We start from the raw sequence: 288,358 nt of genomic DNA, 5'->3' as shown, positions 1-288,358 counted from the left end.
CGGCGGCGGACCTCAAGAAGCTTCCTGACGGTGTACGTGGGGACGCCGTCCACCAACCGAGGAGGAGGGGGGGTGGGTCGGGAACTGGCCGGATTGAGGTGGGAGACAATGACAGGTTTGACCCTGGATACATGAAATACAGGGTGAACTCGACCAAGACTAGGAGGAAGCTTGAGCCGTACGGCTACCGGGTTAACCACCTTGGCGATCCGGAATGGCCCAATGAACCTCGGTGCCAGCTTACGAGAAGGCGTCCGGAGAGGTAGGTCCTTGGTAGAGAGCCATACCCGTTGACCGCACACATAGGCAGGGGGAGAGCTCCGGTGGCGGTCAGCCGCTGACTTGGTCCTCAGGTTGGTTCGGACCAGAACCTCTCTGGCCCTCGTCCAGGTCCGGTGGCATCGCCGGACGAACGCTAGAGCTGAGGGAACCGCAGCATCGAGTTCCTGGGAGGGAAACAGAGGTGGTTGATAACCAAGAGCACACTCGAAAGGGGACATACCTGTGGCTGAGGCGGGAAGGGAGTTGTGGGCGTATTCTACCCAAGAGAGTTGTTGGCTCCAGGAACCGGGGTTGTTAGATGTCAGACAGCGGAGTCTCTGACCGAGATCCTGGTTGGCTCGCTCACATTGTCCATTAGTCTGAGGGTGAAAACCTGAAGACAGACTCGTAGAGGCCCCGATCTGTCGACAGAACTCTTTCCAAAACCGAGAGGTAAACTGTGGACCCCTATCGGACACCACGTCGACCGGTAAACCGTGTAAACGGAAGACGTGATCCACCATCAGTTGAGCCATCTCTCGGGCGGAGGGAAGCTTAGGAAGGGGGATAAAATGGGCCGCCTTAGAGAAACGGTCCACCACTGTAAGGATCACAGTATATCCTCTGGACGGGGGAAGGCCAGTGACAAAGTCCAAGGCTATGTGTGACCATGGCCGGGAGGGAATGGGGAGGGGACGCAGCAGACCTGAGGATGGACGACGGGTGGCTTTGCTTTGAGCACAGATTGGGCAAGCCAACACGAACTGTCTGACATCATTGGTGAACGACGGCCACCAAAACCGCTGGTGTAAAGAGGCCAGGGTCCCCTTGATCCCTGGATGGCCGACCAGCTTAGATGAGTGACACCACTGAAGGACTTCCGAACGTAGCGGAGTGGGCACGAACAACCGACCCACTGGGCACTTCTCTGGCACTTGTGCCCTGCGACCGGCCTCTTCTACTCGCCTTTCGATGTCCCAGGTGAGAGCCCCGACGACCGCCACCCGGGGAAGAATAGAGTCGACGGGAACCTCCCTGCCTGGCTCCTCGAACAGACGGGAGAGAGCGTCAGGCTTGATATTTTTGGAGCCAGGTCGGTACGACAGGGTGAAGTGAAATCTGCCAAAAAATAGTGCCCAGCGGGCCTGCCGTGAATTCAACCGCTTGGCTGAACGGACATACTCCAAATTCTTGTGGTCCGTCCAGACCAAGAAAGGTTGCGTAGCTCCTTCCAGCCAGTGGCGCCACTCCCCCAACGCTAGCCGAACCGCCAGCAACTCTCTATTACCGATATCGTAGTTCCGTTCGGCAGGGCTGAGGCGGTGGGAGAAGAAGGCACAGGGATGCACCTTCTCATCATGACTGGTACGCTGGGACAAGACTGCGCCTACCCCGACGTCGGATGCGTCGACCTCAACAATGAATTGTCGATCCGGGTCTGGAAAACAAAGCACAGGAGCAGAGATAAAACGGGACTTGAGTTTATCAAAGGCTACCTGAGCTAGGGGATTCCAGGCAAACGGGATCTTAGTGGAGGTCAATGCAGTGAGCGGAGCGGCCACTTGACCAAAACCCCGAATGAAACGCCTGTAGAAATTGGCGAATCCAAGGAACCGCTGCAACGCCTTACGAGAGTCGGGAACGGGCCATGTGGCGACAGCCTTGACCTTAGCACCGTCCGGTCCAATGCCCAGAGGAGAAATCACATGGCCAAGGAACGAAACCGTATCGGAGTGGAATTCGCACTTCTCCGTCTTGACAAACAATTGGTTCTCGAGAAGACGCCGGAGAACCTCTCGCACATGCTGGGTGTGTTCCTGGAGAGAGGGGGAAAAAATAAGGATATCGTCCAGGTACACAAATACAAACCGATTAATCATGTCACCCAGCACGTCATTAATGAGGTTCTGGAAGACGGTAGGGGCATTGGTCAACCCAAAAGGAAGAACCAAATACTCGAAGTGTCCCGATGGAGTGTTAAATGCCGTCTTCCACTCGTCCCCCTCACGGATACGAACCAGGTGATACGCGTTGCGGAGGTCTAGTTTAGTAAAGACCCGAGCTCCCTGTAATAGTTCAAAGGCAGACGACATTAATGGTAAGGGGAATTTGTTCTTTACCGTAATCTCGTTCAAACCTCGATAGTCAATACAGGGACGTAGGGAGCCGTCCTTCTTCTGAACGAAGAAGAAACCCGCACCGGCTGGCGAGGAGGAGGGGCGAATGAGCCCGGCATTCAAAGATGCTCGGATGTATTTCTCCATGGCCTCTCTTTCAGGAGCGGACAGGGAAAATAACCGGCCTCTGGGCGGAGAAGTGCCTGGGAGTAAGCTAATGGCGCAGTCGTAGGGTCGGTGTGGAGGAAGAGACATGGCCCGAGACTTGCAGAACACGGTGCGGAGATCATGGTATTCCTCCGGAACCCCGGTGAGGTCGGCGGCATCTACCTGCGACACAGGACAAACAGAAACAGGAGAAGGAGCAGGACCAAGACAGGACACATGACAAGCAGGGCTCCCCGCTAAGATAGAAGTGTTTACCCAATCAATGTGAGGATTATGCTGTGACAACCACGGATGCCCTAATACAAGTGGGGTTGTGGGGGAATCGAGGATGTACAGCTTAATCTTCTCGCAATGATTTCCCGACAGAAAAAGACTTACGTGAGGTGTAGTGTGGGTGACTGTGAAAAGTGGTCCTCCTGTCAGTGTCACGGCAGAAACGGGTGGGTGGAGAGGAATGGATGGAATACCCCACTTTCGAGCGGTAGTCGAATCTAGGAAGTTTCCCTCGGCCCCGGAGTCGATAAGCGCCCTTCCTACGTGGGTGGTGTGTCCGAAGGTGAGGCGATATGGCAGCAGAGTGCGGAGGGAAGGAGAGGATCTTTTGATGACGCCCACCCGGACTCTCCGTTCTACGAGTGGGCGTTGGCTTTTACTGGGCAGTGCGTGGCAATGTGCCCAGTCTTCCCGCAATAGAGACAGAGCCCCTCCACCAGTCTCTGTTGTTTCTGGGCGGGCGAAAGATGGAAACGACCGATCTGCATGGGCTCTGGAACCGTCGGCGAACGTTGTAAAGCGCTGGAATCCCGGCTAGAATCCCGTCCGGCTTCTACATCAGTCTCCTGGTTGGCATCACGGCGTCGCCAGGCGGGTGGTGAAAGGCGTCTTCGGCGACGTGCGTTGATCCGACCTTCGATCTTTAAGCATAGACTGATGAGGTCCTCTAGGTCTCTGGGTGGGTCCAGGGTTGCGATCTCGTCGGCTATGGAATGGTTGAGCCCATCGAGAAAGCGAGCTCGAAGAGCACCCGGGTTCCACTCACATGCCGCCGCCAGGGTCTTGAATTTAATAGCAAAGTCAGTGATGGAGCTCTTTCCCTGGATGATCCGGGAAAGTTGTGCAGCCGCTTCATCGCCACGCGCCGACCTGTCGAATAACCTGGTCATCTCTTCACGGAATTCGATGAAGGAACGACAGCAGGGGTCCTGAGATTCCCAGACAGCCACTCCCCACTGGCGAGCCTTTCCTGTGAGTAAGGTGAGGATATAAGCGATCCGAACCTCCTCAGAATCGTACCGGCGCGGTTGAAGAGCGAAGACCAGGGCGCACTGAGAGAGGAATGCCCGACAGGAATTAGGATCCCCGTCGTAAAGCGGTGGAGTGTTGGCGTGTGGCTCAGGTTCACTCCTGGATGCGTGTGATGACGCGTTTTGACTAACGCCGGCTCGCACGGTGCCATGCAGGAGATCAGCGACTTGGCGGTGTAAAGCTGCCATCTGCACCTGCATGGAATCCATCTCCTGAGTTGCTGCTGTAAGGCGAGAAGCCTGTTGTCCCAGCAGAATTCCCTGCTGTTGTAGCGCAGCTCGCAGATGATCCTGTCCCGCTGGGTCGAGAGATTGGTCTGACCGTTCTGTCATGGTCAAACAAGGAATGACCCAATTGCGGGGTTGAATCTTTTATTAAGGTGAAACAGTCAAGAATGTCTGTAAACTCCCGAATCCGATCGCCTCCGTCCGCGACGGCAGAAATAAGGAAAGCCAGGCGTCGTTGGTAATGGAAGTTCCCCTCACCAGAGAAGGCAGGCAGCCGCGAACAGAGAGGAATATCTCCACAATAACTGGATCGTGACACCCGAGGATTACCAACACGGAAGAGGAATGACAGGTATTGCTTTTCCAGAATCGAGATGAGTTGCTATGTGAGAATCCTGAGAAACTGGTGAATAATGAACGTGCCTAGACAGACTAGACAAGATACAAAATAGCTTCATTAAGTGAGCCGCAGCAACACTTAGGGCAGTCTAAGCAGACACAAGGTACGGTCAGACAAAGACGAGAAACACTGAGGGAAATAAATAGGAAGAATGTAATGAGGGGAGATGACTAGCAGGTGCAGGATAATTACGGGGCGAGCTAGATTAGAATATTGTAAACAGGTGTGTGAGTGTGGAGTGGAAAATAACCCGTGTAGGGAGATCCTAGGGAAACACTGGGTGGGGAAAATGACGCAGACACTGATCACGTGGTTAGCGGAAAGCTAACCCCGTACTCAACAATAACAAAGACACCCATGTGCAGAGAAATGCCCCAACCAGACCGAGATCATGACAGAAACGTTATGTGAAAGGACAGATAAAATGAGAGAGGAGGACGGAAAGATGGATGGCATGACAACTAGGACAAAAGAGACAAGTGTGAATTATTGAGGGTGGCGCTAAATCAACAACCCACGCTAAGAAAAGTAAAGCCACTTTCGTCAGTGCAACCCGGTGATTTTTTTTTTTTTTTTTGCTGATGGATTTTGGTCTAATGCACAGCAGTGTAGAGATCAAAGAATATCTTCCCATTTCAGTGTAATTCTCTGTATCTTTTTACACCTGATGTTAAGATCCATCTGGTGGATCCTGTTACAAGAGGTCAGGCGGGACAGCATTTACATTTATGCATTTGGCAGGCGCTTCTATCTAAAGTGCATTTGTTTTGATCAGTTTGTCTGTTCCCAGAGACTCAAAGACCTTTGCTAATTCAAGGCTCTACAAGTTAAGTTTATACCTCGCGTATAAAGAATGCCCTAAGCACCTCACAAGGACATCCTAGCAACATATAGTAAAAGCCAAGGCATTTCAAACGAGTCTCTTATATACACATTCATCTTGTCCTGTATAAATATGCTTTTCACAGAATTTTCAGACTGCTCACACATAAAGATGTTTGCTGTAGCATGTCGCAGTGTGCCTTCAATCGACAGTCACCTCATTTCTGTATTTGGGTAATTGACAGATATACTGTACATGTGTCTTGTATGGTGTGACGGCACAAATTTAGAAAACACGAACAATGACGATAGATCTCTCTTATGCTATTTTATATTGTAATAATAAATATTTATAATATAAAATAAAATAATATAACAGTTTGTCACACCATAGGACACATGTACGGTATATTTGTCAACTACCCATTTCCAGAACAATATAATAATAATAATTAGAGCAAATAAGTTAATTTTATATCAATATTTTTTCATTGGTTATTCACCCCACCGGTCCCTTGTCGTGCAGACACGGTGTTAACTCCGACAGCTCTGGCAGACACCCCCAGGAATCTCATGAATAAACAGCTAGGTATTAATTCATTTATGCCGCATATATTCTAATCGTCGCTATGCAAATGAGGCAGATGTGTGTGAAAGGCAAAATCATGAATGGGGAAACGAAGGTTGGATGGGGGAGATTAAAGGAAACATGAGAAGAGCATCTATCAGGTCTGTTCTGTATGTAATGCATAGTCCTCTCCATCCCCAGCTATCTGATCTCCTTATATGCTCAGTCAGGCCTCAAGGAAAAAGTGTCATTGTATTAGGAAACTGAATTTAATTCAAAGTCCAGGGACGAGCCTGATAAGAACGTGATGTGTCACCGTGATTACACTTTTCCTTATCTGTATTTGCCAATATACTTGTTGGGAATAACTAGCCCTTCATGGACACCTAATGTCCCACTCTAGACATAAGCACTGTATTCATCCCCCCGTCCTCCGTTTACGGTACCTGACATGGCAGCTGAATTTTAAATGCCATAAGATGGATGTCTTGTTATAGCAGGATTAGACCGCACACTCCTTGTTTTATTGCAGCCTCTTCTTTTTGTAATATCCGTGTAATGGCTTTTTCAAACTGCGGGGCCACGATTTCAGCCATCGCTATTTTCTCATCTCGATTCGGTTCGGCTCCTGCAGCTCAGCTTCTTCTTTCCGTTCAATTCCATCCAATCTCAGTGTAATAAAATTCCTGTGCGCTGCCGGAGAGGCGTTAGACACAGACTGTGTTGTTTCTTATCCCTGTTCATGTAGGATGTAAAACATACAAATGACCTTCTTACAGGATGTTTATAAACAGGTGAGACTCGTGGATTAAGGTGAAGTTCAAGTGTTTTGCAATGCATGACTTTACAGAGTCTGAATTCAGTAATACATGTGACATGAATACATTTACTTGTATATTGCATTACACATGCAGAGAGGAAAATCTTGTTTTTCAGAGGATTCTTTTAGGAATCATTTTTTAGGTTTTGTATTGATAAAACTTCACATTGATTTTGATTTTAGCTGAAAATTATTGTCATGTGATTGGTTGCTGCTCCATAGGTGTCATATGGTGCACTTGAAAAACATTTGCTGGCCAAAAGACTGAAGAAAATGACAGACACCTTTTTCACCTATTCCGACTTTGCAGGACTGATTATAGAGGTGAGAATATTTTTATTAATGAAAATAAGACTTTTTAGATGGTCCTCACCAATTAAGGTGTGAGAGGGGTAGGGGATACAGATGTCCTTTGGTTCTCCTATGGTAAATAAACTCTTTTCACTAGATGTTTTAACCAAACTCTAAAACAAACCTGTGTGTGTGAGAGATAGAGAGAGAGTGTGTATGTGTGTGTAAAAGAGAACGAAAGAGATTAAATGATTGAGGTGATATGTTCTGCCACTCTGTGTAAAGAGCTTACAGCTTCACCTACTGTGATGTTTTCAATTTCCAGAGCTTACTGACCCAATGAGGTCACACTGATGACACGTCTGGGGTGATGACCCATTAAACTCTATCTTTCTTACCTTGTGACCGGGGTGGCAGAAATATACTGGTAAAATAACAGGTTTTCCCAATGTTATTAATTTAACATTGTGACCCTGGACAACAAAACCAGTCTCAACATTTTTAGCAATCGCCAAAAACACATTGTGAGGGGAAAAATTACAGATTTTTCCTTTTGCCTAAAATCATTAGGATATTAAGTAAAGATCATGTTCTATGAAGACATTTCCTACCGTAAATGTATACAAACTTTATTTTTGTGAGTGGACGGCCTGCTACAGTGCCTCAGATTAACAACTTCAAAGGTGATTTTCTCAATATTTAGCTTTTTGGCACCCTCAGATTCCAGTTTTGAAAACAGTTGTTGTTCCGCCAGATAGTGTCCTATCCAAACAGACCATATATCAATAGAAAGCTTATTTCTTTAGCGTTCAGACGATGTAAAAATCTCAATTTCAAAAAATTGACTCTTAAGACTGGTTTTCTCATCCAGGGTCACATTGTAGTATTTTCTGTAAAAAATTCTGTAAAATTAAGATAAAAAAATAGGTTTAAATAGGTGTTTGTAAACAGGTGTTTGTAAACGGGTCAAATTCCCTACATTTTATAATTTTGTATTGTTTTTTTTCTTTTTGCAGCTTGACAACCCCTTCCCATACACTTTCATTTGGAGAGAGCTTAGACTCGGTATGAGGGTGAGTAATTCATGACAGAATCTCTTTAAATGTTTTGCAGCATGCACATGATCTAAAGACAAAACTGGTTTCCCCTAAAATGGACAAAATAAAACGGAGGTCATCATTCATAGTGTCACACAACACAGGCTTAAATTCTCAGAGGTGACAATGTGAATCATGCACGCCCCTTGTGTACACTGCTCTGTAGCTCTTGTGTACACGGGCTCGACTTTACTCGCACACCTGCAAACATCCCGGAGATGAAAGCACAGCGGAAAAAGCCTGACAAAAGAGAGAGAAACAGAGGATAAATAAGCCAGCTACACTTTCAAACCGTGCAAAGCAAAAATGACTTAGACGGTGGAAAACCCTGTTGCCCATGTTAGACAAATACAGCAAGTTCCATGGGTGGCCTTCAGATAACATGGGACTCTTTCATGTGTGTTTACAGTAGACGTTATAAATTTTGTCCTGCCAAACAGACTCTTCAGCTTTAGGTTGAGTGTTGAGGTCATACTGGACATCAAAGCCCTAAAAGTAGTGAGAGAAGACTGATGTGTGCACTTGGGCTTTTCAAGTTTGAGTTAATGTGTCCTGAGGACTGACTGCTATTGTTGCCTGTTGTTATGTGTTATTTCAGCACAGTTAGCAACCTACATTTCATACTTATGTTTATCAAAGAGATACTCCGGGAAAAATAACAAAATTCTAATTAAAGGAACCGCCTCACCAATGTTACAGTACAATACATGAACAAGAAATTACCCGGGTCTTTCTATTATCTGCAGTAGCGTTGGCAATTTAAAATGACAGGCAAACAGAATTAGTCAAATCTAGCTTGTGGATTCACTTCTCATTCCCATAAGAGTGTTTATGGTTCCGTCCACAGCAAGTAAAACAGATAATGATCCATGCTGCCAATAGAAAACCCTGCTTTATGTATGACCAAAACATTTAAATAGGAGTGCAGGCTTGTAAGTAAATTAAACAAGTGGGTTAACTTGTGTTGAACGAATCTCCCATAATTTAATTTACTTAATATTCGCAGCCAGCATGTATTTATTTCATGCCTACTGGCTGCGATATTTCCTGCGCCGACTGTGATTTGTGTAACTGGTGAAATGTGATCAGAGGAGCTCTCTGGAAGCTCTTCATAATAAGAGGCATCCCAGGCTGTTCCTCGATGATGTGAAGGGCCGTCTCCGGTACACACGCCAGCTTCCCCCGGAATGATCCACACTCATGGGTATTAAATCATCCAGCTACTCCTCTCATAGCAACAGCACAACCTCAAATACCCCAGCAGTCCACTCATGATGATGAAAAGAAGACACTCAATTCAACACTCACTTGATATGTAGTCTTTTAAGATTATAAGAACGTTATGGCAGATCTGTCTTGTCTCCTTGCCAATCTATTGTATAATACATTTGAAAGTGTTCAAAATCTAATTTAAACCAACCAATTTTAAAACAAGCGAAAATGTGCTGATCTCAATATTAATTTGCCGTACGTTTGAGTAATGAACCATATGACATTGTGATGTTTTTATGAAGTCTCGTACATGAATCACTGCTATCACCGGCTGCCCTTCCTTGACTAATATAGGTCACTAATTAAATTTGATCCCTTTAGTTCTGTGCAAATGAAAACGCTCTTTTTTAATGGAGCCCATTATTTTACGGCAATATATGCTGATTTGCACGACCAAATCCTGTTTTTTCATTCATTGTTTCTTTTGAAGATTGATTTATATGATTATGAGTTAAAGGGCAGTTCTTTAGAAAAAAAGGGCCTGTAGATAATGAGAAGCAGATCTCATTGTGTTTCGCTCAGAAGTTATAATCTAGACACGATACTATTCACAAGGGATTTGACAGGCATTCAGAACGACATCATACTTTTATGTTACCCATAGGTTCTAATGTTTCTATGGAATAGGATCATTAACAAATGGAAAATCGTTGTATCCGGGTCGAAGTTTAAATTGAATTTTAAAGGGGTCATATGGCAAAATATGTGTTTTTCTGTGTATTTGGTGTGTTATAAGTTGCCTATGCATGTTTTAGATGAAAATTCTGTCTTTTTTTACACGCCCTCCAGTCATTTCAATCCTGCATGACTTTCTTTCTTCTACAGAACACAAAAAAAGATATTTTGAAAAATGTCCAATGATCCCCATTGACTTGCATTGATTTTGTGTCCATACAATAGAAGTTTTTGGTGACCAACATCTTTCAAAATATCTTCTTTTGTGTTTTGCAGACGAAAGAGAATGACAACAGGGTGAGTATATGTTGACAGAATGTTCATATTGAAGGTGAACTATTCCTTCAACTTCCAAACTATCTTCTTTACATGAAAAGTAATTTATGACATCAATGCAAAGAAAGCCATGTCTTAAAAACACAGTCTCTCTCTCTCACTCTCCTACTTTCTGTGTGTATGTTTGTGTCTCATGCAAACCTTAAGGCACACTCATTTCCTGCCTGTATGTTATCTCTTAATTGCTTTTACTTTCTCAGAGTGCATCTCTGAAGTGTTTTACTCGTCATGTCAGGACGGTTGATATTCACTCCGTGCATCTCCATCCACCAGCCTTTGCTCTGTCTTCTATTTTCAATTTTCATTAATCTTCATGTTTCTTCCTCCTCATCCATAGCATATAAATGAATGGTAAAATCCATTACAGGAAAGCATTATTGCACTCTTAAATAAGAAAAACGAGCAGGAAATAGAGCACATAGACGGTTTAATTAATTCGTGGCTCTCAATATTGTCAGTTCTTTTCAAAAAACTTTAATTCATTTTCGACTGAAATTGATTAAACTTCTTAACTTTTTGTGGAAGCTCAGAATTTGACAGTTTCTGAAACTTAGCCTATATTTGCTGTTGGTGGGAAGTATATTGTTGCCATTGTTGCTTTATACTACGAGGCATGTCACAAAACATTACTATGTGTTAAAAGAACAATGACAGGACATTGAGTTTATATTTATTTTACAATCAATACTTTATGATAGGCCTACTTGGCTTAAAAAAAAAATCTCAACACAAAAAGGTTCCTCCAGCCCTGTTATGTAAGTGAATAAGGGGACATCTGAAAAGGCCTCCACCTTATCATGTTCTTATTATATACATTGGTCTCTCTTTAGTGGACACCATCAGAGAACGGTCCACTCCTGTATTATCAATTTGCTCATCTAGTCTGGTGCTGCCGAGGTCATTCTGCGCCGTTTGATGTGGGTCAGACACTGATGGAGTTCTTGCATGAAAATCTCTGATTATTGTGACACTGCCATTGAGATTTGTAGACATTCAAACGTCCGCTCGAGAGCAGGAAGGAGGGCATGAGGACGAGCGAGAAAGAGATAGAGAGAGAGAAGCCCCTAGGTCTAAGCCTATATCATGCACCAGTCAAATTCTTATCATCCTCACTGCCTTTGATGTGGGTGAAGGTCATCTTTGAAAGCTTGCCAGGTACTTCACAACAGTTTAACCCAAGGTTAACCAGCAAACTAGCTTCCTCGTACCTGAAGCCAAGCGCTGAAACAGCCATCAGAGTAAAACGAAAAATAAGACCACTGTTTTGGCAAATTCTATATATGCACAAAATGTACTGCAGTGGTATCAGATGGTCATACTGTGGTACTGAAATGTATGTATAATGGCGTTTAGTACTCTAAGGTACTTCCAAGAAAAACACGATACTCTTATGTTGTGTAAGGATGGTTTCTTTCCCATTGGCACCAGAAAGCACCACAACTGAATCAATCCGTCTATTTATATGGCACCACAATTCCTTATCCTCCTATTTAATGGACTGCCCAAATTAAATTCTTTCATATGTGGTACATCTAGGCATGAGACTTTACATTTTCCTTGTTACACTAATTCTTGGGACTTTTATCAAAATGGATGCGATTAAAACGCTATTTATAAAACCTGTGTTGCTCTCTTAAGGTTAACAATATACATTTTTTATTATATTCATAAAACAGTAAAAGCACTGTTTCAAACAGATTAAAAGCAAAATAACTGTATAGAACAGTAATAAAGAAACTGAATATATTCCAGATAATATCATATAACATAATATTTGAAAATATCCTATAGTGACCGTAATTTGCAAAATGGAGTCCATGCTTTTATTATGCTTTAGTTATACTCATTTCCATTATCCTGTTGCTGGGGGCATTTACATTCAGACCCTAATACAAAGCACACATACAGTGTTGTTAAATTGAAAATAAATGTCTGTGCTTAATAAAGTGCTTTGGATTATTAGCTGTATTTTTCATGTCCGTGATTTTTAATTCTGTTTTGCAAGATTGAGTAATAATTTGTAAATCTGTAAATTGTGAAGACTCAGCTGGTATCTGGATAGTACATTTACACACAGTTTTTTGACCATCAAAGAATGAATATAAAACTGGATATACAATATCATGGTTGAGATTGGGTATTACCAGCAACTGAGGAATTTGGCAAATTCTTGCTGTTTTTGTGAACCGTTTGTTGGTAGTTTGTTTGAGCTTTGAACTCATTTACCTAATCTTCTTCCATGTTTGATAATGTGTAAAAATAAGCACAGAAGAATATACTTTCAATTACACACATTCATAAACATTTTTTTTAAAGGTTTTATCAAATCATGTTGTTACCATGATGGGGGCATGAAAAGGAAATCATGTCCCTTTGTTCTGAAGTAAAACCTTCCAGAAGAAAACCATTAAGATGATTCATTACATCTCAACCAAGAGCGATGATGATGAAAACAGATAATATATCTCGCACATCAGACAGTAAATTGGCCCTTTTACGTATAGAGCACATTGCTCATTAGCGTTCTATAGCTGTGATCTTCATTTGAGACCTGATATAGCTTCCATTATTATTCTCTTTGAATCTTTTCTGTATCACTGCACTTAAATATTTAAATTCAATATTCTCTTAATGAAGGGAAACACATATATTTGCATATGCAGCACTGGGGGTTTAAATGGGTCATCAATGTGACACATTTTTTGTTCTGTGCATACAACAAGTGCCTTTAACATGCATTTTCTTTTAGATGTTTTGTTGTTGTGCTTGGTTTGCTTCAGTTTATTAATAGGCCAGTTCTGGTCCTTGATTCTGATTGGCTGAGCCGAGTTATAAGCTGTTATAAAATACCCTGATTTATAACGGCTGACCGCATTACATAGCCTAAATATAATTTATTTACTTTATTTTATGAAACGTTGCTACACGTATTGATAAACCATTTTATAAAACTAATATGCCCCGCGTAGCAGTGAGTAACAGTGCAGTTAAGAACACCTAAAGGGTTTTAGGCACTCCAACGCCCTTAGCTGTTTAAAAGGACTGTAACCCAGTGCTTCGCAGGGCTTCTTGCTTAAGTAACTGTCCGTAGATTATTAAAAGAGTTTAAAGAGAAATTTTGGGTTAAGTGGTTCTTTGGAAATTATTTATTTATAAGTAATAAGTCAAATAAATGTATTTAAAAATATATATTTTGGAAAAAATCAATGTAGTGTAACAGACATGCAATACGCCATTTGTCATAGGACAAGAAAACCTCAACAGGACATTTGCAGTGAGAAGCCCCATACACCCTTGTCCTTGAGCCATTTTTAAAACTTATGTATTTTGACATTTTAGTATGATTTTTTTTCTATGTTTTAATCCTGGATATTCACATATTTTAACTTTGACTAATTGTTATGTTAATGACCTTAAGATCACAAAACACATTTCACAATTCTGTCACAAATATCACTATGCATATTCTTACTGATAAGATATCGGTATGCTGCATCTATTTATATTGGTTAATTCCTTATCAGTTTCTGGGCAACAAAAGCAGCAGTGTTTTCATTTGTTTGCACATACTGGTATAAAACAAGATAGGTTTCTGTGTTTTTTACCGGACATAAATAATCAAGTAGTGCCAACTGGGACGTAGCCTTATCAAACATGTCCGTATTTACTCCATATTAACTTATTTGGTTATCACTGTTTTTGAATGTAATAGTTTGACATGCTGTGATACATCATGTCTGATAACATTACAAACTAAATTCTGTCCGTCACAATAGCAATAACTGCTAAAAATTCTGTTAATTCTGGTCACTTAAATAACAGTTTCTCAAACAGATGCAAGTATTCCCCAGGGGTTGTATTTGGAACGATTTCAATTTTGCAGTTTAAAGTTGTTGATTTAGAGTTTTTCTGCTGGATATCTGTGTAAATAGTGCAAACCAGTCTGAATTAATTGTGTTTTCTCCATGTTGTTTTCAAATTTACATTGTTTGTAAGTTGCATATCTATGCTGAAAGCCATAGTCAGTTGTTATTGATCCTAAGCACTATTTTATGCTAATAGCAGGGTTTTATGCATCCAGATGGTCTCAGATATATTACAATAACATCTTCCGCGAACTTGTGCGCACATAAAAGTAGATAAAAGTGATGCCCTCTGTTCTGAAATGAATCATTATTGCAAATGATACTCTCAGCTTAATCAACCGATTCAGAATAAATAAGTGTTTGTGGAATTTCAACTCGCAGCTCTCGTTTCAAGTGCAACCGCCTCCCTCATTTGACTGTACAATGCTGCTCTCTTCCACACCAGTGAAATCACATGAATATTTCTCCCTTTAACTTCTTTTTCATCCCTCTCTTTCTTTCTGTGTCTATCTGTCTCTCAACCTGATTGAGAATACTGTTTTAAAGCTGTGAATTGATTTTTTGGAGCGCGTGTTGATAAACTGGATTAGAGTTTGAGAAGAGTTAGCTGTAACTTGACAGGATTAACATATTTTAAATCGATATTTTTTACTCAAAAAGTGTGGTATTTGGAATTTGACCATGGAATCGATGAAGGCCGGGCAATAGATTACCGCAGGATGCCGTATTTTTTTATGCAAACCCCAGGAGCGGTTCCATCGGCCAATGGGTTTTTGGTCAATTGCGTGAAATAAGGACTGTGGTTAACAAAACCTTAATATTTTCATCTTTTAATCATAAAAACATACCCTTTTTATACAGCTCAAGCTTTTTTTAAAGCTTTATTGTGTTTTAAAAACAGCGTTAGGTTACAAGTTGCTAAAACTGACTACATTGGTGACATTAGACGTCATCGTGCATATGGTATATAACTAACAAATAATACAACATGGGCATAATCCACAGAGAACTTACTAGGAAATATGTTTTTAATAACGTTTGAAAGAATGGCTTGGTGTTGGTGACATTGATATTGAGTGTCCATGGCGTAGTCTGTTTATAGCCTCATGTTTGTTTTTCACTTCTGTGTGTAGTTATGCTTCAAAAATAATAAATGTTGTGTTCACTTGTAAGGATTATCTTGATTGTTAAAAAAAATTTTTTACGATCTTCAGAGTCTATGGGAACAAACCTTAGGCTTTTGGTCGAGAGAACCAGTGCGACTTAAACTTCCAGGGTTGGCCTACAAAAATACGTCAACCATACACCTTTTTCACAGGCCTGTGATGACGCGTTCAAAGATCATCAGCGTCAATTTTCAAAAAAATGTATGTAACACTTTACTTTATATTACATTACATTTGCATCAAGTTACACAAAAAATTGTCAAGGCTAATGCAGAGCTGTTTCTTATAAAGCGTCTATAGAAGTCACATTAAAGTTGACATCGTTCTCTCTTTTGATTGCCGTCATCAGACTCTATTATTTTATTTTTTTGTGAAAGTATGGAAAAAAAACTTTCGTTGAGTTTTTCTTTTGCTATATAAGCAAATGAGAATGCAAAAAATATATTTTTGGTATTCTCCCTTTCACCGCTATAGAAGTTTACCCCAAAGTTCTCTCATTGGGTAATTGAATATCTTCTGAAGCAAAAAAATTTGAAAGGAAATTATTACAAGATTGAGATTATTTAGCAAACTTGAAACATAAACATATTTGAGCACTAAATTCAAATCTGGTGGGACGTTGATAACCTGAGAGTAAATTCATCGAATTTTCATTTTGGGGTGAACTAATCCATATATCTACTGTAGTCTTTTTAAAAAGAACTGGGAGTAAAATCCATACACTCAAACACAAATCAAACATATAGATGGAAGGCAGAGGAAATGCAAAAAAATGTACAATGAGGTCACACAGCAGTGGAAAGCAGATAATTTACTCACACACAGATTTATCTATAAAATCCACACATTCACATATGCAAAACTGGCAGGGACATGTACAATAGAACAATGCAATTCAAATCGCTTACACAAAAACTTTTTCTTTATAGTAGCCTTTCTATAGGGACACATGCACACAATAGACTGCATTTATTATAGATGAATATTTTCTGTACAGCACAACAGCGAGGATATAAAAGATAAAAAGACTTCTCTGTGGAATGCCTATGGGTTTATTGAAAGCAGCATGCGGTTTACGGCAAGAATCTGTTTTAAAGAAAGTTTGCTTGGTAAAGATAAAGCTTTACACAATGATTTGTAGTTTCAGATTTTTTGGCCTCAAAAGGTCTTTTGGACCATATTTTAACAATCACACTTGAGTATTTTCTTTAAAGGGGTCATTTGAGGCGGCTAAAACGAATATTATGGTTTGTTTAAGTTGTAAAACAATGTGTATACACAATTTAAGGATAAAAAACGCAGTATTTTACACATACCGTTCATGTTTGTATCTCCTTTTTGCTCCGCCTCTCTGAAACGCGCCGATATTTTACAAAGCTCATCGCTCTGCAAAGCGAGGTGTGATTTGATTGGCCAGTTCACTAGTGCGTAGTGATTGGTCGAATACTGCACGGAAATGTAACGCCTCTTAACATATTCGGAACATCTGGCAGCGACGGTAAAATGAGATTTACAAGACCGCCCACCTTACTTGCGTTTAGTTTTGTGCGGTCTTATTCAAATCGTGTTATGAACTGACGTAGATTCGCCGGTCGAGCATTCGCTTCTAGCTAAAATACATCTTTTGTTCCGACGCTTACATTTTTGCAATTTTACGTGTCTTATACATGCATGGGCAACTTATAACACGCCAAAGGCAAAGAAAAACACGTATTTCCGGCAAATCACCCCTTTAACTGTAATCCACTCGGTCTGCATTTTTTATTTTAATTCAAAGTCATAGGAGCCAAAACAGGACTCATATTAGAGAGCGAAGGCAGAATTTTTTTAATCTTTATCAGATGGGATAACTATATTGGTGCTTCGATTCCATCCACGAAATGCACGTCCCGAAAACAGCCCCATTAGATTAAAATCTTGCAAAACAAGGTGATAAATGTGTCATGTTTTGACACTCAAGATGTAAATGGGCAGTTATAGAAAATGATTTTTCAAAATGGCTCTCTTACTTCCATCCTTTAGTGGAGATTGTTGTCGAGCAATTTCAGTCCACTGAGAGGTGTTTCATGTCATTTGTTTGATGTTCCGTTGAGAAGGACGAAGGGCCTGTTAATGTGACAGCTGTGTGTTTGTGTGCGAGTACAAAAGAGAAAAGTAAAGCCTCATTAGAGCTGTCCACAGCCTTTTGAAAGGAATGGAATAAAACTGAAAGCGAGTGAGAATTTTTTTTAGAGAAGGGGCGGAGAAGAGGCAGAGGGTTTTTAATCCTTCAGCACCACTGTTGGTTCTTGAGATGTAACTCTACGACATGTGATGTTGCAGGATGATGGACACCTCCTTTTCTCTCAGACATGTTTACTGTTTAGACCTAGTATCTGGAGCCTAGTGTCAAAAACAAAACATTGTTTTTCAGCAATTTAGTTTGACACCCCTGTCGTGAAACTACTGTGATATCGGCCATAGACATTCAAAGGATTTTACACTAGATGAATATGTCAATATATTGCAAAAGATTGAGCAAATTATACATTCAATATGTTAGCTATCATGTATATAAATAGCACAGCTTGGAATCATAGTATCCAGTGAGATCTCCTTATGCAATTCTTCATGATAGATGGAGGCTAAGGGAGAAATGAAATGAAGGAGGTATGAAACACCACAAGCCGCAGATAAAGTGATAAATGACAAATTGAACTCTAAATGATGTGTGGGGGAGTGGCCTGACGTTGATAGATGGATTGGTTGAGCTTGTGATTGATGGATGCGGCGATTGGTGGCAAGTGTTGAAGGTGGGCTGTACGTCACACTGGAGCACTTAGTGGTGTCATATCTCAGATTTATATTGTCAGAGATGAATCTGGTGTTCTGGGAGATGAACACATCTGATGAGAGACATTTCACTGGATTTTTAAACTGGAGTCTGAATAGGGCAAGAACAACGATATTGTTATTTCTAGACTTGGTCTTTTAAAAATCTAGTTTAGGTTCCAAACTTTGTGTGGATGCAAAAATGTATTCATTGCAAAAAAATTGCTTCTCTTTATTGTCTTGGTTGTTTCTCCGAGCCAGCAGTGAGACTAAATGTAAAGCAAAGACGTTTAAGTCCTGCATTTCAGATGTTTTGCTAGCCTAAAAATCTCTCAAATGTCTCCATTTCAAAGTTTCAGAAGAGATCATGCTGAGATTCGCCAAATGGGCTATTAAAAGTCATTGTTAAAGACTTCAATACGAACTGAAACATTACACAGCAATTGTGTCCGAAACTAGATCTTAAAAATGTTCTTTAGTGTAAACCTTTTAGTCTTAATATTTCAAAAATTGTCTCATTTGTAATTTTCTATTCGTACCGAGCAGTTGTAGGAAAAAGATATGATGCGGTCAGACTTGACTTTTCGCATGCTCAAACTCCGGTCGGACCGCGGCATGAGGCTGATACTTTAAACCAGGGGTATTCAAATAAAGTTCCAAGAATGTTCCTAATATTTTCTTCCAAATGGAGGTCCGGACAATATGTTTTTTGAAAATAAATAAATATTAATTAAATTTAGCAAAGTTGGATATACTGTATATTAAAAGATAGATATGCCATTTATATTTTATATTTATATCCGCAGTAAGTATGAAGGCTTGAAATTAATCTTTGATGGTTCTTATCAAATAATCAATTGGAAACTTTAGCCTGGGTTTTCAAAGGGTTACAAATGTTTACATGCTGATCGATAATGTTAATGCTAAATGTAGATTAAAACTAGTGGTGGGCATAGATTAATTTTTTTAATCTAGATTAATCTAGATTAATTCCAAAATTAATCTAGATTAAAATGGCTCATTTGAATTCTGCCGAAGGCATTCAGAATATGTGTGCTACCCAAATAATGACTAAAAGTAAGTCTTTGAGAACGGGTTTCTCAAGCCAGGTGGCGCATTAGACCAGGGGCTCATCTCCTGTTTCCAAAATGCATCACAAACTGCTTGAGAAAGCTGTTCTAATTAGTGATGAAAATTAAATTATGTTCAATAAGATGAACTTGTGTTTACTTCTGCATTAGCTAAGGGATGATTTGCGTTTAGGTGGTACTTGAGACTGGAAGAGCTCCTACAGTACATTTACATTTAGTCATTTAGCAGACGCTTTTATCCAAAGCGATTTACAAAGAGTGAGGGAGCAACAAGCGATATGTCATACAGGAGCCATAATACATTAGATCTCAATACAAAGTTACTTGTTTCAACTAAAGCTAGACCACTACCTGTTGAGAGAAAGTGTTTTTTTAAACCAATTCCGCATTGCACAAGGTGCAAACAACCTTAGTCTTGTCGATGTTTCTATTGGGAAGCTTCTTAAAAATTAATATTCCCTGAAGCAAACCCGGCGGCTTCATAGCTGCATCCATGTTAGCACGTCACATTTGATGCGGTAATTTCACAGTAACGTTATGTTGTGTTCAGACCAAACGCGAATGGCGCCTCAAGCGCGAGTGATTTATATGTTAATGAAAAGAGCCAATAGACCTACTTGCTGCGCGAATCGCGCGAATGAAGCCCTGGTTATGAGATGATGAGGCGGCTTCTGCTTCCGCGAATGACGCGAATCACGCGAGTTAAAAAATCTCGTTCTCGCCCCGTACAGTGCAGTTAAGATGGTATACATCTGCGCTAAAATATCAAGGTGAAAGTCATCATAGCTTGCGTAGTATAGACCCAGCTGCCAACCCAACTTTGAGAATAGATTAACGGCGTTTTTTTAACGCGCGATAATAGTCTCACTGCGTTAACGGCGTTAACGGCGTTAACGGCCCACCACTAATTAAAACATTATGGTTAATAACATATCACTGGTTGAAAGGTTTGAGACATATAGCAAACAGTAATTAGATGGATAGAAATGCTTAAATTTGCTGCATTTAGTTAACTATTGTGTGTACATTTAGCTTCTCTGCGTGTCTGTAGAATTTGTATTCTAATTTTTATAGAAGCAGCGCGTGTGGAGCGGAAAGGGTTAAAATGAAGCCTGTTTGGCGCTAGATAAAGATATTAGAGGATATAGCGAATTATCAATTACATAAATGTTTCTGAGAGCGCGTGTGATGCAGCTCAATTTAGGCTAAACAACTTTAATAGTCAAAGGTTTTAAATGGTTTATTAGGCCATGTTGCCTTGATGCCCGATGACTCCTGAGATAGGCGCAGACTCCCCGTGACCCGAGGTAGTTCGGATAAGCGGTAGAAAATGGAATGGAATGGAATGGAATTAGGCCATGTCTCGGGGTTGGGACGGAACGAAGCAAAGGTCCGCCAATTGACGATGACTGCTTTAAACGAATGAAGAATTTTAAACCCTACGTCTTATTTATATGTTTAAATAGGGAAAATTATGAACAAACGTTTTTATTGAGAATAATACAAAAATAAAGTTTGGTATGCCATGTTTTAGCTTGCTTTATTATGCCATCCAAAAATAGAGGAAATATCTCGCTTTGCTGCTTTGTGCAGGTCTGAGACTCCAACAGTGGTCATACCTGCAGTAAGACCAATCACTGTCCCTTCATCTTACTTACTCTCTGCATGCTTTGATAGAGATTACAGACATTATCTCTTTAATAGATGCCTTTATTTCCGTCTTGTCCGGAGAGCGCCAAGCTATATTCTAACCAAATCACACTTATTGCCAAGCTTAAACGCTCTGCACAAATTGGACAAAAATATGTACTGATTGTACTCGCTTCATAGTGAGAGGTCAAGCAGACCTTATTAAACCAGTACAGCATTGTTTTTTAACACAACAGTTTGTAGAGTATCAAGCTAAGAAAATTTGTCTTAAATTGGGTTCATTCAAAAATGAAAATACTGTCATAATTTACTCACCCTTTTGTCATTTTAAACATGAATGACTTTCTTTCTTCAGCAGAACACAAAAGAAGATATTTTAAAGAATGTTGTTAACCGGCAGCCATTCATTTGCATTGGTTTTCTGTCCATACAATAGAAGTGAATGGTTGCCAGCGCTGTTCAGTTACAAGCTTTCTTCAAATTATCTTCTTTTGTGTTCTGCGAAAGAAAAAAAGTCAAACACGTTTGATAGACAAGAGGGTGAATAGATGAGGACAGAATTTTCATTTTTGGGCACTATCTCTTTAAGAAGAATATTTTTTTGGTTGCATGGTCCTTTAATTTTATTCAAATTAAAGATTCTGTAATGATAAATATTAACAGATTCATTTTGCAAAACTATGCTAATCTATTGATTAAAATCTAAATGTTAAAATAATCAGAAACAGATCTCAGAAAAAAGCAGACTTTATTTTGGACTACAAAAACAATCAACTGACAATCCTTTATATGCATATTCTGAGGTAGCAGTTGGTTGTTAGCCGTTAGCGCAACTGACTAACGTTAGCTACATGACACATTTGCAGTCACCCAAAACACAATGCATGGACATGAATGTGTTTAGTAACCAACGCAAATCATTTTCTGTAACGTTAGTTATATTTTTGGAAACACACTCGCGACCAGGTGTTGTGCTTTGTGTATAGGGTACAATCAATAATTTACACTCAACTCGCTATGGGATTAGTGCCTAGCACAGTAACTATAGATACCGGTAACATTAGTCTACTATACTGTAAAAAAAATCCTGTAAAATTTACAGTAAACTACTGGCAGCAGGGTTGCCAGCCAGTTACTGTAAATTGTACAGCCACAATACTCTTATTTAATTTACAGCCATTTACTGTAATTGCAGAATACTGGAAAAACTGTAATTTTGAATATCAACAGTATAATGCTGTATTTTTTACAGCAAATTGCTTGATTTTAATTTACTTTATTTAGAAGAAATACATAAATCACTGTATATCCAGTACGTTTTGCATACTGGATATACAGTGTTTAATTTTTCTTAATTGATACAAAAAAACATTACAGACGAATTGTGTACGTTGTTGTACATGAAATAATTTTATTCAGTTACAACTTCATAGTATCCAACATGGCTCTTTAAACATTCATGTTTAAACAACACGTTAACCAACATTACCATCATGAAACAACTTGCAAAACAAGGCCCAAGTGAGTCTTGTAAAACGGTCCACATCTTGATCCATCAGAGCACAACAAGTAGCTGGAACTATGGAAACGAAACAAGAGAATAATGTTAGATATTCAATTTATAGTCAGAGAAAAACAGAGGACAACATCTACAGTCAGAGAATAATAAAATGATGTAATTCAATGATGAGATCTGTGTGTGTGTGTGTGTGTGTGTGTGTTTGCTTCTTACTTTTCATCGATTTCACTGAAAATTCATCATTGTGTTTAGAAGAGCGGCAACATGTGGGTTCACTGCAACCTGTTTCTTCTGTATCCTGGCATTTTAGATGACGCTTCTTCTTGTTACACTCTCTGGATTAATATCTACAAAGAGTCAGGAAAAACTAAATGTTATATTAAATGTACAAAATATATTATATTAAAACACATGAATTAAATCATCAGCTTGCTAGTGTTAAATAGGGGAGACTTCTAAATAATTTGCCCTAAAAAAATCCATCTCTCGTTGAGAAATATTGTTTAAAAGGTCTTAATAGTTATATAACATTAACATATCTATAAAATGCAGGAAAGGAAGTTGTTCAACTAATACCTTTCAGTGGACTCCAAGATACACGCTGCCCCATCCTGGTACTCAAAATTGAATATGTAACATGCTATGAACAGAGTGGCAAGGCCAGACATGAAATTGTGCTGAGCACCATCACACACAACCTAACCTTCAGTAGTCAGCATCCAGTGGACTGCATGGCAAAGTGTGTCCTAAAACATACAATTAAATGTGACAATAGTAATAGTTAATAGTGACTATACACTTTTATCTCTAAGAATTTTACATTTAAACTACATTTTAGTTAAATTGATTCTACAAACAAACTCTAAGCAAATTACACAGAGTAACTTACACTTAAAACCGTACTTAAACAAAAATGTAATCCAACTAACGTTAGGGATGTCAAGGTGAAGAGATTGTCACACTGGTATTTGTAACACGGTCCTATCTGGGAGACAGTTCTTCTCTAACGATGAGGGTGTCGGTAACGTCTTTTGGTTACGTACATGAATCACTTTAACTGGCTATCCTCCATAAACATCGACTTACCGGAAGCTTTGGTGACTCGTTTTAATTAGGTCTCTCGATTTAACGGATAACTGCATTTGCAAATTTGAATTATACCACAAAATAATCACGACCAAGTGTGGTATCCCAACTGTCGAAGCACGTAACTTTTACCGAGTCTACGGCGGGCACGATGTTCAACATTAAAAAAACAACCGTCAACTTACTAATACAATGAACTGTAGCTTCTCACATACCGCCTTCGCTCTTGGTGTGAACAAAAACTCTAAATAACATGAACAACTTCTGTCCTCAGGTGCTAAAGCGACGGAGAATGTTTGAAATCTTATCGCGACGGCGCTGCTGAAACCACACAAGACTCCTTCGGTCCCCGCGGATGGAGGTTGAATCCGGGGTTACCAATATGAAACGTGAATGTAGAAACCTCTATATAACGTTACCAGTATGATAGTTACCAAATATGGAAAAAAATACTTAATAAGTCACTTACCACAGGTGTGAATCACTCATTTTGCGCACTACCCCAATCTCGACTGTTGAAGGTCATCCCGCCATTGTAGATTTGAAATTTACAGCAATATTCTGTACATTTGAGTTAATCCGTCATGTGACCCCAGAATGCATTGCACTTAACAGCAATATTATGTATTATTTAAAAAACAGTCAGCTTCTGTAAAATAACGCTGTAGTTTTTACAGCAATTCGTTACAGTGTAGCACAAACTAAGTAATCAGCTACTTTTGACCCCAAATCATTTATTGTGGTTTGCATCATTTACAAGCATAACACTAAATTTGTGTTGAGGCACGATCATACGTAAGCTATTGAGACCCGGCAATATTACATTATCTCTAGTCTACCTTACGGTTATAAATTGTTAACCAGTAACGTTAGTGTGCCAATAAACAACCTGAGCACAGCCAAATTACTTACTAGCTCAAAAGTACAGGACAGTAAGAAAAAAATCTGTTGCCTCTTGCAGCTCGCGTCGCTGAGTGTAAATCTGTCAGATATTGATTTGTGTCCGATCACTCTCTCTCTTTTCCTCTTTGTTTTATTTGCTGGCTCTGCCATGTTGATGGTTTGGAGACATTCGTTGAACTAGATCGTTTTGTCTTATTGTTAGCTGTTGGCTAACTTCTCGCAGGCTACGAGTAAAATATGACGTATGCCGTAAAGCAGGGGATAAGTGGGGCTTGTACCGGCCCGAACACCAACGGTACAAGTGCAATTTCAGCCGATAGGTGGTTGCTTAGGTAGCAACAGCAGTAAAATTCGTCCAGTTAAAAGTTGTCCTACCACTAAAATTTATTTAGAGACATTAATTTAAGGTCGAAAAGTTGCTCATTGTTGCTTTAAGGTTAAAACGCTCTATTTTCCACAAACCGTGTATGTTTTTATCTCTTCTTTGCCCCGCCTCTCTGAAACGTGCAGATTATTTACAAAGCTCATCACTCTGAAAAGCGAGGTGTGCTATGATTGGCCAGGTAACCAGTGTGTAGTGATTGGTCGAATACTGCAAGCGTGTGACGGATATGTAACGCCTCTTACCATATTTGGAACATCATGTTCCAAAGCAATTGTTCTGGCAGGTACGTCCACCTTACTTAAGTTAACAGTACATTTGGGCAGTCTTGGTCAACCACGAACTGAAGTAGATATGTGGGGTGTGGTTACACAAGGCATTTCAGGCAGGTCTGGGTGAGCATTCGCTTTTAGATAGGATGCATCTTTTGTTCAGACACATTCATTTTTGCAGTTTTACGTGGGAAACTTATAACACACCAAAGACACTGAAAAACTGCATTATTATGGTAACTTGATTAACAAATAATTATCAAATGTAATTTGAGAGAACTGCATTCATTGTGTGACAAATGAGTTGCCAAAGTATCTTTAAACTGAAGTGTCAGATGGATTAAATGGAACGTTGAGACATTTAAAAGAATTCAATAAACATCCTTAAACATTTCATTCTTTGGTTAACACCAGATGGTGAACAAATGTGGCCAGTAAACAGACTATCAGATAAACATTTTGAGTCATTATTTGCTGCCATGTCAAAAGTAAAAGATTCAAATTTAAAGTATTTAAAAGTAAGCGCCCGCCAGATAATATACTGAACATAGGTGGTGCTACAATATATACTTTGTCAGGACTGAACTAAAGGTTTAAAATGTCTTTAGTGGTTGTCAGCCAGTAATCCATTAACATAATGACGGTATTGAGCTACAGCACAAATATACCCATTGTAAAACCAAACTGTGCTTATATCAGCTGTCAGTCAATCTCAACACAAACACACACACATACACCTACTCACTCTCCACAAGAGATAAGCCGAAGGAAATGTTATTATGACTATGGAATTGGATCGTAGGGAAAATCCACTTCACCTACAAGTCTTTTTCACACCTTTGCGCTACTGTGTACACAGCTGAAATGCCAGCAACACCATGAGTATATTTACCAGGGTATTTAAGTATAATGTGTGATCTCTTTGTGTTATGTAACAAGCAGACAAAAAACAGCAAATCTGCATCTGTTGTTTAACACGGTATTAAAGAATATCTGTTTGAATTATTTGCACTGTACGCATTTATTTGATTTAAGATGGAGAGTGGGCTTTATATAGAATGTTTGAAGAAGAGTGCATGTGTCTGCTTGTCAAGTGACTGTTTACATATACACTATATGGAGAAAAGAATTGGGACACTCCCTTCTAATAAACTTTTTTAACTATTTCAGTAATTCCAATCAGAACCACGATTTATGCTATATCATACAAGACCATACTAAAGAATTTTGTTTCCATCTTTGTTACAATAGTTTTGGAAGTGCCTTTTTTTTGTTTGTGAATGACTGAAGCCCATGTGCACAAGTCATATTGATGGGTTTGGGTGTTTGGCTCAAAGGTGTTCAGCTGGTTTCAGATCTGGACTTTATACAGACCAGTCAAGTTCTTCCAGACTAGACTGAATAAATCAATAATATGAATATATTTTTGAAACCTGCCCAAGCCTACATATAACATTATAAGGGCTGCTCCAACAAAATGAGCAGCCAGACAATTGATATAGAAGTTGCTAAGAGACCAACTCCAACACTAATAGAGTTGCAAAGCTATTTGGCTCAAATGGCAAAAGCAGTCCAGACATCAGAAATCTTTGCAATCCTTTACAGATTTGCCTCTGGGATAGTGGCTATAAAAAAATCTTGCCTACGGTTTGGAAGTCATGTGTCAAAAGTCGAAAACTTTGGGAAAAGGTGTTGTGATGTGATGGGCAAAACTTGCAGCTTCGGTCTGAAAGCACACCAAACACTGCCCAGAGCCCGTAATTCCCGTCCTTTTTCATAGGTGCTGAATAGCACCATTATGCTTTGGCATTTCTTTTCAAAAACGGGAAATAGAAATCTTATTGGCGTGGATGGAGCCCTTTACGAGTAAATCCTTGAAGATAACATGTTTCAATCAATCAGGTTGAAATGAAATTCTTCTCTCACTCCATTCATTCTAGACATGTTTTGTTTTGTTATGGAGGTAAAATGCTATTTCATCACGTTACAATTCTGAGATTAAACTGCAGCAAAATATAAAGAACGGCAGGAGGTTGAATAGCTGCTTTCAAAAGGCACTGAACAGCGTATTTACACCATAACTCTGATTATGAGACTAAGCTGCGGTGATTTTCAGAGTTTGAAAACACATTTATTCACACACACCTCATTGTTTGGTAAGAAACACTCATTGTTCTGCCACAGAGAGATGGCTTTGTCACCTAAATGGAGCTTTTCTGCCGGAGCTCTGAGGGGACTGACAGGATAATTGTTTTACAAAACAGCTTAAATACCAAATGATCCAATGGTCTTATGTTGGCAGTCTTGCAAACATCAACACTGTTTTATTTAAGTGCTGGTGGAAAAATGTCTTGTCTCTGCAAATCTCAATGATTTACCACAATGGTTAAATCACTATAGATGGTTTCAGCAGACGCACGCCCATGGCCCGAAGTTAATCTCGGTCAGTGTTTGTTTATTGGTCTATATGGTATAACAATTTATAATAATATTTAATTTATCTCAATATTTTATGTTTAAATTGATTGTAATAAAATAATGTAATCTACAGGGACACTGTTATTATTGATTCTTTGCAGAGGCCTATAGGAAGTCAACTTTGGGCCACATAACGTTTGTATATGTTGTTGCCACTGAAACGTCTATTATTATATAACTTTACTGGACCTGAAAAAAATTATTGTGAAACAGAAATTAATTTGTGAGCATTTATTCATCATTCATCACCAAATCAATAAGTTAAAATCTTTTATTTAGCAAATACATAAGGGGACAGTTTTGAACACTGATTTTTCTTTCCTTATGCCGATTTGCAAGACTTCATTTGATAAAAAGTTAATAATAATAATAATAATGATTTATCATGTGAGCTGTTGGTTACAGATTGGCAAGAAATGTCAGTTTGATGAAATCTAACGTAAAGATAAATACAGAAAGTAACCTGTTATTTTTTGTTTCAAACAGAGATGGCGACAGAGATGGAAAGTTACAGATTGCAGTGGAAATAATGTTTTCAATCTGTCCTCCAGCATATCTTTACAAATCTCTCCGCCATTGTATAAGGTAGAGTCACAGGTTGTAATGCTGCTACATGGTGGCGACTTTACAACAAAAGCTATAAAAAACATCTTTCTTTTAAATGGCTACAATTATTGTGTATGTTATAAAATGATATACTATAGAAAATCCATTTACTAAATACTAACTTGACTGATTCATTTAAAATGTTTAGTCACATTTTTAAAACAGATTTTAAATACAACCATATTTTGCCATAAATTGCCTATTTTCTTTTATATTTTGTTAGCTTGTTAATCATATATGAAGATGTTGTAGGATTTACGTAACAGAAGACATGATTTACATGCAAAAAACAGATTCAGATGGATTGCCACCCCCTACCTGAGACACACTGACATCACTCACACCTCCAACAGAGTTCTTCCACCCCGAACCTCCCCGCTGATCATGTGACATACCACCTGTTGGCATGCTGAGCAAATAACCAGTGTGACAATGTGTTAAAGTCTCTATAGGTGTTATACTGTAAATTTAATCCAAACCACTTTAGTTCAGCTATATCTGTTTGTTGTGGTGCATAATGGCATTTCTTTAATCAAGTGATGTAACCAAATGTTTGATAGGGTTAAGAGATTAATTCAGGTGAAAGGTAGCGTAACTAGCCTCATTTCACGGCGTTATTCATCTCTGTCGTGTGTAAACAGCTACTCAGTTTTTAAGCGTCCTGAAGATCCGTATTTAATGTCACTAGTAATTTTTCAAAGGCATCCGGTGACTGTTTCTCTTCAGGAGTGATAAACCGTGTTGCAGGTTTTTCATTAAAGATTAAGTGATTCATTAAGGACAACGCTGGAGCTTGCAATTAAAATAGGCTTTAAAAATCTAACAGTAAAGTACATTCATTACTGGAAGGAACACACACGCAAACGTTTGTTTTAATCATGGCACACCTGACACTTTGTATTATTTCAAGAGCTAATGATATTTTATATCCCTGTCCCTAACCCTCACACAAAGCTTTTTGCATTTCGGATTTCATTAATAATGTTGGATATTAGAATTTTGTTTATAAAGCTGTTTTCGTCCTGGAGACTGTTGGCTGATTCCTATGGTGCTGGGGATTTTACACTTCTCTTAATGTAATCGCACGATGAACAAGAAAAGATTTTTGGAGCCCCAGGTGTTGCTCACATATTGCATCATAGACTAGGACCTATGGCATCTAGATTTTTAAAAGCCAGTACGACGTATTTCTGAAGGTCCGCACTAGTGAGTTGTTTCAATGCACTGAAACAACATCAAAAATATCTTTATTTTGTCAGATTTAGTTTGAAATGACATCACACCCAGTTTAGCTTGATTAGTGCAAGTCTAGTTTATGGACTGAAATTATGTCATCATTTACTCAACCTCAAGTTGTTCCGACAATGTATACATTTCTTTGTTCTGTTGAACAGAAGATGTTGTGAAGAATGTAGAACGCAAACAGGTCTGGGGGACTATCATTGTCATTTTTCCTACTATGGTAGTCAGTGGTGGCCAAGAACTTTTTGGTTACCAGCATTCTTCCAAATTTCTCTGTGTTCATCAGAACAAAGTAATTCATACAGATTTGCAACAACTTGAGGGTGAGTAAATGTTGACAGAATTTTTATTTTTGGGTGGGCTGTTCCTCTAAACCCACCCGATGATAAGTACGAAAAGTAATCTGCAATTGTATGTTTTAGTCAGAGATGGCGATATAGAGGCAAAAGTTACAGATTGCAGATTTCAGATCTATTGAAATATCAAAATAATACACATTTTCAAGAGGTCTGTTATTTAGAAATGTTCAAATACACATCTAAGTGTGAATTGAAACCCATAGTATACTGCATACCATTCAGCATTGCGTTAATTTGATTACCATTGGCATTCCTTCAATAATTTACGCTTAAACAAAAACAATCGAAACATTTAATGAGAAACCAGAGCTTGAAGAAAGTTTTTTTCAGAAACAGCCCAAAACAAATTGATTTATTAATGAAATCCAATTTAATCTTGATTTTTATTTTATAGGATTAACAAAGTAATGAGAGTACCTTTTTCTAGTACCCCCTGCAGCCTACTTAAAGTACCCCCCAGGGTAAGCACAGCCCCTGGGCAGAAACACTGGTTTAAAGCATGTGTATGCGAAAAGCTATTTTAAACTGTAATTGCAGCGAAACACAAAGTGTTGCAAATGTTTTCAAGGGTCTCTTCGTGAACTCTTGACCCTCTCACCCTGTGTTGTTTGCCGTCCTGTGGTCAGCTGTGAGATGAGGTAAGGTCACAACAGCGGTCAGTGAACTAGGGCAGGAAGTGAGGTCAAATTGTGCCTGTTCATGCATAAATCTTGACCATTTTCACGAAGCTGAGTGTGTTGTGCAGAGAAGTGGAGAATGTCCTTTCGAAAAGACTTATTAATGTATTTCAGTTATCACATCAGCGCCCAAACCGAACAATGACACAAACACCTGATAATATGCAGCTGGGAGGAAATGGCATTTAAATTTAGAAACAGCAACATTCTACCACCCAAAAATTAGAAACAGCTGGATATCAGATATTAATGGAAACACCCTTAAAAAGGGGTTTAAAATGTGCCATTTTTAATGTTTACAATAATTTTCTTGTATGAGAGCCATTGTGTTTTTGCTTTATTTTATAAACTTCAGGAATAGAAACTTTCTTCCTGTTTGATTTAATAAGTCGTGTTTGCTGTGTTAAAACATGCAACATACTGGATGAAAAGGATATTAATATATGCATATTAATATTTTTTTTTCTCTTACATTCCTCTTTTCTAACAACATTATTTACTCCCATCTTTGCTCAGGATTCTCTGTTATCATCAGAACATCTGCTTATACTTTCTAAAGTTCCTTATGTTTTTTACATGCTGTATATACAACCTTTTGTCTTTAATATACTACATCTATATTAATCCAAATACATTTGAAAATGTTCGTTTTCCTTAAAAAAATGTTTGTTTTCCTCCGTTTTTCTTTCTGTGCCAGAGTTTGCGTAGTAGTGAGAACAAAGCGGATCGCGTTATCAAGGTCTCGCCCATATTCGCTGATGACTCAATCGTAAACGAAGAAATCATGTTACCACACCCCTTTTTATAACATCTTATAACATAATAACACCAAACTTTTATAAAAAGCAAACACTTAGACATACATCAATGTAGTATAGTATAATAACAGAAAACATCTTTGGAAAAAAATACTTGAATTGTAATTGGTTTCTAATAGTTTGGCTCCTGTCCCATTTGGTCAGGTGGAGTGGGTGGGGTTTATGACCTGTACTGCAGGCAGCCACTAGGGGACGATCAAAGAGACCACAGCTTCACTTTTTAGGACGTGTGAGGCACCCCTGATCCACACTAAAAAGTATGAAAGTGCTTACATTAGTTTCCTATAAATGAGTAAAATGCTTGTCATATGTCATTTCTATCAGGCATGTATTTGATCTACGCTTCTTTCAAACCGTTGCAGCGATGTTGCAGATGAAAGGCACAGAGATTTCTGAATTGACAGACAATGAGGTGTGATACAAGAAGTTGCAAAAGCGAGTAAAAATGTCTTCGCGTTCCCAGGCTGAACAACAACTGCGAGTGAACATCTTGCTACAAAAAATCCTGTGAAAATGTGTCAATTATGTAAAATAAAACTAAAGAAGTTTTTGTAGACAATAAAAAAACCCAATCTAAAGTATGTATGAAATGCTGTTTTTGAGGCTTTGATTATGTTTTTGGGGTGTTTAATAATGGATGTTCATGTTTCTCATTTAAAAAAAACTCTTTATATTTTACATAATTTAAGTCTATTGGTCACCGCTGTCTCTCTTCTCACTAAACGACTGGATTTCTTCCGGTCTACAAAAAGTCTCTCCTTACGAAATGCTCTGATTGGTAAAGTCTGTCGTGATTGGTTCCCCGCTTAGAGTGTGCGAAGATGTCCCACCCTCTCCAAGTTCAGCCTCTTAGTGCACGTGTATTCATAAACTTTGGCTTTGAGCAATAAACCGTAACAATGGCGTCAACTTCACTTTATCCGTTTAAAACATGCGGATCGGTCAAAGTGTAACGGAGGTCTGCTAGTGCATGTGCAAACGTCAATCTTTGTTAGAGAAGAGCAAATTTTTTCCTATGGTGAGAGAAACTACACCGGACAGAAAAGCGTCATACCGGTTGTATTAATTAACACTAATAACAGAAGCGTTAGTTTTGGCTTTTTATATTGGGCCAGAGTTGAATAATAAAACAAGCAGATTGACCAGGAGACATTTGCAAGCAGGACTTCAGAGGACGTTTCATAGAAGTGTTTTTAGTGTTTTGTATTACACAGAACAGCTTTAACAGCCGATGGTGTTTAGCGGAATTCCCTGCTGTAGGACTGTGAGGAAAGTGAAAGTAGTTAAGGGCATAGCTCAGTCAAATGTTTGCAATCTTTGATAACCGAACACTAACTCCTCCTCTGCGGAGGTTATTAAATGCCCTCGGAATAGTGACATCATGTACCCAGGAAGTAGAGGGCTGTAGTCTGATCCAGCCGTTCTCTGTAGTCCTTGAAAGGCGGAATTGTTAAAGACTATATCTCGTTTGGCATTGAACTTTGAGCTTTATCATTTTGCATTTATTATTTATGTTCTAACAGCAACATTACACACTAACAAAAGGTTGAAAAATGGGATCGCAGAGAACGTGCTCTTTAAATTGCAGAGCAAGCAAATCTACTGCATCACATAAAGCATTTCCTAAAGCCTCCGTTTCATAGCCCACACTGCAATATGAAACTGCGTCATATTTTGGGGAATTTATGCCTTTCATGATATAGAGTACAGTGGAGAGTAGACAGAAAGGCATTAGTAGGAGACAGGGGAGCAAGGCCAGCAAAAGACCGCAGAGAACAGGAAAAGAACGCAGGTCGCCGTGATCACACGGGTGCAATGTGTGGACTAACCACAAGGCTGTCAACGACCGAATCTGCGTCGTAAAATTGATCCACTTTGAAGAGTGTCAGTGTGGAGTGATTAGCATTGTTTACGTTTTCCACAATGGTCTTCAGTATATTATACTTAAAAAAAAAACATGCAAATTCACATAAACCATTGAACAGTTTTTTACACACTGTCTCCATGCAATAACCTGAATCTTGTTCATTCACGACCTACCGTCCCCCCGCAAAGTATTTAAATATATGTATAAAATTTTTTTTAGCTCAAACATGCAACCTCTATATGTAAATTGGACTCATTATAGATTGAGTTTTCTTACAACACTTTATTTGCCAGGTGCAATTAACATTGTGATATTACCGCCCACTGAAAGCTTGGGGTAAACAGACTTTCATGACAAAGAGACGATTGTGTACATTTAGCATTTAGTGCATGGCAGTAGTAATCTATTAGATGATGTGAACGAGTATTATAATTAGACATTTATCAAGACACGCCGTGTAAGCGAGTCGATAGGTGTTTAGATCACAGTGGCAGAGCGATGCCAACTCAGTCCTGCAAGATCCGAAATCATGTTCAAAAGTTTTTCTTATGTTTCCAGATTTATAAAACTTTAGCAATTAAGGTGATGAAACAATGTGAAGGGTGCAAAAAACCTTTTAGCTGAAAAAATTCATTCATAGTGAATTCACCCCCTCTGTATTCTGGACAGTAGTCAGGCTCATAGCTCAGTCCACCACATGCAATGTTTTTCTTATCAGTCTAGGGAGGTTGTGTGAGCACTCGGGCATGTTGTAGCTATGTGTTAGTCCTCATCCCCTGGACATTTGTTGTTGAATTGTCTTCACCCAGCATGCAATGAAAAAAATCAAGCCCTGTATCTCCATCCCCCTACCTATCGTTTGACTGGTAAATGCTCAGGGCACTTGAGGATGACCTTCTGACCCAGCACCCCAATGCTTCAGCCAATCAGAGCGCAGATTACAGTCTTATCTGTAATTGGATAAAGGTGCTACCAATACTGGCAAGATTTCTTCATGAGAAAAGACGACAACATTTTCGTCTTTATTTTAGCATACGATTGCAATGTTTTGATTAGATTAGCCCTGTGTGATATTTTTATCTAGATTTCATGGAAGAGAATCCAAATTGCAGCGCATTGCACCTGCACCCCATGTAACACGCTGAGGATATAAAATAAAACCCCAAAATTATATAATACATACCACTAACCAAATGCTCCAATTGTGTGAATGTAAATCAGTTATGCACCTAAATTCAGCTGTTGGCCCCAATAAACTTGTGTAACCATAGTAACACTCTATAGTGTATTGAATGATGCTCCATTGTTGTTCTGCAGTACCATAAAGCCTTTTATGCTGGGGTTTGAAATATCCTTATCATCCTGGCATTCCCTTTTCATCCATGTTGGCTCTTTTCTACTACCTGTGACATCATTCTTTTAGCTTTGTTTTGATTGTGACAAATACCTGCCCATAACAGAATGCAATTCTTTATGACGGACTTTATTCAGAAAGTATTTTTAGTTCAGTTTTATAGTGCTTTCTCAAGTGTACATTCTTTCATAGCGCCTAACAATTTTATTCAACTACACTCTTAAAACTGCTTCACCAAAAGGTTCTTTGTGATGAAAAAAGCGAAATAAGACCAGATGTTAGCTACATTCATTTTTCATCATGGATTCCTCAAATTCATCGATTCAACAAAATTCTTCTGTCCAAACTTCTAAGAAAATGGTGAGTTCACCCAAAAATTTTAATTCTCTCTAGTTGTTCCAAAACTGCATACATTTCTATGTTTGGTTGAATGCAAAGGAAGATAGTTGGAAGAATGTTGGCAACTGACAATTCTGGGACAACACTGACTACCATAGTTATAGTACCATGGTGGTCAAATGTGCCCCAGAACTGATTTCTTTCCCAAATTCCTCAAAATGTCTTCTTTCATGTTGAATTGAACAAAAAATTACAATAATTATTCCTATGGTAGACATTCTTCCAAATATCTTTCCTTGTGTTTCTTTGAATGTATACAGATTTGGAACAACCTGTGAGAGAGTAAATTAGGATGGAAATTGTATTTTTAGGTTAACTATCCCTTTAATTGGACAATAAACTACTTAGGATTACAAACTAATGTTTAAAAATACAGATTTTGTTTTTCAGTCATAGTCTTAAACTATAACACAATATAAATCGAAGTGTTAAAAACATTTTCTTTTTAGAGGAACTTCCTACTCAATATATTTTTCTGCTGTAGATCATTTCAGCACCAACTGGAATTGCAAGATTAATGACTATAATGCATAATGACATTTTTGTTTGTTTTGCTGTTTCCAAAGCCTAAAGCCGTCCCAGAAATAAGCATGATTTTTCTGATCAAGCATCTGAACTATTTCAGTGAAATCTTTTAAATCTGCTTTAAAAGATGTTTTGTTTTGAAAAATCCCAGATATGCATTTTGGAGAAAATCATTGCACTGTCGTGGCACTAGTGGATTGTGGGTTCATGTGAAGGGACTTGATTGAACACTGTACTGGTTGGATTTTAATGCTGAAAACAGAACTGTTCCTTAGAGACAGCCTATGAGATTACTACCCTGCAACTGTGGAGCTATCAAATCACCTACACACACAAACACACACACACACACACAGCAGCAGCATTTATGACAGTTACTTCTGACCTCTGTGCCGTCTTCTCTCTGCCCGAGGTGACGGAAGTGTCACACTTATTTACCCAGAGACAGATCACTTACTCTCATTGATGAAGCATTCAGTGTGTGTGTGTTGTGTGTGTTTGTGTATGGGCTCCAGAGAGACTTTTAAAGGAAGAGAGAGGAAGACAAACCGGGTGGTCTGGCACATCAATCTGACAGCATCACATTTAACCTCCTCTACATTTAAACACAGACTAACAAATGAGAGCCATGACGGTTGCATCTTGCTTCGGCTCTCACTCTGTTTCTTTTTCTAAATCTCCCTCTCTCTCTTTCTCTCTCTCTCTTAATCTCTCTCTCTCCTCAGAATTTGATCAAATGGTCTGGTGTCTCTAGACATCCCATGCTGATTCAGTTGCATGGAGGACAAAGTGGCTCAGACTCAGAATACAAAATATTTACAAAGGAGGAAGGTCAGGTCAAGTGCGGATTCAAAAGCGAATCTGTCCTGCTAAACAATGGAAACAGATATTTGACCCAAAAATGAAAATGTTAATTCACCCTCATGCCATTCTAAGCATGTATGACTTTCTTTCTGAAGATAACAAAAAAATATATTTTGAAGAATGTCGATAACCAAGCAACATTGTCATTTAATTGTATGGACGTTTCTCAAAATATCTCCTTTTTTTTATTCATTTATGCAGAGGTAATACTCACATACAGGTTTTGAAACATGTAAGAGTGATTTTTCATTAATTTAAATTTAAATCCCAATTTAAATCTAGATTAAAAACACATTATTTCAGCCAAGCATTCACTTAATGCATAATATGCAAAATAAATAAAAAATTTATGAACAGAAGCTACGTCAGGCCCAGATGAACGTCAAATGCCATCCTCCTGCATGAGCCTGTGAACTGACTGTCCATCCCAGCTCCAGTTCAGGAAATTCCATCAACAACCAAGAGCAAAGTGACCATTTGACCATCCCAGCTCAGGCAATTCCATCCTGAACCCACCCAAAAATAAAATTATTACTTTGTTTTTGCGTTTTTCTCCTGTAAAGCTGCTTTGGAACAATGCACATTGTGGAAAGGGCTATAGAAATAAAATTGTATTGAATTATTTTCGTGTGAATGTGTAAAATAAAAAGTGTAATATCAGTTGTGTCACAAAATTGTAAAAGTGTATCATTTCAAACAGGTTTCCTGATTGTTAAAATATTAAAATTAATACAAATAGTGTACTAGACTGTCAAAAAATTGCAACTTTGTATGATTTTAGTTGATTAATAATTTAATGTTAGAGGCGTTGGAGATGAGCCGGGTAACTTTCTATCTTTCTGCTTATTTTACCTTAAAGGTTTAAAAAGTGATTAGATTAGATGTGTCAGTAATGCTTCTCGCCCATTGGTTGCTTGTCAACTTGAAACATTATAGTCATAAGTATTGATCCCTAATCTTTAGATAAACAAATCTTTCATTTAAATTAAAAAGGTGCATGTGGCAGACAGAGAGTACAAGGCAGTTTTAGACTTACACCGCACACTTCCTCCATTAACTCGGCACTGGTTAATACCAGGCAAAGTCAGTGCATACGTCTCTCTGACAGTGTAATTGTTTGGAGGCGCTAGCGGCCAATTTCAATTGAGTGCAAACAAGAGTAATCTGTGATGGTGGACAGTAAAGAAAGGTGTGTATTGAAGTGTATTGACGAGTTGTGGAGAGAGAGAGAGGTTTTAATTTCAGATTGTTATCAGTTTTGTTGGAACCGCGATCATAATTGCCTGTTTTCTCCAAAGCACAGAAGACAAAGTGGTCGAAACGTTTAGGAGCAGTAATCTCGATTGACCTTGCCCTTTAAATGGATGACCGGCAACCGCGGCAAATGAAGTTGTTTGTTGGCGCAGGGCCGGCGACGACTGCTCCGTTTGGAACAAAGCTTCATATCTATGTTTGATTTATTCGCCCCTTCGTTCGTGTCCACGAGGTCAGGAGCAATTATTAAAGAGAGGAGAACGGAGAAGTTTAATCATCTCCTGTCCCCAATATGTTCCACACAATGTTTGTCAGTGATCGACTCATTTTGACCCGTGGGTAAACTGATACGGCGGCAGGAAAACATCCATTTACTGTCTGGTGCTCTATCTTTAGCACAGTGAAATCTCTGTTAAAAATTTGATGTCCAGGCAGCACAAAGTATACTTAGGTTTCATGGCAAAGTTTTAATCAACGTTTTTATTCATATTTTTCAGTATTGCTTTTTTACATTAAAGTTGCAATCCATAACTTTTGCCTCTATATAGCCACCCCTGTTGAACCAAAAATAATAGATAGTAACAAGATGCACCACTGCCGTCACTATGGGGAGGGAATGCAATGATCAATATGGCTGCGCCAGTGAAAGACCCAATCCTCATTTGATAAAAATGGTTCTTTTGGGCGGGGCTTTACCCAGAGTCTATTGAGGCGATTGCCAACATGTCCGCATACCCAGTAGCAATTTTTTGGGCAATTAAACCTTAGGAAGCAAAAGTTTTAGCAATGCATGTCTTCCCCAATTCAAGTAAATAGGACTGTGGTCTTGCTATGACTGAAAACTGCCCAGTGACGTTGCAAATAGTGCCGCAGAATGGCACACATTTTGTAAAAATACTTTTTGAGGTCAAATGAACTCAGACTGACTTTAATATTAACTTAATATTTAAGCTTTAATATTGATGCTTTAAGTTATTATAAGGTTCATTTATATGCTTTGATACATGCAGCACTGCCTCAAAATTTAGCAGCTGTTATAGCAGACAACATAATAACCACTTTATTGATTAAAAGTAAAAAGGTGCTTAAAACGGCAGACATTTTGTTGAATTCTGTTTTGATATAAGTGGTTCGTAATTTTTTTGGATGAAGGAGAGTCTTTTGATGGTATATGTAAGAATTCTATTCTATTTCTAACATCCCTGCATGGCATCATGGGGAAAAGGCTCTTTACCCAATACTGATCTCAGACACACACCAGCAGTCCGAGTGACAGGAACACGGAGAAGAGGAGAGCAGAGAGACTACTGACCTGCAGTCCGAGGTCACTGAATCCTATTACTATCACACAGAGCTTCTGCCAGTATCGGAGCAATACTGCAGTAAAAGCACGTCGCTCAAATCCACAAAGTATTGAGTCGCCTACGCACAGTGCTAACAAAAGCATGTGTATGTGTGCTGTTTAAAGGTGGAGTGGTTGATTTTGGAAAGGTGTTAATTTTAACCTGCTGGCACAAAAATTATATTTCCCACCCGCTTTTCGATTCGCCGTCCAAAGCCACGCCTCCTCCAAACACAGGAATGTATTTCGTAAATCCACGTATTACAAACTAAATCCATAATATTAATCTCAAAGCATGTACATACCTGTCCAAAAGAAAGAGAACAACCATGGTATCGTCTTTCGCACCCTTTTCCTGCCGGAGCCTGAACCGATGTTTATTCAAATTTTTCCTCTTTCATGATCCAGACTTTTTTTCGTCACTGCTTTTTTAAAAACTAACTTGGCTGAAAATGTAACATGACCAGTCACAGCGTTCAGCTAGAACGTTTTGATTGGGCGAATGTTCTTTTGTCCTACACTTTTCACAGACGATATATAATTATAAGAATATAATTTGACCATTACATTTCTTGATTGCTATCAGGATGTAAAGAGATTTTAAACCAGCATTACAAAAATAAATTCTGGACAGGATCACCTATTCTGCCTTTAACTGCTCTTTTGTAATGGTTCAGCTAGAAATAAAGATGCCGTCATCATTACTTTACCCTGAACATGCCCATTGTTACCATCTGAAACTGTAAAATTACATTTGCTCATCCTGTATATTATATATCAAATATCTTCTGTCTGGATAGAGTCAAGAATAGATTTATTTGTGAGCGGAGGATCATAAGGCTGCATCATAAGAAAAACATCTCTCCTTTAAAGTGTTTAAAAGTTATTGACTACATAAAAATACAACTATAACCTGCCTCCTGTCAACCGCGCTAATAAGTAGGAAGAAAGGTTCCTGTAAAGAGTGACAGGACCCATGATTACCGGGGTATACTTTAAATCCAGAAAACAGTAACATCAGCAGAGATTCTGCTGAGACACCGTATCTCCCTTTGTCTGCTTTGCTGGGCTATTTACAACTGCACTGTTACTTTTTACTTTCTCGCTTTCTTTTGTAAATAAATACGGTGCTCTTTGCTTCTTTGGTCTGGGTTTTATGTCCCTCCGTTGATATTCCCTTTCTGTTATTTGGAAGTTACACCTGATTTTATTTTATTACGAAGTTACACCTGAGAGAAGAGGGCAGAGTGGAGATTCATCATTGTTATCTGCTGTTGCCTTGTGGCGAAAACAGACAGAAAAACTGATGTTTTCTCAGGAAGACTAAAGAATATATGCATCATGAGTCTCAGAGCATCTTAATGTGCATCTTAATGTGTAAAGCTGTATAGCGAGCACTCCTAAGAGAAGGATTCATTTCCTCCCAAAGCCGGAGATTTGATGCAAATGTTATGCAAAGGTGAGGATGTGAAAGTAAAAAGCCTGCATTTGCTAAACTGTGATAGTTACAGGTAAGAAATCATGTGAATTTGCCTTTTTTAGTTTATGACATGCTGCAAGCTATGTTTTGAAATAGCACGCACAAAACTATACACTAAATACTCTTATCTTCACAAACAGGGAAGTTTCAAGCTGCATCTGTTTAGGCTTTTTTTCTATTATTACAAAAGCTCGTCTACACTTCTCTGCTATTTAAAGTCATAAATACTTCACATGCATCACCTTCATCTCTCAATTACCATAATGGTTGTAGTTGTTTTGCTGTTTTTCGACCATCGGTAAAGCTTGAAGGAATTTTGTGTTTTACGGACATGTTTGAACTCAATCCTGTGCAAGATCATGGGTTTGAACTTCTGTTTGTTTAAAGTGAAGGTGAGGCTACACCGGGCTACACAGTTTATGTACATTTGACATTTGGTCTTTAAAAAAATGGGCTTATGAAACTTAATTGAAATGTAAAGCTAACACTGTTGTAACCATACAAAATGCATCTAGTTTACATCAATTTAAAATGTGTCTTTTCATACTAAACTAAAAACCATTTTACACCAATAGCCAGTAAGACAATATGTGAAGTGCACAGGATGAGCAGGATTTTGGACGAATGAGATTTCACTGTGGGCGGGACTATTCAGAGCAAATGTTGTTTTATTGTTGATTTGGGTGAACTGCATTAAATAAAGACCCAATGAAGTGCCCTGAAATGCACAACTTTGTTCGATGTATTGATTTTTTTCAATCAAACCCAAAAATAAAAATTCACCTTCTTGTCACTTTAACCTGTATGACTTTTTTCCACAGAGCACAAAAGAAGATATTTTGCAGAATGTTGTTAACTGGCAACCATTCACTTTCATTGGTTTTGTGTCCATACAATAGAAGTGAATGGGTGCCAGCTCTGTTGGGTTATTAACATTCTTCAAAATATCTTCTTTTCTGTTCTGCAGAAGAAAGAAAGTCATACAGGTTTGAAGTGACAATAGGGCGAGTAAATGATGAAACACATTTTCATTTTTGGGTGAACTGTCCCTTTAAGGTCCCATTGACTTCTATTGTATGAACACAAAACCACTGAGACATTACTCAAAATATCTTCTTTTGTGTGCCACAGACACAGCTTTTGACATGAGAGTGATTAAATGTTGACAATATTTTAATGTTAATGGTACTGGCTGTATAGGCGAAATACTGTGGCATACTTTTATCTTCTAAATGTCAATTTAGTCTATGTTTTGAAGCACACTTTAAAGTGTATAGCTTTCCCTATAGATATCCTATGGCTAACATTCTCATACTTAATAAAAAAATGATTTGACTTTAAAGTTAATTTTTATTTGGTCTCACCCTGTGACATAGCCGTGCATGAAGATACCAAGAATAGAAGATTCATCATGACAGTTATATTGATTCTCATTTTTAATATCAACGCATCCTTTTGAACTCATCCTCCTGTGACTTTTGTGTGCAGTCTGAATGACCTTTTAAAATGGGTAAGCGCCGTTATATCAGGAAGCAGACTGCGGTTTGTTACGTCTTTGTGATGGAGCGGTATTGACTGAACTCATTTGACAAGGGCACGGTTCTGTGAGACTGGGCACACTCTAAAACTACTGAAGAGGATATGGTAAGGTATTTCAATTTAGTTCTATCATTCCCTCTCTTTCTTGCACTCACACATTTTCTCAGTCACTCTTTTCGTATTGGTGCCTTGCAACCAATTTGCAGACAATCATTTGACACACTTGCTGCTGCTTTCTGTCGGCAGCTTCTAAAGTAAAAAATGCTCAAAAATGTTGTTTTTGTTGAAGGATACATGTCAACTTCTCATGCTGTCATAGTAAATCGTTGAATCGTCACGCTGCAGGACTTCTTGACACCAAAAAAAACACAAAGCGATTGAAATGTAAAAGTAATGCTGATTGATGACAGCATCTCAAACATATATACATGGTTTGAGGTTTAAAAGAAATGGTCATCCTCTATCTTGCTATTCTTGAGCCTTGCTCACAGCTCAGTGTCAAAAATAACAGACCTCCCAACGCTCTGTGTTTGTCCTTTATTCAAGCAAATAGCTTTTCTCTTAAGCTGTCAGTCAAACTGTCATGATGATCCTGAGAGGACACAACATATAAGTGTATCAGAATAGACACAGATATAGAAAGAGAGAAAAATACAGATAAATAGACAGACATGCCTTTTCTGTTTGGGTATTTTTTTCTTCCTTTATGCCTCGAGACAGGTTGATATAATCTCATACAATATTAGTTCTGTTTGAAATAAAAACCTGGTCTACACATGTTTGCTCTTGTTTTTATTCATTTGGTTCTCGTTTGTGCGTTCAGTAGTTCAAACTGATCGATATAATCTATTTAAATGATTTGTAATGGTTTAACGCGATGGTAAACTTCCATATAGACGTGTATAGACCTTACATAATGAAGCACTATGTATTTATTACCTTAGAATGAGCTGTTTCTATCTACGTACACAGTGAGTCCCCTTGCATGGAATTCGCCATGTTGTTTTTACAGTATCCCTAAATGGACAAAACATTTTCATAATACATAATACGAAAATGCAACGACGTGTTTGTCCGATGTCAGCTGCCTTAGTGCTTCGAAAGGGAGGGATGCCACTAAAATCTCCACAATGCTCCTTTAACATACCATCTCAATTAAAAAAAGATTAACAAAATAATAAATAGTTCATTTTTAATAGATAACGATTTTATATACGTTCCAACAGTCATATTCTAGAAAAACAGCTATACGTCCTATTGTTATAGGGATGATTTTTATTGTGATCAGGGCTATTCATTTTGTTCATATACAGAGCCAATAATCATTTCTTCCTTCAACAAAATCCCAGTTACTTGTTGATAGCGTAAAATAAATGGTGTTTATATATGCCTTAAACCTAAAACCTAAAGAATTTTTTGAAAAAGAAATGATCTAAAGTAACTCCCACATGCCGCTGACACAAACACACATTGAAATAATCATTGAGTGACGCTAAGTGTGTGCGTCAGAAGGACAGAAGCTGAGTTCTGTTGAAGGACTTAAGGCCCATGTGGACACTGTTAGAATAGCTGAGAAGCATTTTGTCTAAATAGATAAAGACTTTGGTCTCTTAAGTGTCCCTGTGCTTGTGCCCCTGAAGGCTGGAGGAAAGATTGCAGAGTGAAGAAGAAAAGCAATAGTAAGAAAGAGGGAGACAAGCACACAGAGAGTGTGAAAAAGAGAGATTCAGACTAATAAAATGAGAATTTTAAAGAGTTCATAACTCTGATTTTAAGGTCCTACTTAGGTTTATGGACTGTCCAACAACATGTTTATGTACATAGAAGGTGTTAAAACACTTTTATTTCGGAATAACAGGGAGTTGTTCTTACCTTACTTCTTTACTGACTCTCAAATGATTTGTTTCGTGATTCCCCCTCCTTTCCGCTGGTTTAGTCTGATGAGATTGGTCAGATGGTCTTGTCTACTGTGATTGGTCTACCGTGAATGTGGCTCACGAGCTAAAGTGTTTGGGGGAGAAAAGTGACGTTTTTGTGGGCAATCCTAACAAATTGTAGGTGGAGACTATATATAATGACGTAAACCTGCGGCGATTTGCAATCGAACTAGTGACGACTCGTTTGCGTGATTCAGAGTCGAAATTAACCTCGAAATTAAGTCCAGGCCAATAACTTTGTTATTCATTCACCTTCGGATTTGCAACTTGGCAGACTGCTTACTTTCAAACACGGCAACATTACCCAATGCATGAAATGTTCAAGTTCTCATGTACTCTTTAACACGTGTCTAAATACAATTTTACTGGTGGCTTCTTTTGTAACAATCTGAATGAAAAGGACGATCCTCTATCGGCTGTCACAACAGTACAATTAGTTCAGCAGAATTCAAAAGAGATGATTGTCAAGGTGTATATTCATGAGACTCTCAACTCAATGTCAAACACTGTGAAAAGTTTCTTCATGTTGCTCCTCCTCAGGGATGTTGAGTCATCTTTCACTTGCCTTTGATCTTAGTGACAGCACATCCACGCAGCTCAATTACTAACAAGATTTTATGATTCGAAATTGCACATTTCAAAACGGCGTTTGTTCCTTTTTCAGGTATCTGTTCTGATTTATATTTTTTTGGATCAATACATGCATGATGGATACCAACAACTGCAGCTATTAGCAATTGTGTAGTTGTTGCTTCAATTTAAAATCTGAGACATTCATTGAGCTCAAAATTCGAGTAAACTGTGTCCTTTATACAGTGTATATTGATAATTCACTTACAATTCTCAGCTACCACATTTTCCCCTCAAAATCTGTTTGATTTTCTTTTCTCTGTAACCTACTATCGACTAAAATGTCTAAAAAGCAGCTATTTTCACACAATGTAATTTGATGACCAGGGGCTCTAAAACAAATATTTGAGTGTTGGAATATTCAGTGCACAAATTGTCCTTTCACTTAAGGTGAAGTTTTTTATTAAAATTTGATATAGATCATTTGCGCTTTGTGCTGAGTCTTTTGATTGATTGAAGGGCTCATATTCTTTTCAAAGGAGAGAGAGGGCAAGTGAGAGAAAGCGAAAGAATGAGTAGACTCTTAAGGGTTGTATGCAACAGACTATAGTTAGGATGCAAATATCTGGAATGTACTGTACTAACTCTGTGAACATGTCTTAGTAATGTTCTACATTACCATAGATTGGATTGGAACGTTTCAGATTTTATTGTTGTCTAATTAGTGTTGAGTAGAATAGCGTGTAGACGTGTTGAGTGTGGAGCTTTTTTCAGTCAAAAGGTGGTTTCACTTTTCAGAGGTGGAGGATTAGAAACATGTAGCCCAGGGCATTCTGTAAACCTGATAAATCTCATAGAATATATGATCTTCTTACAAAGGGAAAGGTGCAAACTTGTGTTTTATTTTATGTTTGTGTGTGCTTGTGTGTGCACATGCGTATATCCGTACAATTTTCTGGACAAAATGTATTGGGAAAAAGTACAATCTTAAAAAATAAATTCAAATGAGGAAAACTTATAGTACACAAATATTAAAAAAATATATGCTTCTAATATGCCTTGTACAAACTTTTCTTGTTTTGATTTGTTTATAAAATTGTTGCTATTTCATGTAGGATCATGCATTACCGAAAGAGCCATCACATCACCTTCAGTGCACAAGACTGAAATGAAACGCAAATGGTACAACAGTCATTTGCAATATTTATGCCACAGTGCATGCTGGGAATTGAATATCCCATTTGCATGTGCACAAAAAGGGTTTCCAAGACAAATTTGAAATGTGACAAAATGTTTAAAATGGCTATTTTAATGAATTAAAGGGATAGTTCACCCAAAAATTTAATTCTGTCATCATTTACTTACCTTTGTGTTGTAACAAATCTGTATACATTTATTTGTTCTTATGAACACAAAGAAAGATATTTGGAAGAATGCTTATAACCAAACAGTTCTTCGACCCGTTGACTATAGCAGGAACAATTATTTCTTAATTATTTTGTTCTGTTGCATACAAAAGAAGATATGTTGAAGAATGTAGGACAGCAACAGTTCTGGGGCACTTTTGATTATACCACTGTCATTTTACTTACAATTGTAGTCATTCGGGTCCAAATATCTTTCTCTGTGTTCAACTAAACAAAAACATTTATACTGGTTTGTAACAACTAGAGATCGAGAAAATCATGACAGAATTCATTTTTGGGTGAACTATCCCTTAGACGAAGCAGCATGTTTTTAGTGAAAGTAGCTAACATTGCTCCATGTTTAATAAATCAGCACATTTTTATCATAAAAACAATAACCGTAGCTCAAATTAACTACAACGACTTGGAGAAACACCTTGAATGATTACCATGTGTTTTATAAATGTGGTGTTCATACAGAAATGCTTTAGTGAAACTCGACTCAGATGGGTATGCACAAAAATCCCGAAGGGTCACAAGGACGATACGATCAATCATCAGGTCAATCCCACAAAGGTCTCAGACTGGGCATGTTTTTCTCTGAAGCTGATCCATTTCCTATTTTAAAAAATAAAGGTTCCGAGATCCTTCCATGAAAGGAACACATGAGAAAGCCGCTTGTTGGAGAATGCATCAGAGAAAACAACAGCTACTCTCACAGATAATTCTCAGCATAGTTGAGGAAGAACGACACTGGTGGTTTACAAAGAATCTCCACATGGTTTTAATGTGAGTGTGCGGAAGTGCCTCAAGACTGTACTAATCCAAGCATACAGATGTAGAAAATGCGCCTTTTGTGTGTAAACCAACACAATTTCCATGAGATTTTGACTAAGGGGCAGTGATGGGGAATTGAGAAACTCAAGTCTGTCAAAATGAGACTGTGACTCAGACACCCTTCAGAGAATTTTCTGTTCAAATATTCATATCTCTAAATGTTAATGTATAATACTGTAGATGAGATTTTTGGTGAGCATCTTTGCATGAATTTGGTGTCGCCACATTTCCCTCTGGTGTAAGAATGTGTTTTTTATTTTCAGTAATCCATTTTATATAATAATTGCAGTGCGACAACTTGATGCTATGTCAAATTTAATTGCAGATCATTGAGACCGTAGGCTATACACAGTTGCCTGGAAAATATATGACATGGATTTTTTTTAGAACAAACCAGGCTTTTGAGATCCTATTTGTCATTCGTGATATAAACAGCATGTCAGCAATAACAATATCTCTAAAACTAGCAATGGAATAAATAATGTGGCATAATTACAGTCATCATTAGAATGTGTCAGGGAATAAGTGAAATATGTAACATGCAAGGAAAATCATTTTATGATGAACAAAAAATTCCTCACTTGATTTTGCTCCTAGATGAAGTTTGTGTTACAGGGTTGACGTCAGTCTTGGAGAACAAGACTCTCTCAAGATGTTTTGAATCAAGTAACAAACATAAGATTAACAATCTCTGTTCGTCTGTCGCTTAACTGCTAGGATCATCCTTGTTTTATAAACCTAATCGCATACTTTGGACATCTGGGAACTGTCCAACAATACAATGCTGGATTAGACATTCGCTTACTGTACATTCAAGGACACTGTTTTCTGTCCCGCTTTAATATTTGTGCATTTATATATTGTTCCTATTCTATATGTGTAGTCTTTTTCAACAAGGCGCTTGTGCCCAATACGACCCCCAACTACACAGAAGCAAATTATGTTCTGGACCAGAAAAATTGGCTCCAGTGGAGTCTTAAACCTGAACCAGGAGGCACTAACATGAGTGGCTGGGGGGAGAAATAATGTTATAGCCGTATCAATTTCCACAACAAGTCAGTCTGGCTAGATGTAATACAATTGTTGTTCTTATTTTAATTAGCACTTTCAGGTAATAGACACTGCACTTCTATTTTTGTTGAATTTTATTAGTTATATATTTAAAAAACTTGGCAGACTTTGGATGTTGAATAATTTCTAGATCTTCTTAAAACTTGCAAGAACCAAAAATGAGCAGACTTACACTAGTTTTCTTATTTTCTTCTCTTTTCTAGTCTGGAGAAATGCTGCCTGTGATGACCTGTAAACTGTCATACTACATGTAAGATCTTGTAATCAAGTTTAGGGTTTTTTACAATTTGCATGTAGTTTCAAAGCAGCTGTACAGAAAACATGTTAAACAAGCATACAATAAATATACACTCTAAAAGAAAATGGAGGGTTATTTTTAACCCAGTGTTGCAGAAACCAAGCTTTAATTTGACCCAACGATGGAAAAACTCAGCATAAGTTAATTTATAACCTAAAGTTTGGGTTCATTCCTTTTTGCCACAACATTGGGTTGAAAATAACACAGAAGAATATCCTCAGTGTAGATAATTGTTTTAAAATAATCCAAACAAAAATACTATGTTTTAGTACTGTATATGAAAATGAACTGTCTAGAACATAACATTTTTTAAATGATTATGTACCGTTTGATGGCAATACGGCAAATAAAAATGTACTGCAAATCATCATCATCATAAAAGAAGATAACATGTTAATTTTTAGTTTGCAATTTTTGGCATGTATTAGTGGGGTGTTTCTCCTCTCTGATAAATGGTAATTGTGCTAAAACTTTCAGCCTGAAGGATTTATGGAGATAATCTAACTCAGAGAGGAAAAACGAGGATGTTGTTACAGCCAAGTTCCTCGCAAGCTGCCACATTATTCTAAATATTACACTACCAAGTACATGCCTCTTATTTTCTATTTGTTCTTTGTTTTATGTGCTCATGTTTTTGTTAAGGACATGCTTATCATATGACATGATCCGCAAAGTTTGCCACTAACTTGTATACAGTATGCACGTATTACCACCCAATGAGGGTAACAGTTCTTGTCTTTGATATTTTTAAGGGTCATACTATGTTTTCAGGAGAGCAATGGAAATCTATGCCTGCAGACGTGCTGCTCTCTGTTAAGCCAGCACTCCTCAAACTCCAGTATAGCATTGGAATGTTTTGGCTCTGGCAGGATCAAAAGCACCGGCCGTCTCCCTCACGTCACCTGACCGGAATCCAATTAAACCTTTATGGGGGGATCAGAGTGAGCCAGTGGTCTTTGTGAGTGTTCAGAGAGTTGCAGTTGTAGCGGTAGTGGCAGGGGTGACTGAATGACCCTGCCTCTCGATAAACTGACTGAGAAGAGGAAGGCACACACACAAGGGACAAAGGTTTTCAGTCTAAACTCTATGAACATCAGGTGGTCTTAATGAAGAAGTATGCCACAGTCCAAGGCATCTTAAGCAAACTTTCACAACTACTAAACCGAATACATTTTTTATATAATAGGCAGTATGTTCCATTTTATTGACCCTAATGTGATGGATCGACACAGACAGCTGGGATCTTGAGTTACAAAGTTCCATTACGCAAATAATTCAATAAACGGCGATCAATGTCAGCGCGAAACGACGAAGTGTGCGATAGAGGTGAGCCGAGATCACTGAATCAAATGATCGACTCCCCCGAGAGAGCGAGCGGTGACGTCACAACGGCGGATAGCCAGCCAGGCATCCCGGAGGATCCGCGCACCTCCTCCACAGCCTGAGCGCACGAGCTTCGAGCGAGTATTGTGTGTGGATAGTTTGCTCGCGTGGCCGCACGGAATGCAGCTCACGAGGATCTCACATCTGTAAGGAAATGTAGGATTTACCGCAACGCGATCCGGATTTATTAGCAGTTTTTATTGAATCTTAATGCGAAGAAATGCTCACATACTCTTTTTGCCAAAGCGTCCTGGAAATCATCTAGACGCAACTTTGGAGCGGCGGCTTTCGCCTGCTGAATCTGGTGAGCTACTTTTACATTACCTTTACAACTTTGACAAATAGGTTTCAATACAAAATGTAACAAAGTAACAGTCAAAACACTTCCTATTATAAACATAAATAGTACTGCTTTTAGTTCAACCACGACCCGCATCAATTTGTAACTTAAACAGCAGTAAATATCAATGTGTTCATTATTGGTGTTATTTGTATATATTTTGTCTGTAGTAATAATAATGAATGTTCATTCAGATGCAACGGGTACACGCAACTCGATGTAAGGTTTATAAAGTGAGTTTCACAGATATAGCGCGCACAGCCTCGTGCATCGCTCGCGCACAGCAGTGAGACAGCGCCATCATTCGCGAGCAACAGTGTGCGAGGCGCTCAAGATCTGCGCTTTTTAGTTTTTCGCAAAGGGATTTCTTTCTAAAACTCCCCAGTTTCCCCGTGTTGTTGCACTTGACAAGTTTTGTTACTTAAATACACCTCGACGTCTAAATACCGTAGTTAATAGGTAAGATACCTCTGTGCTTTTATAGTGTCTAAGAATCCAAACGCTGACTGCCGTGATCAGGATGTGATTTATCCAGCCTGTTCCAAAAACGCGTGATGCAGCATATTTCTTCATCAAAGACAGAAGATTGGCACATAAAATGAAACATCAGAGACTCCGTCTGTCCCACAGCGAGGGGAGAGCGACGGCCGTTTCATCTTCATGCCAATAGGAAGTAGATCCGCGGTGCGCAGCGCAGGGAACGCGGAACGATACTGAAGGGCTTTTTGTTATGTGGTTGAGAGAGATCTGGAGAGTTGTGTGAGTTGGAGTGAGCGGCTGAGACTATCGGTACCATGCAGATATTCGGAACTCATAAACTTCATGAAAAGCCACCAAATAAAGGACGTTAGTGTTGTAACAGGTAAATGTGATTGAGGAATGCTTACGCTTTCCCGACGTATCTTTTTTATTATTGCGTAGTGCTCGCGTTTTGTGCTTTTGTCAGAAATGCCTAAAAGTTTCGCTCGGGTCTCTTCGCTAAGTTACCGTTGACTCTCCGTAGTCGAAATAGAGCTGTTTTGTTTACTGTATATAGACGAAGCAGTGAGGATACACTGTGTGTGTTAGTTGCGTTTGAATTATTTAAGAGTCCAGAGTGGTCAGCTAAATGTTTTCAAACGGAACTTCAAACATCTGGCTGGCTCATAAATGCACCAGTGTGGCGACGTGAAATGAATAGGGACTGACGGGACTGGGGGATGGGGATGCACTCTAACAACAGAGCAGAAGCTCATCTTTTGTTTCTTTATATTTCTTGCGTTTCAAAAGCTAATTTGACGCATTTTGAAGATAGGTTATTGTGTTATGTAATACACCTGAGCAATATTAATTAGTCCGCCGACATTAAAGGTGTTCTGGAGGTCTTCATGTTACAGAGAAACTTCATTCAGATGTCTGTATTATTTTGAGCTGAACGTCACTGTAACGTTATGAGGCTTTGAACACCCGCGGGCACGAATAGTTGCGTTGACACGTTAGAAAAGCTTTGCGATTATATTTATTCGCTGCGTGTGAAGTCATCTGCTCCGCTATAGATTTCTGTTTACATAAGATACATTATGTTTAAATTTCAGCTTTCATCGGATCGGGTTGGATTTAAACACGCTGGCCGAATTTATATTATCTTTCAGCAAATCGCTTTATGCGAATACATGATAGATACGGACGCTGAAAGTTTTCCACAGATTTGTTTAATATGGTTAGACATGCAAATGGTATTTTCAGAAATAAGACCAAACAATCTTACTATACTGCTTACTTGAATTTTGAAGTTCTTTAACAATAATAACGAATAAGTTTGGATGTGTTTAATATTATACAAATTATGACTATACAGTTCAAAGTTGATCTTGTGTCAGTGGTTATGTTCTGAGATACTGTGCGGATCAATGTGGTGGGTATGATCTGTAGAACAAAACTAGTAGGTTAGTTTTTAAAATGAAGGATTAGATCTTTAATAAGAACATTTGCATTTAACAGTTTTTCAGATGCATTAAAAAATGTGGTTATGTTTGTATTATATTTCGTGTTTTTATTGACATAATGTTGAATACATCTTTTTACACAATGCTGTTTATAGGTAAATAAGATATGAGAAAAGAGCATTTTGAGAATAATACAATTTATTCAAGGAACAGTGGAATGTGGCTGTGTGTATAAACCAGAGGCACTTCCATCACAACCATTCATCATTTGGCGTATTTGCTGTCATGGTGTCTATGGTGGAAGGGGAAATATATACAAAAAGGGAGAGCCTGCTTCATTGGAGAGTGATGCCGTAGTCATATCTGTTCATGGTGTCATGATGTGCCATAAACATATAAATAAATAAAAAATGTTTCAGTTGCTTATGTATTCTTTGTAAACCACATCTGCTGCAACCCATTATTAACCTATTAACAATAAGGAAATAATTGTTTCGCTTTTTTTAAGCTCAATCTCATAAATGTGCTAAAAAATAAATGAATTGATCAGAAAATGTAGGCAACTTTTGAACGCGGGTTATTGAGCCAAGAATCCTCTCTAGGCATTATGGACGAACTGAAATGTGCTTGATGTTAGCTCTGCGATATATGACAAGTTCGCCAAACATTAAATTGATTTTGAGGTGGAATTGTTTAATGTCTTTGATTTAACCGCATTCACAGGTTCTTCCTGCTGATCATACGTCATAAAACTGCCAACAAGTACCAAAGTGTCACCGTTTTAATTACGTATAGACCGCAATGCCTCAGAAAATCCGATCTGCCTGTTTACATGACAGTCACATATCTGATTTATATCTGATTTATTTCCCCATATGAATGAGGCCTGAAACTGATCTCGAAATATCCGAATGCATGCGTTTTTTTCCTGTTTACACTATGGTGGGTCATATCCGATCTGAGTCACAAAAATCGGAATTGGGTCACATTTAACTGGCTGTGTAAACGGGGCCTAAAGGAGCTGTATTATCACTTAACTTTGTTTCTCTGTTCCCCACAGTTTCAGTGAAGAGTGCTCTGCAAACATGCAGAACCACGTGACTTCACTGCTGGTGGCTCTGCTGCTCCTGTGCAGCTGCACCAGGAACCAAAGCCTCGACACCGCTTCCATCCCCCAGTTTACCCAGTCTGTTTACAACGCTACCATTTATGAGAACTCTGCTGCTAAGACCTATGTGGAAAATCTTGTGAAAATGGGAATCTACATTACAGACCCCACTTGGGAGATACGGTACAAAATTGTGTCGGGAGACAACGAGAACCTGTTCAAAGCTGAAGAGTACCTGTTGGGAGACTTTAGCTTTTTGCGAATAAGGACCAAAGGAGGTAGCAGTGCCATTCTTAATCGGGAGGTTAAAGACAACTACATTCTCACAGTCAAAGCCATGGAAAAGAACTCAAACGCTGAGGCTCGGACAAGAGTCAGGATTCAGGTACTTGACACAAATGACCTGAGGCCACTGTTCTCCCCGACCTCTTACAGTATATCATTACCAGAAAACACAGCTATTCGCGCCAGTGTAGCCAAGGTAATGGCAACGGATGCAGACATTGGTACGAACGGAGAGTACTACTACAGCTTTAGAGAGTGGACAGACATGTTTTCGGTCCACCCCACTAGTGGTGTGGTTACGCTCACCGGGAAGCTGGACTTCTCTGAGACAAAGCAGTATGACTTGGAGATTTTAGCTGTGGATCGTGGCATGAAGCTGTATGGCAGTAGTGGGTTTAGCAGTATGGCTAAGTTAACAGTACGGGTAGAGCAGGCCAACGAGTACGCACCGGTCATCACTGCTGTAACGCTAGCACCATCAGACACTGACAAAGACCCTACTTATGCTATTGTCACTGTTGAAGACAACGACCAAGGAGCTAATGGTGAGATAGCGTCCCTCAGCGTTGTCGCGGGTGACCCTCTTCAGCAATTTAAAGCCATGAGAACGAGTCCAGGCAGCAAGGAATACAAAATCAAAGCAGTCAAGCAAGTAGACTGGGATAGTCAGCCCTTTGGATACAACTTAACACTGCAAGCCAAAGACAAAGGAAACCCGCCACAGTTTTCATCAGCGAAGGTTATCCATGTCACATCCCCCCACTTTAAAGTAGGGCCTCCTAAATTCACCGAAGCTGAATACAGAGTCAACGTGAGTGAATTTGCTCCGCTGCACACACCTGTTGTACTGGTAACAGCTGTGCCAAAGTATCCTCAACTTAAGTATGCATTTAAACACAAATTGGCAAAAAATCATTTTGCCATTAATGCTGATTCAGGCTTGATTACAACAGCTGGGCCCCTTCATGCGGACTCCATGGCCAGATACGAATTAGAAGTTGTGACCAGTGACAGAAAAGCAGCCGCTAAAATCTTCATTGATGTGATTGATGTGAACAACAATGCCCCAGAATTTAAACAAACGTCTCACAGATCCAGCGTTGATGAAAATATGCCAATAGGTACTAGCGTGCTAACAGTGAAAGCCACTGATCTAGACAGTGGGGAGAACGGATATGTAACGTACAGCATTGCCAATGCGAATCCCCAGCCATTTGTGATAGACTACTTCTCTGGCGTCGTCAGTACTTCAGAGGTTTTGGATTATGAACTGATGGCAAGAATTTATACCTTGAAAGTTCGAGCATCCGACTGGGGCACTCCTTTTCGCCGGGAAGTTGAAACTCAGGTTACAGTCATGCTTAACAACCTAAATGACAACAAGCCACTTTTTGAGAATGTGGACTGTGATGTAACGGTGCCAAGAGACCATGGCGTTGGAGAACAGATCGCAACCGTATCTGCTATCGATTCAGATGAGTTGCAGCTGGTGCGGTACATAATAAAAGCTGGAAATGACTTGAATGTTTTCGATCTGAATCCAAACTCAGGCGTACTGTCTTTGAAGCAGCCTTTGAGTGAAGGTGAGGCATCAAAAGTGTCCCTTCACAGCTTGCAGATAATAGCCAGTGATGGAGAACACGAAACCCAACCTATGTTTTTAAATGTTACGGTTGTCACAGCACGTAAACCAGTCCAAGTAAAATGCATCGACACCGGAGTAGCGAGCATGTTGGCTGAAAAGCTCCTTCAGGGTAGCAAGCTCCACAGCCAAACTGAACCCGAAGACAACTTCCAAGACATTCCCCTGGTGAACCGTTTTGCGCCCCAGTTTGCAGACACTTTTCCCAGTGTGATTGAGGTCAAGGAAGACTTGCCGGTTGGAGCCAGGATTGTCCATCTTAGCGCCTCAGATTCTGACAGCGGTTTTAATGGGAAAGTGGTTTACGTTATATCTGGGGGCGATTCTGGTAGTCGATTTGTTGTTGACATGAACAGTGGGTGGCTCAAAGTGTTTACTCCCCTTGATAGAGAAACAACCGACCACTATACATTGAACATCACTGCATATGACCTTGGGATACCTCAAAAGTCCTCTTCACGCTTACTGGATGTAAAGATTTTGGATGCTAATGATAACAGCCCACAGTTTTTACAAGATGCATATTCAGTGGAAATAAGCGAGAGCACGGCTGTTGGCACAGAGATCATTCAGGTTGAAGCAAAAGATAAAGATCTTGGGGATAATGGTGTGGTTAGGTACTCCATATTAGCAGACACTGATCAATTTGCTATTGATGCGGAGACTGGTGTTGTGACAGTGAAGAAGCCTTTAGATCGTGAGGTACAACCCAGTTTTGTGCTGAAGATAGCAGCTCGTGATCAGGCCTCTGCTGAGCCGCAGCTTATTTCAACTGTGCTACTTAAAGTCACACTGGAGGATGTGAACGACAACCCTCCAAAATTCATTCCCCCAAACTATCAGGTTAAAGTACGAGAGGATCTACCCATTGGTACAGTCATCTTGTGGCTGGAGGCTCACGACCCAGATGTTGGACCTTCTAGCCAAGTCCGATACAGCCTTGTAGACAACGGGGATGGGAAATTTGAAGTGGACAAATTAAGCGGTGCTGTACGAATTGTGCAGAGTTTGGATTACGAGAAAAAGCAGGTGTACAGTCTCACCGCACGAGCAAAGGACAAAGGAAAACCGATATCTTTGTCTTCAAGCTGCCATATTGAATTGCAAGTTGTGGATGTGAATGAGAATCTCTACAGACCATTGTTCCCATCATTCGTGGATAAGGGATTTATTAAAGAAGATGTGCCCGTTGGAACATCGGTGATGAAAATCTTGGCTCAGGATGAGGATAAAGGTAGAGATGGAGAAATCCGCTATTCCATTCGGGATGGGTCCGGTCTTGGGATCTTCGCTATCGACGAAGAAACTGGTAAGTTATCCTCCTTTTCTTTTATCTGGTAAGTGCAGAGGCGTGTGCGGGGGATGTTTTGTCGGGTCATGAATTATTCAACTAACAAAATCCCTGTGCATGAAAATGGCCAGTGATAGGGGTGCAAATGTGAAAGGACTTGCTGTATCAGTGACATTTTTGCGTATAGAAGGGGATTATTTTGTGTGACATCAGTTGGATACTTGCGCTGGTTGGTGGTAGCAGTTGGATGGCTTTGAGAGAGCTAATGAAGAGCATCCTGATTCTTTTCATATTTCTGCCGGAGGATAGAAAATTGATGTTAGGAACAGATGGAGCAGCTGTCTCTTAGACCTACTATAGACATTCCAAACTAGTTGCCGTGGTATTAAGAGGATTGCCTGCCCCCCACCATATTTTTCCACTTGATTTTCACTGTCTATTTTCTGTTTAAATAAGAAAATCAAACATTGACTATTTATCATTTTATAGATTATTTTCCTATGTAGGCCATAAGGTACTTAACACATATTAATGCGTTCTTAAAACCGTTAAGAGTTAGAGCTGGTTGCTTTTTGAACTAAAACATTTCTGTGGCAAAAGTCAACATCTGGCCCCATTATCTTTATACAAAGAATGTATTAATATCTCACTCAGCTGCCCGTTCAGAGCACCTGTGCCAAGAGTTAAAATAAGCAGTCTGGAATTCCAACGGTCTTTTCACACAAACCGGTATTGGCCACCCAGTGATGCAAATGCCTAATATATACATGTACTGCAACACTGAAAATGAAGTCTGAAGTTGTGTTTTTCTCAGATTTATGTATTTTATACTGAACTGAATGGTTAACGTACAGTTTGGCCGATGAAAGAGCATACATAAAGTATGTTTTTCTGCATTCATCCGATTAAACTCTTTTTTTGAACTTAAATCGAGAAAGAAATGTTATTACTAATTTGATTGTAAAATTTCCAGCCAAATATATCAAATGAAGTAAATTAGCAATGTCTCCAATTGATTGCTTTTGGGAAATCTAGCTTTCCTTGGTTGTAAATTTAGGATGACAGGATGTACTGGCATAGGGTTGTACGGCAACAAGACCATCTGTCAGCCATTGTGACTGCCCAGTTTTATACTTACAGTGGAGTACAGTGTTTATTTTAATGCTTGTAAGTTGATTTAAAAAATCTATAATATATATACTGTTTAAAAGTTTTAAGAGGGGAAGTTGTCAAGACTTTTGAATTTCTTTGTTACTTGGTACAGAAGACATGCTTCATGTATTCAAGGTAGTTTTAATGTCATTTATATTATTTACCACAACTTAATTATGACCTGCTCCCTGGCTTTCAGACCCTCAAATTGATCAAGCTAACTGTAGGTCATGCCATTGTCTTTTTCTGAGTCCCATTGTTAAGGATCACAGGCAGGACTGGTGCCAATGCAAATATGCCTGAGGTTAGAGGCGAGCAGCTCTCCTGGGAATGGAAAGATTAGAACAGGGTCTGAACTGGAGGGCTTGGTAGGAGGTGTTTAGGTTGAAGGTCACTACATGTGGGTTGAAGATCACATTTCATGTAGGAATCAATCTTAAATCCAAGGCTGAATCTCATTTGCTGTTTTTTTAAAGAGGGGGTCACCACCGCCAATGTTTTACAAGAATGACTGAGGCACATATGGACTAATCTGGCTGTGTGTTGGACAACGTTTTCCATGTCTTTGTGTTAACCCGTTTTATTCTCTGATTGGAGACCCTCAAGGGCTGGTTATACTCGACACAAGTGCAAGTGTCAAATATGACGTCATCGCGGTGTTCGCGAAGTTCGCTTTGGGTGAGCGCGAGCTCATTTCGCGTGGCGGTGTGCACAACATTTTTTGTGACTCGAGCGAACAGTTCGCGCGGCGCCGCAGTCAACATGAAAGCTTTAAACAGATTTTGGCTGAACAGGTACACATGTACAGACATCTTTTATGATCAATGTGTCTGTTTTATATTGTATTCAGAATAAAACAATATTTATCAACATTGCTCTTTTGAATTTTTCTTATATCTTCTCATTTTATATAACATAAAGACATCCAATGGGTTAATTTATGGCAATGTACATTTAGCAGTCCCTAACCAACAATATGTAGAAATGTGTCTGCATTATGCACAGAAATAAAAGAGTGAACAAAAAGTTTGATGTAAAAATGTATTAAATCAATAAACAATCGTTTGAAATGCATTTCCCCGTCCATCACACGCATCTGCTTCACAAGAGCGATGTATTCTACATCTCCACGTTTGTGGCATGCAGTGGGCGAACATTCCATCTCCTTTTTCCTCCTTTTTTTTGATAGTAGCAACAACACAAAATCTCCTACGATTCTTGTCGAGCAGCTGCTCGCAAGACGCCATTCTGAATGATCAGACGTAATTCCGGTAAAATTCCTACTTTTCTTCTACTTCCTGCAGATTTACAGGACGATTTCGTTTGTGCACCCCCTGTCGTTTCAAATAATATCTCAACGGCAAACACGTCAAGTAAAAACGTCTCGTCCGTTTGGGGAGTGGCGCGCGCCGTCAGCGGAGGCTCGTGAAGCGGAGCCAGGCTCGTGTATAAACTGGCCTTTAGGGGTCGGGGTTTTGGAATGTGCAAATTAAATTCTCTCCCTTTTTCATACCCACTCTTATTTTGTATGACTGAATCCTACATGTTTGACTGCAGTTGTTTTGCCCGGTAGGAATGTGAAGCTTTTTTTAATGCATGTCAACTACTCCCATAGATGGATATTTTTAGTTGAGTGAAGCCAAAGCTGCCCTCAAAACCCTCAGTTTTGAGAAACAATGTTGATTTGATATGTTTTGGGCTTCACTTTGTCAGTAATAGTTTCATTCATTCTCTTACCATTCAGTAAGATTAGTTTTGCCTTAAACCTAAATTGGGTTTGTCATTTTTATGGGCTGCCTTTCTGCTTTGCTTTAGTAACCAATAGCTAGTGGAATGTGTGTGTAGAGTTGAACCTATAGCAACAATGTTTACATCTGAAGCTCTCACAAACATGGCAAGAGCTTGGAGCTATGTTGAGCCCTGGTGAGATGTTAGTGTTTAAAGCAGGCTAATTCTGTGACTGGTGTGTGTATGTTTGTTTGAAAACACAAGGCATTGAGGTATGCTGCTAAACTGATAGATGTCATCAGAGCTACGCAAAGAATCTTATGCCTTTATATAATAAGCCCCCGATGGTTAAAATGGAACGAGTGGAAAACAAAACTTAGACTACAGGTCAAATATGAAGCTAACAGCATTTATATATTTATAAAATGAAAAGCTAAATAAAAAGTGTGAGAACTAGATGCTGGCCAAAGTTGTAAGGTTACTAATTTTGATATAGATGCAGTTTCTAAATAGCTCATTAGAAGTGATTCAGTAACATTTTTTCGTATTATGAAAAAATCCAATGACGCTAATGACATATTTACTGTTCATTTTAGTCATAACACCTCCTCTTTTACTTAACATTACTTACATAAGGTATAAAATACCAACGTAATATTAAATGATTAACAGTAATTTATTTATTACCATAACTTGTTCTGAGCGGTTGTTCTTTGTAAATTCAGATTCATTCGTTATAAATATATTAGGTAATAGTAATTTCAACAACTTGAAACATGAAAATAGATTTCACTGCTACTTATGTTAATAAATTTGGCCTTAACATAAGACTGGCACCTTTTGCATACCTTAAAGCCTGAATTTTCCTTAGATGTGCAAATAGGCTAATCGCCTTCAAGTGACAGCCTGTTAATAGTTACAGAGGCTTTTTTGTTTGTCTTAAAACGCGCTGTGATTCCTTACCTTAGTTGAAATAAATAGGCCTACCTTATTTATTGATGCAAATGCAATGCAAAGCCAAACAAGACAGTAACTGACCGTATATATATACTGCGCTGATCAACAGGAAATATTATCCTCATATGACGATCACTTATAAGGGAAACAAACAAGCAAGTTGCGAGGCCCGTTGACTTAATTTATTATCAATATTTTAACAATTAAGACAGTCAGAGAAGAGCAGCGAGTTTTTATGTATTTGTCTGTTTTCCCGTTTTTTCAACATGAAAAACCCTATATACAGTAGTGGTCGACCGATTATCGAATTGGCCGATTATCGGCGTTGATATTAAGGATTTAGCCGATAATCGATATCGATCATTTTCAAAGCCGATTTGCCGATAAAGTCATTTAATTTTGAAATGCGCTTTTTGGCTCTGACGCAGCCAAGGATTTAGTGAGAGTAGTCGGAACACGTCACTCTAGGGGTTTGCCTAGAGTAATGCCCGCCCACTGCCCCTCTGATTTCTTGGGACTAAGTCACGAGTCCGGCCAATCAACGCGAGAAGCTGCGGAACATAAAGTGTTTTTCACTCTCACACCGAAAGCGCTGCTTCGGGTTCATGCTCTATGAGGTAAAGCAGCATCAGACCTTGAAATAAATCACAATCCACTACACTGAAGATGCAAAACACTTCAATATAATAAGTGCCTGAATTTCGGAGCAGCTTTGCGGGTTTCCTGCAGGTTCCGCGGGATTTACACATTATTATCATGTAGATATAATTCACATCCTCAGTATAACAATGATTTGCTCTGCAAGCGAGCAGCACACTGCACACGCGTTTCTTGTAATTGATCGAGCTGGCGTTTTGCACGTCACTTAAAATGACGCCTTTTCCAAAATACAAGACATTTTATAGCATAAAAGATTTGAATCGTCGATCGTCGGTCTTCAGTCAGAGCGCTCTCATGCACGCGAGCACACACACACACATAGACTCCGCAATCTCAAGCTGCTCGCGACAAATGTTAGATCGAGTTATATTTCGCAACTTATTTATACACATAAATGTTCAGAGACACACATGGCTGTGATTAAATTCCCGTCTTGCCGACAATTCAATCAAGGAATAGGCTTATGTACTAAAGTGTGCCTAAAATATGCTTTTAATGTTATATAGCTTCATGAAAATATTGCGGTCTTTTCAACAACATACACAGTAAAGCTATGAAGGCAATTCAATTATTTACACTTATTATATAATTCAAATTGTGCTAGTTAATCCAATGATTAGCTAAATGATTAATTGAATAGTATTGTATGCAATGTTAAAGTCATCAGAACATATTTTTTTCCATAAATAAATATAATTTGTTACATTCAATCATTTTTTCATTTGTTGCTTGTTGTTTTTTACTGTGTTGCTTGTGGTTTACAAAATGTTCACAGAATTCTGATGGGTGCTCCCTTCTTTCTTTTGTTAGTATTAACAAAGTATTAATATGTGTTATGATTAAGATTTCTCAGTCAGAATTAAACATGTTTCAAATGTTTCAGAGCATGTATTCTTAATTTCTATATAAATTTACGTTTTTACACCATATATATATCGGTTCAAAATATCGGTTATCAGTCTAATTTGCATGGAAATAATCGGTATCGGTACCGGCCTGAAAAACGCATATCGGTCGACCTCTAATATACAGGATATAATAGTAATGCCTTATGAATATTTAATTATAAGCTTTGGTGTGAAATTGTGACTTAATAAAAACTAAATAAATACCGTCATTATTAACTTAATTTAAATAAACAAATATTTGAATATTCGTTTTTTATGAGCTCAAATATTTGAAAATGAAATTACTGAAAAATTCCCATCCCTAGTAAAGATTATTCAGTACATTACATGATATAGTAATTTAATTGCTTTAAAAACTACAGCTCATAATTTAATAAATGTGTAGATGTGAAATGTGAAATCCAGATGTGTAGAACTTATAAATGTGCATGCACATGAATAAAAAAAAGATTTATACAAGGCTATAAAGTGTTAACGCAATATAGTGAAATAATAATCGCATTTTCTCAAAAATATCATGATTTTGGGTCGAGCATTTGTTGTCTGTTCCACATTTTAGCCTTCTTTACTTATTTTGGAACTCCGGTCAACACAACCCTATAAATTTGTGTAATTTGCATCAACATTGCAATTCAATTTTCCGCTAGTGTGTGCACACGATGACTAATTCACATTTCATTACAACCACATATATAGCAATTTGTAATTTCTCATAAACAGTGGTTCCAAGTTTTGTGGCCGTAAAATAATTATGTGTCCCAAAGCATCTTTCAATTTTGGGAAAACCAGAAAGTTGGATTAAGTGGTCAAGAAATACTGATTCTAAAGCCCCTTAAGCTTTCATCGAAATACAGAAGTATCTGCTCGAGCCAGACACTCTAAGGTCAACGGGCGCCCCATAGCACTGAGCGCGCAACCATGTCTGATCCCTCTCCCTGACATCCACAGCTCAAAAATATCTTGTTTGTTTCACGAGCCAGCGTAAAAAGCCAGCTGCCTTTTAGCGCTATTCCCTGTTTGATTGATGAGTATAGAATGCAGACTGACTTGTGATATAAGAACACTTTTGGGAAAACATTTACAACTTCTGGTTGGGATTTTTCACAGATAGATTACTCATCGACTGAGGCCAAAAATATATTTCCTTCATTCAAGCCTATGCTCTTAAAGCATTTAATTTATGTACTTAGTCCTTCAGTTCTGTTAACATCTTTCACTCATTTAAGGCTCTGTACACTGCCAGGTCATGTTAGAATTTGGTTGAAGGCTCACAACCGCTCTGTCGTTTCAATGTGTTACATAAAGCATTTTGGGCATTTTTATGGTACCCAATGTAGCATTCTGGAAAAAGAAAAACGCTCCCTTCGCTCAGTAGCAGCTAACACAATGAATGAAATGTACTTTTTGTGAAAAGCTATCAGAGGACCTCTTTTTCGGAAATGAATTAGTTTGATGTACAAAGTGTCTAGAAGTAAAGTGTGCATGTACTGTTCTCTGTGAACTCTAAATGTATCCCCCATATGCCCTTCCTGTGGAGAGAGAGGTTGGTTGATTCTTTCTGATGCCAGATAACAGAGGAATGTGCTGGCGGCTTTGTCTTCTCATGTTTGGCTACCTCTCCGTTGGCCCGGGAGAAGGGAAAGGGGGTCATTAGAAAGAAAACGGGCAAGGAAAGAGTTTCATTTCGAGGTGAGGTGCCAGACGGATTTCGCAGTGGCCTTCTCATTTTCTCTCTTACATTTCTCACCATGTGTCAAAATATTGAGCATCTCCTTGGCCCATCTTGCCGTCTCTCGCTATTGGTGATATTAGTTTAGATCTCTCAAGGGTGTTACCACTTCTTTTCCAATATTTTTCCAGAGGGTGCATGACTGACTGACTGACGGACTGTGTAGTCTTTGCTTGAGTCTTGTTGCTGGGGTAACAGGGTTTTGGAATGCAGAGGGATCAGGAGTTGATTGTAGGGTGCTAAATGAAAAGCACACTTTCAAGTCTCATTTTTGGGAACTCGTGCTGATGTAAATGTGTGTTGTTTTAGTATTGCCTTAATAGAAGTCAGCGAGGTTGAGCAAAAGACCAACCATGACTAAACAAATCAGAAACTGAATGTTTCTGCTTTTAGAAATGCACACTGAAACAAATGACTTGCGAATTAACTCCAACATGTGGCTCAGTATTTCACATTTCATCAGATTTCGTGTGCCACGAACCGCCTTCCAGCATTGCCAGTTCGCATTACAGTGGCCAATATCACCATGCTCACTGTTCCCCTGTGATGTCACACACTGTTATAGCAGAATTGAAGGCGAATGACAGCAGATGTAAACACGGGGCTGGTGAAAGCGGAGCGCGAAAGCAGAAACGCTAACCACCGACGCGAGACAAACAGCGTGATGCATCTGCTCTCAAACTGTATCTGACTGTGCGTCAAAGTTAACTGGCATTTTAGCATAGCACATCTTGGGACTGAATGTCAAACCCACGCCTTTTCCACTCAGAGGTTAGGGATGAGAAATGAAAATGAATGCTTTTTATTTCAATGTTGGGCTCCTGCGTTGGGCAGAGAATAGCAAGAGCTTGCAACGAAGCCAAGAGAAATCATTGGACCTCGGAGAACCTGCAGTGTTATCATTAGAAACCTGCCCTGCACCTAGTTGGAACGTGTACCTTATAGACTAGTCTGTTTGATTTGATAGCTTTTTTTGGCAACGTAAACTACCGTAGTGTGCGCAACAAATCGTTGCATCACGGAACGTTAGGTTCGCTATGATACTATAATGTTGTTATTTGTTTTGGTCTATCGGTGTGCAACATTTTCCTTAAATATAAATTCACATTTGTAATAGGATATAAAGATGTAATTAGGAGCTCAGTTAAGAGTAAAACATCTGGGGTTTGAACCAAATGACTTTTTTTTATTGCCTCGCCAGCCTCCTCCTCGCCACATTTAAACGCCTTTGATCCTCGCCACATAGAAACACTCCAAGGAGCGTGAGTTTATAAATAGAAAAGTGAGAGGAAAAATGAAGTGAGGCTTTCAAAATGTCAAGGCGGTACCCCGTTTGAAACACAGTTCATAGCCTTATCAACCTTCCCAAAAGAGGAGAGAAATGCTCTCTGGCATACACCGGCACGCTAATACTCCATCCCTGTGATAATGCCAGCACCGACAATGTCATTGGGCAGCTATTTCATGCTTCAGAAAAATTTTGTTCTATCACAGCAGAAGGCCCTTATCAAGAGGTGCTCGTGATCCGAGTCAGTTCGGGCGGGGGGGGGATGGGGGGGAGAACGACCTAAAATACTAAATGTGATATTTAAGCAAACAGACCCGCTGACCGCCAGACTACAAGGCCTCTGAGATAACATGAGGTGTTTGGAAGAGTAAGGTCTGTTTGGACAAGTGACAATAGAAGCTCTCATCTGGAATTAATAGGGTAAAGCAGGCAGGAAAGCAGGCTTTCCGTCGGCTGTGTTCCAATTGTATCACTCCCTTTCATTCATTGATCAATTTTCTCGTGCGCCTCACAAATACAGACTTCCAAATTGTCTGTTTTTGGCTCCGTGCTCTAAGGCAGCATGTTATGTCAAATTCGCTCATTTGATTCATTTGTTAAAAGTTCTTTCCTCAAGCTTTCCTGTTGGAGCATGGATGTGCTTTATATCTTAATGGTTGTGTTTGTAAACGCATTTCCGCTTAGTATTTGCTTTTAGGATGAGATTAGTGGGATATGTCATGCAGGACAGTGTGCCTGTATTAAGTCTGTCAAATCATTCTGTTCCTCTTCAGTACGGTTTTCCCCTCCAGCTAAATGGTACTTGAAGTTTCTGTAGCCCTAGTTGCTTTGTTTGCTCGGACGATATAGTGAAAACGCAATGATGCGTAACACGGAAATAAAGCGTTGACTCAAGAGGCTCTGCAAGCCTGTAATCTCTTGTCCAGGATGCCCAGTAGATAAGATGGCTTTTGTGTATCGCAGTGTTTGTTAAAGTCATCAAGCAATCGTTGTTTAATTGCTTCCTTGATTCAGTGATTCAAAGTTGTTTCAGCAGGTATTTGGTTGGAATTGACTCAAGAAAACAACTTTTCCGAAAACGTACAATTAGAGCTTTACTGAAGTTATTGAATTCATACAGTTCTACCAGAAAGACTCAGGAAACATAGAACGATAAATAATATTTATTAAACATAATGTTAAAGATCTTTGGGCATAGGCCCCGTCCAATAAATGAATCATGGCAAAATGATTCCGATGTTCCTGCCTGAAGATAAGGCAGGGGCGGAGCCTACCCCCGGACTGAGGCCGGGCCCCTGACCTGGTGGTGGTGGTGGGGAGGATGGAGGTTTCACTCATGCGTTAGTTTCTGCGAACGAAAGAGAGGGTGAGTACCATCCTTTTATAATACGTGCTGAGGGATGATAGGCTAACCGTAATTGATTATGCTGTGAGGAGTCTTCCTGATAGAACTTGCGCGGAAGCTTACATTTCTCTCATATTAACAGTCAGCGTTTGCTCTCTGAAGTCCAGTACAACATCCCCATTTAAACAAATAGTATTCATGTTTTTTCAAAGTAATAAAAGGTTCATTTGAAGTTCCAATCCCCAAACGGATACGAGGATTCCTCAAGGCTTGTGCTGTACCATCTATGTACTCCTGCATCACTAAACCGAAAGTGAAGTGGGGTAGATCCCTTTATAGCCCCTCTAAAAAACTCTGGGAACCGAGAGCATGATATGATTAAAGTCGGGAGGGGGGGCGGTGGGAGCTTAGCCGAGGGTTCCCTTCTTATACACTTGCTTCTGACATAGGAATCCAAAGTATACCTCCTGCTTTTCTGAGAGTCTTGAGGAAGAGAAAAAAATGGCTGAGAAAGTTTATGTAAGCATGTGCACAGGAGGTCTAAGAAGGCTAAAGAATGCAGGAGCATGAATAGCAGAATTAACAAAGTCTTTACAAAGCGAATCGGCCAAACCAGGGGAATGCACATTCTAAAATGTCCTAACTCATCCTTCTGTTTCTCCCACCTACGGCACATATGTGAAGTCTTGTAGAGTCACTCGCTGAAGGTCAAAGAACTGCTCAGAGTTAGTCAAGCTTCGCTTTGATGATACGTGCAGCAGTTCTGTGGTTGAGGAGTGAGCTTACAGGGGCTAAAGTTGCGTGGTTCACTACACATCCTCCGCCAGAATATTGATAGTTTCTGAAGGCAACTCATCTCTTTATGAAAATGAACGCCGGGGCTAAACAGGATTTTACATTTAATAATCCTCTTTTTGACAACGTTCATAATCTTTCTTGGCTTTCTAATTTGGCAGTTTCCAGCTTTTTGCAGCCTCAAATTGACGCTGTGCCATGCGTTTGTATGTGTAAATAGGAGAGAGAGTGAAAAGAAGTTTATTTGCATATATTACATTTGTCTCTTGTTCTGTTAGGAAGTATGCGCCGTAGTGCATACAGTGGTCAGGACTTTTCTTTCAGATTTTTACTGTAATAGACCATTATTAAGGAGGCAGTGAATGATAGAGAGAAGCTGGGGTGGGATTGGGAAATGACCCGAGCCAAGAACTCGGTCGCCACTGCACAATATGTTGGAGCACATGCCCTACCCACCAGGCCATGACCCTGACAAGATCCTCTTTCTGACCCTCATTATGGCCTAGCCGAGAAACAGAAGAGGAAAGGGAGAATGGAGACTAGGCTATTCCCCAATCCACTTTACATTCTCGTCATTATAGCCCTTGATAGTCTTTGCCAGGACACAAGCTTTAAAGGAATAGCTATACAGAAATAAAAAATCAGCTGTCATTTACTTACCTTTCATGTCTTTCAAAACTCTTTCTTTCTTCCGTTAAACAAAAAAGAGGTATTCATAGCAGAATCTTCATGGTGGTTTTCCTTTACAATTAAAGTGAATGGTGGCCGCTTTTTAAAGGGATTTTTTCTTACCCAAACATAGAAATCCTGTCATCATTTATTCATCCTCATGTCATTCAAAACCGTATATAATCCTTACTTCTGTGGGAGATTGAGAAATGTCTCAGTGGTTTTGTGACATTACAATTGATGTGAAAGGGGACTAGCATTCCTCATATTGTCTTTTTTGTTTTATATAAGGTTTTATGGTGTATTTTTTTCACAGCCTAAAGTTATAGTTTACCCAAAAATGACCATCTATTCACCATCTAATCAATCTAAATGACAAAGAAGAAGATATTTTGAAGAAAGTTGGTAACCAACAGCACTGGTCCCCATTTTCTTCTATTATATGGACACAAAACCAATGCAAACGAAGTGAATGGGGTCACATTCTTGAAAATATCTTCTTCTGTGTTCTTCAGAAGAAAGAAAGTCATACAGGTTTTTGAAATGAGAAAGGAGAGTAAATGTGGGTAAATGATTACAGAATTTTTAATTTTGTTTGAAATATTCCTCTAAGATTTGAAGCAAATATTGATTAATTTGATTTATGGTTGTTTAATATGTTGAACTGTGTTTCCACAACCACACACAGATACATGCAAGGTCAGCCATGTTGAGTCAGTGCGAGCCTTTCTTATTGTCTTAGGGGGTCAGTTAGCTGTGAAAGTTCTCGCTTTAGGGTAAAAAATGCCAACAGACAAAGCAGAGAGAAAGAAAGACTTGCTGTATTTCTGTCATCATATTCTGTAGCCTTAAGGCAGGTTTCACAACTTCCTGAAGTACGGTTTATTCAAAGGTGTGGCAGAATACCTTTGAAACACCTCAGTGTAATGAATGAATCACTCCAATAACAGACTGTTTGCAATTGTTTTTTTTTAATATCCTAAACACTGCTGTGACTCATTTGTAGATAAAGGAATAAAACAGTTTGGGAGAGATTTTTCCAAAGTTCTGTAAACGAGCTTTCTGTGCAATTTATTTGTTTAAGATTATATGAACAATTAGGTCAGAGATTTAGCTCTGTAGAATTCCTGAAGCTTCTTTAAAACAATGAATAAGTCTTGAATGAACAAAAACCTTGTCTCAGTCGGAGCTGGCTGTTAGTGCAAAGGGCTTGTGTTAGTGAATCAAAATCCCGTTGAGAATGTTTATTGTTAGGTAAATGTTCCTGCATGTGAATGTGGTTCTAATCCACTCAACAGGGGGTTTAGAACAAACTGCTTATGAGCAGGTCAGTTGGTAAGTTCATGATGTTGGGTTGAAGATCTTTTTACACAAGGCATAGTTTTGGCATTGAAAAAAGCATGACATGATGGTTAAACTAAACAATGGACTAAAAGTGTACATTTTTAAAGGATAAGAAACATTTCAAATTCAGCTCATTGTGAATAATATATGTGTACAATTTTGGTGAATATTCAGTGCAAATTTTACAGTTAATGGCGTCAGTGTTATTAGCTCGGAGCCTTTTGGCCAGCAGTTCATGCGTTCATGTGGTTGGTGCGAGTTTGAATCAATTTGAAGCCTTCCGTGTCTTGCTATGAAGTGTTTGTTGGCATGTTGATGAAGTCATCACCCTGGTGATTGCCTTAGGAGGTTGGCAGAGGGGTCAATAAAGCTCTTTTGGCTTTGACGGGGGAGCTTTCTTTTGTGCCTATCCCCCGTCATCCAAATGCTCACTCAAGTTTGAAAACCCGTAGTTGGTGAACAAAACTGATTTTTAACACCGTGTCTACACCAGACACGACAATAGACAAAAGGAAACGCATTCGAACCCATTATAATTAAAATTTTGTCCAAACTAGATTTGACGCTGATACAGTCTTAGCCTTTCTCCTACCATCTCACCTTCTTCTCTCCTCCACATCTGTCTTGAAGCTTCTCTGACTCCGGTTGACACATTCTCACACTCTGCTAGCCTCTATCACACACACTCGTTTGTCTTAGTCATTCTGCTTTCTTAGCCCTCTCCTCCCTCACATCATACTGTTTTTTCATCCAGGGCTACAATCTTCATGCTCAGCGTCCAACCATGCGTTGTTCTTCTCTTAATTTTGGATGTTTGAAAAAGCATTTTTTTTAATTGTTCAATGGAACTGATGTTCAAATGCAGAACTTTATTCCGTAATATGTTATCATTAAAAAAGGATTAAAATGACATTTAAATTATTATAATTATTAGAGATACGAGTAATCGGCCAGTAATCTGTATTGGTCGGAAAAAGTAAATCTACACACTATCGACTATCGGCATTATCACCAAATTAATGTTTAAAATTAGCCTTATAGTAATTTTATGAATTATTACCATTAAGAAAGTTAAGAAATATTAATTTAATCTTCAGAATCGGTATTGGCATCGGCAGATATTACTCTAATAATCGTTAATACTCTAATAATAATAATCGTAATCGGTCTCAGTAGAGACATTTAGTATCAGCACATTTCTAGTATTTATAAACCGATTAGTGCAACCCAACTGAATGACTTGGACTCATGATAAGTTACACCCCTTCAGCCAATACTAAGTGTTTGAGATTTATTTCCTGCGTGTAACCACCGTATTCTCGTCGTTTTGTCGACAAGTTTTGCATGGGCACCAATGGTGAACATTGAAAGTTTGCAGTCGTCAGCCATTTTGTGTTCTTTTTAACAATGTTTGCTGCATTTCTCTTGCACATTACTTCATATCCCTGTTGAAAAAGACAGCATATGCAGGGTTAGGTATGTTTTGATAAGGGTTTGACCAGCTTAAACCAGCTATGGACCAGCTATGGACCAGCTAAGGACAAGCTTAAACCAGCACATGACCATTTTAAACCAGCACATCAAAACATACAAAAGCAGACTATATCTAGTTTTTTTCAACAGGGCAGGCATCTACAGTGTCGAGTTTATAACAACCCTGATGTATGGGCCGACCTACACCCCGATAGCCACAGGCAAGATGAAGTGAGCTATCAGTTTCTTTCTACCCACCTCCTATATTAGAGCCTTAAGCTACCCAGCTAACGTCAGGTGTTCCAGATCAATGATGAATGGAAAAACAGGGCAAAGAAAGTAAAAAACACCTTGAGCATGTGAAAAGGAGCTGTTTTCCCTTGTTTGTTTTAAAGGTGTGCAGCTCTTCTTTCTCATTTTAACCCCCTCAAGGTTGCGTCAAAAGTTTGCTGAAGCCAGTTAACAAAACAACGAGCCCGTAGGACACTTGAACTGGAGCTCTGCGCTTTGGAAAAGATCATTCTGAAACAAACATGATATTGTTCTCGCTCCCTTACGTCCTCATGTGACGTGAAACACGATGCGCTTTCTCATATATGGCCGTTATCTGCTTGTACTTTGTAACTAAACAAAAAAGTGCTGAGTTGGCCTACATGATGTTTAAGAATCAGTGAAAGAGACCATATGAGTTTGAAACCTGAACAAGACCAGGTTTTAGGATTTCCTTGCCAGCTGGATATAATCTCAAAGTTTTATGGCTCAAGTTTAATGAGCTTGAGTTTTCAATGACAGGGTCACTGTAAACTTTGGTCAGGGAGTGTCTCTTTACCTCTCTCTCACCATTCATGCACGCCCACCTACGCCCGCTTCAAAAACGATGAGATCACTCAGATACAGATAACCTTATGACAGGGTTTTTTCAGGCAAGCCAAACCTTTATTGCCCTCAGACGGCCCTCCTCTTTATTTGGCAAGACAATACAATAAAGTCTAATGAATCATTGTGCTACATAAATTATGCCACACCTTCATACGCCAGTGCACATGCAGATGTATAGATCAAAGTCCCTACACTCCTTTGCATTCCTCTTGTCTCGCTTTCTTCCCTTCATCTTTACTCAATATCATATGTGACGGATTTGGTTGCTCTTTGTAGGCAGAGCTGATGTTTGCGCTTCGGCGGCCTCCACCTCCTCTTCCAGCCCCCCCTCATTCTTTTATGGCCGTGAAACAGAGAGTTTTGCCCGTCTGAATAGGCGGACTGTTGACACAGCTGAATGCAATGCAGCACACATGGCCCGTGCACCAAACGGCTGTAATGTTTTAAGATTGCAAGGTGGAGAGCTGAACAGGTGACTTACGCTCAGAGCAAGCTGTGTTTAATAAAGGCATTTTACACTAAGAGGTTCAGAAGACGATCTATAAGAGGGATAACGTTCCCTTTAAACCTCTCAGAGCCACTTATCTGCTTCTTAAGCTTCCATAATCATAGGAATAGAATGATGGACATTGGATGTTAAGGATGTAAAATGTTAGAGATGCTATTTACAGGTTTGCTTACAGCTTCACACCTAGAGAAATGAATAGGACGTCTAAACAATACGTGTAAAATTATGTACAGTCATATTGCTGGCCTAGAAAAAAAAAGAGTTGTTTCTTCCCTCACGTTGACACTTTGTTATATCACATGACCTGACAAGCATTTATCTCTTGTTTCAATTGAATTATGGGTGGGAAATGTGAGTCGTATTATCCCAAAAAGATGATATATATACAGTATATGCATTCAATGTATCTTTTGTGTTCCTCAGGTGTGATTCGGACACAAGAGTTGTTGGATCACGAGACCGCACCGCACTACTGGTTGACAGTCTACGCCACTGACCATGGAGTGGTCCCACTCTCTTCCTTCGTTGAGTTGTACATCGAGGTCCAGGATGTCAACGACAACGCTCCTCAGACTTCTGAACCCGTCTATTACCCATCCGTCATGGAGAACTCGGCCAAAGATGTCTCCATCATCCAGATCGAAGCGTTCGACCCGGACACCAGGTCCAGGGAAAAGCTCTCCTTCAAGATCACCAGCGGGAACCCTCAGGGCTTCTTCAGCATCAACCCTAAGACAGGTGAGCACGTCCAAGCTCTCTATTTTCATCTTAAGGGAGACAGGAGTAGAAGCAGCGAGAGACATTCACTGAGTACAGTGATCGATCTGTTTTTTTTGAACGACAGATTCAAAAATATAAATTCAGTCTTCCTCAGTTCAATCAAAACAGCATGTTTAACATCGGCTTCATTTTAGCTCAAAGCCCGTTCACACAGAGGTGTTTTTGATATGAAAAAAACATTTCAAAGCTTCACACTGAGTCTCAAATATCACACAACAGTGGTGAAAAATAACATACTAGAGTGAATTTTGCTTTCGTTCAGGTGCAATGTTTTTCAGAGAATGGCAAAAATTGGGCGTTGGGAGTGAAATTGAATTGTTTGTGAATATTTTGTTCTTTCACATGGTAATTTATTTCAGACGTTGTGTGAGTATTTCTCTAATCTTTACGACGGTCTAGTATTTGTCCGTTTACAGAACATGATATGCGCATTGACACTTAAAGAATGGCACTTAAGAATTATGCTCCAGTCACACTAGACTTTGTTCCATTGACTTCCATTCATACACATGCAAATGCGTAAGACCGGAAACGCAAGCCCATCTAAAGATATTTCTCATTTCACTGCAAAGTTCAGGTTTGGTGAACTCTGACCTGCGAATGGATGACACCAATTGAAGATCATAACATCACAACATGACTAAGAAGATCAAAACATCACAACGTGACTTCTCCGTACAGATATTTAAAAGATGGAGGAATCGCCCTCACCCATTTTTATTGCCCCGTCCTAACAAATTTTGCATGCTCAATGTCTAGTGTGACCATGAGATCACACAAACGGTCAAAAGTTAAGGATCACTTGACAAAAAAAATTCTCATGATCTTAAAAATATTTTAAACTAAATGTGTGTGATACAATGTTTGAACTTACTTTTGTTGAGAAAAATATAATTGTGCCAACATATTAATATCTTTTATTAGAATATATTTATTTATTTAAACATATTTTTTAAATAGACCAAACGTTTAATAGAAAGCAGCCAATAAGTGTGCAGTATTGAAATTCTTTGAATACTGTTTGTCAGGTTGAGACATCAAGGATCTGGATGATAAAATGTTGAGTGTATGATTTAGCATTTTGAATTCTAGGCAAAGGAGACAACTTTTGAAGATGCTTAAAGTTTAGTCAACGTTATTCCCACAGTTACAATTGTGTTATTCTATGTTTTTTAGGGGTTTACTTTTATTTTAAATGTGGAAAAAATAAATAATGAGTAAGTGATGCTAAACTTTTGACCGGTAGTGTCACCAGATCACAATGAATGCTGCGCATGCATGTTAACAAACAACATTTCTGTTAATTATTTATTTCGCTCACACGCTACTCTGTTATTCATTTACCAAAGAAATAGCTGCTTTGTAGAGCATAATGTGTCCCAGAACTCGCATGACACTCATAATGTAAAAGCATTTAGTCCATCAGAGTAGATATCCATTTGGAGAATGGAGATATGTATGCAGTGTATGAATGGTCTTTTGAGATACTCTGAGTGTCGTGCTGAGGTCTCAGACCTGTATTTTTATGTAAATCTGCTGAAGCATAAGGTTCAGTACAATACGCAGCGAATAAGCCTATGCCTCATCTCTGTACTACTGCTTGTTCTTGTTTTCTCACTCCGTCTCGCTCACCCACCGTCGCCCTGCTCTATTTCTCACTCTCTTCATGGATCACTGTGTACGCATATGGGGTTTGCTAAATGGACCCACACTGAATATTTTATACTGCATTGGTTCCCCCCTCGTTCTTCACTCCCCCGTAGAGCAGAACACAGTTTTGCAGCATACCGAAGAAGAACAGGCGTAAAAAAATGGCAGATCCAGAGGTGGGCAGTTGTGGGGAAGTATGAAATGATTCATGTCGGAAGTTTAGGGCTTTTTCGAAACATGTTAGGTCAGATAACCTTGCGCCTGAGATATTGTTGTCTGAACTTGTTTTAGTGCGTTGAACAAATTTTCAAAGAGTATTAGCTAGTGTCTGTACATTCCATCATGAGAATTGTATTGCCTTGGGAAATATTAAAATAGACAAATGTCAGTCGTTGACAAAAGAATAGCATATCCCATATAATTTGGATTGGAAGAATTGAATGAAAAATGTCCGCATTTATTTTTATTAAAGAGATCTTGGCAAATCTGAGCACGAGGCCTGAGATTTCTTTTAAAAATTCCAGAGAAGGCTCGTGTGTTATTACCACTCTCTTTTTTTCCAGAAGAAAAAACAGACTGAATGGAGACGTTCGCCTATGTCTCATTCTTCTCGAGCACGTTGCTGTCTGCAAGGAACAATGAAGATATAATAAATATCTCATTATTGATTTACCATTGGGTACATTCCGCTCAAATGCTCAAGATTTTAATGGATGTAATAAGGACACGCTATGTGAAAGTCCTACTCAGGCTTGTTACACTTGAAAGGAGCTGGTCTGAGAAACTCGCCTCAAAGTTCCATTTCAGTTGAAGGTCTCGGCCAGTCTGTGAAACCTGGTGGCCAGGCTCTCTCACAGCATTTTACACACTTGTGTGGTCTTTTTCCCCCCGTGTAGTCACATACACAAACGTGAAGGTTATTTTTGCTAGGGGTGGCCAGTGAGACTTTTCAGACCAAATAAGGGATTGTCCTCCAGCAGTCTGTGTTCTCTCACTAACTGTTCCACACTTGGATCTGTTCCAGGGAAAGAACGAAAAACTAAAAAGAGAGGAAAATTGAGACAGTCTGACTCTGCTTAGTCGTTGAACATTAACCGTTCTGCGACGGATGTGTGGGTTATTATCCCGTGTTTGTATGTGTAACCATGAGAAACAGATAAGAAGTCATTGCAACACTTAGTTTTAAGTTCCGAGGTTTAAGATTTAAAGTAATCGACAGTTCAAGAGACATTCCTATTTTGTCATCTTTAAGGTGCCTGTCAGAGCTCCAGAGGCGTACCCGATATCGCTGTTATGTCGATGGCACATAGCGCGGGGAAAGCACCCAAACACTTTTTTACTCAGACATAACAACTGAGAATAATCAGGAATGGATCCAGCTCGCTTGATAACATAGACGCGTAGCGTACACAAGTCTGCCAAATTAATTCAGTATCTGCAAGAGATTTGCTCCACTCAGACCTATTTACATCGTGTACCTCATCCACTTCAATTTGCAACATTTACTTAAACAGTTTTTCTTAAAATAATCACGGGTAGTTATTGTACATCAGTTTAATGATTCAAATTCAGCCTCAAGGTTGATTGGTTTGGACCACATTGATTTTCATTTAGAACAGGTTTACACAAGCTTATCATGGACGATGAATGACAAAGATGATGCACACACTCTCTGCTTTTTAAGAAAATAAAGGTGCCACCTCATAAAAAAGATGATGAAAGATTTCACCTTTCACCAAAAGATTGTCAGACTACAGTATTTTTTATTAACCTCCAAAAAAGAAGGCGAGTGATTCTTTATCTTTTACAAGAGGTTAAAATAGCCTGTTTCTAGATTAAAGGTATTTAGGAAAGCTACTGCAGAGATTTATTGAGAGCGAGGGCATGTTTGAGAGAGAGAGAGAGGTGTCGGATGTGTACCTGCATATCAAAGCCTGTTAAACTTTCATCACAAGACACCTCAGAAGTCTAAGTAGCAGTGCTGAGGAAAGAAGCAAATCTCTACACAAGGGTAGAAGCAGCCATTTTGTGAGCATTTGTGTGTGCAAGACAATTTTGTTGCCTTGGTATTGTTAGATTCAAACGAAGCCATCATTCACGATTTTCCTCACAGCTGCTTTATGTGATATGGCTCAAAGCCATAAAGCAATTAACTCATACCACTCACCCTTATCGTAAGTCGCAAAAACACCACAGCTACCTGCATTGTTTCTATTTAAATAAGGTTTCTGTTGGTGCCCGGCCAACAAGTGTACCACAGAGTCCCATTCGTCTCAAATCAAATATCGAGTTTAATTGTTATCACCACTGACCTCTATATTAGTATTTTGTTTCTTTTCCAAAACGTCACGCCTGGTGATAAAGCAGTTAAATATACAGCAGGCTAAACCTCTGTAATTACATGCCTGGAAACAGCGAAACGCTGCGCTGGCGCGTCTACAAAGCTGCTTTCGGAAAAAATAGGACCTGTGGGAAGAATCCAAATAAACTTGTTTGTTGGTTCGTTGGTGGCTCTGGGACGCGCACATCTGCAGCGTCTGAGTTTGATTATTTGTTTGTCGGCGGACATTTTTGTGCGCTCGATCACAAAACCTCCTCGGACAATATTGACTGGATGATTTAGTTGTGAGCGTATGTGTGTGTGTAAGGGCTTGGATGAAAGGTGTTGTTTGTCTTTTGGCAATCGTAATCAGGTTGTTATGCTGCTTTTGAGTTTCATTGAAGGGGACATGTCATGAAAACAGGATTTTCCTCGATCTTTTGAAATAAGAGTTCATTGTATTCACATTGCAAAGCCACTTGCCCAGTCTTTCCAGGCCATTCATAGAAGCAAGCCGCAAATATGGCTCGTTCAGAAATAGGTAGGGATGTATGAATGACCGTGTGAACTTTATGAAGAGGTTGTAATAGAGGTTATTTACAGTGGTGGCCGACAGTGATGTTGAATGGGGCGTATTTCTTATATTTACGTGTTTCTGAATACCATATAGAACCAAATAAATGAACTAAAGCACCAAAATTACATGGATTATATTGCCATTTGCATTCCTCACACTTGAAGAGTTAGCTTGGTCCTCAGTTTGCATCTCATAATTTAACAATTAAAATACAGTTATCCGCAAATCGTAGTTATTTAGTTAATAATGGCAGTGTGGCAGAACAATTACTTTGATTGGAAGTTGAAGCTGAAACGCAACGCAAACGTATCTTGCCACAGAGTGCTGCTTTTAAATATCTATTAAGCTATATAAGCTATCCTACTACTTGCTATCCAGAAAAAATCAAGAATTAGCACTATTGTTGTACTGACACTGACAGGTATTATTTATAACCTCTGATGTGTCAGTAAAAATGACCATTTAAATATTAAGCCATGAATATTATGTTACATATGTATTTGACTATGTATGTTAAATATACTATTGTACAGCAAATAAAGTGGGCATCTTCGTCAACGCAATACTATAGTCTACCGTAATAAAAGCTTAATCAATTACCGGCAGATAAAAATGTACTACCGGCACAAGCCTATTTCTAATGAAGGGGAAAAGAATGCTTCCCGCACGCCGACTCGGCCCCAGGCCCCCGACCCCCAGCTATGACACGACACCGACCAGGTCTATATGTACTACACAGTGTCGAGTTTGGGTTCTATCCTAGAGCCACATTCATTGTCATTGTGAGTCCAGATTTGTTCAGCGAGTGTGACTGAGGATAATGAGCCCATGCTGCAGGTGAACGGATTGTTCCTTTGTGTCAGGTCATGCAAAAGAGTCTGTTCCAACTGACCTCAGTCTTTTCCTTACAGGGCAGTTAAAGTGATGAAGAGAGAGCATGGTTGTGTTCTTGCATAAATAACTGTGTGTGTGTGTGTATATAACATTACACCAGTGTGTGTTCCCGCATAAAGAGGATGCATTTGTTATATACGACAATGCTTTGCTAGTGCGTATATTCACTCTCTGATTCTAGTTTGCAACTTCCTTTTTTCACACCCCCTGTATCTTTGTGGTCTATCCCAGAGGCCTTTGCTCTGCGCGAGCTGTGTGGGCGGACCGCTAGCCTCTCCATCTTCTCCTTTACCCTCATGAAATGCACCCTCTGAATGACTACATCATGCATTTTACCTCGGCCGTGTGTAAAAAAGATCGTTCCTCGCTCTACCTGTCAGTGTAGAGAAATTAACCCACCTGCTAGAAAGCCGCTTTCAGACTGTTTTTTCGAAAGCACCCTGCTGAGTCGGACTTTGAGCGATAAAGAAAAAAGCCTCTGCCAGCGAGCTCGTGTATATGCACACTTGAACGGGAAAGACTTGTTTAAGATATAGAGCAGACACAGATGGGCAGAAAGTGAGAAAGAGAGAAGACAAGGCAGAGATCAAATGTCTGTATTCTTTACAACCTATATTTGCGTTTTGGATTAAAGGAACAGTTCACCCAAAAATGTCACCGTTGATTAACATAGTAAGAAAAAAGGATGTTTACATTTCTTTGTTCTGTTTAATACAAAAGAAGATATTTTGAAGAATGTAGGAAAGTTTTGGGCACGTTTGACCACCATTGTAATTCTTCTATGCTAGTCAATGGTGGCCAAGAACTGTTTGGTTTTATAAAATGGTAATTTCTTGTCCTTGATTCTGATTGGTCGGGCTGAGTATAAAATACACTGATTCATAAATTTACCCTGGCTTATTGCTATAACAGCATTATTATTATATGTTTATCGGAACAAAGAAATGTATACAGATTTGGAACAACTCGAGGATGACGACAACATTTAAAAAAAAAATTGTGAACTGTCCCTTTAAGTAAGATTAAAAGATGCCTTCAGGCTCATGTGAACAAAAGCATAAAAGTAGCTTTTTGCTTTTTTCAGAAGTTAAAGAATCTAGAAAATGATTCTAATTCCTGTGAGCAATGAAACTGCATTTTGCATTGTTTTTTATTTAAAAAGCAACTTGTCTGTCTGACAAAGACAACATCGAGCTGTTTTTCCATTGCATATTTGCGGCAAAGAGTGCAGTCTCTAAGTCTGTGAAACACCTCTCACAAAAACATGACACATCATGTTTGTTCCTTATTTTTATAAGGCATAATGCAGTACCCCTTGTGTTACCACATGAAGTTTCTAACATCTGCCAGTCAAGATGATTTGATTTACTCACATCACTAAAATAACTATTTTTCTCGCAAATTACACAATGCATGTGTTTCTAGTAAAGTTAGCAGCCGCATGAGTCGATTTTACCCACTAAATCACTTTTAACGCATTTGGCGTTCACACAGTGTTCATTTTGCATCTTGGATATGCAGTTAGTCTCCATGGCGTGTATGGGAATTATTGCTCTCGCTGGCGGGCAAATGCGAAAGAATTGTGCTCGGCACAATGCAGGCGGCTCTTGTTCTGTAGGACAAACCGCACACACACACAATCACGTTCTCAAAATCTCAAATCTCCGGTGTAATACATGATATCTGCATTAGCTCTCTCTTTGTCCCTTTCCCACTGTAGTTTTTCGCTTGCGGAGCCGATATTATCAGGAACACAGGCTGCTGGGATAGAAATCAGCTCAGATGATTAGAAGTCTACGAGCCACCTCTGGGCCTTTGAGCTCCGCTCGGCTTGTTTAATTGGAGTGAAAGGAGGATATCACGGCAAGACCTGCTTTCCTCTCCTCTTCCCTCCTTTCCACTTTCCTAGCATTTTTCAGCGTTTTGATAGCAGGAAAACTGGGGGTTTGGCAACAATGCCAGGCACCCTTTTCAAAGGGTTCAACCTTGAAAAGAAATGGATACAGCGTCTAACAACTTCCTGTCGTTTCCTGCCTTTTAGAATCCCACAGTTGGCACAAGTCACAAAAGGTTATTAAGGATGTAAAAGTAAAACGAGGCGCCGGGGCAAAAAACACGACTTGCACCCCCCCTCCGTGTCATTCCTGTGGATAAAGTTGCAGGGTTTCAGAGGCTCGTGAAGCGTAGCCACCAGCGCACCTGTCCTGCTTGTTTACTGCTAACCCACGGATTTCACACGCCGGAAATCTTTGCTGATATTCAATCCGTAACCAGAAGTCCACAAAAGAAAATGACCTCTGATCTCAGATTGTACTATCTGCAGCGTTCACAGAAGCTCTCCGTAGGGTATTTTATTGTTTGTCTGTGTAATATATGCAATGTAATCCACCACAGTGAAAGAAGCTTTTTTAATATATTTCCCTTAAAGGTGACTTGTACCATCTTTTATTTCTGCTGGCAAAATCCAGTTTAATGTGCGAAGCCATTCTTAGGCTCTCAAAGAATGTGCTGCTATTTTAAATCAAACAGCAGGTTTGTTTAAGCAGAAATGTCTTCTGGTTCAACAAATGCTACATGTTCACGACGGGAATATCTGTGTGTCAAAACAAAAACCATGGTTTTGCATTTATTACTTTCGCTTGGTGGCGTGGAAACACGTTTCACTTTTAAAAGACAGGGCGAGTGCTTTTATGTCTTGCGATCTCAAAAACAAAATTAAACATACAGTCATGACCTTGCATGCACATGCTCGTTCACAGGCAGGAATGCAGCGATTTATCACTTTAAATCCAGGTCGTCCTCATGCATGAGTGATCCATGAGCCCTGGAATACTCATATCAGAAAGAATGTTTTGAAAGAGACATTATCTGGCAGGGATTTGTCTCTTTATTCTTGTTCACCGTCTCTTTCTCTCTCTCTCTCTCTCTCTCTCTCTCTCTCTCGGTCTGTCTGTTCCTCACCAACACACTAAATGGAGTTAGTATACAGAATAACGCGGAGGTCTAAAATCACCCTGTTAGTAATCTCTGTCACTCTCAGATAGGAATTTCCTTCCATCAGCTGCCCCATTTCTAGGGGCCTTGGTTGCTAAATGCGGCGACTGAGCCGAAACCGCTGGACCGGGCTGATGGGATTTGTACAGATGATGTCGGCTTTATCCACCAACGAGTGTAAGAGGTCCTAGTGTAAAAGAGCCTGGAGACTATGGCATTTAACTCTGTCCGTAAAAATGGCTCGCATAATTCTTGCTCTCGAATACGCAGAGTGAGTTAAATCAAATTCAATGCAAAGGCAATGTTATTAGTTGTGGTGATGAGTAAAAAATATAAATCGAAATGGTTATACAGCATTTACAGTCTTTTTAGATATAATGTTTGTAATAGGAGCGTTTACTCGTGCAAGAAACAAACAAAGCATTTAAAGGGACAGTTCACCCCAAAATAAAAATGATTTCCTTCGAATTGTTCTAAATCTGTATTAATTTATTTGTTCTAATGAACACAGAGAAATATATTTTGAGGAATGCTTGTAACCAAACAGTTCTTGGCCACCATTGACTAACTAAGTACAATGGTTGTCAAAAGTGCCCCAAAACTGTGCTTTATTCTTTTGAGGGTCAACCGAAGAAAGAAATTTATAAAGAAATTGTCCTACTTTGGTAGTCAATGGTGGCTAAGAACTGTTTGGAAACAAGCTTTCTTCCAAATATCTCTCATATTCATACAGATTTAGAATAACTTGAGGCTGAGTAAATGAAGACAGAATTTTCAAATAGTTGAAAGTTGCTTAGTTGAAGTACCCATTTGTCATGTAAGCTTAACTATCTGTATTTCCATTGGTCGTTACTGGTTTTACGTTTCTGTGAGAATTTGCTCAATGTTTGCAAAAAAATTGCTTGAGAAACAAAGTGACCTAAGATATCAAGGCCTGTGTTGTAAAAAAGTTGTGTTTGTTTTTAAAACCTGCAAAAATAAGCTTACCTCTTAATGAAGAGCTTTATTCAATTTTATTTTGTGTACCCCATTGGAAGATATTCTTTTGTTGGTTGAAGCATAAACTTATTCATTTTTATTTTTTATTTCAGGAATTCAAGAGTCGTATGGTCTTAACATCTTAGGTCATTTTTCTTTGTATAGATAAATGTATCTTAATTTAAGAATTTTTCTATATTTGTACTGCAAAACAAGACAAAAATACAGAGAAATAAATGTATTTTTGCACTGCACATATCGTCTCAAATTACCATCTGTCATCAAAATGATGGACTTCCTCTCGCTTTACCACTGCAAACCTATTTAAACGCCTCTTAACTATTTTTGTTGCTCACAATATTACACGCTAGTCTAAATAGTTGTGAAAAATGTATTTTAGCATTTGAGCTTTTTGAGTTATTTTGTGGAAGTTGAGTGTGGCTGAGTCTGTGCGTGTGCGTATCTCAGATGGGTCTTTGATAAGCTCCATTGAATGTTCTGCAGGAGGTTAATGGCGTAAGGCTAATGTGAGGCTTCTTAGAAGAGACAACCCCAGCAAAGTCCTGATCTTTTCCTCTCTTTCTCTTCGCTCTGAAGAGGCTTCCATTCACAAACACACACACGCACACACACAGTACGGGTGAGTGTGTTAGAATGGGGAGGAGGGTGAGGGTGCATTCGGGAACGCTGCCCGGCTCTACCCACTATAGTGTGCGTCTTTGTATGCATGCTCATTTGTCTATGTAGCCGTGGCACAGGCTGTTTTGTGCTTGTTAGTGGGCCGCGAGAGCTTTTCGCGTATACATTTATCTGTGACTGAGAGCAGTCCAAGCGCGTTCAACATGTGTTGGAGATGTTTAATGAGGAATGTGGCGCCTCGGCCTCACATACGAGGTGTTGCATTCCTGCCTGTTAAATGATACCACTTCTAAAGTCCATCAATGGTCTTCCGTCTGAGCGAGGGAAAGTTCAAGAGAGGCTGAAAGAGAAAATAGCCCTTCTTTTTTCGACAGAGCAGAAGTGTTTTGGAGGAAAGGCCAGAGTGTCATTTACCAAAGAACTCCGTTGCTCTTTTTTTGACTCGTTTCCTCTCATTTCATCTCTTTCTTTTCTCCAGAGGGAACTGGGGCAGTGTGCTGGCACTGTCATCATATGAGAGATTTCACAATGTGTTTACTGTAGGAGTTACAGCGGTTAGCATGGAGGATTTTAGCCGAGGGTCACCAGCGCCAACTCTAAATACCTCAGAATACAGAGTCACGGATCAAATAATGAAATCTTTGGGCAGAATTCATTTGCTTTCTCAGAAACAATGAGGGTAAACATCATCTGAGGGCTCTATTACTAATGAAATGAGGAGGCTGCAAACAGAGCGTGATTCATATCCAGCTGCCAACCTTCAACCCAACGCTGAGTATCCATCATTAATTCTGTCTGTCTGTCTCTCTCTATCTCTCTCTTGCTTTGCTCCATCTCCTCTTGAGTTTCTTGTTTTTCCTCTTTCCCAAAATGGCAGAACTATAATTTTCCCGGTCCACAATGAAGAGACCGCTGCTTTTTGGGCAGGGAAAAATGGATTGTGGGGTTATGAACCATAGGCGTCTTTTCTGCAGCTTGTTCTTGTGTGTCTGTTTAACAGCCGTACACCTCTGCCTCGAAATGAAATATACACATGCGCTCTTGTGGAACAATAGCCAGGTGAAGAATGGGTTCATATCTTGGTTTTGTATTTGTTCCATCGCTACCACAGCAGACGTCATTCTACCACACCCTGCCTCGTATCCCTTATTCTTTTTATACACGCGATTAACTCATCAAATTGTATCACCTCACTTCCTTGTGTCACTTCCTGAGAGATGGTTTAGAATAGGCATCTTCCACTATTAGAACTTTGGATTCTCTAACACTGAAGATTCATATGAAGTAAAAAAAGACCCGTTTTTCATTTCAATCATTAAATGTTAATGATACATGTCTAAATATGCTAAAAGAGCATAAATTTGAATGTCTACCCTCACATACGCTTTATTTCAGTTGTCATGCGCGAATGAAAGGAAGAGACGGTTAGCGGTCCAACACAGATTTGAACAGGAGCGAGAGGCGTGTTGTGGCCGAGCTATTTATGCCTCCTGCATGTGTGCCATTGAGCTTCTGGTTTCGGAAATCCTTTTTTCGGCGCTAATCAGACGCGGTGCGGTCGGCAGGCGGCTCTCGTGTGGCCAGAACTGGCAACGTCCACCACGCTCTCTGCCCCGTCTAATGTACCATTATAGTGACGGAGAAACACAAGTGTGCTTATTATCTGCAATCGAGATGCTCGGCACAGAAAGTGTACTCGTTTACATTGTTGTTCGATGGTTTTCTGCCGTTTTTCCCCATTTTTTTAGCGTTCAATGCTTGAATTCAGTTTCAATTGGATTTGCGTTAACCACAGATCCTATTTTTAATGTAATGTAAAGCCTTTGAGGGAAGTCTTCAAACGCTCACACTCAAATACACATTCACACATATAGTAAACAGAGTGACGGTTTCCACTAAAAGCTTTCAATGGAGTTGAAGTTGTTTGCAGTGATTGTTGTGTGGATGGTTAAGCATGAGGTTTGTGCTTTCAGGCGGTGTGAGTGTGTGTGTGTTTTATGCACAAGTATTTATTCAGCTTTGAAAGAGTCAAGAGACAATAGCAAGGCCTGTTTCTGCTGTTCTGTGTTGCTGAATATGTGGTATTTATTTAGCGCTTATGCGTGTGGGTTTAGTTAACTATGCTTTGGGAGGATGCAAACATTGTCCCCAGAAGTTGGCTTAATCTTTCAAAAAACCCTTTGGGAAGTAAAAATGATTAGTAAGTAAAGAAAATAAGGTTTATTTTAAGAATGCAAGTCTGTTGTTAGTCTTTTGTTATTATTATTAGCTTTAAATAAATGTACCCTCTGGATGACAAGATGCTATAAATGTGTTTCTGTTGCAGTATGTGAATTTGATTTTACTTGGATATCAGGATTCGATTTTTAAGCTGAGCTTTTTTATTTACAGGTCTGGTCACCACCACATCTCGAAAGCTGGACCGAGAACAACAGGATGAACATATTTTGGAGGTAAAACGTCTGAATGCTTTGACCAGTCACACTCATTTATTCAACAAAAAAAGATTTTAAAAGATTTAAAACATGAAAATAAACTTGTTTTTATATTTTTCAAGCACATTCTTGCCCTATTGACATCAAAGTGCATAAATCGAAATTTAACATGTGAAGCATGACACTAGCAAACCCAAGGTCATGGCTTTGAAGACTTTGAAAGCTTTGAAAGCTTGAATGCATTGTACATCAATTTGGATAAATAAAATAAAAAATAAACTTTCAACCTTGAATATTACTTGGGAATTTCCGAAGTCTTAAAAGGGAGAAAATACTTTTAAGCCACAAGCTTGAGTTTGCCACCAAACTAAACTGCAGGCATGAGGGGGGATTTGGATATCCGGTGTGTGTGCATGTTTGGAGGGTAGGTGTGTAGGCATGAGTGTATGTGTGTGTATGGGGGGGATGGTTTGCCTTTGTTCTCACTCAGTGTACCGTCTCGGGATTAGGCAGGCCAGAACAGGAAGCGTCACCTTGCCCTGCCAAAGTTTATACTTGCGGATTTTAATTGAGCTGCAAGCCTGTCTCTCAATAACTCTTGTCTGCCCACCCCTATACTTCTGCCTCCCAAAAACCACAGATTGCTGATATCGCAGCAAGTTATGTGCCCGAGACTTGAGAGACCGACGCTCCTTTAATTATCATTATGGATTGTGCAATTCATGGCCCGTGGCACGTTGTTTAATTTGGCAAATTTGCGCCAACCCCTTCCAGCGCTTTCATGCCATTTCTGCAAAATGGAGCAAATGACAGGAGGGATGCGGACAGGAAATAAAAGCAGGGAGGTTGATACACCCCGAAGCATACGCTCACCCAGTATCCGTCCTCCCGTCTCCTCTGCACGCATCGGTGATGTGAGGAGCTCCACTTGACTTCAAAGCTTAGCTCGCTGACCGACAGACTGTAGGCTTGTAATTACCTAATGCCAACAATTCAGCTAAATATTAGAAGTGCCAGGATCCCCTCAAGGTTAAATCTGTTCTTCTGGTTTTTAATTAAAGAAGCTTTCTGTTTCTCTTGAACTCTCGGAATTGGAGTTTGGTGGTGCGTGTAGATTTATTTATTTAGGTTGGATGCGGTTTATCTTAAACTATAAAGAGCTGTAAGGAATGATTTTTCCAACTGACATTGCCTACTTAACTTTTATATTGCACTTTTAAATGGAAAAGTGAAATTGCATACATTTGTGGCCGGGCCTGATTTTGAAATTCATTATAATTAGCACACATGGGTCTCTATGGGTTTAATAAGAAGAACTATAAACACACAATTAAAGGCATATTTATAAACAGAGGAACGAAATGCATCTGTAGAGAACTGTCTGGAGACTACTAGTCGTGGGTTGGCAGAAAAAGCTGGTGTTAATTAAACCCTGTATAATTAGACTGGTTTAGGGTCATGACCTCCAGACACAAATCAGATGTATTATTTTTGTGGCGTTCACAGGACGTGTGGTTGAATTTAAAAACAGCAGAATGTGGAGTTCTCACAATACACTGGTATTGACAATAGCGTGATATTTGATGTTATTATTAGGGTTGTGTTCGACTACACATATCGTTGGTGTCCTTCCAAAACCTTTGATTGCCAAAATTCTCTGAATTTTAGGAAATGGAAAAAAAACCTTTATTTTTAAAGGATTAAGTTGAAAGTTGACAAGCACTTTAATACTTTTTATGGGTTAGATATTTGCTAAACCCAGTGACATACATATAGGGTGACAAAAAATAAAAAGTCACAAAATATGAAGATACAAGGTGAAGGACGGCAGCGATATGATGATATCATAGATAATCCAGGATCAGTATCTGGTTGTCACTCCAATGTAGAATGTGGTGATATTACACCAGTTTTACCCCCCCCCAAAATAACACAAAATACAAGTTTTTTTATTAAATATACACTCAATATCTTTTGACCGCTATAATAGTGTCATTAGAATCTGATTTTGTGACAGTCCTAGTCTCATAACATAATTTATAAAGTAGAAAATTTGTTGCAAATCTGTTGCTGCGTTTTAAAAATGCAACGTTAATGGAAGAAAATGCAGTGCAGCTGCCTGTCTGACAAATGCGTACATAGACCAATAGTAGTTCAGACTGAAAGCACATGGTGTGTGAACACACCCTCAGGGATACATGTACACTTTGCGTAGCTCTCAATAATTGATTTGAATGGAAGTTGAATGAAAGAAATAGGGCTAAATAAGTACAATCTTTTTGGGCCAGGCACCAACCGATTTATGAAGGGAACAGTGTTCACAGCTGATGATTTTAGATCATTTTCTTCAAATGATAACTGAAAGCACTTAATTTGTACCGAAGGGGCACTTTGATGGCTGTAACTGTGGCGCTTTAAAGTGACCCTCAGAAAGGGTTAATTGGTAGACTGTAAGCGTGCTAAAACCCTCTTCTGAGAGGTTATGATACTAATTTCGTCCCCTTAAAGCTTTGCTATTAAAGATGAAAAAGTTGAAAAAGGCTCAAGCTTACTAACTGACTTGGACAGCTCGGCCACATCCACACAAAACCAGACCTTTCCCTATCCAATCTTTTCTTCCCTTATCACCGCGTTGTCTCAAGAAATATCTGCGCATACATGAAACCGTTAAACCCACTTAAAACGATGTAGTATACACGCCGAATCAGGGTGTGGCGCTGTAATTCTCCCACAGAGATACACTAAAACGGAGAAGAAGTTTTGGAGAATTCACATAAAATTTGCGCGGGGGTGATGACATAATCGGTTTAGAAAATATACGGATCGGATGTAAACACAAAAACGCAAGGGTGCTGTTTTCAGATGGATCCACTCTGGGACCCGGTTTAAAAGAATAAAGGTTTCAGGCTCCGGATACGTGTGAACAGAATGCTGATACGATACAAAATCTTTACTTATATACTTAAATGCATCTTCGTGTGGATGACCTCCTAGTCTTATGGATGAAAGAAGGCAAAAATAGTTAGTAGTGAGTAGATCTATAGTATCTTTTATACCGTCTTTGCTGTCTATACACCTTCTGTAGTGATAGCGTGTTTAATGATTTACCCCTCAGCTTCAGACTGGCGCAGGGAAAAGTAAATAAACAAATGACTGGAACTCCAGTTGCTTTTCACATGCATACCTCTAGATCCCATTTCTCTTGTGCTTTCCTGGATCCGGTGGCCCACTGTGGTAGTCATGACAACCACAGCAATTTAGTTTTTAGCTGCTGTTTAGTCAGGGGTCCAGCAACAGGAAGTTCTTTATTGACACCATCCCCCCAGGGGTCTGGTCTCACCAAGCCTCCCGCCCGGGAGTCTGGATGTCCCATGGGCTGTTCTCTCCTGCTGGGTACAACGCCCCAGGAGACTGCGGAATGAGCTGCTGGTCAGGGGTCCCATTAGGTTAGTTGGGGCAGTCGATGCCTGGGGGAGGGTAGAGGCAGTTTTATGGGGGCAGGGTGAGGCCGTTTATGTGTGTGTGTTAAAGTTTGCAGGAAGAGATCTGGGACATGTCGAGGCATGCACTGCACGTCAGATCATCAAAGTCCTAACTGTCTTTGAACTTTAGAAAGGTAACAGCAAAATATGACCGGGATTCACTTAAGTTGATTTGCAGAGTCAAGTTTGTGCATGGGAATACACCTTGAGCATCTGAGGATGTGAATGTTGCTTTGACTGTTTGCCAGGCATGTTTATGTAGATACTACAGTTCCTCCTAGAATTCCTCTTAGAATGTTGTCAGCGGCACAGAGATGTTGGGTTTGAATCCCAAGGAACACCTTAAGTCCACTGTAAGTTTCTTGGGATAAAAACGCCTGCCATGTTCAGGGGTGGGGGTTTAAACTAAAACCCTTACTCTAGAGAACATACTTCGATACATCACCCAGATTTAGCCAATTTCATGCAAGTGTCAACCTTAAGATGAAAAAATCAAGGTTTTCAAGGTTTTCACAAAACTGATAGGTCAAATGTCAACATTAATAGGTTTAAATAGCTGTGTAAAGTCTCTCTTAAAGTTTTCAAAGCATGGTTTTCCAATCTCATGTTATGAAAATGTCACGTCCATACCAGTATAGCGTCTCACAAAAATGTGCATCCAATTTTTTTGACATCCATAACCTATGCATTTTTCTCTATTTTAAGATATATAACTTGTGCATAGACAGACAATTTTCTGATGTCTTGACTCTATCATCAGGGGTGTATTAAAATATAACCGATGATTTATTGGTAATTAATGCATTCTCTAAGAATTTATGTTTCAAGTTTTGATTGAAAATGTCACATCCATAACACTGGAAATTCCCATTTGCAAGTATATCCTGTACACAAGAATGCGAATTCCTCAAATTGTGCAGCTTGTTCAGACATGTTGTTAACTTGATTTTTCCTAAGATATTGAAAAAAATCTACTTGTGTAATTGATGTTGAACTGGAAATTTTCCCCTCTGAGTTCCCTCCTGACAGTTCTGCCAGGAAGCGCTAAAAAAGCAATGCATCGCAAGCATACATTACAAACAAACAGTCAGCTCAGGAGAATCGGTTGTTGGAGCTGACCAAGATCCTCTTATTTAATTAAATCTGTTTGGCCGGAGCGCTTGGACAGCTTTAAAAACAAATACACATAATGGATTTACTAACTGTTAACACCAAACTCTATGTGTGTGTAACTACTGGAAAGTTTTTACTGAGTGTTGAACAGATGCTTTCAAATGACTGCGCCGGCCTGTTATCCGTCTGCTCCCACTGTAAGATGCAGTAATTTCACATTGAGCGGTGCGCGAGTCTGCCGAGTTCATTGGCGGGAAATAGTGTGTATGTCTGCGTCTCCCCTTGTGTTTGCATTCATCAGCGTATGCACCAGCGTACCATTAAGCCGCCTCAAATGGGCATTTTTCGAGATTAACTGAAGATATCCAGCGGAAATTAATGAGCTGGTAAACGGGTACCAGCTGAGATTGGACACGGTGTTCTGAGCTTGAGTATATGCTCAACAAACCACCAGAGTCTGCTTAATGCCCACGTCTTTCCACGTTTGAAACAGCTCTCATCCCTATTACCGTTCACGGTGTTGACAAAAGTGCTTCGCTGTTAGATCGGCAAACTTTTCGTCTTCGTTTGTCCCAGGAATGCTCTCTGAAGGCAATTTAACTAAAACAGTCCACCCCGTTTGTTAGATTAATGCTCAAAACATTCATTTGCTTTTCAAACGAGATGGTCTGTCTTGAACAACAATGAAATTCATGTTAGTTTGTCAGACGGTTTTGAAGTTAATTGGGTAGTTCTGATTTTTAGGTGCCTTATGATGTGAAAATTATGACGTTTCAAAAGCAAAAGCATTTTTAAAGGGAAAGTTCAAACAAAAATAAAGATTCTGACATCATTTGCTCATCCTCTGCATGACAGAAAAGAAGATATTTTGAAGAATGTTGGTAACGAACCATGGCGGTACCTATGACTGACCGTACAATAGAAGCCAATGGGTGCCGCCGTTGTTCGGTTCTGGTTTTGCTGTCCAGGGTCACACTTAAGGTCCCTGTGAACCGAAATTTTACTTCCGTATTCTGACGAATTTGGGAGTGAAGCAGTTTCGAATGAGCAAAACAGTGGGCGTGGCTTTCGTCTTTGTCTGCGTTTTGATTCGATGTATAAAAACATCTGTTATAGATTTTGAAATGGAAGAGTTGAAGGGCAGGAGTTAAAGGTGCTTTTAATTGGAGATTATGAGGGCACATTTAAAAAGAGAATTACCCACATTGGTATGCTATTTACAATAAACGCTGCAATATGTTTATATATATATATACTGTAATATTTCATGAAAAAACAGGAATTGCAATCTTTTATTTAATGTTTCTTAAAACTACAGCAAATATTTTTATCAATACTTCACAATGTGTTTTTAGGATTTTGTGTTAAGTAAAAAAGAAAAAAGCCCTCGAGGTTGTCTGGGTTGCGTAGTTGTGATACATGCCCTTCATCTAATTATATAAAAAAGAAATGATCTATGAAACGCATAAAAACCCGTTTTCCCCCACAAAAGCTTCTTCTCGCCTTCCGTACGTCTCTGAAAAGATAGCTTGACAGCTAAGCGCATGGGGAATTACTTCAATTTTGTCAGCCAATTGACTTCGATAGGAACACTTGCCCTGGTGTTCCGAGCAGGAGATTTTTCTTTACCTCTGAACGGCGATTGATTGAAGAGCCCTCTATAATGAAGGTTTTCAATCACTTGTGTCAGATATTCGCGAGTTTGTGCTTTTATTGTCCTTTGCACCTCACTCAGTTCCGCTCGTTTTGTGACTCTAATTGAAAATGTTCATTATGACACGAGTTCTCCCGCGTTTCGCGGTTATTCGACATGAAAGGAAAAGAGGAAACGAGAACTGAGCGAACGAAGCTTTCCGCCCCCTCAATTACAGGCTTTTTTTCGCCTCGCGTCTGAAACTTTCTTTCCAAACAGATCAAACTTTGAAGCTGTCGGTGGATATCTGTGTGATGGATGGAAATGTCAGCAATAGAACACTTTTATGCGAAAAAGAGACTATGAAAGTAGACAGAATTAGTCATAATAATGGATTCAGGGTTTGTTCGAATTTTAACCATCTGTTCTTTTTCCCTCTCCGTCGGTTTCTGGCTATGTCCGTTTTTCACAGATCACGGTGTCTGATCAAGGCGTTCCTAACAAGTCCACTACGGCTCGAGTCATCGTCAAAGTCTTGGATGAAAATGACAACAAGCCAGAGTTCATGGAGAAAGTCTACAAGATTAAACTCGCCAAGCGAGAAAAAACTGAGGAGCGTTCACTCAAGAGAGATGCCGTGTACCGTGTCATCGCCTCGGATCGAGATGAAGGACCGAACGCAGAGATCTCCTACAGCATCGAGGAAGGAGATGAAGAGGGCAAGTTTTTCATCGAACCCAAAACTGGCTTGGTTTCTGCTAAGATGCCGTCCAATCCTGAAGTGTATGATATCCTAACGGTAAGGACATGTTAGTTTATTTGCATCATACAATTTGATCCGAATTTCTTTATTCTTCTGTTTTCTGTACCTTTGGTTTGTTGTAAGTTGCCCATGCATGTATTAGAGATGTAAAATTGCAAAAATTAAAGGGTGGAAACAAAATATGCATTGTATCTAAAAGTGAATGCTCACCCAGACCTGGCTAAAACGCCTTGTGTTACCCCATTACAAATATATAAGCTTTTCTAGCAATGTTTGAGAACAGGGCTTAAGTGTAGATTTGGTTTAGAATTGCAAACCTAAGCTTGCAGACCTGACAGACTCTACAATCCTGCTGCAAGTCCATCTGATTGTTAAGTTTTACAAGTGAACTTTCTGCCTACCCATGTGGCTCGAGACATTCCTGCCAGACCCCCCTCTGTGTCATTACCTGGCATCTGTCACGTTGTAAACGTCACAGCGACAGGTGTTCTGACAACGCGCTTACTTTCCCGTGGCTAGTGGTGTTCAGCTAGTTCTATTCTACTGTGTAAAGGACATCTGACAGGAAAGATTTCAGTTGATCTTTTAAAGGTGCAGTGTGTATTTTTAACACAATCGGAAAAATAAGGTGTCCTATCATACTGATTCCCTATAAGTGTGCATTATTTCTTTTTTGTTTTCTCGAAAATGTATTTTTTAAGCCTCTGTGGTAGGGTTTTATTAATTGCATCCAGAATTAAAGTTTGTGTTTACATAATATATGTCTGTGTACTATGCATATTCATTTTGTATTTATAAACGCATACTAATACACATACATGTGTACATATTTAGGAAATATTTACATGTATTTATTTAAATTGACCAGTAATTTAATTTAGATATAAATGTTTATTCATTTTTATATTTTTTCTTAAAAATAAGCATTTATATTTTTATAAATACAAAATTGATACATACAACACAAACTTTTTTTGGATGCAATTAATCGTGGAAAACCCCCCCAATATTTTAGCAATTTTGTGCTTTCGCAGTAATGTCCTAAAAATGAAGAATTTAAATAAAGAATTTAAATTAAGCTTTTGCTAATGCTGCTTTCCTGCTGATAATAATTACAGTAGAAATGCATTTGTATTTTTAATGTATTTTATTTAACAAATATTTACCAGATTAAAGCAGTGGATAATGGCCGACCCCAGAAATCGGCCACCTGCCGTCTACACATCGAATGGATCCCCAAGCCGGAGCCGAGTGCTGCCCCTCTGGCATTTGATGAGCCGTTTTACTCTTTCTCTGTCATGGAGAGCGACCCTGTGACACACATGGTCGGGTTCATCACCATGGAGACCGTAGAAACTCCAGTATGGTTCGAGATAACAGGTACGGTGCTCTTTAGAGAAAGTGGTTCACTGCCGTTTGAATTATTTGATAGTCTTGAAGTGCCTAAGCTTGTATCCTAACAACGAAAATGTGATTACATCTGCTAACAAGTCTCTGTAGAGGAAGTATCTGTGCTTGGTATTACTTCCTTTGCATTTATCTTCTCAATTGAACTGTCATAATACGACTTAACAGTTTGCATCCTGTTCCTGTCCCTTTATCTTTTAACCAATCACTGACGGCTTTTACTTTCTCTCTCTTTTTCTACTTACTTTCTCTCTTTTTTGGAATGTGTCTGCTTCTCTCTTCCCCACTTATTTGTCTCCTTGCTGCTCTTTTTGGCTTTGGAAGAGGACGTAGCGTCTAAAGATCTGTTTTACATCGTTCAGATGGCTTGCGACCTGAACTGCACTGCAGAAGGTATCTGCTGCAGATCTCCTAATACTTCTGCAAGTGGCCATTACGAGATCTGTCAAGTGCTTTTGTGCAAGATTCACTTCGTCTTGTGCCTTTGTGGTGATGTGACTGTTTCCTTTATAACATTGGCCGCACTACATTATCCCAAATCATTGATCTTCTTTCACTAAGCGCTTATGAGCTGGCAATGAAAGAGTGATTGGTTTATTGAATCAAAGATATTTGACTTTACATCCTATGGGGGTGTCCATTGAGCATATACTTGAAAATTTGCCAGCATTTGCACTTAGTGTTTTTCGGAAGCCCAGTGCTGTGAAGGACTTTCATGTATGATGGTTTTATTGCTGTTATATGTTGGTCATGCTGCAAAGTGTTTTTCCTCATTGAAAACCCATTGAACTTTTCTTTAAAGTGGTTGGCCGATATGGGCTTTTATATAGCTATAGTGCAGAAATACATAGAAAAGGATGGCCAATATATTTTAATGTAAAATGAAATGTAATAGATTTGAAAGACTTTTACATTTATTTCTCTACGGAATCTACAATATTGAAAAACAGCCAATAATCTCACAATCGCAAATATATATCAATTGTTGGAAGTGTTAACTTTACAATGTGTCACTTCCAAAATCAACCGAAAGCTTTATTTCAGTCTACCACTTTGACGTAATATAATTCATATTTACATGTTTCGCTGTTTAATGATGTAATCCAGCAACATTTGTGAATACAGAATGTATGTTAGTCAGCCATTATCGTGGCAAGCACCAAGTGTGAATCATTCTCCTCTAAACCACAAACGTGTCACTTTACGCCACCTGTGCCATTTTCTCTCTCTCTCTCTCTCTCTCTCTCTCTCTCTCTCTCTCTCTCTCTCTCTCTCTCTCTCTCTCTCTCTCTCTCTCTCTCTCTCTCTCTCTCTGCCTTTCCTCAACTGCCTAACTTGTGATGATGGCTGTCTAATTTCCTGTCCATTTTGGTCCTGGTGAAAACCTCCTCTCAACAGGTGGTAATTCTGACAGTCGATTTGAGGTGGGGAAGGCGAGCGGGACGGTGATCGTGGCCCGAGCACTGGACGCAGAACAGAAATCCCATTACAACTTGACGGTGAACGCAACAGATGGCAACAGATCTGTCAGCACGCAGGTAATTGAATTGCTAATGAAGTGTTTATGGAAGCGAAGCATTGTTCGCTCACCGTAGAGTCCTGGGCTCCTTTTTTGCGATCGCTGTGAGGGGCATGAAAAGCTCAAAGATGCTTTTCGGGCTTGCTTGTGTCTTTACATGCATGTTGTATGCCGCTGTACATCTCAATCATTGCTGTGTTTCTTGTCTGTACTGACACTAATGTATATGTTGATAATATTATATAAAACACATTTTTTTAACACAGCTGAGGTTTTAGCCAAATATCTTCAAAATAAACGTCTAAATTAGTGTTTATGAGGGCTTGATCGCTTCAAACAAAGGCATTCTGGATGACTACACATGAATCGAAGCGACTGTTTTAATTGCTGTAGGGTTAAAAAACTGAACCATTATTTGTATGCTAATATGACAGGTCAGACTGGAAGGACAAACACAAAGACACATCTTTCAGAGATTCAGATCATGCAGATATTTGAAGGGCCTGGTCATAAACTCTTCAAGGATTCATGGCTGATTCGATTTGAGTCAGATATTGCAGATATTCTTTAATGCGGTATGAAAGTTCCACAGAGGTTCTTCAAATACCTCACGTCACAACATACTGGCAGACATTCCTTGGCCTTGGGTATGGAGAGTTTTTGGCCGGGGTTCCTGGAATCTTCCATTGTCTCATTCCTGGAACGTGCGAGGAGGATGAAGCAGTCTGGCCTTCTGCTCTTTCATTTCGCTCTCTCGACAGTCTTGTTCTCTCTCTCTTTAATTGAATTACGGATTTATTTGTTTGTGCATTTACCGCTCCCTTTTATACCTGTATTGTGAATTTGATTCTTTTTAAACAAATCCATTTAATTTGACCTTCGTGTTTTTCACACCCCATCATTTACGTCGCTTGTAAACTGGTCATGCAATTTAAATGTGAGTAAATCTTTGCATATGCTCCTAAAGAGGTCACTGAAGAGTGGAGCTGTCTGGTAAAGGGCCATGATTGTGCCCTCACTTGCTAAAACAGAGCCTGCATTGTGAACAAGTGCAGAAAACCCTCAAGCCCCCTCCCGGGATATGTTTAGCCAACACTGTCGGAACTCTCTTGTGATCAAGCAAACCGTTGCGGTCAGCGTTACCGCCGCGCACATACGTGTACATTCTTGCATGCAAAAATAACTGCCACGAACACGCCCCCTAAACTCGAGTCCCCCCAATCCATCTTTCTCCGTCTTTCTTTTTGAATACATTTGCAAACACAAAGGCGGTGACATAACTCCGGGTCCCCGCACTCCAGGGCTTCAAAGCGAATCTCGATCTCCACTTCTTAATCTGAAGCCATTGTTGAGCCCCTCAGACCTTTCAGCTTGAATCAGTTACAGTCTCCACATTCCACAAAGCGGTGTCCAGACGGCGCAGCGTCTTGCTTCAGGTCCTTGCATGTATTTTCCTGGGCTTTGGCTCCTTTGTGTTGGGTTTATCAAGTTCTGTATGTATTAGGCTCTGGAGGTTTTGATGGGAAACATTAAAGCTGGCTTTAGGTCAGTAGTTGGATTGCTGGGTGGACCTTCTCTTTTTATTCCTGATATAAAAATCAACACAAACAGTGTGAATTTTTCATAAATATCTGAACATTTCTTCCCAAATTTATTTTATATATTTTATTTGTACTGTAAGTACAGTAATGAGAATTTTTGAGGAAAGTGAATAATTGTCATGACAAGTTAAACAAATCTAAAACTTTTTTTGATTTTGCAGTAAAATATGACCCAGATGTGTCCCAAGGTTTGTAAGGTTTATTCATATAAGTTAAATAAATGTATAAAATAAATAAATGTTTTGGGCATCTGCAGCATGAACAACCATTTAACCAATTTTATAGCATTTAAATTACATTTTTCTAATATTTATATAATTTGTTATCTTATATTCTGTTTTTCATTCATTAATGATTGTCTAATACATTAACTTGAAATATGAATAATAGAGATCAACTTTCCCGTACAATACATTTACTTGATTACGTGATGAAAAACAGATATTAATGGCTAACACAGCGTATACATGACATGCAGACGTCACAAATATGCTAATTCGTTTGTTAAAATCCAGAGGGAAACACTGGAGATTCACCGTTATATCGACCAATAATCAGTATCGTTCATAAAAGCAATATGAAAATAATGGAGATTCACCAATATATCAACCAATAATCCGTATCAGTTGATAAAAGCAATATGAAAATAATAGAGTTAGGGATGTAACAATATTTTTCAATATTGTTTTATCGCAATAGCAGTATTGTTGTGGTCACTTGACTGTATTAAACGAATGGTCCCATCAAAGAGACTGTTAGAAAAAAGAAAAGATGTTACCTTCGGCAAGGCCCATCTGGTGCAATTATTTTATTTTAGGTCATTTGACACATCTCATACTTTAACTCATACCTCTTAGCAACAGTTTGTATTGGTGCATATCTAGAAAATAATATTAGTAAATATATAAATTAAACAAGGTTTGCTATTAAGGAATTGTGTTGTTTTGTCCTTTTTATTATTGGATTATCTATTGTTAATGTAGATTTCACAATTAGGGCTTTCTATTTGCCATGGCCTTGTACCTAAGTTTGCCGCAACTCTACTAGACTATGTACCGTAGTTTGTTTTTCCTTTGCATACATCCTTTTCCACAACAGACCACCCTGACAGGAGTTTTCAGCTCGCTGGTTAATTAGCAATGACAAAACCCAGTTTATACCCATCAACACTTTCAAATACCTCTGCAAACGCTAAGGCAGGTGCTGGAGAGGAAACTAGTCCAAAGGAACAAATAAGGCAAATATTTGCCCTTAAAACATTACAGAGGCGATATTAAGCACATGTCTACAGGCTTTCATCTCAGCGTGAAAAGCAAGAGAAAGACGGATTGGTAATGTGCTTTTGATTTAAACCTTTTGAAACCCGTTCCATTTTTTATTGATCAACTAATGAGTTTGGCAATGAGAAACACTTGTTTTCGCATCTATCTACGTAAATGGTCCGAAATCTAATTTCAGCATGCAACTAGAGTTGCTTGTTATATCCACAGCTATGTGCCAGTTGTCTTTGAAGAAAAACAGAATCCTGAAAAGATTACAGTTGATAAACGGAGCATTTTAGTTATTTTGCGAGCTTTATTTATATGATGTCGTTTACTTGCCCAAACCACCAAACACGTGTTTTCAATCACGAATACGCTCGCAGGCTCAGCTTTTTCCTTTGAATGTCTGTTGACCCTCTCCTCAAGCGACCAGCTCTCTCCTCCTCGCAGAGCCGTATATCTTTGTTGAAATCAAAGTCATGTGTATTCCACATGGGCTTGCCAGACCTTCTGCATGCTCTGTTTTCATTGTTTCTGCCGTTTATCTCAACGCTTCTTTTTTCGTTCGCCCCGATCTTTAGAAAAAGCACCACATTTCAGACAGCCAATGAGGGATTATGACTATTTTGGAAGGGAAGAGAAGAATGCAGAGGGGGAGGAAAGCGTACGCTTTGTGTAATCCTATTTTAGACCCTCTGCGAAAATGTGTGGCAACTATGTGCGTTTGCGAGCGTGTCAAAGTCATTTACCCCAAGACAAGTCACATATGAGGACATTTGGATCGCATAGGGCTTGGATAAATGCTACCCTCTTCTGTTTGTGATTAGTTTTTTGGAAAAAGTGACTTTTTACTTAAAAGAAAGAGACAATAGTTAGACCAAAAATACAGCATTGTCTGAGAAATTGGGCGAGATTCAAAGATATTTTAACTCGGGGTGTGAGATGCCAGTGTGTGGGAGGAAAGGCCTTTCTGTGTACGTATTAAGTTTTTGAAGAATGAGTTCGTAGAAGGGATTTCTCTTCAAAAGTGGGCTGCTAGCTTGTGGAAAAGACCCCCTTAGGGATCATTCAACGTGGGCGTGTGTGTATGTATGTATATAAATATGAATATATCAGAATCTCTTCCCTATTCACATAGTGTTACATTCCTTCTCTCTTTCTCTAGTTCCGTATGTATCTCATTTCATAATGTACTTCGCCCTCATCTTTCTCCTTTTCCATCTTTCACACAGCATCCCTCTTCATCTGTCATTCACACTGTGTGATCTTTTCTTTTAATCATTCCATCACTCAGCACTTCCTCTCCAATCCCTCCATCTGTGCTCTGTCCATGCGTGTGTTAGATATTAGATCTTATGGCTTTGTTGCTGTAATCGTGCTGACAACTAGCCTGTTTTAAAGCATTTTAGGTGCAGAATTTAAACAAGTAAAAGACACAAGCTTTGTCTGTTTACACGTCGCTTTCAGTTAGCTCTGCTGGCACGATTGAAAAAAGAGGCCAGGCGGACAGTCTCTAGGGTAAGGTGTGCGAAAGAATGGCAAGAGGCAAAGATTTTTCTTGTCCGACCTTTGGCTTCCGATAAAACTGAACGTGCTTTTCAGGGACAGCGGACGCACTGATGCTGTCAGGGCGAGAGTGAGCATTGCCCACACTCGCACCCACACGGTCTGATCTTGAGCTGAGACAGCAAGTGCCAACTAACAGCTAGTTCTTTTTTTGGCTGCATCCATCAAGCGTGGTTGGTAAATATATTTTCTACAGCGTGATAACATTTGAAAGAGGTGATGAAAGAGCGAAGCCATTAGTAAAGCTGTACTTTAAGTACATGCATACTGGAAAATTTACATTTTGATTAAAAATGAAATTTCACTCATAATTTACTCAAGCCATCCTAGATGTGTACTTCATCCTGTCTGATATATTTGTTGCCATGGAGACATGACAAGTCAATCGCTAAACAATCTTTAAATACGGGTGTAATAAATGTATGGTTTCGCTTCAGAAGACATATATTGACCAACTTTTGGACACACATTTGGATTACTTTAGTGATGGATGGAAGTCCTTTTTACATAAATGATGCATGCAACCAATGCTTATGGTATGGTTTTCAAACTCATAGTAGATTTGAGTTTTTAGTTGTAACCCATAAATCTCGAACTGTCTCGCATAATTTATTTTCACGTCCCACCAGTCTGTGTCTAGAGAGACAAATGCAAGTCGAATTCAATTGGAAGATACCTGGTTTGAATCAATCGAGCTACTGTGCTATGTTTTATGTAAAACACTGCCCCCTAATGGTTTGCATACTGATTTGTCACTTGAATCGCTCTAATTTTCTTTACCCCATTGTTCTCTAGTCTTATAAAAGTATGTCTGATTGAATGAACACTGCTCATGTATCCCCACACACACCCTCAAATTTATTCAATGAAGTTACAGTTGTATTGAGTATGGTGTTCCCTAACAAATCACTTAATAATCCTCGACTGTAAGCCAAATAGACGGATGGTGGACTGTTTGAGTGCAAAAAAATAAAGGATGTGCCTCTTGGTTTTTATGTTTCAGAATCATGGCTCAAATGGTTTGTTCACTGCTCACAATTGCACGCATAATGATTCACTGTGTGTTGTGTTTATGTGAATTATAGTGGTGTGTATATCCAAGTATGCATTGAGAATTGCCAAAACACTCACAAGTATGCAGTGAAATAGGCTTGGCTTTTCCCTGCGTGACTTACAAAACTTAAAACTGTAAATGAAACGCATCCTGTACTATCTGGATACAATCACTCTCTGTTTACTTAAGGAAATGTCAACATGTAATGTTATCGCAACCTTCTTATCACCATTTGTATGGGGGCAGGTTTGCTAACATTGATTGCTGAATCGATGTGATTAATAGCCAGGCATTTAAAATATTTGCCGGGGTTATTGAAATTGATCCGGTCAATATCAGAGCAGCCATGACAGGAGTTCTAATCATTTGAGGCGTGAGACTGTAAATATCAATGTGTAAAAATGTTGTCTCATGTTATCTAGTTATGTGTACATAAAAAAAAACTGATATAGTCAAGTGAGGTCACGTCCACTAAATATTGCTGTTTTGTGTGCGTGTTTGAAGCTGGTGAGCCATGGTAAATGTGCATATGAGTTTTTTTATCTTTAATCGAGACATTGACAACTCAGTTGTTCATTCTTTTTCTATTCGGCTGTCTTGTTTTTGTAAGCCAAATATTAACTGTTCTTCATAGAATTACAGTAATGTGTCAATGATCTTTGTTATGTATGCTAAAATGTACATACTCATGGTTACAATTATTTAATTATGTACATTTTTACAGGTTCTTATTAAAGTGATAGACACCAACAACCATCGTCCCCAGTTCTCCAAGCCCAAGTATGAAGTGAATGTCCCTGAAGACACCCCACCTGATACAGAGGTGCTACAGATTACGGCAACAGATCAGGATGAGAAGAACAAGCTTACTTTCACCCTACTCAGCAGCACTGACCCGTTTAGTCTACGCAAGTTCCGACTCGATCCTGGAACCGGGGTGCTGTACACGGCAGAGAGACTAGACCATGAGACCATGCATCAACATACATTAACTGTCATGGTGAGCTCTACTTAGTTTACAAAATCTATATATTGTCTAATTGATTTCACTGACTGATCCTAACAATGCTGGCAAAATTGGATCAAACTAGTATGTTTGAAATGTTTTTTTTGTGAACCCCTCCCTCTGCCTTCCACATTTAAAGGTTCGTGATCAAGACATTCCTGTGAAGCGGAACCTGGTGCGTGTGATTGTTAATGTGCAGGACACCAACGATAATGCGCCGTGGTTCTCCGGCTCACCGTATGTGGGTCGTGTGTTCGAGTCTGCATCCATTGGCTCTGCCGTGCTTCAGGTCACCGCTCTTGACAAAGACAAAGGCCAGAATGCTGAGATCGTCTACAGCATTGAGTCAGGTAATTCATCCGATTGATCTAATTGCTTCCTACCCGGTTGGTTCAGTCAACTTAATTTTGTACACTGCACATAAGACCAAAATGCATTCTATGAATTGAACATTGGACATTAAAGAAAATAAAAGAATAATCAGACTTTAAGTTTGAAAGCTGATCTTGGTTTTCGTCATGGTTATAGTAAGAAAGCCTCAGTACTGCTGATGCCCATACAGGGACACATAGAGTTCGAAGTGTGGGACACAATGAATGTGGCAGACATGGGTCCTGCAGCCTACCAAACTGTGGGAGAGCTGTGAAAGCAAAGCATAGCACAAATATGATGTCAAGTGGCCTTTTGAGAAATATGTGAGATTACAAAATCTCATTGAAATGTATGAAGTGTGTGAGACAGCAAACATTGTTCACATAGATCACATACTCAATGACTGCTTTGCTCCGCTATTTCCAACCTCAAATATACAAATAAAATAAAAATATTGTGTAAAAGAACAGTTTGAATCTGTTTGAATTCTCAACAAAGGCATCCATCATTTTTAACTCAATCTTCAATGTTTATTGTTTGACACAAAGTGTTTGTTAATAAGAACAGTTTCGACAATGAAAATCAATAGGTTTTTGGCAAGTTGTGTGATGCGTCTTTATCGTTTTTCTTTTATAGGAAATGTTGCCAATTCATTCGCCATTGATCCTGTCCTGGGCACCATCACCGTGGCAAAGGAGCTGGACCGTAGCAACAAGAACCAATTCGAGCTAACTGTGAAAGCAACCGACAAAGGCATACCGGCGCTAAGTGCTACTGCTGCTGTAGACATAACTGTCACTATTTCAGACAACGCCATCCCTAAATTCACAGAGAAAGAGTTTTCTGCGGAGGTCAGCGAAACTGCATTGCCTGGAACTTTTGTGAGTCTGGTTTCAGCAGCCAGTCAATCGTCTGTGTTCTATCAGATTAAAGACGGAAATGTGAATGGAGCATTTGATATCAACCCCAATTCCGGAGTGGTTGTGACTCATTCGGTTTTGGATTACGAGACGATTCCATCATACAAATTGACCATTCAGGGAACCAACATGGCTGGTCTGGCTAGTAATGCTACTTTGGTGATTCACTTGAAGGATGAAAATGATAACGCACCTGCATTTATTCAAGACGAGTTTATCGGAATGATCAGTGAGTCTTCTCCGGTCAACAGCGTAGTCCTTACCAAAGACAACACACCACTTGTAATCCGTGCTTTGGACAGTGATCGTGATGCTAACTCTAGGCTGGTCTATCATATTGTTGAGCCATTTGCTCATAATTACTTTGCCATTGATTCAAGCACTGGTTCAATCAGAACTATAAGTGAACTGGATTATGAGCAAAGATCAGTGTTTCGCTTTTCCGTTCAAGTCCACGATATGGGCATCCCCCGTCATTTTTCAGAGAACCCTGCCAATGTGACTATCGAGATCATTGACGTCAATGACTGCCCACCTCAGTTTAGTCAAGACATGCTTGAAACCACAGTCTTACTGCCGACTTACAAAGGAGTGGAGGTGATCCAAGTCAACGCCACGGATGCCGACTCTGGTGCAAATTCTCGTCTTTTTTACTCTATTGTGGAAGGCAATATAGGAGACAAGTTTAAAATGGACCCAGTCACAGGGGTTATCACTATTCAAAATGTCACTCAGCTTAGAAGCAGGTACGAGCTCAGAGTTAGAGTGTCTGATGGCAGGTTTTCGAAAACAGCTTTAGTCAAAATAAACGTCAGAGAGAATAAGGAGAGCAATCTCAGGTTCACCCAAGAGTCATACAAAGCCTCCGTGCCAGAAAATAGCGAAGAGCAGAAGACTTTAGCTGTAATAGCTGCGGTGGGAAACCGAGTCAATGAACCTCTCTTTTACACCATTCTGAACCCTGATAAAAGATTCAAGATCAGTCGAACATCCGGAGTACTATCCTCCACAGGTGTACCATTTGATCGGGAAGAGCAAGGCACGTTTGATATCGTAGTGGAGGTGACCAGAGAAGACAAATTATCTGACATGGCTCATGTTCTCGTCACGGTTACTATTGCGGATGTTAATGATAACCCTCCTATGTTTGTCAATCTACCCTATCAAGCACTGGTTCAAGTTGACACCGAGGTGGGTCACGTTATTAAGCAAGTGACTGCAACCGATGGAGATATTGACAGAAACGCTGAGATAACTTATCACCTTCAGGAGCTAAATGAGCATGTTCAGATCAGCACTGATGGAGAAATCTCTCTTAGAAAGAAACTTGAAAAGGATCAAGTTGATACTGAATTTGTAATCACCATTCTGGCCAGGGATGGAGGTGAACCAGCACTTTCTTCTACAGTTGATGTACCAATATTGGTTGTGAACAAGGCAATTCCTGTTTTTGAGAAAGCGTTCTACAGTCTGGAGATCCCAGAGAATATACAGTTACTAACACCAATTGTACATATTCAGGCAAATGACTCTGAAGGGCCCAGAATAGTGTACACTATTACCGAAGGGGACCCTTTGAATCAGTTCTCTATCAATTTTAATACCGGTGTAATTCAGGTTGTGAAATCATTGGATTTTGAGAAACACCCAGCTTATAAACTTAGCGTAAGGGCTACAGATTCGCTAACTGGTGCCAAAGCTGAAGTCTTTGTTGACATAATCCTGGAAGACATCAATGACAACCCACCTGTGTTCCTCACCAAATCGTACAACGCAAGTCTTTCAGAGGCATTGGTGATTGGAACTTCTGTATTACAAGTGTCAGCTACAGATGACGACAACGGTAACAACAAAATCCTCTTTTACCAGTTTGTAGAAGATAAAGACAAGTCGTCTGACTACTTTAGCATTGACCGGGACACAGGCACGATTTGGACAGCCCGCATGCTCGACCATGAAGAGAAATCCTCTCACAAGCTGACAGTTCGAGCGGTGGACGGTGGAGTGCCTGCGCTTTCCAGTGAAGTAACAGTGTTAATCGATGTAACAGACCTCAATGACAATGCTCCAGCGTTCTCACAAAATCTCTACGAAGCCACAGTTAGTGAAGTGGCACCTCGAGGTCACTTCGTCACCCAGGTTCAAGCTTCAGATGCCGACAGCTCTGACAGTGGTCGGCTTGAGTTTTCAATCATATCAGGCAATGAAGAGCAAAACTTTGCAGTAGATCCAAAGTCTGGTGTGATAGTCATATCTAACCACCGAAAACCCCACATGGAGTCCCTCTACAACCTCAATGTGTCCGTCTCAGATGGTGTTTTCAGAAGCTCAGCTATCGTCAAGGTTAATGTCATGAGTGCTAACTTCCACAATCCTACCTTCAATCAGGTGGATTATGTGGTCGAGCTCCTGGAGAACTCACCAGTTGGCACAATGGTGGTGGAAGCTCAAGCCACCGATGAGGACCTGGGCACATACGGAAGACTCACCTACCACATAGTCAATGACGTTGCAAAAGACAAGTTTTCAATCTCTGAAAAGGGAGAGATCTTCACACTTGAGAGTCTCGATCGAGAGAACGCATTAGAGAAAGTGATTCCAATTTCATTAATCGCAAAGGACGGGGGTGGCAAAGTTGGGTTCTGCACCGTAAATGTGATTTTAACTGATGTCAATGATAACGCCCCACAATTCCGTGCTGTTGATTACACCGTGAACGTGGCTTCTGACGTGCCAAGAGGAACAACAATCCTTAAGATTACAGCGTCTGACATGGATGAAGGTAGTAACGCAGACATCAACTATTCTATTGAAGCAGATGCCGATAACGTTGAGGAGAATTTTGAAATCCACCAGTTCAGCGGCGTCATTGTTACCAAGGAAAGCCTCATCGGATTAGAAAACCAGCTTTACACTTTTCTAGTCCGAGCAAAGGATGGTGGCAACCCCACCAAGTCCTCTGTTGTTCCAGTCTATGTCAGGATACTCGCTCCGGAAGCCCCAGTGCCAAAGTTCATGGAGTCTTATTACAGATTTGCCATTGATGAGGATCTTGCTCTTGGCTCTGAAATAGACGTCATTCAAGTCGAGAGCGATCAGCCTGTCTTTTACAGTCTGGTGAAAGGGAACACTCCTGAGAGCAACCATGATGAGGTTTTCATGGTGGACCCTGACTCAGGATCTCTGAAACTGGAAAAGAAACTGGACCACGAGAGCACCAAATGGTATCAGCTAACCCTGCAAGCTCAAAACGAATACGAAGGCAACAAAATCGCTACGTCCGTAGACATTAGCATTCAAGTCAAGGATGTCAATGATAACCAGCCACTCTTTGAGTCAAACCCTTATGAAGCTTTTGTTGTGGAGAATCTCCCAGGTGGCACGTCGGTAATGCAAGTCAAGGCCACAGATTTGGACTTGGGCACTAATGGCCAATTGGTCTACAATCTGGATACTAACCAAGAGTCAGCTGACATAGTGGAATTGTTTGCTATCAATAGTGAAACCGGTTGGATTACCACTTTAAAGGAACTTGACCGTGAAAAGAGGAACAAGTATGCCATTTCAGTCTTAGCCACGGACCGCGGAGACAAGACACAACTGACGGCAAACACCAATGTGATTGTCACAGTGGTAGACGTGAATGACAACCCACCACGTTTCACGGCGGAGATCTATAAGGGAACAGTAAGCGAACATGATCCACCTGGCGGGGTCATCGCCATTCTTAGCACTACTGACTTGGACATGGAGGACAATAATAAACAGATCAGCTACTTCATCACAGGTACGCATGTTTCTTTGTTGTAGTATTCCATAAATCAAAACAAATTAATTGAAAATGAGGAGAAACGGTTAGACAGTGACTATTTATAATAAAATCACCCATGCGTCAAGACATTTAAAACCAACACAGAATGAAATATCCTACAATGTGAAATTAAATGTCCCGTGATGCATAATCCAACTGTCACATTTTACCGACAAATTTGGATCACAAAAAGATTATAAATAGGAAACTAGATAATTTCCCAATAACGCCTTTGAAACAAACCAGGAATGTTTCACCTCTGGTGCTAATTAATTTGCGCGAGCGTCTGCGCCAGGCAGGAGATGAACACTTCCTGGCACGCAGAACTCTCATTACATCCACTCATCTTCGCCTGATCATCGAGTGATGACAGAAATTGGCATAACATGTCACACTGCATATTTACACAGACGCTTTGTTTTCATTTTGTAGAGTCCAAGCAAACATGAAGTTTGCATAGTGCTCAGTGCACAGATGTGTCTGATATTTAACAATGCCCTGTGAACTTTACGCAAATGTAATTGAGTCATTACTATAGATGCTTGCTACTCGAGGTGTGATGAGACAGGATTAGATGCAAAACACAAGATGTGGGTTCACAATGGGTGATATGATATCAGATTTTTACTACACCAAAGGAATTCATGATGGCGACATTATTTTTTATCTTTTTATTGTAAATATATTAGACAGAAAATATGAGTGTAGTGAGGCAGAGAGAGAGCGTTTTGGCAAAAGTTTAAACAAATGGTGAATTATTTACGTTATTCTCATATATATCTATAATCATTGTATTTAAAGGGATAGTTCACACAAAAATGTAATTTCTGTCATGAATAACTCACCCTCAAGTTGTTCCAAACCTGTATACATTTGTTTAAAATAAAACAATTTGGAGGACTTCGGAAAACCATTTAATGACAGTCAGTGATGCCCCAGAAATGTCAGTTTCTAACATTCTTCCTAATATCTTTCTTTGCGTTCAACAGAACAAAGAAATGTATACAGGTTTAAAACAACTTAAGCTTGAGTAATTAATGATGGAATTTTCATTTTTTGGTGAACCATCCCTTTAATATCGCGGTTATTTTCAAAACTGGTATATTGTGACACCCCATACTTCAATGTAAAAATAGTATGAACAAAAATAAAACGATAAAACTGAAATTTCAATAATATATTATAACAATACTAAACCCACTTTATGTTACAAATACAATTATGTACAAATATTTTAAATGGGTTTCTATCTGGAAAATAAAACTATGTTTTAACACAAAATGAAGAAAGTTAAACATTAAGAGAGAACCTCATAAACCAAGTAGTTCACTTGTTGACAGATCAACCAACAGGATTAAACCGATTTTGAAAAGAAAAACACCATAGCTCTACAATATATATCATTGACAAAGTGTTAATGCTCTCTAATTTGAATGTCTCTTTGAATAAAAGTGTCTTGCGATGTATTGTGCTATGTGCTGCACATGTGTGGTTATAGAAATCTACACAAATGTAGTCATTTGCTTTTGCATTATGTTCATTAGTTTGATTGACGTTCTTAACATTTCGCTCTCTGAAGGCGGAGACCCCTTGGGACAGTTTGTCATTGAGCACACTCAAGGCGAGTGGAAGGTTTCCGTGCGGAAACTTCTGGACAGGGAGGAGAGGGACAATTACTTGCTGAACATCACCGCCACCGACGGGACCTTCACAGCCAAGGCTGTGGTGGAAGTCAAGGTCTTGGACGCCAACGACAACAGCCCAATTTGCGAGAAGGTATGAATGTTTTGTGTGTGTGTGTGTGTGTGTGTGTGTGTAAGGAAGTGCATTGCAGCAAAATGTCATGTAGTCCAACTCTGTCAGTTAAGGGGAGGGTGCTGCCTACCCGCTGTGCATGCTAAATGCGACGAGACTTAGAGAGAAAAAGAGAATGTCAGGAGGGATTTGAAAAGGTCCTTATGTGAAATGCAGCATTTAAGAAACAAAGAGGGTGATTTTGCACACTGAGAGGTTTTGTGAAACCCAATGTGCTTCCATTACTTATAGCGTCCTTTTTAAGCTTGGAAAAATCTTGTTTTCAATCAATCTTTTCACCAACAATCTTAAGTTTCTTTCTTCTTATTGTCCCATTTATCTTAATGTCACTTCCTCTCTTTGTATGTCTACCCCATCTTCTCTTTGCAGTCGCTTTATATGGAAGCCGTCCCCGAGGACTCCTCTGCCGGTAGGCTGATCCTGCAGGTCTCCGCCACAGATGCCGATATCCGTTCAAACGCACAGATTTCCTACGAGCTGCACGGGCCCGGATCAGAGCACTTCAGCATCGACTCCGAGACAGGTATTTATTCGTTTAAGTATGTATATGTCTGTCACTTGCCCCGATGTGCCTTTTGTCAAACAAAAGGTGTTTATATATAATTGCGTTTGCCCCTGTTATGCCTATCGCATTACTTTTAGGAGTTGTGTTGTTTGGCATCCTCATCCCACCGGTCCACAGCGGGGCTAATATGTATTCCAAACATCGTCGAGACGGGAGTCAATATTATTTTTGCTTTCAGCGATGGCTATTTTCAAGGCATTGCAATGCACCGAATCTGTTCGAAATAAACCCACAATCTTCCAAAAACCATTGTTTAAAGCCAGACAACAATATGCCACATGCATTCACACAGAACAGCTATTTTCTGTTTCCTTGCGCCTGCAGTCATACACACATTACTTTTAAAACTGTAATGATGATATTTAATTACTCTTATAATTCAGAGGGATGGGTTAAACCCTCCGGTGTTCATTACTGCGTTTACAGTCAACTAAGCGGGTTCCACTGAATTATTATTCTGTTCTCCTCGGCGGTTGGCGCGCTCCAAAGTACGTACACACAAAATATTTTACCAAAACATTTCTGCTGGTTAGTCGTTCCACTTTAGCTATTAAAGCGAATCAGCATGACTCCCTCAGCTGTGTCAGTTAGAGCCGGAAGGAGAGCAGAAATCAAGAGCTGGTTTGTGACAGCGTCACACTGCCATCACACAAAAGCTATTGTAAAGGGGTAACTCACTGGCTCTTTGATAACTCGAAGTGTCAAGGCAGGGGACGCTGGCTCGAAGCTGAAAAAGTGCCACTGTTCTTGTGTGTGGGTTTAGCGAGCAAGGAGGATTTTTTTCCATCGTGGAAAGAAGGGGAGCATTATTGCAAGTTAGCAATGCCAAGAGTGACGTCGAGCGAGCCAGCCAGACCTCTGAAAGCTGGCGGCCGCTTTTCCAACTGTGACTTTTTCTCTCTCTCTTTTCTCAATTCACGCTCCGAGCAACCCACATGCTGACTGAACTCTATCCTCGCTTGTTATTTCTTTATTTCCCATCATCCCCCTTTTTCTATTTAATCTTTTCTGTGCGTGAATGATTCGAGGGAGCTCTCCATGAGCGTTTTGTCACCCCGTATTGATTTCTTCAAAAGGTGCTCTTCAGCTCAAGGGACGCCACACCGAACAGCTGGCACGGAGTCACCTATTGGACACAAAAGAGCCGTTTCAATTCAGTGACCACTAAAGGATAAAAAGAACACACCTCGTGCATGCTGATATTATTAGTGTTGCGTCATGAAAGATACGACCGTCTCCCTCAGTCGCTGATAAAATAAACCGATTTCCTCTGAGAGCATCCTTTGAAAGTTCTCTTCACTTGACAGATGAGATAGTTTAGAATGGAATTGGATTGTGTCTTATTCATTAGTGCGGTGCCAGCTGATGTTCAAAGTGATCGATGGGGAGCGAATTTTGAGTTTTGTAGCAAGCGACAGCTCTTATAAACAAATATACCTGCTGACGTGAAAAATGCGAGAGCAATAAAGTGTTTGAGAGTGTTATGTAGTCGCATGGTAGGTGAATAATGACGCCAGATGTAGTAGAAGTAGAAAACCGCAGTGAATTTATTGATTTCAATGCCAATAATGTGTCATAAGAAAACTAAGGGGTTGTCAATTTTTTTTTCACCAGGTGAATTGAAAACACTGCTCCCATTGGATCGAGAGGAAGAGGAAGTGCACAAGATGAAGGTGCGCGCTCTGGATGGAGGGGGACGTTTTTGTGAAGCAGATGTTGAAATCACAGTCGAGGATGTCAATGACAACGCTCCGCTGTTCACCTCTGACCCTTACACCTTTACCGTGTTTGAGAATACAGAGATAAACACACCTGTGGCCCGCCTGTACGCCTCTGACCTCGACACAGGTTGGTTCTCCAGAATCTGGATATTAGAGAGTGGGAAAAGCAAGCTTGTAGAATTTCCTTTTTTTTCCATCATCGGCACAAAAAAACATCACCACAACACTCAAAAGAATCCAAGAATGTGTTCACTGAGCAGTGGGCTTATGTTATATCAGACTGTCATGAACACCAGTAATTTGGTTTGACGTCTGCGATGTAGAATAGAAGAGTTTGTGTTTACTGACTATAAGGAGTGACTGTTTCTTGATGGATAGGACTGTAGAAGCACACAAATAAGGCTTACTCAGAACTGCATTAAAGGGATTGGCGTGCTCTATCTCTGTCTTGTTTGCGCGTGTAGTTTTTCCCAATATAAAAGTAGCACCGATGCACACATTCTTTTTTTAAACAGCTTAGGACGAGAGGTTTTAACACGGATTGTTTTGTTGGGTGAATTTAGAAGTCATCATAGCTGAGCAGACGAGATTGAGATGCACTAACACATTGTAGCTCTTAGAGGTTTAGACATTGTTTTGAATCTGTATTGATGTGTTGGAATTTTTGTGTATTGATTTCTCTTTCATAATAAGAAATGTGCCAGCCAAAAATTGGTTTGTATATTCTTTATCCATTTTGCACAATATTAAAGGAATACTATGTTTCAATACAAGTTATAGGGCTAGTTTAGCCAATTCTTTCATCATTTACTTACCCTTGTGTCATTCCAAATCTGTTTGACCTTTTCTGTCGAACACAAAAAAGATATTTTGAAGAATGTTGGTAACCAAACAGAATTGACCCTCATTGACTTCCATTTCATGGACAACGAGACTTTTCTCAAAATATCTTATTTAGTATTCTACACTCATAAACAGGTTTTAAATGACATGAGGGTAAATATATCAAGACATAATTTTGGTTCAATCATTTTTTGGGGGAGGAAATCGTTGATCAGCTCAAAACAACTCATAACTTGTTTTAAGACTTCTGTGTGTGTTTCTTCAGGTTCTAACGCCGAGATCTTCTACTCCCTGCTGGACTCGGCTGATGGTGTATTCTCCATCGAGGAAGAGACGGGCATCGTGCACCTAAGTCGACCCCTTGACCGTGAGCTCCAGTCGCTCTACACACTCCGAGCCCGAGCCACCGACCGCGGCTCCCCGCGCCGCCTCTCCTCCCTCACTACCGTCAGCATTTCTATCCTGGACATAAATGACAACCCTCCTGTCTTTGAGCGCCGTGAGTACACGGCCACTGTCGCTGAGGATGTGTCTGTGGGCACTCAGGTGTTGCGGGTTCACGCCACCAGCCGAGATACAGAAGCAGGTGCAGAGATTACATACGCCATCATCAATGGAAACGAGAGGGGAGCGTTCCGTGTGGACCCACATACAGGTGAGCAGCTACGCCCTAGACACTAGACATGGTTTTTACCATCACAGGATTGTTTTTAAATGTTTAAAATAGTAGAAGAACTAGTAATAATAGAAAAATAAAGGGTTTGTTTTATTACACTTTTTTTCACTGCTGGTGGCACTTTGTTTTACTGCATTACATGTTGTTTAGCAGCACGTTAAAAGGTTTCTCTTTCATATTAAATACATTAGAAACAAATGAAAGGTGTTAAAAAATTTTTTAGACCTGTTTCTTTCAAAGTTTGAAACTTTTATAGAACAAAATAACACAAAACCACCTATTTTTTCCATGTTCCTTTCTTTTTAAACAAATTTGGGACATTTAGATAATTGATAAAATGTGCTTTCACTGTGCATATTTGCAGGTCACAATTAAACTAGTATGCAGTGAAATGACAATTTCGCTGCTAAAAATGTCCCCTCATTTGCATTATTAAGAGCAGAAACAAATCTGGTGTGAAAGCCTGTTAATAAATGTTTTGTATAATCTAATTATTATTTAACATTAAAACAAAAAGGAGTTTATTTGTTAATAAGTAGCAGTATTTGTAATGTACCTGGACATTATCAATTCTCTTTGCAGGTGGTATCTTTGTGATCGAACCTTTGGACTACGAAACAGCTCATGAGTTTTATCTAACGCTCGAGGCTACGGATGGAGGCACGCCATCGCTCAGCGACATGGCTACGGTAAACATTAACCTGACCGACGTGAACGACAACAGCCCCATCTTCAACCAAGACATGTACTCAGCTGTGATCAGCGAAGACGCAGAGCTCGGAAAGACCGTTCTTACCGTGAGTTTGTCTTTTTTCTAGTGTAGGAACAGAGCATCTTAAATTGTGAACACAGACACACAAAACAGTCAAGCCACAGAGGAGTGACAAACGCAGATCTACTCTCTCTTCTCTTTGGTCATTTATTAGAGATTTTCATGTCTTATCATGCTGATATGTGAAACTGAAGCTTTGAAACCCAGCTCTGTTTTGCCTGCGTGCCTTCTGATTTCCCTCGAGAGTCTCAGCCAATAGTTACCGAATAGAGGCAAGAAGGACAAAAAGAGAGGGTGTTGCATACCGGTGGCAATCTTCATGTTAACCAGGTGCATGTGTGTGTTTGTGTGTGAAGGTCATGGCTGATGATGCAGATGGTCCTTCCAGTAATCAGGTGCGCTTCTCCATCATTGACGGCAATCAAGGCAGCCCGTTCACCATCGACCCAGTCAGAGGAGAGGTCAAGGTGGCCCGGCAGCTCGACAGAGAGAAGGTATAATACACTCGGGTGTATCAGCGCCAGGAGCACAGTCCTGCTTCCCTTAAATCTATTTGACATTTTGTTTTTTGTTTTTTAGACTTCAGGCTACACGTTAACTGTGTTGGCCTCTGACAACGGAAGCACGGCTCGATCCAGCAACGCTACGGTTAACATAGATGTGTCGGACATAAATGATAACCCGCCTGTCTTCTCCCAGGCAAACTACAGCATCATTATACAGGTGTGAATGCTCGATAATCTTACAGAAATGTTTGTGTAACTGCGTTTGCTACCTGTCTGTGTCATGCCAGAGCTGCCTTTAAGGTGGAAATGTGTGAATGTGGTTCTGAATTGTAAACTCATTTGTGTGTGCCTTGTAGGAGAACCAGCCAGTGCGCACCAGCATCCTCCAACTGACTGTGTCCGACCGTGACGCCTCCCACAACGGACCTCCTTTCACGTTCTCCATCATGAGCGGAAACGAGGATGGCGCTTTCGACATTACTCCTCAGGGCGCGTTGGTTTCCGCAGCGACGCTGAGCCGGCAGGCGCAGGAGCTCTACCTTCTGCAGGTTCAGGTGAGACCTCAATCTCCGTTTCTCTCGGCAGCCGTGGGGGTCGTGTTCGGCTTTCAGTCTGAAGGGAGGGATGAGCAATAGTTGAGGGGAAGCAGTGCTTGTTCAGTATTCCCCACACAGGTCAGGCATGGCCTATAGAGAGTGATGAAAGAGCAGACGGGAAAAGCTGCAGGCAGAGTGGAACTACTGTAATAAATTATAATGGGGGTTTCATTCCCGCTTACATCCTCTTCGGGAACCTATTGGACTTCTTTGGTTGCAATAGTGTTATATTGACAGGGATGTTTTCAGTTGGGCTGCCTCTAGATATGACGCAAGCTAATTTCAAACTTGCATTGCCTGCATAAGCATCAACATGGATTGGGTTAGAACATGTGGGTTATTCGCAAGACTCACATTTCTGTTTGTGATTATATGTATCATACATGGGATTAGCAAAAAATGAGATGTGCTGTATGACTCACTTATGTAAACCGTTTGCACAAGAGCAAATCAAAGCCCGAGGGCTCCCTCTACTGATCGTGACAAGCACTCGTTCCCAGTTCCTCCATATGAAAGCTGTTAGCGCCTTAAAACTGTTTTACACTTCAAACCGCTGACGAAACTCACAGTTTTGTGTGTTGAAATTAGACATCTTTCTGCTTTTCCTAAGGTGGGCATCAGTATTACTATTTGTCGTATTTATGGTTAACCCTAAAACTAATTACACACAAACAACATCAACAGTTTCATTAGATATTTTTAAAAAGTTTGCTGATTTTTGTTATTCTCAATCCTGACCCGAGCCCCTATTTTTGTACTCAGGTAACAGATAGTGGTCGACCGCCGCTATTCTCCACAGCATTCGTGAGCGTCCGATTGATTGAAGAGAGCATCTACCCTCCATCCATTCTTCCTCTGGACATCTTCATCACCACGGCGACAGACGAATATTCCGGTGGGGTTCTAGGTAAAATCCACGCCACAGATCAGGACGTCTACGACACTCTAACCTACAGCCTCGCCCCCGATAGTTCCTCTACCTCCCAAAACTCTGGCCTCTTCTCCGTCTCCCCTGCCGATGGAAAACTTGTGGCCCGTGGGAATCTGGACGCCGGTCAGTACGCCCTTAACATTACTGTGACAGACGGTCGCTTCACCGCAGCTGCCCGTGTCAACATTCACGTACGGCAGGCGACAGCACAAGCCCTCGATAACTCCATCGCTGTACGTTTCGCTGCAATCGCACCCGAGGAGTTTATCGGAGATTACTGGCGTAACTTTTTGAGGGCCTTGCGGAATATCGCAGGAGTGAGACGAGGAGACGTGCAGCTGGTCAGCTTACAGCCAGCTGCCGATGCCTCCGGTGACCTGGAGGTGCTTCTAATGCTGGAGAGGTCAGGAAGTCCATTCCAGCCACAGGAAGTGGTGTACAGAAAACTCAACGCATCCGTTGGAGTCATCGAAGAGATGACCGGAGTCCGTATCGTGAGGGTTGTGAAGAAACTCTGTGCCGGATTGGACTGTCCTCTTAGTTTCTGCCAAGAGGCGGTGTCCTTGGAGACGGGAGCAGTGTCGGCCTATAGCACAGCGAGGATTAGTTTCGTTACGCCACGTTACATACGCGCAGCCAAGTGTCTTTGTGAAGGTACACAGATGCATGTATCCATAAGATGCTATTAATGTGTTTCGCTAGAGAACAGAACGGCATTAACCCTTTATGTGTGCATGTGTGATTGTAGGAGCCGAGTGTCCTATCTTGAGCAAGCTTTGTGAGGGAAGCCCCTGTCCTCAAGGCATGGAGTGTGTAGAAGATCCCACACGCACCAAGTTTAGCTGCGTCTGTCCAGAGGGAAAACAAGAGGAGTGCTCAGGTACAGTCATAGATTTCTGTCCCTCTCTTTTAAATTTTCAGACAATGTGTTGTATTAATTCTGTAGCTTTTGAGAAAGATGAGATGATGTCATTGTCGAGTTTATATACAGAATTGTGATTGGCCTTCTGCTTTTAACCACTGAAATGCTCAAACTGATTATTTTATATTATATATTATTCTAAATGTGCCTGGTAAATATACTGTTGAATGTAGGGATTGATGATGAAATGAAGGTCACAATAAGGTCATTTTATCTCTTTACTGTTTTAGAGCGACAGTCATTGACGTTCAGCGGAAGCGGATATGCACGGTACAGGCTGATGGAAAATGAGAACAAGGAAGAAATGAAACTGTCACTGAGATTGAGAACATTCTCCACACACGCTACTGTCATGTATGCCAAAGGCACAGACTACAGCATACTTGAGGTGAGTCTGTACTCAAACCGCCTTCAAAGGAAAACAGTGGGCATTGGAAAATAAGAAATGGGAGAACCTTCTTACATATAAATGACAGTTAGAGCAAAGGATTGTGGGATTTAAACACAAGCAGCTTCAACTTTCCAATGCCGCAATTAATATTAATAAATAGTTTTGTTCTGTTGGTCAAAATTCTGCTGCCTTAAATGACAGTTTTGGTATTGTGGCAACTTTTTGTGGATTTTTGGTAATTTCATGGGTACATTTTCAGATCAAAAATACCTAAAAGTAACATTTCTGGATGTAAGGGAAATGAATGGAAATAAATAAGAAATAAAGGTAGAGAATACATTCATTGCTTGAGTTAAAATTGAAAAAGTCAATATGCAGGAGTTTGACCGTTTGGGAAAATGTAACATTTTGAGTTTTAAGAAACTAAATAGTGACTAAAATGCATTTAACTAGTGAAAATTCAATTCTTGTTCACGCCGACCCTGTTTGTTGCTTTCAGATCGTGAACGGCCGTCTGCAGTACAAGTTCGACTGTGGCAGTGGGCCCGGCGTGGTGTCCGTCCACAGTATCCAGGTCAGTGACGGACAATGGCACACTGTGTCTCTTGAGGTAGACGGCAACTATGCCAGACTGGTCCTGGACAAGGTCCACGCCGCGTCAGGCACGGCACCCGGCACTCTCCGCACGCTCAACCTGGATTCCAGCATCTTCTTCGGGGGCAATGCACGGCCAGCCGCTGGCTCGGGGAGGATGGTGGTGAACGGGCTGCGCGGCTGCCTGGAGGGAATCGTGTTGAACGGGAGGGAGCTGCCGCTGTCTTCGGTTCGTGGAACACACTCGGTGCTGGAGGAGCTGGTGGATGCCGTTCCCGGATGCAGCTTATCTGCCCCGGTCCAGGGATGCTCCAGTAACCCTTGCACTAATGGGGGAACATGTTCGTCGCTACCTAATGGAGGTAAGCAGGGTGCTGTTTTGGATTCGAGTCAGTGCAGTTGTTAAATGGACGTGGTCTGGCTAACACACTGCGCTCTCTGATGTTTTGTAGGGTACTTCTGTAAGTGCACAGCTGCATTTATGGGCACCCACTGTGAAGTCACTATCAGCCCCTGTGCTTCTAATCCCTGCCTGTATGGAGGCACATGTGTCCCAAGGGGAGGAGACTTCTACTGCCAATGTAGAGGACAGTATTCTGGTCAACGGTGAGAACATATACACATTCAGAAACAGACACATACATCTTTGGGTGAACTATCCTTTTAAAGGAAAATCTTCAAGCCTGTGTGACTCTTTCTTCTGTAGAAACACAAAAGTGATATTTTGAAAAATGCTGGTAAAAGAAAACCGTTGGTCCCCATTGACTTGCATTGGTTTTGTGACCATACAATAGAAGTCAATGGTGACCAACAGGTTTTGGTTGCTAAGATTTTTCCAAATATCTTCTTTTGTGTTTTGCAGTAGAAAGAAAATCACACAGGTTTATAATGGGGGAGTAATGATGACAGATAGCCAATAGTACAATGTCGCCATACACTTTTATATTCATTATTCTTAATTATGATGATAATCTAACAACAGATTTGTCTGAAAGTTTTTATTCTCATACTTTTACTTTTTAAATCTGTTTAAACACTCAGGTGTTGGTAATACATTAATTAAAATACAATTTTCACATTGAGCCCTTTGTGCTGAATCTTCTGTTTGCCTAGTCATATTCAAAGTTTGATATTTCATTAAATTAGATATTTCTCAATTGAATGACATTTTGTATACTCTAGACACCTAACCAAATGAAACGAAAGCTCTGTCAATATTTTTCCCAATTAAACTGGATTTATATGCACAGTTTGATTCAGCCTTAAGAAAATACTACACGTATCCATGCGGCTTTCTCAGTAATTCCTATTTAATTAGAAATTGAATCGGAAACTGTGAGAGGTGATGATCAGATTCGAATCGTTTTTCTTTTTCCCAAATTTCCACTGCGTTCATAAACCACCCAATCACGGTACTAAGTGAGTCTAAAGTTGTGCGTGAAAGGTTTCTGACTGACATGTTGGCTCTCTTTAATCTTTTGTCAGGTGTCAGCTGGGTCCGTACTGCACAGATAACCCATGCAAGAACAGCGGCAAGTGCATCGATAGCTTGGATGGGCCCGTGTGCGAGTGTGACCCGGGTTTCCAAGGAGACAGGTACGTCCTTCCGTCCATGTAATGAACCTGTGAGACTCAACAAATAAGTCAACACTGATTCTAATGAATGTAATTGAAGTGCTTCTCAAGATAAGTCTCCTGAGGAGTAAGTCTCCTGACATCTTTATTTGTGTCTTTGAACAGGTGCCTCAGTGATGTTGATGAGTGCCTGAAGAACCCTTGCTCTAACGGTGGCCACTGTCAGAACACGTACGGCTCCTTTAGGTGTAACTGCTCGGCGGGCTACAGCGGCACCCATTGCGAACTCCGCTCGGAAATCCGCAACGAGTTCGTCTCCACTTCCTGGAACATTGGCTTGGATGAAGTTATCGGAATCGGCGTATTCGTCGCCAGCATCCTCTTTCTAGTCCTCCTCTTCATCTTGATCCGCAAGCGCATGTGCCGGCGCTCAAAATCCAAACCAGACGATGACGACAAGCTTGGCCTAGGCGCGGCGCCGCACGCCTTCCTCCACCGGCCGTACTTTGATGCTAATCTCAACAAGAACATCTACTCCGACGTACCTCCGCAGGTCCCCGTTCGGCCCATTTCCTACACTCCCAGCATTCCCAGCGACTCCCGTAACAATCTGGACCGGAATTCCTTTGAGGGCTCCGCCATACCGGAGCACCCAGAATTCAGCACGTTTAACCCCGATTCGGTGCACGGTCATAGGAAGACGGTGGCCGTATGCAGTGTGGCACCTAACTTGCCTCCTCCACCACCCTCCAATTCAGTTTCTGATAGCGACTCCATACAGAAGCCCAGCTGGGATTATGACTATGATGGTATGTGCATATCTGCTATGCAAACGTGTCACACATGTGAACTTGTGACACATTTATTGGGTATGAGGGTTACAGTGGGATTTTGTTACAGATTCACTGTGTGAGTAAATGTCCTGTTCTCTCCCCTTACAGCTAAAGTGGTGGATCTGGACTCGTGTTTGAATAAGAAACCGGTGGAGGACAGTGCGTGTCACCCTTACAACACCAGAGGCAGCATGTCAGAGGTCCAGTCCCTCAGCTCCTTCCAGTCCGAGTCCTGTGACGACAACGGTATGTATAAACAGAAATAACCTGTGTGTTTGCTTTGACTTTTTATATCTTACGGATGATTGATGGAGCTGGCCATTAAAAATGTAATATTTTTGGTTGTGTTAATAGGCATGGTTAGTAATTACAAGAAATAACTCATAATCAATGCGGCATGTCTTTTTTAGTCAATACAAAATAAGTCAAATTTATTTGTAGAATTTTGGGAGGCTGTGTTCAGAAGGGAAAACTACCATACTGATTTTTGCAGTTTATGTTGTACGTTGCCTAAAAATGATAAACAGCAAATATTGTCTTGTTTACATCTCGGGAATAAAAAAGATTGCCCTTTTTTTATTTTATAAGAAAAACAAGGTTCATTGGCAATGGAGAGGTAAACCGCAACATTATAGTTATAGTTTTGTTTTCAGTTTTATTTTAGTTTTAGTAAGAATTAGAATTAGGTTTTGTTTTAATATTTTATTTTGTTCATAGTAATTTTAGTTTATTTTGAGTTATTCTGTTTGTCATTTTAGTATTTATTTGCATATTTTTTATTGCTATTCAAGTCCAATTTATTCTTATTTAATGTTTAATTTATTTTTATTTTCAGTTCATATTTTTTTCTCAGCTTGTGGCTAAGGCAACATATTCAAATCATATTTTTTATGATTTAAAAAAATAATACTTTTATTATATCAATAAAATTGATCTGATTTTAATTTACAGAGGTGCTTATAGTTTTGGTAAGCTATAATATCCGTAATGCAATGTGCAATGAATATAAATTCCATACAATGTACTCTTTTTTTTTTACGTCCTGTATTGTGCGTGCAAATGTACTCGGTCATCTGAGAATATCGTACATACTGCGCAGAGAACAGAAATAGTACTTGTAGGATGCTAGTTTGAAATTGTGAACACAGCCTCTCTCATGGGCTCTCGTATGCTCTCTAAGTGTGTTTAACCTTAGTATTGTGTAATTCTTAATTGGCCCCTATAGTATGATTTCATTGTGTGTTTTGATACTGAACATCTCCTAACCCTGTCTTTCTCTCTTTACCTGCTGTAACCAAGTGTAAAGAATGATGTTTTTGGGTCATGTGTTATGTCGTTTCTCTCTCTTTCTTATCGCTGCACTGGGGCTTCAGCTCCCATTTGGATCAAATCTCACCACAGACATCGAGCAAGGTTTTAAATAGAGGCCTGCTCGTAAGTGAACACTCGCCCACTGTGGAAGGAAGCGATCGCTGAAGGCCATGTGAAATTCTCAATGCATAAAATGAAGAGCGCTTTTTCTATTCCATAACCCCCCCGCACCTTTTTCATCTTCTGTTGCTTTCGGGCGAATGCTTTTAAGTTTAAGTTCAGGTAACATCTGAGGATGACCTGTGTAGTATTTCTATTAGTTCTCTTTATTGAATTCATGTTTTGGATCTTTTCTCTTCTTTTTCTTGTTTCTTTTTTGAAGCCAGTGGATGGTTGAAGACATCAGCTCAGGGTGTAAAAGCAGGGTATGACAAGTTCATTTGATGGGTCCCCAACACACATTTCTGTTGGTCACAACTGACTCTTTACTGTGTAAAGCTTCTTTCACATGACTCATGTCAACATGGACTCTATTGAGCAAAGCGTCATGTTACACTATTGCCGCCGGCTCTGGACAAGTGTTGAAACAATCCAACATTGCCATTGACCATACATTGAGATTCAGGTCATAATACATATGTCAAATATTGTATGTGACATCATAAATGCAAAAATAATCAAATAAGCACTTTGCTATGAAAGTTTTTGAGACGATTTTGACATTCTTTACAGCACTGACACAAGTCATGTGAAAAGCACTTAAGTCATCTAACCTTTGACTTTTGACCCTCATTTGTCCTTTTCAGACCCCTAACCTAACAACTGCCCCACTGAAAACCTGATGTGCTAAACCATTCAATTAAAACATGATACGTATATCCCTACCAACATTTATCAACAACCCTGCTTCTTTTGCTTTTTTACTGTTTTGGATTTGCCGCTCAAGAGAGAGTCTTTGCTCTCTTTTATCTTTGAGAATTCTTCCGATCCTTCCTTCCATCTCTCTGTTCATGTGTGTAATCATGAGATAACGTACGTCAGCGTCACTCCCACAGTCCTTCACCAGAGCTTAACCCAGACCAACCAATCCAGATCCCTGTGCCATTCACCCATCCCTCAAATCACACCGTGTTTACACCCAGTGTTCAGATCTGTCCTAAGCGGCATGAAATGCACGCGGCCACTCAAGACAGATCGCTTTCCGTTAGCTGAAAGAAAAACGTGGCGCTAACAAAGCCAAGGATATGGGTTCTATTCACATTTCTCGTAAGGGGGATGAACAGTGAAAAACGCATCTGGCTAATGCGTAAATGTACATTTGGTAGTGACATGCCACGCATTTATCAAGAGGGTCTATGATGTAATGCATGCATACAAACAAAAATAATAGATACAAAACTTGACACATCAGTGAGTCACTAAGGTACAATAAAAGTCCAAATGTTTCTTTATATTATTTTTACGTTTTAATCTTGTAATCTTAAGAATAACTGTAGTTTAATGTCAGTTCAGAATTTTTAACATCGGTTTTGTCAGATGTCAGTTTTGTCCTGGAATGCAGTGTATCATCGTAAGACTGCTATCGTCTTTTTGATGTTTCCTTTCTCTCTTACTGTCTTAAAGACCAGTGTCTCTTTCTGTCATGTTCTGTTCTGAAAAATTAATGTCAGATTTCTCTTATCTGCCCTTCCTACAAGCCTCCCTAGTGACTGTAATCCACCTTGTCAGCTCTGTTGTTGACTCGGTGGAGAATGAAGGTATTCTTTTACTGCTTCCTTAGTTGAGTCTTGGCTGTCTGGTATTGGTGTCTTATGGGTGATTATTGGAGTCTTAAAAATGCCATTTTTCTCGTCAGTAAAAGAAAAGCATTTATTTGACATGCTACATATCAGGCATACGCCTTGTTAGCCAATCACGTGCCTCATTTGATTCCAATGTCATATCATTTTTGGCTAATTTAAGATGCTAAATAAACATTTTGTCATATTAGATTAATACATTTCACTGTACTGTACTTAAGACATTTTTCCGTCTGCCAAGCTTTTCCTGATGAGATGTTTGCTTGCGAGCAAATGGCATAAAGATCATCTCCACATGTTTCTCTCTTGTTTCCACCTCCTACTACAGTGTTTACTAGTATCTTGACATTTTCTCATTCTCTTTTGTCTCCGATTTTGTTCGCCTTTTATTAAGAGTCATTCTCGGCTCACGAACACAAGAACCCAAGAGGTGATGTTTTTATTTTGCTCGGTTTGCCTGAAGCCTTTCGATTTTGTTTGGTTCCCACCCCTTCAATATAACAAAACCCTGCATGCCCACAGTTCTGTGACAAAAAATGTGTACCTCTTTAAATTGACTTGCTCATTTTAAAGCCTATTTCGGTGGCATTGAACCCACGAAGGAGGCCACGCTGTTTTTGTCACAAGACTAATAGTGTTTTATTGATTTTGCCTTTGTGTTCCCAATTAAACCTGCAGCATCGCCACAAAAATCCACTCAAACGCCTTCAATCGAAACTCACTTTGAAAAGATCCATAATCAAATTAATGGTCAGATGGATCTTTGAGAGTTTATTAATTGCAGATGTCAGATTCTGTGAAAGTTGTTGTTATTTATACAAACATGCTCACATTTATTGTGGTATGTACATTTGTGGTGTGTGCATCAGTAATATTTGCGTGATATGCATTGTGTTGTTGCCATTCTGACGATGCATGCGGTTGGTTTTAATGATCGCTAACTCGGCTGGTATTAACAGTGTGGTTTATGAGGAGATTGAAGTCAATTCAGTTGTTATTTAAAGTACATTAAAAAAAATTCACTGGACAAGAATCATGAGATTCGATTTGTAAGGCTGAATTGACCCCAGCCCTCCTCTAGTGATTGTGTGTGTAACTAAGATCTAATCGGCAGATTATTGTTTCCCTCGTATCATTGACTCTTTTCTTTCATCCAACAGGCTATCATTGGGACACATCTGACTGGATGCCAAGCATTCAACTTCCTGGAATCCAGGAGTTCCCTCAGTATGAGGTAGGGGAGTCCCCGCCCATCCTTTACACCGACCCCGCCTTGCTGGACACAGACTACTACCCTGGCGGATATGACATCGAAAGCGACTTCCCCCCTCCACCCGATCACTTTCCCGCCCACGATGACCTGCCCCCTCCTCCGCCCGTGCCGGAGTACGGAGAATGCTATGACACATTGCAGTCCACCACACGGGCACCCAACAGCACCCCCTCCAGTCCCGGAGGGTCCGGAATACGCCAGCGCCCACCCCTACCCCAGCTCTACAGCCTCACCCAGTTCCTACCCCAGCACCATTATTCCTCAGACGCAGAACCACAGAGCAACCCTTCCAGCACCATCACGTCCTCCACCACTGGAGGCTACCGGCGCGGAGGCTACCCTCTGAGCTACGGCAGCGATTTCAATCCTCAGGCCGCAGACAACATGTCCCTGTCGCTGTACACGTCGACGGCGTCCTGCTCGGACATGTCCGCCTGCTGCGAGGAGTCAGAGGTAATGATGAGTGACTTCGAGAGCGGCGGAGAGGAGGAGGGAACTCCTTTGCAGAGGCTGGTGATACCTCCACTGGACTCGCATCACCCACAGCAGCATACTGAAGTCTGACACTGGATCCAACGCAGCAAAATATCAAAAGTGCCTAAATGAATCCCTGCTACAAGAGACTGTGCATTACTACCGTAATAGCAAAACTTGTACGGTACACAAACGTAGTCTTACAGTAAACGTAAATGCCAAACGCACGCACGCCGTACGAGTCTTTCTGTCACCGGAGAGGGTTCTCGCACAAGTTCTCTCCGGTAGCTCTTGCGGGCTGTTGTTATTATTAAACATAGTATTGAAGAGAACGCAAGACTTGGCTGTGCCATTCGAAAAAATAAACAATCTTCATGCACAAGATGTCTGACAATACCATGCTGAGATGTACAATTTACACAAAATCATAACTGTATTGTCGTTGAGAGAAAACGCATAATTTCAAGGTGATATCTGAATTTGAATAGCTAAAACCATGCAAAGTGATTTTTATACAAATCCTCATTCATTTGTAATGTAAATTGTTATGTACAGTTTTGATTTCAAGGTTTTACTAGGTTTTTGTAGATATTTTTTTGCTTTTTATTTTCCAGAAAAGACGACAGGAAAAGTAGTATACCGACTCAAATGATGTGTCATTGTCCGCCTTACTGTATGTTCATCAACAAGCAAAGATGTTAAAAGAATATTTTAAAAAAATTAAAAGAAAAAATGAATCGTGTTACAACGCACATTCATCTCTGAAAGGATCACATGATGGCTGTGTGCATATTCTTGTAATGTGTTGGTTTTCTTTTGTTTATTTGTTGTTTGTAAATTGTGATTTTGGAACATCTTTATTTTTTCCACCATGAAAATGGGACCCAATATATTTATAGTGCGAGATGATTCACAGACATGTGACTTTTTCAGGGGTCTGTGTGTGTGTGAGCAATGCTACGGTCTTGTTTTATGATTTTTATTAAATACTGCCACTAGCTTAACTGCTTTACTACTGGCAATAAATTATTCTCTAAAATGGGTGTTTGTCTCACGCATTTATTTAAAATTTACCTCCACAGAAAACTTAATCCATAATGCCTCATAAATGCAAAGATTATAAATTTATTCAGTTGTCTCGTGTACACGGTTAACACACAGTATTGTCATGTTGTGACTGTATTTTTCGCTCCCTCTAGTGAATGGAAAAAGGCACTCAAACAGATTTGCTGTGCAGAAATAAATTTTGGATTAGGTAGATGTCAAAAAGCACGATTACGATCTTAGCTTGAGGGAATAGAAAAGGTATCTATTGTATTTCGTTTCTGATTATGCAAGGCAAAGTTGTCTATAATACTTCAATAAAACATGACATCAGTGGCAGTTGCCAAGATGATGCGGTCTGATGTGGTATGTTAAAGCGATAATACCTATTCACTATTGTATAGACACAAACCCACTCCACATCTATGGGTCTCTACTGCCGTTGCTCATACAGAATATTCTTCAAAATATCTTCTTTTGTGTTCTGCAGAACATGAAAGTCATACAGTATTGAAATGACGAGGAAAAGTACAATTTTCATTCTGTTGTAAACAATTCGGATGCAGGCTCCAGAGTGTCGCGAGGTACCGTTTCAAGGAACGTTTTTGGGGGTCGTTTTATTAACCCCCAATGAGATACCTGAAATATATAAGTAAAAGTAAAGTTGTCGTCTTCATTTCAAAACACAAAATCTTTGCTAAAACACTTGTAATGATGAGTACAAGGAAGAGATCGAAGGAGAGGACACGGAGAACACTAATAAAACAAACAATAAATCAAAGTTCCCAGCAAACACAGAACGTTCCATTTTTTTGGGAACTAAAAAATAACGTTCTATTCAGGTTTTATTTTTTGCAACCAGAAAATAACGTTCCCAGAACGTTGCAGACTGTATTTTTAAATAACCAGAAAATAACGTTCCCTGATTGCTATTTATTGGTTATTTTTTTGCAACCAGAAAGTAACGTTCTCTGATGGTTATTTTTTGGTTATTTTTTAGCAACCAGAAAGTAACGTTCCCTGATGGTTATTTCTTTTCTACCAGAAAGTAACGTCCCCTGATGGTTATTTTTTGGTTTTCTTTTTAAACCAGAAAACAACCAGAAAGTTACGTTCCCTGATGGTTATTTATTGGTTATTTTTGTGCAAACAGAAAATAACCAGAAAACAACGTTCCCTGATGGTTATTATTTTGCCATCAGAAAAGAATGTTCCCTGATGGTTATTTATTGGGTTTTTTTTAAACCAGAAAACAAACAGAAAGTAAAGTTCCCTGATGGTTACTATTTTGCCATCAGAAAAGAACGTTCAAAATTCAAAACTAGTAACGTTAAACGTCAGTGACATGTGCAATACAGAAATGATAAAATCACATTAACACATGTTATTCTGACCAAATTAAATTAATAAATGCGCCCTTTAATAGCTGAAAATAATAAACTAGTTCAGAAAATTCAATCAAATGCGACCCTGGATCACAAAACCAGTCTTAAGTAGAACGGGAACATTTTTAATAAAAGACAAAAATACATTGTATGGGTCTAAATTATTGATTTTTCTTTTATACCAAAAATCATTAGGATTTTAAGGAAAGATCCAGTTCCATGAAGATATTTTGTACATTCCATTTTCTACCGCTTATCCGAACTACCTCGGGTCACGGGGAGCATGTGCCTATCTCATGAGTCATCGGGCATCAAGGCAGGATACACCCTGGATGGAGTGCCAACCCATCGCAGGGCACACTCACTCATTCACTCACGCACGCACGCACGCACTCACACCCTACGGACAATTTTTTCCAGAGATGCCAATCAACCTACCATGCATGTCTTTGGACCAGGGGAGGAAACCGGAGTACCCGGAGGAAACCCCCGAGGCACGGGGAGAACATGCAAACTCCACACACACAAGTTGGAAGCAGGAATCGAACCCCCAACCCTGGAGGTGTGAAGCCACCGTGCCCCCCTATTGTGTACATTTCCAACCTTAAATATATGAAATCTTTATTTTTGTGAGTGGATGGCCTGCCACAGTCCCTCTGATTAACAACTTCAAAGGCCATTTTCTCAATATTTAGATTTTTTGCACTCTCAGATTCCTGAGTTTTAAACGGTTGTATCTATTTCTTTTAACTTTAGGGAAACGTTCTGGGGACCAAAAATTGTTAGCTGGGTCGTCATTTTATTTTAGTAGAATATATTAGTAAATGCTTGTAAAATATCTGTAATATACTATATTGAACTTAGTATAACTTATATTTATTATAATTTTCTGTATTCAGTAGTTGACTACAGTAAATCAAACTGCACTATATTACTTTCGTACTAACTACAGTTAGCTTGTAAAACATTCTACCGTATCCAGAAATTGTACAATTTACTATAACATATAAAATAAAATACTAAATCGTGTTTAATGTTTATAAATGCTTTGACTAAACTCTTCTTTTCTTGAGATTTAGAAAACGATATAAAAGTGTCCAGCAGAGGACACTTTTATTATTGTAGCGCACTATCGTGTGCGCAGTAACGACTACAAACCTCCCATAGAGACACAAGTGTACTTCCTGGATGGTCAGTTACCGCTTCGTCTTTGGATCTTAAAACTTACATTATAAGCTCTCCGTAGCGGGACGTTTTCTCGGGTAAGAATATACAGCATTTTTCAGCAGTCAGTTTTTTTAGCTACTTGCTATTATGTTGTGTTATATATATATATGTGTATCTGTATAAGCACTCTAAGCAAACAAAGAAACGCCATGCTTACGTATGTATGTTTCAAACCGTATAGAGTTGATAGAGCAACACGCCGCTTTTTCAGTAAATTCGTGGATCACTAGAATAGACACACAGACATTCTCTCTGTACATTGTACTTTCTGTCAGTACTGTGTATGCATTATGGGAAACCTAGAACTTGACACTGGTTGTGTTTTAAAGACGTGACAACCTTCTAGGGTGCCGCAGGCGCTTTCCACATTAGAATGCCTTGGGCTTTGAGTCACACCCAGGATGTGAATTATATATAGGTTTTGGGGGGTCTTTCCCAAACCTTTAAGTAGCTTTCAATACTCGCTATCTAAAACATGTTTCACTTTACATGTATCTTACGTGTCGTTTTGCGTAGCCGTTTAAGGCTGACGGTGTCGTCACTGCTCGTGTTTTTTTCTCTCGCGCAGCTTCACATTGGCCGACTGCTAGAGCCCGACAAAGGAATAAGCATCATACGTGTGGTACTGCTTCATCACATTTCTTCTTCTGGGGTTAAAACCTTTGAACTTCATTCAGAAGCTCCCAAAAGTGCTGGAAGATGAACGGAGACTCCGTTGACGCGCGGCCTAAGGACACAACAGAGTAAGATAATCTTGACGACTGTTGCTATGCAGCTTTCAGGAGTGAGTGACAGCCCAGACACGGTGCTGGACTCTCTACGTTTTGCTTTCTTTGTTGTCCATGTCTATAACAGTATTGAATAATAAAAGGATTTAAGCTTTTGAGCTCTTTAACCTATTGAGAATAAATGCAGATTTGTTTAGTCTGACTTAATGTAAAACATTTGGGCCCGGTTTCACAGACAAGGCTTAAGGCTAGTCCTAGACTAAAATGAATGTGTGAGCTGTCTTCACTGAATATAACTTGCCCAGAAATATCTTCGATATTCATTGTCATTGTTTTCTCTGGAGATGCACACCAGTAATGCATTTTTATAAAAGCGACATGAATATCTTAATTCAAATAAGGCATATTCCTGGTTTAAACTAAGCCGTTGCTGTTTAACTGGGTCCAAAATTAGATAAAATTTTAATCTAAAATCATGTATTTTATTATGTAATATTTTTGTTGTTTTAGTTCGATGTATTTTTTTAGTTATTATGGCTTAAATCAAAACAAACCAACCGTTGTTTGATTGAGATTAATTGGAATGCACAATAAAAATAATCTCATTTTGGAACCAAACTCTTCGTTTGTTTATGCGTGTCATCCAGTGCTGGTACTGATGGGCCGTCAAGACAGCAGTCCGTTCAGGTGGATGCAAAGCCTCACTCAAACTCCTTCAGATACAGCCTGGACTTCCCCAACTTAGGGTATTGTGTCATCATCAACAACAAGAACTTTGACTCCAAGACGGGTAACAGTTGCATTTTATTTGTTTGTTTTTATCTTATGATTTTTTCCCTTTGATAAGCTGCAACAACCAAACTTATTTTTTGAAAGTTGTCATGCACATCAAAATGATTGTTAAACATTTACAACTGTTCTCTAAATAATGCTTAAATGAACAATAATAAATGAGTATTTTTTATAATACAGTGTATAATATATATATATATATATAATACAGTTTATAATATAATTTACAGTTTCTGCACTTTACTTTCTACAGGCATGAACCAACGCAATGGCACTGATGTAGATGCCGGAAACATGATGAACGTGTTTAGAAAGCTTGGATACAATGTAAAAGTTTACAATGACCAGACGGCTAAGCAGATTGTGCAAGTTTTAACCGCTGGTATGTGCAAAAAGAGGTTGTCATCCTTAAAAATATGCATTGCATGGCTACACTCATCTCTATTTTGTTGAACATACTACTCACACTATTTATTTATAAATATATATATATATAAAGTGTAACCAGTCATCTACTTCTTTTACAGTTGCCAAAGAAAACCACAGCCGATGTGCTTCATTTGTGTGTGTGCTGTTGAGTCATGGAGATGAGGGTGAGTTTTTTGGCACTGATGGTCCAGTGAATCTCAAGTCTCTAACCAGCCTTTTCAGAGGGGACCGATGCACAACCCTTGTGGGGAAGCCCAAACTTTTCTTCATACAGGTATGTATGTGCAGAAGTGTGAGGCTCTTCTAGGTTGATGTTCACTGTTAAAAATGACTGAGGTTTTGTGTATATAGGCGTGTAGAGGCACAGAACTGGATCCTGGTGTAGAGACGGACAGTATGCCAGATGAACCTAATGTGAGGATCCCTGTTGAGGCTGACTTCCTGTATGCCTATTCTACAGCACCAGGTGCAGATACACAAAAACAGGACACAATGACATCCAAAACAAATTGTAAGGGCTAAATATGCCCTCTTTATAATGTTCTTCAGCGCACACATGAGGAAAGACTTCGTAACTTAGTAAGGTTTTTGAGAGTAAGTGAATTTTTTGTCTAAACAAATGTTTCTCTTCTGTCAGGTTATTACTCTTGGAGAAACACTATGACGGGCTCGTGGTTCATTCAGTCTCTCTTTGAAATGATGGGGAAATATGGCAGAGAACTGGAGCTCATGCAGATCATGACTAGGGTCAACCATAAGGTTGCAATTAACTTTGAGTCGACCTCCAACATGCCAGGCTTTGATGCCAAGAAACAAATCCCCTGCATTGTCTCAATGCTCACCAAAGAGATGTACTTCACTGCTTGAGGATTGTAAACTGGGTGCTAAAAGGGAAGAACGTTTTTGTGCATCACAGGTGTGGGATATAGAGGTACAGTATAGGGATGACACAATTAAACACTTTTGACCACAAGAAATCTCTTCTAAGAAGCACTCGCTTAAAACCATTTGTAGAACAGGCTTAGTTTGGGAGTACAACTCTCTCAGGGCTGTAGTGTCACCTTTACTGTTAATAATAGTTGCAGTTTCTGCTTTTGTATGTGAAATATGGGTGCTAAGTCTTTTTTTGTTATAGTGGTGTGATCATACATTGCACTTGCCTTTCTTTTTACACAAATCAGGGACTTTGATAACATTTCTTACGATACCGCAGTAGTTAGTGTTGAGATAGAACTCAATCACAGGGCATTATTTACACAGAGGACAGTTCATTGAAAAGAAACCAGTGTGCCTATTTTAATGTGAATTAAAAACAATCAAAATAACTCCCAGGTGCCTCTATATTGAGCCATTTTATAAAAGTTCTGTAATGTTATGCACAGCTTTCTGCCAAGAAACAACATAAAAGGTTTCAGCTTTCATTTTACAGAAAATTCCATCGAATGTGTATAGTGCTGTGAATTACTAGACACAATATGAACTTGAACTTATACAGAATTAAAATGCACTTACAATCATTGGCCCATAGATTTCTCTTACACAACCAAATTTAAAGGAACATGTTTCTTATTTGTGGTAAGTGCATCCATTAATGCAATAGGTAGGAACTTGTATTTTCTCTGCAAGGTTTCTTTAACTAGTTCCTTAGAGTGTGAACGTTAACTTCAAGCTGAGAGAAACTGGTCATGCATGCACTTAACTGATTCTTGTGCAATGAACTGAATTTATGCTGTCATGTGCATGTTTATTATCTAATCATGTTTGTTATTCATAAATACATTCGTTTGTGTATGTAGAAACCAGACCTTCCCCATATACAGTAATAAACTTCTGCAGTGCACCATCTGATTGTCATTCATTTAAACAGCTTTTATAGAGCTAACAGCGAAAGAGACTAGCAATACAGCAATTATAAAAACCAAAGAAGAGGCAGAATAAAAATTCACGTTATACATACAATAATGAAATTGTGCATCTATTAGCTCATTGAACGGTTTAAGGGAATATGTTTTCTGTAATAAAAGGATGGTAATTTTAGAATCATTATAAAAACATTTATTTACAAATATTTAAACTTACATGTCACCTTTTTAATAAGGATGTATAAGAGATTATCATAGAGCACATCCGTATTGACTTTGATGCAGGTCCTAATGCTTATTTACTTTGATGCAGGTCCAAATGCAGTCACACATATTTAAAATGGCACAAAACCTGAATAAATAGTAGGAACAACCACACACTATTAAAAGTCGAGCCATCATTTTAATTTCTTTAATTTTAATTTCTTTAATTTTAATTTCTTGATAACACCCACATGCTACAAAGAACCTTTTTCACAGTTTACATTACAAACTAGAATACAAAAAAGAATTAAAAACGTAAATAGATGACGTATGTACATGCTTTACTCTCTAGGACAATGGCACAGCTGTACCAAGATTTCAAAGTGCTGTCAGTGGAATTTGATCAACAAGAATCAACTTGACCTACTGATTGTACGGTCATAAATTGCAGAAAAAATACATAAGGTCATCTCTGTCAAAACCAGTTTAGGGATTCCCATGAAAAGGGACCCTGTTGTAGTTAGAAATAGCTAATTCTAAGGTAATGAAAACATTACCGTAGGGCATTTTTGAATCAGTCCAGTTTTAAAAACAAGGATTTAGTAATAATACTTCTTTACATTTCAAATTGGTTAAAACATCTGCAAATTATTTTTAATCTTGTAAGCACTTTGCTATTTCGGGTAACTCGGTGTCATTTTGTTTGACATAACCACAGTAGACAAAAAACTGACTTTAGGGTGTGTTCTGGATATGCTTATTAAACACAAGGCATCCACTGGCCTACGGCATTGGGTTTGTCATCATTTTGTGAATTCTCAGCCCAGATAAACTGAAGGGTTCGTGAAATGTACGGCTAATTTCATAAAGCCACCTTTTGCGCCCCCAAGTGGTGAAAATCACATTTGTACTTTACAACTTTGACTTCATTGAGTCCAAAGTACATCAACAGTCTTTGTAATGTACAACCCTGTCCCCATACGCCAACAAGTGTGCAAGTTCAGAAGTGTTCAAGGTATGTCTCTTGCTTTCAGTGTCAACGGAGTAATCTTTCATTTACATTTTGATTTTGGCGTAGAGCTGGTCGATCTGATCCCCGAAGTGTCTCCTCAACTCAGCTCTCTTGGCTTTCAGTGTTGGTGTGAGAAGTCCATTCTGAACAGAAAACATCTCTGGGTGCAGAGTAATGTCTCTCACCTAAACACGCGAATACCAATGAAGGCACAAAAACATATTTTATCAATACATAATAAAAACATAATACACCAGGACATTTTCATTGTATGAGTTGTGTTTGTTAGAATATTTTACCTGTTCAAAAGATTTTAGTCCAGCTTCTTTCCCAAGTCGAATAATATCTTCTAGAATGGCATTTTTTAATTCCTGTTTGAAAGCACCACGACAGGTTTTTCAGGAATGGGACATGTTCAATTTACATCATAAAGTCTATGTGATTCTGTCAATATGATCACCTAAAGTCATCGTATACTTTTCCTCAACAAGTCGAGAAATGATTAGTGGTCTTTGGTAATATAAGTATCACAATAACAATATATGAAAAAACAGTTAAAATGTTGTTACCTTGTTCTTGCACATTACTTTATAGGGGCCCTCAATTCCTCTTTTCTTTGCCCATCCTGGCAGGAAGTCTGGATCAGGTACCACGATACCCACTAAACATGCCTGCAGAAACACAGCATGGGTTCACACACTTAGTACATATTCTATCCTGGTGCCCACCACCCTGATGCATTTGTAGGTCTTTACTTTCATCAGTTTCCTTCTCACCTTTAGACTGTCTCCATGTACAAATATTTGTGCCACAGGATCGCTGCGGGTGTAAATGTTCTCAATCTTTTCTGGAGCGATGTATTCACCCTGAGCGAGTTTAAAGATATGCTTCTTCCTGTCGACAATCTTAAGAGTCCCATTCTGGAACAACATAAATGCACTCATTTAAAATTCAGCCAATTTGCTGGATGAAATACAAGACTCTTGTAAACCACAGAATAGATTAAACGGGTCATATGTTGGAAATATGAGTTTTTCTGTGTCTTATAAGTTGCCCATGCATGTATTAGACACGTTAAATTGCAAAAATGTAAGTGTCGGAACAAAAGATGCATTCTATCTAAATGCGAATGCGAACCCAGACCTGCCTGAAATGCCTCGTGAAACCACACCCCCATGCATCTAGGGCACTTTGTGGTATGATTTGACTAAGACCGCCCAAATGTATACGCAAGTAAGGGTCTTGTAGATCTCATTGTACCGTCACCTGCGCAGCAATATGATAAGAGGCGTAACATTTCCGTGCAGTATTCCACCAATCACCACACACTTAGTGAACTGGCCAATCATAGCACACTGCGGCTTTTCAGAGTGATGAGTTTTGTAAAATTATCAGCGCGTTTCAGAGAGGTGGAGCAAAGAATAGATACAAACATGCACCGTATGTGGAAAATACAGCGTTTTTTAACCTTAAATCATGTATACACATTGTATTACATCTAAAGCAAACAATAATATTCATTTTATCCGAGTCAAATGACCCCTTTAAATAAGGAATGAACTTGCAGAATTTTTTTTAAGGAGTAAATAAAGTAAAGAAGTAACGAAGAGTGAAGAAGCAGAAGGCTTACTGGAAGCCACTTTCCGATGTCTCCAGTGTGCAGCCAACCATCTTTATTTAGGGCCTCTGCTGTTCTCTCTGGGTCGTTCAGGTAACCCTGAAACACATTTGGTCCTTTCACACACACCTGTGGAGAACACACACACACACACACCCATAAACCAAGATGTACATTGCCATGCTAAAAGTATGCAAATGATACAATGTCCAATACATTATTTTCCAATTTCCCTTTTAATGGGAATGTTCCTGGTTTAATACAAATTACGTTTTCAAGCAGATTTCGTTTATTTTACCACAGAAAACCATTTTGACTTTTCGACCAAAAATGAGCAATTAAACTATAAAGCAACACAATGGAAATAATCAAGGCAAGCGATATTATTATCTGAATATTCCTTTGAGACCGAAGTTAGGATTTAAGTCATGACACACCTCTCCCTCTCCATTTACTGCAAAATATTTCATTTCAGCCACATCCACAAGCTTTACGATGTTACAGGGCAGCGGCGCCCCCACGTGACCTAAATAAGGAGACCACAAGAATCTGAATATGACTATATCATCTATAATGTAGTATACATCTGCTTTTCAGACTGTGTCTTACCTGCTGTCCAGTCTCCAGGAAGTGACATGGTGCAGCCGGCAGTACACTCTGTCTGCCCGTAACCTTCATAAAACTACAACACCAAAATAATGAACCTGTGACTTTAAGAACAACAGGGGGAGCCGTGAAGTTGGAAAAAGTGTGTGTGTGTGTACCTGACAGCCCAGTGCTGCTCGCAGGAAGGTGAGAACAGTGGGAGATACTGGAGCAGCTCCTGTGATCATCAACCTCACACGCCCACCAAGACTGGCCTGCAGGAGGAGTGCATTTGTGTCACATATAAATGCTGAATACTAGAATGATGACTGTTTCTGAGCAAACCGCAAGGATGAATACCCTATAGAGGAAAGCCAAGTTGTTATAACTAGTAACTTTGTATAAGCATCTATTGTATTATTGCACCTGAATGACACATCGCTTTTTGCTCCCTGAACTCTCTGTTAGTTGCCTTGGATAAAAGCATCTGCTAAATGACTAAATGTAACTAAAGTTCCCTTTTAGATGTGTGTGCATGTGGCCACAGACCTCTGCTGTTTCTCCCACACAGACCAAAGTAAAAATGTACAAGTGAGCCTGATAAATGTGTGAATAAATGCTAGAAGTCGACTCTAGTTAAATGAACTCTTTTCCCGGTTGAGTCATTGGTAACATTCCCAAACCTCACCACTAGATGCCGCTTAACCCTCCACATTGCTCCTTTAACAATCTGATGGCTTTGAACAATAAAAATCGTTAAGAAATTTAGAAGAAACATGAACACAAAACACATTTTCTCTTTTCCGACTACCTGCACTTTACTAAAGATGAGCTTGTCCCACATGCTGTCCTTCCTCACAACTCCACTCCTCAACTCTGCCTCTTTCCTGCTGGTTGCAAAATCCAGCATCCATCTTTTGAGTGGAGTATTAGCCTGTCCAAAGATCTACACGAAAACACGTATGGACACATATCCAACTCATCAACCATTGTGGAGTTTATTGAGTATCAGATGTAAATGAAGTGAAAAATGTACCTTATCAAACATACGGTTGAGTAGTCTGGGCACTACAGGAAACACAGTGGGTTTAAGAGCCTTCAAATCATCCATGAGCAGACGAATGTCACCCTGAAAATATCCTATCTTGGCCCCATGGACCAGAAGCACACCCTACACAACAGACCAATGAAGAATTTAAATTACACTGTGCATTACATAGCTCAATACATTAGTTCAAAGTCAACCAATGCTATTATTTTAAAGGAATGTTATTGGTTCAAAGTGACATCCTGTTGATTATCGCAGACAATCATTGTCATGGTAAAGTTGTATAAAACAAACTTTCCATGCCGTAGTTTACAAAACACAAGTGGGAAATGTGCATCGATACACCTTCATTCCAGACGTTATTTTGGCGTTACTTTGATATGTGAACTGTCTTTGTAGTGTTAAGAGAGGGAAAGCTGTGGGCAACTTCACCTCCGCCGGCATATATATACAAAACAACAACTTGCCATCAAAAATCACTATTTTTCAGAAATAGATGTTTTCAGATATGCCAGACAAAAATAATAAATAATTTAGATAAAAAATGGACTTTCAACCTCTATTTTGATATTCCTGAAACAACCCAGTGCGATATCCGACGGGTTTTCCAGGATCGCATCACATATACATGTGTCCAGAGGTGTATAAAGACCTTACATAATGCAGCGTTATGTATTTAGTACTTTAGAATGAGCTGTTCCTATCTACATTTATCATGTTCACCATGTCTAAACGGACAAACTGCTCTACAAAACACGTCTCGTAAATAAGTTCTCCTTCAGCAAAGAAGCGAAAACATGACAAGATCTGTGTCCTGTGTCAGCCACCGTAGTGCTTAGAAAGGGAGGGGTGGAGTGATTCGTCGCTTCACATTGATCCTTTTAAATTTAGCTAAATATAGCGCAGAGTAAAAAGTATAGTAAATATTTTATCAATAGAACAGTATTGACCCAAGAACAATCCTTTCAATCATCTTAATTTTATGCACAACCCACATTGTGTTAGAAATGGTTATATATTAATAGTAAACAATTTGACTAAAATTAAAAAGTCTCATGATGCATGTGTCCATGACCCTTGTGTAATACATACCACAACAACTCTCTCAAACATGTGTGCTAGAGGTAGATAAGAAATGTGAATATCTGTCTGGTTAAGCATGCAATGTACCTGTAAAATACACACACAAACACACACACACACACACATACAGTGTGAAACAAAGTGTACCTCCACTACTCTCTCAAACATATGTGCTAGCGGTAAGAAGGAGATGAGAACATCGCGAGGACTTAGCTTCAGCAACCCCTAACCACACAGAAACAGGAAATACAACAGGAAACTGACGATTAAAACAGGAAAGTAACAGTCAGAGAAAGAGAGAGAGCAAAAGAGAGAGTAAGTTGCACTTGACCATCAAGTAAGAAAACACATAAGCACAAAGTGAGCCACAGCATGAGAAAGTTGTCTTCAAAAATGAATGTCTCTTATTAAATCTCACAGATATTTGCTATTAATAAGCTTATTTGTTGTCAGTTTTGCTCTCATTGTTGCTTTCTGACATACATAATAAAATTAACATTTTGTCATCTCATGTTGTTCCACAGACAATGATGTCAACAAAAATCTGCACAACACGTGACGTGAGGACCAAATATGTTTTATTTTGTTGACATCAAACCTTGCCTATATGTCTTAATGCACAATATCAGAATGACTGTGAACACAAAAGAGATTTGAATGCAATGACAAAAATAAAAATTTCAGATTGTTTCTCACACAGCCGTTGAAACCCAAAAGCTGCAGTCCCCTTCAACTCAGATTTTGTGAAAATGAGCAGTCAAGACAAAACTAATCCTTTTTTTTAGTTCGACGAAGTTAGAAAATAATACACGAGGGTGAGTAAGTAAGGACAATATGTACAATATATTTTGGGTAAGCAAAGCAATAAAAAACTGTTGGCTCACCTCTGTTATTTTAATGAAAGCTGAACAGTTTGAAACAATGTTTCCATGTGTGATCATTGCTCCCTTTGGATTTCCTAGCAGACAAGATTTTATATTCAACATTTATTCTCTATGTATAAATATTGCCATAATCTGACAGGAATTAATGAGGTAACATCTGAGAGAGAGATGTATTGTGATGCATAATGTATTGGGTAAACATAGATGTGAACACTTACCTGTTGTTCCACTGGTAAAGCAAATAAGAGCAAGATCTTCTGGTTTAGGAGGCTAGAAGTAAAAAAAAAACTCCATGACTCATAATAGACATTGAATTAAACAAATCATTATTCCGCACAGTCAATGAATCAACACAGCTCTCAGTTTTACTCACAATGGGTGTCTTGTGGTTGGCTTTGCCAATAGCCTGCAAAAATAATGAGTTAATGCAATACCAGTACAAGACTACCAGGTATCGTGTTACCAGTGTGTTTAGTGTGTGTGTCTTTAATACCTCCAGCTCCTTCATACTCAGGATTTCAATACCGATCTGTTGTGCCTGAGCAGTCAGCTCGCTGTCAAAGTCCTCCATGATCGCTATAGTTTTGATCCTATGTTGACGTCCAGACACACAGCCCAGGATGAGACTGGCCTTATCCGCCATGTCACAGATCACCGTAGAGATGATGGCTATAAAAACACACCACGCATTTCTAACAATTTCACCATGCCAACACAACCTACTGTGTAAAATGTTAAAATTATACAATTAAACTTGAACACACATTTTCCTTTGCGAGGGAAAATCAGTATTAAAATACAAATAGGAAAAAAAGTACTTTTGTAACATTTAAGGACTGTGATTAATGTTTTTCCTTTTAAATTGCAATCGCAAATGGAACAAAAACTCATTTTAAGAAAAGACAAAAAGTTGCATTTCATGACTTGATGAAATTACCTTAAAAATGGTTAATGGACTTTAAACATGGAACAACAAATATTTTATCTTTCAAAATATTTAAATAATACATATTTTAAAAGTATTAATATCATATGTTTAGAAAAAAATATGAAGAAATTGTACGTTTTATTATATTATTTCAAATGTATGAATAAAAGAATCAGGTATTATTCCAATACTTGCATATCATCAGACTTGACTAAGTGAAATAAAAACACCAGCTGAAATGTCATGTGACAGACATGTTTCTGACAGGTTTCCCTCACCTTTGTCAATGACGTAGCTGATGGCCTCTGTGCCCAAAGTGTCATACAGAGGAACTGCCACCAGAGAGTATGTGTAACACGCTAGTTCTGAAATCGTCCACTTCACACAACACACATGGTATGTTATGCAAATGTGTAATATAAACATAAGATAAATTAAAAAATTAAAAAAACACTCAGATTGAAGCAGGCTTATATGGGAACAATATTTTACAACATCAACATGAAAACGTTTCAAAATGTGATTTACCTCTGGTCTGTTCTGTGCAAAGATGCCGATGTATTTGTCTCCGGATTTACTATGACCTCTGTGGAGCAATGCTGAGCCTATTAACTCAGCCCTGTCTGCTACCTACAGAACATACATTTACATTTATACATTTGGCAGACACTCTTATCCAAAGCGACTTACATTGCATTATACATTTACTTTCTAAGTATCTGCAATCCCCTGGGATCGAACCCACAACCTTGCGTTGTTAACGCAATGCTCTTACCACTGAGCTACAGGAAAGCCATACATCAAAGAATACATCAAACATAACCCACACAAATACACAGCATATCATAAACCAGACTAGACCGTCTAAAGAGATTAAAGCAGTCTTACTTCTTTATAAGAGAGCCATTTATATGGGTGGTTAGATTTGCGAGATCCTAGGCAAGGACCATTTTCTATAAAAAAAGGAAAATAACAGTGCTTTAACTTTTAAAATAATAAAACTACATGTACTTAACGTAACTATATGTACTATAACAAAATAATAATATCAAATACAGAGTTACAAATACAGAAGATCACCAGCACAGAGTTTTCATGTCTGCTTTTAGTGAGGACTTACTAGACACTCTCAATCCTCGTGTGAAAAACTCGTACATCGTCCGAGCGTCATTATAGTAATATGCCATGTGCGAGTCACTGTCCAGCAGAATGGACCGTCGAGCATATTCTCCACCCTAAAATATAAAAAACAATAATCATTGGTGATAAGAATTAGCTGGTCAAACATAGAATAATACTGTTCTTACAGATGAAATTATTGACCTCTAGATTGCCTTAATTTTATCTGCATTTGATTAAAAACTATGGCTGGATAATTATTTTTTTATTAATATTTTAATCGTGATAACAATAGCAAGCACAAAACATCCTCATGATGATATCTTTTCATTTTTGGGGCGGATTGTATGAATGAAGTTATGGCTGCAGCTATTGATCATTTAAGTAAGCCACATTGCCATATTACATTCAAAATGCAATATAATACAAATTTATAAATGAGAAACATTAACAAAATAGAAAGAATAATTTCAAAGATAAACAACTAACTTGATGCATGCAGTTTATCTAAATTAGTTTTAGTTAATTTATTTACTATTAAATAGTAATATATTTGTCCACATAAAATACAGAATTAACCGAAATTTCATTTTGTCAGGTTGTTGGAAGACGCTTATTTTTTGGTATGTCTGTTTCTTCACACAATATTCGTGAAATTAACTCTCAGAGCAACTCTGGAGATGAAGTACTTGTGTTCATGTTCTCATAAAGCCCAGACGCAGTCAAATGCATTAGCATCACGCCTGTAACACGTTTAGCAGGCTGTGCATTAGTAATAACGGTCCATGGGGAAACGCAGTGCTCTGTGTGTACAGTAGTTAAATGGATTAAACAAAGCTTTGAGGCAACAAAAATTGCCTCACTGATTTTTTGTATTCAAATTACTCTTATAACTCAAGGAATCATTTCAGCCCTAAATTAAGTCATATTTCGCAATACAACATCTTAGAAGTCTATTAATTGGCTGTAAAGTGTAATAAATATGCTGAAGTGAAATGAAAACTGAAAGAATAATCTTTTTACAGAGTCTTTGGCCAGTGACTGTAGTAAGATGTCAATCACCCTCAAGTCTTAAATCACCAACATAAGGAATTTACAGCGGGTCATTCAATATGACTTTATGACTGTTTCCATGTGTTTCAATAGCAAACATCTGGTGTTTCTGCCTGAAACGGTGATCAAGACATAACATATAATATAATCTCAGCTGTCTGCATGAAAGAGGCTGTTATTATTTACAGTAAGTCGTCTGTAACGGCAGCATGTGCACACATGTACTCCTGGAGGAATTTCATAAATCCTGGGAAAAATGTACATTTATGCATTTGACAAATGCTCTCATCCAACGCGACTTACAATCAATCTATACCTTTTTCATCAATATGCGTGTTCTTTTTGGACCTTTGCATTTGCTACAGATAAAGAAAACTTCTTTAATAAATGTAAATTCATTATTTAAAAAATGTAGTGTGAAAATGCATGTAAACCTTATTTTATTTATGCCAAATATAATTGATCCTTTTATTATTTGACTTAGACATTTACTTGAAAGCGTTTGAGAAATTCCTCCATATACGTTGGTTAAACATGTACACAAATGTTCAGCACAATAGTAAAGAATGGCAGCTTGGAAGGAGAAAAGAAGGAATGCTGTTGAAAGATGACTGTTATAGGAAAAGCCGTTGATGGGATCTCCCCATGCATACAACACATATCATTACACACAAACACAAAGCCTTTGTAATAAACCACAATACACAACACATCGTTTACTCACTAAGACAGACAACTGAAGATATAGGCACGGCTTCATAGACAAGGCTCAGCCTAAACTAGGACAATGCATTAGTTAATTTAGGCTATGCACGTCCTTTTTATCAAAATGCCATAGAAAAAAACATCTCTGATGTGCATCTTGAGACAAAACAATGGCACTGACATATTTTAAGATATGTTATTTTCAGTCGAGACAGCTCAAAGTTCATTTTAGTCTGGGACTAGTCTTCAGCCTTGTCTGTGAAACTGTGGCATAGTGTTCATGCATGCAGCATTTTAGCGCATTTGGTGTCTTTCAGTGAGAGAAACCACTTGACATGGTGGGTGAACCAGGAGGAAGCCACAGTCTGTGCTGCTGAACCACACTGATGTGCAAGAGGAAGTTTGCAAGTAATCTCTGAAACTTGTATCTGACAGACGCTTTAATGCATTTGGGCTTGACTGAATAACAGGATCCGCGAGACATTTTAAACACTGGATGCTTATTTGGTACAACTTCAAATGAACCCTTCCTGGTTTCAGACAACAATATAAATTAGAATTATGATTTTACAGATAAAGTGGTTATTGAAATGCAAGCTTGTACTCTCTCAGAGATACATGTGCCATTACTGATCGTTGAACAGCATCATTTAAAACAAATACTGGTATCATATAATCTGACATCTCAAAACCTACTACATCACAACAACAGACTAATGTTGTTAATAATCCTGTGTGTGGCTCATATGAGCGTTTTATTTCTAAGTGGACTGTTCTCGCTCAGACTAAGCTACAACATGGATCAGATATCATGTCGACAGTCAGAGGCCTGGCTTAATCTAGCTCTTATCTTTTCATCAAGCGATATTTCACTCCTGCTCTTTGAACTTTAAGAAAGTATTTCCACACCTACCGAGACCTCCACAGACTGCAAAGTGAGGTCGCATGGTGGTGTGAGGGCTTTGGGACGAGTGACCAGCCAGTAGGTGGTGATGGCAGCGAAGGCGCCCATGCCCATGAGCGTGTTGGTTGGTAAACTGCGAACATACTGCCTCAAGTCGTCCAGCTCTGGTATTCTCAAGTGGCGGATCAGATCCTGGGCCTGCATCGCTCCGCCCCGGTGGGAAGCACTTAATCAAACGAACCAACGTCTGTAATGAAAACGCAGAAGAAGGATTTTCGGTGGAAAGTGTTACATTTATGGGAAAACAAAAGCGGACATTTAGGCAAACGTTGAGGTATTTTACAAAGCATTTATACTTTTTAATGGGGTTTTAAAAATATATTTTAAGCATAAATCACTTATGAACTATAATCACAATAATAGTTTGTGTTACGTTTTAATAACATTTGATCCCAGTTACAATTATTTATTTTGGTTGAATTCCCATTTACTTCTGCCACGCCTTCCAAGTCCTTTTGTCTTTACTACATTTTTTTATTTATTTTGATAAAATATACAAAAAAAAATTGCGACTGACCCAATGTCAGATTCCATAATGCATCACATTGCACACGTAGGCACACATTTTACTTAAAAACCTGAATCAATGACAGGTTTTCACCCAGCTTTTATCCTTCGTTCCATTCAGACCGCTAGACATAATGAAACATTTAAAAAATCCACTACTTCTGTGGTTTAAATTGAGCAGCTCGTCTACATAACTGAGACGTACACATCACGCGCACTCATGAAAATTTATGTTGATTATTTTTTGGCTATATCTTTATTTAGCACCAAATGCGCTTCATGAGCGCTGCTTCCCGAGCAGGTAAATAAATGGACACTTTTTCTGTAACGCTAAAGTGAATGAAAATGCAGCAGTAATAAAGTATTTGTAGCTGTCAGTCAGTTTACTGTTTGCTATGTTTGTTTGTGAGAGATTATAAACCATAACGTCTTGTATCTACATATAGCATTTATGATATTAATAGCATTAATAATCAGCATGTTATGAGCATGTTTTCATGTTTTAATTGGAAATAATATTTAGAATCAGTTATTATGGAAAGGCTGTTGGTAACTTTGTAAGTACTCTCGTGATATTTTCATTTTCACAAAAATGTTACATTTTGTCAGTAGTTTTTTAAATATTAAAATAGACCACTAGGACTTCGAGCCTACAACACATATTCTCAGTTACCAGACCTTCTATGTTTCATAGAAGTGGCTATAAGAATATAAAGTAAATGGCCTTATAAAACATTAGAGTGATTGATTTAACATTATTTATTAAAAAAAGTATTGTCCGGACCTCCGCCGAAAAATAAATATAGAGTGTCCTCCCAAAGCCATTAACCTAGGGGAAACACAACCTGGCAATCCATTTAGCCATATTTGAAATAAAACGATAAAAAAATAAACATTTCCAGAAAGGTTAAGCACTCCTGTTAATGACACAGAAAAACAGGTTTGATTCAAAGCCCTGTTTCATACCTTATTCACCTAATTTAACACCTTATCTATCATCCCTCTGTCTAGTCACATTAGCTACACATGAACAGAGAGCTTTCTGTGCCTATAAAAAATTCAATAAATCTTTCATACGCATCAGTCCATAGCCTCCAGCAGTGGTTTCTCTCTTGTGTGTAGGGTTGCGTATCGTTTGCATTTTATCGGTTCCAATTCTTTTTGATTCCCAGTTTCAATTCCACAGATGAACTAAAACATTGAGATATCAACCAGGGGTGCATTTCCAAAAAGAATTGTTAGTTCCGGCGTTCCAGCATAGTTCAATGATTTAAGTGTTTCCCAAAACCATCGTTCCAATTATCAATTGCAAGTAGCATCGCAAAGTTGCATCGTTGGAACTGCAGGTGTAGAGCAGTGGCAAAAAGCATCGTTCCTTATTACTATGACATGTAGACTTGCATGCATTAAGCATTTGAAGAAGGTAAGCAAGCAACATGCAGCAGTAATAAAGTATTTTTAGCCGTCAGTCAGTTTACTGTTTGGTATATAGGTTTGTGATACCCATAATTCATACCCATCATTCTAAATGTATACAAATTCAATTGAACATTGTCTTTTTAAACAGAATTCCTGGGCGGAATGACATTGGAGGACACTTATAAATGAATTAAATATCGGGATGTGAAACAACAGATTAAACATTGAATACCAAAAGTAGTCCTGAAATGGAATGTACTGTATGTTATTTACTGTAAGAATTTGACATATATATTGACATATATTCGGTCACATAGCAAGCAACCTTGTTTTGTCTGATTTTTTACAATTTGTTTTCCGATAGCTTAACTACATCATGGTTAAACTGTAGTTAATGTAAGGAAACTATGATAAATTTGTGGTACCTGCGTGCTTTATCACGAGTTAACAAATGCACATTTCTGAAAATATGCACACAAGAATTGTTAAGAGGAATTTAAATTTTAGTTTCAAGTATCCAATTCCAATTCCTATCGATTCTGATCCGATTCCTTGCCTTTCAATTCCGATTCTCAGTTGATTCCGGTTTTCAATATCCAACCCTTCTTGTGTGTGTGGACTCATTACAGAACCAGAAGTCTTCATTTAGCGGAGACTTCAGACACGTTCACTAAAGCTGAAACCTTCATTTTAAAGCTGATGGCTTTCCGGTCCAATAAGCCGTGTTCCAATTACAGCTGATAATATTTCTGAAGACACTCTCCAGCTATACCGAGGGTGAAAATGAGTGATAATGCCTGTGAACAGCACTGTTAATGTCCAGTTGATAATATGATGGGTACCTCAGGAGTCTGGGAGATGTTGGCCTGCTTATAAGCTGTTTTGCACTCTGACTTCTCAAGCCTATCTATAAATACAGCACTATTGTTTGCATCATGTTCATCATCTAATGGTAAGCAATGCATACTAATAGAGTTCATGTAAAACTGCAGATTAATCAATTTCTCAAAGAAATCTATTAAATCTATTGTTAAATGTTGTTAAATCTATTATAGTCATACAATTCATCATTAGACTATTTATATATATGTTAGGTAAACTGTTTTTAGATATTGACTATATGACAGTGTAATTTACGGCATAATTCATTTTACAAACTTAACAGACCCAACTTGTTCATCTGACCATACACTCCAAAGCTCCTCTGCCCTTGAACTGCTAACAAAGACACACACAAGCTCATGCAAGTGAACAGATCGTGCCGAGCCTAACCCATACTACATACTACTAAAGAAAACTGACAGACACAAACATCGATACTTACTGTGTTCCTCTGCAGAGAAAGAATGTGTCTCAGTATGTGTTTTTCCAACGTATCTACTATATGTTGCTGCAGTTAAAGTGACCTGTAATGCAGCGCTTAAGGAAACTATTGGCTATGAATAGTAGAATGACACTGACAAGCAGCAATACAACCACGTGAATCTCTCTCTCTCTGTCACTCTAGCCATCTCTCTATAAAATAAAATTTCATGTTCTCAATTTCATGACATTCTTATTTCTTACTTGTCTCTGAATCTGTCATGTCAGACTGAACATTTTTACCGGTTTTCTATTTTTATGCCATGTAGTGTTTGTAGTTTTTTTAAAGGCATCAAAACACAGAGACAAAGGAATCCCACAAAAGAACACACACATTCCACCTTTTGTGTGTGTGTGTGTACGATAGTAGTGCAGCATAAATCTAGTCATGATCAAACACAATGCAGTCATTCTTAAAGATAAAGAGAAAAAATAATGTCATTCCATTTGAGGCAGAAAGTTCCACATTGAAATGGTTGAATCGCACAGAACCTGCTATATAAATATATTTTCTCCTTCTATTTCCTATATCATATATCTAGTTACTACATAATTGAAGTCCAAATAGTCTTTAGAGCCACAGCCCTTCACAATGAACAGAGATCCGAATCAGTCTACATTCGCTTCTAAAGAATTATAATTTAAGAGTATTTTTCTTTCTGTCATCATTTACTCACCCTTATGTTGTTTCAAATCTGCATAAATCTCTTTGTTCTGTTGAACACAAAAGAAAATATTAAGAATAATGGAGGAAACCAAACCATGCTGGGGCACCACTATGGAAGCGGTGCCCCAGAACTGTTAAGCTACAAACATTCTTCCAAATATCTTCTTTATTGTTCAGTGGAACAATAAAATGTCCAGGTTTGAAACAACTTAAGGGTGAGTAAATGACAGAATTTTCATTTTTGGGTGAACTATCCCTTTAAATCTGGTCTATTGATGTTTTTATGAACGCACACGCAGTAATTTCAACCCTCATGCTCAGACTACACACTACAGTATGTAATGTACGTTTAGTGTGATGTTGTAATAAGGCTTTTGTAAGCATAAAGCACATAAAATTCATAACGATGTGTCTGTAGGGCCACCTGAGACACTGAGCAGACATAAATGTGCATGTAAATGTGTGTTTCAGCAGGTGTGCGTGTATGTGTTTGGAACGCAGATGGGAAATGTCACGCTGGTCATATGACGGGCCTGACAGCGTTTGCCCTCCGACTGAAACCCAACCTCTCTCCATACTTGGACTGTAAACTGCACAAACCAATGACAGAGCTACACTTACAATCACCCCACAGAGTGTAAGACGGAGACAGATACGAAAATGTGACCGAATGTAACTTGTTTATCAATAATTGTGCTTTCTCAGATGTCTCACAAGAGACAAAAACTTAACACTGAATGTTTCCTGCTCAAACCACGTGTATATCTAACTTCTGTGAAAGTGGTGAAGAGCTTGCTAAAAACTTTAAGATGCTAACACTTACTAAGCTACATTCAACACTATTTAAAACTCCACATATATTTTATATTATTAAAAAAAGCAATTTGCGAATCTTTAAAACAAGGATTAGTATATTTATTATCAGCTAACAACAGAAAATATGGTATGGGTATTTAAAGGTTTTTGAATTAAAGGTACTGTGTGTAATTTCTTGGAGGATCTATTGACATAAATTCTATATAATATACATAACTTACTATGCTCTCAGAGGTGTATAAAGACCTTAAATAATGAAGCGTTATGTATTAATTATCTTAGAATGAGCTATTTATATCTACATACACTGGTCCGCGGGTCCCCTTGCATGGAATTTGCCATGTTGTTTCTTCAGGAGCCCTAAACGGACAAGCTGCTCTACAGAGTGCTTTTTGTTAATACGTTTCCTTCATCCGCAGAACATAAAAGATGATACTAGGAAAAATGTTGGTATAACCGAACTATGGAACCCAATCATTTCTACTGTAAAGATAGAAAACCAATGCAAGTCAATGGGTACATTGTTCAGTTATCAGCATTCTTCAAAATAGGTTTATTTGACTAGAGATTGTGATTATAAAATGTTGTATTAAATATACTCTATACAGATAATCATAGCAGCTGTGGAACTATTCACGGACTGCATGAGATCGAGCTCGAGCTGGCTGATCTATACATAGACTCAACCACTCACAACTGCATCACATCAATAATCAGAGAAAGTCAATGGGCTGTACTCGGTCATCATAGTAAGACAACTGATACAATGATATAGCACAAATAAATTATACAACACACTTCATTAATTAAATTATAGTGCATATAGTTACTGAAAGAGAAAACTAGACGAAGAATTAAGATGCGTGTTTATTACAATTTGTAATGATAATGTTTAGTATGATAGAATTCCTACATAGTAATATAATTGTATCCAGTTACTTATATCTCTCATAAACCCCAAATGAAGACAACCCAGGCTAGATTGTGCCCATAATGGGCCATATTTGAACACTTCTAGAAGCTAAACCACACCTTAAAATCTCTACAACAAGAGAAGCCAAACACAATAGAGTGATTTTGGTCTGAAAAAACAGATATTAATTTCAGATTCGAAATCTGAAACGGGCTATGAACTTCTTTTCTCTGTTATTAGGTAAAATATTTTCACACAAAAAGAGCTGTTTAGCCAGAGATCATGAATAGTGGTTGTTTGAAGAACAGGTGTTGTTTTTGGGTGAGGCTACCACCTTCCTCTAGATTGTTCGCCAGTCCCTTACACCAAAAGCAACCTTATAATACAAAGATTTATATTCAAGGTTATAGACTTTCCTCATAGAGGGTTAACATGAGAGGATGCATAACAGACCCTCCCTGATGAGAAAAAGGAAACCGCATAACCTCACCATCAACTGCCAAAATTCCAAACATTTCGGCCTCCAGAGCGTGTCTGCTTCTGCTACTCCGCATTTCTGGGCATGTTTACAAAACTCAGTATACATCTGCCTTTCAAAATCTTAAAATGTCAGCCCACAAAATGACACACAAGTACCCTTCTGTTCTGCACATAAAAGCGGAATATGAAAGCGAATTAAAACGTCATGATAAGGAGAATGGAGACAATGGGTGGAGACGAGCTGTGAGGATTTTCTCTTACAATCAGAATACTAAAGAATTTCATAAAAACTGATTTAACATCCTTTTGACAGAAGGTGTTTTTATTGAACAGGTGTGTCACCCTCATTTTAACAAATGTTATACACATATTAGCTTCTTTCTGGAACTTATACAATGCAAGTTCATCATTTTTCAGCTGCATCAACTAAAATGATGCATCTGTGATAAGAGGTCTGCTTGTCAAAATCAACCTGTTGCATAATCTTGCTCTATTGGATGATTTTAGCACAGACTACTCGTTTTACTGCACATTCATATACATTATACAGTATTCTTCTAATAAAGACTTTAGTGTAGTTTTAAACCACACTCTTTAAGTTGCCCCAGAGTTAAATAGTTAAGTGTTCAGTGCCATGTGATTTGTAATGGGGTTCAAGTCGGAGGTTAAACGATAAGGAGTGATGCATAACATGTTGCTGACAATAGCTGCATTGTCTGCCCTTAAGATTCCGTTCTGTAATAGCTAATTAATGAACAATAGAGTAAACGGTGAGCTCATCCATCTCCGCCCCTCGCTTTGTTTCCACTCTTTACAACTATTCCAGCGCAACTTCATATTACATCGATTCTGCGTCGATACCACATACAAACTTCATCAACCACTGATAAAATGTAGCGCGTAAATTTGGCGTCTGTCAGATGCGTAATGTTAAAGTAAACTTCAGCCAACCCAACCTCACTAGCAAGCGTAGGTGAATGAAGAAAAGGAGACCAAACGTTTATGAGCGTGTTTCACTGAGCGACTGTCTGTGATCTTTCCGCACGAGACGCAAAGATACGGACGCACTCTTTCTCACGCTGCATAACGCATTCCTCCGCTTTGTGACAACGAGTCGTCATCCATGCATTAAATGTTACTGTTAAATCGGGCATGCATGAGCCCGAGATAAATCCATATAATTATTTGCACTGAACGCGTTTTGTGTGAACATCTCAGAAATTTGAATATTTAAATACGATATCAGTCAAGATTAGAGCAGAAGCGCACAAACCTGAATGAAAGGTGCAAATGTTGCGTCCACACAGATGTTATTTTGAGACGGATATGGCTCTCCGAGAAGTCTTAAGATAGGAAACCGGCCGTTTAACCAATCAGATTTAGCTTCACATGTTTGGGCGCGTATGAATCGAAGAATGTTTTGCATTGGTCAATATTTAGTAAATATGTGCATACGCACCTTAGGGATGTTGATAAACAATGTGATGTTGTAGAGAAGTCACTTCTTGCTTAAACAGATCACAGAACCTCAGGGGTTACAATTCAATATTAAATGATAATCCAAACAAATATTCAGACTATATTATTGTACAATGTTTGGTACAACAACATTTTTAAACATATTGTTGGTTCAATATTTTTATGTGCATGTTTTTTATTTCGTTTTGAAGTGTATAGAAAACCTTCGTATGACTTTATTTCAGAAGTACACAGCCCTACTAAACTATATGGCTCCCTCTAGTGAGCAAAATAATGCAATGAAATGGATTTGTGAATTTTATGAATTTGTTTAAAATAACAAGAAGCACTAAACACTATTAGTTTCACCAGTATAATCCATTCAGTGAACAATACTTTTTTTTATAAGATTTTGCATGATTTTTTAAACATTTAGGAATTATTGATGATCTATTGTGATGCATGAACAATGCTAAATGTCTCGTGTGAAGTGATGCAGAGGAGACTCACGGTGGCGCGCGAAGCTAAAGGATTGTGTGTGTCTCTGGCCCCAGGTCACCACGGGTCACCGCCTCTTGCATGACAACACGTTGTCCGGAGGATCAACATTTTTTCCCATCAACGTAGGATTTTCAAATCTCATGAACGTGCAACACACTCAATACTGTTTAGTATTCAGATAAGGTTTTACTTACAAAATAAGAAACACTCAAATAAAATCTGCTAAAATAGCCTTGCAGCTATCATCGCATAAAACTAACATTAGCTGGTCGTAAAAAGTTTTATATTTAAAATATAAAAATGTACTTTCACCAATTGTAACATCAAATACAAGTGAAAAATTAAAATACATGTGTAATCATTTTTGAAGAGTCTTAAACTGACGTGAAAGTTTTTAGAAGTTTTTTATCGCCACATGGTGGCGCTTTAGAATAAGTAATAAACTTTGACATCATGGCGGACGATTTGTTTTAACAATAAGTTGTCTAAGGTGTTCTGGAAAAGTAAACAATGTGTACATACAGACTTTTTTCTATTCAAATCAAATCATTAAATTGAAAAAAGTGATGTTTTTATAAATCTTAAAAAATAGGAAATATAGAAATAATGGAAACAGGGAGGACAGTCAGTACACAGGGAAGTGGTTGCTAAGACTTATAAAACCACACTTTATAAGCTTTGCATTAGCAACCCCTCACACAAGCGAAAGCATCCCCTTCTGTCTGCAGGCTGGTTAGTCCCTCTGTAAAAAGTGTTGGTTGGTTGGGATATAAGGCGAACTGTACTGCTGTAATCAGAGTGACATGCATGACTGCGCTACTAATTCTCTTTCACATGGTTAGATCCTTACAGACAAAGTTCAGCTTTCAGGTAGCCTCCCTTTAAGACCCTGATCCCTATACAGAAGCATGTTTGGACAGCCTTAAAGACATCTTTTGCATCGCAATGAAACATTGATACGACCATTAGAAACTTTATGACAATTATGACATTTAAAAGCAAAACATTTTACATAGATTTGTTAATGACTAAGTGGGTTTACAAAGGTCAGCAGTTTCATAATTTAAAAAAATGTGTATGTTTTAATGTTTTTATTAACATACTGTACGGTAATGATTTCAGAGGGCTTTACAGTTTCTTTAGATTTTAAATAGCACCTGCCTGTCATAAAAATCGGCATCTTGAAAATTTAGACAAGAACTGTTGATATAAACCAAAACGCACGCAGGCTCTAAAATACAAAAAGGTTAAAAAAGATTTCACAAATATTAATTAACATAGCTTTTAAATTATAAATCAATGTATGAAAACAAATCTACAGAGCTGTTTTAAAAGGTGATGTTTTTTATTTTTGCACCTATGGAGACGCTAAACAAGAAACACGAGACACTTATTTGGTTTAAGTCCAGTAATATTTTACGTGGTATCCTATTTTTAAATATATTTTTTTGTCGACGCATTTAAAGTCAGTTGTAAAAGACTTTATGAGGTTATTGTATTTGTCGTAATATTAATACATTTTTGTCTTAAGAGAATGTCAATATACAATAAAAAAACAAATGCATAATACACTTGTTGCTTTGGTTTGGTTATTGGTTCACATTCCATTTGATTTCTTTAGCGGTTTTTCCTTATAGTATTTTTTGTAGTATGTTGTATTGTTCAATAAAGATAATTAAATTACTGTTATCGGAAACATTTCTGCTGACGTATTGAGTTTCATCAATTCAAAACACGTTTTAAAAATAAGATTAAGAATAGTGACGTTACAAAACTTCAATCTCTGAAACAAATTCGAAACATTTGTCTTGTCGGCTCCAAAGAGTGTTTGCATAAACCTTTTTGTTGTATATTCAACGTTAAAAGTAATAGGATTTTATGCTTTAAACTACATCACTGGTGCTTTTTTTGCTTTTCTTTTGCGCGCTGTTACTATCCATTGCTTTGGGTATCCAATAAACTTGGATTCTCTAAAAGAAAAAAATCTCCACATCTTTGATTTTTCCCTCCACGATGCACACGATTTCGAACTTTAAACTATGGCCAACCTTCCGGATTAAAACGTTCCCAGTGAAAAGAAGCAGATGAGCCAGTCGTTTTGGCGCATGAAGTCTGAGACTGCTAGTCTGGGTGAACACAATAAACCTGTTGTTAACCTTGCTGTGAAAATATGTTTGATAAAAACAGCCAATTGTTGTATGAAATATATTCAAGTATAAAATAATGCCCTTTGTTGGCCACAAACGTGAGCAATGTGGGGGTACAAAAGTCCCCTGTGGCATGAATTGCGCTTTGGCGTCGCCACTTGGCGCGTTACCCAGACCCCTCTATACGCGATTGTTTCTTTCTTTCTAATGACATTTACCGGATCAAAACATGCTGTTAATTCGATCAGAAAGCTTCACCCTTCACAACAATACCAGAATGATTTCTCTCAAAGTTTGTTAAGTTGACCGAAATTAGGCAAATGAATAGGGGTCTCCAGGCGCAGGTGACGGACAATAATGCGCTTCAGCACCAGCTGCATTCTTCTTTATTTCTCCTTTTCTTTTCTTTCACTGCATTATTATAATTTAGGCCAATGAAACTATTCATTCCGCTCAATAGACATTTTCTTATAGGATAATAGGATACAAATTGAGCCCCTCTGAAGGGAATCCAGCGGTGGGTAACCCTCGTGTGCCAAAGACGGCTGGAGTCTGTAACATGGTCGGAGGGGCCGCTCGTGTGCCAGGCCGGGTCCCCACACCTGCCGAGGTCCTTAACAAAACTAGAGAATGTAAACAAAAACCCAACCGTAGCCCATGAAAGATGGACGTGTCACCAAGTCGTGTGAGAAACGCCTCAAACAAACGGGGGGACTCCGTCTCCAAAAGGTCTCCCCTGAACTCGGCGGAACAGCCTATTATGTGCTTACTTAATTACTATAATAACAGTAGACAGGCTTTAAACCTGAGACGGGCTTGGGGTGGAAGTTAAGATCGCTTGCTGGGACCCATAAACAGGCGATCGTGTGAGAAACGCGACGTGGAACAGAAAGAGACGCCTTGCTTGAGGGGCTTTGTTTTCATTGCGCGCACTGCGCTCGCGAGGCTCCTGTTGCCATCACAGTTCACATCTCCAGCCTTGGCTCTTACTATGCAAATAATATTCTACAACTCATCACGTGTCTTTAGATAGGCCACGTGGATTAACAAAGTAGGTCTGCCCCCCGCTAGCCCACAGCTTCAGGTTTTACTATTTCTTTAACTGATCCTAAGTGCACACATTAACCAAAAGCTTGCCTTTAATCCTATGGAATAATTTAAGGCAATGAATGCGCTTGTCATCGGCGCGAGCGCTTTATAAGCCACTGCTTCCAGTGTTGCTCATCTCAGTTCGAAGCTTCTGGAGAGAGGACGACATATGTACTCTAGCAACACTTATTCTTAGATTAATCATTTTCCGTAGTTTTACCAAATGATGGCATCAAAGATGAAAGATCGCAAGGTATGTGGATAGGAACGAGAGAGCATTAGAGTACATGCAGACATTTACATTTTGTAAATTTTGTGTGTTTTAATATTTTTGTTATAAATACCATTAAACTGACATTTTTTAATCGTGAGTATTTTTTTCAGAATGGAACTATTTTAATTTACAGTTGCTATACACGCATGGCTGCTCGCGCGCCTTATTTTCCGAAAAGTTCAACATAGAATATAGTTTGGCTTGATTTTGCTGGACCTTAAAACAAGCGACGTTTAATGTCTAGTGCTTTTAGTAGATATTGGAACTTAGTTAATTTTCTCAGTTGAGATGTATAAGTGATATGCTTCAATGGTATACCGTATCGTCTGGCAGTGCGCGTCTCTAAGTGCATCGAGCGCAAAGCGGCTTTCCACGTTCCACGAGATTGCTGATTAAGTGTTATTTACTGTAGGGTATTCCAATGACTGATTTGGGTTTTTACACATGTTTAGGAAAATGAGCACCCACAAGCCAATGAAATTATTGCTCTTTCTTATGGTGACTTGTCCAACCTCATTTAGAATCATGCGTAACGTGTATTTGGTAACTTACCATACTATGTTTCCTTTCCACAGAAAACGCCTGTTTCTCATAAGGTTATTGAGAAAAGAAGAAGAGATCGAATCAACAGATGTCTAAACGAGTTGGGAAAGACAGTTCCCATGGCACTGGCTAAACAGGTGTGCATTAAAAACACGGACCGATTTGCCAGTGTTTAAATGGCTTTTAAAATGTGATTTGCTCATAACTCCTTTTATTGTTGGTAAATATGTTTTGATGAATTGTCTGACAAATACTGTTTCTTGTTAAAACAGAACTCTGGGAAACTGGAGAAAGCTGAAATCCTGGAGATGACAGTCCAGTATTTACGCGCGCTCCACTCGGCAGATTTCCCGCGCGGGAGAGAAAAAGGTGAATGTTAATTAAAACGCAAGTATTTAACAAATAAATGAATAAGATAGACATATGACTCAAATAAAAAAATACAAGCATTCGCTCTCAACCTCCTCTATGTTTTCGCAGGAGAACTGCTCACGGAGTTCGCGAATTACTTCCACTACGGCTATCACGAGTGCATGAAGAACCTCGTTCACTATCTGACCACAGTAGAGCGCATGGAGACCAAAGACACCAAGTACGCACGGATCCTCGCGTTCCTGCAGTCCAAGGTCGTTACCGAGCCCGTGTTTGGCGCTTTAGGTACCATTTCACCTGACCCAACAGACCTTTTGTGCCAGCTGGAGTACCAGAGTCCGAGCCCGACGGAGTCGGTGTTCCAGCAGAGCCCACCCGGACACTTTTCCTGGCACAGTTCGGCACGCAGCCCCACGCTCGCGTACCCAGCAGTTTCTCAGCACACTGGATACTTGTCACCAGTTCAAGGACTTGATCATCATTACATGAACCTCATCGGGCACTCGCACCACAACGCCTTTAGCTTACACAATGTACAACACGCTGCTCTGTAAATACAACTGGTTCTGTCTTTATTTATATGTGTACATGTAATATTGGAATATGTAGATATCGGATTTAATAAATTACATTTGAATATAAATCTTTTTTATGTGTGGTAATCTGCTTTTGAAATCAATCATGTTGCCTTTCCATTATTATTTACAGTATAAAAAATAGAAGCTATTTTAAAACAGCTCATAAAGTATACAAGCAAATTTGAAGAAGGAGAGGTTAAAATATGTCCATGTTTAAATTTCACTGCACAACCACTAAACGAAAAAGAATGGTTATATTGTGCAATGAAAAAATAGGCATTTAATACATTAATTCTTAAAATATAAATATAAATGTAACAACCTTGTAGCCTATAATTTCATTAATATTTCAAGCTAATTTTTCTTTTTTATAACAGTTGCCCAGAGAATATCAGAAACACCTCTTCACATTTCACTTGGAAGTTAGAACCACTCCCACTTTCAATTCACTCCTGAGAAAAAAATAATAATAATAATACCATGGGATCAAACTTTTACTATATTTTTTGTTTTATATTCTCATCCTCCTGATCAGTGCACTAGACTGTAGTATTCCTCAGATTAACACTTCGCGTAATGGTCTGCTGGTCTGAGATCCCTTGATTGACAATAAGCTTCTTTAGGGGAATCCGTTTGGACTCAAATCCAGCCCCCAGTGTCTCTTCCACCTTTATTTAAATAAAATGCAAATAACAAGTCAGATTGGCAAATACTGAGTGTTTTTGAGAAGGAGAATTAGAACTAAATTAGAAAATCCATGTTTTATTAGAGGCTAAATGAGAATGTTTATAATATTTTTATCTTACTCAAATTCTGTCTGTTCTCTCTGTTTCACACATGCAAATCTCTCCTTTTCAACAACCCTTAAATCTATATCCAGCACAAACAAATTTGGCTCAAATAGGCATATTGAAATTGCGCCATTTGTATGCTGTTTGTTTATAAAATTTACGAACGTATAAATACGTTTTTTTAAACTTGTGAAAAAATACCTTGTAGAAAAACTTGTACATTTTAGTTGAATTTATCTCTAATTTTTTCTCGGAAAATACAAAACAAATCCTTGATGCTGTCTACCCTGGTTATATGTTGCATACTTCCTTCAAAATAAAGGCTGTCAAGCGATTGATGGGCATTAATCTCATAAAGAATAAAAGTTTATATTTACATTATACTGTATATGTCTGTGCTCTGTGCATTTTCATTTTATATATATAAACACATACACACATATACATACATATTTAGAAAATATTTACATGCATTCATCTACTTGCCGATATTTATAATGATATATAATTATGTATTATATATACATACATTATATGTATTTTTTTATTTTTCTTAAATATATGCATGTATGTGTACGTGTTTATAAATACAAAATGAAAATGCACACAGACATATTACGTTAACACACAGAATTTTGTTCCGGATGCGATTAATCGCGATTAGTCGTTTGATTGCCCTATTAAAAAGAGAGTTTTTTTCTCATAACCTATGTACGAAAAAAACGACAGCTTCTACAACTTTCTCTAATATACTGTAAAACTTTGCTGTAGATTTGCAGCAGGTTAGCCAGTTATATACTGAAGATTTAATTTACAAATTTGTTTTAAACGTACACTTACACATTTATCATATTTTCTTCGATAAAACAATACTGAATATCTAAGGTCACCATTCCTTTTTATGTTAATATATATTGTAATTTAAGAAGTATTAAAAAACACACTAGGAAACTAATTAGGAAAAATTGATTGCTAATAATGAGGCCAATCTCTTCTTGCTCGTTTGAATCTCAAAAGTCCAAGTGTTTTAATTGAGAGTTTAATCAAACTGAAAACAGTACTTATAAGAATGTAGTATTAAGTAGTTATTATATAAATTAAGTTAATGGCAAACCTGCTTAGCAAAGTTTAATAGTGCAGTTACTAACTAATATTTCTTTATATTGAAATTTTGTTTTAGTATATACATCTCTTAACAATATAAATACTATATATAACATATATAAACATATTCATAGCATTGATAATATATACAATTATATATAATATATATGACTCAATGTCCATTTAAAAAACAGACTTATTAAAAACATATACAAATATAGAGACAAAAATATTAATTTGTGAGTTTTTACTGTCCACGTCCAATACACTGATATTTGCTGTAGGCCCATTATAAGACACAGAAGGCTGCAATTAATTTAAAACTACTTTTGTTACTCTTCTTAAATAATATGTCACAACTGAGTCAGTCTGGACAATACATGTCATTTCCATACTTAAGCAAATCAGACAGACAGTTGTTCAATGTGATCAGGATTAGTTTAGGAGAGAAATGGCCACCAAAGTGGAAAAGAAAAGAACTTGCTGTCAGTGCATATAATTTTACCAAGTTCCAGTCAGCCATGACGTTGATTATTTCGGAGATGTTGGCACTTATGTCCCCCTTTTAACTGTAGAGGGTTTTACTCTTCTTGGCCTCTACAATGGCAAAGAAGAAGAGAGCCACACCCCTTTCCTCCCCCGTCTCGCACGTTTTTGACACCCTGAAATCAATCCGAAACTACAGTTTTCACCTATGTATTAAGAGAAAGACAGACAGAGCAAAAGAAAGATGCATGTATGTTGGTGGACTTTCTGGAATATCCTGAGTATGTTGATACCAGGCAAGAGTAATTCTCTCCAGATAGTGACTTAAGCATTTCAATCCTTTCTTTCAAAGTCTGTATCCATCCCACCGCCTTCAAGTCTTTCTTTAAGTAAGTTGTATGGCACTAAAGTAAAGTGAAAGAAGGAGGATTCTGGAGAAGGTGGGAGAGTTTTTGCAAGTTTGGCAGGGGGTTGCTCCATTGTGGAAGGGCTGAAAGGAAGACAATCTTGGGTTCCTTGGGCTTCATCCTTGAGTGGACCTGAAGAAAAATAATCAGCCCCATGAAATCAAAGCTTCTCAACAGAGGACCAGAATTCGGGCATTAGCCTGAGCTACAGCAAAACATACACACATCCAAGCACACTAACCTTTCAGTATGCAGACAAAAAAACGTTGGAAGTTATGTTGGAAAAACAATCATTTCGTGGCCAAAAAATATCTACAATGAATTGAAACAATGTGGTATTTTAGCATCTTCAAAGTACTAATGCTTTGTAATAAAGTAATTAGTGTTGGCACAGTTATTATATTTTTCTTATTTCAAATAACCAGACATGCTCTTAGGTATGAATGATTTTTTTAATGGTAATTTTTTTTTAATTGCCAAAAAAATTAACTTATACCGACAACTCTTCTGCACTTTTGGATGGAAGAAAGTGCAGGTGTCTGTCATCTGACTGTCAGAATGAGGAATTGACGGATGACCAGACAGATAGACGGGTGGATGAACAAATCAGTAGATGGATAACATAAAGGCATTTGCCAAACGGTGTTCAAAACGTCGGTGCGGAAAAGAAGCGAAGAGAGTGAGAGAAGACAAAGAAGGCATGCAGATGGGAAATGATAATACCATAAAAGATGAAAGCGTTGAAAGAACACCGAGTGACCAACAAGCCAATATTGGTTTAAATCCGTAGTTGGAACACTGAGTTAAGCGGAGGATGAAAAGCTGGTAAAATTAGAGTCCTTAGCTTCACCACACAGTATGAATCAAAACAAATGAAGCAGAGCTAAAATGGCTCAGGGTTTATACCATTGTCATGTAAAATGCCTAAAATGCTAAAGAATCCACTCAGAATGTATCTTCTTCACATCTAAAGTTTGATTTATATGCAGGTGATTATGTTGTAATGATCTTATCTGAACTAAAAGCATATTTGGTCAGTTTGGTATTCATAATGTTGACTTAAAGAAAACATAGGCTCCATCAACAGTGGAAAGTTGGACACAAAAATGTATATTTAAAAATGGCATATTTAATTGTTTGGTTGTTCAATACTTAATTTGCTTTCATATATTTCAACATTAAAAAGCTTCAAATGAACTTTAAAGTGATTTAAATCTTGTTTTACTATTAGTGCTACTATGTTGTATATATTGCATAGAAGTTCAAATCAATGGACATACTCTTTGCATTTGACAAACCCACTTTTTATTAAGTAAATATTTCAGTGTTTTGTATTTTGTTGTGTGAAATGTGTGCCACTGTTTGTTTAATGTTACAGGAAACATGAAATTGTAAGCACAGCATAATAACAGCAACGAATACATAGAGTCTTAGCATATCTAATGTATACCAATACAGTTATAATTATCTTCCTCCATGAAGTGAATAAGAAGTTCTTATTTACTGTTTTAAATCCACGTCATTGTGTAAAGCTACTAACTTGATAATCTTAATTTGCCTTAAAACTCTGACCTATTGACTTCTTTGGCTGAGCTGGTGTTTGGTTTGCTGGCTGCAACTGGATGTCCTGTGTTTGTCAATTAAGAGCGGGCGGTAGTCCAGCAGTCCAGAGGGGTGTGCGTGAAGGGTGGAGAACACGCTTCTCAGCTCTTCCTGGCTCTCACACACGCCACACAGCTGCAGGACAGCACCCAGCTCAGCCACAGAGAGAAGCCCAGTGTCAGAGCCGTCCAACCGGCCGCAGGCCCTGTGCAGAGCATTGGCCTTACGCCGGAGCTACAATGCAACCAAAATTTAACATTTGAATGAAGTTCAATGTAAACAGAAAACAGTAAATCACAACAACAAAAAATTACAGACTGGGTCACAGTTTTGAAAATGCATGCAATAGCAGATAGCAAGATGTTGTCACCTAAAAGCCATACATTACCTTGCGCCTGATCTTGCGGCTTAGCGCTCCTGGGGTGCCTATTTCTTTAGTTTCTCTAGGCGACTGCAAAGCAGTTGCCATGTTGGTTCCATGCTTCCATGTTTGACTCTGGGATAGGAAAGGCCTTAGGAACTCTGTGTAGGATACTCTGATAGGATGACAATTCAGATATTCAAACTTTACATGATTAATGATTGAAGTTATAAAAACTACTCTTATAACAAAACAGAACAATGGTATATTATACCATATTGTACCTATACCATATTATGAAAAAGCTACCAAATTGATGTTAATTCATATAAATTGACATTGTCTTTTGTGAAAGTATTACGATGCTTTGAGTTTGGTAGCTGAACAGAATCGATCTGTTTGGTAGGCTGGTATGTACAAGAACACTGTAGTACTACCAATAGTACTACTGTACAGCAATCAGACTGCATTACGAGGATTTAACCCTTAAATTATAAAAAAAAGAATATTTCCTTTCAATTATTATATTTTTTATTAATGTATATACACTAAAAGTTTGTGTATCTAAAATATTCCTTACGATCTTAAAAATCTTTTGAGTTGAAGCCTTCTGTCTGAATATTTAAGTATGAAACATCAACATCTTAATTTTATTACCAAAAAATATTGTTCAATAAGAATACCATGGTTAGATCCTCAAGAAGGTGCCAAGAAAGTTTTTTTTATTCTAGGCACAGGGTGGCCACTTAGAAGCTGCTAAAACTTAACACAGTTTGATTTAATTTGGATTTTTATAAACACAACATATAGTTACATTCTATAGGCTTGATAAATTTTCAATTTTTCTAAAATGTGGGAAAAATGAAGAATGAGCCCACAATTATAGTAAGAGCAAGTGACTATATTTTAAATGGTAGTAGGAGGATGTGTTTTTATTTATTTTACAGGCTCATCTCTCCATACTGTTTGTGTATTTGTAGGGCATCTACCTGCCATCGTTGTTGATGTCAAACTTCTTGGCCAGCACATCACACTCATGCTGGCTGAGAAGAACACAGAGATTCATAAGGATCTCTTTGAATTCCTCACTGCTAACAAAGCCAGTTCCAGCAAAATCCATCTCGGAAAACTCAGTCCAGAGATCAGAAACGCACAGCTCCACCTGTTGGAATAAAGAGATCTCTGTTCACAAAAAAATACTAACACACACACCCTATTGAAAATCAGATCTCAGTTCTTTCGAACAAACAACTACACTCCATTGCAAAAGATATGCCTTGCACACCCCCACCTTGGCCCGAAGCGCATCCACTAGTATATCTGAGACACAGTTGAGTGTTTTGGAGAGGCGCATGAGGTCATTATCTCCACGTTTGGGGGGATTGTGCTTGGCATTAGGGTAACAGCAGGATCTGGGCGATGGGCCAAAATGACGAATAAACTGTTGAAAGTCCACAGTTCCGTCCTGCTGGGTGAACAACGAGGTCCACAACCTCCGCACCTCTCCGCGAGTGACCTCAGGATGGAGCTCTAACCTGGACGGGGTGAGAGGGAACAGGGTGAATGAGGAGAGAGAAAATTTGGGGGAAAGGGGAAAAAATATGAGAATCACGAATGTTCTGAATGTAAAGGTTTAGATATATCTCAATTTCTTAGAAGAATACAGACACTGTGACCCCCACCCCCGCCTCTTAGGCTTTCCCACCCCATTTATTTAAGCTGTATTTAAGCAAAAACCTGGCAGCCAACAGCACAGAAGCAACAGTTTTTCTCACACAAATACACAAACATACTGTCACGCTTGAGAACTGAAGAAGAGTGCTGTGAGAAAAAGCAACTTGAGGGGATCTGACAGCAAACAAACACATGTCTGTATCACATAACCCTAATCTCCCATTCAAGCTCAACTAATTCAGGCTAAACAGATCCACGAAGATGACTGTATTTATGCATAAGTTTAAGATAACGTTTCTTACGTTAGAACTTGCACAGGAGATCCTGAAATGTCAGTTGGCATTAACTAAATGTTGTTTTTAAAGTAGATGACAAAAAAGGAAAGTTACGAACTAAGCCTGGTAGTGCAAGTAAAGATCACAATAGCTAAGGTTTAGGGACTTACATTTTAGCAAACTTGTGGAATCTTTGAAGAAAAATGTTACAAATGCTTTGAATTTGTATAAAAATGTTCAAATATAAAATAGTCTTGATTTATAAGAGATTTTTACAGTTACAACTATAGCGTTGTCAAAACGATTAACAGTGATTAAATGATTTCAATATAAAAGTCTGTATTTATAGCCTATAATATATGTGTCTGGCAAGTATATTTACATGTACATATGAATACACATATATTAAAGAGACATCAGTAATATATTCATGCATAATGTTAATTATATTTATATAAACATTTATCTGTATTTATGTAAATTTTTAATCTATACACATGCATGTGTGTGCATTATATATACATTACAAACGCACAAACACACACTCACTCACACACACACACACACACACACATATGTAATTACATATAATTATACACGCCACACACATGGGTAGTTAACAAATACACTGTTTATGCGTCCTATGGTGTGACATAGCAAAAATTCTGTAAGGCTGTTTTATATAATTAAAATGTATATTTATATTATAAAATAGGAAATGAGAGATTTATCTTTTAATATTTTTAGATATGTTTTTTATTTGGTCAAAGTCTTTGCTTTCACAACATCGGACACATTTACAGTTAATTTTTCAAATACAAACACAAACATTTATTTTATACTAATCGATTTAACAGCACTAGTTTCAACATAATTCCCAAATTTCCATTTAGTTTTTCCAGTTCTGATGCGTTTACTATTCTATAATGTGGGGTAAAATATTAATAAATAACAAGTGACCCTTAACCCTTGAACAGTAAATAATTCCTAGAATGCATAAATGTGTGCTACTGCTATCTAGTCCTTTTTTTACCTTGCTGAAATATAAGTGTGTATTTGTGCGTGTGTGCAAGCTGCATGAATGAGTTTCTGCTGTTTCCACAGAAGCAACAGTTTCTCACAAGACACATACTGTGGGAGCCAGAGGAGTTGGCACTGACATGTCAGCCAAACCCTCTGTGAACTGTGCTGCGGTAAAGCCTGTTAGTGTCACTAATCTCTGAGCTGGCGAGGCGAGTTCAGTTCACCTTGGACCGGTTGGCACCGTCTCTCTGTCTCCGTGCACCAGTGCCACGCCACAGATTATGCAAATACACTCACGATGCCCCCCATTCAGACCACGGATCCTTTTGGGCCCGTTGCCATATTCAAGCCCAAAAATGAATAGAGAGATAAAAGAGGGTGATGTAGAAAAAAGAATGAGAAGTGGGTGGGAGAGAAATCACAAAGAGGGTCAAAGGAAGAACTGGAGAAACAGCATGGGGAGGGGAGAGAGCAGAGTAAATAAACAGATAAATAATTTAAAGAAATGGAGGAGGTTCTCACGTGGGGTGAACAGTTCAGTACAGTTGGTTTTGTGCACAACAGCAGGTTTAGTTCACAGGCTGAGAGAACGACAGAGAAAGGTGCAGGAAAAAACTGAAAAAGACGTGCCAGGCTTTATTTATAGATAATGACTGACAGGTACAGGACCAAATTCCATGAAATGTAAATGCTTCAATGGCATGCTGTCCCTAATATTTTTCGAAATATTTTAATATATATGTAGAACTCTTCTATATTCAATTTGATTACTTAACTTTCTTGCTTTATTTTGTTGGGCAAAAATGTCTAGTTGGTGTAACTTTTCACAGATTGTAATTATGAATTATTTCCCCGTTCACAGAAAAATCTGAAAAGATTATATCACAGTAAGAAGCCCTGTAGATCGTCAAAATTGTGTCAAGGTGTGGTAATACTACAAAACTAGTTCATCACGAATTTCTTTTGATTCATTAATAATATTCAATATTACCATTATATTATACGCTCATGATTAATCAAGACTACCTAAATATTTTATGGTTAAAAACGTAACCAATAAAAACAATCAATGAGAAGCCTCTAGGGAAATTATGTAAATGGTGGATGGGTAATACTCCAGTTTTACAGTAAGGGTTATTGATTTTGAAAACATGGCAACATCTAAGTGTGCAGTAGAAAATAAAAACCCACTGACTAAGATCTTCACTGTGCCAATAGCTTTCGAAAGTACTACACCAAACACATTGTTACTCTTGTGGAAAAAGCAGGTTTGTTAACTTGCACAATTAAGGGATCATTTTCAGAGAGACAAAAAATCCTATTGATGGCTTTGTCTTTGGGGACAAAAGGATGCAAGAGGTGTAGGAGCATGTGCGGGGACTCCGGTCTTGTGAGACACACAAGGAATGCTTGTCACAATGCTGATTTTGGGAAACACTCAGGGATGCACAACATAGACAGAGATTCACTGATTTGGCATGGTGCTATAGACAATGATGAGGAATGCAGTCTACATTCCTTTATTCACTACAAGGATGTGTGTGTTTGGAGACAACCATGTAAATGCCTTCAACATAATCTCCAGAAATTCTGATTACAAACAAAGGTGATAAAAAGACATTATGCCTGAATACAAATCAATTATTTTTCATTGACACATTTATTGGCTCCTTAATGGATGAGGGTTAGACTATTAGACTAATGATTCAGACTGTACAAAATGATTTTGCAGTTTAGTTGTCATCATTTTTATGTTGACACAACTTACAGTTACCAAATTTGTTCCTACTGTTTCTTAACGTTTTGGACATGAGCTGACTGAAAAAATTCAGAAACAAGCCAGATCAACTTATGTGCCAATTAACTTTTTTTTAATGTAATTACATGTATAATTTTAGTTACCAAATAGACTACAAAGGGATCTTAAGGGAACATGGAAAACCACCTTTTAAGTAGCTGATACATCTCTTCTTGAGCGAGACGCCTGGTGTTCTTCTCATCCAGCTCCTCAAACTCTCTCAGTAAATCTCTGTAGCGGTTTGCCACCACAGTTCTTATGACCCTAAACAACTGAAACATCACATGTTCATTATACACTTTTGTTTGGTACTTGAAACTTGAATTAAACTGATGTTCAGTCAAACAATGTAAATTAAAGTTTTACAAATGTGTCACACAAAATCATATTTTAGTGGCAGAACATCTTTTGTGGTGAATTTATTATTTTTTACACACAACTGTCTATAAAAACACATTTTCTGTAAACCTTAAAGTGATACTTTCTGTCATGAATTATTTGCAAACCTGTATTATTTCTTTGTTCTGTTGAGCACAAAGAAACATATTTGTAGGAAAACTGTTCTTGGCCATCATTGACTACCATAGTAGAAAAATTACAATGGTAATATAGTCAAAAAATAGTCAAAAGTGCCCGAGAACTGTTTGCTTTTCTTCAAAATATATTTTTTGTGTTCAACAGAAGTCTTTAAATAGTATTAAGTTTCCTATAGTATTGCATTGTGCTGTTGGAGATTTAAAGTGTTGGTTCAGCTCAAAACAAAAAATCTTCCATTATTAACTCACCCTCATGTCATTCCAAACCTGTGTGACTTTCTTTCACAAAACCCAAAGGAGATATTGTGAAGATAGTTGGAGACCTTAATGCCACTATCGACCACCATTAACATTGCTTAAAATATCTTTTGTGTTCGACAGAAGAAACTCATGAGCATAAATAAATGATGACAGATTTTTCATTTCTGTGTGAACTATCCCGTTAAAATATATTATTTAGACAAAAACTCTACATATCTCAACTCTGTAATCATGACATCATACCTCAAGGTCACTTCGATTTTGTTCCACTGAGCCCCTCTCTTCATCTGAATCGTGACCGGCAAGCTGAGCAACAGGCTTGAAGAGGCTGGGAACTCCTTTCCTGAGGAAAAAGAACATCAAAAGTCTTTTTAGGCCATTTCTTTGCTGTTCAGATCAAACTACGTATAAGAAAACCTCAGAAAAATCGCTTTGTGTCTCTGAATTCCCCGAATTTCAACAGTTCTCGCTTGAGTGGCGAACAGGGTGAGGTACTGGACCTGACACTAAAACGCTGCAACTGACCGCTTTAAGAGCAACTGGAGTGGTCAAACCAAGCAGACACCTGATGGTCTTGAAGTCTAAAACTATCGAGAAGCACATGAGAAAAGAAGGCACAAAGCCCAGCCTAGGCTAATGTGTTCCCCGTGCGCTTGGATGGGTTGATGGGGGCCGGGCTCGGCTGAGCGGATAGCCGTGGCTCTTTTGTGCTCAGGAGAGGACAGCCACACCCCAGGCTTTGGGCAGGAGTCCTGGGCCATCTTAAGGCCACAGTCCGAACGAGGTGGGCGGACCACTGGCTTGAGAGGTCATGGGTAGAGCAAAGAGTGACGTACTGGATAAAGACTGAAAAGAGAGCAGGAAAAGAGAAAGATGGTGAGATTTAAAAGAAACAGTTACTTTAAATGAGAATGTACAAAGTAGTTCAGAGAGATGAAAGGATATGACACTGACAGCAAGAGGCAATGTGTTTGTGTTTGTGCATCCTTAAAGACAAAGTTGCTAGCTTGCCTTCCAAATGTTTTTTTCAATGACAAAATGCTCTTTTCAAAAGATGTATGGCGTTCTTTACTTCACTTTTGATACCACAAACCAGAATGAACCAGACACCATCAACAAGCTCGACACAGCATCACAAAGTTAAACAAGTGAAATTTTGACATTGTATTTAAATGTTTAAAGGTTTTGAACAGAATTGGTCACAAAAGACGATATTTTGAAGAATGCTGGTAATCACACAACAGGGGTGAACTTTTAAAACACTACCAAAAAAGTATGTTCGCATTTGCCTCTTCTCTCATGCTCAAAAGACAAGAGAACTATACAGATCATAGCAAGAGGTTAAGTCTATTAGCAGACCTGTTGGATGTCTAATGAAGAGCTGAAGGAAGAGACCTCCTGACCCAACCACGGACAACTCAGCAGGACTTCCATGTCCAACAGGCCAGCCACAAAACCAACACAGCAGGACGTGACATCGGCGCAACGCCAAATCAACATCACACCACACAAAGACACACACCAACTCAAGTTCAAAACTACTCCGATTCGAAGATCCATTAAGTGAGGGGCAATTATTTTTTCTAAAATATCCACATTTTTCCCTTGTTAGAAAATAAATAATAACAAACTGATAAAGTTTATAACTGATTGTATTTGTATTGAATGACTATATAATGCTGTAATTTTAGTGACTGCTAATTATTTTACTCATTAGTTGTCAAAGCATCTAAAGTAAAGTCGCTTTTCTGCCCACAGGGGGCACTTGACTCTTGACTGACGGAAACAGTCTCTCAAATAAATATAGAACTTAAAAAAGGCATTCAATAATTTTAGTACATAACTTTTTTTATAATTCTATACTCTTTGTGAACACATTTTTAGTCGAAATGACTTAAAAAGGAAAAACCTGCAAACCAATAAAAACTAACAAGGTTAAAATATCATAAAAATCAACATGAAAATCATTTGAGGTATGTCAAACCATCAATTTCAGTTTAGGTTTCATTTCTTATTTTAATATTAATTCTACTGAGAAAACGTATTTTATATTGATTTGTCTGTAAAGTTTGTCCTTCAAATTCCCCTAAAAGCTCCTCAAATCCACTTCAATTCAAATTGTAAGATGAGACAATCGCACTTTTTAACACGCTAGATGTTCCTCAGACTAACATGTTTGTATTTCATACAGGTTCAAAAATGATTAAGATCCCTCAACGGATCATTCTCAACCTCAGACGAATGATCTTCAGATAGAAGAGATATCGAGTTGTTTTAACAGACGAGGAGTCCGTGAAACTCCTCACAAACACTTCTCCACAAGCGGAGATTGAGGGATTTGGCATTAAAAGAAGAAAGATCTCGAGTCCCATCACTCGCAGAGAGGAGATACCCACAGAGATAACTGGTGAATGAATGGGCAGCTTATTTCTCTTTCATTTCGTCTCGTCTGAGGACGTAGAGAGGAGAGAGGGAGGGAATAAGTAGATGCACATTTACCACATTTGAAACTGTATTGTTCTGTTTAATCTTTGCCACCATCTGAGAGCAGAAGAGCAGTGCTTGGGGAATGCGAAATGTGAGAACGAGACTACAAGAGCCACATGAGTGAGCTGCAGGACCTGTGCCGTGAATATGTGTGTTGAAGATGGACACACACACATTCGCCATGTAAAACTGCTGTCAGTGGATATGTTTTACAAACAGTAAATTTTAGATTCGGGAACAAAGTTTTTCCTGGACATGCAGATCTCAAAATGATCTCAACACCTTAATGTGTCACTTTTATAAGTGATCAACCTGATGGACCATAAATTAATAGGCAGAAATAGATTTGCAGCGAAAAAGGGACTTGAGCCATATATAGCACCCTATTGCATCATGCCAACAACCATTTAGAAGTGTACATTTTGTGTCAATACAATAGAAAAGAATGGGTACTGCCGTTGTCCGTTTGACGACATGTTTTAAATATATTTTTTGTGTTCTACATGAAGAAAGAATCATACAAGTTTGAAGAGTGATTAAATGATGACATAACTGTCATTTTTGGGTGAACTATCTCTTAAAATGCAAAAATGACTATACCGGTACACAACACATAGCATTGTGACAGTGGCACATGTATTGAAGTTAGAACAATTATATTGTTTTCTCTACTTTGTAATATTCCTTTATATATATCGATCCGCTGAACCCTCCTCATTCTAGATGTTCATAGAAATTATTCACATTGTGTAAACATGGTGTTTGTGCGTAACCGTGTTTTTTTGGTGTGTGTGTCCAGTGTCCCCTACAGCTGCAGCTTCAGCAGATTACCCATCATCCACACGGCAACATTACACAAGTCGCTCTTTGAACAAAAGTCATGGCTGCTATTAATGAGATGGTAATCCCGGGCACCACTACCTCCCAGATCTGCTTCCACTGACAGGGGAAGAATGTCCAAACGGCCTGCTCACAACACCCAGCACAACACTGAGGCCATTGTCACCAGCGCTGGTCTGAGCCCTGGACCCAGCTCAAGGAGTTATCCCCTTCTATCCCGATCCTGTCCCCACACCCCCGTCTCAACCCCTTCACACCCCATGAATAAAAAATGAAAGCCTTAAATGGGCAAAGGGAGGAAAGGAAAGCGAGAGAGGGAGAGCCGAGAAAGATAAAGGAAAAACTAAATGTTTTGGCGGAGATTAGGGTGGGATATCTGGGATTTTGACGTCTGAGGTTCCCACACGGAGATCTGACATCTACCCATCCCATGACTGCTCGGTCTCTCTGTCTCATCGCAGAGACCACACAAACCGTGAGGGGCCCGACAACCACTGAGATGCTTTAACGTACCGGGAGAAGCCAAAGAATCGAGATGAAGAATCGAGGCCGGAGAAACAACTAAAAACTACAAGTTCTCTAAAAAACAGATGTCTACAGTGTAAGAAGCACTTTCATACCAATATATACTACATTTCTCTTTAATGCTGAATTGACCCAGCATAGAAAATCACAAATGAGATCTTGGTACGATCTCCAAGATAGCAAAAGGAGCTTAAATTTAGAGCAGATGGAAACATTTCCTCAGATTTACCCTTTAGATAAAATCCCTAGTAATCTCACATAATTATTATTTAACGAACTGTAACACATACTGTCCAAATTAATTAATTTATTTGCTTATATATGTTTTGTACTTTTTACTTATAATGTCTTGTGTCTTTAGTTCTACAAAATAATCGTAGAAAAATCGGTTAGTTCACACATTTAAAAAGGGATAGTTCACACATTTATTTAGCTGTGTGTCATTCAAATCCTGTATGATTGTTTTTACTGTGGAAAACAAAAGATATTTTTAGAAATGTTTTGTTAGTTTTGTGTCCATACAAAAGAAGTCAATAGGGGCCAACATTGTTTGGTTGCCAACATTCTTCAAAATATCTTCAATATATCTAGCTCCACAGGTTTGGAATGATATGAGGTTGAGTAAATGACGAAAGATTGTTTGATTATTGTGTGAGCTGTTATTTTAAATAATACATTAGTGTGCATTTTCATGAACTACGAAAAAGCAACTTAAACATTAAATAACATTTTTGATAATATCTTCATTGGGTCGTCATCATGCTTTCTTTCTTTTGACGGTTTAGGAAAGTTTGTGAGAGACAACGCTTATCTGTGAAGCTGAGCTTGTAAACATGCCACAAGGGAGTGTGTATTTCCCTCAAGGGGATAACAAAGTAACATCATTTAAACTCCACAGATTCCCAAAGATGCAAACTAGCCTCTCAGAGTGCATCTCAATGATTCAGTGTAGCAAAAGGGCTTGTTTGAGAAAAGTTGTAGGCCAAAGCATCTCTAGAGTAGATGAAACCTCATTTTCTCAGTGTGCACCTTGCGCCAAATTCTGCCATGCACTGGTTAATGTGATGCCGTATAAAAAAAACAAAATTGTATTTGTTGTACAGTGTTACAATTAAATGTTCAAAATAATGCAGCCGAATTCAAAAGAAAGCTCGTCTGGGATGTGAGCGATGTTAATCCGCTCTGAATGTTGGCCGCTAATGCTCTGTTTGACTAACATGTCAAATTTTCCTCCAAACAGAGGAAATGCCACACAGGAACTACTGACATCGAGATCAGCTTTAGCTTTAGCATGAATGATTTAGCATTTCTCATGGGACAGAGAGAGAGAGAGAGAGAGAGAGAGAGAGAGAAAGTTGGTATAGCTGTCATTGGCCGGGCACGATCTGCCTTTCTCACTGTTCTCTGCACGTATAGAAGTTCTTAAGTTTTCTTTCTTTCTATTCAGGAGGTCCCTTGGTGCATGGGCTTTTTCCCCACTGTTAGTATTACAAAATCCCCTTTCAGTATAACCCTTGTCACCTGTCAACTAAGCCAGCCTGGTTTTCTAGGTCTTTATCCTCTACACACACTGAGAGGGAAAATAAAATGAGCAGCTAAGCTCATACCCTGCCCCCATTTGATGCCTGCGCGCACCCTAGACACACACACACGCAGTAAAACCGCATGTCTCAGAGCTGCTACTCTAGCAGATTAAAATTCATTACCCTGTTCTATTTAAGAAACGTTTACATTGCGTTGGTTATTGTTGGTCATTCATTAGGTGGTTAGGGGAGTTCACATGGGTCCTTCGGGGTGGTCACATCCTAATCCTCATATGCAACAGTTTTAAAGCATCTTCTTACAAAAGCAAAAACGAAAGGGGCTCGTAGCGACAAATTCATACTTTTTATGTATTTGTTCAGTTTACAGCAAATGTATGTTGTTCATTGGAGATCTTTTAAAGGGCAGTTGACTTGACAATTTCTTTGAAAACCAAAATACTTTATACTGAAAACCAACTAATGTGAATAAAATTCAATCAATAGATCAAAAGAAATATGACTTCCCATATTCGACACATTTTACACATATCTAGTTTATAAATCTGATAATGACGCATTTTAAAGTCTTTCCTACAGCTGCTTCTTCCCAATAAACCCAATGAGAAGAACACAAAGCGGGTGGATGAGCCACCCTGAAGCATGATGTCATCAGAGAGCTAATCTATCCTCTCTTCCCTGAATACAAATGATGCAGCAGTAGCGACTGTTTCATCAACATAAGAAAGCAACATATTATTATTACATTTTCTGTAAGTAGGTAGAAGTAAGGTACAACATTCAAATTTGGTCAACCAGAGTCCAACCAGATGCCATGGACAAATAACGAAAATTCTTATATACACTCATGGCGTGATGTAAAACAGAAACGATAGGCCTTACATTATGAATGAAAAACTACGGAATCAAATTATTAGACAATTCATAACGAATAAAAATAAGTTAGATAAATGGACGGACGGATGGAAAGAAAGAGAGCTAGATAGAGATAAAGAGTGATGGGTTATGCACCTGGTGTCAAAGGCTGCCATGAAGATGGGGTACTGCACGTTTCCGCGATGGTCAAGAGGTAGCCTGTCCAACAGCTGCTCAAACTGAGGGTCGGAAATCTCCAGGCCAAACCTGTGGAGAAGGTCAGAGGTTGGTCAGTACGAGGTCACCGGTGTCACCAAAGCCAGAGCACCCACTCGTGAGGGCCGGTCAGTCCAGCAGGCCTCAAGCATACGCCAATCATTGACCCTCTCACACACTGCGGGGTCAGGAGGGTCAAAAGGTCAACTGCCCTCTTCACCCGGTCATCACACAGAGATGGACATACACCGGCCAGTCAATCAAGGGATTAGACTTCACATACACGTATGCACACCCTCAAATATTCACTTGGACAAACTACAACCTTCACTCGCTCCAGAAACCACAGATAAAGACAAATGAACTTATCAAATGTTATGAATAAAATGTGAGAATGTGCTCCGGACCTGACAGACATGTTCTAGATTGACTTACGTGTAATACTACACGCTGAAATAAAGAGGATTATGGTAAGGTAAATGTGTTTTAAAAGACAGGGGAGTTTCGAGTTTTAATAAGGAGAGGGAGAGTAAATTAGGTTATCAGAGTTTAGATTCGGAAAAGACGTCGTGAGCTTCAGATGCCTTTTGTCATAATTGGTGCCCTTTAAGTGTTGCTTCTGCTTTTGGTTACATTATATAATTGGTTTGGCTTGATCATGTTAAATGGCTATAAAAGTGATTGTCAAGTCTAGTCAAAAATGAAAATTATTTTACCATTTCTTCACCCTTATGTCAATCCAAACCTGTATGACTTTCTATCTTCAACAGAACACAAAAGAAGATATTTTGAAGAACGTTGGTTAACAGCAACATTACCCCCTACTGAATTCCATTGTATGGAGACAAAACCACTTTAGATTTAAATGAGGGTGTATTAATGAAAACAGAATTTAAATTTTTTGGTGAACCATTTCTTAAAATACTTTCAAATATACAGATTATTATACAGAAGAAGGAAAAAATATGTTGAGACAGGTTTAATGCAACAAAGAAAGAGAAAGTTTACCTGCTCTCCATCGCTGCTCTGAATTCCTCCTGACTAACAGTTCCTTTATTGAACTTATCAATGTTCCTATACACACACACAAACACATGCACACAGACATTTGTGAAAAAGACACACATCTTTCAAACACATAATAGACAGCTTTAGCTAACTGTGTAAGCAATGCGCACAGTAAGAGAATAAGGACCCAGCTACTTAAAGGAAATGTTCATCCAAAAATTGAAAAATCTCTCATCATTAACTCACCCTCTTGTCTTTTAAACCTGTGATATTTTCTTTCTTCTGTAAAACACAGAAGAAGACCGTTTAAAGAATATTGGTAACCAAACAACGGCGGTATCCAATCAGGTCTATTGTATAGACACAGAACCAATGCAAGTCAATGAGTACGGCTGTTGCTCAGTTACCCATTCTTCAAAATATCTTTTTTTGTGTTCTGCAGAAGAAAGAAAGTCATACAGATTCGTATGACAAGAGGGTGAGTAAATGATGACAGAATTTTCATTTTTGGGTGAACTATCCCTTTAAGAGACTTCAAGTTAAGGATTTGGGGCTGAATGGTTTTCGAAGGCACCTCGTTTAAGTTGAATAGTTTCTGTAATTAGGTTCTTGGTTAACAATCCAAAGCTTTAATTAAATAGACTATTACAAAACTTGTCAACCTTTGACCTAGATGGAAATAAAACATCTTGTGTGATAAAAGAGACTAAAGACACCTGTGTTCAGTTTCGAGAGGGTTGATGAGGTATTGTCCTCATGAGGAAAAAGAGGGTAAAGAGAGAATAATCTCACTCACTGAAAGGTCTGAAGGAGAGAGAGGTACTCTGACTGAAACAGGTTGGTTAATTTGGCTTCAATGGCACTTAGAGAGGAAACACAACTGCTATTCTCCTTAGAATGAAACCTGCAGAACAGAAACAAGTTTTTTCATTTATATAGTATGAGTTGTTCAGTAAACTTTTAACAAGTGAAATAAACAAGTTCATCTTATGCATGACTATACACTAAATTATTTATAAATCACACTTAAAAAACGACATTAAAATAAATTACAATTTTCAAACAGAAAAACAAAATCTAAGAATTTATTTTCAGTTGCAAATTAAAATAAATGTTGGATACTCTCTGGTTTCTGTAGTATTTAACATTAAGTAAAAATAACCTTTGAACCATTAGGCTTTGTTTGATGTTTTGTTATCTGCAATGAAATTCATGTGTCCAATACTTCACAGGGCCACTGTATTTTATTGTCACCATGGTGAAAGACTCAATAGATGGCAACTGTTTGCATGCCCCATTTTATTCAACCGCCAATCCTTTAAGCTGTGGACCACCCCAATCAAACCAAACATTGTCGGTCTAGACCCAGCAGCTGTTTACTGATCCCTGTGTGCTGGCTGACCCGGGCAGAGAAGAACTATGGGCCGTAAGCTTGTTAGAGCTGCAAAGAGTTTGACTACAAGACTTAAAGACACTTTCTCTGGATGCGTCTGTGTAATTTGGGTTGAGTGTTAGCACAGAAAATACTCCGGCTTCTGTTCCTACACAACATAGTTACTGATGACAGAATGGAATTGTCCACAATTATCAGAATCAATATTGGGTGTGGAAATGTTCAATTTCCTAATCTAGGTGTCTAAAAAATGGCACCATATCAAGTAGTGAGACAAACAAGTGAGATAATGTTTTTCACTGATCGCATTTTCATGTAGAAGAATGTGCCTTTGTATTGCACTTATGGAGGTTTCACGTAAACGTTTTACTATTTTTTGAACATTTGTACAAACTTAAATTAATATGTACACTGTAAAAATGTATTCGGTGTCATAGTAGATTTCATGAAATTAATTGAGTAAACTTTGCTTAATACAACCTTGTTCTTTTTTTTTTTACCAAAATTTAAGTTAAAATTATAGAAATATCTTAGAATTTCAAATGCACTAATAATTGAGTGAATTCAACTCAATTTTATCATGTTCAACCCACTTAAACTTGTATGAAGGATCTTTACTTAATTATTTTGTGGTGGAACTACATGAATTATTCAAGTTATTTTCAATAACTGAGCAGTGAATTTAGAGTTCCCAGCATGCTCTGCATGCGACTGAATTAGGAGAGTAAATTTTGTGAAAAAGTGCTATTTGATGTTCTTTAGAATGAAATGAAAGACTTGATAGTGTTTATTGTTCCGTTGTCTTTAAGATTTAGAAGATATTCTGTTTGTATTTCTGATTTTCGTGGTTACCATCTTTCAGAAGAGTGCTGCTTGTACTTAGTTTCGTGGGAGAGCTTGTGCAGTTTTTTTCCATGCAGTGAAAAGTAATGCTGCTAATGTCAGTACTGAGTCAACTCTCTGCTTACTTGTACATCATATATGTTTTGAACAATAATAAATATAAAAATGAAGTTAAAAAAGATCAAGTTAAATTCAATGCTCAAATTAGTAATTCTCCTTCATTTTTTAAAGTTAATCATGTGACCTGCTTAAATAATTTAGGTAGTTTTACTTGATTTATTCATGGAATATTGCGTAAAAAATATGCTTCAAAGTACTTAAAAATATTTTGTGTAATACTGTTACCTTTATTTTTTTTAAGTAAATTTCTGAGTTATTTTTTACAGTGTATAAATGGTAGAAGCATTAAAGTCTCACTGTATCCGCGGGAATATGCGGATTGTCAACTGGTATTGTAAACTGGAATAATGTACAGGTAAATGTGGTCAATGTTACTACAAGCAACAGCAGAACCAAGGTCCCTTTGACAAAGGATTCAAAATCATTATATTATTAATATAAATGTCTACATTTCCTTACAAAAGCAATTTACTAGACGTTTAGAATATTGTTATGATCGAAATCTTACCTGTGTTTTGGGTTAGAGATGATCTTGTGCGTGATTCCATCTGAACTTCTGTCCTGGAAATTACACAGGAAGTTTAAATAATGCACACTACCCTTTCTAAGCTTCAGACCACAGCGAGACAAGAACATGCCGAGGTGTTCTCTCCTCAGGTGGAGATCAAACTTCCTCAGGACCTGCAGAAAGTCTTCCCCCCTCACCTTGAAAGACAACACAGACTCACTGCATATTATACACATGACAACACCACTCAGAAGAGAGAATAGTGTAATTCTGTTTATTACCTTTCCGCTGTTCTCTGCATCCAGTTTTTCAAACTCCGCTTTCATCCTCTGAGCTCCTTCTCTGAATTTGTCCTTCAGCCATGTCTCCATGGCGATAGACGCGCGACGTTCCTCTTCTGCCTTAGAGAGCGTTCTCCCAGAGGATGCTGGGAAGAGCAAAGCATGACAGGTAGTTATGGATTGGATGAACATTAGACGACAGGTCTGTAAAGTCACGTTACATTTGAGTCATTTTCAAAATATTGGCACAAACCTGTCCCTACACTTAACAGGCATGTAAAAAGCTTCCAAATAAAACATCCAGCCGATTGAGCCCTATATACGCAGCTCAGTGCCTTTTTATAATGATGATTGTTAATTAAGTCTTCATAGTTTTGTTCATTTTTTACCCTATGTTTAAAATTTGTATGGTGTATAAAGATTTCCTTTTCATTAATTTTTTTAAATTAAGTTAAGAAATTAAACACAAGTATAGGAAATGCATACAAATGCAAACCAACATAGTTATTTATCAATAAAAATAATTTAAAATATATGTATGTCCATTGATTTTGTGTCATTGGTGTTATTAGTGACACAAACTATTATTTTGAAAGAATAAAAATATGCAAAAGTACTTACAAGGTCAAAGGTCAACAAAGTTCAAGCACACACGTGGTTAGTGTCCTTTTTTCTTACTATACAGTAAGTTCGAAATTGTATTTAAAATGTGGGTTTTTGGTGTGGTTCACTTTAAAAGCATCATTGGTGTTGCTTTGGTTTGTGTCAGTATTTTTGTGTCAGAAAAAAATGTTTTTTGTGAAAAAAACATGTTTATGGGAATATTGCATAGATTTTAGTGTGCCTCATCATGCTAGTTATGAAGTGACTTAGCCACCATTTTGGAAAATTTGCCTTTCATTAGAATTTGTCACTGGTGTTCTTGTCATTGCTGTTACACTAATGACGGAAAGCTCTATGCGTTTATTTACATTTACGATTATGCATTTGGCAGACGCTTTTATCCAAAGCTACTTACATTGCATTATACTACACACTTGTATTTGAGTATGTATGTATCATCAAATCTTAGGCATAAAAGCTGAATATTTTTTTTAACTTTTGAAGTTAGAGAATGACCCATTTGGCACAACAGGGGAACAGGACCATAGCACCCTCTATAGGTTAAGTTTTTAGTTTTACCAAACTAATAAAACCAAAAACTTGAAATGTTGACAACAACTGTTGACAACAAAGCTTAATTTTAAGTTTGGTTATGTTTTTATGTTATATTTTATTGTCTGATGCTTAATGTGGTTGATAATCTTTTCTTACTCTGTTCAGCACTTTGCCCCTACTTACATTAGGTGTTATATTAAATTATATATATATATATATTAATATTGCAATTGTGAAAAATGATCGGGGGGCAAGAAGCGTTTATATGAAAGTAGTTTATTAATAAATTATATTAGTAAAAATAATATAATTGTATATGCTCATTACTGTATTAGATAAGTTCTTGCCAATAGTAATGTTTACCAATACAAGTAGTAAAAATTGAAAGTGCATTATTCATTTGGATTTTGTGATATGTTGCAACTGATTTGTGTCCCTTTTAAGTAAAAAATATACTTTAACTCAATTTTAACATTTTATTTGTTGTGCATATTTTTGGGCGTTGTAAATATTAAGGAAAATTATGTAACTGTTCACCTTTCATGTCCTCAGCTTTGGCTGTAATGGAGACGTGGTGGTTTTTCTCATTGTTTGGTTCAATTCTTCTACTCAATCCCAATTTCTTAAGTAAAACAGTCTGTTTAGCTGCCCCAAATCCATCCACATCTAACCTGTTAAAAAAAGATTAAAGATTTTTAAAAACATATTGTATTTGGCACAATGTTGAACTGAATAGTTATACACGGTAAAGAAAGAAATTCAAACCTTTTCCATAATTTTTCAAACTCAGGATCTTTCAGGGGAAGTTTAAGTTTATTGAGAATATTTCGAAACTCTGGAGCAGAAATCCAGCTTTCGGTCACATTGTCAGATTTACATAAAACCTCCACACTCTGCAGAAATCTACACAGAAAATGAACTAGGTCAATATTGTACTTATGGTATTGTAAAAATGATATTGAATTTATAGTAAGATTCAGCACTAAGCATTTAAATATACTCTAACTGAAAAAATAGAATAATTATGATTCACCATGCAGTAAAGCCACATTTGTGCAGCCGAACAAGCATATATTTAACTTATCTTTTTAGATTTCTTCCTTTCACTGTAACATTATGTTTCCTTTTTACCAATAAATAGTGTTAAAGAGTAGAATGTAAATGTGCCTGTATTCTATTCATTCATTCTATCCATTTTTGTGTTACAATTTTTAAGATATTAATCTTACAAGTTGTGGAGATATGGAAGAAAAATATAATTATGATATTCTCAACAATATAAAATGATGTGTGTACCAGTGTTTCCCATTCTCTATCTCTCTCATTCTCTCTTTCTTATTTTTACCATCTTTCCCATCTCCCACTTGGATTCCAAGTGTGTGTGTGGAAAGAGTGGGAAAATGTGTGAGATTAGTCACAGAGATTTCGGTTCTTGCTCACGCCTAGAGTGTGTCTTGGTCTGGCGAGGTCTTAACACATCCAGTAAAAATCCATACACACACACGCACACTCTCAGAAATGAGTCTTTTAAACAGTTAGGTATAATAGTATCAGTAGTACGGGGATGCATGGGGTAATCTGCTTTGCCAATCATCTTTTCTGTCCATCCTAACAGAAGAGAAGTGAGAGCCGTCTGCATATGACTATCAACCTCTGATCGAGTCTACTGTATATTCTCTGTTTTGTGTGATCTTCATTATTACAGCTACAGCTATCAATGGATCAGTTACTATATGTTATAAAATGCTGTGTGCTCAAAATGTGTTCATCAGTCATTTTTTAAATAAATGCAAATGTTGAAATATTTGCAAGATATGAGTCACAAGGCTTTTTATTATTCCACCAGATAACCAGAGATGTAAAATATAACATGCATCCCCAAACAAAAATAGTTTACTCTGTAGTATGCCGGGACTGCAATTCGAGATCTCACCTGCTGCGTGCAGGCCCTCTCAGCAGAGCTAGTATCTGAGGAATCGTGAGTTGACCTACTGGGTTATTTTTTTTAGACTCTGGGTCCTTCAGTGCGCCATAAAAATCTTCAAAACTGATAAGAGTTCGATCAGAAAGGTGCAGACTACAAAAAATAACACAACATGATGAACATCGGTCATCTTAAACACTGATTATTTACATATACACAACATGACATTGTTGCCTTGAAATTCTGTATGTAATCGCTCAAATTATTAGAAGAAAATTCATTTACACAAGTGATATAGCTCTTTACTGCTAAATACCATATGTTACCAAATTTAGTGGTTTTTCTATTTATCTTACTCATACTTACCGTAGTAGAAGGTCTTTTAGTTGTTTAGCAGTCACTTGACGCCTCAAGAACTTTGTTACAATCTCAAGTAGTGCATATCTAAGAAACAACCAAACCATAAGAAATTTGTGTGTGTGCATGTGTGTGCGTGTGTGTGTGTGTGTGTGTGTGCGCGTGTGTGGTTGTATGTGTGTGTGCATGTGTGCGTGCGTTTGCCTTGCGTTTGTGGACGTGTGTGTGTGGTTGTCTGTGCAGATCTGTGATCTCTGTCTTCTACCTGTTGACCAGAGGTTTTCCATCAGGGTGGTTGTTCTTGAACAGGATTTTGAGGGTCAAAGCTCCTGTGGTTTGAATACGGTCTTTAAGTACATCCTCCAACTACAAACAGCAGAATAAAAGAGAGATGAAATTAAGAGTAAAAGTGAACTTAGTGGTTAATTAATTTGATACATTTATCATTTTTTTATATAGTTTATAATTAATTTAAAATGGAATTTAAAAACAAATGGTTGCACTTGCAAAAATAATGCCAATGAGGTTATATTTGCACATATGAATTCATTTAAGCAAAATATAGTTTTAATCAATCTTTGCTGCTGAAATATAACAGATTGACTTCAGATTTCTGAATATTTCTTTTCAAAAATATTTTAGGAAACACAGACTGATAAAAATAAACTGTGTGAAATTGTATGTCTTGTTATGGGAATCATGGAATGATCATGACATGGCGACTGTAATATCAGCTAAAAGCTGTAGTAACTAAGGGACTTTATGCTTTAAATGCCTGAATGTGTTAAATATGATGAGTGACAGCACATCAAGCTTCTTTTGTGAGCGGGATGCGATGGAGGGCTTGTGTGTGTTTATCCACACACCCTGTGACGGGTGTGTGTGTCTGTGTACCCCCACTGTGTGACTAAGGCAGCTCTCGTGACCAGGCGGAGTCGAGGGGCCCGTGCGCTGGGTTCAGGCGGTCAGACAGACAGAACTCCAGGGATAAGACTGGCAGGGTTAATCACACTCAACAGCCCCTCCAGAGGACAGACACCTGCAGATCTGTGGACTTTCTCTCTCACGCACCCATTTGCACATATACTCCCTCCCTCTCTATCTCTTTATCTCTCTCTTTGCTAATATCTCTCCCGGGTAAATTCTGTTATGCATAGCTGTAAGCTGCTGTGAGCAGATGAGATTTTATCAGTTCTCGTGTCTACACGACCGGTAGCTCTCGGACGTTCAATGGGATAATGCTGGGCTTTGATGTCAAAAGGAAGAACATTGGCCAGCCAATGCCATTGAGAGAAAAACACAGGAGGGAAACTATAAAATCTGGCTGTATTGAAGGGATAGTTCACACAAGAATTCTGTCATCATTTTCTGACCCTTTTGTCATTTTCAACGGCAGTATCCGTTGATTTGGATCGGTTTCGTGTCTATACAATAGAAGTGAATGGACACCGCCATTGTTTGGTTACCAAACATTTTTCAAAACATATTCTCTTGTGTTCTGTGCAAGAAAGTTATACAGGTTTGAAATGACTGGAGAGGGATGACAGAATTTTCATTTTTGGGTGAACTATCCGTTTAAGGTATTACGTATAAAACTCTGTGGAGTCACTCTGTGAACAAAGTGCTTATGAACAATCTGAACAAACTATTATGTGCTTTATGTGTTCCATTATATTATGCACATTGTAAAAAGCTTTATATAAATAAACAAATTCAACAAAATAGTATAATTCAGTAACATCATTTAGTTTAAAGGGGCGTGAATCACCTGATCAGTTCGATCTGTCACCCATGCCTCATTGCTAGAGTACGTTGTACCAGAAGCTCTACTTATGGAGCGATTCTCTGATGCCATCTTGTGACCTACAAAGAAAATCAAATGCATTTAAGGCCTACATAGGAGGCCATGTAAAATTTATTTATTTAACCAGGGAAAGTCTCGAGAATAAAACGTTAGTTGTTAACAAAATAAAAAATACTCTGAATGATCTAAATGTTAATACATTACAAAAGGTTATAGGGCTTCTCAGAATCAGTTGGAGCACAAAGGAATAGAACTGCATGGGGTTTCAGGGCGTTTTTACAAGTTGTATTATTACAGTAACCACGTGACATCTACGCATGCTCACAAAAATAGCAGGAACGCCAGTAAAAAGGGGAAGTTTGCCAGGACCACAAACAAGTCTATTTTGAGCCCCAGTGGCCGCTGAAAACATTCCTCTGATAGAACAGCGCCCTTGTGTGGACAAACGTATGAATGTATCAAGAGAAGCTAATTCCATATGGTCAATTTGATTTTAAATATGACGCATATAATTCAACTATTATGTTGTGATTTTATTCAATATGATTTTAATATTATAATAAATAGAATCAAAACATAACTTTCAATTTATACTACAATGCACATGTTTTGTTATAAACCAAACATTAAAGTATAATGTTTTACAGTCTGTGTCGTTTTTTTAGTAATCTTGCACTTTAATGTGCTTAAACGTTGATATATAGCCTATATATACATTTGTTTTGTCAAATATAACGCGAATACATTATATGTGAAAAAATTAGTTAAAATTCATGCTTGTGACTCACGGTAGGCAGATAGCTTGGGTTTATCAGAGTCGTAGATGGCCTCGTCTCCCTCTGGGATCTGCTGTGGAATATCTACTCCTCTTCTTTTCTCCATTATAGAGCTGATGCTACTCATGCTGCTCTGACTGCGAAAAGCTGAATCCAGACTCTCCGTGTCTGGAGACTGAGGTCTGATTCTTCTCTTGGGGATCCAGCATCCATCTCTGCTGCCGTCTCTTGAATAACCCCTGAGTGAGATGAGCTCTGGATCTCCAAGTCTTGATAGAGGATGTTGAATTGCAGGAAGGCGTAAAGAAGCCGCCGTGGACATCCTGGTTGAAATAATAACTTTTTTTAAATTGTAACTTTTCTCAACTCTCAGCTTTTGTTCCCAAGCGCTCTTGTTTCAAAAGAGATTGAATTGCGCCAGGAAGTCTCAATTTATCAATATGTTAAAGTCTATCTCTGAGTTGTTATTAATTTCTTAAATAAAAAAGAGGTTTTGTGTAGTACAAAGTACAAAAGCGAAAATAAATGGAGATACAGTCGCCCCAATGTTTTACAGAAGAGATCCAGGTTGCTGTTAGCAACAGCAAACGCTCGCGCCTACCAGTTGCACGAGATGTTAATGCGCATGATGCTCACGCACAAAACCTAAAAGAGTAACGCACGTATACTTAGCTACCCGAGGACATACAATTATTAATATTTTATATTGTTGCTATTATAGCTAATATTGCAGAATAACGTCATATCAGTTATTTTAGTTGAGGAGTTGCGTGAAGTGTTTTGTCAGATTAAGGACACTCTTAAGCACATCGCAAATAAAAGAAAAGTAAAAGATTTACCGATTAATTTCCAAAATAAAAAACACTTTTAAGTCAATAATAGACTATCGAGAAATAACGAGAGATTATGTTAAATTGGCTGAGGAAATTTGAGCTGCATGTGTCCTAACTGGCCTGGGACACTGTCCAAGTAGGCCCTATTGTTTTAAAAGATCCTACTCCTGGTTTCAATAAACGTTCAAGGAGATAATGCTGTACTGTGGCCAGGCAACAGACCCAACGAAGATCGAGGGGGGTCAACTGGTTCCTTTGACATAGAATAGACTATTCAATCCGGATATTATCATAAATTTAAGGACTCGATTCAACAAGCCGTTTTAAAATGGCATAATAGCAGCAACAGCAATAACGCATCATGTGACGCATCGTTGGCAGGTCGCGTGCGATTTCAAATGAAGAGTTCCCATAATTTTTTTTTAACTTGCTGTGAAATAAGTAGGCCTCAATAGTCCTATAATAGCAAATTACTTGATTACATTGACTATTTAAGGTAATTTTACCAACAATATATAAATGCGTCTGTATAAACACAATGAGAACATTTTCAAACAAAATAGATCCTAACTAGGCTATATAACATAGCCAATGGACCAAAGTTGCTAAACATCTACAATAACAAAATACGAAAGGTTTCAGGCGTTTTTGAAATAACTATAGTGGGTTTAAAGAAATCATGCAGATTTGATCTTGATATGAATTTGAAATAGGCTATATAGGTCTATTCAGCCAGTTAGACTAATTTTTAACTAATATTATAATATTCTGTTTAAACTCAGATGCTGTTTCTGTAAAGCATTAATGCTAAAAAAAGATTGTGGGTTTTGTGATGAAAACAGCTTCTCACAAACATATTACGCATAAATATATCACGTTCCAGCATTTAAAAATTCGACATTTGAATGTACAAAAAATCTTATGTGGGAAATAAAATTCGCCCTTTAAATGTCCCGATACTGCGACAAGGGACAAGAGTTAATGAACTTGCGTAAGAGTGACCCATGAACCGGAATATTTATTCAACTTTGAGTTTCTGTTAGGTCCCGCAAGGATCCATCATCCTCTCGCGATAATGAGCCAAGATATATTAAGAGTCCAGACGAGCGCTCGTCCATTTGAAGGGACTTCGCCAGGGTTTTATTGGGTCATTTTGTGGTAAGATTGTCTTCCAGAACTCAGGACATCATGTCTGACGCAGTAATCAGCTTTTTGAAGGATTTTTTGGCCGGTGGTGTGGCCGCTGCCATCTCCAAGACAGCTGTGGCTCCCATCGAAAGAGTTAAACTGTTACTGCAGGTACGTTTCATAATTTATAATGAATTATTTTAATATCCAACCTTCCATTCACATTTTTTAAAATGACATCGAGTATGCCCTTAAATAACTACGAAAAAGTCGCATGCAAGTCACTGAGAAGTTATAGAAAGGGTGCCACGTGCAAGTACAACATACCTTTAGTTTAAAAATGTGAAAATAATATCCTAAAACATAATTTAGGACAACATGTTTTAACGTTTCACTTAATGCATGCGCCTACGAATGTCGCTGTCCGTGGTGCTGCTTTAAAAAGCGCTACAAAGAATAGGCAAAATGCGTGAATTTTTAGCACCAAGCAAGTGTAACGAAGGTTTAACTGATCAAGTTTTTGATCATTCCTTGATTATTAAAATTTGACCTTGTGAGGACTTCTGACACCCTTTCTGTAAGTGCCAGAATTACTAAAGGCCAATCACGTGTGTTGAGATCGTGTCTGTAGCAGCGATATTCGGTATAAGTTTAAAGTTAAAAATAGTCTGAAAGCTGCAACCCAACACTCAAACCCCGCGCGCAAGCGGGGTGTGACGCCAAATGAAACTCATGCACGTGTCAGCTAAATCCCTATAAGTGTAATAAAATAAAAAAATATAACCATTTAAACTCCATCAAAAATCGGAGAGATTGGGGTTACCAGTACCAAAACTAACTCCCAACATTCAGTTATCCAGTTATTTATCCAGGATATAGCCTATTCTAGGATAATGCACAGTTGACCAAAATGAAGACAGGTGGCTTCAATGCACACATCTAAGGTCCAACTTCTTTATTATTGTATCACTTTGCTTCACAGGTCCAGCATGCCAGCAAACAGATCACAGTTGAGACACAGTACAAGGGAATCATCGACTGCGTAGTGAGAATTCCCAAAGAGCAGGGCTTTGTGTCTTTCTGGAGAGGCAATCTTGCCAATGTCATCAGATACTTCCCCACGCAAGCCCTCAACTTTGCCTTCAAGGACAAGTACAAGAAGATATTCCTTGGAGGTGTGGACAAGAACACCCAATTCTGGCGTTACTTTGCCGGTAATCTGGCTTCTGGTGGCGCGGCTGGTGCCACATCCCTGTGCTTTGTCTACCCTCTTGACTTCGCCAGAACAAGGCTTGCTGCTGACATTGGCAAAGGCGCAACAGGAAGAGAGTTCAGTGGTCTTGGAAACTGCCTTTCCAAGACTTTCAAGTCTGATGGTATGAAAGGTCTTTATCTCGGCTTCAATGTGTCTGTGCAGGGCATTATTATCTACAGAGCGGCTTACTTCGGTGTCTACGATACAGCTAAAGGTAAGAATTTCATGAGATATGTGGGATGTAGATGGCATGTCAACAGCATGCATTGTATCAAATACATGTCAACACTATGCCGAACTCTTTTACTCAGGTATGCTGCCCGACCCCAAGAACACACACATTGTCATCAGCTGGATGATCGCCCAGACTGTCACAGCTGCTGCTGGAATCTTGTCATATCCCTTCGACACCGTCAGACGTCGTATGATGATGCAGTCTGGACGCAAAGGAGGTTGGTCAAACTGAGCAGTTAAATGTTATGTCACCATTTCTTAAACTAGTGTATTGTAGAATTTATGTACAAATTGCTTACTTTTACATTTCTTTCTACAGCTGACATCATGTATAAGGGCACAATTGACTGCTGGAAAAAGATCACCAAAGATGAGGGCGCCAGTGCCTTCTTCAAGGGTGCTTGGTCCAATGTGCTCAGAGGCATGGGCGGCGCTTTTGTGCTGGTCCTGTATGACGAGATCAAGAAGTATACATAAACATTCTCATTCATCTTGTCCTCATACCAAAGGAGATCCTTTAGCGCTGTGTATATCTTAACTGTACGGAGTAAAATCAACCAGGGAGAAGTGGAGGAAGAGTGTACTTAGACAAGCTAGCCATGGGGTGGGTATTGATCGAGTGTTAGTACAAGACAACAGTACCGTCCACCCCGAAAATTGTAAATATTTTTTAATTGAATCCACTGGCCCTCAGTTTAGATGACTTTCAGTCTACTCAGATTGAATGTGTTTTTGCCTTCATTTATTCTCTTAAATCCCTTATTAAAAATATTATTATTTAAGTTTACATGTTCTACGGTGGCTCTTATCGTCTGTAGCTAGCTGAACACATTTCCTCACCGACTGAAGCAAATGGCTGTACACTGGAAGACTGACTGTTCATGTGGTATGTTTCGCCATTTGTGTTCTTTTAATAAGAATAAAAAAATCTTCTCTTTGTTGTTTTCTTTGATGATCTCGCTACTGGCAAATTAGCTAAAATTCCATTTTATCTATCACACTGGATTCATAACTCAAATTCGTCCACATATATTTAGTCTTGTTATAAATATTAAATAGAAGCTATATGTATCTCACCAAATTCAGGTACAGTATCTGTTCCAGTGGCTTTAGTCCGTCCAAATACATTTTAGACTTTTCCGAGACAAAAAGTTTGCAACGTTGCACGATTATTTAAAAATGACAGATTCTGAAAGGTACGTGCAATAAAGGTAATAATATTATCAATTTCCTTCGTCAAGTAACAATACCACAAATATTTCATAATGATCAGGTTTTTATGTGCATTGTTTTGATTAATAGGGCTGGGTTTTATAATCCGACAATTACAGCACAGTTTAATTGCCCAATAGGACACGCCTTACGCCTTAAGGAGTCAAGAATATGAATAGAGGACAGGAGGTCTGAGGGTTCGTCGGGTAGGCATCCTCTGTGTTTGGGGGAAAAATGATTATAGAATATATATATAGCATACATTATTTACCTTTCCATGATATTATCAGGGAATGTCCCTGTATTACGGTTCAATAAAAGGAAGGAAGGAAGGAGGCAGAAACTGGCGAACATTTAAATAAAGTTTAATAAAAAATAAACAAATAATAAAACAGAAGTAAAAGACTGGCAGCCACCTCACGGTCGACTGCTGGCCATAAGAACATAAATACATACTAAACACATGTCCGGGCCCGGTCCTCTTTCGTCAGCAGTCCCGTAGCTCGTCCTCTTATGCTCCCGATTTCCTCCGTGAGATATGCGGGACCGGTGTGCGCACAGCTGATTCCAATTATCACCCAGGGCTCCCGTCACGCCTTCCTCACCACAGTCCCACTTTCATCACATCCATTATCCTGGGTGAAAGATGCCTTTTAGTGAGTTGCTGCTGATAATCCCTTTTGTATTGTTCCCATCAATGCGACACATCATCAGTAATGCACCTCAGCCTCAATTGGGTTTTTCACCCTAAGCCAAGGTACGCCCACCGCAGGTTGATAAGACCTGGATGTGTGTCGCATTGTTACAAGGTCATCTGGCAGCCCATGCTGTGTCCATCCACCTCAACCACAGGCATTGGCTTCTTCTTCCACACTACTCGCCAGTTCTTAATTATCTAGATTTTAGTAGATGTGTAAATGTGACTAAATACAGCATTGGAGAATTAGTTCCTCTGATTTTAAAATTAACCATTTTAGGTATGTGTTTAGGTAAAATGATCATTTTCGTTTCATTCTGTGAACTACTACTAATAATCTCCCAACTTTCAAATAAAGTATTGTTTCTATTTGCATTTATTTGGAGAAAATGAAAACTGTAGAAGAGGTGAAAATAACAGAAAAGATGGTAAGTATTTCTTCAGACCGCAAATACTGCAAAGAAAACAAGTTCATACTGACTTTTAAGCAACACGACAGAACTATTTGAACATGTATTTAGGAAGTTTAAAAAATATTTTTTCAAGTGATAACTTTTTTTATTACAGTTTTAGTCTTGTCATGCTTTCAGTTTCTCACATTGCTGTTGGATGACTTTGTCACTTCTGAGGTTTGAGGTTTCAACAGACAATGGAATAAAATGGCCACAATACATACACACATGCTGATTAAATGACAATTTGGAATGGTCTCTTAATTTTTGCCACAGCTAAAAAGTTTTACACAAAGTAATAAGATTTACTAATATAATCGTTTTTATAATAGACACTTAAACCCAATATTATAGTACTACTACTATATTATTAATGCATAAAAGTTAGTAACAGTAACCAGGCAGTTACAGGAACCTGAGTCTAATGACAAAACAACAATGATAAATATGTCAGTCACTGTGCCATGTGTACTCATTACTTATCTTGTGTGCCATGTTAACAAGGGCCAGGCAGCTTGTCAAAAGCACTATGGGAGTGACAGGTGAATGACAGGTAGTTTTGTTAGTCTGTTCATTTTAACAGATGGGCCATCATGTCTGAGCATGCGAGTCACTCATTGTTAGCATGGCTGGTATTCAAAAGTCATACGGCTGGGTCAAGAAACAATTAACTTCTACTTACCAAACAAGGCAACAAAACACTGGATATAACCATAACATATAGTATTTATTTTGCATTAGATTACAAAATTTACAACATTTTACTAATAGATCCCAATTGATTATTCTGACAATGGCAACTAAAAACATGACATAACACACATCTTAAACATATATAACGGCTTTTAGCTGAGCTGCACAAATGTATGCACCAATTTACTCTGAAAGTCTTTAAGAAATGGAATGCTACAACAATAATATATTGATCCAATATAACCCAGACACTTTAGAGCGATAAACAACTTTAAATGTCAAGATCTGTAGATTATATGACAAATATGGCAGATTAGACTCCAAACATGGAGGACAGAATATAAGGTTTAAAGAATTCATCCAAGTACAGATTTGAACAAACTGTAAATATATGTCACAAGCTGTGCAGGACAATGCAGGAGAAGTAACAAACTAACAATCTTTTTTTAATAAATCCAATGGGTATTCTCATGAGAAACTATGACACAACAACTGAAACACACAAACAATACCAGACATGGAATCTACAAAAACTGAGGGCTTAAATAGACGGATGATAAACTGAATGAGAACAGGTGACAACTATAAACAATAACTTTGTAAACAAATGTGCAGAGAGAAAATGAGAACCAAGGAAACTGGGTCAAATAAAACAAGAAACACAGAGCGTTACCATAACAAAAAAAACAGATGTAAAAGAGAAGAAGAACAGAAAATCTAAAGATCAGGACCAGGCAGGTCGTGGTGTTGCTCTGTTCAGTTTAGCAGTCCCTGGTCTATCTTTGTGAGGACTACTGCAGGGTCTAGAACTCCTCCCTGTGCTCATGGGAAAGAAAAGTTTTATTTTAAGTAGAGTTGTTAACTTGAGTTTAGATTAATGAGATCAAATTTAACTGATCAATTTAACAATGTTGAAGCATTTCACATTATAACAGGTAATACAAGTGAAAAAACACTACAGCACGCTGCTCTAAAATAAAGAGGAACTAAATGGAGTAGATTTAAAAAATAAAACAAATTTGATCAATATTTAAGATGCCTTTTTGTAACCTATTGGTAGCTTAAAGGGGGGGGTTCAACAGTGTTTCATGCATTCTGAAGTTTTAATGTTAAAAGTGCTGGCTTCTCATTCTTAAAATGTCAACTTGTCAAAAAATTAGTTGGGTGTGTGACAAAGTATTTCTGTGCTCGATATACTCCCCCAATAAAAGTTTGTATAGGGTTAGAAAGGTTTTTTCTAACATGAAATTCCGTTACTTAACAACTTTTCTTAGTCCCTTATTGGGCAATTCACCCAGAAAGGCGAGAAAAAGAGCATGACCACATGTCACCAAACTAGAGAGAGAGAAAGAGCACGCCCATCAATGTCCTCCGCAGAAGTTCAGCTGTGTTTGTTTGTTCACTGTATTTGTTGCCAGACATGAACCGTGGAGCAGTAAGTGAACCCGAGTCAAATTTGAATATGTGATACTGTAACGGTGATGGCATGCACTTAACAGTTTTAATTTAAAGTAAGGTTTGTCCATTGTGTGAGCACGTACCAGATGTCTTGCTGGATTTCGTTGTGAGTGGAGGAATACCTGGGCTGTGCGTCCCAAGGTACCGACACTGACGTTGGTGATCAGCAAGTTGTTCATTACGGGTTAAGCCAGGAGTGGCCTTTACAGATTCTAGACGCCTCAGGAATGCCTGAAATGAGACGTTTAAAACACAATTGGTTCTCCTTAGTGTCCCAAATACTGACCAATGCTTCCCCTTTAAAATGATTTCTTATGTGATAACTAATAACCTCAAATTTTTATAATTTTTCATGATTTGAAAATTAACAGACAGAAGACTGGAACAGCCACAATACATCTAGAAATGCTTATTAAATAAAAATATGGCTGTACATAATTGTATATTCGTCAAAAACCTGTATGAACTTTTATTTCTCTGGTCAAAACGTAGTGATATTTGAATTCATATTGAAATTTCATAAGCAGGAAAGAAATATAACCAGGAAAATTGTCAGGTTTCGTAAAACTGAAAATGTCAGACACCCAACTATGACCTCACATAAACGAGAGTTCAAGATCACTACAACCTCACACTTTGAAAGCCACAGTGAGAATAAAAATAACCAGTGGCTGAGGATCAGAATGTCACAGGCTGTCATTCCTCTATGCGTCAGTACAAACAGCCCCCTGGAAACATCTCAGTAAGCAAAACCCATGAAACGGGTTGCCACTGAAAATAGAGTAAAGGTGAAGTTAGAGGACAGCTCGTCCAAAGCTCTATAAGAAAAAGAGAGCGAATGCTGTTGACTCGTGTTCTTGCGTTCTAGCATTTGTTGCTAGGTAATAAAACGCTAACAAGACCTGCAGGAACATGCAGTCTGGGTAACCACTAATAGGTTCTATTGATTGTGAGAAAACGTGTTCTCAGTTTTCTTCTATTAAATTACAGTAGACTGAGAGCAATGTTTGTAAGGATGGCAGTTCTTTCTCTTACCAGGTTTTTTTACAAGGGATCCCAAAGTTAATATATTACCATCTTAAACAAAAATGCAATATTAAGTTAAATTCAAGCTTTAAGGCTTATATTAAGAATCTCAAGTTTACAGAAATGTTTTATCGTACCTCTCACATGAAAACATGTAAAGCCGTAATGTACAGGTGCGTTACTCTGTGTATCAGTAATGATCATTTTAAAAGCTTTACAATATACATAAAGTATGTAAATATGAATATGGTACTACAGTTAGCACCGGCTTTTTATCGCAAAAGGTCCACGAGCTTATAAGACCTTGATACACTGTTACATTGGTTAGTAGACACATTACCAAACCCCTCAAACACCTATATAAATACTTATGGATTCTGTGCACTGTATAAATGTGTGTCACTTCAACTGTGAAACACAGTTACTGTAGCATGCCTTCTCTCTTATAATGAATGTCTTACACTGACGACTGTAAATGTTTGAATACAACTTTCTGCCACTCAAGTTTGTATGGGAAGATTAAGGTGTTGAACTCATTGTAATGTCAAACCCAGCATGTGTGCAAAACCACTTCCACCTGTCTCTTCTTGTCTCAGTCAGGTGGTAACAGTTTATGTACTTTCATTGGCTGTGGGTGACGGCACAGTCCCCTCCCCAAGCCCATGAACGCACTTTCACTGAATACTAAAATAAACACTCACACTTAATGCTATTACAAAAAAAAGATGACCAAAGAACAAAGTGTTACTGGTAGGTTTGATGAAACACACTGTGGGAAATATACCTGGGTACAGTAAAGTCTTAAAATACTAAAACAACTCCACCAAAATGTACATGCATACAGTAAATATACATATCTACAGAGTTCCTGGTTCAATGTAAAAATGTAAATATATTACCATATCTATCTCTTGTTGAAATTTTGTTGAATTTATTGCGTATTTAAACAGATATATAAGCCTATAACTCCCTCTAGTGGTCACAGAATGGGAACAGCAAAAACAAACTGAGTCTCATTTTTTAGTCACTTAATACAGTTAAAATGTATCTGGATAAAACACTTAACTAACCAGGTTCTCCTTCTGAATGCGCTCTTGCTCTTTCTGCCTGTTGACAGCACTGTGGTAAAGCCGCGTTGGTGGTGCATTGTTCTTACGACTGCTGGCGGATGAGAACGTAGAGCTGCCACTGCGGGAGCAAGCAGATGAACCGGATAGTTCACGTAACAGCCGCTGGTTCTCCCGGTCTATCTGCCGGACTTCCTCATTAGTAAAAGAATAGTTTTTACGACTGCTGGCAACACTACTAGGGCTGGAGACAAGTCCCCTTTCCAATTGCTTCTCTATTTTTGAAAGTGCTGTAAGAGGAAACATGTTCTGAATAAACTGCACAACAAAAATATACTTTGAACTTTATAGTATACTTCAACCTCTTACATATAGCGGCTCACCTGGTTCATCCTCACCCTCAGAACTTATACTGCCATCTGAAATCTCTTCATTCACAACTGTCTTTTCAGCATCTACTGCCAAAGGTTCATAAGGCAGAACTATATCAATAGACTGGAAAGGGCTAACATTTGGTGTTGAGAGAGGGGTGACATCAGTGACTGTATCCTCAGATTCTGCTGATTCTTTAGCCTTCTCTCTCTGGTTAGCTGAAGCAACCCTGTAATGTTTCACAGGAGATTTCTGCGAGCAAAATGAGCTTCTCTCCTCTCCGCTATGGGAGGACTCAGTATCCGATGATGAAGAATGGCTCTGCTGAAGATATTTACCAGCACGTTTTTTAGGTGTTCCGTGTGAGGACCCCCTTTGTTTTGATGATTGTGACTCTTCCTCCTCGCTTTCATCATTACTTCGATGGTATCCGTCATCATCACTATTGCTGTTTTTCCTGAGCTTAAAATCTGCACAGTCCTCATCATCCAACTCGCGGTCCTCATCAGAGGAGTATGACTGCACACTTGATCCTTCATCTGATTGGCTGTTGTCACCAGTCTCTGAGTTTTTGGCACATGGGATTGGCGAAGATCCTGTGAAAAGTGCATTACTGCTTTGTACCTCTTTCATAACTCCTTTGTCACATTCTTTATTTTCATCGTGTGCCTGGTGTAAACCATTCTCCAAACTTGCTTTAGGTCTTTCATGTCTACCACTCTGAACTTCAGACCCTATCTGATCCATCAAAACATTTGTCTCTTTGTTTTTTCTTTCATCGGGTCCTTTGGAGGCCTCCTGTTTATTGAGCGGCTCATCCACAGTCACATTAGCCTCACAGTCAGTGTCGAAGAATGAGTGGTCCACTTCTCCCTCCGGTTCTTTTGGACTGTACATGTCTGGAGTGTCTTCACTACGTGTTGTCATTCAGTGGAAGCTGAAAACGAACATACACACACATTCATAAAAAATACAAACTAATAAATAATAAATGAAGTGAGCTGGAATAATACTGTTCAATAGATGATTAAATTGAAAACTGTTGTGGCACTGGTACAGGAACAATACTTTTGCATTATCAGTACAGGGTAACGTTAGCATGTAAAAAAAACAACACACGGACCTTCCATGTGTGTCTTTCTTGACATTTATCAAAACACACAGCATACCAAAGATCTTAGGCCATTAGGAAAACGATAAATTAACGATTTAAAAGCAGTTCTTAGCCCAGTCTTGTTAACACTAACACTAGGGAAATGTTTCTATGGCAAGCATTTTAACAAGGAAATGGTTTCGCGGTGTCGTCAGACTCGCAACAGAGATGAACTAACATCGGCAAAAGAGAAACATGTTGCCCGCATTTCACGCTAAATACCATCTTCGTTCTGCACCCATTTTGTTTTCGTTTTATTTTTCTATAATGCGTATGTATGCACGTTAATGTGCTAGCCATGCTTACCTCAGAAGCGCACCAAAAACACGCTGAACCGCGACACCGTCATGTTAAGTCTCTGAAACAAACCTTAAACAAAACTACACGTTGCTTCACTTTAAATATCCGAGTGCCATTGTAATAGTAGAGTTGCTAATCACTAAAATGTCAAGATGCGAGCAATAAACGCGTACTTGCAGCGGTCCAGCAACTCCCTGCACTGTGGGCTCTTAGTGACTGTCACTAAGTGACGTCATTTCCTCGGATAGTTTCACGACTCATAAAGCAGAACGTGAGATGCTATTTAATTTTGTAAAGTTCATTAGATCCATTTCTGATCAGATTGTATGCAGCCACCATTTTAAGCGAAGAAAGTCATAGAAATGCAGAACTGTATGGCATCATATTGTACAAATAATGCAACTCACAATGCCCTTTAAAACTGTTTATACTACAATAAGAACAGTTAATGCTCTTAATTTTAATTCTAGTGACGTGTACAGAATTCTAAATTATTTCGTCTCTCCTATTATTTTTGCACTTAAAGGTCCATCATGGATATATTTAATCTATATTCGCCAACTGAAATCTATACCTCTTCTAACGGACAGCATGCATTAATAGTTAAAAGTAATTGTTTGTATTTTTTTATTTAACTGCAAAACCCAGTTAATCTTACATGTTCGGTTTATAAACTATACAAAACAACACTAATGTAGCCCTTCATTTTCAAGAACAAAGAATCAAACTAGAATAATTTTTCATTGATTAAGTAAATTGATGGACATAACATACGCCTTCGTGTGACCGCATGTGTACGTGTAGAATCGCACAACTCGTCGGGTTGTGTAAAAGGCTGAAAACAAAGTCACGTGATACAGACGGCACACTCTTGATCCCGATTGGTTGATTTTGGAGAGCCACGTGACCCTTAAGGCGTTTCTGGTTCACGGCTTCACGCGTGTGCTGGTTGTTTGGATACAGAACACTGATGGTCAACGGAGAAGAGACTGGGACAACATTACATATTAGACAGACATTTATGCGCTGCTGTTCCCTGCGGAAGTAACCAGACATCAGTTATGTTTTTGCTCGAGACAGTCTCGGTAAGTCTGTAGTAATTAAATAAAAGCATTGTTGTTTCAATAAGAAAACCACCATGTTTAGGCAGGTGTAAAGAAAAAAACTAGGGAACCCAGAATACAATTATTGTTATGTTTGCCAATGCTTTTTTTAAGAAGCCAGAACATTTTTTAGTTATGTTTCCCGTTTTTAATGTGGTTTCTGTTTCATTTCACCCACAGGTGGACTGCGTAAGCTGTCTTTTTGAAAGCGGTTTTGCAGTAAATTGTGGTTTAGATTCAGGACAGTCCCCTGCACATCTAGCAGCATGCGGAGGTCAGGCGTTCTGTCTGCTGTGGCTGCTCCAGACAGGCGCAGACGCAAACCAAAAGGTACACCCATCGCCTTTACAAAACGTCTGTTAAACAAATCCGAGGTATGGATTTGGGCACACAATCTAGACTTAATTTGACAAACATTTTACCAACCTTTTTAAAGGATGCAACTGGGGAGACCCCCATGCATAAAGCAGCCAGAGCTGGGAGCGCGGAGTGCATAAGCGTGTTGATGGCAAGTGATGCAAAAATCGAGTAAGTAGAATAGTGTCTTGCATTCATATGAACGATAACGTGTCTGACCTAGTAAAACTGCTAAATGTCCATAACTGCACTCAAACATTGGGCGTAGAACACATACAAATAAATAAATGAAAAATTGCTGATAAAACAAACATATTTCACATTCCATGACTTAGAAACATGCTTAAACCCACCATCATTTCATACAGTGTTTATTAATATGTGTAGTCCTAATTGCATTCTTTTAATTGGCTTTCAGCATTTGCAACAACTCTGGAAAGACTGCCGAAGATATAGCGTGGTCTTGTGGGTTTGAGGAGTGCGCTAAGTTTTTAAACACACATAGAAGAACACAGGACTTAAGAAACGTATCATCATTATCCTCATTGCTTGTCGAGCGGCGGGTTCTGATTGGATCTCTGGCGGGACAGAAGAGAGGGTGCACTGGGTCTGATGCAGAAGATGGCAAGAAATCTCGCGACTGGTGATAATGGCTCTCTCTTCATGGGAACGTAAAAGTAATATCCCTGCCAGTTGTTCAGCCATTATTTAACTGCGAAGTAAATGGGTGAACAGATGAATAGGCTTGTCCGTACAGTAGAACTACTGTAGCTTTAACAGTGAAGGACAACTGGCCGTGTTCTAGGGTCAGCGATTTAGGTCTGAATATGAATGGACTATATTCTGATACTGGAAAGACTGTACATGCATTGCATACAGCACAGCTCATAACTGCTGCCACGCAGATATGACTCAGAAGTCTTGTTGCCTAGATGAATCTCAAACAAAAAAAAATGAAAAAAAAACAAAGTGACTTGATTTTTATTACTACATTTTAGTAGGCCTTATCTTTTAGAATCATAGAAGGCGTTTCTGATGTTGAAAAGATGTATTTGTAATCTCAAGTCATTTATTTCATACTTTGCAAATAAAAACATGACTGGAAAAGATGGTTTACATTTCGGAACTCAGTGTGGCAGAAAAACAAGGCCATGTTTAAAAAATGACAAAAACAAGGCCATGTTTAAAATATGAGTAATAAACATTTACTTTTTGTGTTTATGTGATTTTGATTTGTACTTAAAACAAGGATTCAAGGTTTTATTTGTCACATACACAACTATAAAGACTATATCAGTGTCAGGTCGAATAAATACAACAAGGTTTCCTGAAAGTTCACTTATTTCTTTAGATAAAAAAAGTTGGTGTTGTATAAGTGACTTAAATGGTCTTGAATCTCTGGGGAAGGCAGAGGTTGTAATAGGCATTCTGGTCCCAGAATTCGGGCCCCTTCCACCCACACCAGCCCTAGTTGCAGACACACAGACAAAAGCTTGAAGATAAATAAACAGACAGCATACAACTTGTAACCTAATTATATGTAAAATACAGGAAACCATTATAAACCACTTTCTACATTTAAAATTCAATGTGTTGTCGAGGTAAAACATTTAACAAATGCACCTTGTCAATGATAATCTGCAGGTCCTCTCCTCCGGTGTAGTGAGGGTCAAGGATGAGGAACCGAATCTGCCCAGTAATCTCGCTCCATGCCACACCTAGAATAGTGTGTGCAAGCACGCCCCCACCTGGAAAGAAATAAATCTTATTTAAATAAGCAAGACAAAATATTACTTAAACGACCAGTGTATGAAATTTAGTGATAAGATTACAAATTGCAACAAACGTCTCACTCCACTACTCCCTTTCTCAGCACTATGGTTGCTGCACAGGACTAAGAAGTTGTCATATTTTTGCTTCTTTGCTGAAGGAGATTAAGCGTTTACGAAACACGCACTGTAGAGCAGTTTGTCAGTTTAGGACTACTGTAGGAACAACATGCCGAATTCCCGCGGTGTACGTAGATAGAAAAAGCTCATTCTAAGGTAATAAAAACAACGTTACATTATGTAAGGTCTTTATACACCTCTGAAGATGTAGTTATGTATAATATATTGCATTTCTGTCAATAGATCCTCGCAAAATTACACACTGGACCTTTAAAAACAACCAATGTATATATATTCCAAAGAGTATATTGACGCACCAATCATGATAGGTGTTCCTTCAGTCTGAAAGTGGTTGGATAGTTCTCTGCCTTTAGAAGCGAGCTCAGATCCGTGACTTGAACAGAAAGATGACAGATATCATGCATTATCGAGTTTGTTCAACCATCAATGTGTGCAATCCACAAATATAAAACATCATGTCGCACACTTTGTCTACCTGACAAACATGATCTTTGAGGTGACCCCCAGCAGGTGATTAAGAACAGCCTGAACTTCAAAAGAGCCGATCCACTGACGTGAGCCGAAAAAGTTAGGCTCTTTATCCCCCACATCCACCAGTGCCTGATAGGTCAACACACACACAAGGTCCTCAGATCTATGAAATTCCATAACACCAGCCCACAATTACTGTGTTTTTAGATATGTACCTGCTGGATCTGTGTGTGTGTGGGAACAGCCATCTCTGCGTATCCCTGCTGCCGAAACCATGAGAAGATGGTCTGAAGTGAGCGATAAGCACAGCCCCAGCCATCATCATTCACACGATCCTGCATGTAGTGGTGGTAGCTGTACACACCCTGCACTAGATACAGCTAGAGAAAATAAAGATTTATAAACATCTAACGTTTAAAAAAATTATGCTTGTAATGTTAGTATGACTACATCAGAGCACTGCTCTACCTTTGCATTGTCAATGTTAGGTGGGTTGAGGTGTACGTGGGGGTTGCGGAGGTAACCATCTTTGTATGCTTCATCAGGGAAACGGAAAGCATTTGCGCGTCTGAGGCATGGCCTGTCACCTGGCAACTCAAACTTCTTGTGCAGATCCTGCATGCAATGGAAGTTGATCTGATTGAAGGAATTTGCACCTGATTCACTTGTTTTAGACCTCTGTGTTTATGTGTGCATGTATTGCCTCTCTGACTCCCTGCAGTTGACTGTCTGGTACTCCTGCAGGGTAGATTACAGTGGTGAGTCCAGTGGGTTCAGGCAGTTGAAAGTGAAATGGCTGTGGAACCAGGAGAGACGAGCCCTTTCTGCACCGTATTACAACCTCCTCCATGTCTGATAACTGCTTCCTCAAAGATTCCACCAGCACATTACATGCGCTGAACAATTATACACATAACATACAAAGCAATTTTATTTTGATGAATTTCACATCAATGGTTGCCAAGCTTAGTAATGCTATAGAACAAACATATAGTTTTTAAAAATAGTAGTTATAGCTTAAAATATCTCTACAGACTCAAAAAATGAACAATCTTTCATGATTTTCTCAACCTCATGTCATTTCGAAACCTGTAAGACGTGCTTTATTCTCCAGAACACAAAGAAAATATTTTGAAGAACATTGACTTTCATGTATGGACACAAAACACTTAATTTCTCTGAATATTTTTGTGTTCCACAGAAGGAGTCATTTACAGATTTTGAATGACATGAAGGTAAAAAAATGTTTTGTGTATAAATAGGATATGTACTGTTCCTTTAAGATCCTTTATGGGATGAATATAAATGCACTCACTTTGCCAGGCTCTCATTACTGGTCACAGACAGAATACAGTCCATAGGCAGAGGCATCCTCACAAAGTGCTGTTGTCTGATCACTGTATAGAGATTAGGAGCTCCATTGCCAGCCGGCTCGGTGACCTCAAACAACAGCTTCATATTTACAACATTCTAGATCACAGGAGAGGAAAGATCAGCAAACCTCGCTGATGGCCAACCGCTTTAAATTGATCACACAGTTACTAACTCACAGGTCCAGAATTTTTCCTATCTTTCTTTTTTGATGACTTCTTGCTTTCACTATTATCTGCCCTGTGAATTACAGAAATAACAGTTAACTTAAGACATGTTCATTTTGCCAAAAATGACACGCGTATTTGCACAGACATTCATATTCTAACTACTGTTTATTAAAAGGATACAGATACACAACATACTCTATATACTTCAGAATATCTCCACATGTTGATGTGTCTGTCAAGCTATCCATGCTGGATTGGAAAGTGTTGTTGGGCCATATTAATACTGCACTGTTACTGACAGTGAATACAAGGTTTTTTGATGATACTTTGGAATTGAGACCCTGGAAGGTTTTTGAGATGGTGCACTGTGCATCTGTGGAAAAAGGTAACAACACTATAGATCAAGACTTTATATAACGTACTGTTGACAGCAATTATTCCTTACAATAGATCTTTTTATTTTGATATAGTGTTTCATAAAAACGTGAACGTGCATTACACAATCCAGCTGGTTGTGAGTTACTTTACCATTCGAGTCATCAAGTAGGCAAACAAACTCCAAGATGCCTTTGATACGGAAAATAATGCTGCAATCCTCTGAGTGAACCTGAAAACATTAAGACTCAAACCAATCAGATATATGGAAAAAAATTGTTTTTCGAAGTCTGGCTGTTTCAGGATGTTGTAAATACATTTTTACAGATGGCTACTAACAATGACGTTACTTTCAAACGTCGATTTGTGAAATATCGATTTTTTTATCAAAACAGATTATTTTACCATTTTAATTTCCTCGACCACTGATCAAATCCAGCTGCTGTCACTCGGAGGCTGACATGTTGATGACGTATCACAACATGAGCGTCTTTCTTCTTCTAGTAGTGTTTATGGTGGTTGACAATCCAAGTTATGGAGTATTACCGCCCCCAACTGGATGTGTGGAGCATTACTAGGAAAAACTTTTAACCTTGAATTTCGGAGGTAGTTAAGTGTCTCACTGTTTTATTGCAGGTGAATGCAACTCAGGAAATACACAACGAAGCATTAGAGCTCCCATTGAAACAATGCAGCTCTTAAATGCCATTATGCATCATCTTCTTCACAAAAGGTCTGTGATTACATGAGAAGAACATTGTCAAAGATCTAAAATCAACATTGAAGGTTGCAAAAATATCTGTTTTTTTGTGCTATAAAATATTAACTATTTGGATTTGTAACGTGCAGACAGCCTGGCAAAGAGGCTGCATTTGATAACGTGATGGAAGTCTAATGGAAATAATATACTTTATCAGGAAGATTAGTGAAACAAATTAACTATAATTTAAAGCTTGTTATAAACGTTGTTGTGCAACATGATATAAAGCAAAAATGCATTTTAACTAATTTACCGGACTTTGAAGGGACAAACAAGCTTTTGGTTTTATCTGAATAATGAGGTAAAAGTTGGATATCTCCGACGTTGAGACAATCTGGCAAATTAGTTTTATCCCCAATAATACATAAATATTCAATCAAAATTAAAACATGCTAAAGTTAAATAGATAAAAAATATGACCTAGTCTATTTTAATAACCTTTGATAAGAGGGGACTCGACTTGGCATTAAATTTTTTATTAAAAAATATGAATTGGCAGTCTCAGTTACTGTTATGGCAGTATTAATTAAATTAATATAGTAGACCACTTTTCTTCCACCACATACACACGTTACTGTGGGTAGACTAACATAAATACATTTTACAGTTATAAAGCTAAGTGTGTAACGTTTGAGACATATGTTAATGAAACACATTCAAATAAAATATAGTTAAACCGTCAATTCATGTTTAAGGGGATATGTGATCTATTTATGTTTAGGTATAACACAATTCATACAAAAATTAGACTCAGTGCTGTACAATTAAATATAGCAATTTACTTGGTATAGGGGCCCCACACATTGCCTTTGCACAGGGCACGATATTCTGTTATACGCCCCTGTTGCAAACGCACCGTTACGCATCCGTAAAAGCATAATAACGCGTGCTTTCATTTGCGCTATCGTCATTCTATCGTATACAAAAGTAATTTTTAGTCAGTTGAATAAACCGTTTTTTAAGTTTAATGTACCGCTGTCAATTGCACAGTTTGGGAACCCCGAGACCTGCGCAGATAAATCAGACTTTATTAAAGCGGCCCTGCAACGATGTGTCACGCATTCTGACTTCTTTACAATGTTAAATGTGCTGTCTTCTCAAGCTTAACATGGTCAACTTGTCAAAAGACGAGTTGGGCGTAGTATTTCCCCAGCGATTGTACAGGTTTCTGAAAGTTTTTTTCCAACATATTAAATTGTTTCTCAACAACTTTTCTTGGTCCCCTTTTGGACAATTCTCCCGGAAAAGTACCCGGCACGGCCACAGGAGAGCAGGAGAAGGAGCATGCGCAGACGTCACTTTCACTTAGAGAGAGAGAGAGCATACGTTCGCGAAGTTCAGGTGTTTGTTTGTTCACTGCATTTGGGTGATGAATGTTATATTAACGGTGGATATAACGCTGGATATGGAGCCGTACCATTGCTAAAAGATGCCGGACGTGAACCACATGAGGTGAGTGCGTCTGTGTTTAGCTGACAATGGGTGCGCCCGTACTTTGGGCGGCCAGGCTGATTTATTTATTTTCTTTATTTTAGAAAAGCGCAAAGTTTTGTTGTTATTATGAGAGCGCATTATAAAAGTAGACCTTTTAAACTTTTGAATGATGTATTGGTCTTATTTGTATGACCAAAATTATATATTTTAAGTAAGAAAAAAATAAGCGGCACGCACCATGGGTCTTAAGAACTCACACCTCAAGAATATCAATTTGATATAAATTATTATAAACGTCAAATGTTAGTCAAGACTTGATCAAAATTCTTTTTTTAAGGTAAGTTTTGACAATAATTTCTTCCAATGTTATAAGGTTCATACCCATACTAAAATTGGTTTAATGTATATGCACGACGCCAATATGTATGAGATTCAGTTTACATCAAATCATTGTCATGGTCTATCTGACTTTAGTTAGGAGACTGACAGCTTTCTTGTTCTGTTGCAGCTGCAGTAAGATGCTGGATCATGGATTCCTTATGGAGCCTGGGTTCCTGTTGCATTACATTTTTAAAGTTCTTCCTTCCTTCTATATTTGCAATTATATATTTGTAATGCATGCATGCTTCAAGAAAATGTTTTCATGTCCTGCTCAAACATGGTAACCAAGATTAAAATCTTTATTGATAAAAAGTTTGTTCAGTCAACACACCCTTGCTACTACAAAGTGCAAAACACTGCATCCCAACACACATGACAACCATAATCAGCTAATGCGCTAACCACACACCTGTGTATTTTAGTATCTGTTTGATATAAATTGTGGTGAGACCTTTTTGTATTTAAAACAAGACGTTCATGCAATCAAAAGTGGCTGACCCATAGCCCTCACTTAAGAGGTCAAAGGTCAGGACTCTCAGGAGGCTTTGCCCGGGCATGGGCGTGAGTTTCACAGTACAGCTCATCATCTATGAAGTAGTATCCTTTTTGCTTGAGGTTTTCCTCGCATTCTTTGCACACGAAACAGTCAGGGTGGCGATACTTGTCCTGAACCTTGACAACCATCCCACTGAAAACAAGACACGCAGACAAAAACAGTCATCATGTCATGGAAAGAGATAAAATGGGGGATGATCTAGATTTGGACCACACTACAGTTGCCACCCTTAATTACTTTATTGTGTCCAAAAATAGGTTTGACTTACACTATTCCGTTACCACACTTATCACACATTGGTAGCTTGTGTAAGTTCCCTGCAGGAGCAGGTTTGGTTGTGGGGGCGCGGACTTTTCGCGTCACTAATGGGCGTGTACCTATGAATAATGAAAGCATAATTGAAAACAGCATAAAATATTGTTACCTTCTAATATTAAGTGTTAAAGTGAGAACTTGTACGTGATAATTTTGTCTTTACTTCTTTCAGCATTTCTAAATATAAGATTTGTAACATTATAATTGTGTTAATGTCAAAGCATATGAAATACAGTACTGTGTAGCAAGTTAGTATTTTCTTCCCAACAAATGTTTTTAAAGTTAACTACATAATTTTAAGTAGTGTTTCAGTAAATCAATTTAGTTTACAGTTCCAAACATTCTGTTTGCCATTATTTGTAATAATCCAATGAGATTCATACAGGTAGTGTGACAACAGACAATACTCCACAAAGAGAGCTGCTCTCACCATAACTGAGTCTGTCTGTTAGAAAAAACTGAGACAGTCTAATCCAGAAGTACTGTGGCAATGTCTCCAAGAAATTGGGGTAACATACTAACGTGCCAAAGACTTTCGCACAGTACTGTACACAGTATGTTATAAACTCTCATTGATGTTGTAGTTCGGAGGTCCAGTAGGTGTCATACCTTCGCTGTTGATATAGCTCTGTAAGGCTTTAAAAGAACCAGACTGCCGGGGTTCATGTGGCTCTTCCTCATCTTGATTTCTCTGCAGCATCCGATATACATCAGACTCCTCTATACAGCCAAGCGTCCTGGGACTGCAGGCACATACTGCATATGAACTTTGTGGATGGAGACCATGCATGCCAATATTCCCTAAATACCATCAGTATTTAGCATTGAATCTGTGCAACACATTTGGTGCATGAGACATTCCTGTTCTTGAACACTTTATAGATCTGCTCCTTAAATCTAATGTACACTTGATGGGACATTAGATGGCAGAAGATGCCACCTGCAGTTATGGTTCATGCACCTTAGTGATAGTTCACCAAATAATGCAAATTCTTATTCTTTAAACATTAATCACCACCTTATCATTCCAAACCAGTATGAATTTCCTTTATTTGCAGAACACATAAGAAGATATTTTGAAGAACTTTGGTAACCAAATAAACTGACTCCCATTGAATGGACAAAAATTTAATTTCTCAAAATATCTTCTTTTGTGTGCCACGGGGAAAAAGATTTGTATTCTTATACAGTAAACAGGTTTTTAATGACATTAGGGCAAATAAATTATGACAGAATTTTTATTTTTGGGTGAACTATTCCTTAGGGTCTGTAATTCACCTCTCTGGTTTGCTGTGGATGAGGCCCTTGAGTTGTCCTTGTAAGGTGTCCTGGATATTGCCGGAAGAGTAAAGGCAAATAGGGGAGTTGTACGTTGGGCTCACAACCTGCCGTGAGTCGTCAATGTTGGCTGCGGCGACAAAGGGAGCCGCCCTACGATTATGACCCGTTCCTATTGGTCTGGACTCCTGTCAAGGCAAAACGATAAGTTTGGATATCTGCATCATAGAACGTCATTGAGCACACTCAGACATATATCACAAATAACCACATATAAAAATATGAAAGCATGCACATACTTGTCTATCTGCCTCTAAGTTGATTTTAAATGGATTGATTTGTCCATCTTCTGTGACTTTGGGGGACCACAGTTTGGTTTCTGGTCTGCAATTGCAGTGCAGTCAAATTCAAATTAGTATCTTTAATCCTATATGCCTTAGAAAAAATCACTGTCCAAAACATGGTACCATTCATATAGTCATAAAAACTGTATGGACGTTGGTGACCTCTGACCTTTCAACAGTAAGTGCGAGCTGATAGGTTGCGGCCTTGATAAGATTCTGAGCCTCACAGTGCATCATGTTTTCTGCAGAAACTCCATTTATTGCCAAGATTATGTCACCAGGAGATAGGTTCACTGTGGAGGCTTGACTTCCTGGAGATATCTAAAAAAACAGGGGTAATGTTTATTTGGGCACGAAATCTTTCATCTTGTTCACTAACCACTGAACCTCACAACCATCTTAAAGGGATACTTCACCCAAAAATATTGTCATCATTAATTACCTGTCATCAAATTTCATTGTTCTGCTGAACAAAAAGAAAGACATTTGGAAAAATGTTAGAAACAAACAGTTCTGGGGCATTATTTATACGGATATGACCCCATTAGTGTGATTATTTTAATGATTATATTAATTTATATAAGTTATTATATTATTATATAAATGATATAAATTGTATTTACCTAAGGATATGCACTTTGTTTTTATTATATAATATTTAACCGACAACAGCCTCTTAAAAAAAACATTGTGACAAGAAGTTATTGAAGAGCCCTGTGCTATAGTCCAGCACTAAACCCTAGGCCGTGTATATTTCACCTTAATATTGTTTGTATAAATATTGGTATTAAAGTGAAAAAGTCTTTCCTCTTAATGGTATGTGCTCTTGTGCAAACTGTACAACGTTCCACATAAACAATCTTGGGAAACATTCTCCAGAACAGTCCTTTCTGTTATTATTTCTCTATTTAAGAAAGTGCTACTGCGTATACATAGCATAACATAACTTGCTTGTATGCATGGCATGTAAGCACAAAAGGGTAATGCATCTGTGAAATAAAAATAAAATATTAGTCATACATCATAAGATGTGCTTGGTGCATTGGGTCTTTGTGGAACTGCACAGATTTGCAATTGAACTTGACTCATTGTCCTGGATCAGTTCCTGACTCATAATTTGACTATAATCATTACCAATACATCAAGAAGAAAGATAATGTAACACATGCTTTCAATAATGTATAATGCATAAATTTAACTCAAATGTACATGATCACAAGGACAACTAACTCAACGATTAAAGAATATTCAGCAAGACACTGCAATTCCTAAGTAGGCTACATACTATGGAGTGTCATTTTATATAATGGATCGCTTGGTGTCTGATCTTATAAACAGTGACCGCTGTTGTAAATAACTACCTAGATGTAGATGCTTGACCCTGATGTTGTTCACCAATGTTTTCTCCACAAAGCAAATCTGTACTAAATCAAGATGGAAATTTAATGGGGTACATCATTTTCCAGGAATCTATTTATCTATTTTCTGTTTGGGCAAATTTGCCTTAATTCCTGAAGTGAATTAATCTTGCTTTTACATTTTGAACAAAATCCAGATTTGCTGTTTGTAAAACAAGCATGGTTTCCAAGCATACTCTGATTTATTAACTCCAGGTTACAGAGCTAGCTGTAAGTAAAAACAACTCCCAAGGCTTAGAGACAGAAGACAGGAGGTTGTTTGACCAAAAATGGCTGCATGATGTTGAGATTAGGAAACATTGATCCGCAGAACGTTCCAAGTGTGAAATCTCATTAAAGCTAAGTAGAAATTTAAAACTGCAAGAACAAAAGTACAAAACATATTTTTTAGCATTACATCGATCACGCAACAGGCTGTAGCTAATTAAAAGCAACAAAAGTCTAAGAAACATTGAAGATACAGTACATCTGTATGGAAACAATGTTTTCAGTTTGGAAAGGACACTTTTCTACAAGACAGTGCCCCTGTAACAAGACAAGGTTAAAAAAGATCTGAACCCAGCTAAACAACTTTGAGCCAAACACTCAACACACAAACAAATCAATACAACTTGTACACAGGGGTAGGCTACAGTCATTTCAGAACAGAAAAATGCCCTTCCAAAACTATTGGAACAAAGATGATAATAAAATTCTTTAATATGGTGTTGTGTTATAGCCTTAATGGATGTACTGGAAAAGATAAAATGTGTTTATTAGTAGGGCGCATCCCAATATTTTTGTCCATATAGTGTTTCTCTCTCTGACATTTGCTTAAATGTAGAATACACAACTCTGCTGCACAACAGGTGCGAGGATCCAAATGTTAGCCCCTGCTCAGATGATTCATCACTAACATTTTTAGCAGCACACAAACAGTGTAACATAAATAGGATCAGAATAGCCATTGTTCTCTCTCATAAAATGTTCTCTTTGTACCTGGTATGAAGGGATATGATACTAAGAAATCCACAATTCATACCAGGTTTTGTTGTATATATTTTTAAAGTGCCTTGTTTTTACCATTTTTCAATTGTTTTATTCACTTTTAGTAGTATTTTTTATTCCTTTTTTAATCTATTATGTATACTTTTTTGTTACGTTTTATCAAGTTTTTACAAATTTTCTTTTCTCCAAGTATTTAATGAACACACTTTCCAAAAGAGCTCAGTGATTCAGTAGTCAGTAGTTATTGTTTAATGTTCACAAGTGTGATGTAAGCTGCTATTTCTAAAAGTGCGTCAGATGCCAAAGTCCACAGGTGGGAGTCATGTAGTTTAAAAACGCTGCCAGTAGTTTTCCAATAGTAAAACCTCAAATTGAAAAACTACAAAAATATGCTTACATTACATGCACAACAGCACCAGACATACATACAAACTCACCTTGGCTACATTGAGGGGTTGGTTGAAGTCCCTTCCTCCGATAAGACGAAACCCCCATGGTGCGGGTCCATCAAGCACAACACTGAATGGCATATTCCCAGGTGTGTGTATCACAGTACGCCTCTCTAGTGAAGGTTTATTCAGATCTAGATCTTTAAAGAGAAGAGGGGAAACCACTCCTACAGTTTAAGAGCTCTCTCTCTCTTTGCTCATGCTCTTCCCTCTCTATCTTTATTTGTTCATCACTGTTTCCTCCATCTCATCTTTCTCTCTTTTTTTCAATGCCGTCATTTCAGTCTCGGCCCCATTTCCTCCATTTGTAATCTTCATTTGGATAACAAATCACAACCATCACAAGCTGAAATCAGCAAGAAATATGTGGGCATTCAATGAAAAGTAAACCTCATTTTTCTTAAAGGGATAATTGTTGTAAGACATCTTGCAAATTTAGATGATTTTGAAATGTTTTGATGGTTGATCCCCAGAATGCAAAGTTGGTTTCCCAACGAAGTTTCTTTGTTTAACCAGAAAACAAAGCTGGGTGACTAGAATCTTTGTAAACCTGAGACACACAAGATGATTTTTAAATCTTAACCGATTTTAAAACTAAAAGAGACAATGTATGTATAACATTTTAATTGTTATTTAAAATAACTCGTTCTGGTACCAAAATACTCCACTTTTGTGAAATGTTTGCGGCTGCTGTCTTTCGGCAACAGTCGAGATGTCCCGTTGGTGAGGATTTGGGATCAGGAAGGCTCTGAATCGATTGGGGACAGGAACATAATTACAAAGACGCCAAACAACTGAGGAATTTTTTTAGACAAAAAGTCTGTTGCATAAAGCCTCAAGTCAGGTCACGGTAGGCTTAATTTTAAAGTTTCACTTATTACTATTTCGTCGCCTTAGAAGTATAAGGTTCCACCTGATATTTTGTAAGTTATATATTCAATATTCTGTGACATCTTATTTACATTATGTGATGTTTTTTTACAAAACAAAAAGGGTTTATCGTCAAATGGAATGCTAAAAATTTGAAGCTCATCATCTCAAAACTGCTCAGAATCGAGATAGAACCTTATAATTTTAAGGCGACGATTTGGCTTCTAACATTGAATGAGAATAGAGAAACAATCCATAGAGCAACACCACAGTATGAACGCATACGACACAGAGGCAAGACCTCATCTCACGGCTGCCTGCTCTGGCCCTCTGGTGGCGGGGGCCACACAGCCGGGCGGGTGCTTGTATGGGCCTGGACAACAGAGCGCACGGCTTCAGTCCATATTTGGTAAGTGAGTGAAGCGGAGGGTTGTGAGGTCTCACAGGCACATTCTTTTATCACTAATCTGGACCTCTCTGTATCTCCCTCTTCCTCCACATTTAGTTATGATCAAGAGTTCTGTTTACTCTCTCTGATTCACTTTATTCTCTCTTATGGCCTATTTCTACTAAAAGAAATGGAATGTTAAGGTAAAATCGAAGAGAGTTTAAAGTAAAGATTAGAAGTCTTGCAAGGGGAAAGACAGATTTCAGTATATCATTACTGGGGAGCTCTTTTTGTTCAGTTCTTTAAATAAACGCAAAAATGAGAACTGCACTCGTTATAACACAAGACTATTATACTACAGTGGGAATGTTATGCATTGGAGGAAATTAGATTTCAATAAGCCTGTATACTACAGTATAAATGCACTCCACACTCAAAGTTTAACATCAGAAACAGAAACTAAAACTGAACTACACCTGATGTACTTTTTGGGACCATGAAAATTGTAATCACTAAGGGCTATCCTTTCTCCTACTTTTCCAATGAATATAAAGTACAATCTCATGGTTATACATCAGAACTGGAAAATATTGAGGAACTTTATAACTATGGAGACAGAAATTTATTAGATATAGATAGAACAAATAAGATAAGGCAAGCAGAGAGAGGGAGAAAAAAGTTAAGAAAGAATGAAAGAAAGAAAACACTTTATTTGAAAGTTAGCAGGATACAAGATTCTTTCAGACTCGACAGCTCATCACATACACATACACACGCAGACATAACACTATACCTTGTTTTTCAATCAACAACCTACGAGTAAAAAGGCAAAAATATCATCCAAAAGGACATAAGTCCTCAGTAGAGGTTGAGGCTGTAACAAAACCAAACACGGACTCCAGTTTGACTAGTGTCTACTGAAAAAGTCCTGTTTCGTCCCTAAACTTTCTTTTTCTTACTTTTTGCATACTTTTTGCGCACCAAAGACTGATAAAAAATTTGGCACATGGGATGAATTACAAAGACAAACATAACCAAAATGAGATGCAGAGTGTGAAAGAGCTTTATAATGTAAGTACAGTAAAAATACAAAAGGACATACAAAGGCGTGTCAGCAAACCCAGCAGTGAAGCTGAAAAATGCAAATAGTGCCATTTAAAAAATACTGAAGTGTAAATTTCTGTGACGTTACCATCACTAAACTAAAAACGTTGATTGTTTTCAACAGGTTTCCTGAACATGCCATCTTATCTCATATTGGCCAGATAAATATTCACACCATAAACTCATGCCATTGGTTGAGCCAATGTTGCTGTGTCGGGCTGCTCAAACAAACAGAGCATGTCAGCGCCACAGAGTAACAAACTTTACATATTTTGGGGAAATTAACCTGCAAATGGCTGTCTCTGCATATTAAGCTCAAGTGAAAAGCTTTTCAAAAAAAGAATTACACACTTCAGCTTTTAGGAAAAAAATTAAATAATACAACTAATACATTTAAGGTGCTTTAAGATTGCTCTGCTGTCTGTGAAATTCATAGACACACTTACAGTATTGAATATTAGAACAAGTCAACGCAACACAAGCTATATGCTTTCAAATGAAAATTCACTTAGTGCAGAAAATACTGATATCCTTCAAAATAAATGTGAACTGACTCTGAATGTCAGGGCACAACAGACTATACTATAACAATCAAGAAAGACAGTAGATTCAGTTTTAAAAGTGAATCTTGGAAATAGATGGCAGAGGAGTTACATCATGAAAAGGAATAAACCTCTAATCAAACTTTGAAAGAAAGCATGATGGGAAAATCTGGAAATTACTATTTCAGTTAAATCTTATATTATGTCACTTTACACAAATAAAAATGAAACATTACAACAGTCTCACTTTGTTATTGTAACATTGTTGCCATTCCTTTTTAAAAACAAGCATTGGTTTTCTCTTTATGTTTACTTTCCATATGAAAGTTGGGTGTCACATCTGGTTTACGATTCTAAAACTCGGTATGTAAAATCTAGAAAACAAGTCCATTAGTCAAATATGCATGTTACCAAATTCCACAAAAGCCTATTTCTTCATTAGAATGTTAATTCACATTCTTATTGATGAGAATTTATACAAATACAATTCACTGATAATTATATGAACATTATCCTACATAAAGGACTGCCACCGAAACCATAGCAGAATTGCTTTATGACAGTTATTTTGTAAATCTGTCGGTAAACGCACGGTCACCTATGCAAATAATGTGTAAAAATACCTGTTTCTATCCATCGTATGAACACTATCCTATTTTGGCCACAAAAAAAACACACTTTTACACAAGGGGAATGGAAAATGAAGCAACTTCACTTCATTTTAATCACTTATTATAGATGAGGGTGGATTACTTGAAGTCTTTTGCTAACTATTTACATGGATAGACATAGAGCAAGACTGATGGCTGAGGTCTGTTCTTTAAGGTCTGTCACATGTAAATTGATCTACTGACCACTACATCACGTCTGAATCTTTGCCTTTTAAACTATGATATTGAATTTCCTACAATATCACAAAATAACAGGAGAACGTTAAATGTGCCATTGTCAGAGTAGCAAATGCAGGATCAGTTAAGAGCAAGTGTAATGGCACAAAAACAAAAGTGCTTGATGTGAAACAAACGCCAGTGGTTTGTTCGTGCAGAAATGGCAGAGCTATTTGTGAAAAGTTTTGTTTGTGAAAAAACACGCATACGCGGACACACACACTTTCTCAAAGGTGAGGTGCCTCATTGGCCCTACACGGTAGGCACTGGAGTGGCCGTAATTGTGCCATTGTTTCCTGTTTGTTAAAGTGGTTTAACGTAGTTTCCAGGGAACGTTCCAAATAACCTTGTTTTTCGGGAAGTACCTGAAATTAACAAATGACAGATTATCAATTGTACGCAATTTATAATAAAATAATTGTAATAATACCATTAAACAATGCATAAGATAATTCAAATAAATGTCAATACATTTTCTCTATTTTTAAATATAATTTGCTTATGTTCTTGGCCAGAATGAGCAACATTTATGCAACAGTTAAACTTCAATAAAACTAATAAATAACGCATACAAATTAAATGCTGTTTGCAGTAGTGTTGTAGTACCTTATTAAAAACCTTACCAACAAACCAGCCATCGTCACATTTCTCTATGACATCAACAATGTCCCCATCCTTCAGCTCCAGCTCATCCTCGTTGCGAGGTACATAATTGTATGTAGCTTGAAACCTTTAGTAACATTGAAACAACGTTTTAAAAACATTTTGCATAAGAAATGATCTAATGCAATGAAGATTAAAATGTAGATATAACTTACGGGTCACCGCCTGGATGTGCCGATTCCTGCATCATTTTCTAAGAGGGTTATAGGGAGAGAGCAAGAGAAAAGGAGAGGAAGAATCAGTACAGTATACACATAATGCTTTGGTGGGTCAGTATGTCACACCAAATCCAACAGGACGTCATTCTGTGAGTGTTTTTCATCACAGAGCTTTTAGAAGACCCGAAGTGTTAGAGGAACTCCATCCATGATGTGGGCACCAGAGAACTACAGTATAAAGGATTAGAATGAAATCAATATCCCAGCCTGCACTGCTGCTAGTGTCACAGCACACTCCATCCTACCCTTCGTGCTCTACTGGGTGATAAACTGGGAGACAAACAGCGCCTCCTGGTGGAAAGGGGGCTACGTGGCGGTTTACCATCAACCACCACATCTTGCTTATAAACCGTCTGCAAGAGTCAAAGGCATGACAGTCAAGAGTACAGAAGCCTCATACGAATTCCATGACTGTGTTATTTACAACATCACATTTAGTCACTCTCAATTACTCATGGCAAACACAATCAGTATTTTTGTCTTGCTTTCCAGTAAAAATATATTTTGTCACCTTGGAATTATAAGGTTCCATCTTTGACATATTTGACAAAATTGATTTATTCACATATTCTTATTCTATGACAGCTTATCTACATTATGTGATGTTTTTTCTTTTGGCTGCGCACATTTTTTTAAAACTACGTACACAATTTTGTACACATTTTGGGAATGTTGTGATACCAATTCTAGATAAATAAAACTAGCACATCCCAGAAAATTTCGTTATCATTTACTTACCCTCTTGTCTTTTTAAACCTTTAGGACTTTCTTTCTTCTGCAGAACATAAAAGATATTTTGAAGAAAGTTGGTAACCGAACAAGTATGTATCCATTGTATGGGCTCAAATCCAATGCAAGTGAATGTGGGCCAGCTAACAATATTCCTCAAAATACCTTATTCTGTGTTCTGCGGAAAAAGAAAGTCATACAGGTTTAAAATGACAAGAGGGTGAGTAAATGATGATGGAATTTTTATTTCGGGGTGAACTATAACTTTAAGCATCTCCACTGTAGCCATTCTTTGCACAGGTTTGATAAAAAAAATGTTGGAAAATGTTTCCTATGGTCACCCTGAGATTTTCAAAAATCTATTCTTTGCTCCTATTTGCTGCTTTTTATTTAATATTTATTAAAAAAAAATCTCTTTAAAGATAATTTACAACATTTCGACAAGCACCTTGACAGTAAAAATTTGATCACGAGAAACATTTCAGTGAAGGGAACAAAACTTTGGCCAGTGTATCAGTAGAAACAACTTATATTTCATTACAAACTGATATGTTTCTTTTTACTGGAAAAGAAGGCACAAACACTAATTAAGAAATATTTCATTTGTTTTTTTTAAGGCCACAGTCTTAAAATGATTTGGGATTTAACATTCAACATGCTATCCCACTCTCTCACACTATGAACCCGTCATATTAAAACTGTTATATAAAAATATACCGTAGTCTCTCACAGCTTTGTTTACATTAATATCTAATGAGTAAAGTTCACTGTTTGCATATTTACGGAATCTTGTACTTTTATACTTGACCAGACATCTGCAGGGTCTTATACATCATCTCACACGCACATGCTCCTCACAGCAGCCCTGTTTCCTTTTAGTTAGTGATTTCACACAATCAAAGTGAAAACAATCCTTCTCTCGCAACTTTACCTTGATCTTAGGAGAGCGAGGCTGTGAACGAGGGGAGAGAGGAGGAAAAGAGGCCTGTGCAGAGGAGTGAGGAGGAGAAGCAGCACAATGTGGAGCTGATAAAGTAGGTGGTAGAATCTCAGAGGGTTTAGTGTGATCTGAGGAAGACTGGGGTAAGGATGGAAGAGGAGGAGAATGAGGGGGGGAGGGAGAGGTGGGTGGGGAAGCTGGGATGGTTGGTAGGAGAGGCTGGCAGGAAGAATAAAGAGGAGGAAGAGATGAAGGAATTGGAGATAAAGGAGGAGATGGAGGACTTGGAGAGATATGTGGAGGAGCAGAGTTGGGGATTTGAGGAAAATGACCGGATGGGAGTTGAGGTGAGTAAGGTTGGGGATGAACAGAAGAGAGAAGGAGGGGGGGAGAGGAGGCAGGTGGGGTTGAAGATGACAGAGGAGAGCAGACTGATAAAGAAGATGGGAGAGTAGGTGAGGAAGGAGGAGAATAAGACATTTTAAGGGTTGATGTAGGAGGTGAAGAAGGATGTGGGAATGGAGAGTTTAAAGGAGACAGAGGAGGTGTAGTAGGGGGAGAGGAAAGAGATGAGTCTGAAGGGGAGGGTAAAGAGTAGGATGGAAGGGTGTAGGAAGCAATGGGTTCCAAAGAAAGAGATGTAGCAAGAGGATATGAAGGGGGTGATGCACATAGAATGGGTTTGACAGCAGGCAGAGATGAGGTGTGAAGAGTAGAGATGGATGATTCAATGTGTTGAGAAAAACTAGTGGAAAGAGTAAGAGAGGAATCATGGGTGGGGGAATTAGAGGAGGTGAAGCAACTGTGGTTTGCAACATATGAGGAGCCAGCCTGGCGAAGAAAAAGACAGAGCTAAAATTATATTTGAATGTATGCTACTTTGAATATATATTTAGTGGAGTGAGGTTTTCCATAGTGCACACCACTGTGATACACATATTCACTACCTCTGATCTGTGGATTATTTCATCATCTTCCTCCCGTATGTACAACTCGGGAAGTCTCCCCCAATCTATCTCCGCTACTGGACCATGAAAGGTTGACATCTCACTCAAAATTACTGAACATTGCTCTTCAGCTTTTTTCTTGTACATCTCATGATCTTTAGTTTCATATTCTTGGTTGGGACCCACAGACAGAGACTCATCGCATACCGGCCAATCCAGTAAAACCTCTTGTTTGGCTTCATTTGTTGATTGGTTGGCGAATCTGACTTCAAGCTCATTGTGAAGCTGACGTGTAAGAAACATAAGCTGGTCATATGGATCAGGCTCGCTCGATGAGTCAAAGTGTCTGAAAAAGTTCTCCTTTACACACAGATTTTCACCACGAGGCATCTTTCGTTCCTGATTATGATTTGAGATCAGTTTCTGAGGTAAACCAAAAGCTTCACTTATATCTCGAGCTGTAAGGCTATGCCTGTAGTTTTCATTGGAATATAGATACTTTTCTGAGGACTCTGTGATTGGTTTTTGGCTCTGTACAGGGGAATATTTTGAGGAGGGTTTTTGTGGTGATGGAGTGAACTTTCTCACAGGAAGAGCAGGGGGTTGAGGGCTTGTGCTGTGTAGGCTGATGGGTAAAGGAGGAGGGGTGGGAGGAACTGGACTGCTGCAGGGAGACGATGGGTATGAGGTGGAAACACCCAGTGTAAGAGATAGCCATTCGCTAGTGACTGCTTGGAGGTGGGTCCTAGTGGCCGAGTTGAGCCACATCAAATTGGAGAAGTCTGTATCGTGCTTGTGCATGGGGAAAGAAAGCAGGAGGAATATGAACTCATTGGCTGTAATAAAGTTGACCTTTCATCGGGGTGAACAAGCCATCTATAGGTCAGATACAGAGTAAAATAAGCTTTGCACCGTCTGGCTGCATATCATATGCACACACAAACATTCAAAAAGGGAATTTAACAGACTATTAACTTTATAATGATAATTGGACCCTCGCCCAAGCACTGCAAAGAGTCCAAAGGTAAGAATATCCCAAATTCTAATATATTAACCAGCCCTAATAAGTATTTATGAAGTAAAAGTATGAACATTTACCCACATTAACACACAAACCTGCTCTAATATTGAACACCTCAAAAAGGTGAACGAAAGGAACGATATTGTGCATCAAACCTAAGGTGGCCAGGTTAGGCAACTGTTTGTCACTTTCTGAAATGGAATGCCCTGGGTTCAAAATCTCACATTGGCATAATTTACGCTTTTTCTACTTTTCTTTTCTTTTCTTTTTTTCTTTTATATTTTAATCCAATTTATTAAAAATTCAATTACATTTTATTTCTATAGTGCTCAGTTCTGCATTGTTGCATAGCAGCTTTACACTCAACACATTATACAGATAGTAGAGATAAATGTGCTATAACACTGAAATACATATGATTTGTATATAAAGTATGCTGGAATATATAAAGTAAAAATTTTTGATTTTTTCCAGTAAGATGTATATTAATAATTGCCTGTAGGTTTGCATTTGGACCGTTAAATTGGTGCTGTTAAGCAAAATGTGTATCAAGTTTATCATAAGACATATATTTGAATAGGTTTCAAATGAAGATGAAATGACTGAAATGTTAACAACTAAATCAAAATCATTGATTTGGTTTTGTATTAGAAATGCACCAATGCTTTAGGAGAAGATAATGTGTCAAAACTATCAAAAATGTAATGAGAATATGAGGAAGTTAATCAATTTGAAGCGGTGTGTCTCTAACCATTATTATTTTTATAAAACCATTAGTGTTGGACGTGTTTGTGATGTCAACTATGGTGCTCCAGTCTTACCTTCTGTGCCCTGTATGTTTGCGTGTCTCCTTGGTGACTCTTAGATGGAGAGCCCCTGATCATGTCGACATAGGACACTGGAAAAATTCCCTGCCTGCCCGTGCCAGGAATCTTTCCTTCATACCAATTCGGATCAACCTTCCTCAACAGGATCACCCGCTCGCCCTGAAACAGACAAACGCGTTTATATAATGCAGTATGTTAAAGAAACAGTTGACTTTATATTAAACGTATGATTTGGATTTCATTGCAAACATTGTCAAACTACACTCATATCTGTCAAGACATCTTTGTTGAGATCTCTTCTGAACCTAAAGTCATTTGTCACATTGAAGATGACTAGGGTCAAGGGTTCTCGCAAACATTTTTGTGGGCTCTTTATTTCATTTCTCCCACTTAATGCAAGTACTTTGAAGAGGCCTCAACTTTTATATAACCTCTGGGTGATTTACTTGCCTTTCTAAGAGAAAGCTCCACATTTGTGTCAGCATTGAAGTTGTATCGAGCTATGGCCTCTCCCATCTCTCGAGACTGAGCTGGAGGAGGAGGCCTGATAGGCTGCCTCCGCTCTGGGGATGCAGTCCTCTAAGGTAGAGAATGAGAAGGAGAGAGAGAAAATTAGAATGTGTGTGTCAGTGTTTAGATATTCACACTCTAGAGTGCATCTATTGCCATGTTAATATCAATCAACATGGAAAACTGACCATTTAGGCCACGCTCATGCCCAACGACATCTCACCGCAGTGGTGAACACATTACTGACCTCTACATATGAGATGGGAAAAATCCCGATCCGTCCTTTGTGCTCCCCCTCAAACCAGTTACTGTCGATCTGTCTGATGATATTGACTGCATCACCCTTCTTAAAAAAAAGTTCCCTGCAAATACACACAAATCATGTATGTGGACATAAACACACATTATTCAGGCCTAACATGGTAAACCAAGCACATTTTAACCAGTGGTAAATCTTAGTCTAGCTTGACTCCCCAAGACTGCTCAAAGATCTAACCAGAGATGCAAATAATAACCAATTCCATTATTGATGAGATGAATATGTTTTTGATCCATTTTCGTGATTTTAACTTAAGATTCACAGGCCCTAATATTTGCAACAACATTATTGGTTGTGTTATTTGCATTTAATGGTATAGTTCACCTGAAAATGACACTTATGTCTTTCCAAACCATTATGCAGTACACAAAAGAAGATATTTTGCAGAACGTTGGTAAACAAACAATTGTATGTATGTATAGACATAAAAACAACTGAGACATTCTCAAAATATCTATCTTGTGAAACCAATGAAATTGACAATTTTGAATTACATGAGGGTGAATAAATCATGACATGATTTGTAGCTGTAAATAAAATATAAGTGGACAAATTCATGCTATGATCGAGACCGACAGCAGATGAAAAAGGAACTTGTCATGTACAAGCCTCACAGCAAAATGAAAAAAAAAATGCTTTCAGTGGCAGCCCATAAAAAAAATTAAACAAGTAAAAATCTTAAAACCCATTCATAAACAGAAAGCTGACACAGCCTACTGTGCAGAAAACTTGAGTAAAATGCGAGCATGTTGTGGTGTCATTAACATGCGCCGGACGGACTCTCATACCGATACTCACTTGGCAGACTGAGCTTTAAAATCATAAATAGCCCTGGCAGGCTGTTTCTGATGGAGAAGAGAAGACAATATAAGACAGGTCATCTGCTTAGAAGAAACCTACGAGATAAGCAGAGACGCCATCAGCTATCCAAGACATTCATATTCTGAAACTGTAACTGAAGACCACAAGGTCAAAATATCATGAGCAAAATGAGGAAGAACCAGTTCACTTTTGCATAAACAGATAGGAAAATCTTTCTACCTCTTTTTCTGGTGTGGGTCTTCTGCTTTGTGGTGTGAGACGACCCGTGTCAGTCCCCTGATCTATGGAAACACACGATGAAAAGGTCAGCAGAATGAAAACACAATGTGATATGTTCAGGTTGAAACCATGGGCATGCCAGTGTGGTCAAAAGGAACCAAAAAATAGAATCTATTTGTTTTTAAATTCTGGGTCAAATTTTGAAAAAAGAGGTGATGATCGGGATACAGTACACAAGCACAATTTGACATACAAATATCATGCATTTGAAAAAATACCACCCCACGAATATTACAGTCATCACAGAACAGTGAATCAATCAATGAATATAAATGTAACAAAAAAACTTAAAAATACCATAATCTGGAAAAAAATTAACAAAATGGCAAGGGTACAAATAAAATAAAAGGATAAAATATGAGCAGTTAACACATCATGCACACTGTAAAGCATCAAAGCAACATGAACTTCTAACACTTCTTTTCCACTTGAATCATTTCAAATTTGTGTAAAGCAAACATTTTCACTTTATAGGCGAAAGTTGCATTTTTTTCGTTTATAACAGTGTACTTATATAGGCAGTATAGGCACTTTTAGTGTAACGGCAGTAAACTACGAGTACATAACTAGTTTACAAATGTTTTTTTGATTGTACTGCAACACCAATAGAGTTGAACTTATCGGTATACAAGTTCAATACTAGCAGCACATTTTAGTTCATGAATTACACCTTGAAGTATATTCTCAGAAAACTACCAGTGAAAGTAGTGAAAATCAAAAGAGTAAACAAGACTACTAGCCAAGTATCCTTAAAACTACTTAATCTATGGAAGTATACAAGGTAAATACTTAAAAATATAATTAAATTATAGGCCAGATAAACTGAGAATTTTCTGTCAGTATAAGGCAAGTGCACTTTAAGGGGATCGCTGCTGAAAAATGAAACTTCTGCTATGAATGAATCACCCTCAAGTCGTTAGACAAGCCTAGAACATCGGTTATCTTTGAAACGCAAATCCAGATAGCTTTGATGAGCTTCGGGAGCTTTGTGACTCCCACCTATAGAAAGCAATGTAATGTTCTGCAATTTGAAGATGAGCGGATGTCCTAGGCTAGTCGAACGACTGGAGGGTGAGTTATTCATGGCAGAATTTTCATTAAATGTCATTTTTTGTATTTTTCTGAGAAGTAAATACACTATATTTCTGAGGAGTAAATAAAAGTTTCTCAGTAATATAGAAATATATACCTTCTTATTTTTAAGTTTGAGAGAAGTATAGCCTACTAGTACACTTGAACAACATTTTATTTGTTCAAAAATAAAGCTCCAGATGAAAGGATTGACAAAGAGGCATACTGACTAGTCGAAAAGAAATGAAAGTGTTCCCTTGTGTCTGGTTGGGAACATCTGAGGTAATGCAATAGGATTCTGCGGTAATGATAGTTAGGGATAGTGAAGTTGCACCTGAGTAGCAGTGCGTAATAGAATTAGCATTAGCATGCTGGTTGTTGTTGGAGGCGTCTGCATGGTGGTGTTGCTGTTGTAAGGAGGCACATTGGTGGGCTCCATGATAAGGCTGGTGGACATGAGACGAGGAGGGGGAGCCAGACCCTCTATGGACCCGCAAAGAGGAGCTACGCTTGGGCACGTCTGGTAGCAACTCTGCCAGTAGCCGGCGCAGTATGTTATCATCTGGCAGTCTTGCTGGACCCTGCCCCTTTTCTGCCCTTAAGTGGTCATATATGTCCTGCAGCGCTGCATCTAATGCCTCGTAAATTGCAGCTTTGGATTTTGGCCGTCCACCTCTGCAGTTTCGTCGCTGCGTGGGCGGGGAGCCTCGTTTCCGGCGGAAAGGCACGGGGCTGACCAGGAAGGCAAGTTTGGAGAGGCCCGACTCACCGGGCGACTGCTGGCCTAATGGAGGTGTACCAGGCTGGGAGTCTTGCCGAGCCCTTTCCTGTTGGCGCTCATGCTTTAACATGGTAGTGAATCGAGTATACGAAGCTGGACAGCGACCCTTACAGGAGCTGATGAGGTGGCGATGTTGGTAACCTTGACTCTGACCCACGCTCTGGTGCATGTGATGGTGACGGTGGAAGTGATGCCCATGGTGATGATGTCCATGATGGTGATGTTGGCCAGAACCGTAAAAGCTCTCTGATGAGGTGAGGGAGCAATGGTCCAGGTCGCTCTCACTGCACAATGAAGATCCTTCTATGTGAATGTCACTCATTTCGGAAGCACATGCATCCTGCTCGCTGTCTGAGTAATCATGATGCTGGATCTTTCTGTGAACCGGCACCAGGATATTGCTTTCAGGTCCCGCTCTTGGCTTCCCCTTTAGGGGACTTTGTGCCTTTTCTGGACTGTCCTCCTCTTCCAAAAGCGATTCTACAGAGAAGCGTCGCTTTGGACAGCTGCTGGCTCTCGAGGACCCTGGAGTGGTGGTGCCTGAAGGGGCATTGTCATCACCAAGATCGGGCATGGATTTTGATTTCTGGATAAGCTGCTCATATGCTGATATCCGGTTGGGTACCATTTGTCGTGGCACCTCGTGACCTAAAGATGCCCAGCCATGAAGGTTGTGCCTTTGCTGCTGCTGTTGGCGTTCCAATTCAAGAATTCGTGCACGTACAGAACGAATCACCTCGGAGGGCAAGAGATGCTCCCGGTCAATGTGGTGCATCTTCTTGTAAAGCTGAAGGAAACCTGGACTATCATGCGGCATCTTATGTCTGTGATGTCGGCGACCCCTGGGTGAGGAGGTAAGACTTTGTACTTGAGGCTGCTGTGTGGCATCTTCATCAAGCAATGAACCAGCACTCTCAGAGCGAATGGTAGTCACAGAGTTTGACGTTCTCCCATCGTTGCTAGCAGCATGTCCATCAGACAGCAGATCATCACAACTGCGTGATTTCAGCCGTGGTGATGAAGGGGTCAAGGCGGATTCGTCATCAACGCTGCTCCAAGTCTCTGCAGTTTCATTTCGGCTTGTATGCCATCCATTCTTAAAGCAGATGGAGCGCTTGGAGCTACGCCAGGTTGGTGTGGAGATAGTGAGGGAATCTGTGGAGAGATGGGAGGATGGATGCTCCATACCTGGAGAGCTCATACAGGAAGAGAGCGACTCGCTAGCGTGTCCAGCTGTGAATCAAAACAACATCCATTGCAGCATGACAAAGAGGAGACAGGAAAGCTGGTTAGTGAGATTATCTGACAGAAAGTGAAAAAAAGAGAAAACAGATAACAGTGAAGATGACAGTTAGTAAGAAAGGGTCAGTGTACGAGAGAACGTGAGTATCACATTACTATGTCCGTTCACTATGTCTATTACACCGAAAGAAAAGTCCTTTCGGTTTCTGGCGTAAATCAAACCGAACAGAATTGATGTATAAACCACTCGACCAGAAATGAGCAACAATACAAAATTAGTGGTTCTGCAGAAAATAATGTTGAAGAGGCCATAAGGCATAGCTATAAAATCATTAATCCAAAAAGATTAGATCAGTCTGTCTGTGCCATTTATTTGCGAGCGTCATTTTGCAAGCAAGAATTTACCTTTGGCTCTGGATGGTGATGAGGGGGATGAGCGTATGGTGGTCTTCTTCAGTGTCTGTGCTTTATAAGAGTCCACTGGGCGGGCATTCTCCTCACTTCCTGTGTTGGCTTGAGTGACAGATGGCTCTGACTTTCGTCTTTTCCTGTAGTCGCTTGCAGAACTACAAATCCGAGAACAACGTTGAAGATAAATAAACAAAGCAAATCCTTGTTTTTCACTTCAATCATTAGAATATTATATATATATATTTATAAAACAATATTGCCCTGAAATATAATAATTTCTAAACATCACTTCAGAATATAAAAATGAACCAGTTTATGGCAAACCTTTATATGTTTTATTAAAGAAAATCTAATTCAAGTAAATTTTTAACTGATACAGTAATTTGATGACTGGATCCAAAACAAAAAAACAACAGCTACAGTCAACATAATCACCTAGTACATATTCGGGTTAATGTCAAGACTTCCCTATAACAATATTGTTGTGACCTAAATTATTTAAAAGGTTTTTTCTTTAATATTGTCAATTTTTGTGTTTACTTTTTTAAACAATAAATCAAACTCAAAATAGTGAGACAGAAAAATACAGCTTGTAACCATTGCAGCTCTTAAAACAAGTCTTTAAACGGGTTATATTATCTTCTGAGGAAAATTAACAATTAATCAATAATAATTGTTTTTAATATCACAATAATTGTCAATAGTGGCATATTGTGACAACCCTTGTAAATACAATGACAATTCCTTGACTATGACTGCAGTGTCCACTACCCATTATAAAGATCTGAGACTTCTTATGCCACCTAATATATAGACAGCATATGTCATAAAAGCAAAAGAAAAAAATATGAGGTAGAGATGATGAGATTGAAGCACACATACAAATGCCAGTGTGAGAATGTGAAGTGGACACAACAATACACACACATGCACACACCAATACAAAGTAGCAGGTCTTTTATGTACATTAATACATTACATTACACTGTGGATGGTCAGCTTGTGCCCTCCAATGGATAACCAATAAAAATCTCTCATGGAATGAAACAGCAGGCCAATAACCCAAGAGGATCTTACCTTGAAGGTCTCTCAGGCCGTTCCGAAGGTGAGAAATAAAGTGATGACTGAAAGAGAGAAGATAACAAAAGGGTTGAGTGAGATCCATGGGAACAAAGAAGCAAAACGTTACTCTCCCATCCTGCGCCACGCTCAAAACCTTCCCCCCGCATGCGCAAAGACAGCCGTGACTGACAAGTGTTCCACGTCTCTCTACACCACCTTGAAGGACTGTGAAAATGAACCGGGACCTCCTGCAAGAATGATAGAGAAATGGGGCCCCACAATATCTAACTTGAAGACCAACAAAAGCAAGAGAACAAAACAGTACAGAGGCAGCACATGGTAGCCGGTCAAGAGGCCTGGGTCTATTATGCGGTTCACATGCACCACGCCTCCTTTCCTTCGACACAGCCAGGGGTGAATTACAACAAATCGGAACACAATACAGCAGCCTGCTCTGTTTATTCTGGCTCATCCATGTGCGACTTTGATCGGATACAAAGATAGAATGGCAATAGTGACAACAACATTTTGAATACTGATCACAGGTCAGATAGAAAGCTTTAAAAAGTCAGTAAAATGGAAGGGCATGTCTGTTTTGCTTCAGACATAAAACAGTGAAAAGTCTTATAAAAGCTTTAAAAAAATCCTTCTCAAATGCAATATAGTAAATAATAGTTCACATATTCAGATATTCTTCAATCAACCCATTCAAATGAACACCTTGTCGATAAAATAACGTCAACATTACAATGTAAAGACAAATAGATAAAAGAAAAGATCAAAACTGTAAAAGAAATCAAATATGACAGCAAATAAGAGAATGCAAAATAACTTATGCAGGGGTTGATTTTGCCATAACAACCGACTGGATGTATGCAAACTTTCCAAAGTATTGAATCGCAAGCTTCACTCACACACGCTTATTCACACATACAGAAAATAAGAAAAGTGTAAATAAGAAGATACGTAAAAAATTGAGGCCTACTCAAGAAAATCTGATTTAGAGTTTCCCAAATCATAATACTAAGCATAAGGGTATGCAGGAATGAGAGATGAATAGTAAATAAGAAAAAAACCGAGGCAAAAGATAACAGTAGAACAGCAAACTCTATGGAAAGGTCGGTGGATGGTCAGGAGGTACATTTACCTGCGCCACAGCACGTGTGGAGGAGTCAGGATTATAATCCAACCTCTTTTTAGGAGGCTAGAAGCCCCCCACCAAAAGGAACAGCAGAGAGGTGGAGAGGAGTGAAGATGAGGTGGATAGGTGGAGAAGCAGGTGCATTCAGGGGGAAAAGGACACATGTGGAGAGAGTGACAAAGTTAGAATATGGAGAAACCGAGAGATCAAACAAAAGACACACAAATAGTGCTAAGGCAAAGCGTGAACAATTGAGACCCACATCTTGGTAAATTTCAAAGAAAGTTGCCACATGTGGTTCACTTACCTTTCACAAAAATGAAAAAATAAAAACGCTGATGTGGAAACTGCATTCGCAGTCTGGAAGGGGGATTTTATGTTAGATCTCAGATATTCCACTTGTTTACACAAGGTGGCAGCAAATTTAAGCAGTAAACAAGTCTGCAAGTGTGTTTATAGCTGGAGAAACTGTGCTTAGTACTTGATTTATGAGTTTACAGTCAGCCCAAAAATGTTTTTTCACACATAAGCCACGCATAAAATGCATGAAATTCCTTGCATAGACAGAGAAAATATAAACAGTGTTACCTGCACCAAATCTCGAAACCAACTTAATTTTTCCCATTTACTTTTATTTCCATTACCAAAATCAGCTTTATTGGATGTGTGAATTTAGGTTTACAGAGGCGCTCTAAATTTGACATTTAAAATCTTACTTCTTTCAGTAAAATGTTTTGCTTAAAGTTATTTTCAAGAAATGCTATTTAATGTTGCGTTGAGTTTTATTTAAAGTAAGGAGATTCATGTATTTTTGAGCTGTGGTTGAGGTGGGTAAATCTTTCAGGGCCCACTGTTTTATCCAACGTCTATAAAAAACATATATAAATATTTCTTATAGACAGCACAGTTTTGCAGCTGTGCAAGCAGGCTTACTGCGTGATATCCCAAGGAATTCATTTAATGTCTGATTATAAGGCAACATATGGATGTTTTTACTCCGAAAAACAGAGAACCAGCACAAATAATGTTAACCTTCGTTTAGTTTTGAGAACAAAGTGTGACTGGTGTACTTGGGGTATTAGCCTTGGGGTTAGACATCAGACATATGATTTGTGTCTGATGTCTCACCCGGTGTCACAAGCATTGTTATTGTGCAAGTTAAAAGGCCCTGGTACACTTCAAGCCAAATTGAAGAACAAACCAATTTGATGTCATTTAGAACAACAAAAGGCCAAAATAAACCTATTCACTTTCTTCCAACACTAAGAGTGGAACCTTGCTGTGATTATATCAGGGCCTTTAAGGTGATGTGAAATGCCATTTTTCTTTTATCAGTGTTCAAAGGAGAGCTTTAAAGCCAGTGTACACAACTCTACACCTCAAGTAAAAACTACACACACACATATGCTTGTCACAACACCCTGACGTGTGTTCGTGACAAGGAGATTACGGCCTACAGCATGCCAGCCTGCTGCACCCTCACTCAACTTACCGGTCTTCCAAACTCCAGCTCGGAAAAGAATTTAAACCAAGGCTCGTTCTCTAAATCTATGTCATCTGGATTTAAATCAAACGTCTGGAGCAAGAAGCAACATAGAAGAGAGGTACACAGAGAAAATAAGAAAGGAAAAGAATGAGAGAAAAGATGGGTTAGGAAAAGCACAATTTGCTGCACAGCATGATGGGTAAAGAATGGCAGGAGAAAGTCGGTGTGGGTACTGAACGCAATCTCACACACATACACAGTAAATCAATATGATGCAAAACATAACAAATAATACTTATAGCAATTAATTATTGTATTGTGCTTATAACTGTCCACCAGAGGGCGACATGCTGCCTTTTGCAACCATGTATCTCTGTCTCTTACTTTCGTCCTAAAAACATGTTTGCGCATGCTGCGAAAACTTCCCACTCGCTTTGCCACCTGGGGCATCTAACATTGCCAGATCAACTGTGTTTCTGCTGATGGCAGAGGTATGATTCAGCTTCCTGACATTTCCATTCCGTTGTTCCAGACCACTTTGTCAGATACCCTTCCAGCATTTTGCATCTGCATTGCAAAACAGCATCAAGTTCAACAACCGCCTTTAAACGAAGAAAGAATTATAACATTATTTTTCACTTTGTTCTTTGGCTTTTGAAAGGGTGTGGCAGAAATTTATTGAGGAGAGTGATGAAACAGATCACGTTTCAGGATTCAGACCTGGTTATTGTATCACAAGCACAAACATCTGCCAGGGCTTTACATTACAGAATTGTCTATGCTTCTACAAGACTAGTATGGATTTCTATTTGCCCCTCCAACATATTCACAACAAATATGATAAATATTAATATATTTTGTGTCAAAAAAAAGTGCTTAACTGTGTACAGTAACTTATAAATACAAACAACCACAACTGATTCCCAAAAAATATAAAGTATGTCCAGCAGTTGAGTGCATGTATTTTAAAGGGATAGAAAAATTCTGTCATCATTTATCCACCCTCATGTGCTACAAAACTTGTATATGACTCATTGTCTGTCTAACACAAAATAAGATATTTTGAGAAATGTCTCAGGGGTTTTATGTCCATACAATGGAAGTCAATGGGGTTGTTTGGTTCTTTAAAATATGTTGTGTTCTGCAGAAAAAAAAAGAGTCATATACAGGTTTTAAATGAAATGAGGATGAATAAACAATGTCAGAATTTGTATTATTGGGGTAAACCATCCCTTTACGGTGTAATAAAGACATGAATGAATATTCAGCATATAGTAACAATTTGTTTTTGTAAACTGCCTTCTACAAAAAACATATCAAACGACAGAAAAGTAAGTCTGTTTCAACAGCACATTGCTCAGCAAGATCCTGGGAACAGTGTCAAAAGCTAACGTTCCATTATTTGGTCAAATGGTCCATGACAATGAGAAGAGAAAACCTAGTCAGGAATCTGCAGGCCAGAAAATTGCAGTTTGGCCATTGTAAAAGCAGTGAATCAGGCCTGAGACATAAATCTGAATCGATATCCCTCTGTATTATGAACAATTAAATAAAGAGTTGTGTATGATTAAATGACAAAATATGTAGTGGACTGTGAAGAACAACAGCCTTCGGGTCTACAACACAAAGACAAGTTTCTGGGCCACAATCTCTGGGCTAAAAAATAATTTAAAGTTTAATTTAAAATCTGCTGACACCGTAACTGAATCTACAAAGCCTAGTATGTTAAGATGACTGACCCTGTGTGCTTGATTCTGAAATTGAATAGACGGAAACAATGTTTCAATAAATAACACTGAATTATTATTATAACATGAAAGAAAAGTGCCTGTTGACCTTAGGAAGTTCACACATTGTGAGGCTTCCAAATTCAATAAAATGTATGATTTATAATCTCTGAAACGATAAAATTGAATAAGATCACTCACAGGCCTCTCCTGCTCAAGGATGGATGATTTTCCAGGCTCGTAATCAAAGATGCTCCGCGGTTCTGCACGGTATTTCCGTGTGTCCACTTTCCGTTCCGGTGGGCCCCATTCGTTTCTGAAGAGATTCCCAATTCAGAGCGACATCGAAACAAATCTGTAGTCGGATGCCTAGACAACAGAACGTGTAATGGGTTTCTTACGGGTCATGCGAAAGCTCTCTTTCCCTGTCCATGTCTCGTGAGCGGAGCTGAAGGAGGGAGGGCATCGGAGGGGGTGGCGGGGGCACCGGGGACGGCGAGAGCTCACGTTGAGCGGCACAATCCGGGTCTGATGTATTTCTGGAGAGAGGCCGGTAGGTGTGTGTTCGAGGTGGAGGATGGGCATGAACATCGGGGTAGTTGTCTATGAAAGAAACATGAATATCATCAATATGAGCGGTTAATGAAACAATCTGTTTAGGACTCCGTAGAGAAGAAAAATGCAAGTGAAATGCTAGATTCTGATTGGTAAAAATGTATATAATTTTTCAATATTACAATCTTTTTTAATGTATTTTTGTATATTTAATGCGCATTGAATCAAAACAGCAATGGCAAACACAGGGATACACAAACTAACAGGTTTAACAAGACACACCTGGAAACATTTAAGGTTGGGAATTGCAAAAGAACTACAAAGACCAACATTACAACGTAAGCATAATATAGAACACAAGTTTCAAAATAAAAGTCATGAAAACAACTGCTAAACTGTCCCTTCACTGTCCCTGTCCCTGACATTTCACATCCTTTGTTTATTGCAATAGACTAGCCGATTAAATGACATCTCTAGACTTGTCACGGAGATTTTGCTGGTTATTTCTAACAGCTGAAATGCTGACACAATGCTTTCATACATTCTGAACAATGAAATTTGTATGACACAACATAAATAAGACAGTTACATTTATTTCTCCAGACCATTCTTTCTCACATAATTCAATAATTTCAGTTCAAAAATATACAGTTATTACTTAATTCACTAAGAAGACAAGTAATAAGATGGAGAACATCCAGTCATTAGTCATTGTCCGTTTCATAGGAGCCCCACACTTTTTTCACATTTATTTTAGAATACATTTTTGACTTATCACCTATTCAATCTATATTACGCTATTCAAACGTTCTTTAAACTCTTTGACATTATGCAACAATGCATACATGGATCATCTTATAACACACTGTTACATTTAAAGCAGATATACCCTGATGGTTGTTTTTTTGCCATACTCACCATTGTTTATGAGCGCATATGATGCATTATATGTGTCTGCGTAGTCATCATCTAAAAAACACACAGCATTAAACACATGTACAGATAAAATAAAATAAAATACTACATATAGGCATACTACACATAGTAAATAAAATGGATACTGAAGCCTGCTTATGTTGTGTGTACACATCAACTCTGTCATATCATACACACCTGCTTTATGAACCATATGGATCTGTTTGAACATAGTCTTGTACCAGTCCTTGGGTCTGTCCACGGTCTAAATAGAAGCACAAACACACAGGCAAGGAAAAAGAGATGCCTTGTCAGTTCGTTGCTTGACCAAACAAATATTTAACAGCGTTTGTCATCACCTGACAACCATCAAAGTCACAATAATGCACAGACACAGAGAGGAGAGAGAGAACGAGAAAGAGAGTATCATAGTAACCTGCTTTGAAAAAGACAGGAATGTTCTCCTCTCACACACAAACAAACACACACACACACACACACAATCACAGACAATCTGAATTGCTCAGAGCTCAAAAGCATTCCTCCAACCACAATGAGAAAATCAAATGTCAAAAGAACCCCAACACAAATCAAGTACATCCGCCTGAAAAACACATTATTAATGGTTTATCCCTATTTTTCCAGAAATGATCAATAACATCTAAAGAGGGCACTGAAGGGTTGTTTTTCCCTAAACATGGACTTAAACATTGATAAGCGACAGTAAATTTGGTTTGTGCGACACACAACATTCAACATTACATTTTTTCACAAATACAACTATTTTAAATGGTCGCCTAAATCTTGTCGCACAGCAACTTTGCATTGCTTGGAAATTTGTTGCGTTATACAGGACACTGTGTAATGCTTATTACTTTTGTTGTTTGTTTACAAAAGTTATCATCACTCCTGACTAGCAAATATGTTTGATATTCAGTTTGTAGCACTTAAAAACAGTCAAACATGAATCTGATACAGCAAATATAGACATTAAAAACACCTTAATTTATCAATAATTAATTTATTCAATCTCCTCTCCCTGAAAACACCTGGATATCACTCACCGTACGGATGGCGATGGGAATACCTGACTCGTCAACTGGCCCAATGCCTTCGTAATGGGGAGCTTTTATGATGGACACCTTCTTCTCCTCCTCTGAGAAACTAGCAATGGGCACAGAACTAGTGACCACTGTCTGACCAGACACCACAGTCTCTCGCCTCACTGTCTCTGAGCCCTCTGAGAGAGAGAGAGAGAGAGAGAGAGAGAGAAAGAGAGAGAGAGAGAGATTGGCAATCTACATGTGTGTCTGTCTGTCACATCGCTTGTGCATTTACAATAGACACTCGGATTGAGGCAAGAACACGGAACACAGACAAATAATTTTGTTCATTTCTGCAAATGCTTCAACAATTAACAATAAGCACACAGTAGGAATAAGGAGAGGGGGCTGGTTGGGGTTTAAAGAAGGATTATAAAATAGATTATAAGATTAAAAGAGAAAGAGTAAAAAAGAAAAGAAAAGAAAATAATAGACATGTTTCAGCATAGCAGGTGCTGCACATTTTCATAAAAGTACTGACATGGCACAGTGCTCTTACTCTGACTAAGCATTAAGACACAGCATAAATAGGACAGCTACATTCATTTCTTATATATATTTGCACATTTTATCAAAGAAATGTGCAGATGTAATACTAAGACTAAAGATTTGTCAGCATGTTTATTTAAATGACTGCAACAGTAGACAGACAAAGGTTTTAGCCTTTCCTCAAATCTATCTTGTTCGAATATCGATCGCTCCGGTCTGGCTTAATGGCTGTAAATGCATCATATCCTGAGGACTGAACTGTGCAGCGAGCTGCCAATACCAGCATCCTAACAAGAACTGTTCATCAAAAATCCATTAAATCAGAGCACTAAAACTGGACGCGGTCAAAAGAAAGACAGAGAGAAAACTGAAGCTTGGGAAAACATGATGTGCCCTGTGTTTATAAAGCTTTATAATCACATCAGATATGTACATTTGCAAGAGGCAGTAAAGTGAGCAGTCCAAGTGGGGTAAGGGTACAGTACATTTACCAATTCACACAGAATCCATAAAATGTATAATTTTTCAAAAAGATATTCATAGAGGCAGTATCATTAAAAGATTAAAAACTGTTTATTTAAAAAAACCTGATTTGCTTACTGAAGCTGTGTGAGACTGCTCCACTCACCTGAACTCCTTCCCTGTCGGACCTTTACCAGACCTGGGCTAAAGTTTGGGGGAGGCGGGGGGCACGCAGGTGGAGAGAAGGGCCTCTGAGAGTGAGAGCTGCCATTCATTGTCATCTGACCCTTAACAATTTATAAGAGAAGGAATTGTAGGAAGTGCAGTTTTGTGGATTCATTTCAAGTCAAACAGCTTTGAATGTTTATGGAACGTGGAACAACAAGATGTTAGAAGTATGAGCAAACAGCACATGACTGTACTATACATACACAGACACTGAATGTGCTTAACAGACATGGTTACAGAAAAGTAATCATCATTATTTATAGTAACAAAAGTTAACAGATGTTGGTGCATCTGTAATAATGATGTTGGTTTAAACTGTTAGATCACATAACAACAACAAATGAACATTTAGGAGTGAAGATATAAATACTGGACAATCTTGGCAAGTGTGTTAACACAGGAAATAACTCAGGCAATACCTATCATGGTAATTTCTAACAAACATTAATTGCTTTATTTTAAGGGTCTAACGCGCAGGGCGCAAGTGGGCATGTCCGAATCCACTTTTGCTAGTTTAAGGATGTGAAAGATGGGCCCTGTTCCAAATGGCGAACTTCATGTGGACTTGCGGTCTCATGGACTTATATTGCGTTTGCTCACCAGGGTCTCCCGTTCAATCTTTTTAGCGCTCAGAAGTCTGCTCAAGAGCGCCTCCTTTGTGCCCTCGATGCGTTCTTCAGCAAAGCCTGTTTTGGTGACACCAGCTGTCTCCCAATTCGGAACCTGCGTGCTTCGAAGGCTGCATTTCAAAACCGATTGCCTCACAGCAGTGCGAATAAAAGCTGGAAGGGCTGTCAAATTTTGAAGGCTGCTTCAAAGGCAGCCTCAAATGCGACCTTGTTTCCGCATACTGACAAGGCTACAACGAATGGATTCTTAACAGCCTCGGCTATCCCGAGATTCATTTTGCGGATGTAACGGTTGCATATTGTTAAATACTCATTCGAAACTTCAGTTAAATAAATGTATGTAATCTGCAGAAAAATACCAAAATATACATAAGCAGTTGCATTACAAACATAAGTATTAGAAAAGTACTGCTATCTCTTTCCGTCGTGATGACCTCAAGTCTGTCCCAAAATGAACTCCCATGTACCCTTGTGGACTCGTGCCTAGTGCCCTATACTGTAGGTCTGTACTTCATGACGTCATCAAGTGTGGACTCGCAGGAGGTCCACTAGACCTCCAGACGCATGGTGTTAAAATGTTGTCCTTATTCTCTTAATGAGTCATGGGTGTGTGTTGGGCAAAAAGTAAACCAATCAGAGTCTCATATCCCATTCCCTTTAAGAGCCAGTTAAGCTCGTGCCATGGTAGATTCGCTATTTACATGGCGGAATTTGCAAGAGCTAGGACTTGACGCTTGTCCAGAGAGGAAACACATCTGCTTGTCTGTGATTATAAAGTGCGCGAGCAGACCATCTACAGGACAAGCCAGATTTTTTATCTATATGCACAATAATAATCTTTTAGGTGAGAATCCCACTGTGTGTAATAAGCAGAATGTACGCACACTGTGCACCCACATATAGGCACAACTACTCATGCGCTCTATTAAAATATATATATTACACCTTTAGACCAGCTTTCAGGTGGTCAATGGCGCAACCTTCTTTTGCTATTTATAGAGCGCGTTATTAATGTGCTAACTATTTCAGTTGCCTCAAAATATCAACGTACCAACAATGCGCCTGCACACAGCTCATTTTCAGACCAGCCATTTGTGAGCACACAAATGGACGCATTTCTGAGTTTTAAAACATTTAAATCATACGCTATTTAAATAACGTGCCGCAGGATGTGAAAATGAAAACTGCATCGGGCCTGGTATCGCATTGCGCCTAGTGTAATAGAGCACAAGATGTGAGAGTGATAAGGTCAACAAGAAAGAAAATAAATATTGACTCTATTCACTTTATTTATTCACATTGCTGAGCTTAAAAAGACATTTATGCCTGGTTTCACAGACAAGGCTTAAGTCCCAAAGTAATATTAATTTTGACCTGCCTGAACTGAAAATTACCTGCCCTGACATATCTTAAAATATCTCAGAGACATTGTTTTGTCTCAAGATGCAAACCAGTAATGTTTTTTCCCACGTTTAAGTGCCTTAAACATCCTAATTTACCCAAGGTAAGCTAAGCCTTGTCTGTGAAACCAGGCCTTAGCATCTTTCAAAATGCAACGGTGCCACCCCTAAAACAATTTTCCAAGCCTTCTTGTTTTAGGATGACCGTGAAGAGTAATCTATTAGTTTATAAAAAGTATCACCAATATGATACATCAAGGTATAAATATGACAATTTTAGAACCAAAAATGTAATAAAAAATATGCTCTCCACAACTGACTGTAAAACTTGCTTTCAGGTCCTGAGAACTTGAAATACGACACGTTATGCAAATGGATCGAGTTGTGAATGTCATCTCATATTGAATTCAAATGGGAAACAACATTAAAAGCACACAATGTAAAACTCCATACATAGAACACAGAGTTAAACAATAGGACTAAATACTGAAAGCTGACATATTAATGGTAGTGACAAAGTCAGACACGGAATGTTATTGAAAGACTAGTAAGGACACAAACAGGCGACTCAAATGTGACATCAGACTGAGGTAAGCATTGTCAGTTGAGCGTGATAGTTACGTTAGTGCCTGTGTCAGCTGATGGGGCGGTAGGGTTGGGAACCTCATCGAGGGCATTGGAGGCGAGGCTGAGTGTGGGGGACGGGGTGGGTGTGGCCATGGGGGAGGAGTCCAAGCCGCAGATCTGCAGCTCCTCCAGGCCAACCGTGGATGATGAATAATGACTCAGCGCAGATACGGTTACTGGCGATGCGATAGGAGAGGCCGACATTAGTCCGGAACGTTCCAGAGGAGTGTAGGGCGTAGGCGAGAGGGCTTTGGGCAATAGCCCGGACAGGAAGTCAGGGGAGTCCCGGTTACAGGGTGACCGACAGGCCACTGGGTCAGGGGAGGACGCTCCAGAGGAGAGTGGTCTGGTTCCCCTTCTAACTGGGGAGAACTCACGCTGATAGAAGCGAGTGAGAGGGAATAAAAGGGAGGAAGAAAAAAAAATTAAGTGAACACACAGCAAAGCTGGTGAGCAGGAAGTGACATGGTCACAGGTGAATTGAACCAGGTTGAGCAAATTAGGGTAAAGAAGAGCAGGTGAATCTGTGGAAAGGAATTAAGTTTAGAGGAGTGAAAAGATATATTTTTTTGTTAATTGGGTCATTTTATAAATAGCTGCCATCTGAGTTCCTCATATGTGTAAGAGTAAGGACTGTCAAACATTTAATCACGATTAATCACATACAGTTTTACATAATATATGTCTGTGTACTGTGCATATTCATTTTGTATTTATAAACACATACAGTACGTTTTTCATATTTACCAATGATTTAAATTATATAAAAATGTTTATCCATGTATGTGTTTATATATACAAAATAAATATGTACAGTACACAGACATATAGTATATTATGTAAATGCTAACTTTTACTTTTTACTTTCTATTGTTTGGCAGCCTTAGAATTATAGAATTATAATAAATGTAACAAATTGCTGTAAAATGGCAATACAATTAAATTTCATAACATTTTACTTTGTTATATTTAATTACAACAATATTTTTCAGAAATATACTGAAAAATTGTACTATTTTATTTGTATGTGCCTATATTATACTGTATTACAGATATTTTTCTAATCTGTGAAGTTTTTTTTCTAGAAACCATTTTTTAGGCTTTTCAAATTGGCATTTGCTGCATAGAATGACACAATTAACAGTTAACACACTTGTGTGTTCAGTCTGTCCAATCCAGAGAGTGAATCTTCGCTGTTTAGAGTCTGTTAGTTTCAGAAACACAAGTGTAAACAAATCAATGAAATGACAGTAATACCACCACAATGCCCGCTGGTCTTGGTGGTACAACCGGGGGTAGATCCAGTGCATTTCTCCTGGGTCCGGTCTCAGGCCATGACAGGTTCTCTGGTTGGGGTTCTGGGCTGCGGGGAGCTAACTGAATGGAGAGAGAGGCTACGTGTGTATCTGATGCGTAGTCTCGTTGCGGAGGTGTTGAGAGCGAACTTGCCGATGATCTCTGAGTGAATGGTTTAGATTTTGGGTCGGGTTTATTTATAACGGCCTTGTTAGCATTAAGCTGTGATTCTTGGTTGTCTGAGGTGAATTTTGTTGAGGACAATTTGTTGTCTAGAACTCTTGTGATAAAACTATTAGCACTTGCCTGTTGAGAGAACGGGAGCTCCTCGAGGTGGGCTCCCGAGGTTCGGGTGGTCTTAGAGTAAGAGTATGAGGAGGTGGCACTGGATTTGATGGTGCCTGTAGTAATAATATCATCACTGTGTGGGAGAGAGAGGGTGGTGTCTGACAGAAGTGGGAGGGAGCTGTAAGAGGGGGGGTTAGGAGTCATGTGATAGCTCTCTCTCCTAGGGGGCGGCAGAGGAACCTGATAGAGAAAATCCCAGCATAAAGACAGGGTATTTAAAAATAAATAAAATAAACGGCCACATAAATTGATAAAACTGTTTCAAATAAAACAGATTTCATTATTAAGGGTGAAAAAATAAATATTATGTTGGAAATGAACAATTTAAATTCAAGCAGGGACTCAAAATAAAAAAAATTGGTAGTCACTCAAAATATGGGGATACCCAGAGGAAATGTAATTGAATCAAGTGACTCAAGTGAATTAAACAACATAAGAGTCTTTTTCTCAAGACACTTTATCTCTGTTTAATGTTTATTGCCTATGAGGAATAACTGAGACATCTAGGAGGTTTCCTCTGGGTAGGCCAATTCAAACAACATGGTATAAAATATAACATCAGCTTCTATCAAACATTCAAATTAATTCAGAAAGCAAAATAAAGATAAATGTACCGATGTGGGGGATTTCTTGTCTTGCAGGTTAGGTTTAACACTACGAAAACCTTTGGCACCCAAGGACGAGTTCCCGGCATCTCCATTCCTCAACCCCTCGGCCACACTACGTGAACGCCAGGCATCTGCACCCAGTAAAGCCAGCTTAGTACTTATCACTGTACCCACAAATATTGACAGACACACTTATGTAACAAACACTTGCCTGAATCTGAAGACTGAGATTCACTACCTGTAAAAACATATATATAATATTATTTCCAAAATTGAACAATTACACAAGCATGCATAATTATAAGAAATATGTAGGCGCTACTGATAACACGACAACAGACAACAAAGTTACAGCAAAACACAGTATGAAACAAATTTGTGACAAAACACATACTGTATTTTCAGTAAAGCACGTAAAAGTTGTACTTGATAGTCATAATATTGGGATGAAAAGATTAGATATATTAATGCATGGTAAATTCTAAATGTAAATGCTTTTCATCAATATGGCAGTAGTTTGTATGCCCAGTCACAAATGATGGTCTATAATGTGTGAAACCCAATTGGATATACTTTTTATTGCATTTAGACCCTCACTGTTCTGTATGTGCCAACAAACAGTTCAGCTTTAAAAGATGAAGAACACATGGGTGCATCTGTGAATGTGTGTTTCACTGCCTGGGGCCAATAGCTTTTCATAATTAAAAAGGTGTGTTGTTATATCCCTGACAGTCCATGTCAGTTTTCAAACAGGAGCATATACTAGTGGAGATGCCTGGATCCCTGTAGCTATCAGCCTAGAAGATGGAAGCTATATTTTATAGATTGCATTTAAACCTGAACCAGGTCTGTAATACCTAACATGTACAATTTTAAATATAATGCTTCTGTTCATTTTCCCTTAAAGCTACAAAGAGAAGTACAATGGACACATGCTTAGTGAGAAAATGTAGCAAAGCAGATTTGTAAAACATAATTCTTTTGAAACAAGTTTAAACACAGACACAGAGGGGCAATTCCCGCATTATGGAGGTGAAATTTTGCGTTATGGACGTGACATAAAAATGCTCAGACAATGAATTTGTTACGACTATATTGAACCATCTGTTTATATTTTACTGAACCCTTGTTGATGGGGATGTGACAAAAAAAGGACGCATTTTATCAAACAAAATGCAAAATCCTGAAGTAACAATACCCAATGAATAGAGAAGGGATGCCCCTTTATAGAACATATAATAGTTATTTCATATTAATTTTCATGTGTCTATTTATGAGGAATATGTAGCGTTATGGATGTGACAATCCAAATTGCACTTGCCTGACTTTGAAAAATCATGCACTTAAAATAAAACAACTCAACTCAACTCAACTCAACTTTATTTATATAGCGCTTTTTACAATTTTCATTGTTACAAAGCAGCTGTACATGAGACACATTTAATACAAGTATGAATTCTAAAGCAGCCCCCCTGGCCAGGCAGATAGTGCAAAACAATATGCAAACGGTGGTGAGGAACCAAAACTCCCATCGAGAAAAAAAACCTCAGGGGAACCCAGGCCCAACCAGGGGATTCCAGTTCCCCTCTGGCAAAAGCTGCTGCCTCTGCACAAGCTCAACAGTGCTTGCACAACAAGGCTTAGTAAAAATATAAAAATTAAGGATTAAAGATTATCATTCAAACAAATGCTTTACAAATTTGAAGAGAGATCACACATGGCTGTTTGAACCAACAAATGTTAAAATCTTTTCTGTTACCATAGTAAAAACCGCTGGTAATTTTTTTTTTCCTGGTATGGTTGACATTTTCACGGAATTGCCCAGAGACAGATCTAAGGAGAGAACTTTTCTAAACTACTTAAGACAGATAGAATAATGATAAACTGAGATAAACAGAGATTCCCTTTCTGTCGGTCTCTCGACGTTGTGTTGAGAACGACAGATGGGGTTTTCCCTTGAGAACCAATCAACTCTGACTACTATAGAAAAGGCCAATGAAATTTGCCGAATGAAATTTGCAGCATTCATTTACCTTTTGTCCTTCAGAGCCTTCGCTCATGACTACGAACAAAACAAATTCAACGAATTCTTCTTCTACATTGCCGGATCTACAACGTAGAGCAGCGGATCGTCCCTGCCTGCAGCGACCTTCCCTTGGGCGTCTCGGCGGTTCCGGAGGTGTTAGAGATTTTTTCTAAAAAGGTCCTTTACAGGACTGAGCATTCTCCAGTGCGGCATGTCCTGGAGGCATGTCCGGCATGTCCACTGTTCTCTTGGGTGCGGTAGTCTCCTCTAGGAGGGGGATGGACAAGATAGCTGCGTCGAGTGTCTGGGCGTCCAGTACACTGAGGCAGCTTCCGTTGACACATCTTGCCCACCATTTCGTTGCTACCTGGGCCGTGACATCCATCAGGTGTCAGGATTGGTTTCATGGCAATCGACCTGTTCTCCCTTTCGGTCTGTCCCTGTCCCCACGGTCTTCACGAAGATCGTGGAAGCCACCCTATCTCCCTGAGGGGAGGAAGGTGTGCGGGTACTAAACTATCTCAACGACTGGCTTACCTTGGCACACTCGCGAGATCTGTTATGTACACAAAGGGACCTTGTGCTCCGGCACATAGATCGATTGGGACTACAGGTCAACCGAGAGAAGGGCAAGCTCCTCCCAGTGCAGAGCATCCTCTTTCTCTGTATGGAACTCAACTCTGTCACCATGTTGGCGCGACTGTCCAGAGTACGCACCCAGTCGGTGTTGAACTGCCTGGAACACTTCAGGCAAACAGCGGCCCCCCTGAAACAATTCAGAGGCTCCTGGGACACATGGCGTCTTCGCAGCGGTAATACCCTGAGACCGCTCCAACACTGGCTTCAGAGTCGAGTTCGGAGGAGAGCGTGGCACACCAGCAGCAGGCATATGGTGATGACGCCCTGCTGCCGACGCACCATAACCCCCTGGTCTTCCATGACCTTTCAACGGACTAAGGTCCCTCTGGGCAGGTTACGAGGCAAGTCGTGGTGAAGACGGACGCCTCCCTGCAGGGGTGCGGTGCAGTGTGTCATGAGCACGTAGTTGCAGGGCGTTGGATGAACCCCGCCTGCGCTGGCATATCAATTGCCAAGAGTTGTGGGCGGTGCTACTTGCACTGAGCAGGCTGCGGCCTCTCGTGCAGGACAAGCATGTGCTGGTCGGAGGACAGCACTACAGCTGTGGCGTACATCAAATCGTCAGGGTGGCGTACGCTCACGGCAGCCGTTCCCTGCGTGCCACACACATCCCGGGCACCGCCTCCCGCAACACCACCATTGCCCGTTTTGTCAGCCCACGTCCTGCGTGTCGACATGTTGAACTGGCATCCGGGGGGGCGTATGCCTTCGAAAGCACCTTTCCACCCTCCAGTAGGTTGGGTCAGCGTGCTATCTACCTCTCTTCTTACCCAAACGTATGGCTAAGAACAGGTATCTCACCCACCTTCCTTCTTACCCAAACACTCGTTAAGAACAGGCATACCATCCATCACTAAGCAAGCACCCCCTGGGGGTTGGCTGGGCAGAGCAGCCTTCCTCCTTAGGCCGGGATACCATATGAACTATATATGGACACATATATGAACACAGGTAGCTCTAACCGGACCTAGTGCTACCGGACGTTTGTAACACCCCCCCCCCCGTGGGCTGTTCCGTCCGATGTATCCTCATGAAATGGTCCCACTCCTGACCTCCCTCTTACGGTTAACTACTCAGCCCACTCGTTCCATGCGTTCTCCTCCAAGGAAGAGACCATACCTCTGTCCACCATATTCCTCCCCACAGGTAGGAGGTGGCCTCTGCAGCGCATCACTAATTAAGGAAGTTGCGCTTACCCAGTGTAAACCAGTAGAGAGCTAAGGCCTCCGTCCGTGAAAGGTTACCGGTCAGGGCTGTACCCATCTTTCTCCAAGAAAGCTCTGGAACCCACCGACCACACTGGAAGGTTACAGTTTCGCGAAAGCTTCGAGCTGACACGCCCAGGCCTATTACCGTCACTACAATAGAGATTGTGACGTGATACAGCGTTGTGGCGTTTTCCATAGGTAACCCCATCTGTCATTCACGACACAACGTCGAGAGACCGACAGAAAGGGAACGTCTTGGTTACGTCTGTAACCTCAGTTCCCTGATGGTTTAATTTCCCGGCTTTAGTATCGATATATACCTGCAGCAGAGTAGAGATTTGGTGAGCTCTGCACCCTCTTCACAGGCCACAGGGTGAGAGACAGTGATGAACTCTTACAAGCACATCCACCGCTATCTAGATTACGTTTGTATTCACATGCACACACAGAAGCATACATGCAAAAGAAATAAAAGCCAAGCACATGCGTGATCAAATACAACATTATTGCAGGAACTGAAAATGCATAAATATGAAATAAAATGATAATGTTTAATTTTTTTGAAACATTTTTTTTTGTTTTTGCAAGGTTTTTGCCTTTAAAATTCAATTTTGTACAAAAAATTTTTACTGTGTTAAAATGTACGGCAACACTGTGTCCTAACCAGATGCAACATGACAACTTTGTAGTGAAAAATAATATGTCCCACCATAATAAAATTGTCATAGCCAATCAAAACATTTGTGGAGAGTCGGTCCAAAGTGATTTCACTATGGGTGGGGCCTTCCAGCATGATGCCACAAAAATAGAAACCGAGCAACTGAGAGAATGTATCGTCATGTTTTGCTTTTCTGAGCTGTAGGACAAATACTTAGACTTACTGTATATAGAAGAGATATCTGTTTTCCCCTATCTCATTACACCTGGTAAGGACTCAGGGTGATGTGATTGTTCCCACAGTGTGATTTGTCTCATACGAAGATGGGCTGATCATGCTGTTTGTATATCCATGTTAATGTTTTGCTTATTTCTTTCAATCAATTTAGCCTTATTTGCCTGATAAAATTCAGATCATAAATCCAGATCTTAACTTGACCCCAATGAACCATTTGTCTCTTTTCACAATGTATCTCTTTAAATTAACTGTCTCTGTAATGTTGATACAGTTAAAATAAAAAAAGTATTTTAAAAGCAAGGCAAAGCAAAAAAGACATTGGTGCAGATATACACATACGGTCTGAAGCGTCATGCACTTTTGAAATATCAGTGAATACCTGTATTCATGATGAAGATCTTCACCAAACTGTGTTCTGAAGAAGCACACTTTCACCTGTAACACACATCAAAGTGCTTTAACAATCACAAAATCAAATCGATATTTTTAACCTTACATGTTTATACTGGGTAGCTGACAGAATAATATGCACATTTTTCCATAGGTTGTCCTCTGGTGACAGCAAACATGTGAAAAAACACTAACAATGAAGATAAATCACTCTTGTTCTACTTTATATGATAACATAAATATAATATAATATAATATTTCTGGACCAAACCATCTACACTGTCTTTAAACAGAGCTAACAATATTCTCTTTTTACTTCATACACCATGACATCATGACGACACACATATTTTTACCAAGCTGCATTATGTCTGGCACAGGTTATATATATATACTATCTATATATGTACAGTATAATCAGTGTGTGTCCGATTTAGAGGATGTTCTGTTTTAAACATGTTTGATGTGTATCAAATGGAGACCTATCAAATGGAGACCTAGGTCTTAATCAGGATCCATGATGTTTACTGCCGAGAAACTGTGGCGTCAGTATGTGAGTGAGTTTGGAGTAATACACTGACACCGGACAGTCTGCGGTTAGGAACACACCCCGTGTGCCAGCTATGTGTTAATTTTACAGTGTATTTCACACACACATACTGCATTTCACTGTCTCTCTTCCCCTCCACTATTTGTAAACATGAAGCAGAAGGTGTGGAATGTAAGCGTTGGGATCTTATCATAGAATCCATATCGGCCTCTTACAAAAACATACTAAATATACAGACACAGTTAGAGTCAGTTTGGAAAAACATTAAGCTGTGATGCCGTCACTGTACTGGGGATTACCAATGTATATCCTCACAACATCTGATAATGTCTCCCACATTCACTGAGGTGAACAGTGACCAGAGTTTATGGATTAGAGAGAGTGTGTGAGAGAGAGACTGTAGGACATTAAAATAAGATGCAGTTGTCAGATAGCCCTTTGCTACTGACAGATTTATTGCTTGCTGTTATGCCCAAGGATTGCTATCATCACTATTTGGATATCTGTAGCTTTCACCCAACTGCAGCCATAATTGTTTTATAAAATAGGTGTCAGGTCAAAGATTCATTCATTTTTATCTCATCACCTTATTTTACAATTTGGTTGAATGTTCTTGTATAGCCTAAATGAGTTGAGTACAAACCATTCTGAACAGGCAATCCTTCCTACATTGAATAATCAAGAAACTAACAGCACTAACAATAATCTGAATGGGCCATTCTCTCTAGAAGATGTGAAGAAACACACCTACTAAAACTACCTTACAAATGGCAGGTTAACAGAATTCCCTTTTTTAGCAAAACATGCTGTGGAATTTAAGGTTTTAAATGGATGTGGTAAATAGAATTTTGGTTAAAATTTCAGAAAAAGTTTTGAAATGAATGCTAAAATCATGCCATACGTTGTTTTTAATTAACTTAAAGGAAATTTGAGGATGCAAGTGTTTTTAAATCTCCATATTTTATCTCTTGAAACTGATCTTTGGCCATCAAAATTACACATTAAAACTTTTTTCATGTGGAAATGTTTTTATTTAATATTTACATTTTTGATCACCACAGGGGGTCTTTAGGAAAATAATGTTTTACAACTTGAAACCAAGATTTTGTAAGAATCACCCATATCCATCTTTAAAAAGATATAGTCTCTTGGTGAAAACGAAAAGAAAACTATCCGGATTCTCCGGGTCTGTTTACTATTTTTCTACCATGTCATGTCATGTTATATTAATCTCACATGCTGGCCAAGACCTCAGGAAAAGAACTGAAACTGTTCCAAAGTTAATTCAAGAACAAACAATTTGACAAACTTTTCATGCTCAGACCCATTAAACTTTTTGTTGCACACATTTTATAATCCAATCGCTTTTTGATAGATAAAATAAAATCCTGTCCTACTTTTTCCAGTTTTCATTTCATTTTCAATTAGATATATTGCAAACGTTCCGCTACTTATTATTTACTCACAGCAAGAGAGAATTCTCAATAAAAGACATTATTTTGCTTTTCGCAGCATTTTGAAACTGCATTTACATACAGAATCCTGAACAGATCTGCTGACAAAACCTGATTCAGGCTGACGAACGAAGCTGTTTGTTCTACAAATGTATCTAAAGAATTTTGCAGCTGAGCCTAGCCGAACAATGCAGTATTACAGTAAGCAATGAGAAGTGAAGAGCCATGTCAGCTAGCCCATTATATAACGGAAATGTCATCTTAATTGCCTGTTAACACAAGCTGCAGATGGCATTGAATGTTTATCACACTCAAGTGAGCCAGACGGCATTGCACTAATATTGCAGGAAACTAAACAGAAGCTCAAAACTGCAGCCGTGAATCACAATGAAACGTATGAGGTGGATACAAAATAATATTTGCCATCAAAATATAAACCTATGAGCAGAAAAAAAACATTGCAAAAAAAGAAGACATATATATATATATAATACCTACATTTACATGGACACATCAGAATTAATTTATTTAGATGCAATCTGAAAAGTCTTTACATTAAAGGTAATTAAATGATGTGATTGAGGAGCGTATTTATATGACAAGGTTAAAATCCAATTTTATCTGCTGATGTTTGCACACTGCACAAGTGTTCACCTGAATACCCACTAAAACAGTGTTTTAAAGAACGTCATGTTGTGTATATTTTATTTTACAAACGGCACAATATTATATAATTATAAAGGCAGAGTATGTGTCATGTGTCGTGCCAATGAATCAATCACTTTTTTATTTGGAGCATTTTCAATCGGAGGACTTTTAATCGGATGACATTGGTCCATGTAAACGTAGCTGCTGGTTGAATGAACGTTACTTTGTTTAGATTGTCTAGAAACTGCCCACTTAATTTATTGAAAATAAATTAAAGGTCGGGTTTCACAGTGTTTCACGCATTCTTCATTTTTTACGATGTTAAACATACTGACTTCTCATGCTGACATGGTCAACTTGTCAAAAAAACAGTTGGACGTATGACATAGTATTTCTGTGCTCAATACACCCAAGGTTTTTTCGAACATGAAAATCTGTTTCGTTAAACAATTTCTTAGTCCCTTATTGGACAATTCTTCAAGAAAAAACGCCCATGTGTCAACCTGCCAGAGCCAGAAGAAAGGGCACAACACAGAAGGAGAAGGAGCATGCACACAAGTCAACAAGCTAGAGCGAGAAAGAGAGCACTACATTCAAGAAATTCAGCTGTGTTTGTTTTTTCACAGCATTTTAGTGATGAATGCTATATAAACGGTGGATATAACGCTGGATTTGGAGATTTTTTGAAAGTGATAGATGGAGCGGTGAAAGATTAAAGATGCCAGGCATGAACAGCATGCAGTATCTATCCATAGACGTAATGATTTTTATACTGGAAAAACTGTATATTATATTGCCTTCCCCTAACCCAAACCTAACCATCACAATGAACTTTCTGCATTTTTTATTGCAAATTTATATGCAAATTTTACATTTCATATAAACACACAAACATTCCTCCTTCACAGTCACCCAAGTTAAGTTTGTGGACGCACAAAATAGTCTCAACAGCTGCACACACATGCAGACACACAAAACATGTAAAGCTCAATTCCAACGTGTTAATTAAATTAAGTCATCTTTATGATCACTCCAGAATATGTGATCCAGCCTGTTTGTCTATCTCTGGAGATTGCTCTAATTTTGTAAAGGAGTGCATAAAGGAGTACAAAGAGAGGGGAAACATGAGATTATATGAGAGGAAATCATGAAATCCATTCAGAGCTTTTACGCTCTCAAACACATGATTTGGTGTGCCTAATCTGAGAGTTCATCCAGAGGGGTTTAGACAACCATGTGAACATCAAAATGCATAATATTTTAGACATCTGACATCTGCAGATTTATTATCTTTTTTACATTTTACACACATCAACATCTTATCCGTTAATTTAATGAACCCTTAAGGTATTTGCTCATACAGTCCGAAATTCTTGTATGCGTTTTTTCACATTTGGATCTCGTTTGTACGGTGTCTCTGAATTGTTAAAAATGGCCACTCAAGTCAGAGCCGATAGCCTAGTGAGCAGTGCTCCGACATGTGGCGCGTTTGCGCATCGGGCCACCCGAATTCTATTCCAGTCTCGTGGTCTTTTCCCGACCCCATCCCCTCCTCTCTCCCACTTCGCTTCCTGTCCTCTCTACCTATAATCTGTACAATTAAAGGCAAAAATCTCAAAATAAACCCTAATCTTTAAAAAAGGCCACTCAAACGGCTTGCTACGGAAGCGTAAAACGGTGAAAATCGAACCCGGTCCGAATGTTTTTATGACGGACGAAAATATCGGAGGCAGTGTGTAACTGTGTTTGTACGGAGCCGTGGAAGGGACATTGGCGAAAATAAAAAATCAGAAGACGTTTCTAGTGCTCACGAGAAACGTTTTGCGTGCTCACAAGAACCTTTTTGCGTGCTCACGAGTTAATGTGTGACTGTTATGCATAAAAATATTTGACCAATGTCCCTTCCATGGCCCCATATGTTTGACACAACGTGAGGTCGTATTTATTTTTTAACGTGGAAATTTCAGACACAAATTTTGGACTTAACTGTTCATATTGTTTGTTTTCTCTTCTTTTTAGCATTTCTTAATCTCCACTTCATGTGCACTGTAGTTTTTTGAAGAAGCGGTGTTTGATTTTAATTTATTGCCATGCAATGTGACATCATTTTAAACCCAAAGAATGCAATTTGTATATTTTTTATTATTAATGGACAGCCCCTGGTTACCATTGACCATTCACCAACATGACGGCCTAAATCTCCTTTTGCGTCTAAAGGAGAAAGAAAACTACCGAAAAACATGACTGTTAAATCATAATAGAGTAAATCCTAATAAAATAGAATAATCTACATACAAACTTATAAAGTTTGTATATCAGTAAAGTTTCATTTCATAAACATCGTATTGTGATATAAATTAGGGGTGTGCGATATGACGATATTAGATCGCGAACGATTAAAATGACTGCACGATCAACTTTTTCGGGAAAATCGTTAAATCGTCCTATATAGTGCTGTTCTATAGAATTCGTCAACATACTTGCGATAGATTGCGCCATGTAAACAAGCTCGTATACGTTGCTTGTGAATTCAGTAAGATTAAGTGACGCGGTCAGTGAAGATGGAGGGAAAACGGAGGACTTGGTCCCTAAAAAAAGTTCTCCATCAGTAATAATGAAATGGTTTGGGTTTTCCCCAATTGACACGGCCCAAACAACAGTTATTTGCAAATGTGGCAATGATAAGATTCGAGCGTCGTAAGGCAACACAACGAACCTTTTTAACCACCTCAAAATAAAGGGACTGAAAGAGTATGCCGACAGTCAAATTATAAAGGGATCCCACGCGAGTAAATCAGGTAGGCTACAACCAAGCATACAGAAACTAAAAGGCCTAAACAACGACTTTACCGAAAGAACCATTTGAGAAAAAAAAACACGTATCCGTATGACAGAACGAGCAAGCGCTGGAAAGATGTCACTGACGCGGTCGCATTTTACCTGGCCAAAGACATGATTCCCATAAAGACTGTGGAAAATGAGGGCTTTAAAAAACTGCTCAAAGTCGTAGATCCACGTTACGAAATACCCAGCCAAAAATATTTATCCTCCACGTCCATTCCACAGCTTTACTCCGAGTGCCGCAACAAGATGAAAAACAAAATTTAAAATGTAAAGTTTTTTGCTAACAGCTGATTTATGGTCTTGCACTTGCATTAAATATTAACTTGATTAAAATATTCTTCATAATATAAATGGTAAAGAGTATATTTTTATATGGGGACTTAGTTTGGCTGTATTGAAGCCCCTTTAATTTGCAAAATAGTCTTAAAACCAACTTGAAGAAGAACCGCGATAAAATCGTGAATCGTGATCTATCTGGAAAAAATTGTGATTTGAATTTTTTTCCTAGATCGCCCACCCCTAATATAAATTGCAATAATTCCATCTATGCCTATTTTTTATTTCGCAGTTACACTGTCATGAACTCGGGGTGAGACAGGGACAGAGGCAGCGAAGATCAAGAGGTTCACAAAAAGACTTTTATTGTACAAAAAACACAAAACAGAAACCCATGATGGGGTATAATCGAGAAAACAGGATAACAAGCAAAACAGGACGTAGACTAACTAACACTAGACTTACACAACACTAGACAAGAACTAAAGTAAACACTTACTAAGACTGACGGAATCTACAAAAACAGGAACATGTAATCACGATGAATATCTGAGGTACACAGAAAACAATGACCGACCACAGGACAATGAAACATGAGGACTATTTAAAGGGGAGCAAATCAAGAGGGAACAGGTGTGTGGCATGAACTAATTAACTAAAGAGACGAAAGGGCAGGAACAGAGAAGGGACCAGAGAGAGCATATATAAGACCAGAAGGGTCCAAATGTCTCTCTCCACATAAAAAAAGGGATCCTGCCATGGTTCTGTCACAAGACCAAGAAAGACATGACATGATGAGACAGAATCACGACATACACCTCTTTATTACAGCAACTGTTGCCTAAATGTATGTAAAGCTGCTTTGCAACAATGCAACATTTTGAAAGCTCTGTATATATATAACATAAATTGAACTGAATTGAAACAAAAATGTAAACATCTTTAATTTTTGGGTGAATTATCTTTTAAACCTTTAAAACGTTCAATTGATTAAAAACAAAATTATGCCGGAGTATGAGCGGGGCTTCCCTCTAAGCCCTCGAAGTCCACCAGTACTCCTATGGTGGCACACAGTGTTGCCGGCTCACGCACCTGGTCATACGTGTCGCATGCTACAATAGGTGTCGCTGTGGGCTCAGGTTCTCCGTCTATGGTGAGGTCTAGCAAGGGTGAGTATAACATCCATGGGTGATTATAACATCCACGGGTAAAGAACTACGGTCTGAACCAGTGACTGAAACAACACAACAACTAGAGACAACTAGACCTGACACTGAACAGAGAACAACACAGGGTATAAATAGAGTCCAAGGGAATGAGCTTCAGGTGCAAGTGTTATCAGTGTCTCAGGTGCGGGGGAAATCAAAATGGACTTCGATGCAAGGAGGTATTGGGAAATATAGTTTGTGACATTAAAGGTCCGGGAATTATAGTGCTCTTATATCCGGGGCTGTGATTTCTTCATAATTGCAAACACACTCCTATTCAAGCGATATTGCATTAATAGCCCATGACAATGAATTGCATTCTGACAGAACTGGTGGAGTAAAACGGTACTAGACCATGAATCTGCTGCCATACAAGTGTGTGTGTTTGTCATGTAAGCATAAATAAAATCAAATGCAAAAAGCTGCCATCGATCGCCAACAGATTGTACATAAAGAATTTGATTTGGGTTATTTATAACCCACAGTGACAGATTTAAAGGCCAGAGCATCAGAGATAGCCAAATAAATCAACCCCTTATAACCCGACGACAGATTCTTCAAAACAGGGAGGGCAATATCGAGTCTGTGCTTGAGCAACAAAATGAATGTTGATGTTTAGTCTGATTTGCAGTTCTGGAATTTTTAGGGAGGTTAAAAATGCCATGTAAGGCTAAAGGGAGAGAAGAGAGGAAGTTCTGGGATGTTGTTTTGAAGCTGTGTGTGTAAGTTTGTGCCATTTGAAAATGTGGGGCTGTTTCTAAAGTTGTCTTGGTTTATACTCAAGTTGTGATTAGCATTCTATTGGATGCCCAAATGAATATGTGTGTGTGTCTAAATGCTTTAAGCTCCCATGTGCGCCATCCCAGCCCGCACCACGGAGACTCTCGGCCTCCCTCTGTCAGAGACGCTGATTCATTAGTACCTTCACCCGCGCACCACAAACCACATTCCACTTCCTATTAGTGCAGCATAGCGTGTTTTGAATAAAAGTAGTTTGTCTATTTTATGTTGCTCCGAACCTGCATGACTTTATTTCTTCCGTGCAACACGAAAGAAGTAACTATTAAGATCCCTTGTTCAAATATGAGGAAACACAGCTTCATAAAGTGATAACACGGGTTATAAACAATGTGTACATTATACTGTTGTGTAAAGTGTCTCTGACTCTACCAGCTTTGTCAATTCTTGATTGAAATCAAGCAATCATCGAATACACAACAATGTTATGATGTTCATATTCACTTCAGATGCATATTTATTCAATTCAGTTTTTGGTCATTTTATAAATGAGAATTTGGTCTGTGGTAAATTGTAAGAGATTATTTTTACTGTGTGTTGTGGTTCGAGGGCAGTACGGTTAAATGTGGAACAGAAAGCAATGACGCTTTGAAATAAAGCAGAGCTTCCAACAGTCGAGTTTAACTCAGCTCTGTGTTGCCTTATATTATTTTAACCAAGATGATCAGAACATGATCCAGCTACCGAGGACAGACATAGAAAAGCCTGCTGTGGTGAATGCCACATCCGCAAAGAGATTCTGTATTCAGGAATAACTCCTTAATAACATCTAGCTAGTTCACATGTTCTCATCATATCCTCAAGGAATCATGGGAAATCACACTAAATAAAAACTAGTGACCATTGTATTTTAACTAAATAAAATATGCATGTATTGCAAATGCAAGCATGTTTTCATTACATAAGTAGAAAATGTGACTGAAACTAAGCTTTTTTTTTAAAGTGGTAAGGTCAGGACATGTCAGGGCCACCGTGGTGGGCACACTTACAGACTGTCACCATGCACTCAAGAACTGTTTGTGTGGGTGTGTACATTCCTATTTAAAGCTGTATACGAAAAGAGCTAGATAACTACCAGACTCACCTATCTGTACTCATGCTTCACCCTTTCATAAGTTGGAAGTGGCAGCTATTCTTGGAAGTGAGTTTAAATGAGAAGTCTGTCATCATTTATTAACCACACTATAAGACTGTGGTAAGACTGGTTTTCAGTGAAAAACTACTCAAATTTCAGCTTGTTTCTCAAACAAAGTCTTCATATGTCTTCAAAATACCTGGAGTACAACAAACAATCATATTTGCAGTGTGTTTACATTAAAAAAATTGGCAGACAGTTAAATCCAAAGCTACTTTGCCAAAGGAAATCCTGCTTTCAGAATTTCAAGCCAGATCTGAGCATAGACAGTCTTCTGTTCCTCTGATACCAGAAGCCAAACACAAGAGTCCTCCAAATAAGGAAGAATTTGCAAAAAAAGCTTCAGAATTTTGCTTGTGGGTTATTTTCAAAGCTTTATTCCTTGGAATCATTGTGTAAAGGCTAATAAAATGCTGCAGCTCCAAAAAATTGTTTTTAAATAAATTTAATCCAAAATAATGGAACCAGGATGGTCCGGCTACTCTGTTGGGTAGATATAATTTAGTAGAAATAGAAAAAAAGAGCTCAAGGCTATGATCATAAAATTGCTTTCTAAAAGGGAGTTGTTAGGCATGATACACATCAATTAGCATATCTAAAATATCTTGCTTTCCTAAAATACATACCTGATTTTATCGTAACTATTCAATGGTTAATAAAAGCTTATTATTTCAACAACAAACAATTATTCCACCAGTATTACTGTGCAACTTGCCACTTTTATAGATTAATAAATATAGAATTCAGCTGGTGCAATGGCATGGAAAATTTCTCATCTAATTAGTTTTTATAAAGCTCAGAAAAGAACAGAACCATATAATGAAATTTAGTAGATTTGTTCTGCATTAGAGGTTCATTTTGTTATGCTCATAAAATGCATTTTATTCAAAATGTATATATTTACACTTATACATGCACATACTGTACAACATAACATATTCAAAGGACCATATAAAAAGCCATTGTACTGTAAGCCTTTTTTGATTACATAATATACAATCTCCTCAATGCACTTAAACCCTGATGACATAATCACTACGACAACCTGTTAATCCACGCTGAGCCAACAAAATATTTATGCCTAGTGAAAAAAAAGTGATGATTTAAGGAAAAGAGGAAATTACAGCGTGAGTGGAAAAAAGCTGAAACAGAAGCAGGTGAAACAGAAGCAGGAGAATAGAAATATTAAATACCACCGAGCTGGGGAAAATCTAATTTGATCAAATGAAAAAATTTAACAATCGTATCATGTGATACAGGAAGAGGAATCAATATACAATAGTTCAGCAGGACAACAAAATATTAAAAAAGTACACACAGGCGAGACACCTCCTCAGAGAGGCTGTAGCAATATGCAAGAATGAGTTCCTTATCAATGAGGCACAGTGACTCATGCACGCACATACGCACACACACCAGAGTGAAAACTTCAATGAGCCTCAATGCTAATTGGACTAATTGGTGCGGTTTGTGTTCGCCATTAAAGACAATGACGACTTGTTGGCAAACAAAAGGAACATGAACAATGTCCCTTTCACTATAACACAATGCCAAACAGAATGCCCAAACACTGCACAAACTCATAGACCTGGTATTAAAACAACAGTTCAGTAGAAAGACAATGATACAATTTACATTTAGAACATTCACTTTATGTGCACTACATAAAAAAGTCTCCTTCAACTTTATGTCCACTTAGTACTTTGTAATACACATCAGCTCATAAATGCACAGTGTCCTCACTAATAGTTGAAAGGTTGATGTGGGTAAACACTGTTAGGCCAAGTTTCATACTATTCCCAGCCCGCTGAAACTCAAACTCCCTGTTTTCCTGTGCTTTCTTTTGAAGTCTTTGTTGCAGTGAGAGCCAGTGAGCTTAAAACAAGTCAAGCAAAGAATAAAAGGAGGAAGAGAGGGAATATCCGCATAGAAAGCTTGCAGAACCATCCTCTCTCTCTCTCTTTCTCTCTCTCTCTCTCTCTCTCTCTCTGTCTTTCTGTCTATCTGATGGACAAAGAAAGAAAGTGTGTCAAATAACATTATGGAAGAGTTCCGCACATTTGTTAATTTAATGTCAAATATAGATCCATTACTGTACTTATCATATAAATCATTCAAAGATGCAAAGAATTCCTGGTGTGCACGTGTGTATACAATGGAAGCAGAGATCTCACTTTCTATGTACTTTAGGGGTGATGAGGTCAAGGTGGCATTCCTGAACAGCACTGAGAATAATTTAAGGCAAACACACACATGCACACTTATGCACGTATGCACACACATTTACATTTAGTCATTTAGCAGACTAAATGCACACACACACGGGCACTTGCACGCACACATAAACACACTGTACATGCATACATATGTAAGGGAAGACAGTAGACATCCCATTAACCAGATTTAGGCATACTGTATATTATTTGGTACAACAATGTTATATAAATTCAAAGGTTCACCTATGCAGCTAATAATAGTAGCAGGAGTGGAAAATGGTAATTTGGCGTACTGTCCGGGGAGCGGGCCCCGAGCTCGCTGGCTCCTATCGAACTCAGAGCACTCTCCCCCTGTCAAGGCGAGTCCTTTAAATAAAAAAATATTTTCTGGTCTGCATTTAATGATCTAAAAAGTGCCGGACTGGAACCAAAGCTGTTTTCACACTGCAAGAAAAAAATTAAGAAAGAAAGAAAGAAATGGAGATATATGGTTGGCAGGTTTATAGAGACATGCACTTCTTCCTTTACTATGGCAGTTTAATGCAATTTAAGAGCACTAGGCAGGTCTGTGCTGATAAATGAAAGTTATGAGGGCAATCTCTCTTTCTTAGCACAGGCTGAAATGCTGCAATCCTCCCAAGGAGACATACTGCAGCTTTTGCAGTATATGACTTGCACTATGCTGATACTCACCAGCCACATCTCTAGTTTTTTCATTGCAGTATGTACTTTACAATCGTATGTCAAAAGTTCACAGCTGACATCAATGGCTCAGTGAAGTGCATGCAGGATTTCACCTTTAAATTCCACAAACGCTCTTATTAAAGAACAAACGTCAGTTAAATAAATGTCTCCACCACACTTTTCTGCTTTCGCTGCTTCAATATCCTTTTTTAGTTGACCTTTTCTGCTGAATTCGGGCTATATGTCAAATCTTAATGTCCAAAGCATACCCGAGGAAAGCACTCCTTGAAAACTCTTCTGGGGTTTGACCGGTTTCCAATCATATTTGACTTAGCAACCGAACCTTCTCAAATGCACTGTTTGCTGAAATGAGGGAAACTTAAAAGCTTATATATATGTCTTAAACAGAAAATTTACCCACATATTAAAATTCTTACATTATTTGTTCACCTTCATGTCATTCCAAACATGTATGGTTTTCTTTCTTCTGCAGAACACAAAAATATATATTTTGAAGAATGTTGGTAACCAAATGTGACCGGGTAAGCGGTAAAGGAGCGCTTTGGACGGAGCATGTAGTTTTCTGGTGCGATAAATAGCCGCTGCAGTATGGCAGATGTGACTTCATGTTCCTCTTTTTGTGTTTGGAATCCGGTGTCTGAATCCCAGAGCAGCGTCGTAAGGTTTAAGTGCAGCACAGTAAGGTAAAAGTGCAGCATTGTTTCTTGTTTAAGTCTGGGAGCATATGTGCTGCGGATGTGTGTTAGACGGTGCCGAGGGTGCCACATTGAGCAGGAAAATAGGGAAGAACATAACACTGAGTTTGTCTATCATTTCAGAGTGATATTACTGCATAGTTATCGGTGCAGATATGATTTTATAAGGGTTTTACTTTTGGTGATTGGCGACTGACTGCGTGTAATTACGCTAAATGGTATAGCGAAATGGCCGTGCTAATGAATGTTTATTGTATGTTTAAGTAACGAATGTTCAATAATCTGTATGATGTCCATGCGAAAGGGAGTTATTATAGTCTACTTTTTATTTTTACAGATATTCCCTCGGAGAGGTGTTTTGAGGGATCTATAATACTCACGCCTGGCTGTTTTGTTTAAGCCCTGCTGTTTTGCATATGGTTGTATTACCAGTTTTGGTTTATAATTGTGTTTATTATACATTCGTTTTTCTTTGTTTATTTAATTTTGGAGTTAAGCATATGCCAACCACCATTCTCACAGCAACTTCTACTATGTAAACTATGGAGAGAGTTTGATTTCGTTGCAGGAACCAGCCTTTGGAAGTCTTTCTGTCCATTGGGATCTTCTGGGTCTCATACTTTCTTCACTGTGTGGTGGTGTGAGGTGGTCTTCACTGCATGGACTACTTGTGCCGTGGGTAGTGTGAATTGAATGATTGACTGCACTGATCTATTTTGTAGTGGTGTGTGCTCACATGCTGGTGTGAGACCTAGTGATCTGCGCTTCAATTTCTCCTCTTTCTCCCAGGTCTGGTTCCTCCCGGGGTTTATGTGTCATTTGGTTACGCCTGGTCTGTACAAATTTTAAATGTTTTTATTATGAAGCTCCCTCTGAAGTGTATTTGAACGAAGTGTATCTAAATTAAATATATTTTTCATACTGATCCTAATTGTCTTTGTTATAAGGTTGGTAAATAAAACAGTTAACACCTGTTTTCATTTGCACCAGCAACCTGTCCAATCTAGTCCTATTAAGATAATCTAATTCTCCGCGGTGGTGTAGTCGGTTATCTAGGCCTGATACGGGGCCCGGTTACACAAACAACACTGGTCCCAATTGACTTCCATCATATGGACTCACCAAGGTGTTTCTCATAATATCTTTTGTTTTACAACAGAATCTTTATTTTGAGGGGAACTTAACCTTTAAAGTATCAGAGAGATTTAACCTTTGCCTTACAGATTAAGCTAAAGTAACACAATACATTATGGTCTCAAAGAGAGAATCAGGTTAAGAAATGTGCCTGTCTCATGTCCTGACGAAGCATTTAAAAAGACCCCATACATCACCACATCAAAATGCTGTCAGTCTCGACTGCTGATGGATAACATTGCTCTCTGCTGGGTCTTAAATTCATGTGTATGAGTTTGTCTGTGTGTGCAGACCCTCAGTTGTTTTAGCAGTACTGGACAGTGTAAAAAACTGAATTTAACAGAAAAAAATTCTTGGATCAGTTTTTCCAAGAATAATTTCAAAAAACTAATTTTTAAATACGACTAAAAACAGTAAAATAACAGAAAAACTAATTTAAAAGAAACAAATGGTCATTTTACATGGAAATACTGTTATTTTATGGTTAACTTCTGACACCCTAGCTGCAAGAAAATTTCTATTTATACAGGATTTTTTACAGTTTTAAACATGTTAGTATATAGACAATATAGCCTGTGTTCATTGTGCCTCTAAAAGTTGTAGGGTTACAATTCACTCAGGACACCATAACACACCCCATATGCCCCAACTACCGCACTGTTACAATTGTTTTGTATACAGTAAGTACTGTAATCAAGGTGACCACCACAAAAATAAACAAAATTTGGGACAGGCAATCCGTTTTTGTGGGACAATGCGGGACAACTGAAAGGTAGCGTAAACCTGTGATATAATAATGGAATGAAAACATTTGTATATTTTTCTTTTTAAACTTTTAGCTCATAGAAAGAATGAGTTATTTAGTGTATTACAACAACATGATTAAGGCATAGATAAAATGTTATATAACATTAACATTAAACAATTTTAACAATTTAAATTTAAGGTTAACAACTGAGGTGCCCTTGAGCAAGGCATCTTACCCTTACTTGGTCCCCAGGCGCTGCAGTTATAGCTGCCCACTGCTCTGGGTGTATGTGTGTTCTCCACTTGCTGTGCATGTGTTCACTACTCTCTGGATGGGTTAAAAGGAGAGGACACATTTCAGGTATGGGTCACCATACCTGACTTATAGGCCACTTTCACTTCACTTCAAATAAAGCATTTCATTATTTCCAATATATTTATATTAATAACACAATCTATAGGCTAAACACAGTTTCAAAGCCACACAGTTACGATGTTTGTGACTTTCTATCTGTCAAGTTGAGGTCGTCCCAGCATTTTAAAGATTAAAATCACTGCAGTCTTCTCATACACTGGATAAAAGTCAGGCTTTAAAAACAAAGTTGAGTTTCTATGAGCTCATTTAAAACTGGTGTGCACCGGGTTGCTGCTTTTGACACTGCGCTGTTAAATAGTTAAATAATAAATGGTGCAAACACGCGTCTCATGCTCATTCCGGGTTATAGAAAGTGTTTCTTGTGACAACTAATGGCCTGACCAAAAGATTTTTTTTAAATCTTATAAGAGTTTCAAACTGTGAGAGACGACAAACCTGGGACAAAAATCCTAGATTGAATCGTTTTGCTCCAATATTGTGAGGTGCCCCGTGATGTGACGAAGACAGCACACCACTCTGCACAATGTTTTGATACGGTTTCCGGGTTGAACAAATGTTTTTGCGGAAATGGTTTGCAACGGTGTGCTACAGGGTTTGAGATACGTTTTCTCTTGTTTGTTGGGTAAGTGAAGAATGTCAGCCCAATCAGTAGCAACATGTGTATAACCCACGCGGTATTAAAGAGACGGCTCGCACAAGGGTCCTAGTAAAGTCGTTCATATGTGTCTGCTGCAGCTCGGTCTACGCAACAATTGAAGACATTAGAAGAGATGTCTTTTGCTGTAGTTAACACTTATTTATACCAATTTTATCAGGCTCAGAAAATTCTTCAAGAACACAAAGAAGGCCATCACAGCTGCCAAAGTTCAACGCTTGCGTCCTCACAACAGGGTGTTCAACTGCACTACAGTTTCCGTTTAAAAACGTATTGCAACACTTTGTCGGGGCTGAACTGACTGTGTGAAGCATTTAAGGTGGCACAGCACTAGATATAATTTTATTGCAACTTTCAAAAATTCTTATATTTATGTCTTCACACAGTAATTAAAAAAGAACTGTTTTGTACTGTTGTTTTGTACTGTACTGTTTTGTACAAATAGCTGTTGACACCAGAAAGAGTCCACTGGCTCCATTAGACTTATTTTTGTCTGTTCTACCTTAAAGTGTCATAACACTCGGACTCCAATTGCAACCGTCACTTACATATAACCAGATTTTTTTAATTGAAATTATTCGTAATTGTGTTGATAGTGTTTGCAATGTTTTGACAGAAAATTGACAGATAAAAGAAAAGGGTTGTTAGCTTGCTTTCTGATTGGATATCATTTTGTTCCATGTGACAATCAACAGAATTTATAGCATGTTGACTGTTTACAATTCGCGATCGGGCGGCTCCGATGTTCTTCAGATTAGGTTCATTCACTCTTAACACATGTCACACCACAGGAAAATCTGATAAGGAGTGAAAATGCTGTGTAGTACAACACAAAGCGAGATGGGTGGTCACCCTAACTTTAATGTTATACATCAATAAAATCATTAATCAATATAATTTGTAATCAAAGTAATATGTCAAATCCAGTAATATGTCAAATGCAGAAACGTCTATAAGTGGGTGAGTGGTTGATATGTGACACAAGCTTTGATACGCCTGCCTGCTAGCCGGTTAGCACTGATGAATTAGGACGTGACCGCGGCTCCTGGCATTTCTGGGATGACAGTGATATCAGAACAAGCTGCAAGCCGATACTACACACAGAGATGATGTAATGGTGTGAAAATGTTCCGGGAGAATGATAGAAGTACAGTCAGGGAAGTAAAGACAAGTGCAGGTATGAGGAAAGCTGATCCTAATCCGATTATTTATTTGACTTCATTTACATCATTGGTTCACTGTGATAAGGGCATGCCATATACTTTGCAAGCAATGCAGTCAGGCAGCTTTGAAAACTGAGAACCTTTTATAATCGGTTTTAGGAAACCATATGTGTAGGCTACAGGTGCTTTAAAGAAAATAGAAGCCAATATACTGATCTGAGGAACCAAACATTTTACATCAGCCCTGGCTGACTACTCAATGCAGCAAAAAATTAAGAAAATTCTTGACTTGAATATTCTTTACCAAAATCCATCTGTTTGTCAGAAAGTGAATAACCAAGAATGTACAGTATGAAAGAAGTGCAAGCTATCACTCATTGAGATATCACATACACTATACCTACACATCTAAACAAACACTTACATTTAAATGTAAACATAAACACACTGTTGAAAACCTGCATATAAACACATATCTAAACACTCCCAGTGTTGAGAATAAATGGACCTCTTCTGTCCCATCTCAACACCCAATCCATTATCACACTGAATACGAGCTACACATTCCTGACAAGTCAAGTGCGAGGTTATTAAAAGCACTGGTGTTGAGTAAACACATATGATCATATCTGCGGGTATACAGAGCAGACAGTGTGACATACGCCATTTGTCCTATATGGTTTAGTTTTAGATGGATGTAGATGGAGCATGTGATAGAATATACAACATCTCTAATCTCTTGAAGTACCAAGCAGAAGATTTCCTATGTCTCCACTGAGAAATGATTCTCGGTGTGGTGATGATCTTTACTTTATCCGGCACTATTCTAGGGATCGCTACCCAGTAACATTAGACAAATTTGTAGCTCATCGCACAAACACTCAGCATTGGCTTTATTGAGATGCTTTCTTTAGCACTTTGCACCACTGGGTGCATGCGTCTGTCTGCCAGGTGTTACAGAAGACCTTTTGGTGTGGATGTTCCTGCACATCCTATATGCTCCATTCACTTACAGACAGAACATGTAAGTCGATGAGATCAGACGATAAGCCATAAAAAGCGCATTGAATGTGAATCACAATAGTTTTACTACAAATACTTCAAATGTATATTATGAAATATTGTAATTTGTGTAAAAGATACATTTTTTTTAACATGGCTTTAGACAATGCTTTTTCTAAGCATTCATTTAAACCATTATCTTTATCTGCTACAAGGAAACTTTACTGTTCACTGCGCAAAAAACAGCTGTGTAATAGACTCTGCATTGCACAACATGATGAAAAAACACATTGTAAACACAAAATCATAATCCCAGCTCAATGCAAACTCACAAACTTGACCATATTCCGAGATATAAGGACACAGGTCGGTCATTTTCTCTATCGGACCTTACTAATGAGCTGGTAATAACAAGCCGCTTAATTGTTATGTTAATCAACAACGCCAAAGAATTTTGGCGCAGGATTTCGCGACACAAGCGCTCTTTGTTGTTGTGGAAGGTCACGTTAGATTGAGTTTCTGGTAATCGGTTTCACTATTTGCCCAAACTCAATCCACATATGCGGAATTAGGACAAAACTGACACAAGTCTATTACTCCACTTGTTTGGTCAACTACTACAACACGTAACAAGTAACAGAACAAATGAAGCCGCAGTGTAGTACAGTATAACCAACGTCATCCACCCAAACGAAAAATCGGCAGCAAATAAATAATAGGTAATGCCAACATCTGTCCGCTGTACGTTGTCTCTGGATGTGGTCTGGCTAACTCAGCGCATCTCTGATTTACAAACCTACAGAATAAAGAAGTGCTGAGATAGAAAATTTGCTTTAAAATAAGGCGCATTTAAAATCCCGCGCTTCTGAAATCTGTATCTAACACGAAATACCTCCACAATCGGCTTCAGACATCTGAAATCAACAAACTCTGACCGTTCCGTCTGCGTGTCACTGGGAATCATCGGCGTTTCTTACCCTGAGCAATAAACGCGTAAATGGAGTCATCCACCAAACCCAACAGCCCGCAGATACCCACAAATGCGCAGCATGTAGTCTACTGTAACTCCATCAAAGTCAGAGATGAGAGTGAGGAGATCAGGTCTGAAAGTGCCCACCTGCTTCTTTTCCGCTGAGCTGACTCCAGATGAAATCGTGAATGCGCATGGACTATGCCAGTGCGCGCCACCACCCTTTACTCTTGACTTGGGTCAGTGGCTCTCGTGCGAAACTGGAGCGCTATTGGAATAGCATTGCGGTGAATCTGTCTCTTTACGCATGACGAAACGCCTATCTGTGTCTGCACCGGCAGGAGGTGGAGAAGGAAACGCAGGATCACAATCATGCTCAAACCGCTGTGCGGGCGGGAGCGCGCCACGAGCGGAGTGGGCTAGTCCAGAAATAGTGATTTTATCCAGACATCGTCTAATGGTTACAGTACGCTGTCTTGTTTCACGGGGAAGATGAGTATTTTATGTCATAGCCTTGAGTGTGCGTATTCATGTGTGAGATGGAGAGCAGCGCCGCGCAATGGTCTCTGACGGACTCTCTGTAGCCATGGCAACGAGAACACTTCAATTAGCGCATGGGCTTATGATGGAAAGCGCAGCTTGTGGTGGGAGATGCTGAAGTCACCTCTGCCGCCCAAGGGCACATCACTGCACTGAAGTGTTATAATAACTCTACATTTACACAGTTAGACACGCACAGCAGACATGAAGAGCAGCTCTAATAACTGAAAATGAAATTATTCTCCCAAATTTAAAATTATGTGTTAAAACTAACTTAAAAACTGTTGCTGATTGAAACATTTGTGTAATCACAGTACTGATGCAAAATCGTATATTTACTAAGCTTTACATGGCAACTACTGTGACACCGGGAAGTATAATTTAAAACTTTTACAAATTATCAGCCTTACAATCTCCATGTGATGTGCAGTGCCCACTGAAGTCCTTTGTTCACTCATGGGCAATGAAGGAACTTACCCATGCATTAGCAAAATAATACATTATTAAATGGCAAGATGAAGGGATTCCCTACCATTTGACCCACATAATGCAACAACACACTGTAAATGCATGTACCAATCCAAACAGGTCTCAAAAGGCATAACCAGGAAATTGCATCAAAAAGAATTATTTAATTTGCCTATGGCTATATTGACCAGTGGAATCAATAATATCTTCACTTTTAGAACCTATGTGCCTTATGAGATCTGAATATATGCAGAGCAGTTGTTAACTGAAAGTTTGTTATGTGTATAATATAATGTATAGATACCTTGTTTCTTTGGCAATATATATATTTATAATGTCAGAGCTATGGTGGGGGGTTTTAAAGATTCCATTTCACAATGTTAAATATGTCTTTTTCTGATTATTAGATTTACATAAGATCCCAATACAAAAAAGCATTTGCATCTAAATTAACAACCCTCTTCTGGCAGTCATTGAGACAGAGAGCAATAGGAGGCTTTATTATGGCTGGATGGATGCCATGCTCTCATGCAATTTTAAAATGGTTTTCCACAGAAGACCTTTAGGCATCGTCTGGTGCGACTGTCAAAGAGTAGAATCATTTAATCTGATATCATAACAAAAAAACTTTCTATTTTATAGTAAACAACGCTTGACTTGTTTGTGTTTAAATTGCCATTTTTGACCAGATTTAGTAAATGTTCTGAAAAAACGAACATTTTCAAAAAATCTCCTTTTGTGTTCTGCGGAAGAACGAAAGTCATACAGGTTTGAAATAACAGTAAATGATGACAGAATTTTCATTTTCTGGTGAACTATGACTTTAATATTTGCCGAAAATAGACAAAATTATGAGCTGTGTCTATGGAGAAGCAAGAGAAGATGTCGCAGTCAAACTGTGTACCCACTGTGAGATTGCGGCTCAGATACAAATGCCACACCATACTGTTATGCTGCTTTGGACAGTCAAATACCGCACATCAGTAACACCTTGAGCTACTGAAGATCAAAGATGTCCAAATATAATCTCATCATTCTGAGCCGACCTTTGCAATATAATATGACTGTATACATGTGTGTGTATGTAGGTGAGTGACAGAGAGCATTTAGTCTCAGAGGCTAGCCAAATCTCTTGGTTATCTGGACTGGAAAATCACTATGACCTTGAGGGGACATTTTTGAGAGCCCAGTACTCATGGGACCCAGTGGGACTGGACTCCAAGGGTAACTGTGTGCGATTATACGCAAGGGGTAGGAAATAATGCACTTCATACATAATACCTATAGATAGATACATTCTTAAAACACTTAAACTAGTGATAACCTTATAGTAAGTGGTCTGAAAATGCTTTTTTGTGTTTCAGTTGAAAGTATAATTGCTAATATAATAATGATATATCCAATAAAAACACACATAATTCTTATAGGCCTATATATACTTACTTATACATGTATAAACTCTAAAACTAACTAAATGGCAGATTCATGTCGATGACCTGCATCCCAAACACAACACATGCTGGTGTGTCAATTTCGTATAAAATGCAGCTTTTAAATCAAAAAAAGGTTTTATGGCTAAACTGAGTTTACTGTGTATTTGAAAAATAACAAACTTGGACATTTTTATGAGTCAAATTCTTGCCTCTCTGATTGTTAGCTGGGTTAAAACCAAGCTATGCTGGTTTTCTTCACTTAGATCTGGGCACACAGAACACACACTGAGTTTCACTGAAATCACAATCACACATACATAAACAGCATGACACGATCACACCCCACCAATCATGACGTCATGCCCTATAGACTTTAATTATCTCACACGTGAGCACCAGAAATACTGCAAAATGCACCCTGCATGCTTCCTTTACACACACACTTTAATGTGTCTGCAGGCTATGCGATAAAATACGCAGGAAAAAATAACACCCTTATCTCAAGCTACTGTTCACATGCAGTCTACTTCCAGAAAGCTTGACATTCCCTGCGCTTGATAATGCGTCTTTATCATTGTCTCCTTAGCTTTAGCAGCATAGCATTCCAGTCAGGAACATTCCACCATGAGGTCATTTTTCTAAGAGGAATAAATGGATTCAAGAGCTCTCACCCTTGACGTTGAGAGCAGATAGTGAGAATGATAATTTTGAATTCTTGAAATCTGGTAACTGAATTAGATTTAGATGTTTCTTTTTTCCAACTGCAATAATCGTGACAACAATACACATGATGAGCCATCAACATTTATGTATTTGTTTTTAATGATGCTTTCACACATTATTACACTGAGGGAAGACAAGACTTTTATTAACTTTCAGTAAAATAACCCAAGAGAATTCAGTCAAATAAGACAAGATTGCTTACTAAATCTCTCAAATACATCAATAATTATATATAGTGCTAATATAAAAAAATAAGGTCATTTCACTGTTTCTATTACTCTGCTTGTGTTTGCTGCATTTCTTTGCATCATCCCTGCTATCTATCAAGTTGAATTTTATTGGCACCTCATTCTAGCAGAATTAATCTCAGTATGGATCAAACACTAGCTTACTGTGGTTCTATCTTTGTTCTCCCAGAACAAGAATAAGAATTCAATCTAAAAAAAAAGACTTCAGTCCCAGCCATACGCAATGTTTCGATCATTAACCTAATATTCATCATAAAGCATTTTATTTTATACATTGTGGATTTGAAATATCTCTACTAAGTCCTTCAAAAACTGAAGCAACACTAAACACAACATGCAAGAACATATGATTCTCCCTCATTCTCTCTCAAAAATATGTATAAATTACAAAATATATACTATATAAGACATAAACATGCTAAGGAAGAACTGCAGTGTTGTATCCGGTCCAGTAGCTGCTTTGTGTTCCAATATTGTGTGCCTTTTTTAGCATGGTCATATGAATTAAGACACATACGTCCTCTGAACCTGTATTCTTGCGTTATATAACCGCCCTCTCGAGCACACACATTCTCAGCCAATGTAGAGACCTCAAGGCCTGAGATTAGAGTTAAGAGAGCCGGCTCTGACCACACACACACACACAAATACACAGCTATATTTACCTGTCTACTTCAACCCTCACTAGACACTCTAGTCCTGAAAGCATCCAATCTAAATATGTGATAATTCAGTGCCTGATACTGAGAAAGTAAGTAGGGTGAGAGAGAGGGTTGTTATGACTGGATATGAAGTGAGAAGAGAAAACCACAGGGAATAGATCGAAAAAGAACTCCAGAAAGGGGGAAAGGGAGGAGTGGAGAAGACAGGATGCAGATGAAGTGAGAAGAGATGTGAGATTCTGTCTGGTTAAGCATCTTCATCACTTTCACAACTGAGAGAATGGGGGGAAGGGGAAAGATTCCCTTTTCACACATGAATGCAGACAAGGGCTCAACTGGCACATTTTTCAATGGCTTTTTGAATATGATTGATATAATATTCGCTCAGTGGTTTTAATAAATTGGCTGGAATTCACATTTTTAAGGTTATTCAGGTTATTTTGTGTGTTGACTTTTTAATGGCCTTTTAATAATTTTTGGTTGCAACTACAACCATACACTAACACACAATAACACACACACACACATACTGTGAACAATACAATAGATGGCCTGCCTTGCTAGGATTTGATGTGCCATGCCTCAATCACACAGTAGACATCAAAGCCACCTCTGCAAAATAAGAACATAATAACACGGCTGCTCTCAGCAGCACTTACAGTAGCAATCAGCATCTCTCCCATATTCATAACTGCTAGCGCCCACACACTCAGACAGAGAAACACACTTGCGCACAAACACACATACAAACACACACACACATTGTCACAGACAACATTGATTTCATTAAAATATATTTCAATTTACATAAGTCTTTTAACATTCTTTTATTTAAAGCAAAACATTGTTTAACTACTTTCTAAGCCTTTCAAATAGTGAGAACTACTTAAAATGTTTGTGTGTGACATGTTTATAGGTTGAAATATAACCTCTACACATACCTAAAGAAAACAATGTTATTCATTTCAGAAAAGGTTTGTATCTTTTATTACATTCCTAAAAAAGCACAGAGGTTTGTTATTTAGCACTCGGTTTTGAACTGTAGATCTCACTAGCTGGAAAGTTAGAGGAGCAATGTGGAATTGCGAATTGCAACTATAATGACTCGCCGCACCCCTCCCTTTCAAAGAACTGCGGTGGATGCACAGAACTAAGATGTCATTGCGTGTTTGCTTCTTTGCTGAAGGAGACGACATATTTACGAAACTGCTGAGCAGTTTTCCATGTCAGGGGACCCAAAGTGTATGTAGATAGAAATTACTCATTGTAAGGTAATGGAAACATAACGCTTCATAATATAAGGTCTTCATACACCTCTAAAAACATAGTTATGTGCATTATATTACATTTCTGTCAATAGATCCTCCAAAAAATTACACTTTACAATTAGAATTAACTGTTTTATTTTTATTAATCTCACTAACAGTACATATGCAGTGGATTACCCCGGAGGCACAATGGAATGAGGTGATGATGCAGGATTGCTAGACAGAAATATGGCTGTAAAAACACAATGGAACAGTTTGTCAAGTCTAATTTAAATGGCTCTAAGTTCGATCTTATCTTCCTTTCTGACTCAAAAGTAACATGTGTTATGTCATGACAACACACAAAAGGCTTATCATGATTTTGCCTCAATGGCAGCATTAGTTCCTGCAACAACATTCCCATTAGATTTGAGAGTAAATATGTGGTTGAGGATACTGTTGAGAAGGCTTGATTTGTCCTAAGTCACCTCACTCAGCTGACATTCCAACTAACAATAAACCTGAACATTAAAGTTTGTTCCTTAAACTCAAATTGCACTATACAAAAAAAGTTTTTTCCGGGTTGTTCCAGATACTGGCACTTCAGATCTCCACCCCAGAGATTTGTTAGTTTTTGCAACCCAGTTTGTGGCATAGGCACGGAATTTGGAATCTATTGATTCGTGTTCATGGACACAAATTTTCTTTTTTTCGTGTCAGTCGGCACCACATCAAATACACAGACCCATGTGTATGTACATTTGCTGTATATATTTACAACCTGTTATCAAAAGAAGTCGTACATATTTTAGGAGGATGCTTAACACCTTACCCCACCCCAAAACCCTTATTGCGTTGATTTATATTTATTCATATGAAAGATATGGGGTATTAAAAAAACCTTAATGAAAGTTGTGCTGGGTGACACAAAAAAAGGTTGTGCTGACTGACATGAAAAAAGGGGTAAATTCGTCACCATGAGCAGGAATTAACAGATTACAGTTTGTTACAATGTCATGAATTCCTGTGAGACTGTGTTGGTTTTTAACAATAGACGATTTGCTCTTTTAACTAGAAGGTGGAGTTTGCTCGAGCAGTCGTATAAAGTGCCACAGGAATGTTGTGTTTTTTAAGAAATGCTGTTCCAGGAAAGCAAAGATGGCATTCTACTTGGCAAAACGACTGACCAAAAAGGAAAGGGGTCAGAGACATCACTCAATGGCCTGATTTTTCATTGGTTAGTAATTAGGTAATAGCTCAATCAATCCCAGCAACCCACTGGTGCAATACAATAGAGATCAAATTCATTAGTCATCAGAGAAATCTCAATATGCCTCCTTCTGTTTTCCAACTAACCTCTTTCACAATCTGCATGATAAATTAAAAATGTCTTCACATACGGCTGATAGACAGGATAAGGGGTCTTATGTGCAGCTGTACCAAATGAAAATCTTCTTTGGTACCGTGGCAACCCTAAGGATTGATCCCTTGACTTGTCCTCATAACGTGTTCACACTGATATCGTCATAGCAAAAAAGGAATCAAAGGCAGATATGTTTTTTCCAGACACAAGTCATGTAGGACAAAAATGCAAAGAATGGACTAGAGAATTTATTCCCACACATTCCGTGACAAATAAACTGGAATTTCCTGGGAGGGACATGCAATGATTGTAACTTCCTGCACCTATCTAAAGCAAGAAAACATGAGATCAAGTGTGAGTTTGTGTAACCTTACTAAATTGAGAGAGGAGGGATGACTTGGTCAGTCTGATAACTTAGCCATTGTTCATCCTTTGTTCTTATAAATTAGTGAGAAAAGCCATTACCTAAAATCATGTGAAGAATGCTTTAGGGTCTCGAATGATTTGTGACAGAATCATTTGTGAGTTTTACGCTTCCCGGCATGCCTTCGCTGAAAAGTGAAATGTTTTCTGTATAGTGTGATGTTGATATTGCTGTTATGTGTTGTTTTAGGGGCTGTGTTCTGTTCTGTGCTGAGCTATGCTGCTTATCCGGGTATAGTATTGATGCCCTGCTGCCCCTCGGGGCACATTATGTGTGTGTGGCTGAGTCAGCGATTGGCCTGTACCGCAGCCTCCTGATGTGAAAAAAGCTCCATGAGCTATTGTTTTCACACACAATCGCAAAGCACTGACTCATTTATTTACATATAAAGCTGTGAGTGTTTTATAGTCCATACATGAGTGTCTTCCAGACATTCCATTGAACATCATTTCGTGAGGTGATTGATAGTATGCCGAGAGATTTTCAGTTATTGGATCTGCCTTGTCTAGATGTCCTGTATCTAGCTTAGCTTATTGTTTCACCAGCAGGATTTCACCTAAACTACCTGCAAATAACCCAGTGTGAAATTGGCAGCATTAATTTTAGCAAAACAACTCATCTTTCTTATTTTCTCCTCAAACAGAAAGATACAGATGAATAGATAGACATGAGACATGATTTCCACAAATGCATTTTACAGTGAAACACACTTACCTGCATAAACTTGGGATGAAAGTACACAACCTTCATAAAGAAAATGTAATAATCAGCACAATTACAATTCTAGAAAACTGTTATCAACAGCACATAACTACACAAATATGCAACAGCAAATACGTTGTTATGTACTGAATTGTTTTTCACACTCACTCGCTCGATCGCTCGCTCTCTCTCTCTCAAACACACACTAATTCAAGATCCTCAGTGGCAAAAACTGTCCAACAATATCCGTGCGTGTGTTTATCCATACCTGTGAGAAGAATGAGACCATTATCAGCTCTTTTCAATGCTGACTCAAATCTTTATCCTAAGCAACTTATATTGCATTGTCCTATACATAGGTATGTGCAATCCCCTGGGATCGAACCCACAACTTTGCATTGTTAACACAATGCTCTTACCACTGAGCTACAGGAAAGCTGTATATATCATGCATGTCTAGACTAGGAATACATTATGCAGATTAATATGGTTTGTAACAATGAGTATGCAGTCACAAGAAAGCAAACCGAAGTACAGCATGTTTGTTTACAGTAGTCACGATTCTGTTCTGTGTTTCCCTGTTGTTTTGGACTTTTGCTTTGTTTCCTGTTGTGTGCCATGTTTATAGTCCGTTGTTGTTTCTCTTGTTAATTAGTTTCCCCAAGTTTTTCTTGTTTCCTCGTTATCCCAGTGCTTTTAAGCACTAGTGTTCCCTTTGTTTGGTGTCGGTCTTTGTTTCATGCTCTTTGTTTAATGCTTTGTTTTATACTGCCGGTGTGCTGTAGATTCCCTTAGTTTGTTTAATCTTGTATTATTTTCATTAAACTTAATACTGATTCAACTGCAGTTGGATCTGCTTCACTGCCTGGATTATCTCACCATTACAACAGTATACAGACTATAGCCTACAATTACTTTATACCATTGGTGGCATATGCAATAGAAATGTTATTCTTTTATGCAGTTTAGAAAATTGACATAATGTCCTATTTTACTCCTAGTTTTATTCCTGGGATATAGTTAACCCCTTTTATTGCAAAAAAGAAAACCTCTCTGCCAAGGCAGGATACAGGTACTGTATAGAAACAAGGTAGGACAATGGCAAGAATAACTGCTCATACAGCAAACAGGTACTGCTACATAAAACAAGCACAAGCAACGAACCAGCACAGGACAATCAAACATGAGAGGTATAAATAGGGAGACACACACAGGATAATTGATTAGGGACCAGGTGACACAGATCAAACACTAAGGGGAAGCTAGTGAGACGGAAAGGGCGGGAACACAGACGAGACTCGGGGAGAGTATGGAAGACCACAAGGTCAAAAAACATCTCTCCCCACATGAAACAAAGGATTCTGTATGATTCGACCTCTAAACCAAGAAATACCTGACAAGGAGAGGTGAGACCATGACAGTTATTACTGTTTTAGAAAGTGCACAGTCCTACATTGGCAAAACTCATTAACTACACTTAAACTGCAACTGTAAAAATGGCTTTTAGTCACTTTTAATATTTTATGCAGTGAAATATGCAGTTACCGTGTAGTTTCACACTACATTTAATCTGACAGATCGTATTGGCTTTTGTATGGCTAAATGTATTGAAAGTAAAGATATCATTTATTACCTCTCTGGTACATTCTTTGTTGGAACCAAAAAATAGTGTAATTTCCACTCAATTTCTTCAATTATTGTTGAAGGACTTTACTTCTTATACTGCAGGGACATATCAAGCCAATTAGAACTGTCCACTACAATAATCACTTCATTCTTGAGCTTTAGTGATAGATATACATATAGCATACTGTAATTGGATAATTGGATAATAGAAACATATATACTGTTTACAAAATATACAGACAAAGCATACACTTTACTGTTGATGTGTACAGGGTATGTTCATGAAGTACGCTAGGACACCAGAATACAGTAGACTAAGTAACCAACAGAGGAGCATCTGTCAAATTGTGTCACTGTAAAGTCAATCAGGTGTCATCTAATGTTTCTTTTCATCTGTGAAACAATGTTCAAGAATAACAATCTGAAAGAGATTTCTGAGAGAAGACATAGAAGCAGGACACAAACGATTAATTCTATCAACGTAAATGAATAAAGAGGAAAAAACATACTGTATGTTATCATTCAATTATGCATGAGTTGAACAAGTCTGGTGAAGGTTAGGGGTTATTTAGCCTGAAAGGGAAAAGTCCCATTGAAATGCACTTAAAAAAAAAAATCAAACTGCAGCAGCATGAGTGTTTGAATACAACAATGTGTTTGGGCAGGACAGGATATAAATATTAGATTGGAGATGGTGGTCTAGTGGGTTAAACCACTGAACTGATAAATCAAAGGTTGCTGGTGTGTGTCCTTGAGCAAGACACTTTACTCCATGTTGCTCCAGGGGGATTGTCCCTGTAATAAGTGCACTGTAAATCGCTTTGGATAAAAGCGTCTGCCAAATGACTAAATGTAAATGTAAATAATACATTAACATATGGCAACTATACTAGCCACAATGTGGAATCTGTATCTGTACAACTGATGCTTCTAAATGGGTGAGTAAAATCATATAAATTCTGATCTCCACTAGTTCTAGCTTCCACTTCAGTAATTTGCATGCAAATTTATGCAAACTGTAAATTATGCAAAATTGCTAATGGTTCAGGATTACCCACCGCTGATCTTTTTAGAATCATAGAGCCCACATTATAGTCTGTGTGGGTGTCGGGAATGATGGATTGCGTGCAGTAACAATCTTCGTGAATAGCTGCATGTTACTTTTAACCGTCTCAGCAAAACAGGCGGATGTTAACCAGCATCACACATAACATTGATTGATTGTGTAAAGCAAATAATTGCTGACAATGAAATGGAATGCACACTCATGAAAACCTTGACAATATAGCATTGACAAAATATCAGGTATATATAGGCTACAGTACTATGGAGTGTGTATTAGAGATACAGATAAAGGGCAGATTGTATTGATGTGACTGAATATGAATGTGAAACTAATTTACAGCTAATTTTCTTTAAGTTTATTTCTTTATGTTGGATTTAACAGATGCTGTAAAGTAAACCTTGTCAAAGGTCTTCTGCTCCAAGTCCAAATGTCACACACAAATACTGATGCTGTGCACAGTTACCTGCTGTTTGTCAGTGAGTCATCAGATTGCAGGTGCCCTTCCACTTCCTGCTGCAGTTGCTAGGCAACAGCATACATCAGAATCTAAATGAAGTCTTCATAAAACTTTTCTTCAGCTGAACTCTGACACCTGACTTTCGTTGTTTCATCTTATGAATACAAATTTTATATCTCACAAAACTAATCACGTTCATGCAACTCATCTTTAAGTGATCACAGTACATCTGACCACAAAGTCTACCAAACATGTAATAACTTTCTATGTTAGCATAACCAAAGACCTATAACTTTTTTAAAGCCAGACATTTTTGTCAACATTTAGGCCTACTGATAATTAATTATTATAGGCATAACCTAAAAAACTATCAACAAACATTATAACAGAAGGCTTAAGATCGTCGTTGTGCATATTAATCAGAAATCTTACTGTATTTATATATTTCATATTGATAGTTTAATAGCCTACATATTAAATGTTAATTTGTTAGACAGAAAGGTTTTCAACGTACAAAAAAGTATTGAAATCTTTGGCTCCCTCACGTGGACGTTTTGATTAACTGCTTAATTTATAAACCGTTACAGTGTTTTCTAAACAAAACTTTTACACTGCGAAAAAATACAAATATCAGAGGATAATACAAGATGGTAACAATTACTTATATAAATAAAATCATACATTTGATGACGATTTTTTAATTAGTCATTGCAATTGCCGTTTGAAATACATCTGCAGCACGCGTTTGCTTCGGTGGAATAGAGGGGATATCCCTCGCAGTCAGCTTCCTCTTTTTCAGCTCAATAAAAATTGTCTGACGGCGAAATTAATATTAAATAGCAGAAGTTACATCAAAATGGTTGCGCGGTCATATGAGAATAAGAGGAAGTTTTTTTTTATATCGGACAAAAAAGACCAGATTCATCCATTTTCATAAGGAAAAGTAACCTTTCGAAATTGCATGCAGATTAATGGTCGTGGAGGGTATTTAATAAAACATTTATTTTTCAAGTTAACTTTGACCTCTCTGTCGAATTCAATGACGCTATAATTTGATATGACACGTCTGCAGAAGGAAACGCCTCTATGTTTGTTTCACTTTTAAGAAAGCGGAATTGTTCCAATTTCCCCCGCGAAAACCTCACATTTTCATAAAAGAAGACAGGTGTCGGATAAATAATAAATAGAGGAACGACAGATAAACATGAAAAATTAGATCATCTGCACATTTCAAGTAAGTCCTCGTGGTAATGTAAACATACTTTTTAACTGAAGTCTATTAAGCGTTTCAATATTTGTAAAGACTGAAGATTCTTTATTTGATGGGTGTTGTAAGTAACGCTATACAGTATTTTAAAACGTCATCAATATTGTAAAGAACGATACACTTGCTAGTTACACTTTTGTAAATAGTTCTCTCTTTCTTTGTAACTTATGTTTCTGCATACTTAACTTTTTTGCTACAAAGAGTTACTTAACACTTCAGGTTTATTTGTCAGTTTTAAACAAGTTTGTTTAAAAAATACTTGTGTGGTGATGCTTTGGCTGCACAATGGGGACAATGGGGTAAGTTGTCACATTGTTACTCTCTGTTTATCGACACAAAGGAATACATGTTTGAATTTAAATAAAAGTATTTTGGGGAAATTATTTTATATTAACAATATTCATGTTCTTATGTCTGTTACAGTTGCAAAGAAAAACATGGAATTGATGGAAGTCATATTATTGATGCTTTTCTGCACTTATTTCTATGGCCACTGTGCAGCCAAAGCATCCCCACACAAGTCAGCATGTACGGTTGAGAACGGCAAAGCAGACTGTAGCCATATGAATCTGGATGCGGTTCCAACAAATCTGTCTCGGAACATCAGTGCTTTGGATGTGTCCCACAATAAACTCAAAAATCTGTCCTCCCTGCATTTGTACTCTGATCTGGTGCATGTAGATGCCAGCTACAACTCTTTAACTGCCGTAGAAGAAGATCTTTGTGTTTCTCTGCCACGCCTGCAAAGTCTTCACGTGCAACACAATGAAGTTCATTTGTTGAGCGAGAAAGACCTGAAAAGTTGTTCCCATTTGATCCGACTTGATCTCTCTGACAACAGACTGAAGCTAAAGGGGGAGCCCTTCTCAGTTCTGAAGGTACCTCAAATGTAGACACAGATTTTCAAATACACTTGAAAAGTTATTTTGCAAAAGTAAAATGTGTGTATGCTGTCGCTTTAACATGAGTCAGACCCGTCTTATTCACCACAACGTTCTATAGTTAGTTATTGAGTCAAATGATGAGTTTTAACACGTTCTTCCTATTTAGGATTTGACGTGGTTGGACGTGTCTCGAAACAAGCTGAAATCGGCTAGACTGGGGACACAACCTCAGCTGCCAAACCTGGTGACCCTTGTTCTTTCAGGAAATGAGATTTCCGTACTGCAAAAGCAGGACTTCTCATTTCTCAGTAATTCATTTGGATTTCGGGTTCTGATACTTTCGTCTTTGCCACTTAAAAAGGTAAGAGGAACAAAGTGTGCCACATGTGTCAGGCTAACCAGTTTGGTAAAGACAACCCTAACATGACAAAACATCCTGTGTGTTTGGCCCATTGTGTGTTTACACACAACTACTCTTATCTTTCTTGGAAAGTTTTCAGGACCATGTCCTAGACTTCTGTGGATCCACAATTAAACCTTGACCCATTTTTTTATTGTGAAGTGACAAGTGTTCGAATTGTGTCAAAGCTCTTGGGGTTCCCCTAAACGGCCCAAAAAATAAATAACTACGTAGCTGCCAGTACAGGCAACAGTAATTTAACCACATTACATGCATAAATGTCCTTAAAATGTCGATAATCCATTAAAAAAGATCCACATGAGGGAGAGATATATTTATTTTCTTGTCCTTTGATTCTTGATTCTTGTTCTTTATAGAATTGTAATGCAGTGCTGTTCCCTTTTTTATAATAATCCATTTGAACCATTGCAGAATAACAAAAAACAATGTCATTCCTTTGGGCAAAAGCCTTCTCCTCAAAGTAGGAGCTCATGTTTGCAGAAAGGAGCACAAAATAATCTCCTGGAAATGCAAATGTTATCTGAGGGAAAGAAAAATATTCTTGGGGAAACGCAAAAGTTTGAAGGTTTGAAGATTTGTATTATTAATACAATTTTCAAGACATCTCTGTACATGTCTTTATTGAACACTGTGTAGCAGGCCTGAGCATGCATGGATATTTTTACGAACCATTTTTATGTGACCAAATAACGGACAGTAGTGGCTTATTTTGGCGTGATTATTTGACAAAAATATGTTTGGGGTTTTTAGTCAAGTTTAAAAAAAAACAGGATACTTTATACTTTACAGGATGCAGGGTCCCTTAAGGCAGTGTTTTCCAACCCTGGTCCTCGGGGCACACCTTCCAGGATGTTTCAGTTCTCTCACTATATGAAACACCTGATTGATGAGTGGGAGACAGTGCCTTAAGGCTTACGAGGGGTCTGAGACCGCCCCAGCCAACCTCAATTCGAACCCGGGATGTTACTGATTTTATGCCTGACATGTTGATACGCATCATAAAGATGAAGCTTTGCACAAGAATCACATGGAAATAATGGCTTTATAATTAAAGGGATGCTTCACAAAATAAGATATTTTGAAGCACATTGGTGACCAAACAACACTGGACAGCATCGACTACCATTTCATGAACACAAAACCACAGAGACATTTCTCAAAATACCTTCTTTTGTGCTACACCGATAAAAGGGTCACCGGTTTCCATCCACATGAGGGCAAATAAATGATGACAGAAATCACACTAACCAAACTTTGTCTCATTTATTTGTTTTTTAGGTGGAGAATGGCTGTTTCCAGACCATCTCTGGATTGTCTGACTTAGTGCTGGATGGTAGCAAGCTCGGCCCCCTGTTTACCACCACACTTTGTCAAGAACTTGCTGGCACAGCCTTGCAAAACCTTTCCCTTCAGAAAACTCTCCTGCCATCCCTCACAAACAGCACCTTTCGAGGAATGGACAAGACTAATATCACCGTGCTCTACCTCTCCAACAACGCCATGTCAAAGATTGCCGACGGCACTTTTCAGTGGTTTCCCCAGCTGAAGTTTTTATCCTTGGAGCACAACTCGCTTAGACACCTCACCAAAGACACCTTTAGCGGCCTGGGAAACCTAACAGAGCTTAACCTGCAAAGAGCACTGAATAAGGAACGTCAATCATCCTATCCAAGTATTGATGACTTCTCCTTTCATCATTTAGTCAAGTTGGAGCATCTGTGGATGACAAATACTGGATTCAGGGAAATAACCGAGTTTATGTTTTCTGGACTTGCTAACCTGAAGACGCTGGATTTGAGTTGGAGCAGCACAGGGTTGAAGACGGTGTCAAATAAAACCTTTGCTTCTCTGAAAGACTCTCCACTTCTCCAGTTACTTAATCTTACAGGCATGGCTATCACAAGGCTGGGCCCCAGATCCTTCGCAAGCCTGGGCAATCTTGCTACACTCCTGCTTGGCTACAATTTTATTAATCAGCAGTTGAAAGGCGATGAGTTTGAGGGCCTCTTTAATGTACAAGACATTGACTTTTCTTCAAACCACCAAAGTATTTCTCTAACCAATACGTCGTTTATTCATGTTCCTACTTTGAGGACTCTATTGCTAGGTCGTGCCCTCAGAGGGACCCTAGATTTAGAAGCCTCTCCATTCAGGCCCCTGGTCAACCTCACAGTTTTAGATCTCAGTAATAACAACATTGCAAACATCAACTGTGGCTTATTGACGGGGCTTTACCATCTAAAGGTGCTGAAAATGCAGCATAACAACTTGGCGAGGTTGTGGAAGACAGCCAACCCTGGCGGTGCAGTGTTGTTTCTCAATGACGTTACAAAACTGTCCTATTTGGATCTGGACTATAATGGCTTAGATGAGATTCCACCTAATGCTTTGCGCGGTTTGTCCGAGCTACGTATGCTAAGTTTCCGTGGCAATCTCTTGAATCAGCTGCGTGCCTCTGTATTTGACGATCTGACATCGTTACAGTATTTGCATGTTCAAAAGAACCTCATAACGTCTGTTAAACGTATCACATTTGGTGTGCCGCTGTCCAACCTGACGGAACTTCAGATGGACCGCAATCCCTTTGACTGCACATGTGAGAGTATCTTATGGTTCTCCGAGTGGCTCAACTCCACCAACGCTAGCGTTCCGGGATACCCACAAGGTTACGTCTGCAACACTCCAAACGGATATTTCAACCGCTCCGTCAAGGGCTTTGACCCTCTCTCTTGTAAAGATATGACACCTTTTAAGGCACTTTATATTTTGAGTAGCACAGCTGTGTTGACGCTGTTAGTTACAGCTTTCCTGGTACACTTCCAAGGTTGGAGAATTCAGTTCTTCTGGAGCATAATGGTACACCGTTTACTTGGCCTAAAGGATGAAAGCATTACTGAAGAGAGATACGTGTATGATGCGTACATCGTACACACTGACGATGACAAGCCGTGGGTGGAACGAAGTTTGCTCCCTCTAGAGAATGAACGTTTCAAGTTTTTTCTTGAGGACAGAGATGCCACACCTGGTTTTCCTCAGCTTGACACTATTGTGGAAAATATGGGAAGAGCCAGAAAAATCATTTTTGTTATCACAGAAATGCTTCTAAAGGATCCATGGTGTAGGCAGTAAGTATTTTTTTTTTCAATAATTAATAATTCATTGCAATTGCAATAATTCTAAGCATAATTGGAGCACAGCTAAAAGGACATAGTGCCAGGACATGGATTTAATTAGTAGGGAATAAACACAATTATAAAGACAATACCTTGTATAGCTACCCTTAAAGTACTTTTTTTTATAAAAGCATCGGTCAAATGCATAAAGTAAATTTGCAATTGCAACCCTTCGTAAGGTCTAAATGTGATACATTGTCTATAGTTTCAGTTCTTTATAACGTAACTTCAGATCCTTAAATATGTAACAAACTCATACTTCCTTACCTGCAAATACTGAAAACCACCTTAACAAACACTATCATTTCACAGTTATAATCTCAGATTTGGTATTTTACTTTATTTCTGATTAAAGTGAAAAATATTCTATTTTTTCTGCAGATTCAAAGCCCATCATGCTATTCACCAGGTAATGGAGGACAATCGTGACTCGCTGATTTTGGTATTCCTGCAAGATGTAGCTGATTACAGTCTGAACCGTTCTCTGCATCTGCGTCGGGGAATGTTAAAACCTCGCTGTATCCTCCACTGGCCTTTACACCAGGAGCGCATCCATGCTTTCCATCAGCAACTTCGTTTAGCATTAGCTTCGACCAACGTGGTCAACTAAACATTGTCAGTCTGGTAGTAAGCAAAAGCTATATACTTTGTGATATGAACTCATTTTGTATTTGAGAAGCATTGTCAAAATGTTAATGCATTTATCATTTGCGACCCTGTCTTTGAAATCCAGGCTAAAGTCTCATAATCTAATACATTTTATTTCCATCTTTGACATGGCATACTCAGTCAGTATTAAAGATATCAAGGTTACATTTTCACAGTGTTTTATAAACAGTACACAATTAAGGATGATTTAATATAGAAAACAGTACAAAAAAAATAATTTGCAAAAACAGATACATTTTTTATTGTTCATTCAAAGTAATATCAAATATCAATCAAATTGCATTTGGGTTGTTTTGATTAAGTAATAATTACACAAAAATGACTTATCTGACTTATCTGTTTATTGCAAATAACCCTTCAAATGACTTTGGCTGGATTTTCACATTTGAGAAAACTTTGCCATTTACAATTAAACAGATTAACAGCTTCACATTGATTGCACAAATATGTACTGTATGTAAAGTAATCGGTTCCCTTTTTTGTGTTTCTTTAATGGTCTGATGAGGAAGAATGTTATTTTCTCACATGGCAACCAGACTGTGTCGCTTATTGTTTTTGATGTCCACATGGCTTGTTTGGATATTGATCCACTTAATCTGACCTGATGTTTTTCCAATGAAATAGCTTTACATAGAAGTCTTGTTACATTATTTATTCTAATGGCTTAAGAATATAATACAACCTCCCCTGGACCTGTAGAAAATATGGTGGTGCAAACAGGATTTTGTAAAATGTTTGATATTATAATATTAGAAATTCAAAAGTGAAAATACTCATTTACTCACAATCATATCTTTCTAAACCTGTATAATTTTCCTTCTGCGGAACACAAATAAATATTTTAAAGAATATTAGTAGTCCACCGTTGTCTTCCACTGTATGGGTAGAAACAATCAGGCTTTGAATGACAGGAGAGTAAATCAATTATGACAGGATTTTTGGGTGGAATTTGCCTGTGAGGACCAGCTGCTGAAATCTGTTATTTTTTTTTGTATTAAAGGATACAATAAGGGTTGAAGTCAAATGGCATTAAACTTCAAATTTCAAAAATTATAAACTTACCATATGGGTAAAGTAAGAAAATAGTTTTGAACACAGACTTTATGTACTTGATTTTTCTTATAAATTTTTAAGCTATTAAACCTTTAACCATTGATAAATTAAAAAGTATTTCAGTATTTTTTTTTAATGCTGTCCTCTAATGATCATAACAATATTAATTAAAACCTTTTGGTGATGAAAAAGACTATCATTGTTGCTCTTTTCTGTATTGTTTGTCCTGTTATATAAAACCCTACATAAAAGACAACTGTACAGTTTTCAACTGTCTTGTTCACAATGGTGTATGTGTGAGTGTTTGGAAGGTTGATATACATTGATTCTGTGACATAGGCCTAAAATATGTTTCTGTGTTTCATTACTTTAGTTTAAGTTAAACATTATTTAAATGACCAATTTTTATTTTTTTATTTCAAAACATAATTGCTGAGCTAATAATAATTTTCTTGACAATGTATCGATTAGGTTAAAGTACGGATATTTTTACCGCACTCAATTGCATTTTGTTTTGTTTGCAGCATGTCCTTGTAAGGCAGTTGACATTTTTTGTTTTTGTTGACACAATGATTTGGTTTACCATGCTGAAAAACTAATCCTGTGTGTTTCCGCATTTACTTAAATAACCAATAACCGTCTATGTCTTTTTTTTAAATCTTGTTGTTCATTCTCTCCCTTGCATACTCCAGCTTTGATCATCCTAGTAGCATGGCCTGTAAACTAATGGTATTGTTTAGCGTGTTGACAAAATGTTTATTTGCTCTCCTGCTTGTAAGTCGCTTTGGAGAAAAGCGTCTGCCAAGTGAATAATGTATGTTGTGACCCAAGTATCTTGGCAACTTGATCGGCCTCCTTTTGTCTTTTTTAAATGGGAGACACATGAAAGTAATGGTTCTTATTTCAAGGGTGTTTATGGGGTTAAAAACGTTTCCTAACTGGTTTTCAAAATGACTTGATAAACAAATACTGTTCAAACAAAAATACACTTTGATTTATTACTTTTGATAGCCTACTTGTGTTTGTTGAAATAAAAATAAAAAAGGATTATATATTAGTATTTAAAAATAAATAAACGCCCGCCAAATCCACATTCTAGAGGATAATGTCATTGGACTTGTGATTCTCAGAGCTCACAGAGAATAACCTGGGGCAGGATAGTCTAAAGTCCAGGAAGCGAGACTAGATAAAGCTCGGGAAAGCTGCCACTTGGCCACTAGATGCACTGTGCATCTGTGTTAAAAGATGGTTGTGTTTGTCGGTGTGTATACTTTTGGGTTTCTAGCCGCAGGAGTTTGCGTATTTCTTTTGAGCTATGTCACCTACCAGCTACTGAAAAACTACCTGCACAATTGGAAGGAGCTAAAACCGGTCCCGGGCATTGGATATATTTATCCTTTTATTGGGAATGCGTTGCAGTTTAAATCAAATGCAGGAGGTGAGCGGAATCTTTATTAAATAAATCAATAATTAAATAATAGTCTATTTTTTCAAAAACATTACTTAAACCGTGTAACAAAAATCGTGATCATACACACAAATTTAAATATATTGATTTTTTACCTAACTCCATTTTATGTGTCAATACCCATCTTTTCAAAGCTACAGCTAAGCACTCGACCTGATCTAATTCACACACATGGAATCAATTTATTTTTTTAATGTGACTTTAAGTGATTGAAAACTCTCTTTCAGATTTCTTTTGTCAGTTGGTTGGATACACAAATGAATTTCGGAATTCTCCTCTACTTAAAATATGGATTGGACCTGTGCCGTTCCTCATCCTTTACCATGCTGAAACTATTGAGGTGCTGTCAGAGACAAGTGGACTTACATGCATACATTGATTCACAAGCACACACATATATTATTCCTTGACCTATAGTGCCATTATATTGCACAATATGAGGGGAAGATAACCACGGTGAACAAACAGTGCCTGACCCTATACTGTCAGTTTAATTACAGACAATAAATAAGGTGAATGTTAGTTTAGTGTCTGGTACAACCAAAAAAAATGTCTTCACACAAACATCATGCAATAAGTTTCAAATATCTTTCTACTGCTGAGCATATAACGAATAAGAACATTAACCGCAGGTCAATTTAGAAGTCTGTCCCTATATTTGGGCTCTGTTAGTTTATTCGCCATTTATCAGATAGTAATACAGTTAAAATTCTATTAACCACAGAGACCGCTTCACAAGTCTGCTCGATGTTTTGCTCTTGACAAATCCTAAAGCAAGACTATCTTTTATTCTCCCACAGACAGTTCTCAATAACCCTGTTCACATGGATAAAGCCTATGCATACAAATTTCTGCACCCTTGGCTAGGAACTGGACTACTTACGAGGTAACTTGTCTAATAAAGCAAGTTGGTTTTATATATACAAATTAAATAAGGAAAGTGTTATTCCCGCAGAGAAGACACCTGTATTTCCATACTCCAGTGTTTTAGACAAGATCTTAACATCATGATGTGCTCAGATTTGCCAAAATACCAATGTCTGAAACAAAAATCTGGGATTTAATGGTAAACTAAACTCTAAAGAAGTTTTAAGAGAAACATCTTTTCATCTACAATGAAACAAGAACAAAATATAAAATCATAAGCTTTAGATGATCCAAATGCAATCGGTCAAAAATTGGCACGGTTCTGATACCTTTCTTTCTTTCTTTCTCTGTATCAGCACAGGAAATAAGTGGAGACACAGACGTAAGATGTTGACTCCAACATTCCATTTCTCTATACTGACTGAGTTCCTGGAGGTGATGAATGAACAAGCTGAAGTGCTTGTAGAGAAACTAGAGAAGAAGGCTGGGAAAGGCCCCTTCAACTGCTTTAACCACATCACTCTTTGCGCCCTTGACATCATCTGTGGTGTGTCATTTTCAAGTTCTCACATCATCTTAACTGAATTTACAATACAATAAAAATTATAGTTATAATACTAGAAAGGCCATAAACTTCTATCTACATCTTTTGTGTTTTGAAATTTTGAAAGTCCCTCTTTTTAAGTGCAATTTAAATTAATATTTTAACTTTCTTATCTAGTAATGAAATATTCAAAGTACATTACTTCATTAGTCAAAAAGTGTGGGAAGCCTGCAAATGCATTCTAGATTGTGCGCCTTATTACAAAACACAACTTATTCAGGTGGCCTGTGGTCTTCTGAGGGCAGGTTTGTATCATTTTTTGTTGATAAATTGCAAATCATTTTGTTTATTGTTTGATTTTATGGCCTAAGTGATCATATGGCTCGAATACGTGTATTTCTGTGTCTTTGGTGTGTTATAAGTTGCCCATGTTTGTATTAGACACGTAAAATTAACAAAAGATGCATTCTACCTAAAAGTGAATGCTTACCCAGAACTGCCTGAAACACCTCGTGTAACCACACACTGCATTGGAACCTGACGTTCCAAGAAGCGTTCCATTTCCAACACATGCTTGCAGTTTTCAACCAATCACTACGCATTGGTTAACTTGCCAATCATAGCACACCTCGCTTTTCACAGCAATGAGCTTTGAAAAAAAAATACATTTTATGTTGCTACAAGATGAATTCAATTTTTTTTCAATTTATTTTAATTCTATTTAATATCATTAGCATTTTTAGGCCAATGTTTTATTTGTTTCAATAAACAGATTTTGTTTTGTAAATTTTTAGTAAACTTAACTTTTATCTAAACTTAATCTTATTGTGGGAGCATGCAGAATTGTGTTGTGTGAAGACTTTTATCAAGTATCCAAATTTTACTGAAATAACAGAAATGTTATATTTCAGAAACTGCGATGGGAAAGAGAATCTATGCACAGAGCAACTATGATTCTGATTATGTGCGCTGTGTGTACAGGTGAGTGCTCTTTAGTTACTTTAAGTTTTGAGCTTTAATGTCAGATTTGTATAGCATTTAAATTTTATAGCAATTAATTAGGAGAATTTGAATCAGTATTTCTAGAAAAAATTTAAGTTTTCATTTTAAGTTTTCAAACAATGTTTTTATTTAAAATGTGGGATAAATATTGTTAGTAGTTCACAGAATTAAACCTAAACACATATCTAATTATAACCCATGTGTACAGGTGAGTGCTTTATACTTTATGCTTTAGGCAGATGTCTTTATCTTACGTAACTTGTTTTTTGCCACTTATAAGGTATAAATATATCAATACAATATACTTATGATGTTAATGGTTTAAAAAAATGACGGTATGTAAAATCTTCAGAAAGTTTTGTAACTCTGCAAAAGACTCATGACACAGTGTGTGTTTAGCCGGGTTAAAAGAGATCATGTTAATTTCTAAGCCATGTTTGTTTGAATAGTTTATAGGCCGTACAAGTCATGGCAGTTTATGTAAACACCAAGGCTCTGTTCCAAAATCTAGCAAACATAGGCTTCATTTTAAGTCAAAAATCAGAGCAGCATGCCGTTACCTCATTTTGACCAAATATGAGTTGTGGTTCATTAATTTTATTTAATTTGTAATGTAATAAAAAGTCAAGTCAAACTTATTGCATTATGGGCTAAACTGTATACTGCACATTTGCCAAATGTTGCAGGGCATTTGCTTACTCCATTTATAAAAAATATATACTGCACTCAATATACATACTGTTGGATACACCATTACTGCCAAATCTCAGTCCTCTTGTTCTGACCGGTGCAGAATGAGTGACATCATCACCAGACGCCAAAGGATGCCTTGGTACTGGCCTGACTTTATATATAACTACTTCGGTGAAGGGAGGGAACACAACCGCAGTCTTAAGATCCTCCATTCTTTCACAGACAGCGTAAGTATCGCTGTGATGTCTGCAGTATTTCTACAGTACACTCTGCCTAGAAGTTTGCACTGTGTGCCATCCTTATTGTACACCAATTGGCAGTGCGTGCTTCCCGTTCACACAGGTTATTCGTGAGAGGTCAGACTACCTCAGCTATATTGAGTCTGACAGCGAATCAGATCAGGGCATGAAGAAAAGGAGAGCTTTCTTGGACATGCTGTTGAAAACGACAGATGAGAAGGGAAAAAAGCTGACTCACAAAGACATCCAGGAGGAGGTAGACACGTTCATGTTTGAGGTTAGTCACAAAAAGGTATTATAGCTATTTACATTCGTATGCTGTTTTTAAATCAGCATTTTTTGACTGAATTTTGCAGGGTCATGACACTACAGCAGCTGCCATGAACTGGGCCATACACCTGTTAGGTTCCCATCCTGAAGTTCAAAGAAAGGCACAGCAAGAACTCTTTGAGGTGTTTGGTAAGTTTGCAATCCGAGAAGTTCAGGTTCCTATTGTGTGCTACATAATACAGTTACAGAAGCATGAACAGCTTTGAACTAGTCAATGACACTGCTTGTGTGTCAGGTGAGTCTGAGAGGCCTGTTAATACAGAGGATCTGAAGAAACTACGATACCTGGAGTGTGTGATAAAGGAGTCTCTGCGTCTCTTTCCATCTGTGCCGTTTTTTGCTCGAACCATCTGCGAAGACACAGTAATCAGTGAGTAACACTTCAGTCTGTCATTATTCAATAACAATTCATATACAACATAATCTTTTTTTTTACTTTATTATATTTGATTAGATTTAAACATCTTGGTAAATTATTGTGCTTTACTTGTTTTATAATTATCATTTAATTGTATCTAACTTTTATAGGTGGCTACAAAGTCCCCAAAGGAGCAAATGCCATAATCATAACCTACTCCCTCCATCGTGACCCTCGCTTCTTCCCTGACCCAGAAGAATTCCGACCCGAGCGCTTCCTGCCAGAGAATACTATTGGTCGACATCCTTATGCCTTCATTCCATTCTCCGCTGGGCTTCGCAACTGCATTGGTGAGATATACAGACTCAGATATGCACGTCACATAAAGTTACATGCCATTATCTCTCCTTGTTTTCTTTAAGGTAGCATTTACAGATTAACGTGTATGTTTTCAGGCCAGAGGTTTGCTATAATGGAGGAGAAAGTTATTCTGGCTTCCGTTCTGCGTTACTTTAACATTGTGGCGTGTCAGAAGAGGGAGGATCTTCGGCCACAGGGTGAACTGGTCCTGAGACCGGAGCAAGGCATCTGGATCACACTGGAACGCAGAAAATGCTAATACATACACAGCATCGCACACATGTGCACAATCATCTGTAACTTAAAACATGATGATAAACACAAAATGTGTTGAATTATTTGAGTACAGAATCAATACAATTTTTATTTAAAAGCTTCTTTTATACAGAAGAGACTTAATTTCCTTTTAATAATTCGATACCAATAAAATGAATCATGTCAGAAAATTCTGAGAATACATTTTACTAATTCATTATTAAAAACACCTCATTAAAAGGTATTTCGTTTTTTTCATTCTCAAGCTTTGATGTCAGATTTGTATAACAGTTTAATTTTATAGCAACGCAATGATGCATTTATGCAATGACACAATGATGCATTTATGTCACTCCACTTTCTTGATTTAATAATAAATGAACAAATGCTTATGGATTTTATCAGTGAACTTAAGGTTATACTGATACTGGTGCCAACCCGAGGTTTGATTATGAGGCACTGCCCACTAAGACAATAGTAACCTGGCCCTGACTGATAAAGTGACTTTTCATTGACTGCAAGACAAAAATATCTAATCTAAAGCATGATGTAACTGTAAACATCAAGTACATTAAATGTAAAATTCAATGTTTTTGCATTTTATAAAGCCTCAGATGCTTTTTTATTTCTATTCAATCAGCATTTCTAGATGTACTGTGGCCATAGCTTCAAAAATCTGATTTTTTTTCTTGTTTTCTTTGCAGTATTTGAGGTATTTGAGTATTTGAAAAATGCAGAGAATCTTTTCTGTTATTTTGACCTGTTTCTGCAGTTTTAATTTTCTGAAAATATAAACAATATTTTTTATTTAAAATGTGGGATAAATATTGTAAGTAGTTCACAGAATAAAACAAAAATAATGATTTTAATTAAAACACATATACCTATAAATAATAAACCCAGAAAACAGGAAATGGTCTCTTAATTTGTTCTGTGGCTGTATGTGTATATATGTTATCAAGAGTATATGTAAATTTTGAAAAGTGTACAACTCTGCAATCCTCATAGTACACTCTTTAAAAGAAACAGTTTAACCATCAAGTCAGAATTGATTTCAGTAAAAGGGAACAAAAGTGATATGAACAGTTACGAAAATGTTTGAGTTTATATGATCAGTAAATATTAACATACTTTTTTTTATGAAAGGTACCTTATTAATATCCTTTTACAATTCACCCCCTGATTGCATCAAAAGAAATAAACAATAAATCACACTAGAAAGTAATAGTTATAATAAAACAATCCTAAAACTCTGCCCAACTTTATTCATTAACCATTATCTCACCTGATAACAGGTGCATGTAAAAGCTATAAAGATTAAAGCCTAAATGTGTACTTGTATTTGTTTACAACACTTGTCGGGCTGTATGGTTGCATAAAGAACCTTAAACTTCCACACCTTTCAGTTGCAGAAACTGTTATTTAAATTTTTTGGTTTTATTACAAACTATGAAAATATGTGAAAGAATTGGTTCTTATAAGGACCTTAGATCTAAATTTAGCTTTTCTTCAAAATCACTAATGCAAAGAACTCTTAGAACAATTCTTTTTAATGTGTATATAAGTGTATGAAGACACTTTTTTCTTCAATAAACCCATATTTGTATTCTTCTTTAAAGGTTTGATAAGATTTACTTTAATCATTTTAAATCATGTAATTATTCTTTCAAAACAAATGTGAAATAAATCACGCTTTTTTAATACATCTGAAATTAAAAAAATGACACTAATGACCTGTCATTTACGGCTAAAATATTTGTTCATTTCTATATTCAAAAGATTCAAGTAGCTTTTAGATGGCTTCAAAACAAACAGACACAAACTGAAATGTCCCATAAATTGAATGGGGTCTTGAACCTGACTTATTCTCTTAGCCATTGTTTTCTTTTAATTCTCGTTCCCCTTTTTAACTCAATGTGTTTGTTTGAAAGTTGAGAGCAGATATACAGGATGATGTCCCTTAGGGCTGCAGATAATTAAAACTTTCCTATCTCTGCTTGCTTTTGTGTTCGCCCGTGTAATCTCCTCCCCATGTCAGCTAGAATCCACTATACTGCATTATTTTAATAGCTAAACCATTGTTGCTGTGTTGTTGCCGGCAATCTATATGTGACCACACACGTCTTCCCTATTAAAGCAGAAAGCCCAAAACAATTAAAAAGATACTAAAAGTAAGAGTATCCCGTGGAGACTGTAATTTTTATCCTTGCCTGAAGCAACATAGGCATGCGTGGTAATATAACACGTATTGTGATTAACAGGCAATAGATTACTGTGTTCAGCTGAAATGCAATGGCCTTCAATCGCTATGCAACTTTCATTCATAATAATATTTGTTTTCAAAATATTGAATTTGACCCCAATCTGACTCCCCCCAGTTACTATAATTTCCTCCACTACACTTTAAATATGAAATGAATGCATTGATGTGTCCTGACCACAGAGAGGTGGTATTGGTCTTTAAGTGAATTTGTTCAAGAAGGTATGAGTGAATGCACATAAATAAACCAAATTCATGGGAACTTCTGGCAAACTCTGAATATAATGAATGTACATAAATTGTCAAACAGGCTGTGTGCCATAACCTGATGATATGTGGATCCTTGTGACTGTGGCTATACTGAACAGTATGTAGGTGAACTGATTATATATTATATAGTAAATTATTGCAAATATCCCTAGACTTTCATATAAAAATCACAATAGTGAAATTCAGACCGATGTAAATAAATTCATACTACTAAAGTCCAATACTGAATCCAAAATTTAAGTCTAAAATGATTAGTTTTATATTTTACAGTGAATTTGGACATAAACTCTGAAAAGAAGTTAAAATCTGGTAACTTTATTTACTCCCAAAGGTAAAACAATATAATTATCATAAAAATATATAATTTTCCTAAAAAAAACTACCCTTAAAGTACTTTTTTTTATAAAAGCATCGGTCAAATGCATAAAGTAAATTTGCAATTGCAACCCTTCGTAAGGTCTAAATGTGATACATTGTCTATAGTTTCAGTTCTTTATAACGTAACTTCAGATCCTTAAATATGTAACAAACTCATACTTCCTTACCTGCAAATACTGAAAACCACCTTAACAAACACTATCATTTCACAGTTATAATCTCAGATTTGGTATTTTACTTTATTTCTGATTAAAGTGAAAAATATTCTATTTTTTCTGCAGATTCAAAGCCCATCATGCTATTCACCAGGTAATGGAGGACAATCGTGACTCGCTGATTTTGGTATTCCTGCAAGATGTAGCTGATTACAGTCTGAACCGTTCTCTGCATCTGCGTCGGGGAATGTTA

The 288,358-nt window shown here is 38.5% G+C and overlaps 14 protein-coding genes and 2 long non-coding RNA genes across 43 annotated transcripts; 8 read left to right on the top strand and 8 right to left on the bottom strand.

Annotated features, from left to right (window-relative positions):
• The first annotated feature begins 7,316 nt into the window (after positions 1-7,316).
• On the top strand, positions 7,317-28,130 carry LOC130413472 (uncharacterized). The gene is made up of 4 exons (XR_008905497.1): positions 7,317-7,406; positions 7,996-8,052; positions 10,300-10,320; positions 28,070-28,130. It is a non-coding gene; the product is annotated as an uncharacterized LOC130413472 (long non-coding RNA).
• A 21,384-nt stretch (positions 28,131-49,514) lies between these two features.
• On the top strand, positions 49,515-124,853 carry fat1a (FAT atypical cadherin 1a). 10 transcript variants are annotated; one of them, XR_008905116.1, is made up of 31 exons: positions 50,485-50,613; positions 52,737-56,020; positions 71,861-72,175; positions 84,661-84,722; positions 91,405-91,731; positions 92,865-93,075; positions 93,427-93,495; positions 94,501-94,640; positions 100,829-101,104; positions 101,250-101,460; positions 102,119-106,189; positions 107,793-107,989; positions 108,398-108,551; positions 110,208-110,441; positions 111,423-111,812; positions 112,416-112,630; positions 112,962-113,099; positions 113,185-113,328; positions 113,468-113,665; positions 114,470-115,292; positions 115,387-115,518; positions 115,791-115,948; positions 116,451-116,907; positions 116,998-117,151; positions 118,031-118,141; positions 118,286-118,929; positions 119,062-119,199; positions 120,647-120,689; positions 121,962-122,021; positions 122,458-122,493; positions 123,224-123,324. XR_008905116.1 is itself a non-coding variant. In XM_056736771.1 (30 exons), exons 2-30 carry the CDS (start codon positions 52,762-52,764, stop codon positions 123,243-123,245), a joined length of 13,329 nt encoding a protein of 4,442 aa, XP_056592749.1. In that variant the 5' UTR covers positions 50,485-50,613; positions 52,737-52,761; the 3' UTR covers positions 123,246-123,395. The 10 variants fall into 10 exon arrangements, 7 of the variants coding, with proteins under 7 accessions (XP_056592711.1, XP_056592749.1, XP_056592703.1 ...); XR_008905117.1 differs by lacking the exon at positions 120,647-120,689 and adding an exon at positions 120,327-120,387 and having other exon boundaries at positions 123,224-123,268; XR_008905119.1 differs by lacking the exons at positions 120,647-120,689; positions 121,962-122,021 and adding an exon at positions 120,327-120,387 and having other exon boundaries at positions 123,224-123,272.
• A 2,514-nt stretch (positions 124,854-127,367) lies between these two features.
• casp3a (caspase 3, apoptosis-related cysteine peptidase a) lies at positions 127,368-131,258 on the top strand. The gene is made up of 7 exons (XM_056770617.1): positions 127,368-127,501; positions 128,035-128,209; positions 128,842-128,984; positions 129,240-129,368; positions 129,514-129,689; positions 129,767-129,881; positions 130,053-131,258. The coding sequence occupies exons 2-7, from the start codon at positions 128,166-128,168 to the stop codon at positions 130,280-130,282; spliced, it is 837 nt and encodes a 278-aa protein (XP_056626595.1). The 5' UTR covers positions 127,368-127,501; positions 128,035-128,165; the 3' UTR covers positions 130,283-131,258.
• On the bottom strand, positions 127,404-128,055 carry LOC130438627 (uncharacterized). Its single transcript, XR_008909360.1, has 2 exons — positions 127,967-128,055; positions 127,404-127,692 (listed from the first exon to the last, which is right to left on the bottom strand). It is a non-coding gene; the product is annotated as an uncharacterized LOC130438627 (long non-coding RNA).
• A 417-nt stretch (positions 131,259-131,675) lies between the features above and the next one.
• acsl1a (acyl-CoA synthetase long chain family member 1a) lies at positions 131,676-149,992 on the bottom strand. 6 transcript variants are annotated; one of them, XM_056770570.1, is made up of 22 exons: positions 149,918-149,951; positions 146,446-146,482; positions 142,430-142,667; positions 139,760-139,874; positions 139,528-139,592; positions 139,168-139,269; positions 138,918-139,017; positions 138,205-138,380; positions 138,085-138,117; positions 137,930-137,981; positions 137,712-137,785; positions 136,975-137,052; positions 135,733-135,867; positions 135,508-135,642; positions 134,876-134,971; positions 134,721-134,793; positions 134,549-134,637; positions 134,124-134,240; positions 133,270-133,413; positions 133,063-133,164; positions 132,793-132,864; positions 131,676-132,678 (listed from the first exon to the last, which is right to left on the bottom strand). In XM_056770570.1, exons 3-22 carry the CDS (start codon positions 142,622-142,624, stop codon positions 132,538-132,540), a joined length of 2,094 nt encoding a protein of 697 aa, XP_056626548.1. In that variant the 5' UTR covers positions 142,625-142,667; positions 146,446-146,482; positions 149,918-149,951; the 3' UTR covers positions 131,676-132,537. The 6 variants fall into 6 exon arrangements, with proteins under 6 accessions (XP_056626548.1, XP_056626540.1, XP_056626554.1 ...); XM_056770562.1 differs by lacking the exon at positions 136,975-137,052 and adding an exon at positions 136,837-136,914 and having other exon boundaries at positions 149,918-149,950; XM_056770576.1 differs by lacking the exons at positions 136,975-137,052; positions 146,446-146,482 and adding an exon at positions 136,837-136,914 and having other exon boundaries at positions 149,918-149,992.
• A 4,058-nt stretch (positions 149,993-154,050) lies between these two features.
• On the top strand, positions 154,051-155,582 carry helt (helt bHLH transcription factor). The gene is made up of 4 exons (XM_056737579.1): positions 154,051-154,092; positions 154,689-154,793; positions 154,929-155,025; positions 155,137-155,582. Exons 1-4 carry the CDS (start codon positions 154,063-154,065, stop codon positions 155,580-155,582), a joined length of 678 nt encoding a protein of 225 aa, XP_056593557.1. The 5' UTR covers positions 154,051-154,062.
• A 2,171-nt stretch (positions 155,583-157,753) lies between these two features.
• si:ch211-197n1.2 (EF-hand calcium-binding domain-containing protein 6) lies at positions 157,754-183,752 on the bottom strand. Of its 3 annotated transcripts, XM_056737777.1 has the most exons (19): positions 182,573-183,752; positions 181,749-181,843; positions 180,246-180,346; positions 179,990-180,067; positions 179,633-179,776; positions 178,465-178,602; positions 178,237-178,370; positions 176,542-176,687; positions 176,261-176,457; positions 174,193-174,300; positions 173,397-173,462; positions 172,329-172,439; positions 166,168-166,267; positions 165,275-165,399; positions 161,649-161,892; positions 161,347-161,519; positions 160,385-160,532; positions 159,967-160,230; positions 157,754-158,526 (listed from the first exon to the last, which is right to left on the bottom strand). In XM_056737777.1, the coding sequence occupies exons 1-18, from the start codon at positions 182,880-182,882 to the stop codon at positions 159,967-159,969; spliced, it is 2,682 nt and encodes an 893-aa protein (XP_056593755.1). In that variant the 5' UTR covers positions 182,883-183,752; the 3' UTR covers positions 157,754-158,526. The 3 variants fall into 3 exon arrangements, with proteins under 3 accessions (XP_056593755.1, XP_056593749.1, XP_056593765.1); XM_056737771.1 differs by lacking the exon at positions 157,754-158,526 and having other exon boundaries at positions 159,689-160,230; XM_056737787.1 differs by lacking the exon at positions 157,754-158,526 and having other exon boundaries at positions 159,689-160,230; positions 176,261-176,313.
• A 719-nt stretch (positions 183,753-184,471) lies between these two features.
• Positions 184,472-186,947, top strand: slc25a4 (solute carrier family 25 member 4). The gene is made up of 4 exons (XM_056773413.1): positions 184,472-184,692; positions 185,504-185,990; positions 186,088-186,228; positions 186,330-186,947. Exons 1-4 carry the CDS (start codon positions 184,582-184,584, stop codon positions 186,485-186,487), a joined length of 897 nt encoding a protein of 298 aa, XP_056629391.1. The 5' UTR covers positions 184,472-184,581; the 3' UTR covers positions 186,488-186,947.
• Positions 186,948-189,079: 2,132 nt separating this feature from the next.
• On the bottom strand, positions 189,080-195,216 carry cfap97 (cilia and flagella associated protein 97). Of its 2 annotated transcripts, none has more exons than XM_056738467.1 (5): positions 194,447-195,216; positions 192,999-193,924; positions 192,619-192,905; positions 190,645-190,753; positions 189,080-189,880 (listed from the first exon to the last, which is right to left on the bottom strand). In XM_056738467.1, exons 2-5 carry the CDS (start codon positions 193,912-193,914, stop codon positions 189,789-189,791), a joined length of 1,404 nt encoding a protein of 467 aa, XP_056594445.1. In that variant the 5' UTR covers positions 193,915-193,924; positions 194,447-195,216; the 3' UTR covers positions 189,080-189,788. The 2 variants fall into 2 exon arrangements, with proteins under 2 accessions (XP_056594445.1, XP_056594436.1); XM_056738458.1 differs by having other exon boundaries at positions 190,606-190,753; positions 194,447-195,208.
• A 165-nt stretch (positions 195,217-195,381) lies between these two features.
• On the top strand, positions 195,382-197,119 carry ankrd37 (ankyrin repeat domain 37). The gene is made up of 4 exons (XM_056729739.1): positions 195,382-195,525; positions 195,724-195,873; positions 195,980-196,071; positions 196,319-197,119. Exons 1-4 carry the CDS (start codon positions 195,502-195,504, stop codon positions 196,545-196,547), a joined length of 495 nt encoding a protein of 164 aa, XP_056585717.1. The 5' UTR covers positions 195,382-195,501; the 3' UTR covers positions 196,548-197,119.
• Positions 196,866-200,701, bottom strand: ufsp2 (ufm1-specific peptidase 2). The gene is made up of 12 exons (XM_056729727.1): positions 200,603-200,701; positions 200,351-200,429; positions 200,018-200,195; positions 199,832-199,892; positions 199,597-199,751; positions 198,985-199,177; positions 198,750-198,896; positions 198,497-198,661; positions 198,286-198,410; positions 198,107-198,183; positions 197,524-197,648; positions 196,866-197,367 (listed from the first exon to the last, which is right to left on the bottom strand). The coding sequence occupies exons 1-12, from the start codon at positions 200,603-200,605 to the stop codon at positions 197,281-197,283; spliced, it is 1,395 nt and encodes a 464-aa protein (XP_056585705.1). The 5' UTR covers positions 200,606-200,701; the 3' UTR covers positions 196,866-197,280.
• A 2,352-nt stretch (positions 200,702-203,053) lies between these two features.
• Positions 203,054-208,336, bottom strand: pdlim3a (PDZ and LIM domain 3a). Its single transcript, XM_056740201.1, has 7 exons — positions 208,108-208,336; positions 205,435-205,586; positions 205,221-205,305; positions 204,922-205,109; positions 204,253-204,386; positions 203,597-203,705; positions 203,054-203,460 (listed from the first exon to the last, which is right to left on the bottom strand). The coding sequence occupies exons 1-7, from the start codon at positions 208,198-208,200 to the stop codon at positions 203,292-203,294; spliced, it is 930 nt and encodes a 309-aa protein (XP_056596179.1). The 5' UTR covers positions 208,201-208,336; the 3' UTR covers positions 203,054-203,291.
• Positions 208,337-210,064: 1,728 nt separating this feature from the next.
• sorbs2a (sorbin and SH3 domain containing 2a) lies at positions 210,065-261,017 on the bottom strand. Of its 10 annotated transcripts, none has more exons than XM_056763587.1 (26): positions 260,648-261,017; positions 256,571-256,662; positions 241,914-241,969; positions 236,978-237,004; positions 236,773-236,897; positions 235,772-236,338; positions 234,509-234,892; positions 231,797-231,917; positions 230,641-230,816; positions 229,775-229,841; positions 229,580-229,630; positions 228,508-228,709; positions 228,308-228,422; positions 226,386-226,469; positions 224,900-224,956; positions 223,768-223,814; positions 222,685-222,845; positions 220,591-222,270; positions 219,126-219,187; positions 218,883-218,980; positions 218,013-218,127; positions 217,706-217,834; positions 217,250-217,414; positions 212,729-212,766; positions 212,534-212,640; positions 210,065-212,275 (listed from the first exon to the last, which is right to left on the bottom strand). In XM_056763587.1, exons 3-26 carry the CDS (start codon positions 241,921-241,923, stop codon positions 212,214-212,216), a joined length of 4,650 nt encoding a protein of 1,549 aa, XP_056619565.1. In that variant the 5' UTR covers positions 241,924-241,969; positions 256,571-256,662; positions 260,648-261,017; the 3' UTR covers positions 210,065-212,213. The 10 variants fall into 10 exon arrangements, with proteins under 10 accessions (XP_056619565.1, XP_056619567.1, XP_056619570.1 ...); XM_056763589.1 differs by lacking the exon at positions 260,648-261,017 and adding an exon at positions 260,508-260,640; XM_056763592.1 differs by lacking the exons at positions 256,571-256,662; positions 260,648-261,017 and adding an exon at positions 260,508-260,640 and having other exon boundaries at positions 235,772-235,972; positions 236,117-236,338.
• Positions 212,774-217,224, bottom strand: LOC130433813 (uncharacterized). 2 transcript variants are annotated; one of them, XR_008908619.1, is made up of 3 exons: positions 215,408-217,224; positions 213,037-215,291; positions 212,774-212,959 (listed from the first exon to the last, which is right to left on the bottom strand). XR_008908619.1 is itself a non-coding variant. In XM_056763597.1 (2 exons), the coding sequence occupies exons 1-2, from the start codon at positions 216,206-216,208 to the stop codon at positions 214,353-214,355; spliced, it is 1,740 nt and encodes a 579-aa protein (XP_056619575.1). In that variant the 5' UTR covers positions 216,209-217,224; the 3' UTR covers positions 212,774-214,352. The 2 variants fall into 2 exon arrangements, 1 of the variants encoding a protein (XP_056619575.1); XM_056763597.1 differs by having other exon boundaries at positions 212,774-215,291.
• An 11,097-nt stretch (positions 261,018-272,114) lies between the features above and the next one.
• Positions 272,115-278,724, top strand: tlr3 (toll-like receptor 3). The gene is made up of 5 exons (XM_056732146.1): positions 272,115-272,693; positions 273,150-273,604; positions 273,777-273,971; positions 275,310-277,156; positions 277,586-278,724. The coding sequence occupies exons 2-5, from the start codon at positions 273,164-273,166 to the stop codon at positions 277,812-277,814; spliced, it is 2,712 nt and encodes a 903-aa protein (XP_056588124.1). The 5' UTR covers positions 272,115-272,693; positions 273,150-273,163; the 3' UTR covers positions 277,815-278,724.
• Positions 278,725-280,135: 1,411 nt separating this feature from the next.
• LOC130413558 (cytochrome P450 4V2-like) lies at positions 280,136-285,434 on the top strand. Its single transcript, XM_056738857.1, has 11 exons — positions 280,136-280,364; positions 280,622-280,734; positions 281,195-281,280; positions 281,618-281,808; positions 282,717-282,786; positions 283,601-283,727; positions 283,843-284,016; positions 284,096-284,198; positions 284,305-284,439; positions 284,598-284,777; positions 284,883-285,434. Exons 1-11 carry the CDS (start codon positions 280,172-280,174, stop codon positions 285,044-285,046), a joined length of 1,536 nt encoding a protein of 511 aa, XP_056594835.1. The 5' UTR covers positions 280,136-280,171; the 3' UTR covers positions 285,047-285,434.
• The last annotated feature ends 2,924 nt before the right edge of the window (positions 285,435-288,358 follow it).

The sequence above is a fragment of the Triplophysa dalaica genome, chromosome 2 (genome assembly GCF_015846415.1).
Source record: "Triplophysa dalaica isolate WHDGS20190420 chromosome 2, ASM1584641v1, whole genome shotgun sequence".
Classification (NCBI taxonomy): Eukaryota; Metazoa; Chordata; class Actinopteri; order Cypriniformes; family Nemacheilidae; genus Triplophysa; species Triplophysa dalaica.
Note: the sequence above shows the minus strand (reverse complement) of the source record. Positions and strands in the feature narration are given on the sequence as shown.

Excerpts from the sequence above, each read along its gene's own strand:
- si:ch211-197n1.2 (XM_056737777.1), bottom strand. The coding sequence starts at position 182,882 with ATGTCCACGGCGGCTTCTTTACGCCTTCCTGCAATTCAACATCCTCTA. Across the intron at positions 165,400-166,167 it reads AAAATCGAAGTGACCTTGAG|TTGTTTAGGGTCATAAGAAC; the intron begins GTATGATGTCAT and ends GTGATGTTTCAG. Across the intron at positions 160,533-161,346 it reads GACATCAACAACGATGGCAG|AGTATCCTACACAGAGTTCC; the intron begins GTAGATGCCCTA and ends TCATCCTATCAG.
- fat1a (XM_056736733.1), top strand. The coding sequence starts at position 52,762 with ATGCAGAACCACGTGACTTCACTGCTGGTGGCTCTGCTGCTCCTGTGC. Across the intron at positions 112,631-112,961 it reads TCGGAAAGACCGTTCTTACC|GTCATGGCTGATGATGCAGA; the intron begins GTGAGTTTGTCT and ends TTGTGTGTGAAG. Across the intron at positions 113,329-113,467 it reads ACTACAGCATCATTATACAG|GAGAACCAGCCAGTGCGCAC; the intron begins GTGTGAATGCTC and ends TGTGCCTTGTAG.
- LOC130413558 (XM_056738857.1), top strand. The coding sequence starts at position 280,172 with ATGGTTGTGTTTGTCGGTGTGTATACTTTTGGGTTTCTAGCCGCAGGA. Across the intron at positions 281,809-282,716 it reads CGCCCTTGACATCATCTGTG|AAACTGCGATGGGAAAGAGA; the intron begins GTGTGTCATTTT and ends GTTATATTTCAG. Across the intron at positions 283,728-283,842 it reads TCCATTCTTTCACAGACAGC|GTTATTCGTGAGAGGTCAGA; the intron begins GTAAGTATCGCT and ends CCGTTCACACAG.
- ufsp2 (XM_056729727.1), bottom strand. Across the intron at positions 200,196-200,350 it reads CCTACTTGATGACTCGAATG|ATGCACAGTGCACCATCTCA; the intron begins GTAAAGTAACTC and ends CTTTTTCCACAG. Across the intron at positions 198,662-198,749 it reads CTAACATTGACAATGCAAAG|CTGTATCTAGTGCAGGGTGT; the intron begins GTAGAGCAGTGC and ends TATTTTCTCTAG.
- cfap97 (XM_056738458.1), bottom strand. The coding sequence starts at position 193,914 with ATGACAACACGTAGTGAAGACACTCCAGACATGTACAGTCCAAAAGAA. Across the intron at positions 192,906-192,998 it reads TGAGGGTGAGGATGAACCAG|CACTTTCAAAAATAGAGAAG; the intron begins GTGAGCCGCTAT and ends TTCCTCTTACAG. Across the intron at positions 190,754-192,618 it reads GCATTCAGAAGGAGAACCTG|GCATTCCTGAGGCGTCTAGA; the intron begins GTTAGTTAAGTG and ends GTCTCATTTCAG.
- casp3a (XM_056770617.1), top strand. The coding sequence starts at position 128,166 with ATGAACGGAGACTCCGTTGACGCGCGGCCTAAGGACACAACAGA. Across the intron at positions 128,985-129,239 it reads GAACTTTGACTCCAAGACGG|GCATGAACCAACGCAATGGC; the intron begins GTAACAGTTGCA and ends TACTTTCTACAG. Across the intron at positions 129,690-129,766 it reads CCAAACTTTTCTTCATACAG|GCGTGTAGAGGCACAGAACT; the intron begins GTATGTATGTGC and ends TTGTGTATATAG.
- acsl1a (XM_056770576.1), bottom strand. The coding sequence starts at position 142,624 with ATGCAGGCCCAGGATCTGATCCGCCACTTGAGAATACCAGAGCTGGAC. Across the intron at positions 139,875-142,429 it reads TGCAGTCTGTGGAGGTCTCG|GGTGGAGAATATGCTCGACG; the intron begins GTAGGTGTGGAA and ends TTTATATTTTAG. Across the intron at positions 137,982-138,084 it reads CCAACCACAAGACACCCATT|CCTCCTAAACCAGAAGATCT; the intron begins GTGAGTAAAACT and ends TTTTACTTCTAG.
- slc25a4 (XM_056773413.1), top strand. The coding sequence starts at position 184,582 with ATGTCTGACGCAGTAATCAGCTTTTTGAAGGATTTTTTGGCCGGTGGT. Across the intron at positions 184,693-185,503 it reads GAGTTAAACTGTTACTGCAG|GTCCAGCATGCCAGCAAACA; the intron begins GTACGTTTCATA and ends TTTGCTTCACAG. Across the intron at positions 186,229-186,329 it reads GCAGTCTGGACGCAAAGGAG|CTGACATCATGTATAAGGGC; the intron begins GTTGGTCAAACT and ends TTCTTTCTACAG.
- ankrd37 (XM_056729739.1), top strand. The coding sequence starts at position 195,502 with ATGTTTTTGCTCGAGACAGTCTCG. Across the intron at positions 195,526-195,723 it reads TTTTGCTCGAGACAGTCTCG|GTGGACTGCGTAAGCTGTCT; the intron begins GTAAGTCTGTAG and ends TTTCACCCACAG. Across the intron at positions 196,072-196,318 it reads GCAAGTGATGCAAAAATCGA|CATTTGCAACAACTCTGGAA; the intron begins GTAAGTAGAATA and ends ATTGGCTTTCAG.
- tlr3 (XM_056732146.1), top strand. The coding sequence starts at position 273,164 with ATGGAATTGATGGAAGTCATATTATTGATGCTTTTCTGCACTTATTTC. Across the intron at positions 273,972-275,309 it reads CGTCTTTGCCACTTAAAAAG|GTGGAGAATGGCTGTTTCCA; the intron begins GTAAGAGGAACA and ends TTTGTTTTTTAG. Across the intron at positions 277,157-277,585 it reads AAGGATCCATGGTGTAGGCA|ATTCAAAGCCCATCATGCTA; the intron begins GTAAGTATTTTT and ends TTTTTTCTGCAG.
- sorbs2a (XM_056763587.1), bottom strand. Across the intron at positions 228,710-229,579 it reads ATATGCGCTCATAAACAATG|ACAACTACCCCGATGTTCAT; the intron begins GTGAGTATGGCA and ends TTTCTTTCATAG. Across the intron at positions 219,188-220,590 it reads TATTACGCACTGCTACTCAG|ATCAGGGGACTGACACGGGT; the intron begins GTGCAACTTCAC and ends GTGTTTCCATAG.
- LOC130433813 (XM_056763597.1), bottom strand. The coding sequence starts at position 216,208 with ATGCACAAGCACGATACAGACTTCTCCAATTTGATGTGGCTCAACTCG. Across the intron at positions 215,292-215,407 it reads AAATAATCCACAGATCAGAG|GCTGGCTCCTCATATGTTGC; the intron begins GTAGTGAATATG and ends TTTCTTCGCCAG.
- pdlim3a (XM_056740201.1), bottom strand. The coding sequence starts at position 208,200 with ATGCCATTCAGTGTTGTGCTTGATGGACCCGCACCATGGGGGTTTCGT. Across the intron at positions 205,587-208,107 it reads AACCCCTCAATGTAGCCAAG|ATATCTCCAGGAAGTCAAGC; the intron begins GTGAGTTTGTAT and ends CTGTTTTTTTAG. Across the intron at positions 205,110-205,220 it reads ACTTAGAGGCAGATAGACAA|GAGTCCAGACCAATAGGAAC; the intron begins GTATGTGCATGC and ends TTGCCTTGACAG.
- helt (XM_056737579.1), top strand. The coding sequence starts at position 154,063 with ATGATGGCATCAAAGATGAAAGATCGCAAG. Across the intron at positions 154,794-154,928 it reads CCATGGCACTGGCTAAACAG|AACTCTGGGAAACTGGAGAA; the intron begins GTGTGCATTAAA and ends TTGTTAAAACAG. Across the intron at positions 155,026-155,136 it reads CCCGCGCGGGAGAGAAAAAG|GAGAACTGCTCACGGAGTTC; the intron begins GTGAATGTTAAT and ends ATGTTTTCGCAG.